This window comes from Perna viridis, chromosome 11 (assembly GCF_037379345.1).
Source record: "Perna viridis isolate PV_CMFRI_1.1 ecotype Kerala chromosome 11, ASM3737934v1, whole genome shotgun sequence".
In the NCBI taxonomy this organism is placed as follows: domain Eukaryota; kingdom Metazoa; phylum Mollusca; class Bivalvia; order Mytilida; family Mytilidae; genus Perna; species Perna viridis.
Window position 1 is genome coordinate 25870648 of NC_142455.1, and position 231715 is coordinate 26102362.

Below are 231715 nucleotides of genomic sequence, written 5' to 3' on the forward strand. Positions count from 1 at the left end.
TCTAATCAAATTTTTGCTCAAATTTACACAAAACTTGATTTCAAGTGCTGATTACCACCATATTTAAGTAAATATAGCCCTCAAAGTTAAATATTTGATATTTTTACTAAGTTTTCTACACTTTTCACAAGATAGGACATAAAATTCAGCCAAAAAGACCAATTTCCCATAATTTGGACCTATAACTTAAAAAATTGCATATTTTGAAGGATTTTTGTAATGTATTCCTCTCATAGCAAAGTTTACAAGATCTTCAAGTAGTTTAAAGCTATTCCAAGAAACTTATCATTTTTCCATGGCCTCAGCTTAAGGCTAAAAACCACTAATTCCACTTCCCATAGGCTTCTATGCTAATTTCACAATATTCAATGGCTTCTCTGGACTTTACCTTAACTTTAACCTGCAGAGGACTATATATCAGCATGATTCTACATATGTCAGCTCACAATCCTCAGAATGGCATGTGGGGTTAGCAGACTTGCAGTGCAGTACTGGTCACCGGAAGTGAAGTGTCTATAAATAGCATGGGAAATCCCAGTGTTTTCACAAGATAGGGGTATATTTAGAAATCATTATGGAGATTAGGCTTCACATCACAAGAAGCAAAATGCACCTATGAAATGTACAGAAATGTTTTTCCTTTCAGAAACTGTTGAAATTTTTTAAATGAGATGAGAACTTTTTTCACAGCACTATGAGGAACAGGGGTAATTTCTGCGTAGGACTATTTTTGCGTACGTTCCAAATGCTCATTGTTTGAATTGGTGGTCTGTAACCTTTAGGTTGGGCAAGGAGTCCCTGTGTGTTGGGATATTACCTTATCAATTTCCGGGAAATAAAATTCTGTAAGTTCAGACTTAAATTACAGGTCTATGTTGAAATGTATCACTTTTTAGGATGTGCAAGAAAATGGATCATTCTAAATGGCAATGTCTATTTTTTAATAAATGTGCCCTGAATAACAGTGAAATAATGAATAAATGAATGTACCTATGCTTGAGAAAGAAATAAAAAAAAAATCCATTTTCAAGAACTATACTCCAGTTGATTAGCAGTTAATCATAGCATTTTGCCTGTCAAGTTTATAATTATTTAACCTTTTGAATTTACTACCAATTAAAAGATTAAAGCAACCTTTTTAAAATGATATAATTTTTATTGCATAATTAGAATTTTGAAATACTTAAGTGACAGTTAAGTTAACCAATTTCATTAATTTTTCCCTGAGGCAATAATTATTGATTTTTATACTGGTAAAGTTTGACATTTTTATTATTTTTTTTTTGTGTGTTTTGAGAATACACCCTTCCTCAGTAGAAGTGACCAGTCCCTGTAATTTAAAGTTAATGGATTATTCACATTTGGGTTTAGACAAGTTCTTTGTATATTTATGATTTGGTTAAGACTAGTTCTCTGATAGTTCAAGGTTGGGTTTAGTCAGGGTTTTGGATTATTCATGTGTATTTTTCACAGTTGGGTTTAGACAGGTTCTTGGATTATTTACAGTTGGGTTAAGACAGATTCTTGGATTATTCTCAGGGATAATCAGAGTTGGGATTATACAGGTTTTCAGATTATTGCTGGGGATTATTTAGGTTTGGTATAGACAAGTTGTCAGATTATTCAAGGTTAGGATTTTACAGGTTCTCACATTATTCATGGTTGCAGGGTTTAGACAGGTTCTCGGATTATCCAAGGTTTAGTTTAGTCAAGTTCTAGGATTATTTATGGTTTGAATTACACAAGTTCTCACATTATTCTAGGTTGAGTTTAGACAGATTCTCAGATTAATCAAGGTCGGTTTCAACCAGTTCTCAGATTATTCAAGGTCAAGCAGGTTCTCAGATTATTTAAGGTCTGTTTCAATAGGTTTTTAGATTATTCATAGTTGCAGGGTTTCGGCGGGTTCTCACATTAAGATTTTGTTAGACAGGTTTTACTGTATTATTTAAACATGCTCATGATTGCAAAAAAGATAATGTTCTATTAATTTTTTTTCTTTACTTTTACTTAGAACCCTGATTTTTTAGCAGGAGGGATGTTGATAGAAAAAAAAAATGGTTGCAGAGAAAGGTGTAAAATTTGTATTGTATGACTTGTTGTAATAAGTAATAAATTTATGTAAAAAGACACTCTTGAATGCATGATTTATACTTTTCACTATTGATCACTATTAGTAGCAGAAGGAATGACTTTTTTTGGCCAAATTACATTTTACAGAGTAATGAGTAAATTTTGATTATATAAATTTACCTTTCTTTAAAACAAGTTGTTTTTATTATATCTCCAGTTGCATGTGAACACCCGCAGACCATAGACTACAGCAGTCCATATGTTGAAGTGGCAGTTTCTGATGCTGCTAATACTAGCATCCCTGAAAATTCCTTGTCTGGGTCAGGATCATCATGGATACCAGGATCAGGGGAGAGCACCATTACTTTTACTGTCAAGAGTGTGAATGACACTGCTGAGTTCTATGACTTAACATTTAAAGTAAGGAATGTTGATCAAGTCTCCATGGATCTGTTTGATGCTGTAGGAAACAACTTTTTTTCCAGAACAGTGAGTTTTCATCTAATTAAATCACTTCAGTTTTATGGTGCAGATTTTTTAGCAGTTAACAATATATTACAATAGCTTGTGGTGCAATTATGGTATGGTGGAAAGAGGAGGGGTGGTGGGGGTAAAGGGGACAGGAATTGGTGGTTGAAAGGGTGGGGAGGGGATGGGGAACTATTGTTGAAGGGACAGGGAATAGAGAGTGAAAAATTATGGGAAGCGGGGATTATGGTTTGGTCAACAATAACCTGGGTAAAATTGAAGAGGTTGGGAAACGGTGATCAGAAGGGTAGGAGGCGGTGATCTAGGGGGAGGGAAGCAGGGGTTAAGTACCCCCCCCGTCCACCCTCTCGGTTATGGTATTGTAAATATTGTCCTGAGTAATATTATACCCCCACCCATTATTAGGCTATAAATATCTTGTCAGTCTGTCCATTACTCTTCTCTGTAGCAGATTTCTCAGCTTCTATTGGAAGGAAGGCTTTGATATTTGGTATTTGGCTTTTGCATGATGACTTGTACCATGTCTCTCCTTTTTCAGTTTACAGCTTATCTGTTACTTGCTTACATGATACATACATTTAACAGGAATGGTTGAGTGGGTATTATCATCACCATGTAGTGTGCAGCATTTTCTTTCATGTTACATTACACATGCTAGTGCAGTATGTACATGACTTTGTGTATGATAAGAGATAATGTTAACCAAATATTCAAGCAAAAACAACTTTGTCATATTATTTAAGCACAAGTTAAATTACTGTATAAAAAGCCTTTACATAGTTGATGAGGTTATATGAATGAGTTGCCATATTTGCTTCCATACTATTTACTTCCTGTGGTAAATATTATTGACCAGTCTTTTTTTTACAGTTCATGTCTTTCTATAGTAACAAACAAGACTATACACTTATTCATGTACTAAATAAGACATACATGTTTAGTGTATCATGATTAGGAAGAATAATCAAGGGAACCAAGGTTATAGCGGTAATCAAAGAGTAACCAAGGGAACCAAGGTTATAGCGGTTATCAAAGAGTAACCAAGGGAACCAAGGTTATAGCGGTAATCAAAAGTAGAATAAGTCACATCTTCATTGGACATAAAAACTACCAAATAAGACATATATGTATAGTGTATAATGATCAGGAAAGTAGGAAAAGTCACAGGAAGAAAAGTCACAATATATTTTATCCTAGTAGATATGGTTCTATTCACATGTCAACTGTAGCCATGGTGTCCCATTCTTGTTTTCATTGCAGTTCTATTGTGTAATGATAATTTATTAGTTCTAAAACAAACAAATTTCACTATGCAAAACAGGCCCTGGGCATTGTCACTTATGCGCCCCCCTGTTAAGATACATGTAATAAGTAAATTTAGAAACTACATGTAAATGGCTTCCTTCCCAATTGAAAAAAAACACTTTATTTTAAAACAATTTTGTTTTCATGTTTCTTTTTCAATTATTATTTTTTTATTATTAGTATTAAAAATTATTTTTTTAATGTGACTGAAACTTTCAACTTTTCAGTCATCATTATACAAATATAATACATGATGTATACAATTATTTAACTTCCGTATTAATACAGGTGATAAAAAGTGAATGATTATAGTTGTCTTCCATAAAAACTCCACATATGTATAAACTTAGAATTTATTTCCTGATACTCAATGCAATGGTTAGTATGGCAAGTATTAAGTACTTCCTTGTCTAAGAATCAGGCAAAATGTGTTTAAGGTGTGGCACATAAAGAAAAGAAACATGCACAAAGATTTTATTGCATTATCCATGTACTTCTACCTCACAACTGTCAGAATTAACAATAAAAGTGTTTGTAAAGTTTGTCTTCTTAATTATAAGATATTGCGTCATCCAGTTTAGTTGAAATGAACTATGAAAAATGGCTGGACAATTTTCCAGCACTTTTTCCCAATATAAGCAGTCAAAAAATATCTAAGCCACAGATGATTCTGGATAAATTTAAATAGCTTTGTGGTTTTCTAGATGTACTGAAAATGTTTTAGGCAAAAATAACTTAATTGGAGAAAATTATGTGACACATTTTGTCTGATTCTTACACAGAATGGTACTTAATTGCTTATTGTCACCTAACTGACAGGTCACCTTTGGTTCCAATAAACAATAAGAAATGACTAATTACCAGTACAGGTATAATTTCAATAGGTGACTTCCTTCTGTATTGTAGGGGTCAAATATGTGTAATGGAGAAAACAAAAGAAAAGTTTTATCAGGGTTTAATCAATTTTATCTACATACATATGTACTTGTGAATATCTTATAGTTCACATACATGTATAGGACTTCTATTCTTTTGAAATTTTGGAGGAAACATTTTGAATAAACTGTTTTCAGTGTAAACATACAGAACTGAAAGTAATATACATTGTATTTCTAATTTTATCACCTTAGATATTCAAGATGATTATATAAGGAAATAAGATTTTGTTATTTATTTTTACACATTGATATTTTATATGTTATATTTATTGCCTCAAAATCAAGACTGAAAAAATCAAATCTGCACCATAGAATAAATATGTGGAAGAAACAAATCTGAAATGCTTTTGACATTGTTAATATACTATTATGCTAACATTGTACAAAAAAATGTAGAAATATAGTTTTTTTAATAAGGTTATTTTTTATAAAGTTATATAACAGATTTATTTTTATATAAAAGCTACTGCTTAAGACAATTTGAATAAAAAAAAATATTATACTCTTATACAATGTATATATATATGATACCACAGTTAAATCATGTATCTGCTATGAAAGTAGAATAACAGTATTATATTTTTCAAAATTGAAGTTTGAATAAGATTATCAAATCAAATTTAATAGTACTGTTTGTTAACTTTGATATTCAGATATACATGTAGTAAACAAATGTTACGAATGGAAAAGAATTTTAAATTGGGTAGGTCAAAAGGTCACCGGACAAAAAGTCACATTTTCTTTTAAAGAAGAAGTGAAGATTTGCAGAATGTTCTTTGGCTTTTTTCTGTAAGTTTACATTAGTAGGGTCTTAAAGCTATTGGTTTTTAGAAGAACATATTCAAAAATTTTCTTTTTCAAATGTCAGATATTTCTTTTTTTTTTTTTTTAATGAAATTGCATGTGAAAAACACATTTTGACCTCTGAATTCTACTTACAGATTACATTCAAATATTTTGACTTCAGGCTTTTTTTTTTTGTTCAATTTAAAGCAAAACATAAAACAACGACTTACATCATGTTCCTATCATGTTTATGTTTTCAATTGTTAAAACTAATTGTAAATGTGCACTGTAATGGCTTCTCTGGGTGTGTAATATGATATTTCCAGCTACAGCCTTCTCTAAAGAAACTTTGAGCTGGTTTAGAACAACTGGTAAATATATAACTGCTGGGAGGTAATGAATTTTTTTTGTTGGGATATCGATACTAGTGCAAAAAATAGACAAATGATAGCTTTGTTTCCCCTTTTTTCTGGAAGCCCACCTCTTTTTCATATTTTCTGGATCTGCCCCTGACTCCGACACAGAAACAGCAGTTATTTACTTGTATTTGTATATTGTTTACTCCATCATGTTTTTACAAAAGGAGTATCTGTTGTTGAGGACTTTAGTATATGCTTATTAATTACAATATTTCAAAAAGAACCAGCTGTCAACCTAAGGATCGTGCTTAATTATAATTTAGTAACTCGTTAGAAAAAAAGGATAAATATTTCTACTTTTGATGTAAGGTAATTGAGAAAATTTATTTATTGATTGTGGTCATTGATTTTTATATATATTTTAGTTTCAAGAGATGTTTGAGGTGTAAATTGTTAAAGATTGTGTTGGCAAAATCAGAGTTTTTTCCCTTGGAAATAAAATGGTAGTACATTTAATTGAATTTTCTCCCATCAGATAATAAGAAAGATAATGTGAAACCATTCTTGATAATGATAGCTAAAATTTCTGATTTTTTGACTTAAAAATCACTCACTGCATCATTGCTTCTTAACACAATAAATGGAAGTGGAATCCTCATAGGCATTATCTATACCATTTATATAACCTATTGGACTATGGATTGACAAAGTTTTGTATTTCATTTCTTTACAGAAAACATTTTCTAGTCCTGAGATAGAAAATCAAGTGACAGTAAAATTTAATGGTCAGGCAGGGGAAACAATTCTTCTCAGACTGACCAAAGCCAATACTACAGATGATCCTGAACTTTATGATGTATCAGTTGAAACATGTCTTAAACCAGGTAATGATTTTTTTTATCTTTATCAGTGTTGTTCACCAAGCAGGTTTTTTTCCTGCATTGTACTGTACACCATTCTTGTTAGCACATCTGAGCAGCAGGCTTTTATCATCAGTTTCTTGAAAAAAATCTCTAAAACTACTTGGCAATTTTTAATCAAATTTAAGCAAACACATCATGAATTTGCCAAAAGGCCATGTGAGCTATTGCCATCACTTGACATCTGTTGTTGTTGAACATTGTTAACTACTTTTTCAAAACTTTTCTACTACTGGACCAGTTAGAACCAAATTTGGTAAGAGTGTTCCTTAAGGTACTCAACATAGAATGGATTAGGGGATTTTTTATCTGTTGAAAAACATGGCTGCAGTTACTGAAAATGGAACATTCGGATCAGACAGAAGTTTTTCGCATACATCTCCAAAACCATTAAGTTTAACTGATTTCTGCCTATTTTCAGTGTTTTTCACTATTTTTGCCTATTTTCAGTGTTTTTCACTATTTTTAGTGATATTACTTTTACTGTGTTGACTTATCATATAATTATGTTTATTTTACCCACCTAAACACATATTTGCAAGCTGGAAAATATTACCTATTTCAGTGGCACATCCTATCATCTTATATACACGAACTGGCCCAAACTTGGCTATCTTTTAGGGTTACCTTTTGTATTAACCAAAACAAATTAGAGCAAAATTGGGAAAAAATGTGACTTTTTTTAAGCATCATGAGTTTCACTCAAGACTAACTAGGGTCAAATCTTTGGATAGTTATTAGTCTTTGAAAAGTGTGAAAAATTTATTAAGTTCTTTGATGATTTTAACCTTTTTTCTTAAGGCACATAGGTCATGCACATTCAAGTAGTGAGATACTCTCTATGATCAAGTGCTTTACAATTATTACCCGTTCAAAGTTGGGGGGTACATAAGAATCAGTTTGTCTGTCTGTATGTTCAGCTGTCCACATATCTTGAAGTGTAACTCCTTAACTGCTCAAGGGATTTTGATGAAACTTTGTAGATCAGTTGGTCATCATATGAAGATAAAGTTACTGTCATGGGACTGCACAGGGATATAATCAGACGAAGTTTTTACATGTTGAAACCTTGAAGGGCAACTCTTCCTTAACCATTCAAGAGGTTTTGATGAAACTTAATAGGAAGGTTGAGCAATACATGAAGATGTACCACACATGAGAATTATATGGTTTGCATCATATGATTATCATATAAATCGAGCACCATATGATAATCATATGTTTCGGTTTACATATGATAATCATATGTTTTTAACAATCATGTGATTGTCATATGTTTTCAAGCCAAAATTAATGTATGAGAATCTTATCCGATAATCATATGACTATCATATGTTAAATATCATATGTTTGTCATATGATTACCATATAATTATCATATGAATCCAGCACCATATGATTATCATACGTGGCTCATTTGGCTGTGTAGTTACTGTCCAGGGACTCCAAAGGCAGATAATCCAACTTACAAAACCTTGTAAGCAAAACCATATGAGGGATTTTGATGAATATTTATTGGAACATTGAGTATTTTATGTAGATGTGCATTTATTGTTACTGTCGGGGGACACCAAAGAGAGAAAGTTGAAAGTACTGGTTATACATTCAATTGCATTTGAAGTTGGGGCATTCTCATTTTTGAGCTTGCTCACAGTATTTCTAGTTATTAGTGTTTTTTTGAAGTTTTACTTTTACTTTGGCAAAGAACAGTTCATATCATTTTCATTAACCTTCATAGGTCTGTAATAATTATTTTGTCTTTTATGCAGCATTCATTCCTACAACAGTGTCAACTGCTGGACCTTCTGGTGTCACAACAGTAACTACTACAGAAACCACACCAATAGGTCCTTCAACAACAAAAGGAGGAGCTGGTGGAACACCTCCACCAAAAATAACATTTACCTCTGGTGTTACATCAGCACCAACTACTGCAACAACAATACTGACTGGGCCAACCGGACCAACTGTAGAAACTGGTCCAACTACAACAGGAACTGGACCAACAACAGCAGGAACTGGTCCTACAACAGCTGGTACTGGACCAACAACTGCACCCACTGGTCCAACCACTGCAACAACTGGTCCAACAACTCCAGCCTCTGGACCTACAACCACAGGCACTGGTCCAACTGGAACTGGACCTACAACAACAGCTGTAACTGGCAGCACTACAACTGGCACAGGACCTACAACAGCAGGTACTGGACCAAGTCCAACAGGAACTGGACTTACAACAGCAGGCACTGGACCAACAACTGCAGGCACTGGTCGAACTACAACAGCAGCTACTGGACCAACAACTGCAGGCACTGGTCCGACTACAACAGCAGGTACTGGTCCAACACCAACTGGAACTGGAGCAACTACAGCAGTAACTGGTACCACTCCAACTGGCACTAGACCAACAACTGCAGCCACTGGTCCAACAACTGCAAGCACTGGACCTACAACTGCAGCCACTGGTCCAACTGGAACTGGACCTACAACAACAGCTGTAACTGGCACAGGACCTACAACAGCAGGTACTGGACCAACACCAACTGTAACTGGAGCTACAGCAACAGGAACTGGAGCAACTACAGCGGTCAGTGGTACCACTCCAACTGGCACTGGACCGACAACTGCAGGCACTGGTCCAACTACAACAGCAGGTACTGGTCCAACACCAACTGGAACTGGAGCTACAACAACAGGAACTGGAGCAACTACAGCAGTAACTGGTACCACGCCAACTGGCACTGGATCAACAACAGCAGCCACTGGTCCAACAACTGCACTAACTGGTGCAACAACTTCAGCCTTTGGACCTACAACTGTAGGCACTGGTCCAACTTCTACAGGAACTGGACCTACAACAGCAGGTACTGGACCAACAACTGCAGGCACTGGTCCGACTACAACAGCAGGTACTGGTCCAACTACAACAGCAGGTACTGGTCCAACACCAACTAGAACTGGAACAACTACAGCAGTAACTGGTACCACTACAAGTGGCACTGAACAAACAACACCAGGAACAGGTCCTACAACTGTAGGCACTGGTCCAACTACATCAGCAGGTACTGGTCCAACACCAACTGAAACTGGACCTGCAACAACAGGAACTGGAGCAACTACAGCAGTAACTGGTACCACTCCAACTGGCACTGGACCAACAACAGCTGGTACTGGACCAACAACTGCACCCACTAGTCCAACCACTGCAGCAACTGGCCCAACAACTTCAGCCTCTGGACTTGCAACCACAGGCACTGGTGCAACTCCAACTGGAACTGGACCTACAACATTTGTAACTGGCACCACTACAACTGGCACAGGACTTACAACAGCAGGCACTGGACCAACAACTGCAGGCACTGGTCCAACTACAACAGCAGGTACTGGTCCAACACCAACAGGAACTGGAGCATCTACAGCAGTAACAGGTACCACTCCAACTGGCACTGGACCAACAACAGCAGGAACTGGTCCTACAACAGCTGGTACTGGACCTACAACCGCAGGCACTGGTCCAACTCCAACTGGAACTGGACCTACAACAACAGCTGTAACTGGCACAGGACCTACAACAGCAGGTACTGGACCATCTACTGCAGGCACTGGTCCAACTAAAACAGCAGCCACTGTACCTACAACAACAGGTACTGGTCCTACACCAACTGGAACTGGACCTGCAACAACAGGAACTGGAGCAACTACAGCGGTTACTGGTACCACTCCAACTGGCACTGGACCAACAACTGCAGCCACTGGTCCAACCACTGCAGGCACTGGTCCAACAACTTCAGCCTCTGGACCTACAACAACAGGCACTGGTCCAACTGGAACTGGACCTACAAAAACAGCTGTAACTGGCACGACTACAACTGGCACAGGACTTGCAACAACAGGAACTGGAGCAACTACAGCGGTAACTGGCACAGCATTTACAACAACAGGTACTGGTCCAACACCAACTGGAACTGGAGCTACAGCAACAGGAACTGGAGCAACTACAACTGGCACTGGACCAACAACTGCAGCCACTGGTCCAACAACTTCAGCCTCTGGACCTACAACCACAGGCACTGGTCCAACTCCAACTGGAACTGGACCTACAACAACAGCTGTAACTGGCACAGGACCTACAACAGCAGGTACTGGACCAACTACTGCAGGCACCGGTCCAACTACAACAGCAGCCACTATTCCTACAACAACAGGTACTGGACCAACACCAACTGGAACTGGAGCTATAACAGGAACTGGAGCAACTACAGCGGTTTCTGGTACCACTCCAACTGGCACTGGACCAACAACAGCTGGTACTGGACCAACAACTGCACCCACTAGTCCAACCACTGCAGCAACTGGCCGAACGACTTCAGCCTCTGGACTTGCAACCACAGGCACTGGTGCAACTCCAACTGGAACTGGACCTACAACATTTGTAACTGGCACCACTACAACTGGCACAGGACTTACAACAGCAGGCACTGGACCAACAACTGCAGGCACTGGTCCAACTACAACAGCAGGTACTGGTCCAACACCAACAGGAACTGGAGCAACTACAGCAGTAACAGGTACCACTCCAACTGGCACTGGACCAACAACAGCAGGAACTGGTCCTACAACAGCTGGTACTGGACCTACAATCGCAGGCACTGGTCCAACTGGAACTGGACCTACAACAACAGCTGTAACTGGTACCACTACAACTGGCACAGGACTTGCAACAACAGAAACTGGAGCAACTACAGCGGTAACTGGCACAGCATTTACAACAGCAGGTACTGGACCAAAACCAACTGGAACTGGAGCTACAGCAACAGGAACTGGAGCAACTACAACTGGCACTGGACCAACAACTGCAGCCACTGGTCCAACAACTTCAGCCTCTGGACCTACAACCACAGGCACTGGTCCAACTCCAACTGGAACTGGACCTACAACAGCTGTAACTGGCACAGGACCTACAACAGCAGGAACTGGACCAACTACTGCAGGCACCGGTCCAACTACAACAGCAGCCACTATTCTTACAACAACAGGTACTGGACCAACACCAACTGGAACTGGAGCTACAACAACAGGAACTGGAGCAACTACAGCGGTTACTGGTACCACTCCAACTGGCACTGGTCCAACAACTTCAGCCTCTGGACCTACAACCTCAGGCACTGGTCCAACTCCAACTGGAACTGGACCTACAACAACAGCTGTAACAGGCACAGGACCTACAACAGCAGGTACTGGACCATCTACTGCAGGCACTGGTCCAACTACAACAGCAGCCACCGTACCTACTACAACAGGCACTGGTCCTACACCAACTGGAACTGGACCTGCAACAACAGGAACTGGAGCAACTACAACTGGCACTGGACCAACAACTGCAGCCACTGGTCCAACAACTTCAGCCTCTGGACCTACAACCACAGGCACTGGTCCAACTCCAACTGGAACTGGTCCTACAACAACAGCTGTAACTGGCACAGGACCTACAACCACAGGCACTGGTCCAACTCCAATTGGAACTGGACCTACAACAGCTGTAACTGGCACAGGACCTACAACAGCAGGTACTGGACCAACTACTGCAGGCACCGGTCCAACTACAACAGCAGCCACTATTCCTACAACAACAGGTACTGGACCAACACCAACTGGAACTGCAGCTACAACAACAGGAACTGGAGCAACTACAGCGCTTACTGGTACCACTCCAACTGGCACTGGTCCAACAACTTCAGCCTCTGGACCTACAACCTCAGGCACTGGTCCAACTCCAACTGGAACTGGACCTACAACAACAGCTGTAACAGGCACAGGACCTACAACAGCAGGTACTGGACCATCTACTGCAGGCACTGGTCCAACTACAACAGCAGCCACCGTACCTACAACAACAGGTACTGGTCCTACACCAACTGGAACTGGACCTGCAACAACAGGAACTGGAGCAACTACAACTGGCACTGGACCAACAACTGCAGCCACTGGTCCAACAACTTCAGCCTCTGGACCTACAACCACAGGCACTGGTCCAACTCCAACTGGAACTGGTCCTACAACAACAGCTGTAACTGGCACAGGACCTACAACAGCAGGTACTGGACCATCTACTGCAGGCACTGGTCCAACTACAACAGCAACCACCGTACCTACAACAACAGGTACTGGTCCTACACCAACTGGAACTGGACCTGCAACAACAGGAACTGGAGCAACTACAGCGGTTACTGGTACCACTCCAACTGGCACTGGACCAACAACTGCAGCCACTGGTTCAACCACTGCAGGCACTGGTCCAACAACTTCAGCCTCTGGACCTACAACCGCAGGCACTGGTCCAACTGGAACTGGACCTACAACAACAGCTGCAACTGGCACCATTACAACTGGCACAGGACCTACAACAGCGGGTACTGGACCAACTACTACAGGCACCGGTCCAACTACAACAGCAGCCACTATTCGTACAACAACAGGTACTGGACCAACACCAATTGGAACTGGAGCAACTACAGCGGTTACTGGTACCACTCCAACTGTCACTGGTCCAAAAACTTCAGCCTCTGGACCTACAACAACAGCTGTAACAGGCACAGGACCTACAACAGCAGGTACTGGACCATCTACTGCAGGCACTGGTCCAACAACTTCAGCCTCTGGACCTACAACCGCAGGCACTGGTCCAACTGGAACTGGACCTACAACAACAGCTATAACAGGCACCACTTCAACTGGCACAGGACCTACATCAGCAGGTACTGGACAAACTACTGCAGGCACTGGTCCAACTACAACAGCAGGTACTGGTCCAACACCAAGTGGAACTGGACCTACAACAACAGCTGTAACTGGTACCACTGCAACTGGCACAGGACCTGCAACAACAGGAACTGGAGCAACTACAGCGGTAACTGGTACAGCATCTACAACAGCAGGTACTGGACCAACACCAACTGGAACTGGAGCTACAGCAACAGGAACTGGAGCAACTACAACTGGCACTGGACCAACAACTGCAGCCACTGGTCCAACAACTTCAGCCTCTGGACCTACAACCACAGGCACTGGTCCAACTCCAACTGGAACTGGACCTACAACAGCTGTAACTGGCACAGGACCTACAACAGCAGGTACTGGACCAACTACTGCAGGCACCGGTCCAACTACAACAGCAGCCACTATTCCTACAACAACAGGTACTGGACCAACACCAACTGGAACTGGAGCTACAACAACAGGAACTGGAGCAACTACGGCTGTTACTGGTACCACTCCAACTGGCACTGGTTCAACAACTTCAGCCTCTGGACCTACAACCTCAGGCACTGGTCCAACTCCAACTGGAACTGGACCTACAACAACAGCTGTAACAGGCACAGGACCTACAACAGCAGGTACTGGACCATCTACTGCAGGCACTGGTCCAACTACAACAGCAGCCACCGTACCTACTACAACAGGCACTGGTCCTACACCAACTGGAACTGGACCTGCAACAACAGGAACTGGAGCAACTACAACTGGCACTGGACCAACAACTGCAGCCACTGGTCCAACAACTTCAGCCTCTGGACCTACAACCACAGGCACTGGTCCAACTCCAACTGGAACTGGTCCTACAACAAAAGCTGTAACTGGCACAGGACCTACAACCACAGGCACTGGTCCAACTCCAATTGGAACTGGACCTACAACAGCTGTAACTGGCACAGGACCTACAACAGCAGGTACTGGACCAACTATTGCAGGCACCGGTCCAACTACAACAGCAGCCACTATTCCTACAACAACAGGTACTGGACCAACACCAACTGGAACTGGAGCTACAACAACAGGAACTGGAGCAACTACAGCGGTTACTGGTACCACTCCAACTGGCACTGGTCCAACAACTTCAGCCTCTGGACCTACAACCTCAGGCACTGGTCCAACTCCAACTGGAACTGGACCTACAACAACAGCTGTAACAGGCACAGGACCTACAACAGCAGGTACTGGACCATCTACTGCAGGCACTGGTCCAACTACAACAGCAGCCACCGTACCTACAACAACAGGTACTGGTCCTACACCAACTGGAACTGGACCTGCAACAACAGGAACTGGAGCAACTACAACTGGCACTAGACCAACAACTGCAGCCACTGGTCCAACAACTTCAGCCTCTGTACCTACAACCACAGGCACTGGTCCAACTCCAACTAGAACTGGTCCTACAACAACAGCTGTAACTGGCACAGGACCTACAACAGCAGGTACTGGACCATCTACTGCAGGCACTGGTCCAACTACAACAGCAGCCACTGTACCTACACCAACTGGAACTGGGCCTGCAACAACAGGAACTGGAGCAACAACAGCTGGTACTGGACCAACAACTGCAGGCACTGGTCCAACTACCACAGCAGCCACTGTACCTACACCAACTGGAACTGGACCTGCAACAACAGGAACTGGAGCAACTACAGCAGTAACTGGTACCACGCCAACTGGCACTGGACCAACAACAGCAAGAACTGGTCCTACAACAGCTGGTACTGGACCAACAACTGCACCCACTGGTCCAACCACTGCAGCAACTGGCCCAACAACTTCAGCCTCTGGACCTACATCCACAGGCACTGGTGCAACTCTAACTGGAACTGGACCTACAACATTTGTAACTGGCACCACTACAACTGGCACAGGACCTACAACAGCAGGTACTGGACCAAGTCCAACAGGAACTGGACTTACAACAGCAGGCACTGGACCAACAACTGCAGGCATTGGTCCAACTACAACAGCAGCTACTGGACCAACAACTGCAGGCACTGGTCCGACTACAACAGCAGGTACTGGTCCAACACCAACAGGAACTGGAGCAACTACAGCAGTAACTGGTACCACTCCAACTGGCACTGGACCAACAACAGCAGGAACTGGTCCTACAACAGCTGGTACTGGACCTACAACCGCAGGCACTGGTCCAACTGGAACTGGAGCTACAACAACAGGAACTGGAGCAACTACAGCGGTAACTGGTACAATTCCAACTGGCACTGGACCAACAACTGCAGCCACTGGTCCAACAACTTCAGCATCTGGACCTACAACTACAGGCACTGGTGCAACTCCAACTGGAACTGGACCTACAACATTTGTAACTGGCACCACTACAACTGGCACAGGACCTACAACCGCAGGTACTGGACCAAGTCCAACAGGAACTGGAATTACAACAGCAGGCACTGGACCAACAACTGCAGGCACTGGTCCGAATACATCAGCAGCCACTGGTCCAACACCGACAGGAACTGGAGCAACTACAGCATTAACTGGTACCACTCCAACTGGCACTGGACCAACAACCGCAGGCACTGGTCCTACAACAGCTGGTACTGGACCTATAACCGCAGGCACTGGTCCAACTGGAACTGGAGCTACAACAACAGGAACTGGAGCAACTACAGCGGTAACTGGTACCACTCCAACTGGCACTGGACCAACAACTGCAGCCACTGGTTCAACTACTGCAGTCACTGGTCCAACAACTTCAGCCTCTGGACCTACAACCACAGCCACTGGTCCAACTGGAACTGGACCTACAACAACAGCTGTAACAGGCACAGGACCTACAACAGCAGGTACTGGACCATCTACTGCAGCCATTGGTCCAACAACTTCAGCCTCTGGACCTACAACCGCAGGCACTGGTCCAACTGGAACTGGACCTACAGCAACAATTATACCTGGCACCACTACAACTGGCACAGGACCTACAACAGCAGCAGGTACTGGACAAACTACTGCCGGCACTGCTCCAACTACAACTGCAGCCACTGGTCCAACTGGAACTGGACCTACAACAACAGCTGTAACTGGCACAGGACCTACAACAGCAGGTTCTGGACCATCTACTGCAGGCACTGCATCATCTACTGCAGGCACTGGTCCAACTACCACAGCAGCCACTGTACCTACAACAACAGGTACTGGTCCTACACCAACTGGAACTGGACCTGCAACAACAGGAACTGGAGCAACTACAGCGGTTACTGGTACCACTCCAACTGGCACTGGACCAACAACTGCAGCCACTGGTCCAACCACTGCAGGCACTGGTCCCACAACTTCAGCCTCTGGACCTACAACCGCAGGTACTGGTCCAACTGGAACTGGACCTACAACAACAGCTGTAACTGGCTCCACTTCAACTGGCACAGGACCTACAACAGCAGGTACTGGACCAACACCAATTGGAACTGGAGCTTCAACAACAGGAACTGGAGCAACTACAACGGTAACTGGTACCACTCCAACTGGCACTGGACCAACAACAACTGGAACTGGTCGTACAACAGTAGGTACTGGACCAACAACTGCAGGCACTGGTCCAACTACAACAGCAGGTACTGGACCAACACCAACTGGAACTGGAACTACAACAACATCAACTGGAGCAACTACAGCTGTAACTGGTACCACTCCAACTGGCACTGGACCAACAACAGCAGGAACTGGTCCAACATCTTCAGCCTCTGGACCTACAACTGCAGCCACTGGTCCAACTGGAACTGGACCTACAACAACAGCTGTAACTGGCACAGGACCTACAACAGCAGGTACTGGACCAACAACTGCAGGCACTGGTCCAACTACCACAGCAGCCACTGTACCTACAACAACTGGAACTGGACCTGCAACAACAGGAACTGGAGCAACTACAGCGGTTACTGGTACCACTCCAACTGGCACTGGACCAACAACTGCAGCCACTGGTCCAACCACTGTAGGCACTGGTCCAACAACTTCAGCCTCTGGACCTACAACTGCTGGAACTGGACCTACAACAACAGCTGTAACTGGCACCACTACAACTGGCACAGGACCTACAACAGCAGGAACTGGACCAACTACTGCAGGCACCGGTCCAACTACAACAGCAACCACTTTTCCTACAACAACAGGTACTGGACCAACACCAACTGGAACTGGAGCTTCAACCACAGGAACTGGAGCAACTACAGCAGTTACTGGTACCACTCCAACTGGCCATGGACCAACAACTGTAGCCACTGGTTCAACCATTGCAGCCACTGGTCCAACTGGAACTGGACCTACAATAACAGCTGTAACAGGCACAGGACCTACAACAGCAGGTACTGGACCAACACCAACAGGAACTGGAGCTACAACAACAGGAACTGGAGCAACTACAGAGGTCACTGGTACCACTTCAACTGGCACTGGTCCGGCAACTGCAGGCACAGGTCCAACTACAACAGCAGGTACTGGTACAACACCGACTGGAACTGGAGCTACAACAACAGGAACTGGAGCAACTACAGCAGTAACTGGTACCACGCCAACTGGCACTGGACCAACAACAGCAAGAACTGGTCCTACAACAGCTGGTACTGGACCAACAACTGCACCCACTGGTCCAACCACTGCAGCAACTGGCCCAACAACTTCAGCCTCTGGACCTACAACCACAGGTACTGGTGCAACTCCAACTGGAACTGGACCTACAACATTTGTAACTGGCACCACTACAACTGGCACAGGACCTACAACAGCAGGTACTGGACCAAGCCCAACAGGAACTGGACTTACAACAGCAGGCACTGGACCAACAACTGCAGGCACTGGACCAACTACAACAGCAGCTACTGGACCAACAACTGCAGGCACTGGTCCGACTACAACAGCAGGTACTGGTCCAACACCAACAGGAACTGGAGCAACTACAGCAGTAACTGGTACCACTCCAACTGGCACTGGACCAACAACAGCAGGAACTGGTCCTACAACAGCTGGTACTGGACCTACAACCGCAGGCACTGGTCCAACTGGAACTGGAGCTACAACAACAGGAACTGGAGTAACTACAGCGGTAACTGGTACCACTCCAACTGGCACTGGACCAACAACTGCAGCCACTGCTTCAACCACTGCAGCCACTGGTCCAACAACTTCAGCCTCTGGACCTACAACCACAGCCACTGGTCCAACTGGAACTGGACCTACAACAACAGCTGTAACAGGCACAGGACCTACAACAGCAGGTACTGGACCATCTACTGCAGGCACTGGTCCAACAACTTCAGCCTCTGGACCTACAACCGTAGGCACTGGTCCAACTGGAACTGGACCTACAACATTTGTAACTGGCACCACTACAACTGGCACAGGACCTACAACAGCAGGTACTGGACCAAGTCCAACAGGAACTGGACTTACAACAGCAGGCACTGGACCAACAACTGCAGGCACTGGTCCGACTACAACAGCAGGTACTGGTCCAACACCAACAGGAACTGGAGCAACTACAGCAGTAACTGGTACCACTCCAACTGGCACTGGACCAACAACAGCAGGAACTGGTCCTACAACAGCTGGTACTGGACCTACAACCGCAGGCACTGGTCCAACTGGAACTGGAGCTACAACAACAGGAACTGGAGCAACTACAGCGGTAACTGGTACCACTCCAACTGGCACTGGACCAACAACTGCAGCCACTGGTTCAACTACTGCAGCCACTGGTCCAACAACTTCAGCCTCTGGACCTACAACCACAGCCACTGGTCCAACTGGAACTGGACCTACAACAACAGCTGTAACAGGCACAGGACCTACAACAGCAGGTACTGGACCATCTACTGCAGGCACTGGTCCAACAACTTCAGCCTCTGGACCTACAACCGCAGGCACTGGTCCAACTGGAACTGGACCTACAACAACAGCTATACCTGGCACCACTACAACTGGCACAGGACCTACATCAGCAGCAGGTACTGGACAAACTACTGCAGGCACTGCTCCAACTACAATAGCAGGTACTGGTCCAACACCAAGTGGAACTGGACCTATAACAACAGTTATAACTGGTACCACTACAACTGGCGCAGGACCTGCAACAACAGGAACTGGAGCAACTACAGTGGTAACTGGTACAGCATCTACAACAGCAGGTACTGGACCAACACCAACTGGAGCTGGAGCTACAGCAACAGGAACTGGAGCAACTACAGCGGTCACTGGTACCACTCCAACTGGCACTGGACCAACAACTGCAGGCACTGGACCTACAACTGCAGCCACTGGTCCAACTGGAACTGGACCTACAACAACAACTGTAACTGGCACAGGACCTACAACAGCAGGTACTGGACCATCTACTGCAGGCACTGGTCCGACTACCACAGCAGCCACTGTACCTACAACAACAGGTACTGGTCCTACACCAACTGGAACTGGACCTGCAACAACAGGAACTGGAGCAACTACAGCGGTTACTGGTACCACTCCAACTGGCACTGGACCAACAACTGCAACCACTGGTCCAACCACTGCAGGCACTGGTCCAACAACTTCAGCCTCTGGACCTACAACCGCAGGCACTGGTCCAACTGGAACTGGACCTACAACATTTGTAACTGGCACCACTACAACTGGCACAGGACCTACAACAGCAGGTACTGGACCAAGTCCAACAGGAACTGGACTTACAACAGCAGGCACTGGACCAACAACTGCAGGCACTGGTCCGACTACAACAGCAGGTACTGGTCCAACACCAACAGGAACTGGAGCAACTACAGCAGTAACTGGTACCACTCCAACTGGCACTGGACCAACAACAGCAGGAACTGGTCCTACAACAGCTGGTACTGGACCTACAACCGCAGGCACTGGTCCAACTGGAACTGGAGCTACAACAACAGGAACTGGAGCAACTACAGCGGTAACTGGTACCACTCCAACTGGCACTGGACCAACAACTGCAGCCACTGGTTCAACTACTGCAGCCACTGGTCCAACAACTTCAGCCTCTGGACCTACAACCACAGCCACTGGTCCAACTGGAACTGGACCTACAACAACAGCTGTAACAGGCACAGGACCTACAACAGCAGGTACTGGACCATCTACTGCAGGCACTGGTCCAACAACTTCAGCCTCTGGACCTACAACCGCAGGCACTGGTCCAACTGGAACTGGACCTACAACAACAGCTATACCTGGCACCACTACAACTGGCACAGGACCTACATCAGCAGCAGGTACTGGACAAACTACTGCAGGCACTGCTCCAACTACAATAGCAGGTACTGGTCCAACACCAAGTGGAACTGGACCTATAACAACAGTTATAACTGGTACCACTACAACTGGCGCAGGACCTGCAACAACAGGAACTGGAGCAACTACAGTGGTAACTGGTACAGCATCTACAACAGCAGGTACTGGACCAACACCAACTGGAGCTGGAGCTACAGCAACAGGAACTGGAGCAACTACAGCGGTCACTGGTACCACTCCAACTGGCACTGGACCAACAACTGCAGGCACTGGACCTACAACTGCAGCCACTGGTCCAACTGGAACTGGACCTACAACAACAACTGTAACTGGCACAGGACCTACAACAGCAGGTACTGGACCATCTACTGCAGGCACTGGTCCGACTACCACAGCAGCCACTGTACCTACAACAACAGGTACTGGTCCTACACCAACTGGAACTGGACCTGCAACAACAGGAACTGGAGCAACTACAGCGGTTACTGGTACCACTCCAACTGGCACTGGACCAACAACTGCAGCCACTGGTCCAACCACTGCAGGCACTGGTCCAACAACTTCAGCCTCTGGACCTACAACCGCAGGTACTGGTCCAACTGGAACTGGACCTACAACAACAGCTGTAACTGGCTCCACTACAACTGGCACAGGACCTACAACAGCAGGTACTGGACCAACACCAATTGGAACTGGAGCTACAACAACAGGAACTGGAGCAACTACAACGGTAACTGGTACCACTCCAACTGGCACTGGACCAACAACAACTGGAACTGGTCGTACAACAGTAGGTACTGGACCAACAACTGCAGGCACTGGTCCAACTACAACAGCAGGTACTGGACCAACACCAACTGGAACTGGAGCTACCACAACAGTAACTGGAGCAACTACAGCAGTTACTGGTACCACTCCAACTGGCACTGGACCAACAACTGCAGCCACTGGTCCAACCACTGTAGGCACTGGTCCAACAACTTCAGCCTCTGGACCTACAACTGCAGGTACTGGTCCAACTGGAACTGGACCTACAACAACAGCTGTAACTGGCTCCACTACAACTGGCACAGGACCTACAACAGCAGGTACTGGACCAACACCAATTGGAACTGGAGCTACAACTACAGGAACTGGAGCAACTACAACGGTAACTGGTACCACTCCAACTGGCACTGGACCAACAACAACTGGAACTGGTCATACAACAGTAGGTACTGGACCAACAACTGCAGGCACTGGTCCAACTACAACAGCAGGTACTGGACCAACACCAACTGGAACTGGAGCTACAACAACAGTAACTGGAGCAACTACAGCTGGTACTGGACCAACAACTGCAGGCACTGGTCCAACTACAACAGCAGGTACTGGACCAACACCAACTGGAACTGGAGCTACAACAACAGGAACTGGAGCAACAACAGCTGGTACTGGACCAACAACTGCAGGCACTGGTCCAACTACCACAGCAGCCACTGTACCTACACCAACTGGAACTGGACCTGCAACAACAGGAACTGGAGCAACTACAGCGGTTACTGGTACCACTCCAACTGGCACTGGACCAACAACTGCAGCCACTGGTCCAACCACTGTAGGCACTGGTCCAACAACTTCAGCCTCTGGACCTACAACCGCAGGTACTGGTCCAACTGGAACTGGACCTACAACAACAGCTGTAACTGGCTCCACTACAACTGGCACAGGACCTACAACAGCAGGTACTGGACCAACACCAACTGGAACTGGAGCTACAACAACAGGAACTGGAGCAAGTACAACAGTAACTGGTACCACTCCAACTGGCACTGGACCAACAACAGCAGGAACTGGTCGTACAACAGCAGGTACTGGTCCAACACCAACTGGAACTGGACCTGCAACAACAGGAACTGGAGTAACTACAGTGGTAACTGGTACCACTACAACTGGCACAGGACCTACAACAGCAGGTACTGGACCAAGTACTGCAGGCACTGGTCCAACTACAACAGCCGGTACTGGACTAACACCAACTGGAACTGGAGCAACTACAGCGGTAACTGGTACCACTCCAACTGGCACTGGACCAACAATAACAGGAACTGGTCGTACAACAGTAAGTACTGGACCAACAACTGCAGGCACTGGTCCAACTACCACAGCAGCCACTGTACCTACACCAACTGGAACTGGACCTGCAACAACAGGAACTGGAGCAACTACAGCGGTTACTGGTACCACTCTAACTGGCACTGGACCAACAACTGCAGCCACTGGTCCAACCACTGTAGGCACTGGTCCAACAACTTCAGCCTCTGGACCTACAACCGCAGGTACTGGTCCAACTGGAACTGGACCTACAACAACAGCTGTAACTGGCTCCACTACAACTGGCACAGGACCTACAGCAGCAGGTACTGGACCAACACCAACTGGAACTGGAGCTACAACAACAGGAACTGGAGCAAGTACAACAGTAACTGGTACCACTCCAACTGGCACTGGACCAACAACAGCAGGAACTGGTCGTACAACAGCAGGTACTGGTCCAACACCAACTGGAACTGGACCTGCAACAACAGGAACTGGAGTAACTACAGTGGTAACTGGTACCACTACAACTGGCACAGGACCTACAACAGCAGGTACTGGACCAAGTACTGCAGGCACTGGTCCAACTACAACAGCCGGTACTGGACTAACACCAACTGGAACTGGAGCAACTACAGCGGTAACTGGTACCACTCCAACTGGCACTGGACCAACAATAACAGGAACTGGTCGTACAACAGTAAGTACTGGACCAACAACTGCAGGCACTGGTCCTACATCTGGAACTGGATCTACTATTGGACCTTCTGCTTTTACCTCTGGACCTACAGTTACCACTGCTCAAACTGGCTTTACAACTACCCAAACTGGTCCTTCAACAACAAAAGGAGGAGCTGGTGGAACAGCACCACCAAAAATAACATTTCCCACATTTAACACAGGTGTGACAACAGTGCCATCTACCACAGGACCTACTATTCTAACTACAGGATCAACTGGATCAACAACAAGTGCTACAACTCCATTTATATCATTCACTCCTTCAACATCTGGTAAGTTTTGATAATAATTGATCGATAGAATGCAAGTCTTTCTGTTTGTTTGTCTATATGTCTGTCCATCCTTTCATCCCTCTGTCTGTCCATCCTTTCGTCGATCTGTCTGTCCATCATTTCATCCATCTGTCTGTCCTCAAACTTTGATGAATAGTTAGTACCAATTGTGTTTTGGATAGAATTGATTTTTGAAGTATTCAAGGGGGGCCACCTCTATTTTTTGATGGATTTCATTTTAACTTTTTAGAATAACTAGTAGCAATAAAAACTAGAATGGGAGTGGTTTCACAGAAATTAGTTAGTTATAGGGAATGAAGTTTTTCAAAAGTGTGCAAATGTATTTGTATGGGGTATTGTGAGTTTGCTCACTAAGTTTCTTTAATCAATTTTGAAAACAGTCCAAAAAAAAGCAGAAAATTTTGAAGTCAGTATTCTTACCAGTAGGGGTATTCTATATTCAAAATGTAAACTTGATATTGTAGAAATTTAGGATAGTATGTAGAGTACCCCCTGTAAAATGATTCTTACCCTCCCCATAAAATGATTCTAAGCCTTCCACATAATGTGATCCAAACTCTTCCACAATAAATGATCCTAATCCTTCCTATAAAATAACACTTTCACTTTTCATCAGATGATCCTAGAACTTATAATAATCCTAACCTCTCCACATAGAATAAATAACCCTTTCTCATACCTCAAAAAAGTTGATCCTAGCCCACCCCATTCATTGGTCCAAATCCCTCCCCTTGAATACATACCAGTATTTAACTTGGATTTTTTTTTAATTTTCATTTTGATTTAATATAAATGATTGCTCCATTAACCCATGCCAATCTAGGGTCAAATCTTTAAATTTTTAATTGAAGTATGTATGATGTATGTTTGGTACTGTGAAAAAACTTTTTGTTTGTCAGTGATTATGTCAAACCATAAATTCTGATTCCAATAAATGGTAACAAATTTATATAAAACTTTTATACTATAATGAAATAAATGGATTCAATGAAACAAAGCATAAAAGATGTTATCCACAAGTTAAAAGCACCGTCACAGCTAGAATAAAATTAATTCATCACTTTCATTGAATTGTTGTTTCAGTGACCCAGGTTACAGTGACTTTGTCTACAACTACACCAGGTTTGTAAATTATTATTTGTTATTGTTGAAGATTTGTTAATTAATAAAAAATAAAAATAAAAATTATCCTAGGAAAATGTTATTGTTTCTTTCTAAGGGTACCTCTTTTGATTTTGAGGTGAGGGCTTCGAAAATTTCTACAGATCATTTATTTATTTTAATATTTTAATTTACAGTTTCAATATTTATTTTTCACATGTATTGAATCAAATCATTTATTTTCATATAATATACCAATATGTCAAAGCATAATGTTTGGATCAGAGTGATTTGTAAGTTTGGATCAAAGTATTTTTTTTTTCAAAGAAGTCTTTATCAAAATATTTATTTTCATAAAAGTCCTCAAAATTCTAAGCAGTTAGCTCCCCCTAAAAATCAAATGGTTATCCCTGTATTATCCATTTTTAGTAGAATTCTGAATCAGACATGCCAAGTCTCACACAACTGACACAATTAAGATCTAGACTGATCACTGTTAGCCAACTATTAAAATTCAACAAATCTGATCTTTTGATAAGTTTCCATTGACCTTTCAGATTTTTTGCAAACCTCCTGCATGTGGCTTCTCAAAACTGAACAGTCCAACTAATGGGGGTGAGGGATTATTTTGTAAAAAATTAGATTATTCAATTTGAGCAAAAAATATTTTACTTAGCCATGGACAGAAGAAAAATATGACTTAATATTTTCCCCATCACTTAAAAATGTTGGTTTTCAAATACATTTTTTTAACTCTGGCTGCTGCTGAAAAAAAAATTTCTAACTCAACAGAAAATCCCAGGCCCCTCTTGAGAAGAAAATGGCTTGTGCCTTAGTCATGTGCTAAATTTTATTTGGATTTTCTTACAGCAAATTTATTTCATCAATATTAATTTACTATAAAAAAAAATTTCTGTGTAACAGAAGCTAAAGAGTTGATGCAGTAGTAATGTTTCAAGTGCTTATCTTTTTGAATACTGGTGACAGAACAAAAATAATATCAATTAACTTGAAAAAAAACAAAGTTAAAAATTATTCAATACTACATAGTTGGATCTTAGATAAATAGCATTTCAAAAAGTTCAAGATCTGCCACTTATTTGAATCTGAAGCTTAAGATCAAATTACACAGTATATCTCATTGTTTGAATGCTGATGAAGGATAGACACATAGGTTATCTAAAATACTTATTGTGATTTTTACTTTCATGTAGTGATGCTGAACAAAATTTGATGTTTATTAATTTTTTATTTTCTGCATGTTTTCTCCATCACCTTATAATGTTGATTGTGGACTATTACTTTAAACATACTTGTTTTCATGGTGTACTAATTTTTGCTATTTTTGCAAAGGAAAGAAAACCGTGTAAAATAGTAACCGTTAAATTTAATTTTTACACTATATAACTCCAAACCTTTTTGTAATTGCAAAAATTGATTGCTGGAATTATGTTCGCTTGACAGAATCTGCAAAAATTTGCAACCTCAAAAATTGATACCTGTATAGTATTGAGATGAAGTATGTACATGTATATACATGTATACATATTTATCTTTTCAGAACATTTCTGTATATTCAGTCAGGAGGCTTTTGAGAAATTCTTTGGCCATGAACAGATTAGTACCGTTGGTTACATAGAGAAAGATGGTAATCCTGGATTAACAAGAGAGGACGAGAGAGTTGTTATTGATGACAGAATCGAGGCTAATGTTACTGTCCACGTAGCTTGCAGTAATTGGTTAGTGTTGGCATGTTACTTGAAATGAAGTGCTAGTTGCTAAAGTTAATTGTTAATTTCAACCCCATTAGACAAGTACAGAACAGTGGGGCATGAGAAAGGTTAACCGAGAGCTATTATTGGTTAATTTATACCCCAAAAAATGCATGAAATTTTGCAAAATTTTCCAGAAAGAAGGGAGGGGAATTCCAACTTCGTGGGACTCTGTATCCACTGCACAGTTGCCCTGGTTTGATATATAACTGATTTAAACTGCAAGCAAAATCTTTGGTTGTGGTATTGTTTAGATATAGGAAGAAACCATTTTATTTTTTTTTTGTTTTTTGTGGGGGTAGGATTACATTAATTAATCTATGCTTTTTAAACCCAACCACTTGAGTGATAACCTCTGAAAAGCTATATGTCTGTCTATCTGTCCAAAAGATTACATGTACTCAGTCTGGTAATTTTTTCACCACGTCTTGTCCTACATTTTAATTTCATGCTTGATTTTATTCCAACATCAGAAACCAAACAAGGACACTCCCTTACAATGATTAATGGATACAAAGAATTGTGACGTATCAAATTTGTGCATCAAATATCAAAAGAGGAAGATGTGGTATGATTGGCAATGACAAGGTGATCCACCAAAAGTCAAACAATGAACAATTAAACTTCTACAGATCACCACATGGTCTTTGGTGATGGGCTAAACCCATACCACTTTTGGCAGTAATAATGAGATGTTCATGTATAGCATACAATCTCCATAGTTAATCCTCTGCAAGTCTACTTTTAATGGAACACAAAAAGTGCATCAAAAATCTAAAAGTATCATATTTTCTACAGGTTGAAAAATATTTGTTCCATCATGGTGATTGTTCCATCATGGTGATTTGTTCCATCATGGTGATTGTTTTCTTCAATTGATTGTTCAACATGTTCAAAACTCTTTCTGAATCTTTGAATATTTCATTCATATTTACTGATTAGATGATCTTGTGCATAAAATGCACACAATACAGAAGTATTTGTAAAAATAAGATTCTTATACCCCCCAAAAATTATGAATTTAGGAAATTGAGAAGCAGGATTTTACAGGCAGTTCCTTATTGTATTTAAACAGTATGGAAAGTTAAATTAAAAAAAATATCTCACTAGGTGCTAAAAATGTTAAATTGAATATAAGATTTACAGAGATAAACAAACAATAGGTAAATAATTGCTTGCAAAGACAGATTAATTAATTTTTTTTTCTAACAGTACCTGCAGTCTTGATGGTAATATGGACTGTGAAGTTGGCACTTGTGAAGGTAATTTATCCATGATTGTAACAGTATTTTATAACACCAGTAAACTGAGTTTATGAGGGTATATAGAAATCCTGTCTGTCAGTCCATCCATCTGTGAATCATTCTTTCTTTCAAGCTTAGGATCGAGACAATCACTTCCTGTATGTAGACTTATTTATTTATGTACTAGCAAAAGTTGGGGTGTGGTAAATCACTAATGGGCATTAGCCCTCAGATTTCTTGTATAGAAGTTGAAATTCTAGATTGAAATACTTCACATTAAATTCTTGTTACTTAGTTATGATTACATATGCGTTGTCAGTGTACAAATTTCATTGTTATATACGTCAAAATTTATGCAAAACTTAGAATTTCCCACATACAAATGTAATATTTGTGAGAGAATTATTGTTAAATTTCTACATTTTCTGTAAAAAATACTAAAAATAGAACTTTTGCATATAAAATTGGCTCTTATATAAAAAATTTCCACATGAGACTGTGTCAATGAGAGAGAAGGTAAGGAGATATGCATTATTTTTCATTTTCTTCATGCTCATACTATCAATAAAGGACTTTTTTGTGTATTTTATATGAATTTAAATAATTTTTGTTACATATCAGTAAAAAATCAATTCAAAGAATGGTTCTTGTCAGAAATATACCCAATCCTATGCTAATGATTGATTTTATGTCTTAAATGTTTGATTTTATTTTTACACAGAATGTGTTTATTCCAACTGGAGTAATTGGACAACCTGTAACAAGCCATGTGGTAATGGACAGCAGGAGAGAAGGCGATTACTAATTACACAGGCTAACCCCAATATTTGTCAAGAACCTGTCAGAGAAACTAAAGACTGCAATACACAGGCTTGTCCTACTTCAAGTAAGTCAGACAAGCTAGAGACAGGTTTATCCTACTACAAGTGCTGTAAAAGTATTAATTCACGTTTTGACAAATATAGAATAGTTCCTGTAAAATTGATTTTTAACACGATAGAGCACTTATCATTTTATTAAACTGCTAATGTTGATACCCATGAATATGTTCACTTGACAGAATCCATGAAAATTAGCAACCGTGAAAATTAATATGTTTATAGTAAGTCAGACATTTAGCTAGAGACAATCTTGTCATACAAGTAAGTCAGACATGTAAGTCAGACATGTAAGTCAGACAAGCATGAGACAGGCTTGCTTCATTACAAGTAAGTCAGACAAGCATGAGACAGGCTTGTTTCGTTACAAGTAAGTCAGACAAACCAAGGCAGGCTATTACTATTACAAACATAAGGCCAAAAAGCTAGAGACAGGCTTTTCCTGCTACATGTAAGTTAGGCAAGAGACGGGCTTGTCCAACTAAAATTTAGTCGAAAAATCTGGAAACAGTGATATTTTCTACTACAACACAGACAGAAAGATTTTGTGTTGTCCTTTTTCAGAAGTGGGGAATAAATATGCTACTACTCAGTTATACATTGTATCTTTTAATGTGCTCCTTGGAAAATTTGCCACATACATGTACATGTTTTAAATCATATTGAAGCATACTAGTAATTTATGTTTAGGACTGGTGTAGAAAAATGTGATTTTGTGGGAAAATACACATTCTTTCCTTTATTAATCCATACAGTAAACAAATATTGCCTTATGACTTTTAAGCCACTCTTTTTATGAAAATCTTCAGCCCAAATCATGCATTTTTTTCATATCTTTTCATATGTTTCACATGTTGGTCCTTATCATCTGAAAATGTACATGTGTGTTCAGTAGGAAAAATACATTTTTAAGAAACTAACATATTTCAAAATTAAGTCAAAAGATGAAGACATATAGTCAAGAAACTGTAAAAGGAGAAGCAACATACATAAACGTAGAACACATAGAATTGAAATGAAACATCCAGAAAACTAAAGTTTAATATCTGACAGCAACTTGGACTATGCCACTGCTTTTCTAGAAACACTTGCTAAATTTTGCATTTCCAAAACATAGGAAGAACACTATATATGGTCTTGTACTATTCTTGGTTTTACAGCCACAACCCCAGTTTGTACCAACTGGGTAGAATGGTCTGCTTGCTCAGCTCAAACTAACTGTTTGGAGGGGTCAAGAACTAGAACAAGAACATGTGCAACAGAGACTGACCTAGAATCTGAACCTTGTATTGCTGACTGTACTTCAAGTAAGTGTAGTATTTACTTATTGTTATCCTCCGGGGCAGTCTGTTTACAGTGCTATAATTCAATTATAAAAAAACATAATGAAAGTTGTTTATCTCAAAGTTAATTCCCATTTCAAACTTCCTTCACAGCTCCAGTGTGTGCCCCACCATACATTTATATGGAATGTTCTAACTGTCCCTCAACCTGCCGAGACTATCGACTGCCAGAAACTTGTTCCAGTCCAGATCAGTGTGAGCCAGGCTGTGGATGCCCAGCTGGTTTCATACAGCACAATGGTGACTGTATCCCTGCTATAGAATGTCCTTGCTACAATGACAATGGTGAAGAGGTACCAGAAGGATTCACTTTTGCCAAGTCAAAATGTGAAGAATGGTAGGTCTTAAAAACTGACTGCTTGTCTGATATTTAAAAGAAAAATGGTATGATAAAGGTTTGTCTTTGATGTTAATAAATTATAATATTATTGCATTGAATTTTAATGTTGAGATCCCAATAATTTGGTTTCAATTCACATAATGTATAAAACTTCATTTTTCTTGCAAATGGCATAATTAAAATCACAATTTTGTAAAAATTGACAAAATCACAATAATTAAGAAATTTGACAGTAGTTGATTAGACAGAATTAATGAAACTGTTTCAAGTTATTTTCAGGGCAAATAAATATTTTAATTACTGAAGCATTTCCATTTAAAGTTTAATTCCTGGATACATGCACATGGTTAGAAAAAAGTACTGAGTCTCCTTCAGACTTCGGTCAAGTCAAAGTGAAACAGAGCATGTCTGCTATGCTAACTAATTTTGTTGATGTTTTTTTGGTTTAACATATTATTAGAATAATTGCTAATCCAGTTTTGGCAAAACTCACATGCTTGACCAGTTTGACAAATTTCTTATTTCTGTCCGTGCGTTAATATATTTTTTAACCATAATAACCATTTATTAATACTGAAAATAATATGCCGAAAGTTTTTTAAATTTTCTATTTGTCAAACAATGTCAAAGTCATAAAGCATCTCTTCCTATAGTGTTTCATGTGTAAAACTCATTTTCAATCATTTTGTTTGTAGCAAATGTAATAGCAATGGAACCACAACCTGTTACATGCGTGCTGACTGTAAGTTGACTTTTAGAACTAGAATCTCATGATAAAAGAATATTGAAGCATCAAAAGCATTGGGATTGTTCAGAGACATCAGAATCCAAAGACATGAACAGCACATGAAAACAGGAAACCGAAACAATCCACATACACTATATAGACAACAGAAAAAAGAAACTTATTACATATAAAAAACTGAAGATGAAAAAAAAAAAGAAAACAGCACCCAAACCACTGTAAGCATTAGCAATGTGAACAAAAAAAAGGTGTGGTATCAGGTGCTCCGGAAAGGTAAGTATGTTCTTCACCAACAGCAGCACCTGTCACTAATGCTGAAAAAGACATCAGTAGTGGCAAAATCATCAAATGAAATCACAGTATTTATATGAGGGTTGTAAAAGTTTTTTTTTCATTTCATGTAATTTTCAAATTTCTTGATTATGAATTATTTTCAGGTTGTGACTGGGCTGATTGGGGTACATGGGGAGAGTGTAGTGAATCCTGTAAAGATGGAGTTCACAGTAGATACAGGTAAAATTTTGTAATTCTACAGGTACATGTAAAATTGTGTAATTCTACAGGTACAGGTAAAGTTGTGTAATTCTACAGATACAGGTAAAGTTATGTAATTTACAGGAACAGGTAAAGTTGTGTAATTCTGATGAAGGTTTAGATGAGGAGAAAACAAGAATGTAATGCAATGGGGGAATTCTGTGTGTTGTTTTTTAAATTAACACCTAGAACCCCTTTTCAAAATCCCTGGATCTGTATCTTTTATTATACCATTATTGATTAGGAATACTTAATAATTTGGTTTTCTTGGTTTGATTAAACCATGAAGTTATTTAAACTTCTGTATTTTATTACCATGCATAAAAAAGTATTGTATGTAATGTAAAATTTCATTGAATTTTGAACCAAATGACCTAGGAAATTGTGTCCATGGAATTTCCTTGTATGCATTTTCCATATTGTTTCCTCTTAATTCTTTTCACAATATCTTCATAGACAATGGGATACAGAATAATAATCTATATCCTTTTGTTTTCAGGGAGTTGACAAATGGTAATCCAAGTACATGTGGCAGTAATGTAGATACAGAAACTTGTTCACCAACCACTATACCTGATACATGTATACAGTGTATCCATGATGACAAGTTTTATTCTGTTGGAGAAATCATCAGCGTACAGGATGAAGGATGTACTCTATGGTAGGTATAACTTGTAGACTTGGAATTTTTTTATTGATTTTGTAGAATGCCTAAAAAGTTTGTCATTTGTTTTTTCATATGTTTGTCATATGTTTGTTATATGTTTATCATATGCTTTTTATATGTTTAAGACCAACATGAAGAAAATTGTGAAAATCATAGATTAAATGAAACAGATGTAACTAATCAGTTTTATTGTAAAATGATGTTTATTTTTCGTTAAAGTTAACAAAATAATTAAATATATGAGCACAGTTCTGGCTATTTCTTTTCTGTTCTGAGTGATTATGTTTGCCATTTTACACAATGATATCATGTTAAGGGTTAGCAAAATTCTGTATTACAAAAAAGGTACATAAATGATACAGAAGCATAATTTAAAAATTTACTTGCTAGCCCAAAGTGTTGAAAAGAGTAAATTCAAACATGAACTATTCAAATTTTGCTGAAAGTTTTTTACAGTGTAGTAATTATACCCCAGCTAAACGTGTGTGCTATATTGGAATCACCATGTCTTTCTTGTCAAGTAAATCTTGGCTGCCAGTGGATGTATTGATTTCATATGTGGCTTTATACACTAGATGGGGCAAAAACTGTCAGCAAATTTGATTGCTGTCCAGTATCGACTTCCTGTAAAAGTGGGGTATACCTAGTATGCAACTTGATGTTTCACATACAACTTTATAACCTGTTTATTAAAAATTGTTTATAAGACTAGACTGTGTTTTTTTTTCAGTTATTGTGATTCTACCCACAATGTGTACTGCACAAAGGATAACTTGGCTGTGGGTAGGTTCTCTGGTTTTCTGTGGACAGACATACTATTTTACTGCAACCTAAGTCTAAAAAACTTTTTTTTCATACGTTTAGACCTTCAAAATTGCACTGTGCACAATACATAAATGTGATCTATACACACCAAAATACGGTAATTGTACCTGAGCAGTCATTGCTGAGTTGTGAATTTCATTTTAAAGGGAAGGTTAGGATTGAATTTAACCAGTACCAGATTAACAAGTAATGAATTATGGCTTAGTTAAAAGGCAATATGTTACCAAGGAAAATTATCTAGATTGGTTTCAGCAAATATTTTATAGAGTGGAATTAAAAATGGAAATTATATCAGGAAAAAGAAAAACATAAAAATTAGGGATATAAGATTTAAATTCAGCCTAAAAAAACAACAAATAATTGGTAATTTTACTTCTAAATGTTCTAAATGTAAATCTAATGTTAGGATGTCATGAAACACAAATGTCTACCTTTTTTTTTAAGTTGATGGACAATGGGGTGATTGGACAGAGTGGACGACCTGTAGTACATCATGTGATGGAGGCAGTAGACGTAGGACACGTATGTGTAATGATCCCTTACCTGCCTGTGATGGTCTGCCATGTAATGGAACTAATACAGAGACAGAGGATTGTAATGTTGACCTGTCATGTAAGTTAAGACAAATGTTATTATATGTTGTTATCTACTACATGTACTACCAACCTGTGATAATGGATGTTTGATGGAGAGTTATAGGTACAAAACAGCTTGTGATGCAAAAGTAAAGATTTTTAATAAGACCATGACTGACCATGCAAAAGAAAACACCTTTTTCAAATTTAAGGGGGCAAACATCAGATCCGCCACCTATGACTCCATCCTTGACCATTACTTTTGAATGAAAAAAAAAACATTTATTTGTCATGTAGGATAAAACTTTACAAATTAAACTATATCTGCTGACTAAAATTAGTCTTGTCTACTATGCCATACTCAAGAAATTAAAAGCCTAGCAAAGGATGACCTAGACTTTTAAAAATTAAAAAATTGAAAATTATTTAAGATTTGTGTTTTGTGTTATGTTTTTGATTTTGTTTTAACTTTTTCATTTTTTTCCTACATCTGGAGAATTCATGTTATAAGTTATTTCCTAAAAAAATGAATTAATCTAACAATAATTATGTTAGATATTTCAAAGTTCCTTCTTCATTATTATAAATATAATTTCGAAACATAAAAAATTAAAGTAACCTTTTTACATTAAAATAAAAATTAGGGAATATACAAACCAAAAGTTCTAGTGATTGACTACAATGTTTGTCTATGACCATGATTTATCATGTGTTCCATGTTTGTAAAATCTGGGGTTGGAGTGTCTTCTATAATAAATAATCTCTATTCTCTATAGGTTGTACAACCACTGATTGGAGCAGTTGGACAGAATGTTCTACAACATGTGGAAATGGCGAACAGGCCAGATTACGAACATTTGTAGAATCATCAGACCAAAATGCATGTCCTCACATTAATACAACAGAAACAAAACCATGTAATCTACAGGACTGTAAGTGGTCTAATGTTGAAATGGTCTCTTACTTTTTATACCCCTGCAAACAAAGGAATTACCTAGTCTGTCTTTTCCATTCTTGTAAGCCAAATCTTCTTAAACCACTCTTGAAATCCTTCATATGGCCCATAGACAATATTCATGACAATGCTGGGTTTGATATAGATTTAACAACTTAAATCGGATTAGTTTTGAAAATGAAAGTACATTGCAGAAAAGTTAAGATTTATGGACAAAATTGTAGAGTGTGGTATACAAGATTACCCTGTGGGTTTAATGTCATTTAATAAAAAATCGTAATTAAAATTTATGTGATATTTCATTATCTGCTATCAGGTACCTGCGACTATGGAGAATGGACACAATGGTCAGAATGTACCGTTAGTTGTGGTTTTGGGGTCACACGAAGGTCACAGGAACTCCTTATACCTAATAATGCATGTGAATCAGTCAATGAGGAATCCAAAGACTGCTACTTGGAGGATTGTCGTAAGTTGAAATTAATTTGAGGTGCAAATAAGTTGAGTATAATGTACATATATTAAATATGAAAGTTGGAAGACTATAATAAAGTCAAAAGGCGGACATGGCAGATAACACTAAATAACTGAAAGCAAGCACTTTGAAAACTGAACCAAATGAACAATTTATAACTGGACTCCACAAAACAGATTAAAGAGAAAACCATCACTTTGTTTTGTGTATTTATTACTATGTTTCTTTTCATTTTTACCATAGTGAATTATTCTAATTGTAATATTGAAAGTAAATTTATTGTGTAAACTGATAGATAATTTACTAAAATACTATCTCAAAAAATGAAGATGTGGAAAATGTTAGGCATCAACTCTGACACAAAAAGTTTGTATTAAAGGGCTACATTTTGCTCCAAAATTAATATGCATGTACAAAAAACTATTATTTATTTGTGAACTCCGAATGGTTGCCATGGATGGAGTATGAATGAAATCAAAGGTAAAGCGAAGTACTTTGGTTTCAGCATGTCTGAAGAACTTTACAACATACAGCAACCATACCCAATGTGAGACAACTTGTGCCAATCGATTCAACCCAGTTGCACCAGAAGATTGTCAGACCATCTCAGAAGGATGTATTTGTGAAGATGGATACTTCCTGAACCAGATTGGGGAATGTGTCAAAGAAGAGAACTGTTCTATCTGCTACACCCCAGAACCTAAAGATGTAAGCTAGTTTAATGCACTTTACCATCAATGTTCTTGATTTTGACTGTTTAGATCAGTAAAAATATAATTTTAGGTTTTGCTTATTAGGGACAGATACTTGTTTTCAAATAATATGAAGCTATGTTCTTATATATCATCAACCAATGGATATATGCAAGACTACCTATAGCATATACTGTGCATCCACCTTAAAAGTTTAAACAACCACTTCTTAAATCTATACGTCATTTCCTAAATAAGTTATTTCCTACAGAACAATTTTGAGCCATTCTTGTTATAGACCATCTACATAAACAGGATGTTGCTGATACTGAGCATAATCTGTTCCTATTATGAATATAAGGAAACAAAATTGTACTTGATAGACCTGGGGACTTTCAAAATTAAAAAAAAATTCTTTGGTTGAGATCTTTTGTTTTTATGGTGAATAAAAATCAGTATATGATGCTTTAGATCTAACACAGGAACCAGACATTAATAATACAGTATTATTAATACTACATTCCATTTTTTTCATAGCATTCAGTGTACATTTGAAACTCCAACATTTTGGATTTATAATGTTACAAACAGTAACAAATTTTCTCCAAATCCAGTAAATGTTTGTGGTACCAGAGCATGTTGATGTGTTTCATTAGACAGTTATGGAAGACTTAAAGGATGTAAAAATGTATATTTCAAAATGAGTTTTGCCTTCACAAAGTTATGAAGGTACTTGTCATTGTGAAACTGCAGCTGAAGCGTTCCCTACAGATGGTTTTTGAAGGGCATGGGCATCGTATTGTGCACCTCTTATCCAAATCAATTTGGACTTATATGTGCATGTAGTGACATGGTGGGGGGGGGGCTATCTCTTAATTATTACTCCTTCTATACCACTGAATGAAATTAACAGAATCTTTATTACATGTTCCCATTGTGGTCCATCTATTTTAGATATATATCTATATATCTATATTGATTCGAATCTATTTGTGGGTTTCACTTAGAAAAACATGTACTTTCATTTGTGAATTTTGGGACATGGGGGACCTATCTCTTATCAATTACTTCTCCCTTACCATTGAATGAAACTTTCACAGAACCTTTATAACATGTTCTCATTTGTGCACATCCTATTTCAGATTTGAATCTAAATCAATGTGAAGGTCAAAAGATGCATGTTGTCAAATGGGGGGTATCAAGTTAGTGAGCATTGTTCGCAGGTTTCTGAAGTATTTTTGTGTTTATGTACTGAAATTGATGTTAATTTGTGCATGAAATGCTTCAAATGTGCTTCTAATGTACTAAAGAGCTGGATTATTTTTGCCTTTTAAAAAGCTATAGGAAACATTACTGTAGCAAATAGTTATTTGAAGTCTAAATCCACACATATTGTAGTTTAATACTGTGTAGAAAAAAACATATTTTGGTAGCCACTTATTTTCAGCAACTACTTACTTTGAAAGACTATTATTTAAATTTACCATTTACAATGTATTTGTGAATGCTATATTTCAGAATGGAGATATATGGATCAACCCTAACAACACATGTGAGATGTGTGAGTGTATTGATGGCGATGTCAAGTGTACTAGGAAATGCCAAGTACCTACTTGTGCTGCTGTAAGTATTAAGATCGAATGTTGATCAAGTATTCTGAAAGCATAGTCACTTTTCAAGGGGAGATATTTTGGTGGGGAATTCTCTAAAGAAAAGTAATTATAAATATATATACCAGTATATTGAATTAATGACTGAAAACTTTCTGTTAAGAATATGAAATATTTTCAATCATGTTAAAGGTCATGTTAAAAGATCAATGTTTTCTAAATTAAAGTTTTAAAGAATGTAGTTAGTAATCTGTAAATAAATTAATATTAAAAATATATAACAAGGCATATTTAGATCTAGACATTGCCCATTTTCAGGGTGAAGAGCTGGTCTATGATGCTAATGATATTTGTTGTCCTGTCTGTAAACCGGTACAAAGTAAGTCAATTTTATTCTTGGTTCAGCCTGCTTCAAGTTAGGATGCATAAATGAACAGTATTGAGTGTATTGCAACTTGAATGTTATTTTTAGATTCTATCATGATTTCACTGAGGAGTTTAAGCAATTTGTCAAACATGGAGTGTCATAGGAATGAAATAAAATTTTGTGGACACATATTTGTATACTAGCTTTTGTTTTTATCTTTACTGAAAAAAACATGTAATTATCATAAAAATGACACAAAAGCTAGATACACATAAAAAAACACCATTTCCTGTATATTTTTATTGATGAAGTTCACTGCCATTATATATTTTTAAAATATCCTTTTATAGAGAAAATTTCAAATCTTGTTTTATCCATAAATTCACTATTATGATGATCCTTGTAAAAGCAAAGTTTTATTTTCATTTTACCAGCAACCTGTACCCTGCACACTGACTTCAGAGTTCTTCAGAGTGGTGACTGTGTAACTCCTCAGCCAGTTTTTGTCAGCTACTGTTCTGGTTCTTGTGGTAACAGTAGCTCTATCCCTATGCTTGTAACGGGTGATCAAAAGGGAATCAACTTAGGTATCCAGCAGGATTGTAAATGTTGTACTGGTGAGGTAGATAAGATGGTTACAGTACCAGTTGTTTGTGGACCTAGTAAAACAGCAGCCTCGGCTACAATAGCATTGATGAAAAGTTGTGGCTGTGATACTTGTACAGAACTCAGTTCTAATGGTATGGCCATTAACCCTGTAAAATTGTGTAATATGTGAAACTCCCCTTAAAAAGGCTGCACATTTTTATTTTGGGTGACAAGTTGCATGGTAGGTCTATATGATAAAATGAATAATTATTCATTCCAATCTGTCTGTTCTTGGAAAATAATTCGTTGAAAATTCAATAGTCTTTTATGTATTTCAGTATCATTTACAGAGTTGTCTCCTTTAATTTTGAATTTTACATTGTATGTAATGTTTACCACTTAAGAACAAAGGTTATATAAAAAGCCACATGTTACTTTCTGTTTTCTACAATATTTTAAACAAAATATCAAAAATAAAAATATGTTGGCTTCCCAACCATGAATCACATTTTGCATGAATCTTATCTGGAATACTATTTCAATAATTAAAAAAAGATAATTCAAGACTTCATGGAAAAATAAAACTACAAAAAAAACATGTATGATAAGAATTAAAAAATAATCAATATGATTTGTGATTTTTATTGTTGTTGATAGTAACATGTTGAACTATATTGGGTTTTTTCTTTACAGGTTCATCCAGCAAAAAAAGATAGTGGAAGAAACTTGGATTTATAGTGACAGTGTGACAAACATTTAGAACTTTATTATAGATACAATTTAGAAGTAAAATTATTTGCATTGATATCAATGTTGTTTTTAATGTGAATATTCACTGTCAGGTTAATACATATGGTAACATTCCTAGGTGCTATTAGGTGACTTGTCCTAAGAGGAAATGTTTTTAAGGAGCAGTCTTCAATAAATCAGACAGAAGGTGGTTCATTTATGTCAAAACCCCACCGAATTCACTTTTATTTTTTGTTCAGAAACAGTTACTGATCACATAACCAATCTTAGTTTTTCATTTAGTTGTTGTGATTACATATATTGTACATGAAATTAGCACTTTGCAAGAGTTATCGTTCTTGATTTGGTTTGATTTGGTTGATTTTAGATAGACATATATGTATGCAGAAAGGATAATTGCTACATAAAATATAGCATATGTTGACCAAAAAGCATAGTTTGTTTGGTGGGTTTTTCTACATCACTTCTACCATTGGCAATGTCTGAATTTTATATGGATTGGTAATTAATATATAACTGTCACTTAGTTTCCTGCCTTGAAACTTTATGGAACGATGTTCTTATATAACAAAATATTAGTGACCGTTTATTTTCAGGATTCTAACCATCTCTAAATAAAGGAAAAATATTAATACTTCATAAAAATTACCCACTGTTTTGTAAACAAAGTATTGAATTAGTCAGAAACATGTCTAAACAGATTACTTTTAAACCAAAAACCTTATGTCAAACAAAAACCTGTATATCAAGTTCAATAAAACTAGGAGCAAGTTAGAAAGAACAGCCCAGGACAGAGTTGGATAGAGGTAGTTTTTTGGCAACCTATACCCCAGGAGGGATAAAAGGCCTAAGTAATAAAATTAGAAATCTGTATGAACCAAACCTGAAATAAATTGGAAATATATATTAACCCGACTTTAAACAAAGCAGAAATCTGTAAAAAAAGACAAACTTTAAATAATGCAGAAACCTGTTGAAACCAAACCATATTTAAACAAGCCAGAAACCGATTTAAGCCAAACTTTCAACCATTGGGTGTGACGCAGAACCCGTCTAAATCCGTCGTTTGAGGGAGTCATTTCGTATACTTGGTCACGGTATTGTCGGGAAAATGTTCCATGGAACTGTTACTGGGAAGCTTCAGGTAAAATATGCTTCGTCTTGAGACTTGGATTCGGTAATAGATATCCTAAGCAGCTGTTTAATAGTGCGGTACACAAAGTTCCTTTATCCGACCCCACGGTCAAATTGTACATGCAGGCTACGATGATCGTAAAGAGTACGAGTACTTGACACAAGTACACCACTTCGGACCGAGGTGTTTTCTTTCCAAAAGTTTCCAGTTGTCTGTTTCTCTCGCTGTCCTCTGTATAACTGAGCCGTTCATGGTTTCGTGTCTCGTTTTATAAGATCCAACTGTTGAAAGTGTGTGGGTAACCCAACTATTTGTCCAAGTACTGTACTCGCCGCCCCTTCTTCCTCTTATACAATGCCGTTTCTATCTCGTACACGTCGTCGTTCTTGATATCTTTCTGTAATTACTTGGCGTAGAAAGTCCCTTTTAACGTTTCGCGCTATCGTCTTTTACGACGTACACGGGTGGTTTCGTATCGATACACTTGACCACAGTGAACAATTCTCGGGTCCAGCTTGGGAGGTATCCCTTCTAAAATGTTCGCATATATTTTACGAGTCTGAATCTATCTCTAAGCCGTTATTTTTATTTATACTGGGTCCATTTTGGAAGTCTAGGTGTCGTCATGGGGGTCGACCTCGGGGTTTTCATGGGTGTTTCGAATCTTACGGTAGACTCGCTGTTTGCCCGTCATTTTGGGGTCCTCTTTTTCGTCATGTATTCCCATTGTTCCTCATGTCCAATTAAATCCTGTGCAACGTTAGCGTCCAGGAAAGCTTCGACAAAAGTGGGCCATCCTTCCGTATTAAGTCTTTCTTTTTCTGAGTACGTCATTGACCAAGTCGAGCACGTTCGTTCCTTCTACCATTTTTCCTCTATATCTAAATTCTCCCCTGTCCGTCCATCCGATGTCGGGGTTGTTTTTCATTTCCTAATCAAGAGATCGACTCCGTTTTTCATCATTTTTGGTACGCTTCATGTTTTGATCGAGAGTATCTATGGCTTTCACTCTTTGGTCGACGGGTGGTCTCGATCTGGGTTGGGGTCGGAGATAGGGGTTGGACAATACCAACCAACTTTTACAGGATGGGAACTACTACCGAGACCAAAGGTGCCAGTAGAGAACCCAAAAATCCTCCTTCTTGTAAGACGGCTTTCTTCTGTTTCAGAGGGATCGTTTTCTTTTTCAGCAGCCTAAGTCCACTCTTCTTTTCTTCAGTCTGGCTTTTTGTTGGAGTGCTAGCTTGACGTTTCCTCTGAGTATGTTGTCCGCTATTTCGCCAAAACACTCTACCAAATTCCTGTCCGCTTATTGTATCAATGCCATTTTGATGCAGGGTTTCGCTTTCTGTAAATAGGCGATATCTGTCGCGTATTTTCGCAGGCAGGGGAACACCATGTTACCCCATCCGTATCCGGTCAGAGAAAGAAGTCCAGTCGCGGTAAAGTCGCCTTGTATAATCGTGAACACGTCCTGATTCTCAGCCGGGAATATGTTGCTTCTTAATCTTAATTTTTATGGTCAGAATATTTCGTGAAGAGATGCATGATAGATATATCTACTTTATCCATTTTGTCGTCTATCACAAGCAAGTGTCTCTGGAATTAAAGGTGTCAAGGTCGGGGAGTCCTTGTACAAAGTCGACATCCTCCATGGTTCCATAAATCGTCCGGTACACGTCGTAGCACCACGTTATCCGATCTGGGCATCATCATATATTTTACGTATAGTACGCATCGGCGTACAAACATCGTTTTTCCATTTCCGGTGGGTCCTGCTATGACGCTGGAAAAGGGGTGGGACCACGACCTGAAATGGTCGTCCAAGTATCCTTTGGGTACGTCAAAAGCAAGGGGATCGTTTGTTGGATGTATGAAATGTGTTTCTATCTGCTGTTGCTCGAATATGGGAGTATTCCAGCTGCTGCTGGACGTATTTTGATCATTTTTCTTGCTGCTTCTATCTGCTGCTGCTCAAACGCTGAGTGTTGATCGCTCGGTTCGTTATGTCGTGTTTAGTTTTCACGTGTCGTTTTAAATCAGAGGGCCAGACGGTACAAGTATGTTTTATGTTGTTTCGGCGATCGTTTTAAGACTGATAATGTGTGGAGTGATGAAGGCGTATTTATACCAACCATGAGGTCAATTCTACATTTTGTTTATAAATCGGTTCTATACAGAGGAACTAATTGTCTAATTTCTGGTATTTTCTGTTCTATGACGGGCATTGCCGTCTTCAGCTCTTTCCATTCGTCACGGTCTAAAGTTAATTCTCGTTCCGATGACCAAAACTTGCACAGTCGAGCAAATTAATGTTGCGCCTGGACTCTGACGAAAATATGTTCGCCAAGGTGGTAATTAAAGTCTTTAAAGTCGTTGCTCTGGGATTGAATGAGCTCGTCGTCCAATACTCTAGTCAGGTTACAAAGAGCTTTCCTCTGCTCTAAGTTGGTTTGGTGTTTTGTATCCAATGTCTTATGTCTATTCTTTTGGGTCCTTTCCATTCTGTCAATCCATGTTTCGACATCGCAGTTTTTCTTCCACCGTCTTAGTGGGTGCCTCCATTTCCATTTATGTACGCTGAGTCTTCTTTTTGAAGTTGACGTTTTGACGTGTTACATTCGTCTATGGTATTGAAGCGTCGCACGTAGTTTATATAGTAGCCCTCTGTCACCCGATTGGCCAAGTCTTTTCTTGGTTTCTGATAGTTGTAATCTTTATCAGACGTCCCATCTGATTGGTCGATCACTCTTTCCTCCGATTGGTTCATGTCGAGGCTTCGACGACGGCGACATCATTGCGAGAAACGAGTCTTTTCAAGTGATTCCACTGTGTCGTATCTAAACAAGTATCCCTGGATCGTAGGTCGATCTCGTATGAACCTTCTCACATCGATTCTCAGTTTGCTTAAATAGGTGCAGACCGTTTATAAGTAGTCTTTCGGCAAAGGGAACCATTTAGCATAAGGACAGAAATTGTCATTCAGTGCGGGTTTTGAAGTTTCAAGTTCCATACAGTCCCTGGTATAGTCACTCGCGTAGATATGACTCACGATGGCTAATGTTGCAGTCAAGAGTGACAACAGAACGACGACTCCAGTCATTTTCATGCTATCAAAATGAAAATCATAGTTTCTGTATAACGAGCTTACACTCGATCTAAGACTGCGGTTCATTTGGCTTGTAGTATACTGTAAGATGCGACTTCAATTGTATTTCTTTTTATAGTCACTTTTTGGTGTTTTGATTGGTCAGTGTTTGGCCTTGCGCTTCGACGAGTCCTCTGTTTACAGGAATCGAACCCCTTGTCTTGAAGAATGGTTTGATACAAGTTCAATACTCTATCCGCGTGTTCGGGGCAATGTTCACTGACTATTTTTGCGAAGCAGAAAAACACTATCGCTCGTTCCCGGCTGATGATTCCATCGTTAAAAAAGTAGACATGATCATTTCGTACGTGTTGACGTCCATGTTTAAGTGTTTTCCTTGTGTACCCATTTTTATTCCTTGTTCATCACGTGATGTTTTGATTGATTTTCTGTTATTCTACTTTTATCGTGTACATTTATATTTTCATTATCTCATTAGTCTATCCTCTTTTGCCATAACTCAAATGCCATTGTTTTAAGTGTTTGTGTAGCGTGTTTTTTTATTTCTTATAAGTGTTTCTCTTTGTTTTTATTTGGTCTATCTCCATTGTTTTTATTGCCATTTTTACGCCTGTATCAATGTTTGAGTGCGTCTCTTTGGTCTATTTCCATTAGAATATCCATTTTTTACTCCTTTATAACTGGCTCGCTTATTTGGTATTTACATTCCTTGTTTTTAAGTGTTCTCCCTTGTTTAAGAGGGCCAACTCTTGATTTGTATTTTCCTCCATTTTTTTAAGTGTTTGTGTAGTGGGTCAAACTTTATTGTTTATGTGTCTCTTTGTTTTCATTAGGTCCATTTATATCCAAAAGAACATCCTCCTTTATTCGCTTGCTTGGTATTTACCTCCATTTCTAGGTGTTTGTTTAGTGGGTCCAACTCTATTTTTACAAGTGTGTCTAACTCTTTGTTTCCATTGTTTTCATTCCATCTCCATCCTTTTATTAAAAAAAGAACAAAGTCAAATACAATTATATATATATATATATATATATTTATATACAAAACAAATCATATGCAAACGATTACCAAGTACATGTATTTCATGGTGGTACATGTATAAAAAATATATATACATACTCAACAAAATCATTATCAGATATTTGGACCATTGATCCATTCAACTACCATTTAGTATTAACAAATCACATTCAAAAATATAGAGATTGTAAGAAGAAACTCATTGAAAAACTATCAAACACAGAGTTACTGATCAAAAACCACCGAGGACAATTTAGTACTATCAAGCCACCGAAACATTTAAATCATTAAATGTATGAAGAAAATATTTTGACCTACGTCAACCGTAAAACCCACAGTCGTGCCCGTGCCATATACATCCCTTGAATTCATATATTGTGTTTGTTTCCTTGCAATAACCGTCGGCGGGAAGACGATCCATTCTGATTAATTTCTCGGTGTCGTTGAGATTCGTGCTTCCCATTCCAACCAATTGAACGTGTCCTGCATAATTGACCATAAATATAAAGCATTTGGCCTGCGTCGTATCCTATGACTGATTTACACGGTTTGGGGAGGTCGTATTAGCGGGCCGAATGCTGGTGACATCTTTCTCGTGGTATCGGTGAAATACTAAGTCCACCTACTATGTTGTCTTCTAAAAATCGATAATCTTGGTTAAATTTGTCCGCCAGTTTAAAACAGTTCGGGAGGTCTTGAAACATATGTTTTAATGTAAGTCCAGAAACGCTGATACCGTCTTTAAACATGTCGATTCAACGATTTTCATAAAATTGAAACATTTGTCGATAGCTTCCAGCAATGGTTCAATGACTTTTTTGTTGTACCAAATTAAGAAGTTCTCCATGGTGGTCAGACGTTTCTCGGCCCAAATTAAATGACAATGGTGATAGTCCACGGTGGAAATGTTTTCATTTTTTAACGAGCTATAAAAGACTTCGTGAGGAGGTAGTTCGGTGGCATCTAATTTTTCGACTGAGTCGACCAATTCGTAGGGGAAATGTCCTTCTTCTTCACTACATCTGTACGCTTTTAAAAACTGTGCGTAACAAAATCCCGGAGCCAAATAATTGATAATGTCTAAAAACATTTTTCGGTCTTGACGACTTACTGTATATTTTTCTAGGTTGCGATCCGCCAAACATGAAAAAAAGTCGACCTTCATGGCATTGATGTCATATCTCTCGTCTCTCGGAATTAAATCCAATGACGGGGAGTTATTTTTAAATGACGCTCCATCTTCTGGTATAATTTAAATAAATAATGTCCCTTCTCTTTCTGTTCCACTTCTTCTCCGGGTACGTCTTGGAGATCATTATCTATTCGTTTATTCATTTCTTGGAAAGCAGTCAGGTATTTTGTTTGCAAGTGGCCATATGCAGCGGAGCTAATATCGTTTAGATACGGAAGAGAATTTTCCACGATATCATGACTGTTGCTCTTGGTGACGAAACATTTAGGATTGGTTATATTCGGGGACGTTGCTGCACACCGAAATCCTCAATAATTCGTGTTCACTGGTCCATTCCAATTTGTTTGAATTTAGGCGAATTGTTGGTTTCAACAGTGCTTCAATATCATAGATGGCTCTGAACGGGTAGAAACGGTCTTCGGTGTGAATGACGATTCCTTCATCCTCTAATTATTCAAACACGGACTTGGTTGTATGATACACTCCCCCCGGATAATTATATCGGACGTTAGTTTTGCAGTTTTGTTCGTGGCGTTGGATTATCCAACAGGTTTTCCATAATTTATCGCATTTACTGCATGTAAAATTATGGCTGTGTTTATTAAAGTCGTTGATATAACTGAAATGGCCGAGATGTAAGTTGGGATAAAAATAGTTTCTCCATATCGAAAGTGGGAACGGCGGACCAAGTTGCTTCGTTTTCTTTCAATTTGTATACGACAATGTTGAGTTTAAAAAGTTTTTCCAGTGGGCAGATTATGTAAATATAAACGCCCTTGAAACCACGAGCTGACTGTTCTGTGTGGTCAAGATATTTGTGATAATACGACTTTGTTTGGGTTTGTAGATCTGTTATAGTTGCGCCTTTATATGAGGCAAAGCAGCGAAAAAAAGGCATTTTTGTCACTTCATTGTGCATTCGGCACAAAAAAGAAAATTACAGTGATCTCCCTTTTTGTTTACAAACACAAGTGTACTTGGTACACGTTATCATCGATCGATAATACTAAAAGTGTCTAACAACAATTAACTGTCCGAGATTTAAATCTAGTCGCAACAATAGAAGTTGAATAGAAGGTGTCAGTGTATAAATCGATGGATGGTTGAATAAAAAGTGAATTTTAATGAAGTCGTTAATACTGGCTTACCGTATAATTTAAAGGCCCTGGACTGGTCTGCTAAATGACTGAGTGTGGCTGTAATAAAAAAGAAACCATTATAAAATATACCGAAATTAATAAGTCATACATATCAGTGTTCCTTCATATTATAAACGGTTGTGTGTAACAAATAGTTTACGACTTGTTCAGAATGTTATCGATTGGGTTGAAAATTTTTGACAAAAGTATTTTAGCGACAATTTGGTTACAAAAAAAAACTTTCCTTCTGTATATATGATTAATATCTTTTGATGCTTGGTCTGAAAAAAGAAGTAAGAAAGGCAGAGAAAAACCGATAAACTGGAATAAGATGGAATCAAAGAGGCAGGTGTTTTCCACGTAATATCTCAGTCAAAAATCAATAGTAAAACGTTTGAAACTCTGTGTAGAACAAAGAAAATTATGTCAATACGGATAGCTTATATAGGGAATATATTAACGGAAAACAATTGTTATTTGTATTACTTGTGTAACGACTCATTCGAAATTCAATAATCGTTAAACAGATATTTATGAACTTTGTGAGATACTTTTTTTGAATAAAATAAATAGAGCTTACCTTATTTGGAATAATATCCGATTCAACTTTGTGATAATATGAATAGCTGAAAAAAAGAAAATGAAGCGATATAGAATGACGGACGGAAAAACAATTTTTTTTTTGGATAAATTAACGTTGAAAAAATTGGACAAACGTTATCGATTAAAAAACAACCGATTTCTGATACAATGACCAGCTAAAACAAAAAAAGCTGTTCAGAATAACAGATGGAAAACAAAATACAACTTACCTTCAAACAAATTAACGTTGAAAAAATTGGACAAACGTAAACAATTAAAAAAACCAACCGATGCAACTTTCTGATACCATGGATAGCTTAACAATGAAGCGGTCTAAAATGACAGACGGAAAACAAAACATAACTTACTTTCTGAAAAATTAACGTAGAAAAAATTGGGCAGACGTTAACGTTAAAAAAAAAACAAAGCTCATATCATTATTATATTTTTGACTTACCTTTGAAAGGTTGGTTCCCCCTATGGAAGTCCGCAAGAGAGTGACGATTTCAAAATATCCGGAGTGTTTATCCTCCCCGCGACCGCACGCGTTAGGTCGCTCACATTTGAATTTCACTGGTCGCAATTAACACATTTAAGTCTACAGGACGACGCTTATGAAAGAGTGGTTTTGTAATTAACAATGCGAATCCATAGGACGACGCTAATGAGGAGAACTAATACAATATAGCGTGGGGATGGTAAGGGTCAGGTCAGTGGTCAGAAGGGTCATTTGGCCAGATTGGTCATTATCCGAATTGGTCAATAGTCACTTCCGGTCCATGACCACCGAATGTGGCGTCATGCGCATGCGCATTTGGGGTGCTCCCCTGAAAATATGACCCGAACCCAACAAGTATACTACTCCCGTAGTGGTATTAAGTAAAAGTGTTTGTAAGTATCAGGCAAAATGAAAAAAAAAATCAGAAACATACATGTCGAAATCCAACCAATTTGACAGTGTAATATCACTCAATGATACTTTCTCTATTTGAAAAGACCATTTTTTGATTTCTGCCTCACTGCCTTTGCTCAGAAGTTTTTTCAATAGAATGTTAGAAAATTTAGGTTTTCGACAGAGTTATCTTCCCTTGAAATGTTCATTTTCAGTGCATTTCAATGAAATTATAACTCAATGCATCAACATGATATGGATGAGTAATCAAGGGAACCACGGTTATAGCAGTAATCAAAAGAATATAATCCAGGGACAAAGACCAGGCATGGAAGAGTAATCAAGGGAACCGATGTTATAGCAGTAATCAAAAGAATGTAATTATGGGACAAAGACAAGACATGGAAGAGAAATCAAGTGATCTAAGGTTATAGTGGTAATCAAAGGAATATAATCCAATAAAGGAATGTAATCCAGGGACAAAGACCAGACATGGAAAATCGACATACACAACAAAGAACGTTAGAGTAACTAAAAAAATGCATACAAAGTAACAAATGCAAATGAGCAACTCGGACTCCACTAAAACTTGGGAGCATGAAAGTCTTGTCATTATTATTTTTTTTATTTTCGCACTTTTATTATTAAAATAACGTCTTAAAGTGTTATTCAAAATTCAAACGCATCAAAAGCAATAGATTATAAAATCTCAAATTAAGAACAAAATGAGAATTATTTATCAGGTATCGAAACAACTGGTTTATTTGGAAGACGATTTGGAATTGTTTTTTGTTTTACAAAGTATGTGGAATCTCTACCAAGAACTACATATTTGCATCTAGGTGTATCGTCTTTTTGGTACAACAACGATGTACAAAGTTTTGAGTCAAGATTTTTTCTGATATTGGGAAAATAAGTATCAAGAATTGAAAAATCCTAGGTTTTGATGCTATTGTATTCTGATAATAATTTTGAATTTAGAGTTTCCAGAGGATTTTTCGAATTATTTCAGGATCCACACTGAATTTAGTCTCTGTAAAAATCAAGCAGTAGGTGAAACATGGTATGAAAAAAACCCATCATTTTGGAAGTGTAATTTGGCTATTTGCACCGTCAGAATCAAAGAAAACAGACAATATTTTAGTCAGCCTCATATCTTGACCTACAATTAGAAATCGATAATAAATGAAAATTATTTACCAAACTTTACGACAAACGCGATGACTTTTCATTCAGAATTGTCAACTTTCCTTTCATCTGTGGTGTATCCATCTGCACCATGAAAACTGATTTGTTCAACGTGTCACAGTTTTCCTTTCCTCTTTTGTCTTTCCCGGACTTGACTTTTAATGAGCAACTCGGCGTGTGTTTCTAGAAAAGCAGAAGACGCTTACTCTACCGGTCCACCTGGTCCATGCTCCCAGTTTTTAGTGGAGTCCAAGTCGCTCATTTGCTTTCGTTGCTTTGTGTGAATGGTTTTAGTTACTTAATGTTCTTCGTTGTGTAATTCTTTTGATTACTGCGATAACCTTGGTTCCCTTGATTACTCTTCCATGTCTGGTCTTTGTCCCAAAATTACATTCTTTTGATTTCTGCTATATCCTTGGTTCCCTTGATTACTCTTCCATTGATTATAGAAACTCTTTTTGTATTTTACACAGTTTTTGCCACAATCATATATATGCACTTTACGAATTGCTTTAACATCTTTGTCTAGAATAAAACAAGTACTATAAAATAAGATAGCCGACACGTTTTCTTGCTCTGTCAGAAACAGTATACACAACAAAGAACATGAAATAACCAAAATGACAAGTACAAAGAGACAAATGCAACAGGACAACTCGGATTAAACTGAATCTATTTGCAATTATAAACAAAAATCTGAGGCTCTATACTAGTGGGAACAAATGAATAATACCACAGTAGAATTGTTAGGCGGGAGCCGAGGTCTGCTTTATGAGGGAAAGGAAAATAAGCCGATCTCATTAGAATCATGATATAACTATTTAGTTGGTAAGAATGATAGATTTGTCATAATAGAAAAGCAAGTGGTACAAATAAGCTCCATAAAACAAACTTTAAAACGCCTGGTAGAAGACATCAGGGAATGCTTATTTTTTACCCTTAGTTCAGATCAAGTCACAACCCCCCAAATTAATTCTAGCCTTCCTTCAGTGGTATGGCACCTTGTACGTGTAGTTCAATCTCAAAGAAATCAATTTAATTGTACCTACTAGTACTTAACTTTTCAGAAATCAGGAAAATGCTTGTTCCTGGCCCTTTTTGTCCCATCATTCCTTAAGGGATTAATACCAGTCTAACCTTAGTGGAGATGAATTATATGTCTTTTGACTAAATCAACAAAAACACAAACAATGACATACAAGTACTTAACAGTATATCTTCGAGTCACCTGTAATTGTGCCTCTCCTAGGAAACCAAATGGTATAGTATGGCTATAAACTGGTAATCAGTAGAATTTTCGCTGCATGAAAAAGGACTTACATGCACATGGTGTACATTTTTTATAACAAAATGAACTGAGAAATGTAGATTGATACAACTGTATTTTAAAATCCTAAACAGTTGGGACAAGTATAGAGTATGGATTAATGACAGTGTATCTAAATTCAATTATGACACGTCTTTCAGTTTGGATCAAAATTGCATGTACATGTATAAGTTTTAGACAGAATAAATATATGGAAAGTTACTAAAAATTAGAAAATTTAAATTTATATGTCTCCCATTTTAAATCAGTATAATTGAAAATGCATGTCACATTGTGACTTTTTAACAACCAGGCAGTGATTAAATACTGCACGAGATTTTCCAACATCTAATATTTTGAGTTTTTCACAGATTTCATGGGCGAAAGACCCCTTCTACCTACTCTTGCTTTTAACTTCTTGCCATCAGTCTATTTATGCTTGCTATAGCTGGTATGTTGAAAATCTAAATTTTATCATCTCAAGTAGAGAAATAACTTAAACCCTGCACTACATTATTACGTTTAGATTAAACACTTAATGGAATGCATAAAACATACCCGACTTAAAATAGTAAGAACAGATTTTTCTACGTCAAAAAATAAACAGACACTCAGCTTCAGGTATATTGTACATTGTTGTGTATATGTCTGTATATTCATTTTCTAGGGGAGCCATGTCTGGAAATAAATATCAAAACATTGAAACGGGCAAAGGTGTCAATGAGTAACGGATTTACGGATAGTACTATCTTTTTCAACTTTATTGTTATAGTGTTATTTAAATAGTATATCGATTCGGATTCCAATACTAAGCCTTGAAAATGATTAATAGATACAACATGTCCAGACTAATAGACCCTTTTGTGCTTATTTTCGTGCATGCGCACAACCACTTCCGCGAGGACCAAAACAACAATGGCTACTCGAGAAAAATTGTAGAAATTAACAAAAGTTAATTTAAAAAAGCTTTGTAGTGAAATATGTTTGTCAGAATCCGGAAAAAAGAACTTATTTCAGGCATTTTAACTGAACAGGTTAACCCCTTTAACCCCTGTCATCCAATGTAGGTATTTTCGAGCAGGGATTAGTTTTTGGGGTTGTTATTTGAACTTTTTAGAAACTAAGGGATGGAAACAAGCATTGTCATAATGTCTAGACAATAACTTTATTCTATGAAATTGTACCATGAAATTCAATACATCCAAATGAAGGCTAGGATTCATTTTATTGGTTGTGATTGGAACCATTTATGAATACATAGCGGCAATTTTTAATAACCCCTCAAATAAAATTGGGGGCGTATATAGGTTTCACCCTATCAGTGTGTCTATCCGTCTGAACTATTTACTTAGCAACTTGCAGCATTGTTATGAAACTTAGTGGGATATAATATAATAACAAGGATATGTGCACATTGTCAGGAATTTATAATTTGGCAAAAATTATCAGTCTTTTTCAGCAAAACTTGGTCTCATATATTATTTGCATTTCCTTTACAACTTCCAGGATTGTTATGAAACTTTATGGAGTGTTAAATTACCATATTGGATTGTGCATATTATCAGGAATTTATGCTTTAAGTAATTGACAGTTTTATTCTGTTATTGTGTTGTCAACAACAAAAAGAAAGTACTGATTGTGGATTGGAGTTGGTTATTATAGAAATGGCTGCAAAATTATTTGTCAAAAGTGCTTATCCCCCATAAAAAATGTGTCCAATATAAATCGTGTGTCCACATTGGTCCTCAAATAGGTTCAACAGAATGCAGGGGTATTAATCCCATTAAGTGTCTAGATTATTTTATACTGTGTCAAATATTTAATTGGAATCTAAACTTGGAACTGTATCAAGATTAGATGTTGTGTCCATACTTTGCCCAACTGTTCATGCTGGGTTTGACCTGGATCTAAGCTGTGTCAAACGTGGCATCTTATTACACAATAGTATACCATGTATAGTATATATTATAACCTACTTATTACAGCACTTTTCAATTTCTATAACAACTTTTTTAGGTACTGAAACATTCCAGCTCCCGTGAAATGGGGATTGGAGAGGAAAGATGAGGCACGGGAGGACTATTTATCGTTGATGAACAAATTTGGTAAGGTTACTGTGGAACCAGCAGAGCTAACTTTACTTTCATCACACTCATTCCTTGGTTATGCAAGTGATGGGATTGTTCGTGACTGCAGTCTTAATGAGTCAGTCCAGAAAGATGATTTGGAGATTAAGTGCCCATTTTCTTTGGACAAATCAAAGACATGACAATAGATGAAATATTGAAACTAGGAAGTGAGACATTTTGTTTAACTCATTCAGATTTAGGACCTTCCTCGAGGAAAGAACACAATTACTTTGCCCAAGTTCAAGGAGAGATAGCAATAAAAGGACTTTCATGGTGTAATTTTGTTGTTTGGACGGCATCAAAAGAGAACAACATATTCATAGAAAGAATTCATTTTGATAAAGAATATGTTTTAATGGTGATGCCAAAATTAGTTGAATTTTACACATCTTTCGTCGTTCCAAATTGGTTCCAAATATGCACCATCATAAAATAAATTTAAAATAACTGATATATTTCCACAAGAGAAATTATAACAAACAATGACAAATGAATGCTCAAACTTTGCAGTGAATCAAAATTAAAATGAAGTAGAATTACATCCAATGAAACATTGTAACAACACCATAGCACTATTTTTCATAACATGTAATTCTCCTATATTTACAGTGCACAATGTTTCAAATTTTTAACAGGTTACATAAAACAACAGGCTTGGGCCAGCTTCTTAGTTTATAAATAAAATCTACAATACAAAAACATTTTAAAAAAAAACTTCTCCATTGCACCAAACGAACATCAAAGTTTGTAAGCCAACAAATAACCTGAAAAATCTTAGTAGATAATGACGCAATTGGCAAAGGAAATATACCATCTAGTATGTGATAATTCTTAACTCTACCTATACTTCTTTCTACATGTATTCTTAATTCTGCTATTTCTTGAGTTTCAAAGACCTCTGTAGTGGAAAATTGTGCAGAAGCACCTCGAAAATAAGGAGTATTCAACGTACACTTTTGTTTTTCTAACAAATCTTTGATAGTAAATCCCTTATCAGCCATAACACTATCACCTTCCTGCAACAATTCTAAAACACCTGATTCCATAGTGATCTACCAATCAGATACCTTACCTCCCATCCTTCTGATACAAAAGAAATAACCCCTGGTGGAGTAATTCCAACCAAAAATTTAAAAGTATTATGGTGCTTGTATGCAGAAAAAGTATTATACTGATTAATAATGCTGTTTGCTCTCTGCACAAAAATTTCTGTACAGTCTAATATAATTCTAGTAGAAGGATATTTGTTCCTAAAACTGTTAGGCATGTTTCTATCAATAATTTCTCTAGTAGGAAATGGATTTAAAATTTTCAGTTCATAATGCAGGAGACAAATCCAGGTTGAAAAATATCTAGAAAAAGTGCCTGCTGAAATATTAAACCTGTCAGCTATATCTTGAACAAAAAGACCTAATTGAAGTCATCACTACAAAAGTTTTATGGTCGTCATCATAAACTCGTGGATCGTTATGGTGTATCCATCTGCACCATGAAAACTGATTTATTCAACGGGTCATGGTTTTCCTTTCCTCGTTTGTCTACCCGGACTTGACTTTTTATGAGCAACTCGGCGGGTGTTTCTAGAAAAGCAGAGGACGCTTACCCTACCAGTGCACCTGGTCCATGCTCCCAGTTTTTAGTGGAGTCCGAGTTGCTCATTTACTTTTGTTACTTTGTATTTATGATTTTAGTTACTTTATGTTCTTTGTTGTGTATGTCTGTTTTCCATGTCTGGTCTTTGTCCCTGGATTACATTCTTTTGATTACCGCTATAACCTTGGTTCCCTTGATTACTCTTTAAACGATTAAACGAATCAAAACAGCAAACAACTGGTTCATAAGATCTAAGGAACCTTCACTTCGTCTTAACCTGTCCTATTGAGGAGTTCTTGCACCTGTCCAGTAGGTCATTATAGTAGTCTTTGGTAATAGATATCTGAAATAATATGTAAATAAACACTACTAAGATTGAATAATATTAGTTCAAACTTTTTTGAGATACAAATTACACAAAGTAGGTATACCTTTATTGTGATGTACAGACAGATGGCGTTGAGCAACTACTAGACTTATTTTAAACTTTTGTGATTTTGGTAAAAAAACAAATTTAAAAATAGGACGTTAATGAACATTAAATGATACTATGCCATGTAATGGTTATAAAAGGGGATGGCAAAGTGTTCAAAATGGCCTTACTGAAAGTTCATTAATCAGTTTTCAAGTTATCACCTGGAAACCCTTAAGCACTGACAGACAAAACTTTTCGCAGGGTTTCGATAGGGTATTAAAATTATGGTACATGTATTGTAAATGCTTTAGGCAACTTTACAACATTTCAAAATAACCACATTTTTTGTCCATACAATAACTTATTATAATAAAACGATCACAAGGTGCCCATGTTTGAATGTTTATTTTTGTCCTTGGTTCAGAGTTTGACCAAGCTGCAAAGCCTTGGCATGTAGTGGAAAACAGTTGAAAAAAACAATCTTTCTTTTCGAATTATTTAGAACAAAAAGCTTCAGTTCAATTACAAATTAGAAAAGTAAATGTCCTCTTTGTTAAATTTTTGCTAAAAATACTATTTTTACTCAACCTTGAAGCACACAAATAATAAATATTTTAATCTGTAATTTTAACAAGCTATGTAGGCTATGAAATATATTCATTAACAAGTTACTTAGAGCTATGAAAAATATATATTATTTTGCCTATATTATCATTACAGCCTTTTATGTTATACATTGTATACAGCTGTAGTAATCAAGATTGTAATGCTTTTTAGACAGCTCCTGTTGTAATTAAATAAATCTTACTTTCCCTGACTCATGCTTTTATCAACAAGATCCAGTTTGACTGTTACATCAAATCAGTCAAGAATCAACAGCAACTCTGACTTCCATTATTTAAGTAGCAGTCTTTATAAAAATCAGACAGGAGGTGATTCACGTACATGTATGTCAAAATGTCATCGAATGCACTTTTTGTTTTTAATATTCAGACCACATAAGCTACAGTCTTAAAATTCCCAACGATGTAAGAACTGTCAAATTTGCGAAGCAAAATTTTGGTTGTCCCTCCTTCTGAGACGTTTGTATATATATAACAAGAATAGGTATGATGTATAGGTCAAAGAGACAACCTGGTGCGGTTTTATTTATATATGTATGAAATTGGCCCTTTGTCAAAGTTATCATTCTTAATTTCGATTGATTTAGTTAAATCTAATGGAAGATGAATGTATGGTTTCCGAAAAGTACAGATCTAATTTACAAAAGCAACTACCATTAAGTAAAAATATAGGATATATGTAGACTGAAAAACTAATGTTAGTGCAGTGGTTTACAACGAAAATATCTTCCACCATAAGCAGAGTCTTAATTTTCTACTGAAAGGCCCTTAAATAAAACAAAAACACTTAACATTATACATACTGATAGAGCCACAGGAAAACAGCAAAAGATGGTAGTCCAGTATAAGACTTGGTGTTAACATCACTATCTTTAATTTTGTCAGCACTCCATGTGGCCTGTTTTATGTCCTCCTTTACCCGTTTAAATTCTGCTCTTAGCTCTTCATTTTTCTTAAGAAGCGCATCTTCATCAGTCTGCATACCTGTAAGAAATTTGTCAACATCAATCCCTTCAAAACATATTTCTAAACAGTCATGATGCAATGTTTGAATCAAAATTTTAAAGCAATTGAGTTCCGCCGACCATCACAACATCACAAATCAATAACTTTGTCATAAGTGAAAGTAGGTCATGGAAAAATTTATTTCACATCAGAAAAACATGTTAAATAACGGAAATTGTTGTTTAATTTTGAATATTTATGCTGTTTATGACTCGTTTAAAAGTAAAAGTTACCATTTACAATATTTCGTCAAATAATGTCCATCTCTCAGAACTACTATGCGGGTTTTCAATGTTAACTATTTGCTTGATAAACACAATATAAGTGTATTGCAGAAAAATATAGAAAGTTTTTGTATTCGGCTCGGAAGGGGAGTAACTGCTCGGCAATTAATACACTAATATTATATATATATATATATATATATATATACATGTTTTTTTTTAAATAAATATACAATACCCTGATATTGAATTGCAATAAATGATTTCTGTAATAAATAAGTACAAATTTGTTTAATTATAATTTAACCCTATTGTGCCACTCAAAACAAGCTCATGTTTAAAATGGTGTTTGAAGACGACTATCACAGCTGAGAAAGACTCATGATTTAATGAAAGAGAAAGTCCTGTGAAAATCATTGAGTCTTGCAAAAATAAGTACAAACCATACCAGACACTTTTGACTGCTAGAATGACATCAATTCTAGGTAACATGTCCTTTTTACAACATGATTTTCAAAATTACCTTGAAAGTTTCAAAAGAGACATTTTACAAAAGTAGAGTTAAATTGATTCAATCACCCAAGTTAAATTTTCTCCATCTTCCTATTTTAAAAAGTGGAAAGTTTCCAATCCATCTAAATCAGTTAACTCTAAGGTGGAATAACTCTTTAAAAATATTTTTAATAATATACTTTGGTCCTTAAGAACTTAGAGTTCAGTGTCATTGTTTTTGGCAATGACAGTGATGTCATCGTTCTCCAATCCCAAAACTGTTGAATCAATGCCATCAATGTGCATGTAATTATGGGCTGTTCTAGAACATATGACAATGAATTTCTTTTGTTCTTTTCTTCTCAATTTTATCCTTAAATGAAAATACTAAAAATATTCAAAATTGTACAATGACTTTTAGTGGAAGCAATGTTTTTAATCTTCATCTAGCTAATTTTACCTTCTATAACTGGAAAGTCATAAATAAAATAGAAAGCAAAAACATCCTGGGATATAAGACAATGTTCAGAATTAGTTAGATGTGTTGTCCTCATATTTCTGAAATCATTTATTTATTATTAAATTGACTAAAACTAGTTATGAATTGACACTTAGGTAAATATTTTTAAGCAAATCTTTTGAGTTCTTTATGACAAAATTACCAAATAAGATACATGTACCTCCTCCTCTGAAGAGATGAAATTTTCTAGAATATTACCTTTTCAAACTTTTGTAAGATTATTGTGAGTAAAAAAAATCATATGAGTACCACAAATGGGGTTTACTTCCAATGTCAGGACTTTTCCCAACCTGTTAGAAATTGAACTTAATACCAGGAAATACATTAAAAAGATAAATATAAAATTGTGTCACTTACTGTCACATATTTCAAACATAAGACCTTTTATGAACTTTCATTCCACAGTTATGTAAACAAACCACTACATGTAAAGTACAGAAGATTAAAGAAATTGTAAATCTTGATATTATGGTCACTTACCTTCTAATTCTACTTACCAAGCATTAATTCACACTAAAATGGTACCTTGATTGGCATCATGAACATAACAGGAGGTGATGAAAATGAAAATGCCGTAAATGATCAACATAAAGTTTGCTTGAATCAAACCCAAGTCAAACATGAACATTTTTCAGTTACAACAAATCAAAGTAACAGAACACCAGTGATCAATTTCCACAAAACTAAATAGTTTGTGTAGGTTCATTAAATATTTCAGATCCTAAAGTACAATATATAGATGTGCATTAACCAAAAACCTGGTGTAACAATAGATTTTCATTAAATGAAATGTAACTTTGAGGCATAACGATGAACAACTGAAGTTCGCTGTTTTTTTTCTCATTCTTACCTTGAACAGTGCCCTCTTACACATTCTAGTTTCTCTTGCAAAATCAGACGCTGTGGCCTGTTTCTCCTTGTAGGCAACGACGGTAGGCGTGTAGTTAGGATCTCCAGGTTCATCTCCATGCCAGTTGTCAATGAAATGGGCTGAGAAGATGTAACTGGCCTCTGTTGGTGTCCAGTCTGCTCTGTTCAGCGCCTTAATCCACGCTCTTCTTTTCCTCTGGTCTTTAGAGAAACGGAAAAAAGGATATTCCTTTCTCTTTAGATTCAGAAGTCTGCGTATTAGGGCATTTATACACGCTGCAGGTTCTCACCATGGTTGTCGATGTGACTTGCTTGTCCTCACGGAAATGGTTATGCGCATGCACCTAAAATATTCAAAGTTAGCACAAAGCGGTCCATTGTATACTTTAATTTACTTTAAATAAGATTTTATCTTAAGACTTTCAACTATATGCTTTAGTAACGGACTACTAAACAATTAACAACGATCGACTATTATAAACTATCGTGAATAGCTCTCGCCATTAGTGGCTGGATCGCTTGTGATTTAGGTCAATGTCAATGCCAAATCCGAATAAATCATATTTAAATGATTCGTCCGGAAATCCTAATGTATAAAGTGCGCACATCAATATAGTTAACCATTTTCAACTTTGGTTTCTCTTTCAAGGAGATTAGACATGGCAGAATTAAAATTTGATGATATAAAAAAACAGAATTTAATAGCAGTTTTGTTTGCTCTGGAATGTATTACCGATGTTGTTTATAAATTCTCAGAAGACGAATTCAAAAAACTTCAAGAAAAGATCTTACATTATTTCCAAATCAACAACAACACACCGTGCAGTGTTTCATGTAGCTTGAAATACCCGAAGTCCACGAAAAACTGGTGCACAACTTGTAAGGATTGGAAAAATTTAATATTGGACTACCATATATGTGGACCAGCCATTGGTGATAAAAGGATTGACTGGACAAAAATAGACTCTTCGAAATGGCCAACTGATCAGACGGAGATTGCGAAATGTTTTAGTCCACCTTTAGGCAGGGGTGTTGGCCAAAACCATATCGAAGATGACCTATCGGTAATCATCGGAAGAATTATTAACTGTAGAGAGTTACGAAATCTCTTTCATAACAATCCCCCTTTGACATCCTCAGTTGATCCCGATGAAATACGGATAATAAGGAACAATATACACCATGGTCCAAATGAGTTATCGACCGACGTTAAAAACGACCATTTTAAAAAGCTAATGGCTTTTATTCAAATGCCATGTCTATGGGTCTATCAGGAAGCAAGAGATGCTTTTAATAAAATTCAAATTTTTAAAATGAAAAACTATCAAGATATCATTAAAGAAAAAGTTATTGACGAACACGAAATGAGGAAAATGGAAAATAGAATAACACAAAACTGGACAAAATGCTACAATATATCGATTGTATCTATTGCTCTGGTGATTATTTTGGTATTACTTCCTCTAGTTATAATGCTGATTCAGCAAGTGTTCGATTTACTGTACTATGCCACTGAAAGGTTTAAATACGGTCATGAACGAGGCGCAGTTGCGAACAAATTGGTCGACAGCAGGGAAAACAATAGCAACATTTCTACAGTGTCACTACTGGTCTTGGTTATTCTGTTGTTAGTACCACTTGTAATTCTAAGCCTTAGGGAGCTCAAGAAAACTCGATATTATGTATATGTCGAGATCTTCTTTGAAAGACTGTTCATGAAGTCTGCGTGGCGCGGTAAGTAGTAAAAAAATAAACATTAATACATGCATTTGTGTATTTTTAGCATACCCACAATGTTTGGGGGTATAAAGGAATGACCCTGACTGTCTATTCGTCTGTCCACATTTCTTGAGTGTGCAACGACACCTAAACTCAAGGAATTTTGATGAAAATATAGAGGAAGAGGAAGGTTGCACATGAATATCTTTTAGATGTGAATGAAGAATTCAAAGTGAGATAAGCGTAATTAAATTCGATATTCTCTTCGTGAGCCTTGTCGCCGTATTTATAGTTATAATATATTTTTCAAAAGTTTTTTTTTTCATCAATATTTCACTAATTCTTTTCTGTAACTAAATAAATATAATCGATATGGTTCCGTTATATATGTAGATGGCATTTAAAAGAAATTAAAATTTCCGGAAAATGTTTATTTTCAAGTACCATATGATCCTCCTCTCGTTGTTTAGAATAAGTATAAAATTGAGATGAAGACATAAAAGGTTTATTTTTCAGATAAGTTGCATTTTATTGAATTCTTGTATGCTTGCATAAGGTGTTGTAGTAAAAAAATAAACAGATATGTCTATATGAATGGAATGCCTACCTGCTTATTTTTTACATATTTTCAGGAAAACAAATTAAAGGTGTTATGTTTGTCAAAAGAGAAGAGTGGGGGGCGGAGAAACCAAAACCACCAGAGCAAATGCCAAGTCCAGTTGGAAACGTCTTTGTACACCACACAGGTGGACCATTCTATGAGGACGAGGAAGGATGTAGTCAGAGGGTCAAGTATATTCAATACACGCACATGGAAGGCAATAGTAAGTTTTCTCAACACTAGATAGAGATGTTGTAATGGTAATGGACGGCTTGCAAATAGCATTGTTTTCAGAAACAAGGAAAGGGGATGCCGACTTTCCTTAAAGGGGCTCCAGTGATTTCCAGTGACTTTCTATATAATTAATCGACCAAAATTTTCCGGGAGGGAAATGGGTTTTAAATCATCTTCCTCCTTCAACGACCAAACCGTGTTATCAATTTCTTCACAATCACTTCTCTCGTTTGAGAGAAACTTAATTTATGGATTAGAATAGTCTAGTATGTGTCGGTGAAACACAAGAACGATTAAACAAAAGAATGTGCGGTCATCGTTCGGGAATTAATACCAAATTCTATCTTAGGGAAAGAGAGGAGTACTGGATACGCAGACTAGGTACTGCAATACCTTACGGATGCAATGAGAACATCAAAAGTATAGGAAACTTTCAAGCCAATATAACAATAGCATAAATGTGATGAATTTATTTGACAAAAATCCAAGACGGGAAAGGAGTCATGGCCATCGCCACTATACGTCATCTAAGTTGCATAATGTCTCCATAGATGGTCTCCTTCCTTTCTTATAAAAAACCTCTTGGACTTCATCACATTAGAATCAAACTCTATTCTATACCTCTTACTCTACTACACTCCCTTTACAAAACAGGTCTTGATACTCCTGTTTCTGAACCTATCTCATCATTATACAGACTTGTTGCCTTCATTTTGGATATTGGTTTCCACAGACTCTTTAAACTAGTTTGTGTGAAAAGTCAAGATGAAGAAAAACGATCATTTCTTTCACTACCGTTTCTCAAAAAACGTATAGATGCAATTAATTTGGCTAACATCCTCCATCACAAAAACGTTACCAACAAAATTCCACCATATTTCAAAGACAAATCCATACCAATTATTTCATATTCCTATACTTTACCTATTGGATCCAAAATTTTCAATTGTAAAAGGTTATTGCAGAACCTCGAGATTGAGGACTTCAAGGCTAAACCACCTGGCTATTCTTGCAAAAACTCTCCATTCAAATATGGTCCTTCCGGTCACGTCGTTACGGGAGATTTAACCATCATCGAAAACGAATCTCTGCGTAATATCTTTTCTAAAGGTCCCAAGTACCTTAAACCACGTTCCATAAATTGAAATTATAACTTCTTATGGATGCCGTGGAGGACTACGCAAGAAAATGGACAAAACGAGAACATGAAGACACCGATTCTCTATCAGAGTGGTTAAAGGCCGTGAAGTCTTTAATTTTGAAACGAATGAAAGTTTTAAGTAGGTCAATGAGTGCCAATGCTACATCAGTTTTCCAAGACCCCGATGTAGCAAAACCATTGTCTACTATACATGACAAATACATTGTCGTACCAGCAGAAAAAGCCCAAAACTACACTGTTATGTCTGCAAAACGTTTTACATCCAATGTCTATCAGAGGTAGACGTAGAATATAATAGCAGTGATAAGACCTATACTGCTATAACACTCTCCAAAGAAGAGATTGTGGAAAACCATAAAACTGTGCTACCCTCCTTTCTTTTGGTCTCTCTACCAAGGATGATGATTGTGATTTACCGTCTATGTACTGGATTCCTATACTCCACAAAAATCCATACAAATAACGTCACATAGTTGAATCTGCAAAATGTACCACCAAACCTCTTTCCAAACTTTTAACTTCTATACTCACAGCTGTCAAAGAGGGTCTGCAGTCCTACTATAACACTTGTTACTCCCGTCGTGATATTAATTCTTCTTCTTGTTGAGTACAAAACCATCACCTGGTGTATCCTCGTAATGGTTGGCGACTATATACAAAAGTGATCGGTGCTGGAAGGACCCAAGGTACAAGTTAAAATCCATATTTACTGTGCAGCTAAAAACGAGGATGTGTTGTTTATCTCAGACTGGTGGATTGCAACTTACTCTTGAACGATTCCAAGGAGTTACAGGCTATCACTTGTTGAGGAAGTTGGTTACAGATTCTGATTGAGTCGGGAAAGAATGACGGTTTGTAACAGGAGGATCGGGCATATGGCACCAAGAATCTCTGGTAGTGGCCTCTAACATTCACTGCAGCTGGTGTGAGATATGTAGCTGGGATGTCTACCAAGTTGTTGACAATCTTGAACATCATAACGGCCTTGGCTTGGGCTCTACGTTCCTGGAGTGTTGTCCAACTCAGGTTGTTAAGCATGGTGGTAACACTGCTTGTCGTTTTGTAGTCGCCATATACAAATCTAGCGGACCTGCGTTGTTCTTGGCGGTATGAAGGTCCCATATTACATTCCCATATTCCATGATTTGTCGCACCAATGTAGTGTAGCACAGCTCCTTGGTCTTCTTATGGCAGGCATACGGGTCTCTTTGAAGAAAGGCACGGGTGTAGTTTGTCTCTTTGGCGACTTGATCTATATGTCCATTCCAATTCATCTGATGATGGATATTCAAACCTAAATACTTTGCTGTTTCTACCACTTCTAGCTGATGGCCATGGATGGAGTATGGTTCTTTCAGTGGTTTTCTCTTTGTTGTTACATGTGAAAGGGTAATCAAGGGAACCAAGGTTATAGCGGTAATCAAAAGAATGTAATCCAGGGACAAAGACCAGACATGGAAAACAGACATACACAACAAAGAACATAAAGTAACTAAAATCATACATACAAAGTAACAAAAGCAAATGAGCAACTCGGACTACACTAAAACTGGGAGCATGGACCAGGTGCACCGGTAGGGTAAGCGTCCTCTGCTTTTCTAGAAACACCCGCCGAGTTCCTCATAAAAAATCAAGTCCGGGGTAGACAAACGAGGAAAGCAGACTATGACCCGTTGAATAAATCAGTTTTCATGGTGCAGATGGATACACCATAACGATCCACGAGTTCATGATGACGACCATAAAACTTCTGTAGTGATAACTTCAATCTTGTAGCAATATAACCCTGTTCAAGAAGCATATTTTTTAGAGTTCAAGCGCGATACAAAACGTCTGTGTAGTTTCGGCAAGCTCTAGCATAACGTATGAGTTGTGATATGAACACTGCATATGCAGGTGCCGAGGGGATGTTGCAACAGATGAAAGAACATTTTACAATTCTGAATGAAAAGTTATCACGTTTGTCGTAAAGTTTGGTCAGTTGTTTTCCTTTACAATCGATTTCTAAGTGTAGGTCAAGATATGAGGCTGACTTGACAGTGTCTGTAGTATCCTTTATCTCAAGTTCTTTTGGGTAGATGCGATGTACCAAATCCCGAAATTTGGATTGTTTAAAGATAATGCGTCATCTATATGTTATGTTAAAGTTTTAGTATTTGAAGTGCAACTTCTACTCTTTTTTTTAGAATGGGACGATATTGCATATAACTTTGTTATCGGAGAAGATGGTCGAGTATATGAGGGCAGAGGCTGGAACACCGTTGGAGCACACACCTTAGGGTGGAACAAAAATTCAATATGTTTTGCATTCATTGGTGACTACAATGAGAGATCCCCAAACCACAGAGCAATACAAGCTTTAGAAAACGCTCTAGAATGGGGTGTTAAAAACGGAAAGTTAACAGCCAACTATATCCTATACGGACATTGTGACAAGCGTAGCACGGACAGCCCGGGGAGATACTTGTATGCTATTATTAGATATTTTAAACACTACCACAAGAAACAGATTTAATTTTTGTAATGAAGCAAGATTCTGTGATATAAAAACTTTGTTGCTTACTCACTTTTTAATACAAACATAAATTCTACTTCTTGTCCACTTTATACATATACATACTGTTCTTACAGCTTAAGTACAATGTACCCATTTATAGGGTGTAGATTTAAGAAGATTCCTTAAAGTATAGTGCTTTATTTGTAAGTTGGAAGATATTTGTCCCTCCCTGGTTGTGTCTCTAAATTGTATATTATTGTAACTGTTGTTTTATTTGATGGTATATCACTGAGGTCTTTCAAAGTTATATTTCCATTGTATTACCTCACCGTAGTATATTTATGTAGGTAATAAGAAGGCGGGTACTATAAAAAGTGGTTATATTAACTTGAACTCATTGAAAGAAAGTACGTAATCAAACCAGTATTTTAAACTAAAATAATGTGATAAACTCGATCGAGAGGTATCTCTAGAAAGCAAGACACATACATTTTCGGTACATGTGCTCCCAGATTTGGTTTTTGAGGGGATGCTAATTTTACCTTCCGTTTTATGTTCATTCGTTTATTTCTATATGTTGCTTGGTGCCTTTGTTTATTTCGTCCCTTGAAATTCGAACTTCTTGTTACACTTTTTTAAAATTCAGACAGACAGTTTTTCTGTTAGAAAATCATTGGTTCTATTCCATGACAAATTCCCAAAATGAAGCATAAAAAAATAGAGAATCAGATTCAGTAGTTTTAGTCAATTAAATATGACTATATTATTAGTCAAAAAAGAATACAAACACAAAAAAGAATAAAAATTCACATTCATATGTAGACCAAAAATATGTTGGCGCATCACAGGTTTTCAGTTCAACTCACATTATAATGATCTACCGTGTGATAATATATCTATATATTCAGCTAGTTTCAAATGTGTGCAGGTGAGAGACAAAGACATACATGTTATTTTTTGTGTTTGTGACCTTGATTTTTTCAAATAATCACACTATTGTACAATACACGTTTATTGTTGACCGTATATAACCACACACACACACACACACAATACAATAGCATGTACTCTGTTTAAATATAATGATAGATAGAATTTAACATAGGACAGTTATGCCCTTTAGCTCCTATCCGAAAATATTTATAACGGTACAGATGTTTAAGCTGAGCAACTTTCTGACAGAATAACAACTAGAGATAATCATATGAATGAACCTTGCCAACGATTATTTGCATTTAGTGAACCCCACCTAAGTGACCAATCTACGAATGATAAGAAATGGCATAAACACACACACGCGCGCGTGCAAAAATGTACCCGTAACAACCGTACTGAGTTGTCAGATGAAGAGAAATCTGTGGAAAAATTAAGCTAAGTCCACCATGAAGCAACAAAGAACAAGCTATAATTAAATAAACGTGAACTAAAGATAAGAAGCATAAAACAAATATGAAACTTGGGTGAACTCATGTACTCGGGAAAGTTTGTCAGTTCCTGCTTCTTGCATGTTCAGTTCATGGCATGTCTGGAAAAATGGTTAAAATCGGTTCCTCCGAAAGAAAAAAAAAAGAAAAAAGAAAAAAAAACGTTTGTTTTTTTCTTTCACAGCATCATGTTATGGTTTAGATCGATAAGTAACCGACCGTACACACAGATAATAATCATGCAGTCATTTTAACATGTCTCATGTGATTGGGTAAAAGAACAACAAGTGAAAGTGCACAATTGGTACCCATTCGGATACATGTTGTCAGCAAAAAAGCAAAAACACCAAATTCGACAAATCCATTTCTACTGGCGTAACTTTCAAAGAATATTGGATATATCCGTTTAATTTCGACATGAAGGGTTATTGGCACGTGCAGAGGAAGAGGGATTAGTTGACAAAGATTCTGCCAAAATAAAAACTATATGTACGTTACATTAGTTATCACGATGTCATGATGTCACGATGTCATGCATAATTAATGAGGCATTTGTCAAAAATTCCATTTATTATGTGGTTAGTCAATAGATGTTTGTTCCTGTTGTTATTTACCTTAAACAATGGACAATACAGGGAAATGAGTCAAATAACAATCTAATTAGGATCCAGGCTTTGCAGTGGTCCAAGGTTCGGAACCCCCTTTGTTGGATAATTTTGTTTATTGGGTGTAATGTTTCGGGAAAAAAATGAGCAAACCTTTATCACTAATTTTTGGATTGGATGCCTCCATTTTATAAACTTTTAATCTGAACCGCCCTTCTAATCAGTTATGCTATATTTTTGTACCACGTGAAATAAACCTTTTGTTTTAGTTCCTACTATATACGGAAAGTACAAATAGAAAATAATACATTTTCATTGTATGACGTTGTGAACCAGTATAAATATTTGCATATAACTGTAACTGGAAATGGAAAACTAAAATATATCCTTCAGAAATCCTTGCTCTCAAAAGACTAGGAAAGCCCCCGTTTTGTCTTAAAACTATATCATCGTCAGATAACATATCATGCAGTACATATAATGAAATTGTTTGAGCTATAAGATCTGTATGGTCTCTTCCTTTCTAACCTATATATATGGTTCTGAAATTTGATAGCTGATCATAAAATTAACTTAGAAAACCTACATAGCCGATGAGCAAATTAAAAAAAATCACACACAAAATATGATAATAAAACATGTACTTAGTGTACATGTAGATGATGAGACCTCTAACCTTGCCTTTCACTCAAAATCATGACTTGAAATCACCAAGGCATTTAACGTGTGTTATTAATAATACCATGTAATCGCCTTGTAAAGACTGAAACATCCAAGGAATATTTATCTACCAGTAAAGCAAAAAACACCCTTCCGGTCGAGATTGTGTTTTTCACCAATAAACCTGTAAAATAAAGTTTATACTACCTGATAGAAAATAAAACTGTCTTTTAGAATATGTAGAGTGTTTTTGACCGGGGATTTTTTAATTAATGAAAATTGAGATCAAAGTAAGCATTGTTGTCGACGTCATCCTCTGACTAGGTACGTTTCCAGTCAAGATAGTGTTTTTCACCAATATTTTTGTAGGATAAAGCACGTCATCTGAAAGAAAATTAAACTGTATTTCAGAATATATAAATAACAGTTAACCGGGGCTCATGAATATACGAATTTAAGATCAAAGATGAAATTTTGTTCGTCGTTCGAGCGAATTAAAAACCTTCCGGTCAACTTTTTGTCCCATAATTACATTTTTTCGAATAATGTTGACATGAGATGATAGAATTAATCATTAACTTTAAGAATCGGTTCAAATTTTAGTTCTAGTACTTTCCAAGATATGACCATTGACAACATAAAAAAACCATTCCGTGTATTCAACCCTTCCGCGCTTTAGACCCTCCCGTCAAGTTAGAATCACAAAATTTCCCTTCATTATCGTTTGAACATGTAAAAAACTTCAATTAAGGGACCGGTCAATATTTATTGGAGGGTAAGACCGTTGCATTTCATATTATCGTTTAAAAATGTCCATCTGAATCGATTCCTTTCCGGGATTTGCAGCCTTGTTTTAGTGTAACCGAAAAAAAATGACAAACAGAAAGTTGAAAGTCTGGGAAAAGAGGAAATGAAATGATTTTTTTCTTTTCAGCCAAGAAATATTCAATGATATGATTCCCGTTAACTAATTATAACTTCTGCTTTGCTTCATGGTGACAAAAAAGTAAGTCCCAATTAGCACAGACCCCTTATTTACGTACAATCTCACATACATTTTGTAATTCGTGCATTATTCCGGATTTCCAAATTTGGAATATTATATATGTCTGTACAGAAAATATAAAGGCACTGGATAGAGCCTTTCAAGTAACAACAATTTTTTTTCTTATTGTTACTTTTCCAGGCAAATCCGAGTAACCGTAGCCAGTTCAAAATTAGTCCGAATTTCCTCTGACCCTGCAACCCTCCTTTTTTTTTAATTTCATATTTGGATATTGATATGTAACCCCAAAAAAAGGAGGGTTGCAGGGTAAGAGGAAATTCGGACTAGTTCAAAATATGAAACTTTTGCATTCAATATTCATATTCATAATTTTCATATAATTAACAGTACCAAGTTGATTTGTCTTCACTCACTTCAGTACATTCCTGTTCGCTTTGGGTCATTTCTCCAACTAAGGTGAGTTGTTCCACCTTGATATGAAATATGTGGTAAACACTGTAGATTTAAGTATATGGGAGGTAATAATCATTTTTTATTAAAAAGTATGATAAAGAAAAAAAGCAACAACTGGATTGATTAAGGTCTGCATTAAAGTATATAAATTTCAGTATCAAATGTTTTACTTATCCATTCGTATGCACAAAAAATGGTTATTTGACAAGAATTGAAAATAAAGAAATGAAAGGATTTCAGAAAAATCAAAATGCCAAATAACAGAGTTCCTGCTTGCAGTTAGTCAGTTTTGTGTCTGTTATAATGCAATGTGCTTTTATAATGTTCTGATGAAAATTATATTTTATGTATATTAGAAACATAGTTTACTTTATGAATTAAACTGAGGTGAGGGTTCAATTTGTTATGGAGGAATCTTGATAAATCAAGAATTTTTGTAAGTAAAATTATATGACTTTGTTGACTTTTAGTTTGTATTATTCAAATCAATCTTTAACTTGAATAAACTATTTAATATCAATATTATTTGTTAACATTTACTTGGTAATAGCATAAACTAATGTTTGTTACACTTAAAACAAGTAATTAATGTCAATCATAACTTAATGCAAGGGTATTCTAGCAAAAATGCAAGTTTGCATTTCAACCAGGAGATAACAGGAAGAGACAAAATATTGCAATCAACTGTATATTTTAATTCAGAACATTTCAAGTTTCATCTCCTGTGGAGGACTTTTTGGCAAAAAAATCCTTAGTGTTTTTTATCTCTTGCAATCAAAACTTCCTATTTTTAGTCATCCTACATTTTTAAGGGGACAATGAATTTTTAAATTTTAGCTGAAATCTCACATTTAAAAATTGTTTAACAAGCTGTGTATTCATATAGTTAGACAATGTATGCATCCCTTGCCTTAAAATAGGAAAAAAAAATTTAGCATGGTATCTTTATTTTCAGCAAAAAATAAAATAAAAATTGGGGGCTTGCTTTGTTCAGCCCTTCCTATCCTGAAATCCTGGATTCACTTCTGTGGGGTGCATACACACTGCTTTTCTTTTAGTTTGATAACAAAGCACTATTTATTTGTCAAAAAAGCCATAATAATTCCTAAAGACGTCCTTATTTTTTAAGAAATTTGCCTTAAAATATGCACTTATTTTTCACAAAATGTTACATTTTATACCCCATGCAACATAGTTGTGGACTTTTTTTTCTAAATGCTAGCAGATATTAACATGATTTTTGGTATATAAATTCACCATGATAAGTTACAGGTCAGTTTTATGTTTCATTCTGCTCCAATGATTTTTACCTAAATTACGGGCTTTGAACTCTGCAAAATTCACAGAAATAACAATTTTCTGGTCTTTTTTTCTTAACATTTGCAATATTGACATGATTTTTAGTATAGAAATTAGCCATGATAAGTTAAAGGACAAGTTTGTAGTTGGTTCCGCTCCGATGATTTTACCGCAGTTATGGGCCTTGAACTTAGCAAAATTCACAGAAATAACAGTTTTCCTGACTTTTTTCTCAACTCTTGCAGATATTGACATGATTTTTGTGGTATATAAATTCACAATGATAAATTACAGGTCAGTTTAATGTTTCGTTCCACTCTGATGATTTTTACTGTAACTACAGGCATTGAACTTAGCAAAATTCACAGAAATAACAGTTTTTGGACTTTTTTCTAAACATTTGCGGATATTGACATGAATTTTAGTAAAGAAATCAACCATGATAAGTTGCAGGACTAGTTTGTAGTTGGTTCTGCTCTGATGATTTACCGAAGTTACAGGCCTTGAACTCCACAAAATTCACAGAAATAACAGTTTTCCAGACTTTATTTCTAAATGCTTGCAGATATTGACATGATTTTTGGTTTATAAATTCACGACGATAAGTTACAGGACATGTTTGTTGTTGGTTATGCTCCGATGATTTTACAGAAATTACGGGCCTTGAAGTTAGCTAAATTCACAGAAATAACCGTTTTTCAGACTTTTTTAACTAAACGCTTGTAGATTATGACAGGATTTTTGGTATATAAGTTCACCATGATAAGTTACAGGTCAAGTGTACGTTTTGTTCTGTATGATGATATTTACTTTGGATTAACTAAAACTCAAAGAAATCACCGTCTGGAGTTTGAAACTACCATTCTGAGTAATAGAATTTAGTTAGAAGAAAAAGGTCTAAAGCCTAAAAAACACTCTTATTCCTCTTTTTATTGGGGTCCTTCTACATGTATTTCTCTTACAAACAAATTTACTTGAGTATCCAACATGGGGACACATGGGATATGTGAGCGAACTCACTAAGATTCTTTAATAAGAATTAATAGAAATAGGTTTGATTTTGCCTACGAAAACCAATGCCTCCACATTTCCAAGTTCAAAGGGGTATAACAGCAACAAAATTTAGTGGTTCATAAATTCCTTGTAACATGCACAACTACATAACATATTCTGGCCTTCCTACAAAGTTTAATGAACTTTAATGCAGTAGGTTCCAAGGAGTAGCACTTACAAAAGTATGGTGGACAGACAGGGTAAAAATGAACTTAAATGCAGTAGGTTCCGAGGAGTAGCACTTACAAAAGTATGGTGGACAGACAGACAGACGGACAGACTGGGTAAAAATGATATGTGAAATAGGAAGAATTTGAAATAGAATTGCGTGAGTTATACCCAATGATCTGACAATATGTAATTTCACTCAAAATGTCTTCTCTATTTGAAGTAACCATTATTTGATCTCTGCATCACAGGATGTGTTTAGAAAATTTTCAATAGTAACAGAAAATTATTTTTTTTTTTAAATTCTTACCTGCTCTTGAAGTGTTCATTTGCACTGTGGTATTAATTACAGCCTCACAAGTGTCTGACAGTTCAGTATTCCTGGCAGAAAATCTTTTTAAGATCTTATTCAAGGACCTTCCTGATATTATATGTACATGTACATGTATGGTTATAATTAACTTCATGATTGTCATCAAAATCAAAATCTCTGAAGCATTCATTTCACTACAAATCAAAGAAGTTAATTTCACTATGGGGAAGTTAGAATTATTCCTGAGTTTGCTAATCAAAGGTTCAGAATTACTTTTGAATGTGGAAAGTCTTTGACTTTTCCAAGTTTCTAATCAATGATCCATTGAGGAGAATCATAAGTCCACAAGAAAGTGTCATTGAAATGAATTGAAGATACAGGTCGTAGGTAAATGAAAGTTTAAAAGGTTCCAGGTCAGATATTAAGGGTCCTAGTGTCAATTTTATAAAAACTTGAGTATAATTGGTCATACATTTTAAAGTCACAGTAGAAAAAAGCTTTGTTACGTCATAACTAACGATAAATTTTACACTTACCACTTTTTTTTAACAGGTCTGCCGGACCCTAGATCCACACTGAAACATTTGCTTATGTTTTTCTATTTTCAGATGGCTTTAGATCCATCCAAAGCTCTGACAAAGAACAGAGTAGACATTATAAAAAATGTTGCCAACCCAAATGAAGTAGCAGATTACCTTTATTCATATGGTATTTTCACTGAAGATATGAAGGCCAGTGTTGAAGTATGTAAATACAGTGTCTCACTAAAACTTTTCATACAGTAAAACCTGTTTAAACTGAACTGAATAATTCCAAAACCTGTCTTAATGAAATACTTCTTAAAGTCTCATTATACCTTGATAAACAGGACACTTGTCTAAACCAATGACATTTTAAAGTCATAACAATAGCTCTCCGAGGGGCATAGGTCATTTCTATATAGCAAGGACATTGAGTATCAGTAAAGTAAAGATGTAGGAAAGAGTAATCAAGGGAACCAATGTTGTAGCGGTAATCAAAAGAATGTAATCCAGGGAAAAAGACCAGACATGGAAAACAGACATACAATACAAAGAACACAAAGTAACTAAAATCATACATACAAAGTAACAAAAGCAAATGAGCAACTCAGACTCCACTTAAAACTGGGAGTATGGACCAGGTGCACCGGTAGGTTAAGCGTCCTCTGCTTTTCTAGAAACACCCGCCGAGTTGCTCATAAAAAGTCAAGTCTGGGGTAGACAAACGAGGAAAGGCAAACTATGACCCGTTGAATAAATCAGTTTACATGTTACAGATGGATACACCGTAACAATCCACTATAGTTCATACAATATTTTTTCAGCAAGAACCAGAGAAAGAGAAAAAGACTCGCTGCATCCTTGATACCTTGAAATACAGGGGAAAAAAAGCTCCACGAGCTCTTTTTGATGCCCTTATAGATAGTGATAACAAAGAAGTAGCTGAAAAACTTGCACCTTACCTCAAAGCTTCAGCAGATGAGGACAACAAATACAGTCCTTCAAGTAAATAGAAACTGTTTACATAATCAGAAATATTCTCTCCACACAACAAACGGTGGTATATATTGGAATAACTTTGTCTGTCCATCATCAGTAAAGGGTGAATTGATTTCAAATTGTGTAGTTTTATATAGATGAAAGATACATTGTAAGCCATTATTTTAGTTGCTTCCTGATATCAACTTCCTGTACAAGTGGGGGTATACCTAGCACAACAAACCATGCAACCTCATGATTTTGTTATATACCCTGAAAGATTTTAGGAATAACCCTGTCTGTCTCACTGTTGGTCTGTCTGATGGATTTGAATATTTTTTTATATAGGAAGGCATCATATATAAAGGGAGAAGAAAAGTATTATATGCCTTGCAAAGGGAATTAATCCAACTTAATTCTTTTAAATGGTCAACTCTTGTAAGGGCCTTTGATACTGCTCTATGGATTTTAATGAAAATTTGTATGAAGTTTAGGCATCTTATGTAGGTGTGCATGCACAAATTTAACTTATATAATTGCTTTAGTGCTATAAAAACCAAATTTAAGTCAGAGTATTCTTTTCATGAGCTTGCTTATAGTATTGTTAGTTGGCTCTGTTGTATCAATTTGGAAGTATTAAATTTCCTGGATTCAGAAAAAAATTGTAACATAAAAAGAAATTATTATTTGCTTATTCTGTCTTTGTGTTTCTTTTCCATTACAACAATAGAGAAAGTCAGCACAAGCACACTGTGAAATAAACTACCTTCCATATTTATTGATTAAGTGGTATTGTTAATCTCTGGTCCTGAAACTTGATTACCTGATTACCTGATACTAGATAAATTTTGAAGCAGATTTGATAGAGAACTGTATTTACCAGTAACAAAATAGTGTTAATCTGACCTGATTACTGTAAACTGGGAAATATTTGCAGCAGTTAAATTCTGTTTAATTGTCCTCAGGTGCAACACAGCAGGAGTTATGGAAATTTAATGAATTTGTGCATTTACGCAATTGGACACTTTGTGGATGCAAATCCTCAGAAACTGTTTTGAGGAAATTGTTAGTCACATTATGTAGTTGATCATATTGTATTGTCATTTTGATTTAAAAAATTTTACAGGAGGTATGGGACTTGGTTAAATTTGTACATGTCATATTATTTGAGCTTTTTATGAATACAACTCCTTGGAAACTTCTCAATGGACTTTATTCAAATTTTGCAGGAGGTATGGGACTTGGTTAAATTTGTACATGTCATATTATTTGAGCTTTTTATGAATACAACTCCTTGGAAACTTCTCAATGGACTTTATTCAAATTTTGCAGGAGGTATGGGACTTGGTTAAATTTGTACATGTCATATTATTTGAGCTTTTTATGAATACAACTCCTTGGAAACTTCTCAATGGACTTTATTCAAATTTTGCAGGAGGTATGGGACTTGGTTAAATTTGTACATGTCATATTATTTGAGCTTTTTATGAATACAACTCCTTGGAAACTTCTCAATGGACTTTATTCAATTTTTGCAGGAGGTATGGGACTTGGTTAAATTTGTACATGTCATATTATTTGAGCTTTTTATGAATACAACTCCTTGGAAACTTCTCAATGGACTTTATTCAATTTTTGCAGGAGGTATGGGACTTGGTTAAATTTGTACATGTCATATTATTTGAGCTTTTTATGAATACAACTCCTTGGAAACTTCTCAATGGACTTTATTCAATTTTTGCAGGAGGTATGGGACTTGGTTAAATTTGTACATGTCATATTATTTGAGCTTTTTATGAATACAACTCCTTGGAAACTTCTCAATGGACTTTATTCAATTTTTGCAGGAGGTATGGGACTTGGTTAAATTTGTACATGTCATATTATTTGAGCTTTTTATGAATACAACTCCTTGGAAACTTCTCAATGGACTTTATTCAATTTTTGCAGGAGGTATGGGACTTGGTTAAATTTGTACATGTCATATTATTTGAGCTTTTTATGAATACAACTCCTTGGAAACTTCTCAATGGACTTTATTCAATTTTTGCAGGAGGTATGGGACTTGGTTAAATTTGTACATGTCATATTATTTGAGCTTTTTATGAATACAACTCCTTGGAAACTTCTCAATGGACTTTATTCAAATTTTGCAGGAGGTATGGGACTTGGTTGAATTTGTACATGTCATATTATTTGAGCTTTTTATGAATACAACTCCTTGGAAACTTCTCAATGGACTTTATTCAATTTTTGCAGGAGGTATGGGACTTGGTTGAATTTGTACATGTCATATTATTTGAGCTTTTTATGAATACAACTCCTTGGAAACCTCTCAATGGACTTTATTCAAATTTTGCAGGAGGTATGGGACTTGGTTGAATTTGTACATGTCATGTTATTTGAGCTTTTTATGAATACAACTCCTTGGAAACCTCTCAATGGACTTTATTCAAATTTTGCAGGAGGTATGGGACTTGGTTGAATTTGTACATGTCATATTATTTGAGCTTTTTATGAATACAACTCCTTGGAAACCTCTCAATGGACTTTATTCAAATTTTGCAGGATTTTTAGAAGCACCATAATTTGATTTTGCAGGAATTATTGGACTTTCGTGTTTTAACTTTTTTTGCAGTAAATTTTTTCATTAAAGACTATTAGGTCGCATGAAGATGATCAAAGACTGGAAATAAAAGATGTACAAATTATTTGATGAAAAAAAGCTTGCAATAACTATGGTGCAAAAATAATCTGCCTAAACTGAGGTGTACAAGTACAAATATATGTACAATGTAAGTCTATATACTTATTTTATTGTTGAGCTTTGTGTTGCTTTAATGAAATAAGTACTGTTTGAAATGTCTGTATTATGTATTTCATTCAGAGTGGCCTCCAGAAGATGGTGAACAAAGCAGAATGGAAAAGGATGAAGTCATTAGAATCAACGACCTTAAACATCCAGATTTTTATTTCGAATATTTAAACTCAGGTTCAAAGGTATTTAAACATTTAACTTCTAGACATAGATAGCTGGCACCATTTCCATTATCAAACAACCATCACCAACATTTAAATCAGTTTTATTAGCTTCTGTCAATCCATCTGTCTGTCGGTTATAACTTCCTGTTTGTCATCTTTTGTAGTAGGTACTTACTTTTTGTTGATATAAGGTAAATCAGAGTTCTTACTTAGACTCCCAGGTGGGAAATAATTCTGAATAATTAACATCAAGATATGATATTAAAAATTAACATTACCATCTTCACAAGTACATATAAGCTTTTTGACAAAAACAAAAAAGTTAATTATGGTCCTTTTTTGGTACAGACACTCAACATAACATTGGTATTTCCAGATTGGTACCCCATTCTTTTTGTAGAAAGATTTGTGGTAAAAAAGATGTGGTGTGTTGTTTTATTTCCATTTGTTCCTGACACATACTCTGATAAAGTCAATAAATAAAGTTTATAATGATATTTTGTACATGAAATAGGTATTATAGGCATGGATAGTTGGCATATCCCCTTTTTTCAACAGGTAATAATTCCACCTCTGTTCACCTTAAGTGAGTGAGTTTAATCAAATTCATTCATTTGTGTAAAAGGGGTAACAGATAAGAGATAGGTACCCCATGTCCCCATATCATGCATATTCATAAATAACAAAGTCCATCTACATGACTAAATGGAATTTGACGAAACTTTAACAGAATCGTCATTACATACAGGTACTCATTTTGTGTGATCCAAATCAATTTGGAGGTCAAAAGGTGCACATTATCTAATGGAGGAGTAGGGGTATCAGGTTATTAAGCATTACTAACAGTTTTTCTAGTTGTATCCAGTGAGTCAAAAAGTTACTTACTGAGACCTCTTCTTTCCTTGTGGAACATAGGACTGCTGCAGTTGTGCTTCATCTCACTCTGTTTAGGGCCATTATTTTTGCCTTACTCCAGGTCTTGTCAATATTTTCCAGCTCCTCCATTAGTGTTCTTCTCCAGCTGTGTAAAGGCCACCCTTGTTTTCTATGTCCTTGTTGATTCCAATCAAATGCCTTTCTGGTGATACTATTTTGGCGTTTTCTCCATGTGTGACTTATCCATTTCCATGCTTGTCTTTTTCTGAAGTGCTGTTCTTTCCTGGCTAGTACGCTCTAGTCCCTGCTAGTTTGTTATTTGTATTGGCCATCAAGCTTTACATATGTTCCTTAGGCATTTGTTGGTACAGTCCCTGAACAGATCTGTGCAACTATTTGATGGATCAATGACCAGTAACCAATCTGATTGCAGTTTTGTTATGTAAAATGACAGATGATTGGTTAATGTAAATTTGAGTCTGTTGGACTTTTCTCTGATGTCCTGTATTTGATGGGATAGTAGGGCAAGGTCATCAGCATAATCTAGGTCTTCTAGCCATTGTCTTCCTGTTGGCCTGTCAAATGTCTTGGCTTGTCAAATGTCTTGGCCTGTCAGATGTCTTGGCCTGTCAGATGTCTTGGCCTGTCAGATGTTTTGGCCTGTCAGATGTCTTGGCCTGTCAGATGTCTTGGCCTGTCAGATGTTTTGGCCTGTCAGATATCTTGGCCTGTCAAATGTCTTGGCCTGTCAGATGTCTTGGCCTGTCAAATGTCTTGGCCTGTCAGATGTCTTGGCCTGTCAGATGTCTTGGCTTGTCAAATGCCTGTTTGGTAATCCAATTGTTCACTATTTAGAATAGTGTGGGTGAGATTAAGCAGCCTTGTTTCACTTCAGTCTTTACCTGAAAGGGATCAGTGAGAGTTGTTTCTTGTATCACTGGAAATAAGAAATCTTGGTACAGAGTCTTGATAATACTTACATTTGTTCTGTCTTAGATGGTATTTCACAGTCTTAGCAGATGCCACATTTCATCTCTGTTGACACTATCAAAGGCTTTTTCAAAGCCCATTTATTTGCAGTGATGATTGCCATTCAACTTTACTTGGATCTGAAGCCTGCCTGTTTATCAAGTGTACAACATCTTTTATCCTGTTAAGCATCTCTCTACACATGATCTTAGTAGCTACTGGCAGAAAAATTATGCTTCTCCAATTTTCACAACTGCTCAGGTCTATTTTTTAGGCAGTTTGACAAGTAGCCTTTTAATCCATTTTGTAGATATTTTTTCAGAATCCTAGAATTTATTTAGTAATTGGACAGATATTCACAGAACTCTTCTTCTCCATGTTTAAAAGCGGCTTTAAGCTTCAGGTGGTACTTCATCCACCTCTGCTGCTTTAAAAATTTAAATAGTCAAAAGTTTTGAATAAATATTATTTAAACTTTACACAGCAGCATTTGTATATACATGTTGAAGATGTTTATCTCTTATTATAAATAAATTTGACAAATACTTAACAAGATATTTTACCTGTTGAAACTTTTCCATTATATATGCTGTCAGACAAAAGGACATAATTTAGGTAATTTGTTACTCACACTATTGATTTTTTAGTTTTTTTTAATATATTGAAATATTTATGTACTGACAATTGTCTGATGGTGACACAGGTTCAGAAATGTTATATCGGTCTATTTCTTAATAATTTAACAGTTCCAATGGTTTTGCCTCCAAAAGCAAGCTCTTTTTCTAAAATGATATATATTTTACAGATCTTCTGTGAAAAAATTAGTTCTAGAGAAAAAAAACAACATGATTTTCACACATTTCGATTACTTAATGTGTTAACAAACTTGTAGAATACAAATTCAGAATATTGTATTTAAAGGGAAAACAACTCATGTAGTGAACTAGATTTTGGACAAATTAACAAAGATTTTTTTTGGTGCTATCATGTCTCCATCTTCAATTCTTTTATTTCAGATTTACAAAATGAAGAATAAAGTTCGAGGGAAGACCTTAATAATTAATAATGTGAAGTTCAAGAAATTTTCAGAGCGTGCAGGCTCAGATGTTGATGCCAAAAATATTTCCCTGTTATTTAAGGAATTACATTTTGAAGTAACACAAAGAGACAATCTCAAAAAACAGGTAAAACAGTAGCCAATTTTCAAATTCTGGGTTGGAGTATCCCTAATTGAAAGATTTAGACTGAACTCAAATCATGCATGAATTGGTGTGTAAAATTATTGACTGGTTGCATATTTTATACATGAAGTGCTCTTCATTGAACACTTTTACAAACTAATGATACATCATATTCTTTAATTCCTTAAGTTTTGTCCATTCAAAGAGAGATAACCTTACAATTTGATTAAACTAGGAATTAGAATTTCCAAATGGTATTGAAAAGTAGGTTGTAATAATTATACTATGAATCTACTTTTCTACTGATAGATTTGCAACATTTAAGTGTAAGGCTTTGTAAGAATCAGGCAAAATGGGAATAATCAGAAACATGCATGTAAAAAACTCACTGATCTGACAATGTAATTTCAGTAAAGGATGATTTCTCTATTTGAAAAGACCACTATTTGATCTTGGTATAACTAGATTTGTTGAGAAATTTTTCTATAGAATGTTAGATAAAATGAGGATTTTGAGGATTTTGACAGAGTTACCTGTCTTTGACATGTTCATTTTCAATATATTAATTTAATTACAAAATGATACAGAAAATTTCATCTTTTCCTTGATTCTAATGTGCAAATAGTCAAATTACACTTTCAAAATGGCATTTTTTTATACCATCCTCCCACTGCCAGATTCTTACAGAGACCAACACTTAATTACAAATTAAGCTGGAATGTTATGTACATACTTGCATCAACTGTCAACATCTCCTGTTGTATCAAGCTGCACCCTATCAAACATTTATTTGTTGTAGGAAATGGTACAATTTCTGATGGAGGAGCGAGACAAAATAAAGGATAATGATGGAATAGAATGTCTAGTCCTCATAATCATGAGTCACGGCCACACAGTTGGTGTATATGGTGTTGATGAGGAAGAATTAGAATTAAAAACAATGACAGATTTGTTTACATCAGAACAATGCCCTAGCCTGAATGAAAAGCCAAGACTAATATTTGTTCAGGCATGTCGAGGAGGTAATACATTTACTTGTACTAAATCTACAATTTCATTTACAATAAAGAACCATTTATTCTTATGCTGTATCTAAATAATGCCTCATCTGAATTACTCAAACTTTAAACAGCAATTTTTTTAGTGACCTTCAGGTCTTTATACCTTTTGGTGAAAATTTGTTTTTCCTTTATTTAACTTCAACATTCTAAGAAGAGTATTTTCATAAGCCTTACTTACAAAATGGGGGTAATATTTGTTACATAGTCATTTAATAACACAGTAAATTCTCTACCTGGTCATGAAATGACTCTGTAATGAATGTACCCCATGGAGTCCGAGTTGCTCATTTGCTTTTGTTACTTTGTATGTATGATTTTAGTTACTTTATGTTCTTTGTTGTGTATAATGTCTGTTTTCCATGTCTGGTCTTTGTCCCTGGATTACATTCTTTTGATTACCGCTATGAACTTGGTTCCCTTGATTATTCTTTCTCAACATACGTACTGGAATTAATTTACTCTTTGACACATTCTAAGTCCATATCAGAACTTCTCAGCCATTTTTAGGTGTAGAAGAAATGGCTGAAAAGTTCTGATTGGCAGTGAAAATTGTTGCAGTTACCTCAGCTTTTGATAGATGGATTGTTTTCAAATTTGATGTATTGGTTTATATAGAAGGCATATGTTGTAAGTGATTTATGTGATATACAATATTAACTTCCTGTTTTGTGGGACTTCACCTTTTTCACAAGATTGAGTGATAGTGGAAATTTTCATCTATGAATATCTAAACTCCCAGTGGATGGATTGATTTCAAATTAGGTTTAAAGGTTTATACAGGTAGGTCATACATTGTTAGTGAATTTCATCTCTCTGATATCATGTTCATGTACAAGTAGGGGTACACCTAGCCTGGCAACAAATGCACTTTTATGTTTTTTAAATGGGAACAGTTTATTTCAGCAGTGCTGAAGATCAGTATCAGTTCATTTAGTGTATAAAGATGAGCTGAAAGGGGCCAGACATATTTGTGCTTAGGAAGCAGCTCTTTTACCATGTTGTGAAACTAATCTATCAAAGTCTTTGTTCTTTACCATCTTTTGATATCTGTATTGCTCTTTCAAGGTGGTGTTATTTTACCATACTTAGTTAACCGCATAAGTCTAGTTAATAGAGATTTGCGCTTATTTATTTCAGAGAATGCAGAGGTTGAAAGTAGAGGTGTCCAGGTCTCTGTTGATGGTGTTGATGGTGTAGGTCTAGCAAAGAAAGTGGAAAATATGCATGTTGGACAGGGCAAGGATGAAATAGATGCTGTGAGGAGTGCTGAATCTGATTTTTCTAAAACTGTTCACTCAGCAGCTGATTTCCTCATTGCTTATGCTACTCCTGAAGGTATTGATATCATTACTAGGCATTATGCACATAGGAAGTAAAAATGCATATTAAATGATAGAAGTGGTACAAAAACCCATTGGAGATATGATGCTATTATGTATACTTATGCTATATTTTTACACAACTCTAGTCCTGTCTGTACACAGATATGTATTTTTAAGAAAACCATGCATTCATCTTCTTATAAATTCTATCAAATCAAGAGGCATAACTCTTGCAAAGCACCAATTTCATTTACAATATGTATGATGTTATCTCAATAGTGTAACAAACAAATGACAAAATAAGGCTAATTATATGGTCTGTTACTACCAGGGCCTGGTTTCAGAAAAGTCTCAAATTGAGATTTCCTTAATTCTTTCCGCAACTCAAATATCAACAAATCAAATAACTTAAAATTACAGACTGGAGGACAAACTCATAAGTGACCTGCCAAAGGAGAGCAATGGTCACTTAAGACATGTGGTCTTTGTATACAGGTAACTGACAGATACTGTGAAAGTACTGAAGAAACACAAGTTCATGGATTCTTGAATTTGTGGTTTTGAGGTATTCAGTATACACATCAATGAAAATTTCCTTCTTTTTGGGAAGCAAATTTTGTGGTTTGGCTCACCCACGTAAAACCACAAAAATTAGTATTAATACAATAGAAAGGTTTTGTAAGTTGACAATGAGATATAACTTTGACAGAATAATAAAAGTGCTTCTGGGAGTTTATTGTCTTTTATACCCCAAACAAAGAAGTTGCTATGGATATAATGTTTTTGACCAGTCTGTCGGTCCATCATTAGCCTTCAAGACTTTTATTCTAATTGCTTGCAGATATTAAGCTGGTTTTTGGTATGTAAGTCTATCATTGTTAGTACAGATTAAGTGTACGTTTTGTTCCACTTAGCTGATTTTTACGGAAATTACAGGCATTGGAGCTAGCAAATTTAATGAAAATAACAGTTAGACTTTTTTTCTTTGCACTTGGTGATATTGAGCTGAAATTTGGTATGTGAGACAACCATGATGAGTAAAAGATCAAGAATAAGTTTCTTTCTGCTCTGCTGATTTTTAATAAAGTTAAGGGGCCTTGGACTTTGCAAATGTTACAAAAATAACAGCTTTCTAGATTATTATTTTTTTCAAAACGCTTGCAGTTAATGAGCAGATTTTTTGTAAATAAGTCTACCATGATGAGTTACATATCAGATTAATGTTTTGTTCTGCTCTGCTGATTTTTATTGAAATGAGTGGCCTTGAATGAAACAAAGTTTATCAAAATTACTGTTTTCCTGACATTTCTTCTAAGTGATTGCAATTATTGAGCTGATTTTTGGTATGCAAGTCTATAATTTACCATGATGAGTTGCAGATCAAGTTTAGATGAAATTTTAAAAATTTTCTATGATTAAGGCCATTGGAATTTTCTTTTTTTTCCCTCAAAACTTCTTATTTGAGATCACAAAATGTGGATGTGTGGGGTATGTGAGCTCAGTCATTAAGGTTCTTTAATGTTGAAGATAAAAAAAGAGGTGAAGTTTCACCCTTTACTATATTAGCACTTTTCATGGTGTAATAAAGTAGCAGTCTTTCTAAAAATCTGACAGAAGGTGATTCATGCATATCAAAAACCCACCGAATTCAGTTTATTTCTTGTTCAAACACAGTAACTGATCATGTAGCTAGTCTTAGCTTTTCATTTGGTTGTTGCGCTTTGGAGATAAAAATTATATAGATTGTACATGAAATTTGCACTTCGCAGGAGTTATCATTCTTGATTTGGCTTGATTTGATTGCTTTTAGTGGGAGATTAATGTATGATTTTCTAAAAAGTGCAAATCTGAATGCAGAAAGGTTGTTGCTTTGTGAAAGTATAGCATATGTAGACTAAAAAAGCATCGTTTGTTTGGTGTGTTTTTCTTGACCATGAATCACTTTACCATTGGTAGTCACAGTCTTAATTTTATGCGGACTGGTACTTAACATTTTTATTTATCTCCAGGTACTCCTGCTTACAGAAACATTCATAGTGGTTCATGGTTCCTGAATGCTATAGTGTGGACGTTTAAATACCATGCTCATAGAATGGAGTTACACCACATGCTACTCAAGGTATCGTAAAAGGAAATTCTTTATATTCCCCACTAATATCTGTGGAAGTTAAATTACTTTGTCCCCATGCCTTGTATGTCCAACTTTTTTTACTGTTGAATTGATTTTATGCTTAATATAAATGTTTATGACTTTAAATAATTACTGTGCATGAAATAAGACAAGTCTTGTAAAATTACTTCGAAAGGGAGATAATCCAACTTAAAAGTGAAAGAGTATTCTTGTTATGCCCTCCCTCACTTCCATTATTACTTTAGCCGATTTTTTTTCATTAGATAGTGGTATTGTGCATTCTTCTGTGATATTTTCAATGAATGGGCTGAGAAACTGGCAAAAAATATGTTTTTGGATTAATTTAACAAATCTGATGGAAACAATCAGAAAAAAGAGGGTTGTCTGAACCATCTGTGCCCCAAATGCCTGTGCTACAACAGGAAAAAAATGTAGGTTCTATAATGGAATCATACTGTCATCTTTATCATTTCTTTTCCAACAATAAGTTTAGTATTAGTATGTAGATCGATAAAATATTGCACCACAATGTGCCATACCACAAAAGGAATGCAGGGATGATTTTGGGTGTTGTATGACTTGAATCATTTAGGAATTAGGGCCAATAAGGGGCCAGGAACATACTTTTCCATTTTAATTACTTGGAATGAAAATGATTTTTGGAAGAAAGTTTAGTATTCATTGTAGATTATAAGAGAAGAACACAAGAAGATATTTATTGTATTCCTGCTATCAATGCTAAACATATACAGTGACCTCATATTTTTTTTCCAAACTATTTTGTACCTCACTTTTTAAAAAATGTAAATCAGTCTAGTTTAGGCGAATCACTGAGTTGGGCTCAATCAATTAATAGAAGTTTGTTCCAGTTCATTCAGTATTCATTAGAGTACCATTAATGAGAGTTAATGTTGGAATATGGGATGGGATCATTGTGGTCAGGGAGTGTATATTGTAAAATATAAAAAATATATCTCAGTTGCAGGAGGATTGGAACCCCATTTTTGAAATATTTTTTTAAACATTTTGGGAAAAAAACTGGACCTCCCCTTTTTCAAGACTAAAACTTGATCCACCTGTGTGTGTGTGTGTGTGTGCATCTTCCTGTATTTATGTGCATTTTTGTACATACAAAGTACATTTGCAGAATGGTTGCAAAAGAATTAAATTACAAATAATAGTTTTTTCTTGTTCAAACTTGCATGCATAACTTCTCCTAAAACATTCATTGGATTTGTATGAACTTTATGTGTAATTTGGGAATCATAGTTAGAAATACTTTTGGCAAATGCCGCAAAGGAGGTAATACAAATAAAAGGTTGTTTGTGGTCACAGTCCAAGTAAAAGCTTACAGTACTTACAGTTGTATTTTTGTTGTAATCAAAAGTGTAAACGTATCAGACCCCCTAGAACATCTTTTGAAATTTATTTTGATGTTTAAATATTGTTATTTTGTAGGTCAATGATCTTGTTTCAAAAGGAAGGACACTGAAAGGTCATTTGACTGTTGCTGAGTATAAGAATGCTTTGAGAAAAAAGTTTTATTTCTTTCCTGGTGTACATGGTGATACAGCTACTACCTTATAAAGACCTTCATTAGTAGCCTTAAATGTTTTCTTTTCACCTCAGCTGATGTATTTACATGTAAATAAGTGAATATTACTTACATGTACTTTTAAATATGATGGATGTATGAAAGGCAATGGGATTTTATATTTTAATCATTATGTATAATATTAAGGAAGTGAAATGTCCCTTCTTTGTGCTTAAATTTGGGGATTTTTGGCAGAGCAAGTACTGGTCAATTACAAAACTCTGTCTGTATAAGTACACAATGAAGTCTGCTAAAGCTTGAAATTCTATCATATGCCACAATTTAGTATGCAGCTTCTTTATCATTTTACAATTGTATTTGTTATAAATTAGTGTCCTGGTTTACATTTCCATGTTTTTTTTACTTTTATTAAAACAAATCTAGAAGAACTTAAAATACATTCTAAAGAGATAGAAACTAAAGATAAATTGATGTATTTTTATGAATTAACCTTTCACTGTTTTTGCAAAAATATTATAACTAATTACAAAAATGTACCTAAATCTAACTACAGGTCCAACCATAGAGTCAGATTCTTTACCAATTTTTTAGGTTAGAAGGACAATGCAGTAGGATGGATATTCAGATATTTAAGGTCCTCAAATCCTTCCAAAACCTGAAATCTATATTGAGAAGTAAATCTGATATTATATATAAGCTGCCTTTAGCATATCTTTAGATTCTTATACATGTAATTGGATATTTACTTGTAATTCATTTTGACATTATCATGAATAAAACAATTGTCAAAGTATTAACATTTACTTTATATATGCACATTACTCATGATTCCTATGCTGTACATGTAACATTATTATCATAACAAAGTGAGTGGTTGATATTTCTGAGGAATAATTCTCAGAAAACGTAATTTTGAATGTGATATTGAAGTTTTGCCAAGTTTGATCTTAGTGATTAAATTTTTGCTACTATACTCTTTTTAGCTGTCATTTTTTTCAATTGAAACTTCTTCCATATCATACAGAAGAGGATTCATTTGACACAGTTGACAATTGTATAAGACAAAGGTATTAGCCTGTAACTCCTTTTGCACTACTTGAACAATGGACCCTAGGAAATATGCTACTAGCACAGCTAATGGAGCCCAGTGTTTAAACCTTGTACCTTGAATCACCACTACACATATACATGTGCAAGAGTGTTATTGATGTATCATTGTGACGTAAAAGTCAAAATATATTATAGTCACCAACTAATAACCATTTTCCTTGCATCTTTGATGGATATTCTGTACATGAAGCAACAGATAAGACAAAACACAATAATTACTTTAGCAGTATAAAATGCTCAGACCAGTATACTAGCTAAAACTGACAGATCGGCTGAATGTTGCCGAATGCATTTATGCTCCAGAATCCTGGTATAAGTGAAAGCTTTGTAATCTAGAGCAGGTGTTAGAAAGCCTCGCATATAGCTGAGAGTAAACCAAAACAGTGGTCAAGTACCCTTTCCATTGTTTTTGACCCTTGACCTTTCAATTATTGCTCTCATCATCAACATGTGTCTACTTTGTCACTCAGGTTTCCATCATGAAAGAGTCAATAGAATCAGACCAGACCTATTACAAGTTTGGACCACTCTCCCACTTCTTGAGAAAATTAGATGCACTGATAAAAGAACTATTTGTATAGAGTATGGTTTACCATGTTATATTGTCATTTTTCTTTCCTGTATTTTCTGTTGCATATGTTTATGTTTTTTTTATTGTTATATACAATTAACTTGTCATGTCCCAAATAATACTCAATGTCACATATGGGATATTATATTCTAAATGAGATATATAATATTCATGGGCAAAAGCTTACAATCAATATAATTTTAAAACTAGTGTGGATGAGCTAATTTTAGGTGACTTTTTGTCTGTTCTTTATATCAATTTTCCTCAATAAAAAATTATTTTCATTTGAATTGATATCCTTTTTGAAGTGAAAATGTGAAAAGTTTCTAATACAAATGTAATTGCATATAAAACCTTAAGAACTAAAAAAAAGGTGTTTCTTGCACTTAAAAATATGTCCTCAAAATTGGATCTTATACCTTATATGTGAGAGTGACCAAAACCAGTATTACAGACAGGAAGCTGTATTTTATAACCCATTGTTTTGCTAAATGTAGGGACAATGCTTTTAAGTTAGATGGAATCATCAGACTTTGATTCAAAATGGTATATTTTTGCTGATTTTATTCTACACACCAAAAGTATATCAAGAAATTTTAATAACAGATAAAAGAAAATAATACAAACAACCTCATGTTAACAAAACATTAAAAGTAACAGAAAGAATTTTAGATTATGTCCTCAGATTGTTAACTAATGCTATCGTTTTCCTTCCATTAAATCTGATCCTGTCTGTTGTACCTCTTCTTGAACTGAAAAAGAAAAAAAATTCTTGTTCATAAATAGTATAACGAGTAATCAAGAGAATCAAGGTTCTAGCGGTAATCAAAAGAATATAATTCTGGGACAAAACCCAGACATGGAAAATAGACATACACAACAAAGAACATAAAGTAACTAAAATCATGCATAAAAGAAACAAAAGCAAACAAGCAACTCGGACTCCACTAAAAACTGGGAGCATGGACCAGGTGCACCAGTAGGGTAAGCGTACTCTGCTTTTCTAGAAACACCCGCCGAGTTGTTCATAAAAAGTCAAGCCCGGGGTAGACGAAGGAGGAAAGGAAAACTATGAAACGTTGAACAAATAAATTTTCATTGCACGGATGGATACACCGTAAATGCAATGGCACTCTTTGTGAATTGGCCAGGGAAAGCTGATTGATATTTATTGTCTGGGCTGTTGTCTCAAGGATTTTTCTCTAAATATCATTAGTCAAGGTACAAACAAATTTATCAATCAAGCCCTTTTTGGAAAAGTAAAAAAAGAAAACATCAAAAACTGAACTATATACACATGGTAGATGAAACTCTACAGTAAACTAAAGATCTGTTTATAGGAGGGTGGAAAGAAATTATGAACAATCATTCTCCTTCCAGTAATTTTGATGTAGTACTTAATGACAAGAATAGGTTTACACATTTTATAAAGAAACAGTCACAAAACTGACTGAAATGTACATAATAATTGAAAAAAAAACAAAGGAAATTTAGTGAGGAAACGGTTTTATAGTTTTAATACAGTGTGCTCCCTGGGCCATTTAAGGTAATGTTAAGTTATTATAACTAATTATTTTATAGATAGTGTTTCAAATGTGATGCTATAATCCAAAGGGAAAGATGCTATCCAAATTTTCTATTTTACCAGGATGCTGTTTGAATTTTCTAAGGAGAACACTATTGAAAATTTTTTTTTAATTTAGGACAAGTTTTCAGTTTTAAAGGTACCTACCTCATTTCAAATGATTTCCAATACTCTGTCATAAAATTTTGGCTTAATCCATCCCCCAATAAAAAAAAAACCAACAAGAGTGTGAGGTCTATGTAGTATAATATCACTTCATACCTGTATTAGCACAGCTGTTACATTCACATTTGTTAAATCTTGGAATCATGGCTGTTAAAACACTGTCAATTCCTTCACATTTGACATTGACAGTATCAAATGCAGCAATTGTTCCTGTGCAGCATTTACAGTTTTTATTGGAGGATTCATCATAATTGCTTCCAGATGGCATTAGCATTGGCATGTTCATACTATCACCACATCCTCCTGCACAATATGTGTATGTGACATTACCAACAGTTTCACAACCATCTCTTGTCAGTTTTCCTGTGGCTGTGTACATCTTGCATGTGTCTGAAAAAGAGGCCCATCATTGTTATATATAATCAAAGATCACCTTTGTTACAGTGAAAAGCCAAGAAATAATGAAGACATATACATCAAACATCATGCAGAAAACATCAGGAAAACACTTCAAGTGGGCACAGATTCAGGCAAGAGCACACCCACCCCAATATTGGGAGAAAAAAAATTATTTGCATGAAATATTGATTTTCTTCACAAATTCTACTTAAAAAATTTGCTTTCCTCCCGTCACCAGGCATTTTATTCTATTAGCGCCACCTCTAACCTGAAATTCTGGATCTGCCCTTGTGAAGCATGGCCCTGATGTACAGGAACATTTTTATACTGGGGAGGGGAGCCTGGGATTATTTTGAAAAAAAAAATTAAAATCTTTCCAAATTTTTTTTAAAGCCATAGAGAGAAAAAAAAAGATTTAATATTTCTCCCATTACGTAACAATATAGATTTTCCAAAAAATATTACAACTTTGGCTGCTGCTAAAAAAATTACCTGTAATTACTGTCACACTTGAGTCAAAGAAAAATTTCTAACTCAACACCCCCACCCCCCCAAGAAGAAAATAGTATGCGCCTTAACTTTTCTTCTGTTCTCGAATACCAGCAAATCCTCATGTATATTTAAGTAACAGTCTTTTATATAAATCAGACTGAACATGATTCATGCATGTCAAAAACACACCAATTTTACTTCTATTTCCTATTCAGAATATCAGCTACAGACCACATAAACAGTCTTGGTCTTTTATTTGGGTGTTGCACTTTTGAAGTAAAATGTATATAGATTGTACATGAAATTAGGACTTTTCAAGAGTTATCTTTCTTGATTGAGTTTGATTTGGTTGATTTTAGTGGGAGATGAATGTATCATTTTCTCAAAAGTGCAGATCTGAATACAAAAAAAACTAATTTTACCTAAACATATAGCATCTGAAGAAAGAAATAACATTGTTCTGGTTTTTTTTACACTATGAATCACCTGTTCCATAGGCAGAGTTCGAAATACATATGGATTGGTAATTAATATTAAGGCCTAATCTTCAAGATAGCATTTTTACAGTTTAAAATATAAAAAAAAAAAAAACCACATATATCAGTTGCACATCCAAAAATTAATTGTATTTATGTAAATGAAAAGTTGAAACCAAAGATTCTTAGAGCTAATGATCATTGAAAGACCTGCCATTTAAAATAACTTGCAATTGACAATTTTACCTGCATCTTCCATAAAGTTCAATGAACAAATCAGTGCTTACCTGTTATAGGTTGACATCTATGACAGCATTCACCATCTTTAACTAACTCTTCTCCCTATAAAATAGTCAAATAACTGCTGTTAAACAAACAGGTTGCAATAGTATGACCAACGGTCTCTTTATTAGAAATTGAATCTGGTCAACATATATTGCCACATAATGACATTCCAAATTTTGAAAACAGCAAGTTGTTTCTTTCAGTCCAGAAAAAGGGCATTTTCTTTTTGAACAGAAAATGAAACCATGATCAAACTTGATTAATACTGTATGGTAAAGTTAGAAAATATATAATTCAGTAGTACTTAAAATATCTAGAAACCAAAAGAGTGTTTGATAGATGGATCACTATACATCATTGACTCTTGTCAAGCAGGGGTACATAATAGAGATGCAGTGTCAGCCACTTCCTCTTAAAGTAGAACTCTGAAATATGAATGTCTTCAAATTGTTTTGTCGCAATGGACATATGTAATGTTTAAACTGTAAATGCAGGTCCAGATCTAGAGCAGAAAATCTCACATATCAAAGACATTATCAAGTAAGTCATTATCTGTGCTCTATTCATCCTACAAAGTCTACAATCATATCATCCAAACTCATTTACAACGAGTAGAAAGTTACTCACAAATGGACATTCTGTAATTTCTGTAGCACATTTGCTGTAACACTTGATGGTGTAATCCACACATTCACATATTTCACATTTGTTTTCTGGATTAGGCCATGTTTGCCCATTCTGTGAAAAAAGAGAATTTTCAATACATTTATAACACAGAAATACTGTTAAAAAATTCCAAATGAAAGGGGCATAACTCTTTGATTCAAACATAGCTGGATTTCTTATTCAGATATAATTATACACCCTATGAATTATAGCTACTTAGAAAGTCAAAACTGTTGAAAAAATACTGAAAGGTGCTGGGCATATTCAATGGTGGAAAAAGGGAGGAAGGGGGTCCTGGGATTCAAACCCCCACTTTAGTGAGAAAATTTTAATTTCCCGCTAAATGTGAGCAATAATAGCTTGGAACCCCACTTTTCACAACATATGTGCCCACCCCAGATATTTGGCTTCACTTTACCTCAAATACTCCAATAGATGTGTTGCAGACACATTGTTCCTCTTTGACACATGTGTTGTTGTGATTGAGAACATATCCATCCTCACAGATACAGCCTTGCTCTTCCTTGGTACACAGATCAGTCATTGGTAAGTGACGGTTAGCACATGTCTTTTGACAATAGGAGTAGTTGGTCCATTTCTCGTGGTCTTTGTCACAAACTGTAAAGTAATGTAATTTATAAAATCCATTTCGATACTGTAAATTCCAAAATGCAGTACCTTCATATAAAAAAAAATGTGACCAATTTAAAATACTAAGGAATTTTTATAAGGAACTACTATGGGATTTTCACAAAATTGCAGAAATATATTAAAATCACATTTTTACAAGAAAGAAAAAATCACAACAATTATTGCAGGTCTGAATTTGGTAAAAGAAGTCAAGGTACAAAGACAAAGGTAGATCCGGTTTTATGAAAAGAGAGAAAATTGAAAGTCCATAAAAATATTATAATTACAGTTGATGAGAAAAATTCAACTTATTGTATATACCTATTGTTGACACATTATGCATGAGCTATATCACTTTTTCTTAAAGATTCTGTAAAAAAGTTATACTTTTTAACAATTTTATCAGATTTAATTGAAAATAGTGGATGTTAGGTTAACTACTTACTACAGTCCTGTATGTAACATCCAGAGACCTCTCTAATAGTGTTATTACATTTCTCATTGGGCTCTGACAGATCCTTAGTTCTCTCCTTAATTCCTAATCCACATGTAGCTGTACAATCAGACCAGTCTGTCCAGTTATCATACAAACATTCACCTACAAACAAAATACAGAAAATATCCACATCATAAGGTCATTATACACACTGCTTCATATCAAAACTCCTTCCGATACGCGAAGATAATAATTACAAGCAGGCATTTGAAAATTAGATTTTATGGAATTCCTTGTCATAAACGCAAACAAACACTAGGCCACTCGACAATATTTTTACATACTTTTTCTTCAGAATGGAAAATTTAAATCAAAATATTAGTTCTTTTTATTTTGTCTTTAATTTTCTAATCTAGTACAAAGAATATGAATCAAACAAAAAAAAAGGAGGCCATTCAAAGTTAATTAAGAGGTTCTCATGATTTTAGCTTTTTAGTTTTGTGTCTGACAAGAAGAATGGGTATCAACAAAAACCTATCAATAAGGCCATTCAATTATAATTAATTGGTTCTTGTTATTCACTTTATTATATAGATAATCAATGAAATTAAGAGGGATGGTATTCTATTAATTCACCTCCCTAAAACTGATGTGGCTGCATTAACATTATTCATACCCGAAAAATATTGATGGTGGTGCTTTTAGTTATTATTTTATTGACATAGCATAAGCAATGGCTAAAAATGAGGTGCCTTTAAAAGGGTTTAAGTAAAAGTGTTTGTAAGAATCTGGCAAAATGGGAAAAATCAGAAACATGCATGTCAAAAACCCACCGATCTGACAATAAAATATCACTCAAGGATGCTTCCTTTATTTGAAAAGACCATTATTTGATATCTGCATCACTGGCTTTGCTAAGAAATTTTTCAACAGAATGTTAGAAAAATGAGGTTTTTGACAGAGTTATCTTCCCTTGAAATGTTCATTTTCAGTGCATTTCAATGAAATTGACCCAGCATGATATGGAAAATCTTGTCTGTTTTCCTTGATTCTGATGGTGAAAATAGTCAAATCAAACTATCAAAATTGTGGGATATTTCATACCATGTTTCACCCACTGCCTGATTCTTACAGATACTGACACTTAAGAACTACAAAGTTGGTCTTCTACAAATATACTTACATTCCCCTTCATTACAGGTCTTGGTTTCAACTTTATCTAATTCAGGACAGGCAAGGGCGTCAGTAGATTTAGTATATTCTCTCAAACGGACTTGAGTTCCAGTTCCACATGTCTGTGTACAATCTCCCCAATTTGACCATGGTGATACTTCACAACCTGTAGTTATTAGTTTTAAAATACTCAGTTTCAACTGATATGCCCAAGCAATTGTTTTGTTCATCCCTCCCCTTATTTGAATTTTACTTTTGTATTTGAATGCTGTTTAGTATGAGTCATTCTCTGTATGCAGGGCTTATTTTAGATTGCTGTTTAGGGTAAATTAAATCTATTTGTAGGCTAGATTTAGTATTTTTTTTCATTAGGGTATAAGTACTGTCAGTGTATTTAAAATTTCATGGATGTTTCCCCCAATAACTAATAAAAGAGTATTTAGTACATACAAGAGACATCAACATTGCAGCTATCGACTTCAGTGTTGTTACCAGGACACATGGATCCTCCACACTGAGGAACTGGATTATTGCACTGTCTTGTTCTGACTGTCTCTCCACCCTCACATGACTTAGAACATGAAGTCCATTTTGTCCACTCTTCCCAGGAACCATCAACTACAAAATAAAACATTATTGTTTAAAGTACATATACCATGATATGACCTTTCACTCCAAGACCTAACTACTACAAAATAGAACTAGAATTACAATTCACCCGATAGGCATAGGAAGCAAAAACTTACTGGTACTGTTTTTGATATAAGGACATGAGGCTTTACCATGAAACTGTGAAAATCATCGGTACGGCATACCGTGCCTGTCAAAATAAATGGTATGGTCGCAGCAGTACCAATTATACCGGTTCCTACACAAATGCACCCAATTCTTGATTTAAACTATTTCTTCACTCGATCTCCATGATCAAATTAAGATGTCAGCATGCTTACTAAAACTTGCATGTTAAAAATCTTGATTGTACCATTTGGAGTGGGGAAATAATTTTAATCGCTCCTTAAAATTAAAAGAAAACCTGTATGTAAATAATCATAAAAAATAAAAACCTGTTTAGTGCATGAAAAATGCTTACCAACTTTGCTTGGATCTTTGCTGCAGAAAATGCTTCCAAGTGTCAAACATGTGCTGAAAAATAGAAACGACAGAGAAGCATTAAATGTTAGTAAAATATAGTAACGATAAAACAAAAATCATCACACTGAAATTGTTCAATTAATCATATCTTGCAAGATAATTCATTGTAAAGAGAGAACAACCAACCTATGATCACAAGTAAGAAAGAACCACAGGCATTTGGGGCATGGATAGATCATCACACACAAACACACCTTTTTTTACTAGAAAACCATTATTTCTGTTTGATTCATTAGCTTGATTAAAAATCTATTTTTATGGTAAAATTACAGTATTTTTTCTTCAAATCAACATATCAGATGGAAATAAAAGTTCTCTAGAAAAAAAGGAGAGGTCAGAACAATCTGTAAACCATGTACCTGTAGGGACAATGTAACAAGTGTGCAGAATTAATTATGCACAAGATAACTCTATAAGCACTCTAACATGAGTAATCATTTTGGTTATTCACAATATATATATATATATACATTTTATATAGCTTTTTTCACCAGTTAATAGTTAATTTTTTAAATGAATTTTAAATTTTGTGATTAAGGGAAGGATGTTACAAATCATCAGTAACAACAAATAAAGTTAATTTAATATTAAAAGCAAACAGTATTATGACATTTTGTTGGGAGGAAATACAGAGTTAATTAAGCATGTGGATTATCAAAACTCATAATACAGGAAACATTTGATAATTCACTGCTAACTGTATAAGAAGACTTTATATAAAATGTCCCATGAAAAAATTCAACATAAAGTTTAATCTGACCCTTTTTTAAACTGACTTAATTGTGTTTTTCTGATCATCATACAAACTTCTGTTGATTTAGCATTTACTCGCCAAGTACTACATTTCACCTATAGCAAAATATTACTCACCAAGTACTACATTCATCACCACCTGGCACAGTTTCACCTATAGCATAGTATTTGCCCTCATGTTCACACTGAATACATTCTGTAGGTACTGGTTCGTTTGTACAGATCTTAGTTTCCATATTCTGACCACAAGACCCATCAGTTTGTCCTTTGAGAAGTGTCCTGTATGAATTCATTGAAATCAATATTTTGTGGTCCTTTATTACGACGAAATACAAATAATTATGAAGTAAAATAATAGCTTATCATCAAAACAGTTATTTATTGGAAACAACTACACATCAATAATTTTCATAATTGGACTTAACAATCATTATCATAAAATATTATACATAACTTGCTGATAATTGAATAAAGGGTAAGAGTAATAAAGGGAACCAAGATTCTAGCGGAAATCAAAAGAATGCAATCCAGGGACAAAGACCAGACATGGAAAACTGACACACACAAGAACACAAAATAACTAAAATAATACATACAAAGCAACAAAAGTACATGAGCAAATTTGACTCCTCTAAAAACTGGGAGCATGGACCAGGTGCACCAGTAGGGTAATCATCCTCTACTTTTCTAGAAACACCCATCAAGTTGCTCATAACAAGAGGCTCCCAGGAGCCTGAATCGCTCACCTGGTTGAATTTTGCCTTACAAGGGCAATAGATTTAACAAGAAGTTACCCAACAATTTTGACTCAAGAAGACCTCAGTAGGACTTATCATAAAGATTATTTCACTAATTGAAAGTTTTTTTCAATCTATCATGGTTTTCAAGATATTGGCTGAAAGCTTTATAAAAAAGAATATCATTTTTACCCCTTTCAAGGGCAATAACTCTTACAAGGGGTCTTCTGACAACTTTTATAGGCCTTATAAAAAAGATAATTTCAGCAATTATAAGAATTTTGCTAAACCTCACAGTTTTGGATATGTATGTGAAAAACCACTGTCTGCCCCCATGTCCTATTTTTAGTTATCGCGGCCATGTTTTTCGACGAATAAAAAATCTCCACATCAGTTCTATGCAAGATACCCTAAGGAACATTCAGTTCCAGTTGATGAAGTAGTGTCAGAGGAGAAGATTTTTGAAAGAAATAACATTAAAAATAGCAAAATAAAAAAAGGGCAATAATTCCAACAAGGTTCAATGGATTACAACCAATATTTGACCACAGATAGATCTCATCATGCTGAACACTTTTACCCGATGTCAGAATTTGACTAACCTAATGGTTTTGGAAATATATGCGATAAATTACTGTCTGACCCCTATGTTATATTTTAAGTAACGGTGGCCATGTTTTTTGTTGGATCAAATATCCCCACAATAATTCTATGCAAGATATCCCAAGGAACATTCATACTAAGTTTGGCTCCAATTGGTCAAGTAGTGTCATAGGAGAAAATTTTTGAAAGAAATAACATTGAAAATAGCAAAAAAATAAAAGGGAGTAACTCCAATAAGGCTGTACATAGTAAATTTTAAAGTTTTTTTTTCAAAAAAAGATTTTCCTATCCCCTTCAAACTTGCATATATGCCTTTCAGACTTACTGCCCAATCTATCTGAAACTTTTAATAACCACAGGTTTGGGGAAGTTTTCCACACTTGCAATACCCAAGAATGGTAAACCAGGTGCCAACAGTGACTGGTATGCCCTCCAAACTCACTGCCCTACATTTCAAATTCAGGACCAGATTTTTTTTTAAATCGATGCTTCCTAACACCAGACAATCTAAAAGTCCATGCCCAAACTGTTCAAACTGGTGAACAAAATGGTACTTGCCCCTTGTTTAAGTCTACTTTGCAAAAATTAGGAACTAAGTCAACCAAAACAAAGTTACCTGTGTCTGTGTGATGTACCCTGTCCACAAGACTTGCTACAAGATCCCCAATTAGTCCATTCTTCCCACTCACAACCTATTAATAAAAAAAGGTGATGTGATTAGTGATGGTGTCATACATATATAAATTTAAACAGTTTAACCATTGTTGATACTTGTAAGAGTAGACTAGTCAACAAATATAGTCTCTCTTACTAATAAAGTACCAGTCTTTATAAAAATCAGACAGGAGGTGACTCATGCATTCAAAAACCCACTGAAATCATTTTATTTCTTGTTCAGAAACAGTTACTGATTATATAACCAATCATTTCATTTGGACGTTTGAGCTAAAAATTATACAGATTGTACATGAAATTAACACCTTGCAAGAGTTATTGTTCTTGATTTTGTTTGATGTATAGGATTTTAGTGAGAGATAAATGTATGGTTTTCTCATAAGTACATATCAGAATATGGAAAAGACAATTGTTACGTGAAAATATAGCAAACGTAGATTGAAAAAAAGCATCATTTGTTTGGTGTTTTTTTTCTTCACCATGAATCACTTTAATATTGGCACTGTCTGGACTTTATATGGACTGGTAGTTAAGCACTTAAACTAATATTACTTCTTATGCAAAGAATCTGAGTCACAAAATAATCTAGGACTAAAAACAGAGGTATACAGTGCAAAGATGTAAAGCAGTGTGTACAATTTATACATTTCTAAATTTTTTGATGTAAGAAAACTAGTGCATTATAAAACTAGTATGTAATCAATGAAGTTGTGTTACTGAATGAGGAACAGTGCTGTGCATTCAAGGCAGGGGAGCAAGAATGTAAAGTAGACTTGAAAAAATCCTTAAGGTAAGAAGCACTTTAGTTAGTTTCTTTTTTTTTTATAATACAATAAGTTCCGAGTTTTAAAGTTTTTTTTTCAAACTAATGTAGTTTTTATACTTTGAATTGTGAAAAACTGTTGAAAATTGTTCTCTGAATTTTCAGAAGGCATCAGAAGAACAAATAAAAGACACAAGACAACATAAATGAATTTCAAAATATTTGTACTTACAGTCTGTTTTAATATAACAGCTTATCTCTCCTTTATAACATTTGCTGTAAAAAAGATATCAGGTCAATAAGGATCAAGACTTCCACTAAACATAAATGTTTCAATTACTTGTAATTCATTAAGATTAATTAAGTAAAGAAAAAGCATAAACGTATATGAAAAATATGAAAGTGAAATCTGATAAGAATGTTTTCCTAAGCTGAGAATGTATTTGATTGGCCATTAAAAATATCCGCATGGTTATTGTATGTGAAGGGGTAAGATTGCAACCATGTAACAATTTTTTTTGTCATGGAAGGTCTGCCAGAGTAGCAACAAAAAATGATAGAAGAAATTACTTCTAGTAAATTTTATACTTAATATCAGTGATGGCTGAATGCTAAAAGCACATATGAAAACTTCATATTGGGTATTCAAGTAAATACTTGGCAGGTGTTTTTTTTTTTTTTTAAACCTTGCCTTCTGATGCTTTTGGTTTATGCTTCTTGTATTTTTCTGGCTAATAATTTTCTGTTATGATTTTGAAATTTGATTAACAAAATATTATGAACATTATCACCTACCATTCTTCACATGGTTTATCACTTGGAACTGTGAAATTTTCATGAATGACAACTCCGTTCTCAGAATAACAAGGACAATCAGCTTCTACTACACATTCATCATTGTCATCTCTGACCATACCATCTGGACAGCCACAACCAACTGTACATTCTTCTTGTTCAACACAGTTATTCATTCTCAGTCCCTTACATGTACCAGGGCATTTCTGTATACAGCTAGTTTGAACCTTTGGTGGTACACAAGCTGGAGTGGCTGTAATAATACAATGTAATAATTGCAGTTAATTGAGCAATAAAAGGGCAATCAATTTAGGGGACTTAATGACATCAATTATCCTATATATATTTCTATATTGTTATTTTAGCCCTGGATTTTTAGTCCACTATAAGTCTTTTGACACTGGTCAGAATGTTCAACTTGGACTTTTCACCATGTATTTGCAACTTCTGTTTTTTTTTTGTTTATAAATCTGATCCTACCCTCCCCTAAAATATGATGGTTGTTCCATAATTATATGAAGCAGTCACCATAAAGAAAATACTAAGTGAGTAGCAAGCAGGCAAGTAAAGTAGACTTACTTGTAACACATCCATCTCCAACACACATTTCTGTTTCTGTTTGAAGATCTGGGCATTTCCTTGTTCTTGTCCTTTCTCCTTGTAAACAATCTGTACTGCTGCAATCAGACCAATTACCCCAGGCTTCACATAATGGTGTTGTAGCTGGAAAATAAATGAAAAGTTTTATAATAAAATAATGAGAGTAATAAGAAGTTGATTAATATACATTGTTTCCTGATTAACAATTCTTTTAAAAAGTCAACGAAAAAAACATATATATAGTAAAATGGACTTTAAGATGAAATGAAAAAAAAAAACTTAATAATATACATGTATTAGATTAACAAATAAGAGTCAAACCAAGCAAAATGCAATATTGGTATTATACAATGACCATTACCTGATTAACTCTCATAGATATTTAAAATTTGAAACGAAGACTTGCAGTGGTTTTCCACCTTAATAGTTTTTGCCCTGATATTGCCATTAGCATTTGCTATGGCTACTTCCTTTCAGACTACTACAGTCCTTGAACCGATCCGCACAACTATTTGATGGATCAATGACTGATGACTGGTGACCAATCTGATAGCAGTTTTGTTATGTAAAATGACGTAAGATCTGTTTTAAATAAAATAAATGTAAAATAAAAGTATGGATTGATTTTTAAATCTATCACATTATGCAAATATGTGTAAAATTGACAAAGAAAACAACAAAAACTGTAAAATAAATTGACCGTTCTGCAGTCACGTGATGCGGTCACCAGTGAAATGGATCAGTTTGACGGATTGATGACTAACAAGAAACTGATCGGTGATCGATGACCAGTCAGAATTTTTGTTGCACGGATCGGTTCAGGTACTGTACCTAGAATTTATCATTTCAGTAATTTTATTACCTTTCTTTCAGTAAGATCAGATATATTTTGTTGTAAATGAAATTCACCAATTAGACAGCTATGTTAAACAGGGTAACTGATGGATATTTGACAACTGATTGCTAAATTGACCAGTTCAGGTACCACATAGCCTAACATTGTGGACTGATTGTAATTATTATTGACATAAACTTACTTGAGTATTCACAAAGCTGTGTGTTACAATCCTGGATTTCTGTTGTTCTTGTACATTCTGGACTAATAGTTACAGCAGTTCTTGTTCTTGTTTTAGCACCATTATCACATGACTTGGTACAGTCAGTCCAATCTGACCATTCACTGTATTCACCTGGAAAATTCACACTTCATTTAAAATCATCACAATTCATAACATGCTTAAACACTTTAGATGTGGTCTTAAAGTGTCAATTTAGTCAATATTGATAAAAAAAAATAATGATTCAGCTCATCTATTCTGAACTTCATCAAAAACTAGTCATGTATGCTACAATTAATTACAAGGAAATTTGCTGTACTTGTTATGACAAAAAAGACTTGGTTTGAGGCCAAATAATTAAAATCCAATGGCAGGAATTAACTAAAATCCTACACTTACATTTGTTATATACAATCAAAAGTGAAGTAATGGATATGGGTAGTTTTCATGAAAACAAAGTTTATTGCACACTCCTGTTAGAAACATCAAATCTCAAGTCTTCTTTATCTACTAACCTAAATCTACCTCGCTCTATTATTGCTGCAATTATACCTATCTCATTTCTACAAACTTACATTCACAAGTTCCATAAATACAACTCAAGTCGCCACTATCCATACAAGTACTAAAAATAGATAAAATAAAAATGAATTAGGCAGTTTATCTATGCTAGTATGCATACAAAAACATTTCTTATTTTACATGTCTGATAATACTGGTAGATTCAATTTGCCACTTTAAGAACGTATAACATAATTGCTTTATACATATATGTGTGTAGATTAAGCACTAGTTACCAATACCTTTTTTAATTTAAAAATGAATACAGTATTAAGCCACTTCATCTTATCAATTGTTAAAAGACTGTACCAACAGGGCATTAAATGTAGTTACAATTTAAGGTCTATAACAATTAAATACCAGATCAGTAATGTTGAACAGTGATATCCCTGATTGATCCACAGTATCGTCATCTTACCTGAACTCACACTTCCGGTAAAATCATAATTTCGGTTATAAGAATAGCCTGGTTATTTGCATAATTTTTACTGGCAAATAGGCTATGCAAATAAGCGGAATCCACTGTATATCTGATCACTATAATGAAAATAATATCCCTAAAATTACAATGCTGTATCATCAGAGCCTTTTAATTAAAAAAAAAACATTGCTTACCAGTTTCCACAGTTAGGTGTAATAACAACTGTTCCTATTTCCAATGTATCACCAACTCTGACTAACTCAGACTGTGATGTAGCACCAGGATTGTTGTCCTTCTCAATGTAACCTATGGTTTCAGATGTCTGTATTCCTAACTCTCTTTCTATAACTTCAGAAGTCAGTACACAGTATCCTGGAAGAAGAGGAAATGTGATAAAATTAGGCTGATGTAGTAACTTTTTTCTTTTAGTTTATGGTATATTTTATGCACTGTGAAGATAGTTATATTACTTAACATAAGTTATCATGATTTGTCACCATTTCCTACTCATTTATATAATCTATTTATTGGAGCATCACAGTATGTTATGAAAATTTTCTTTTTCCAATTACTAGTAACATAAATAACAATTTCATACAATTTAAAAAAAAAACAATGAAAATTAAGTAAGGGTTTTTCCTGACATAGTTGGTATAGATTTGCTTTTTACCCGTTGACCTTAAAGGTACTCTCCTATGGAAACACAAGTAATCATAATTTTGTTTCCCAATTAGTCAAATACCCTATAAGTGGTTAATTTCGTAGTGATTTAATTTTCACTATATTCGCAGTCAAGTTGAAATGCAAAAAATGAATCATGCGAAATATTTATGAAGATAAAAGAGTTATTCATCCTTGTCCAATTCATTGAACTGTTTGTCTGCCACAAAAATGACATTACCCCCCCCCTAAACTGCCACAAAAATGACATTACCTCCCCCCCCCTAAAAAAAACAAAACAAAAACAAAAAAACAAAAACAAAAACAAAAAAAAACTCACCGAGTGTTTGAAGAGAAACATGAAATTTTCAATGAAAAAAAATAAAAACCCACACTTATATGGATAGCTTATTGGGGTTCAAAATATTGTAAAGAAATTAAAATCATGTTAACTGTGTTATAATTTTCATTCAAAGATAATACTTGTTTAAATCATATTACATTGTTAAACATCAGATCCATGTATTAACTTACCAATTTCAGTTGTAGGTGTAGTGCTCAATGTCACTGTGACGGTGGTAACTAAAAAATTAAAGAATATACTGATGAGCAAATTAACAGATTGTAGTTAAAAGTTTGTATGTAGACTGGATTCCCATTTATTAAGCCTGAGACTTCACTTCTAAAATGGGCTATCTTTAAAAGACCATCAATGCAAGTATGAAGTATGATAAAAAAAATGTATTAGTGTAAAATTAAAAGAAATGGATGTGCTTGTTTTAAAAGGAAAAAAGTTTGACTGTAAGTAAGATCATTAAGCATAGACCATATGATTTTCTGATAAGAAATAACTTGACCAGCCAGTATCTGGAAGAAAAACCTATTCTAGCCAACATTTTGCCTGTTTTTCAAAAAAGTTTTCTTTTAATAACACACAGATAACTTGATCTGCAAAGAGAACATAGAGAAAATAAAAACCAAACAAACTTCCTGGCAAACATGAAAATCCAAGAGCCAGTTTCTCTTTGTATAAATGTCATTAGCATTTAAATTCTTGGATCATTTTCTTTATTTATATTTCCACCTCTTTTTGCTTTACTATTAAATTTCAGAAAAAAGATATTCCCAGGGTTTGATACTGACAGTAGACCTGTTCCATCCTAATTTTGGAGAAGACTACTTGAAAAAAAATCAGGGTAGTCCTATGGGCTATCTAAATTTTGCCTTATATTTCATAAGATCTAAGAACAGAACCATAAAACGTCTACGGAATACCTGTTATACCTCTCAAGTAGTCCTGTTGATTACTAAACAAATGAAGTTAGTGTCAAACCCTGATTCCTGTTTTTAGGCATGTCAGGTTTCCTTATCTCATCCACTGAATACATAGTGTTTGTGACATCACAAAAACGCTTCATAACGTTATGTAAATAAGAAGGAATAGTGGTGAGTTAGGTATTCTGAATTCGTGTATGTATAACAAAATAGATATTAGTTCTGAAAGAAAAACACTGCCAGAAAAGTTGAAATCTTATCCATGGATGTCTGAAATTTCTGTCAGATTTTTATTATCCTAACCTGATCCTGTTGGTGTTGTTGTAAAGGCTGTAGGAGTGGACTGAGTAAGGAGTGTTGTGGTTTTAGTTGTACCTAAAGTTGATGTAATTCCACTGGTTGTCGTCACTGATGTAACTGAAAAGTAAATGGAATTAACATATTATTACAAATAAGGTTATTTAAAATTTTAAAAGCTTTCTCCTGGTAAATTCACCTGAGTGGATTATATAAGAAATCAATTCTTACTTTTTAATGGATAAAATTTAACAGTTTTATTTGAGCATTAATTTTTTTTTTGTAAAAGAAAAGTAATGTTCTCATTTTTGCATAGATAAACATTTTAATTAGCGGATCAGTTATGAGTTCTATCAACTGTTGTCCATGTACTGCATAGATGGCAATATATATATAATTTTAGTAATTTAATAGTTTCATGCAATGCAATTTTTTTGCACTACTAATGCAGCTATTTTCAAGACTAATTCTAAAAAAAGAGTTGTTTCCTTACTCTCTGAAGAGAAACCCTTACCTAAACAAGCAAATGAAAATATCTTACTCCACCAAAACTGAAAGCATGACCCAGTTATCTTATCAAAGTTCTACTTATTGCATTTTATCAATACCAAAGATTCAAACTTTAATCAAGCAGATGTGAATGCTTGAGAATCTCAGACTTCCCTGTAGCCTTCAGTGCAAAGGAAATGGGAATAAAGACACAATGTTGTCAACAGTTAGTAAGAAAATCGGATGGGACAGGATTCAGAGTCCGCATTTTTTAGTTATCAATGGTGTCTTAATGTAAAATGTAAGAGCTTCAAATTGTGGATAAAGGTGCAAATCCATAAAATCAATTTTGTTTTTTTTCAATTGAATAACAATTTGTCTTAATCAATCTTAATTACCCTTAATCAAAAATTGCTCATCAACATGTTTGATTCAACAGAGTAATCAAGCACAAATACCTTGTTCAAAGCAAGCTCTAACTTCAAGATCAAGAGAGTAGTCCTTCGTGTTGTCAACCTTACTGAGAACGGAGATTATCATAGCAACTGCCCTGGTATTAACATCAAATACAACTTCTTCATTGCCATTGTATACCTATAGTTAGCATTGAAAGCAAATACATAAATGATATAGACAGGCATTTAATTGAAAGGAATACTTCTGAAATTATCTGAAGCTGAATATTCAGTTCTTGGTTATAAAAAGACTTTTTTTTTTAAATGAGAACAAACACTGAGATCAAACAAAATTGTCATATTTTGCACATATCTTTGAAAGTAAAAATACTTGTGGGAATTAAATAGTTGCGGTTTGATTATGCTATAAACTGGCCAATATGATACTATTTCATAGCATATCACAAATGGTGATTGATGGCTGAATCACAAAACTCCAGTGTCTATAAACAATAATCCTTACTATAGTTGAAATGAAAATCAAGCAAAAAGGAACACACAAACAGTACAAGATACACACCTCTCCATTTTTGTATGGAACTGGTGGTTTTCCTTCTTCAACTACAAGCAAGATTTGAAAAGTGCCAACATTATTGTCTGATGGATTCAAAAACTTAGTAGAACCAAGCTCAGTTTCTATTCCAAATCCAACTTCTATGGTGACAGTTTTGTCTTTAACAATCAATGGTTGTCCATTAATATCTGGACGTAAAGCTTCACTATTCTTGTTACCATTGACTATTACTACAGGTGTCAGAGCTGGATTCTTCATACCTTCTTCACTGGTACATGGGTTCGACACAGGAGTAGTACTGGTTGTTTGTACTTCAAAATAAAATAAAAGTAACAATTATAGCAAAAATTTAAATGCATACAAATACATACAAAACATTCATGACTATTCCAATAGTTACACATTCAGTCTTCATGAAATAATAACAAAGAACCTGGAAGCAGTTTTTATCAGAAATTCTTAAAGAGATGCACTTGCAGTTAAGTAATAATTGCTAAAGTAATATGAAATTGTGTTTTTTTTTAAATTTATCTCCACAGAAATTGTGTATGAGCCAGAAAATAAGTTTTTGCATATAGTATAGGTATAACTGATACAGAGAACAAGGTATAAAATGGAAATTTGTCATTATTTCGGGCTTTAAAATGTAAGGCACAGGACATATCTAAAACAAAGTTCTGATCAAATGTACCATAATCAAATGAAACATAAACATGTACAAAACACAAAATTCTAACAGCTTCTTTCAGGACATTGTATCATAATGTCTTTGCATAATTAATACTATTTTTTGTTGAAGGTAGACATGAGACAGGCGTCTACTTAAAATCATGTATAGATACATTATATAAGCCTTAGCAAAAGACTGGTACCATGTTCATTTTACAGTCGAATTTAGCAAGATAATGCAAGATAATTTTCTTTAAACAATTGTCCATATCAAGCTCTTTATCAATAATGTCATATAATTATGGGAATAAATTCAGGTCTTGTCCATGTTTTTCCTTCTTTTCAGGGCTTACTGCATAAAAAAACACTCTAATTCCTTCGCGTATTACCAATAGATGAACAATTTCCAAAACCATTAAAATACAAATTTTTGACTGCAGTAATAAAGTTTGGCAGTGCAAATTAGTGATCAAAATCAAGATTATAGTTCAAAAGATTTCTACAAAAAATATAAAACAGTTGCCATCAGAGAAGTTGTCTGACTAACTGTTGTACCAGATGTAGTACCTTGAGTAGTTGTTGGTGGAGTAGTGGTACCTGAAGTGGTCTGGCTAACTGTTGTTCCAGATGTAGTACCTTGCGTAGTTGTTGGTGGAGCAGTGGTACCAGATGTTGTCTGGCTTACTGTTGTACCAGATGTAGTACCTTGTGTTGTTGGAGCAGGGGTACCTGATGTGGTCTGGCTGACTGTTGTTCCAGTTGTAGTTCCTTGTGTTGTTGGTGGAGCAGTGGTACCTGAAGTGGTCTGACTTGTGGTTCCAGAAGTAGTACCTTGAGTGGTTGTTGGTGGAGCAGTGGTACCAGATGTTGTTTGGCTAGCTGTAGTTGCTGATGTAGTTCCTTGTGTGGTTGGTTGTGCTGTAGTGACTGATGTAGTCTGACTGGTTGTAGTTCCAGATGTGGATTGAGTTGTTGATCCAGTGGGTGGTGCTGATGGTGTTGTCTGTCCTGTTGTTGTTACTTAATAAAACATGTTTATTTTGTTTTAAAAACTTCACTTAGATATATGTTCAAAGAGTAATAAAGAGAACCAAGATTCTACTGGAATCAGGAGAGTGTAATCCAATGACAAAGACCAGACAGGGAACACAAAGAACATAAAATAACCAAGATAATACATAAACACCAACAAAAGTAAATGAGCCAATAAGGGTTAAAATATCAGTTGTAAACCATAATTTATATACATTAGTAGCTATCAGTTGTAAACCATAATTTATATACATTAGTAGCTATAGCAGAGCAAATCTGATTAGATAGAAAGGGATACAATGGTTGTTTCCTTCATTTATTAATTCGAGAAAATACATTTTACCATGTATTTAATAATAAAATGACCTTAAAACCAATGAACTGATGCATATGGTCAATAGAAAATCACCTGTTGTCTGTGTTCCTACTGTGGTAGTTCCTGTTGGTGTTTGACCTGTTACTGGAGTTGTAGCAGAAGTGGTGCCTGATGTGGTACCTTGTGATGTAGTAGGAGCAGGAGTACCTGATGTGGTCTGGCTAACTGTTGTGCCAGATGTAGTTCCTTGTGTTGTTGGTGGAGCAGGAGTACCTGATGTGGTCTGGCTGACTGTTGAGCCAGATGTAGTTCCTTGTGTTGTTGGTGGAGCAGTGGTACCTGAAGTGGTCTGACTTGTGGTTCCAGAAGTAGTACCTTGAGTGGTTGTTGGTGGAGCAGTGGTACCAGATGTTGTTTGGCTAGCTGTAGTTGCTGATGTAGTTCCTTGTGTGGTTGGTTGTGCTGTAGTGACTGATGTAGTCTGACTGGTTGTAGTTCCAGATGTGGATTGAGTTGTTGATCCAGTGGGTGGTGCTGATGGTGTTGTCTGTCCTGTTGTTGTACCTTAATGAAACAATGTTTATTTTGTTTTAAAAACTTCACTTAGATATATGTTCAAAGAGTAATAAAGGAAACCAAGATTCTACTAGAAATCAGGAGAATGTAATCCAATGACAAAGACCAGACAGGGAAAATAAATTATATAAAATAACCAAGATAATACATAAACACCAACAAAAGTAAATGAGCCAATAAGGGTTAAAAATATCAGTTGTATACCATAATTTATATACATTTGTAGCTATAGCAGAGCAAATCTGATTAGATAGAAAGTGATACATTGGTTGTTTCCTTCTTTTATTAATTAGAGAAAATACATTTTACCATGTATTTAATAATCAAAATGACCTTAAAACCAATGAACTGATGCATATGGTCAATAGTAAATCACCTGTTGTCTGTGTTCCTACTGTGGTAGTTCCTGTTGGTGTTTGACCTGTTACTGGAGTTGTAGCAGAAGTGGTGCCTGATGTGGTACCTTGTGATGTTGTAGGAGCAGGAGTACCTGATGTGGTCTGGCTAACTGTTGTACCAGATGTAGTTCCTTGTGTTGTTGATGGAGCAGGAGTACCTGATGTGGTCTGGCTGACTGTTGTGCCAGATGTAGTTCCTTGTGTTGTTGGTGGAGCAGTGGTACCTGAAGTGGTCTGACTTGTGGTTCCAGAAGTAGTACCTTGAGTGGTTGGTGGTGGAGCAGTGGTACCAGATGTTGTTTGGCTAGCTGTAGTTGCTGATGTAGTTCCTTGTGTGGTTGGTTGTGCTGTAGTGACTGATGTAGTCTGACTGGTTGTAGTTCCAGATGTGGATTGAGTTGTTGATCCAGTGGGTGGTGCTGATGGTGTTGTCTGTCCTGTTGTTGTACCTTAATGAAACAATGTTTATTTTGTTTTAAAAACTTCACTTAGATATATGTTCAAAGAGTAATAAAGAGAACCAAGATTCTACTGGAAATCAGGAGAATGTAATCCAATGACAAAGACCAGACAGGGAACACAAAGAACATAAAATAACCAAGATAATACATAAACACCAACAAAAGTAAATGAGCCAATAAGGGTTAAAAATATCAGTTGTTAACCATAATTTATGTACATTTGTAGCTATAGCAGAGCAAATCTGATTAGAGAGAAAGTGATACATTGGTTGTTTCCTTCTTTTATTAATTAGAGAAAATACATTTTACCATGTATTTAATAATCAAAATGACCTTAAAACCAATGAACTGATGCATATGGTCAATAGAAAATCACCTGTTGTCTGTGTTCCTACTGTGGTAGTTCCTGTTGGTGTTTGACCTGTTATTGGAGTTGTAGCAGAAGTGGTGCCTGATGTGGTACCTTGTGATGTTGTAGGAGCAGGAGTACCTGATGTGGTCTGGCTAACTGTTGTACCAGATGTAGTTCCTTGTGTTGTTGGTGGAGCAGGAGTACCTGATGTGGTCTGGCTGACTGTTGTGCCAGATGTAGTTCCTTGTGTTGTTGGTGGAGCAGTGGTACCTGAAGTGGTCTGACTTGTGGTTCCAGAAGTAGTACCTTGAGTGGTTGTTGGTGGAGCAGTGGTACCAGATGTTGTTTGGCTAGCTGTAGTTGCTGATGTAGTTCCTTGTGTGGTTGGTTGTGCTGTAGTGACTGATGTAGTCTGACTGGTTGTAGTTCCAGATGTGGATTGAGTTGTTGATCCAGTGGGTGGTGCTGATGGTGTTGTCTGTCCTGTTGTTGTAACTTAATGAAACAATGTTTATTTTGTTTTAAAAACTTTACTTAGATATATGTTCAAAGAGTAATAAAGAGAACCAAGATTCTACTAGAAATGAGGAGAATGTAATCCAATGACAAAGACCAGACAGGGAACACAAAGAACATAAAATAACCAAGATAATACATAAACACCAACAAAAGTAAATGAGCCAATAAGGGTTAAAAATATCAGTTGTAAACCATAATTTATGTACATTTGTAGCTATAGCAGAGCAAATCTGATTAGAGAGAAAGTGATACATTGGTTGTTTCCTTCTTTTATTAATCAGAGAAAATATATTTTACCATGTATTTAATAATCAAAATGACCTTAAAACCAATGAACTGATGTATATGGTCAATAGAAAATCACCTGTTGTCTGTGTTCCTACTGTGGTAGTTCCTGTTGATGTTTGACCTGTTACTGGAGTTGTAGCAGAAGTGGTGCCTGATGTGGTACCTTGTGAGGTTGTAGGAGCAGGAGTACCTGATGTGGTCTGGCTAACTGTTGTACCAGATGTAGTTCCTTGTGTTGTTGGTGGAGCAGGAGTACCTGATGTGGTCTGGCTGACTGTTGTGCCAGATGTAGTTCCTTGTGTTGTTGGTGGAGCAGTGGTACCTGAAGTGGTCTGACTTGTGGTTCCAGAAGTAGTAACTTGAGTGGTTGTTGGTGGAGCAGTGGTACCAGATGTTGTTTGGCTAGCTGTAGTTGCTGATGTAGTTCCTTGTGTGGTTGGTTGTGCTGTAGTGACTGATGTAGTCTGACTGGTTGTAGTTCCAGATGTGGATTGAGTTGTTGATCCAGTGGGTGGTGCTGATGGTGTTGTCTGTCCTGTTGTTGTTACTTAATAAAACATGTTTATTTTGTTTTAAAAACTTCACTTAGATATATGTTCAAAGAGTAATAAAGAGAACCAAGATTCTACTGGACTCAGGAGAGTGTAATCCAATGACAAAGACCAGACAGGGAACACAAAGAACATAAAATAACCAAGATAATACATAAACACCAACAAAAGTAAATGAGCCAATAAGGGTTAAAATATCAGTTGTAAACCATAATTTATGTACATTTGTAGCTATAGCAGAGCAAATCTGATTAGAGAGAAAGTGATACATTGGTTGTTTCCTTCTTGTATTAATCAGAGAAAATATATTTTACCATGTATTTAATAATCAAAATGACCTTAAAACCAATGAACTGATGCATATGGTCAATAGAAAATCACCTGTTGTCTGTGTTCCTACTGTGGTAGTTCCTGTTGGTGTTTGACCTGTTACTGGAGTTGTAGCAGAAGTGGTGCCTGATGTGGTACCTTGTGATGTTGTAGGAGCAGGAGTACCTGATGTGGTCTGGCTAACTGTTGTACCAGATGTAGTTCCTTGTGTTGTTGGTGGAGCAGGAGTACCTGATGTGGTCTGGCTGACTGTTGTGCCAGATGTAGTTCCTTGTGTTGTTGGTGGAGCAGTGGTACCTGAAGTGGTCTGACTTGTGGTTCCAGAAGTAGTACCTTGAGTGGTTGGTGGTGGAGCAGTGGTACCAGATGTTGTTTGGCTAGCTGTAGTTGCTGATGTAGTTCCTTGTGTGGTTGGTTGTGCTGTAGTGACTGATGTAGTCTGACTGGTTGTAGTTCCAGATGTGGATTGAGTTGTTGATCCAGTGGGTGGTGCTGATGGTGTTGTCTGTCCTGTTGTTGTAACTTAATGAAACAATGTTTATTTTGTTTTAAAAACTTTACTTAGATATATGTTCAAAGAGTAATAAAGGAAACCAAGATTCTACTGGAAATCAGGAGAATGTAATCCAATGACAAAGACCAGAAAGGGAACACAAAGAACATAAAATAACCAAGATAATACATAAACACCAACAAAAGTAAATGAGCCAATAAGGGTTAAAATATCAGTTGTAAACCATAATTTATGTACATTTGTAGCTATAGCAGAGCAAATCTGATTAGAGAGAAAGTGATACATTAGTTGTTTCCTTCTTTTATTAATCAGAGAAAATATATTTTACCATGTATTTAATAATCAAAATGACCTTAAAACCAATGAACTGATGCATATGGTCAACAGAAAATCACCTGTTGTCTGTGTTCCTACTGTGGTAGTTCCTGTTGGTGTTTGACCTGTTACTGGAGTTGTAGCAGAAGTGGTGCCTGATGTGGTACCTTGTGATGTTGTAGGAGCAGGAGTACCTGATGTGGTCTGGCTAACTGTTGTACCAGATGTAGTTCCTTGTGTTGTTGGTGGAGCAGGAGTACCTGATGTGGTCTGGCTGACTGTTGTGCCAGATGTAGTTCCTTGTGTTGTTGGTGGAGCAGTGGTACCTGAAGTGGTCTGACTTGTGGTTCCAGAAGTAGTACCTTGAGTGGTTGTTGGTGGAGCAGTGGTACCAGATGTTGTTTGGCTAGCTGTAGTTGCTGATGTAGTTCCTTGTGTGGTTGGTTGTGCTGTAGTGACTGATGTAGTCTGACTGGTTGTAGTTCCAGATGTGGATTGAGTTGTTGATCCAGTGGGTGGTGCTGATGGTGTTGTCTGTCCTGTTGTTGTAACTTAATGAAACAATGTTTATTTTGTTTTAAAATCTTTACTTAGATATATGTTCAAAGAGTAATAAAGAGAACCAAGATTCTACTGGAAATCAGGAGAATGTAATCCAATGACAAAGACCAGACAGGGAACACAAAGAACATAAAATAACCAAGATGATACATAAACACCAACAAAAGTAAATGAGCCAATAAGGGTTAAAAATATCAGTTGTAAACCATAATTTATGTACATTTGTAGCTATGGCAGAGCAAATCTGATTAGAGAGAAAGTGATACATTGGTTGTTTCCTTCTTTTATTAATTAGAGAAAATACATTTTACCATGTATTTAATAATCAAAATGACCTTAAAACCAATGAACTGATGCATATGGTCAATAGTAAATCACCTGTTGTCTGTGTTCCTACTGTGGTAGTTCCTGTTGGTGTTTGACCTGTTACTGGGGTTGTAGCAGAAGTGGTGCCTGATGTGGTACCTTGTGATGTTGTAGGAGCAGGAGTACCTGATGTGGTCTGGCTAACTGTTGTACCAGATGTAGTTCCCTGTGTTGTTGATAGAGCAGGAGTACCTGATGTGGTCTGGCTGACTGTTGAGCCAGATGTAGTTCCTTGTGTTGTTGGTGGAGCAGTGGTACCTGAAGTGGTCTGACTTGTGGTTCCAGAAGTAGTACCTTGAGTGGTTGTTGGTGGAGCAGTGGTACCAGATGTTGTTTGGCTAGCTGTAGTTGCTGATGTAGTTCCTTGTGTGGTTGGTTGTGCTGTAGTGACTGATGTAGTCTGACTGGTTGTAGTTCCAGATGTGGATTGAGTTGTTGATCCAGTGGGTGGTGCTGATGGTGTTGTCTGTCCTGTTGTTGTAACTTAATGAAACAATGTTTATTTTGTTTTAAAAACTTTACTTAGATATATGTTCAAAGAGTAATAAAGGAAACCAAAGTTCTACTGGAAATCAGGAGAATGTAATCCAATGACAAAGACCAGACAGGGAACACAAAGAACATAAAATAACCAAGATAATACATAAACACCAACAAAAGTAAATGAGCCAATAAGAGTTAAAAATATCAGTTGTAAACCATAATTTATGTACATTTGTAGCTATAGCAGAGCAAATCTGATTAGAGAGAAAGTGATACATTGGTTGTTTCCTTCTTTTAATAATTAGAGAAAATACATTTTACCATGTATTTAATAATCAAAATGACCTTAAAACCAATGAACTGATGCATATGGTCAATAATAAATCACCTGTTGTCTGTGTTCCTACTGTGGTAGTTCCTGTTGGTGTTTGACCTGTTACTGGGGTTTTAGCAGAAGTGGTGCCTGATGTGGTACCTTGTGATGTTGTAGGAGCAGGAGTACCTGATGTGGTCTGGCTAACTGTTGTACCAGATGTAGTTCCTTGTGTTGTTGGTGGAGCAGGAGTACCTGATGTGGTCTGGCTGACTGTTGTGCCAGATGTAGTTCCTTGTGTTGTTGGTGGAGCAGTGGTACCTGAAGTGGTCTGACTTGTGGTTCCAGAAGTAGTACCTTGAGTGGTTGTTGGTGGAGCAGTGGTACCAGATGTTGTTTGGCTAGCTGTAGTTGCTGATGTAGTTCCTTGTGTGGTTGGTTGTGCTGTAGTGACTGATGTAGTCTGACTGGTTGTAGTTCCAGATGTGGATTGAGTTGTTGATCCAGTGGGTGGTGCTGATGGTGTTGTCTGTCCTGTTGTTGTAACTTAATGAAACAATGTTTATTTTTTTTTAAAACTTTACTTAGATATATGTTCAAAGAGTAATAAAGGAAACCAAAGTTCTACTGGAAATCAGGAGAATGTAATCCAATGACAAAGACCAGACAGGGAACACAATGTATATAAAATAACCAAGATAATACATAAACACCAACAAAAGTAAATGAGCCGATAAGGGTTAAAAATACCAGTTGTATACCATAATTTATATACATTTGTAGCTATAGCAGAGCAAATCTGATAAGAAAAAAGTGATACATTGGTTGTTTCCTTCTGTTATAAATTAGAGAAAATATATTTTACCATGTATTTAATAATCAAAATGACCTTAAAACCAATGAACTGATGCATATGGTAAATAGAAAATCACCTGTTGTCTGTGTTCCTACTGTGGTAGTTCCTGTTGGTGTTTGACCTGTTACTGGGGTTGTAGCAGATGTGGTGCCAGATGTGGTACCTTGTGATGTTGTAGGAGCAGGAGTACCTGATGTGGTCTGGCTAACTGTTGTACCAGATGTAGTTCCTTGTATTGTTGATGGAGCAGGAGTCCCTGATGTGGTCTGGCTAACTGTTGTACCTGATGTAGTTCCTTGTGTTGTTGGTGGAGAAGTTGTACCAGATGTGGTCAAACTAGCTGTTGTACCAGTAGTAGTACCTTGTGTAGTTGGTGGAGCAGTGGTACCAGATGTTGTCTGGCTAGTAGTTGTACCAGACGTTGATACACTTGTTCCTGTTGGTGGAGCTGGAGGTGGAGGAGTGGTAACTGATGTACCTAAATTAGAAACCAGTTTGAAGATAAACTACATTTAAAAGCAGTGGGTTGTACATGAAATATTTCGAACTGTTGAAATAATACATTTTTCCCTTATGGACATTTTCCTGTTAAGATATCCAATGTATGAAGGGGTCATGTTACCTTATATTTCTTTTTTATAATTCAATAAAAACAATTAAGTTCATATTGTGTATAAGGCAAATTGTTATCTTACAATACGATATTACAATGATAACTGTTAGATATTGTGGAGGTATTCTCCCTCACTACAAGTATACTGCTTGTATAAAATGCAGCATTTAATGAAAGTAATAGGTTCCTATACTAGGGAATATAGATGCAATATTGATGCACAAAAGCAAAAGTTGATTAAAAAATGAAAATTGGTAAATACGAAAAAGACAGAAACCATGAGAAGGAAAGATATATTTTCAAAATATATTATAATTTCACAGAAATAAATGAACCAAATATCTTTGCTTTTAAGTTTCTTACCTGACGTAGTTCCTGTTGTTGTTGATTGTGTTGTAGAAACACTTGTGGTTGCTAAAATGAAAATAGATAGTTAATGAAATTTTTATGAGATTATTTTTTATTCTTCTATTTAGTACAAATTTCAGGTTTTTTTGTAGATTGTAAAGAACATGACAGTCTGAGATATTTAATAATTTTTTTTAACTTAGTATCCTTTATCAATACTGGAATAAGTAAACTAATGCTTGTAAAGCCAAGTCTTAATTGATGCTTGAATGCATGCACATTCAATTAACAGTTCCAGCACTACTAATACAACAACTTTTACTGTTCTTTTTTTAAATGTAATTGGAAGTATGAAGCCAATATGTATCACGTGTCAATGGAATTATATATGTCTCACCAGGTGTGTAACACACTCTGAAAGTGACATCACTTAAACTGCCTGGTGTAGATATATCTGTCATAGGTTTGAAGAAAATAACCAGTGAATCAGCACTCTTCATTTGGAAATTCAAACCAATGGTATTTATGGCATCTTTTGTGCTGAACGATTGCTGTAAATAAGTGAATATAATAGCATTTAACAAACTTTCTACAGTTCATATAGTTTATCCTGGATAAGCTATCTGACTTGACTTCATCAACCATTTCACCCTTTCTAATAAATGACAAGAAGCTTAACTGATTAATTTTTGTACTTTTTAACTTTATAGATTGAACTTTGAAGAAATGAAATGGATAAATGAGCTTTCAAGTTATATTGTAAATTAAAATGTACTATGCATTCATTCTTAAATGATATATACTGAAACAAAACAAAGTAACACCATGAGAAAAGGACCTGATTTCAATCTACAAAGAATTAATCATGCATTATTTTGTACCAAATAACATTTTGAAAACTGATGAAGGTACTGTTTGGCTGCAGTCAGGCAATTCTAATTTTTATGTAAAGAATTTGTGGGTTTTACTTCACCATAAAAAACACTACTTCACTGAATCTTGAAAAATAAAATGTATTTGTACCGCAAAAATAATATTAGTTTCCTTATGTAGTGAACAAATCACATATGTAATATGCACACATGATAAATCGTTTCCTTGTATATAAAATTTCAAGTTTGTAAAACCAAAAAGTACAAACTTTTAAGTACTATTAATGAACTGCAAATTGAACCTTTGGATATCTGAATGAAATATTTGAGTGAGTGCAAAATAGGAAAATCTCGGAAATCGCCGGTCAGATTGAATTTTTATTCAACTTGTCTTTAAAATGTGGGACATTTTAAAAACAAATAAAGGAAACAATCACAGTTATCCTGGTTCAGGATTTTGAACAGTTCAGACATCCTTTAGTAAGATATGACTATTACATTATTCTTAAACTCATTGTGCACATTATTACAGGAAAGAGCAAACAGCTAAAATATAAATTTTCATGTTTATTTACTGAGAAATTAAAAGACTATGCAGATACTTTTTAAACATGTCTGTTATTTTGGCTTTCTCCTGACTTCAAAACCTTAAAGTGCTAAACACCCACCGTTTGTGTCATAACTGTTTCATCATTAAGTGTCAATGATATTGTAACCTCTGCAATGTTTACTGTACTGAATGAACCATCTACGAATACAACATCATTTCCTTTGACATTATATGTGACAGAGGTTCCATTCTCACTGGCTTCATAGGATGCCGTAGAACTCTTCAGAGAATCAAGTACACTTTGCCCAGGTTTTTCATTTGAAGATGTGATGACAAGATCACTATCATCATTGTTATTGTAATCAAATATCTTAGGATGCTCACAGACACCTAAAGAGAAATATATAATATAAAATTAAATGTTGCAGTATTTAATGTATACTAAAGTTTATATTATAAAGTTATAACCAAGTGATAATGAAATGATCTACAACTAATAGTAGCAAAAAAAAAATGAAATCAAAATGATGAAGATCACTTAATTTCTAAGTTTGACATTCGATTGTTCTCAAAAGCTTAAATTCAGAATTGCACATGCATAATATGATATTATAAAACTTGAAATATATATTAAAAAATACAAAATTGAGGTGACACCTAAATTATTTAACTAAATAAAAATAATAAGGTAATTTTTTGGGAAGTATAAAAGTGTTTCTTTAAAAAGTCTAGTAAAACTTACCTGATGGTGTTGAACTTGTTGACACAGCAGTTGTACCTATGGAAAATTAAAAATAAATGTAATGAAGCCTATGGAAAAAAGGTGATATTTGCTAGTTTTACACAAAGATCCACTTTCAGTAATGAGTATGTTATTTTTTTTCTCTACTCAAGATAGTAAAGTTTCGATTTCCAATATGCAAGCTTTAGCTTTTACTTAGGGGGTGCAGTCAATCAAATCATGAATACACTGAAGGAGAATCGGTTTCCCCCTTGAAATCCACAGAAAAATGGAAAATATAAAATGGCAAGGAACCTCTCACCGAAATTTAATCACAGCCTGTGATTAAAAAGTCACATTCATTTTATACCACCGGCTTAGGAAGGGAGAAAAATACTTATTTTGCACTTAACCAAATATTAATAACTTTTTTACCTCATTTGGGGAACCATTGGATTGATAGTGGTCAAGGAAAGTATTCTTTTCATTATTTTATTTTTGTTATTACATTTTACTTGATTTTATTAAAATGATGTTAACAATTAGCCCATCCTTGTTCATTATGATTTCTTGTCATTTTTTAAATTTTAATTTGTTTTGTCCCAAATTCTTAATATAACACATCATTCAACACACAGTAAATTTGTGTACACATCTCTGAAACTGTAAGATTCATTTAAATTAAGCAAGACTTTTTGTTATCAAGTGTAGATAATGTAATGCATTACCAGTTGTTCCAGTTGTCAGCGTTGTTGTAGCTGTTCCTAAAATTACAAAGAAAAAAACAACATGAATTAATAACAAAAAAAAACAACAAAAAACAAAAACGAAAAGGAAATAGTTCAATTTTAGGCACACACTGTAATCTTTATATTGAATAATATACTCGAAGATATAAATATTGATACATCTTTTTTATAATTATCAATTTAGTTTATAGTAACTCTTGTTTTTTCTAATTTTCATGCAGATATAGTAGGTACTTGTCATTTAGAAGGAGTTGAATTTGATATGACCTAGAAATCAACAATGGTTTTATTTATTTTTTTTCTTCAGTAAACTGATATCTATTTATTTTGTAATTTGTTGGTCTGTTGTATGTGATACTTTCTAAGAAAGTTCCCCCCTTTGACAATGTTGATGGTGTAACATTATAAAGGAAGAAAATACACCAGTACATGTTCTTTATTAACAGAAAAGAAAAGTCTGAACAAAACCGTTAACAAATAGGTTTAACAATTTATGTAAATTGCAAGAAAAGAACTTACAGTATTTCAAATTAATGAATTTTATGAAAAAAAAATTCAGTAATTAAATAGTTGTATCTTAGTAAATAGTGACTTAAAACGATTCAAGTCCATATAATCATGATCAATTCACGTTTACACACAATTGATTGCCAATAAATGATATTTATATTAACATGTACTTAACCTAAAGCTGAATTTGACTTCCATAAATAAATAATCAGTATACCACCATATTTAAACTTATTTAAATGAATAAAACTAAAAAAATTAAAGTACAAAAGTTTTGACATGTTATAAAGTTTTCATGCAGGAAAATAATATAATAATTTTTCCATTGTGATACATGTATTATAGTCTTAAAAACTGTATTAACAACTGTTATCATTTGTCAATTTGTATTTACTAAATGTGTATATATTTATTCTTGGGTTTTATTATCAGTATTTTTTTTAAATAGATTCACTGGATTTACTTACCTGGTGTGTAACAAACTCTAAACTCAACAATTAATCCAGGTGGTGTTGAAATATTAATCTTTGGTTTCACTGTTACTCTCAAGACATCTGCTTCTTGCATGCGGAAATCCATGGTAAAGACATTCGACAAATCCTTCGTTTGGTAAATTTTCTACAATCCAAAAATATGTAACCGTGTAAATAGGAACAAGCCTACTGCAAGACAACAACATTTGAAAAAAAGAAACATAATATTGAAAATATAAGAAAATACATTTATCATGCCTTTTTTGTTCATACTGATAATATCCTGCAAAGAATTAGCCTTACTTAATAATATATATTGTATGTAACAATTTCAATCCATCTGGTACATACGTGAATTATAAAAATCTAAATGAGTTCCAGGTAAATATGAACATAAGAACCACTAGAATTTCAAAGAATTAGATTTTTGTTCAGTAAAATTTATTATATTCTAAGTTTTTTTTCTAAATCAAATACTGAATGTGTGCATCATAAAACATGACGGAAATAAATAAGTTATGCTTTTATTTCTTAACTTTTCAAACTTCATACCTTTTCTGATGTAACTTCAGTTCCTTCCACAGTTACCAAAGACACTGTTATTTCTTCAATGTTGATAGTTTCAAATGTACCATCAACAAATGACACTGGATTTCCTTTGCCATTGATGATATAATTAACTTCACTTCCATCATCATTTGGCACAAAGTTTATGCCAGATCCCTTCAATGAATTGACACCTTCTTCACCGGGTTTGCCATTAGATATTTCAATTTGTAGATCCTTGTCATCTTTAGCACTATAATTGATTGTTTTGGGATTTTCACACAACGCTAAATGTAAAAGAAAAAATCAATTATCTAATGTAAATTGCAATAAAATAGAAATAGTGTGAGCAAGCTAACAAAGACAATACTCCTCACTTTACATGCGGTTGAATATAAATTATAACCTGTGAGTTCATCAAAATCCATTCAGTTTAGGAGGAAAATTGCACTTACTAAGTTTTAGCATGTAAAACCCTTGTGTTGTATTATCTCCATTTGGAGTCCCCTGACAGTAAATATATTACTGTGCATTCCCATTTATATTCAGTAGTAACAAAACTTCAAATGAGCATCAAAACCTAAAAATTGCACACATATGCTTGATTTTTTTTTTTACAGAAGGCCAAGGTAATGGAGTAGATCATTTTTTGGAAAATTGAATTCCACTTTCTAAGATTAAAATACAGTTTCGATACCTAAAAACTGAAAAAAAGTCTACTTCATGTAAAACTCATTTTGAAAATTGCACACCTTGATGATCGAATATTTTTGTTGGAAATAATCACCGATATTTTAAAAATGTATGCCATTTTTCAAGATCAGATTTGTAAATTCATTTTTCACATCTGTTTTTGTTAAGATTTTTTTTTTCAATTTACCGTCATTAAAACTTCAATTTGGGTATCTAGGAAATGAAATTGTGAATTAGGCATAAATGTGTTAAACTATTCAATGAAAATGTTTGTGTCATAAAATGGTTAAACTCGAAAGGTGTACATAGTTCCTTTTTTTCATTAGTATATATTTTTTCATGTACATTTATATATGATGCCCAACATTACTATAAAGTTTTATCAAAATCCCTTGAGAGGTTAAGAAGGGTGTGCGCATACAACAAATGTTAACAGACAGGCTGACAGACAGATGGGGAGATTCCTATATATCAACGAACTTGTTTTGTAGGGAGGGGGATAAAATTACTTTTTCTGAACATTATTTAAAATTTACTGTCGACATTACACCTTAAAGGCTAATAATGCTTATTCTGCTCATGATAAAATTACGGGAAAATTGGCTACAGCCTTAACAGCAAATTGCCAATAAAATCCGAAATGGATTCAACAATCTAATACCAAATAACCGGTTACCCTGGCAGATTTAAAATTTGATATATTTTGAAGCAAGATTAAGTGTAGAATTTTGATGATTCTAAGCAGGGCACTCGTTATACAGTATATAAATTCAAATATACTTATTTTATTGAGCATACTTTTACAGAAGTTAGATACTATAGTTTATGTTTACCTAATGTTGTACCAATTGTGGTTATAGATGTAGTGCTAGAAGATGGTGCTGGTGGTGTTGTAGTTCCTGTAGTTGATTCTGAAATGAGAAACAAAAACACAATTATATAAACCACGCCAACCACCCTTGCCTTTGCAATTATTGAAAACCAATTGATTAACCATTTTTTTACCAACTAAAAGAGATAAGCACAAGAAGATGAAAAAAATTTGATAATTAAAAAAAGGCAAAATTGTAAAGAAGACAGCTGAAATAATAATAAAACTTTAAGTAGTTCATGTTAAAACAACATTTTAATTATAGAAAAAAAATCATTAAATGGTTTCCTTGCAATAGCAACCATAAAACCATAGGTAGAGCCTCAAACACACTGCACGCCAGTGTATGCTATTACATCATAACAGTGCTTTCACCATGAGCTTAAACACACATTAGAAGCTACAACTAAAATGCATAAAATTATTTACAGAATAGTAGTAGCTTTCGTAGCACAATAAGCAGTAACTGATGGAACTGATATGGTTTCTCTACCAATACACCTGATGTAGTTCCTCAAGATTTCTGGGAATCAGTACATAGTGGTGTCAGTAATGGTTTAAATCTATATTAGGCTAGCTGCTTTTTTTTCCATTGGTGGTACCTGAATTTGTTTGGAAAGTTCTTCCAGCAGTGGTACCGTATATGGTCAGACACGATGTTTTTTTTTCAGCTGTGGTTCCTGATATTATAAGAATGGTTGCGTACCTGATGTAGCTTGGGTAGCAGTTAATATGGCAGTGAAACTGAATGGTTTAACGTAGTTTGCTAGGAGTGGTATTTGGTACAATTTGGCTAGAAGTAAACCCAGCAGAAATTAAGATTTGTACTAAACAGTTTTGTCAGCAGTATTACCAGATTACGCATTAAGTGGTTCAGTGAAACATAATATTTTCTCGCAAGATGTACCAGATTTAATACTTCTATTGTTGGTTTTTGAAACTGCTCCATCAGCAATAGCAACTACAATTTACTACTCACTCAAACTACGAACACCTATCAAAAAACCACGTCATAATATGGATCTTGGCACAAAGTAAACAGTACCCAAAATTAAAGTGACAAATATATTTCTAATTTCAATAACTAGGATAAATGTATTGGATAACGTCTATTGATAATTTGGGAATGTTACAATTCAAGTAATTTAAACAGTAAGTAGTATTTACTTTATTTTATAATTATAGAAAATAAGCATTCCCCTACAAAGATTAACCCTTTGATCAAAAGCTTAAAAAATCCCAAGAGTAAATAAATTTCAATAATTAAATAATAAAGGTGTAACATATGACTGTCCATTCTTTCCTTGAGACAGCCCTCATTAAATACCTTAAAACCTGCTAATTACGCCATTTCTGTTTCTGCACAAAATACTGTATACGTTCTTTTGTAGGATAGACGTTTACAACATCATATGAAAATCTTCGAAGAAAGTTTGTGGATTTAAGTTTATAATGTTATTTATAACAACACATAATTAAAATACGTCTTGCGTAACAAAATAATTGATCATACAAAGTTCTAAATGCAATTTCAATGTATATACTTTTGTTGAACCACCCTGTAGAAAGGGTTTTTCTATGCCTTTAGATTTTCTGGTTTTTTAAACAGTATAGTGATTTTTGAATATCTTCATTACTCATGAAATGTTTACATCCAAATCCCTGTTGATTGTGTTCCTACAGTGGTTGTTATAGAGAGAACCTGACCACTACAATTAGTACAAGAAAAAAAAAGTTGTGGTTTGACTAGCTGTTGTAACAGATGTAGTTACTGAATTGTTTTATCCATTTTATTTATCAGAAAAAAACATCTTATTCACAATGCTTAACTTCTACATATTCATTTGCTTTTACATTCCATCTGTAAATTTTACATGTATACTAATTCTTAAAAAGCAAATAATCAACAAACCAAATAGAAAAAAAAAGAATTAGTGAGAAAAGTAACAGTACTTCCAAAAAGACAGTAAGCATTTAGATACACAACACAACAAATAACAATGGAACAATTCTCAATAATAATACAACACTTCATTGATGCATAACACTTATGAGGAGCAGTCTTAACTTAAATGCAAATAGAGCTTCAGCAACATATTTTTGAAAAGTTCTCAGATGAACAATCAATAACTCATTACCTGAGTTACTAAATATGTTGTTCATGTAGGAACTTGGCCAGTTGGTTGAGAAGTAACCGGATGTTGTGAGAAAAACTACCTGATGTGGTCGAACTAACTGTTGTTAGTGGAGCAGTTCTACCAGATGTAGTACTCTGGCTGACTGTTCAAACAGATGTAATTGCTTGTGTGGTTGTTGGAGCAGTAGTATCTGACATAGCCTGAATAGTAGTAGTACCTTGAGTGGTTGGTGGTGCAGGAGTTCCTGATGTAGTCTATCTGTTGTGTCTAATGTAATACCTTGTGAAAATGGTGGCGCAGTAGTTTTTGATGTAGTCTTAGTTACTGATGTACATATATTGTACCTTGTGTGGTAGATAGAGAAAGAATAACTGGTGTGTTCTGACTAGCTGTGTTTATTTGTGTGGTAGATGGAAAAGGAGTACCTGATGTGTCAGATTTACGATTGTACCAGCTGTGGTACTTGTGTGGTTGGTGCACCAGTCGTGCCTGAAGCCGTCTAGATTGTACTAATGTAGTTACTTGAGTGCTTGGTGGAGCAGGAGTACCTGAAGTAGTCTGACTTGCTCTTGTACCAGAAGTAGTAACTTGTGTGCTTGGTGGGGCAGTACTTGATGTGGTCTGACTAGCAATTGTACCAGATGTAATTTCTAGTATCGCTGATGGAGCAGGAGAACCTGCACTTGTTTGGCAGGGTTTTGTACCAGAAGTACTACCTTGTGTAGTTGGAGGAGCAGTAGTTCCTGAAGTTTTCTGATAAGCTATTGTTCCACAAGTAGAACCGTATGTATTTGGTGGAGCAACAGTTTTTTTGGCTAGTTGTAGTGCAAGATGTAGTTACTAATGTTTGATTTAATGTACGGTCAGTGGTTGGGACCGATGTTTGGCTTGTTGCAGATGTAGTTGTACTAGCTGTTGTTCCAGTTGGCGGTGGGGGTGGAGTAGTTTGATCTGTTGTTGATTCTGGGAGAAGTTATCGAATGTATTCTTTAACATAAACCACTTTTCATCTCACCTTACTCTGATTTCCCATGCCAGACGAATGGCATATCAAAAGGAAACAAACAGAACAAAACAACAACAGAACAAATTACAAAGGTTCATATCTCCATAATATGACCAAAATTCATTGAGAAAACGAGGAGCGGTATTTCGCTTCTCATTGACTTAAATACTAATATAGTTTGAGCTAAGAATATTTTAAATGTCTCAATGTGCTGATGAACAACAATCAATTACCTGTTGATTGAGTAACCAAAGATGTTGTTCCTGTAGGAGTTTGACCAGTTGATGGTGAGGTAGCCGATGTTGTCAGACTGACAGTTGTTGTAGGTGGAGCAGTAGTACCTGATGTAGTCTGACCAGTAGTAGTACCTTGGGTGGTTGGGGGAGCAGGTGTTCCTGATGTTGTCTGGCTAACTGTAGTGCCAGATGTAGTTCCTTGTGTGGTTGTGGGAGTAGTCGTTCCTGATGTGGTCTGGCTTACTGTTGTAGATTTAGTTACTTGAGTGCTTGATGATGTAGTGGTTCCTGAGGTGCCCTGACTTGCTGTTGTACCAGAAGTGGTAACTTGTGTAGTTGGAGCCGGTGTACCGGATGTAGTCGGACTTTCTGTTGTACCTGATGTAGTACCTTGTGTGCTTGGTGGTGCAGGAGTTCCTGATGTGGTCTGAATAGTGGCTGTACTAGATGTAGTACCTTGTGAAGTTGGTGGAGCAGTAGTACCTGGTGTAGTTTGACTAGTTGTTGTACTAGATGTAGTACCTTGTGTGGTTGTTGGTGCAGGAGTACCTGATGTGGTCTGACTAGCTGTTGTTCCAGATGTAGTTACTTGTGTGGTAGATGGAGCTGGAGTACCTGAAGTTGTCTGACTTCCTGTTGTACCTGAAGTAGTAACTTGTGTGGTTGGTGGAGCAGTACTTGATGTGGTCTGACTAGCTGTTGTACCAGATGTAGTACCGTGTGTGGTTGTAGGGGCAGGAGTACCTGAAGTTGTCTGGCTGGCTGTTGCACCAGATGTTGTACCTTGTGAGGTTGGTAGAGTAGTAGAGCCTGAAGTTGTCTGACTAGCTGTTGTTCCAGAAGTAGAACCAGGTGTAGTTGGAGAAGTAGTACTTGAGGTGGTTTGGCTTGTTGTAGTGACAGATGTAGTTACTGATGTTTGAGTTAAAGTAGTGCCAGTGGTGGTTTCTGATGTTTGGCTGGTTGTCTCAGATGTGGTGGTACTAGCTGTTGTTCCAGTTGGAGGTGGAGGTGGAGTAGTTTGTCCTGTTGTTGATTCTGGAAGAAGTTATCAAACGTTTCTTAAACATAAACCATTTTTCCATATTACTTTAGTCCTTTCTCTTATTTCCCATAGCAGTCGTCGGATAACAACAAAACAAATTAAAAAGTTTCAAACCTCCATAAAATGACAAAAAACTGATTGAGGAATAACATTTAAGAGGAGCTGTACTTGGCTTCTCTTTGACTTGTATGCTTGTATAGTTTGGGCAAAATATTTTTGAAATGTTCTCAATCTGCTGATGAAAACAAATAACTTACCCGTTGATTGTGTTATTAAAGATGTTGTTCCTGTAGGTGTTTGACCAGTTGGTGGGGTAGTAACTGATGTTGTAGCAGAAACAGTACCAGATGTGGCCAGACTAACAGTTGTTGTAGGTGGAGCAGTAGTACTTGATGTAGTCTGACTAATTGTTGTACCAGATGTAGTACCTTGTGTAGTTAGTGATGCAGGAGTTCCTGATGTGGTCTGACTAGCTGTTGTTCCAGAAGTAGTTCCTTGTGTGGTTGGTGGAGCAGTGGTACCTGATGTAGTCTGACTAGCTGTTGAGCCAGATGTAGAACCTTGTGTGGTAGTAGGAGGAGGTGTGGTTGGTGGAGCAGTGGTACCTGATGTGGTCAGACTAGCTGTTGTTCCAGATGTGGAACTTTGTGTGGTAGTAGGAGGAGGAGTGGTTGGTGGAGCAGTGGTACCTGATGTGGTCTGACTAGCTGTTGTGCCAGATGTAGAACTTTGTGTGGTAGTAGGAGGAGGTGTGGTTGGTGGAGCAGTGGTACCTGATGTGGTCTGACTAGCTGTTGTGCCAGATGTAGAACTTTGTGTGGTAGTAGGAGGAGGTGTGGTTGGTGAAGCAGTGGTACCTGATGTAGTCTGACTAGCTGTTGTGCCAGATGTAGAACTTTGTGTGGTAGTAGGAGGAGGAGTTGTTGGTGGAGCAGTGGTACCTGATGTGGTCTGACTAGCTGTTGTGCCAGAAGTAGTTCCTTGTGTAGTTGGTGAAGCAGTGGTACCTGATGTGGTCAGACTAGCTGTTGTACCTGATGTAGTACCTGGTGTGGTTGGTGGGGCAGTGGTACCTGATGTGGACTGACTAGCTGTTGTACCTGATGTAGTACCTTGTGTGCTTGTTGTTGCAGCAGTTCCTGATGTGGTCTGACTAGTGGCTGTACTAGAGATAGTACTTTGTGAAGTTGGTGGAGCAGTAGTACCTGGTGTAGTTTGACTAGTTGTTGTAATAGATGTAGTACCTTGCGTGGTAGTTGGTGCAGTGGTACCTAATGTGGTCTGACTAGCTGTTGTTCCTGATGTAGTTACTTGTGTTGTAGATGGAGCTGGAGTACCTGAAGTTGTCTGACTTGCAGTTGTACCAGATGTAGTTACTTGTGTGGTTCGTGGAGCAGTAGTTGATGTGGTCTGACTAGCTGCTGTACTAGATGTAGTACTTTGTGTGGTTGGTGGAGCAGGAGTACCTGAAGTTGTCTGGCTGGCTGTTGTACCAGATGTTGAACCTTGTGTGGTTGGTTGAGTAGTAGAGCCTGAAGTTGTCTGACTAGCTGTTGTTCCAGAAGTAGAACCTGGTGTAGTTGGTGGAGAAGTAGTACCTGAGGTGATTTGGCTTGTTGTAGTGACAGATGTAGTTACTGATGTTTGAGTTAAAGTAGTGCCAGTGGTGGTTTCTGATGTTTGGCTGGTTGTCTCAGATGTGGTGGTACTAGCTGTTGTTCCAGTTGGAGGTGGAGGTGGAGTAGTTTGTCCTGTTGTTGATTCTGGAAGAAGTTATCAAACGTTTCTTAAACATAAACCATTTTTCCATATTACTTTAGTCCTTTCTCTTAATTCCCATAGCAGTCGTCGGATAAATTGTTTAATTCATGTTATTTAATCACAAAAACAGATCATCTAGAATGCTAGATTGGCAACAATTTCAATTGCTTTTAAATGGATATGTAGATTTTATGTTAATTGAAAAAAAAAAAACTACAAATAAACAACAAAACCACATAAAAACACATACAAAATGAGAAAGAATTGGTGAGACGAGTAGCAGTAAGTTCAAAAGTACAACAAACACATAAACAACATACAAATTAAAAAGTTTCAAATCTCCATAAAAATGACAAACAACTGATTGAGGAATAACATTTATGAGGAGCTGTACTTGGCTTCTCTTTGACTTGTATGCTTGCATAGTTTGGGTTAATTATTTTTGAAATGTTTTCAATCTGCTGATGAAAACAAATCACTTACCCGTTGATTGTGTTATTAAAGATGTTGTTCCTGTAGGTGTTTGACCAGTTGGTGGGGTAGTAGCTGCTGTTGTAGCAGAAACAGTACCAGATGTAGTCAGACTAACAGTTGTTGTAGGTGGAGCAGTAGTACCTGATGTAGTCTGGCTGGCTGTTGAACCAGTTGTAGGACCTTGTGTGGTTGGTGGTGCAGTGGTACCTGATGTAGTCTGACTAATTGTTGTACCAGATGTAGTACCTTGTGTGGTTGTTGATGCAGGAGTTCCTGATGTGGTCTGACTAGCTGTTGTTCCAGAAGTAGTTCCTTGTGTAGTTGGTGAAGCAGTGGTACCTGATGTGGTCTGACTAGCTGTTTTTCCAGATGTAGAACTTTGTGTGGTAGTAGGAGGAGGAGTGGTTGGTGGAGCAGTGGTACCTGATGTGGTCTGACTAGCTGTTGTGCCAGATGTAGAACTTTGTGTGGTAGTAGGAGGAGTGGTTGGTGGAGCAGTGGTACCTGATGTGGTCTGACTAACTGTTGTTCCAGAAGTAGTTCCTTGTGTAGTTGGTGAAGCAGTGGTACCTGATGTGGTCTGACTAGCTGTTGTACCTGATGTAGTACCTGGTGTGGTTGGTGGGGCAGTGGTACCTGATGTGGACTGACTAGCTGTTGTACCTGATGTAGTACCTTGTGTGCTTGTTGTTGCAGCAGTTCCTGATGTGGTCTGACTAGTGGCTGTACTAGAGGTAGTACTTTGTGAAGTTGGTGGAGCAGTAGTACCTGGTGTAGTTTGACTAGTTGTTGTAATATATGTAGAACTTTGCGTGGTAGTTGGTGCAGGAGTACCTGATGTGGTCTGACTAGCTGTTGTTCCTGATGTAGTTACTTGTGTGGTAGATGGAGCTGGAGTACCTGAAGTTGTCCGACTTCCTGTCGTACCAGATGTAGTTACTTGTGTGGTTCGTGGAGCAGTAGTTGATGTGGTCTGACTAGCTGTTGTACTAGATGTAGTACTTTGTGTGGTTGGTGGAGCAGGAGTACCTGAAGTTGTCTGGCTGGCTGTTGTACCAGATGTTGTACCTTGTGTGGTTGGTTGAGTAGTAGAGCCTGAAGCTGTCTGACTAGCTGTTGTTCCAGAAGTAGAACCTGGTGTAGTTGGTGGAGAAGTAGTACCTGAGGTGATTTGGCTTGTTGTAGTGACAGATGTAGTTACTGATGTTTGAGTTAAAGTAGTGCCAGTGGTGGTTTCTGATGTTTGGCTGGTTGTCTCAGATGTGGTGGTACTAGCTGTTGTTCCAGTTGGAGGTGGAGGTGGAGTAGTTTGTCCTGTTGTTGATTCTGGAAGAAGTTATCAAACGTTTCTTAAACATAAACCATTTTTCCATCTTACTTTAGTCCTTTCTCTTAATTCCCATAGCAGTCGTCGGATAAATTCTTTAATTCATGTTATTTAATCACAAAAAACAGCTCATCTAGAATGCTAGATTGGCAACAATTTCAATTGCTTTTAAATGGATATGTAGATTTTATGTTAATTGAAAAAAAACTACAAATAAACAACATAAACACATACAAAATGAGAAAGAATTGGTGAGACGAGTAGCAGTAAGTTCAAAAGTACAACAAACACATAAACAACAAAACAAATTAAAAAGTTTCAAATCTCCATAAAAATGACAAAAAAACTCATTGAGGAATAACATTTATTAGGAGCTTTACTTGGCTTCTCTTTGACATGTATGCTTGTATAGTTTGGGCAAAATATTTTTGAAATGTTTTCAATCTGCTGATGAAAACAAATCACTTACCCGTTGATTGTGTTATTAAAGATGTTGTTCCTGTAGGTGTTTGACCAGTTGGTGGGGTAGTAGCTGATGTTGTAGCAGAAACAGTACCAGATGTGGTCAGACTAACAGTTGTTGTAGGTGGAGCAGTAGTACCTGATGTAGTCTGGCTGGCTGTTGAACCAGTTGCAGTACCTTGTGTGGTTGGCGGTGCAGTAGTACCTGATGTGGTCTGACTAATTGTTGTACCAGAAGTAGTTCCTTGTGTAGTTGGTGAAGCAGTGGTACCTGATGTGGTCTGACTAGCTGTTGTGCCAGATGTAGAACTTTGTGTGGTAGTAGTAGGAGGAGGAGTGGTTGGTGGCGCAGTGGTACCTGATGTAGTCTGACTAGCTGTTGTTCCAGAAGTAGTTCCTTGTGTAGTTGGTGAAGCAGTGGTACCTGATGTGGTCAGACTAGCTGTTGTACCTGATGTAGTACCTGGTGTGGTTGGTGGGGCAGGAGTACCTGATGTGGACTGACTAGCTGTTGTACCTGATGTAGTACCTTGTGTGCTTGTTGTTGCAGCAGTTCCTGATGTGGTCTGACTAGTGGCTGTACTAGAGGTAGTACCTTGTGAAGTTGGTGGAGCAGTAGTACCTGGTGTAGTTTGACTAGTTGTTGTAATAGATGTAGTACCTTGCGTGGTAGTTGGTGCAGGAGTACCTGATGTGGTCTGACTAACTGTTGTTCCTGATGTAGTTACTTGTGTGGTAGATGGAGCTGAAGTACCTGAAGTTGTCTGACTTGCAGTTGTACCAGATGTAGTTACTTGTGTGGTTGGTGGAGCAGTAGTTGATGTGGTCTGACTAGCTGTTGTACCAGATGTAGTACTTTGTGTGGTTGGTGGAGCAGGAGTTCCTGCTGTGGTCTGACTAGCTGTTGTTCCAGAAGTAGTTCCTTGTGTAGTTGGTGAAGCAGTGGTACCTGATGTGGTCTGACTAGCTGTTGTGCCAGATGTAGAACTTTGTGTGGTAGTAGTAGGAGGAGGAGTGGTTGGTGGAGCAGTGGTACCTGATGTAGTCTGACTAGCTGTTGTTCCAGAAGTAGTTCCTTGTGTAGTTGGTGAAGCAGTGGTACCTGATGTGGTCAGACTAGCTGTTGTACCTGATGTAGTACCTGGTGTGGTTGGTGGGGCAGTGGTACCTGATGTGGACTGACTAGCTGTTGTACCTGATGTAGTACCTGGTGTGGTTGGTGGGGCAGTGGTACCTGATGTGGACTGACTAGCTGTTGTACCTGATGTAGTACCTTGTGTGCTTGTTGTTGCAGCAGTTCCTGATGTGGTCTGACTAGTGGCTGTACTAGAGGTAGTACCTTGTGAAGTTGGTGGAGCAGTAGTACCTGGTGTAGTTTGACTAGTTGTTGTAATAGATGTAGTACCTTGCGTGGTAGTTGGTGCAGGAGTACCTGATGTGGTCTGACTAACTGTTGTTCCTGATGTAGTTACTTGTGTGGTAGATGGAGCTGGAGTACCTGAAGTTGTCTGACTTGCAGTTGTACCAGATGTAGTTACTTGTGTGGTTGGTGGAGCAGTAGTTGATGTGGTCTGACTAGCTGTTGTTCCTGATGTAGTTACTTGTGTGGTAGATGGAGCTGGAGTACCTGAAGTTGTCCGACTTCCTGTCGTACCAGATGTAGTTACTTGTGTGGTTGGTGGAGCAGTGGTTGATGTGGTCTGACTAGCTGTTGTACCAGATGTAGTACTTTGTGTGGTTCGTGGAGCAGTAGTTGATGTGGTCTGACTAGCTGTTGTACTAGATGTAGTACTTTGTGTGGTTGGTGGAGCAGGAGTACCTGAAGTTGTCTGGCTGGCTGTTGTACCAGATGTTGAACCTTGTGTGGTTGGTTGAGTAGTAGAGCCTGAAGCTGTCTGACTAGCTGTTGTTCCAGAAGTAGAACCTGGTGTAGTTGGTGGAGAAGTAGTACCTGAGGTGATTTGGCTTGTTGTAGTGACAGATGTAGTTACTGATGTTTGAGTTAAAGTAGTGCCAGTGGTGGTTTCTGATGTTTGACTGGTTGTCTCAGATGTGGTGGTACTAGCTGTTGTTCCAGTTGGAGGTGGAGGTGGAGTAGTTTGTCCTGTTGTTGATTCTGGAAGAAGTTATCAAACGTTTCTTAAACATAAACCATTTTTCCATCTTACTTAAGTCCTTTCTCTTAATTCCCATAGCAGTTGCCGGATAAATTCTTTAATTCATGTTATTTAATCACAAAAACAGCTCATCTAGAATGTTAGATTAGCAACAATTTCAACTGCTTTTAAATGGATATGTAGATTTTATGTTAATTGAAAAAAAAAACTACAAATAAACAACAAAAACACATACAACATGAGAAAGAATTGGTGAGACGAGTAGCAGTAAGTTCAAAAAGACAACAATCACATAAACAACAAAACAAATTAAAAAGTTTCAAATCTCCATAAAAATGACAAAAAAACTCATTGAGGAATAACATTTATGAGGAGCTGTACTTGGCTTCTCTTTGACATGTATGCCTGTTTAGTTTGGGCAAAATATTTTTGAAATGTTCTCAATCTGCTGATGAAAAAAATCACTTACCCGTTGATTGTGTTATTAAAGATGTTGTTCCTGTAGGTGTTTGACCAGTTGGTGGGGTAGTAGCTGATGTTGTAGCAGAAACAGTAGCAGTTGTGGTCAGACTAACAGTTGTTGTAGGTGGAGCAGTAGTACCTGATGTAGTCTGGCTGGCTGTTGAACCAGTTGTAGTACCTTGTGTGGTTGGTGGTGCAGTGGTACCTGATGTAGTCTGACTAACTGTTGTACCAGATGTAGTACCTTGTGTGGTTGGTGATGCAGGAGTTCCTGATGTGGTCTGACTAGCTGTTGTTCCAGAAGTAGTTCCTTGTGTAGTTGGTGAAGCAGTGGTACCCGATGTGGTCTGACTAGCTGTTGTTCCAGATGTAGAACTTTGTGTGGTAGTAGGAGGAGGTGTGGTTGGTGGAGCAGTGGTACCTGATGTAGTCTGACTAGCTGTTGTGCCAGATGTAGAACTTTGTGTGGTAGTAGGAGGAGTGGTTCGTGGAGCAGTGGTACCTGATGTGGTTTGACTAGCTGTTGTGCCAGAAGTAGTTCCTTGTGTAGTTAGTGAAGCAGTGGTACCCGATGTGGTCTGACTAGCTGTTGTGCCAGATGTAGAACTTTGTGTGGTAGTAGGAGGAGGAGTGGTTGGTGGAGCAGTGGTACCTGATGTGGTTTGACTAGCTGTTGTGCCAGAAGTAGTTCCTTGTGTAGTTGGTGAAGCAGTGGTACCCGATGTGGTCTGACTAGCTGTTGTGCCAGATGTAGAACTTTGTGTGGTAGTAGGAGGAGGAGTGGTTCGTGGAGCAGTGGTACCTGATGTGGTTTGACTAGCTGTTGTGCCAGAAGTAGTTCCTTGTGTAGTTGGTGAAGCAGTGGTACCCGATGTGGTCTGACTGGCTGTTGTGCCAGTTGTAGAACTTTGTGTGGTAGAACTTGGAGGAGTGGTTGGTGGAGCAGTGGTACCTGATGTAGTCAGACTAGCTGTTGTTCCAGAAGTAGTTCCTTGTGTAGTTTGTGGAGCAGTAGTTCCTGATGTGGTCTGACTAGCTGTTGTACCTGATGTAGAACCTGTAGTTGTTGTAACAGAGGTTGTACCTTGTGTGGTCGGAGGAGCAGTGGTACCAGATGTTGTCTCGCTAACTGTTGCAGTTGTGGTTCCTACAGTTGTTGTTGAAGGTGTACCTTAAAAATGATGGTAAATTAAAGTAACTGACTTGGAGAGTAAAAAGAATAAATAAACTATTGTCATTTATAACAATAATTTCATCAGGTGAATTTGAAAAGAAAAAAATACATAGTTCAACACCAATATTTATAATTAATACGACAGTAGAACTGCCAAATTGTCAAAAAATTAAAAATGGGCTTCTTTCTTTTTTAACTACAAGGTTGTATTAACAATCCTTATGTTTGGTTAATACTATGAACTACTTGACCTAATAACCAACAAGAAAATTGGTATTTAACCAGTAGTAAATACAGTAATGTCTTTGTTTCTTCATAAAGCCAAACAATCAAGCAAGGTTTCAACAAAATCCCATTTAGGGAGGATAATGATTTTTGATGTGCCAAATTATGAAAAAAAATATCTACTTTTTTTAAACATTGAACAATTGCAAAAGAACCTATACTGATTTTATCAAATAATGCTTTTACTGCAAGAAATAAAGTAAAAACATTTAAACAAATTATCCTCAATGCAGTCTCAGTTTTTCTTAATGCAACTTACTGAAATGGATTTGTGCATCTTACATTAAACCTTAATAAAATTTGTACAAATGACAAATAAAAAAAAAACGTAAGCTGTATTTTCAGCTGTTACAACATTTACAAATCAATACTACATTATACTGTATCGCTTCTATTCACTTTCCATTAATTTCATCACGAAATTAAAAACTTTGCAGCTGTTTATTTTTATTTTGACATATGGGCCACGTGCTAAAAAAAAAAAAAAAATTTGTCAAAAAACGTCTTGATATAATAGGCTTTTATGATTGGAATATTCGGATAGAATCTCCTGCTAAAAGAAATGCAATAAAATCAAGTGTGTTTGTCTAATTTGGCAGACTTTACACACTTTGCTCCATTTTGCATCCATGTTTCCATGTTATGCGTTGATGTTCTGCCAAAAACGTTTAGTTGGCAAATCAACATACATTTTAAAACAAAAAATATTAGAGACTATACATACTGATTCGAATAGTTTATTTGAAGGGTCGAATTTGATATAACAGCAGATACCCATTTGTATTTGCATTAAAAAGGAGTTATTACCTGTTGTAAAGCATGCTCTAACTTCAACATCTAATGAGTAATCCTTTGTTGCATCTTTCTTGCTCAGCACTTCAATAACTATTCCAACAGCACGTGTGTTAAAATCAAATATGACTTCTTCATCCCCATTGAATACCTATTTATTAAGATGACATGTAAGTAAATATAAACGTAGACAACTTCCTTATAAATAATAATATACACTTTAGTGTACAAAACACTATAATATACACTTTAGTGTACAAAACAATATAATATACACTTTAGTGTACAAAACACTATAATACACACTTTAGTGTACAAAACACTACAATATTGCACATTTATTTAAATCTTTATCACAATGGAAAACTGTATTGGTCGAGCAGACATGCTGCAATTTTTTAATATGGGTACAATAAGGATAAGTACATGTAATGTACACTATACTGTATTATAACCTATTTATTATACAGCTATCATTGAAAATATAAAGAGAGTAATTGCCTTGACATCTGTTTTAAACAGTTATTAACGTCAACAAGCCAGTTTGTATGATCAATTTTGTTTGGACGGAAAAAACTCAAATCCAAAATGAAACTTCCAGCTATACCAAAACAGAAAGGTACAGAATGGTCATGTGACCTTAATAAAAGTTTTCCATAGTTTAAAGACATTTTTATTGACTTTGTAACAACTTACATTAAAATCATTACTGAAAAGTATTATTTTCCGTTTATTCCACTACTAATTTATTGTGTAAGCTTTGAAAAATGTCATCACATTTCGTCAATGTGATAGACTTTGTAAGTATGACAACCCCATATATATTTGAAAAAAAATTGCTCTCTTCGTTCAAAATGTTTGAACAACAAAATGTTCATCACATTAACATGGACATTTGAGAGAGATGTCAGAATGATTAAGTGTTTTTTTTTTGGTTAACTTTTAATTTAAAACAGCACATTCTGTCTTAAGTTAATAAAATCGTTCATTTTAATACTTGCCTGACCATTTTTGTATTCAACTGGAGGTTTGCCTTCTTCGATAACCAACGAAATTGTAAAAGTTCCAACATTATTATCTTCTGGGTGCAAAAATTTAGTAGAACCAAGTTCTGTTTCTGTTTCAAATCCTATTTCTATTTTGACAGTATTAGTTGTTACAATCAGAGGTTCAGATTCAATTCCTGAGTCTGGACGCAATGCTTCACTATTTTTATTTCCATTGACTATCACAACTGGTGTAAAAACTGGATTCTGCATACCCTCATCATTGGTACAAACATTGGACACAGGTGTGGTTGTTTGCACTTTAATGTAAAAGAAACAAAATAAGATTATCATACCGGTTAACCTAAGGAACGTGTTATATTGTGGGATATTGTCCAAAATTGACCCTGTCTTGTGTGAGATATTAATTTACCAAATTTTGTATGTAAGATTTCAATTATTTAGAACATTTTTCACAGATAATATAGTAATTTTAAGAAAAAAATATTCTACAAATCTTATATTTATATGTAAAAGATTCTGAAGTTTTCATTGATTTTGTCCACCTAAAGATGGAGGGTTAACAGACAGGGAATAGGTTCGATAATTGGTTGTAGTAACATGACCATTATAGAGTCTATCAAACACGCATGCACACACAAGCACTAGATTTTTTTGCCATCATTTGCCAGCTCATGAAAAAAAAATAATCAGACAAAAAACAAACAAAAATAACCAAAAAACAAAAAAACAAAACAAAACAAAAAAAAAAACCCAAACAATTTTCAATGCATTTTTTATTTTCCACGTAAGATTAAACATTTTAGAAAAATAGTTCTCGTCTTTATTTCTGATGATAATTTATGCTCTTTGGGCAGTTCTGAATTTAAATTTTATTTCAACATAAAAATAATGCATTTCTTGAAAAAGAGTGGATATAAAAGCTGAAAGAAAACAATCTTCATACGTATTATCACAAGTAGTTGGTCTTTGATAGCAGAATAAGATTTGCAAAACTAGAGAAAAATAAGCCTCTATTTACTATGTGAGATATAATTAACATGCAATAAACATTATTAAAGAAGATTCAAACTATTGATCAAACATTGACTAAAAATAGTAAAAAAATCTCGAAACGGTAATGCCATATTAAATTTCCCAAATGTATTTTTTAAATCGATTGGGCAAATTAAAATCTCATATACTGATTAAAGATTAGAATCATGATACCAACTCATATATGAAAAAAATCCTTGAATAGATATAAATGTAACTCGTACGAAATAGTTTTTTACATGAAAATATGATATATATATATATATATATCTAAAGTAAGAATGACCTCGACTTCTTTAAAATCTTTTGCATACAAAAATAACAAGCAAATAAATATTGTAAAACATGGTATGCTGTACATCACTTTCAAGGAGTAACCTCTTATCAGTAGCTTAAAAACCAAAATATAAGAGTTCAAGACCAAAAAATAACTTAAAACCATATCGAGTAAATATGAAAATAGGAACATAAATTCAGCATCGAGAATTAATTCAACTGTAAGTAAAACGAAGAAACCTCGATATTTTATGGTTATTGTATCATGTGCTATTGCAAATAATGTATAAAGATATAATTCAAGTCAGACAAGTCTGACTAATGACCTAAATTATACAGGGGTTATTTATTCTGTTCACCAATAATACTCCATAATGCAAAGTTGTTCTGTTGACATGCAATACACAACTCTCTAGTAAGGAAATTAACAGACAAAATAAAATTTCAAATCCGTGTGTTTTTTTTCTCTAAACACGGAAATACATTCAATCAAACTTTCATCTTCAGAATATGTTGACCTGAAGTTAAAACTTGAGGTCGTACCTTGAGTAGTTGATGGAACAGTTGTACCTGTTGCAGTTTGACTGATAGTTGTTCCAGAAGTAGTGCCCTGTGTGGTTGGTGGAGCCGGAGTACCTGATGTAGTTAGGCTAACTGTGGTTCCAGATGTAGTACCTTGTGTGGTTGGAGGAGCAGAAGTACCTGAAACTGTCTGGCTAACTGTACTTCCTGATGTTGTACCCTGAGTGGTTGGTGAAGCAGGAGTACTTAAAGTGGTCTGACTTGCTGTTGTACCAGCAGTGGTACCTGATGTAGTCTGGCTTGCTGTTGTACCAGATGTAGTACCTTGTGTGGTTGATGGAGCAGGAGTACCTGATGTAGTCTGGCTGGCTGTTGAAACAGATGAGGTACCTTGAGTGGTTGGTGGAGCAGTGGTACCTGAAGTCGTCTGACCAGCAGTTGTTCCAGCAGTTATACCTGATGTGGTTTGGCTGGCTGTTGTACCAGATGTAGTACCTTGTGTTGTTGGTGGAGCAGTTGTACCTGGTGTTGTCTGACTGGCAGTTGATCCAGAGGTAGTCTGACTAGTGGTTGATCCTGTTGGAGGTGCAGTTGGAGTTGTTTGTCCTGTTGTTGACTCTAAAGAAATTAATATTCAGTTATGCATGAACATTTTCAGGCCATTTCAAGATGCAATTTGTGCACGACATCTCAGAAACAACTTTGATTTCAAACTATATTATCCGGCACAATGAACACAATATTCATAATAACTTTGTGACAATTTACCTGTTGACTGTGTTGGTACAGTGACTGTGACTGTCGGCGTTTGACCAGTTACTGGAGTCGTAGCAGAGGTAGTGCCTGGTGTGGACTGACTTGCTGTTGTACCAGATGTAGTACCTTGTGTGGTTGGTGGAGCAGGAGTACCAGAAGTCGTCTGACTAGCTGTTGTTCCAGCAGTGGTACCTAATGTGGTTTGACTTGCTGTTGTACCAGATGTAGTACTTTGTGTGGCTGATGGAGAAGTGGTACCTGATGTGGTCTGACTAGCAGTTGTGCCTGAAGTTGTCAGACTAGTCGTTGTTCCAGATGTAGTACTTTGTGTGGTTGGTGAAGCAGGAGTACCTGATGTGGTCTGCCTAGCTGTTGTTCCAGATGTAGTACCTTGTGTGGTTGGTGGAGAAGTGGTACCTGATGTGGTCTGACCAGCTGTTGTTCCAGCAGTGGTACCTAATGTAGTTTGGCTCGCTGTTGTACCAGATGTAGTACTTTGTGTGGTTGGTGGAGAAGTGGTACCTGATGTGGTCTGACTAGCAGTTGTGCCTGAAGTGGTTCTTGAAGTTGTCAGACTAGTCGTTATTCCAGATGTAGTACTCTGTGTGGTTGGTGGAGCAGTGGTACTTGATGTGGTCTGACTAGCAGGTGTTCCAGCAGTGGTACCTAATGTGGTTTGGCTGGCTGTTGTAGCAGATGTAGTACTTTGTGTTGTTGGTGGAGCAGTTGTACCTGATGTGGTCTGGCTGATGGTTGATCCAGGAGTGGTTTGGCTAATGGTTGATCCTGTTGGAAATGAAGGTGGAGTTGTTTGTCCTGTTGTTAATTCTAATGAAATTAATATGCAGATTTGGCACTGTTTATTAATGTTTGAACAATCAAATGGCCTAGATTCAATTGCCTAATGTAAGAGTAAAAAAAATCAGAAACTGTAAAAGAATCAAAAACGTAAATCACATGACTTTTAAAAAAATAAAAAAAACAGAAGAAAGAACAACTTTTGTTATATTGATTGTGCTCTAACACAAGAAATGGTCTTCAGGTGTATCGAAGGAAAAACATTGTATTTTTACAGCCTTCCCAGCTTCTAAACAAACAAAACACAAGTCAAAAAACACACACCAACACTTGGAGAAAAAACTGCTTCCGACTAATACTGACTTAAATTTAAGATGGTGATATTAAGTTAAACGGGCACGATAGACATTGTTAAATGCGACAAAATCTATATTTTAACACTTTCCATTAATAAACCTGAGTGCTAAAGCAAAATACTAAGAATGCTGAAAAGTAGCTCCTGAATATCAAAATATGGGGAAAATTGTTTATTTTACAACTGATTGAAAAGTTATAATTTTGCAATAACTTAACTAAGTCATGAATGAATATTTTTTCTGCCAATTTTATTTCCCTTTTGGTGGATTTAAATATCATATAGACACATACGATATTATCATATGAACACATAATGTCTAAAAAGATTTCAAGGAGTAATTAATGCTTTTAACACAGATCTACAACTTTGATTTTATTCAACATAATTTACAAAATGTTCACAATAAATTTATGACAACTTACCTGTTGATTGTGTTTCTGATGTTGTCTGAATAGCCGTTGTTCCAGATGTAGTACCTTGTGTGGTTGATGGAGCAGGAGTACTTGATGTAGTTTGGCTGACCGTTGTACCAGGTGTAGTACCTTGCGTGGTTGGTGGAGCAGTGGTACCGGAGGTTGTCTGACTAGAAGTTGTACCTGAAGTGGTTCCTGATGTGGTTTGGCTGGCTGTAGTACCAGATGTTGTGCCTTGCGTGGTTGGTGGAGCAGTGGTTCCTGATGTTGTCTGACTGGCTGTTGTACCAGTAGTGGTTCCTGATGTGGTTTGGCTGGCTGTCGTACCAGATGTAATGCCTTGCGTGGTTGGTGGAGCAGTGGTACCGGAGGTTGTCTGACTAGAAGTTGTACCTGTAGTGGTTCCCGATGTGCTTTGGCTCACTGTTGTACCAGATGTAGTGCCTTGGGTGGTTGGTGGAGCAGTGGTACCAGACGTTGTCTGACTGGTAGTTGTTTCGGTTGGAGGTGCAGGAGTTGTTTGTCCTGTTGTTGATTCTAAAGAAAAAAATATTCATATTTTGAACTATAAATAAGTGTTTGAACAATCATTTCGCCCAGATTCAAATGCCTTGTGTGAGAACGAAAATAAAACAAAAAGAAAATCAAATGGCTTTTTAAAAACAAAAAAAACAAAACAAAAAAAACCCGATTTTTGTAGGTTTTGATTGTGGTCTAAGTTTAGTTTAAGTTGGAGATGTTAGGTTACACAATTAAGAAATAGAGTACGTGACGAATTCTATATTTTAACATATTTTCTATCCATTACCAAACCTGGGTGCTAAAGCAAAATACTGAATATACTATTAAGTCACTCTTGAATATCAACCAAAATATGAGAAAAATATTTGTTTACCAGATGGTTGAATCATTTATATTTCTGCAACAACTTAATTATGTCATGTATGAACATATTTCCGCCAGTTTTATTTCACAGTTTAAGACAATTAACCTGCTGATCGTGTTGGTACAATAACTGTTACTGTAAGCATTTGACCAGTTACTGGAGTTGTAACAGAGGTGGTGCCGGAAATTTAATAAAAACTAAGTTTCAATTTAACATTTAAATTAAATTGAAAACAAAGCAGTAAGCTAAAGTACCTGTAGATTGTGTTCCAATTGTAGTAGTTCCTGTGGGTGTTTGGCCAGTTGGTGGAGCAGTGGTGCCAGATGTTGTCTGACTTACTGTTGTAACAGATGTAGTTACTTGAGTAGTTGATGGTGGAGCAGGGCTACCAGAAGTTGTCTGGCTAACTGTTGTACCAGTAGTGGTTCCTGATGTGGTTTGGCTGGCTGTCGTACCAGATGTAGTGCCTTGCGTGGTTGATGGAACAGTGGTACCGGAAGTTGTCTGACTAGAAGTTGTACCAGTAGTGGTTTCCAATGTGCTTTGGCTCACTGTCGTACCAGATGTAGTGCCTTGCGTGGTTGGTGGAGCAGGGGTACCAGACGTTGTCTGACTAGCAGTTGTACCAGTAGTGGTTCCTGATGTGGTTTGGCTGGCTGTTGTACCAGATGTAGTGCCTTGCGTGGTTGGTGGAGCAGTGGTACCGGTGGTTGTCTGACTAGAAGTTGTACCTGTAGTGGTTCCCGATGTGCTTTGGCTGGCTGTCGTACCAGATGTAGTGCCTTGGGTGGTTGGTGGAGCAGTGGTACCAGACGTTGTCTGACTAGCAGTTGTACCAGTAGTGGTTCCTGATGTGGTTTGGCTGGCTGTCGTACCAGATGTTGTGCCTTGCGTGGTTGGTGGAGCAGTGGTACCGGTGGTTGTCTGACTAGAAGTTGTACCTGTAGTGGTTTGGCTCACTGTCGTAACAGATGTTGTGCCTTGGGTGGTTGGTGGAGTAGTGGTACCGGAGGTTGTCTGACTAGTTGTACCAGTAGTGGTTCCTGATGTGGTTTGGCTGGCTGTTGTACCAGATGTAGTGCCTTGCGTGGTTGGTGGAGCAGTGGTACCAGACGTTGTCTGACTAGCAGTTGTACCAGTAGTGGTTCCTGATGTGGTTTGGCTGGCTGTCGTACCAGATGTGGTGCCTTGCGTGGTTGGTGGAGCAGTGGTACCGGAGGTTGTCTGACTAGAAGTTGTACCTGTAGTGGTTCCCGATGTGCTTTGGCTCACTGTTGTACCAGATGTAGTGCCTTGGGTGGTTGGTGGAGCAGTGGTACCAGACGTTGTCTGACTGGTAGTTGTTTCGGTTGGAGGTGCAGGAGTTGTTTGTCCTGTTGTTGATTCTAAAGAAAAAAATATTCAGATTTTAAACTATAAATAAATGTTTGAACAATTATTTCGCCCAAATTCAAATGCCTTGTGTGAGAACGAAAATAAAACAAAAAGAAAATCAAATGTTTTTTTAAAAACAAACAAAAAACAAAAAAAAACAAAACAAAAAAAACCCCCGATTTTTGTAGGTTTTGATTGTGGTCTAAGTTTAGTTTAAGTTGGAGATGTTAGGTTCAACAATTAAGAAATAGAGTACGTGACGAATTCTATATTTTAACATATTTTCTATCCATTATCAAACCTGGGTGCTAAAGCAAAATATTGAATATACTATTAAGTCGCTCTTGAATATCAACCAAAGTATGAGAAAAATATTTGTTTACCAGATGGTTGAATCATTTATATTTCTGCAACAACTTAATTATGTCATGTATGAACATTTTTCCGCCAATTTTATTTCACAGTTTAAGACAATTAACCTGCTGATCGTGTTGGTACAATAACTGTTACTGTAAGCATTTGACCAGTTACTGGAGTTGTAACAGAGGTGGAACCGGAAATTTAATAAAAACTAAGTTTCAATTTAACATTTAAATTAAATTGAAAACAAAGCAGTAAGCTAAAGTACCTGTAGATTGTGTTCCAATTGTAGTAGTTCCTGTGGGTGTTTGGCCAGTTGGTGGAGCAGTGGTGCCAGATGTTGTCTGACTTACTGTTGTAACAGATGTAGTTACTTGAGTAGTTGATGGTGGAGCAGGGCTACCAGAAGTTGTCTGGCTAACTGTTGTACCAGTAGTGGTTCCTGATGTGGTTTGGCTGGCTGTTGTACCAGATGTAGTGCCTTGCGTGGTTGGTGGAGCAGTGGTACCAGACGTTGTCTGACTAGCAGTTGTACCAGTAGTGGTTCCTGATGTGGTTTGGCTGGCTGTTGTACCAGATGTAGTGCCTTGCGTGGTTGGTGGAGCAGTGGTACCAGACGTTGTCTGACTAGCAGTTGTACCAGTAGTGGTTCCTGATGTGGTTTGGCTGGCTGTCGTACCAGATGTGGTGCCTTGCGTGGTTGGTGGAGCAGTGGTACCGGACGTTGTCTGACTAGAAGTTGTACCTGTAGTGGTTCCCGATGTGCTTTGGCTCACTGTTGTACCAGATGTAGTGCCTTGGGTGGTTGGTGGAGCAGTGGTACCAGACGTTGTCTGACTGGTAGTTGTTTCGGTTGGAGGTGCAGGAGTTGTTTGTCCTGTTGTTGATTCTAAAGAAAAAAATATTCAGATTTTAAACTATAAATAAATGTTTGAACAATTATTTCGCCCAAATTCAAATGCCTTGTGTGAGAACGAAAATAAAACAAAAAGAAAATCAAATGTTTTTTTAAAAACAAACAAAAAACAAAAAAAAACAAAACAAAAAAAAACCCCGATTTTTGTAGGTTTTGATTGTGGTCTAAGTTTAGTTTAAGTTGGAGATGTTAGGTTACACAATTAAGAAATAGAGTACGTGACGAATTCTATATTTTAACATATTTTCTATCCATTATCAAACCTGGGTGCTAAAGCAAAATATTGAATATACTATTAAGTCGCTCTTGAATATCAACCAAAGTATGAGAAAAATATTTGTTTACCAGATGGTTGAATCATTTATATTTCTGCAACAACTTAATTATGTCATGTATGAACATTTTTCCGCCAATTTTATTTCACAGTTTAAGACAATTAACCTGCTGATCGTGTTGGTACAATAACTGTTACTGTAAGCATTTGACCAGTTACTGGAGTTGTAACAGAGGTGGAACCGGAAATTTAATAAAAACTAAGTTTCAATTTAACATTTAAATTAAATTGAAAACAAAGCAGTAAGCTAAAGTACCTGTAGATTGTGTTCCAATTGTAGTAGTTCCTGTGGGTGTTTGGCCAGTTGGTGGAGCAGTGGTGCCAGATGTTGTCTGACTTACTGTTGTAACAGATGTAGTTACTTGAGTAGTTGATGGTGGAGCAGGGCTACCAGAAGTTGTCTGGCTAACTGTTGTACCAGTAGTGGTTCCTGATGTGGTTTGGCTGGCTGTCGTACCAGATGTAGTGCCTTGGGTGGTTGGTGGAGCAGTGGTACCGGACGTTGTCTGACTAGAAGTTGTACCTGTAGTGGTTCCCGATGTGCTTTGGCTCACTGTCGTACCAGATGTAGTGCCTTGGGTGGTTGGTGGAGCAGTGGTACCAGACGTTGTCTGACTAGCAGTTGTACCAGTAGTGGTTCCTGATGTGGTTTGGCTTGCTGTCGTACCAGATGTAGTGCCTTGGGTGGTTGGTGGCATAGTGGTACCGGAAGTTGTCTGACTAGAAGTTGTACCTGTAGTGGTTCCCGATGTGCTTTGGCTTACTGTCGTACCAGATGTAGTGCCTTGAGTGGTTGGTGGAGCAGTGGTACCAGACGTTGTCTGACTAGCAGTTGTACCGGTAGTTGTTCCTGATGTGGTTTGACTTACAGTTGTACCAGAAGTAGTAACTGGTGTGGTTGGTGGAGCAGTGGTACCTGATGTTGTACCTTGTGTGGTAGGTGGAGTAGTAGTACCTAATGTTGTTTGGCTTGCTGTTGTCTGTGTGGTTTCTGAGGGAGTACTGACCGAGGATGGTGGGGCTGGTGGAGGTGGTGTTGTACTTAGCGTTGTTCCTTGAAATATTGTTTATGATTAACTTTAAAGTTTAGCTCACCCTGCATCTTATAAATTTTTACATATCATTATTATTTGGCTTATTATTTTGTCAAAATATATTTTTGTTTTCAGAAGATGATTGATTGTGATTCCCTTTCTTCTTAAAAAGATTTAAAAGAAGGAATGCATTCATGGGATTTGTTTTGACTTAACTTTAAAATCCAGAATACATAAAAGTTTTCAATGAAAAGTCAAATAATGTACATTTTACCAGTTTCTTGTACTATAAACAAAGTAAATATGCTAATCAAACAGACTATTTTAGAAGATCAAAATTTTGCAATCAGTAGTCTAAAAACAATGACATCATATTTAATTGGCAGGGTATTCACCAACCCAGCACTCGGACTTGTATGATCTGAATTATATATCATATACTATATACCAAAAATTCCTATCTCATAAACCAATACCTGCTTCATTCTTTGTTTATTGTATTACACACGGGGCTACACTATTGTAGCTCCTTTGACCTAAATTGATTTCTTGGATTTGCTTGATTTTTATTTGTACTGCTTCCTACTTCGACAGTTTCGTATCTGGGTACCGTTCATATAAAATTTATTTTTAAATCATGACCTTCCTTATTATTAAATTCTAATGTTGCTGATGAAATATTACTCCCGTAAAACATGTGTAGAGCATACCAAAATTTGCAATATTTATACAACTGTTTTTTTTTTTTTTTGCATTTATTTCAATTTGTACTGTACAAATATCTATTTATTCTAGTTTCTATCTTCATATCTGTTTCAATTATGACGCATGTAATACCCTGAAAGAGCGCCCTTGGTTCGAGTAATACAACATAAAATCAACATCAATCATTTCCTCACAATGGGGAAATAATGGGAATGTTTTCCTTTAATTAAGATCTTTCTTTTATGCATTCAGTGTGTCTTACCTAATGTGGTTGTTCCAGCAGTAGTTGAAGCTGTTGATACTGGGGTAGGTGCTTGAATTAAACAAAAAAGTTTCAATTAAAAACTGCTAAACTATTAACATGGAAAGTTAAAGAAAATAGGAAAACAATACCATTAATTTGCAATAAAAAATATTTCATACAGAACTGAAGATATATATATTGTTAATTATCGTTGAATTAACCCAAAAAAAATGTTCATTATCTTTAGTAGTTTTAACTTACACATAAAGAAAACTAAGGCTTACCTGTTCCAGGTGTGTAACAAACTCTGAAGAAAAGACTGCTAATACTTGGTGGAGATGATGTATTAATCTTGGGTTTAACAGTTAAACGCAATGTAGTGGCTTCTTTCATATAGAGATTCTGAGTGAAGGTTTCTGATGTTGTTTTGCCTTCAAATGTTTTCTACAATGAAACATACACTTGTTAAAAGAAGTAGTTCTCTCTTTTTTAAAATCCAGTGAAAACAAAAATATTAATTCTATAAATTATTACAAAAGAATAGCACATCATTGCAATCCTATAATCAAGTAAACACATCTAAAATTACATTGTTTATACACCTGTATAAATCAAAGGGACAGCCCGATAAGACAACTTACTGAGCAAAGAGACATTAATGCCAACTTTAAAAGCATCCTAACATATAATAGACAAGATTCATTGCTAAATGTTAAGAATAAACAAGATTCCACCAGAAAATTGTAATTCCATCTCAATCAATCACTCCAAAAAAAAATAAATTAAAAGTATATCAAAACATATCTAATTACAAAACATTTCAACTCAAAGAAGTCAACAGCAATATTTCTGTCAAAAACTATTAAAACAAATCATATTAAAGAAAAATAACCAATCTTTATTTAACTTCAACCAATTAAATTCTCAAAGCAGTTTAAAAAAAAAATATCAAGAAGACTAAATGACGTGGACTAATGGGCAAGCACACTTTAGTATATACAGCTTATATTCTAAAGGCTTCAATCAATAGCAGATTAATATATCAATACTAGACTTACTGTATTTTCTGATACAATTTGGTCATTTTCATCAATTAGAGTATAAGTAATCTTTTCGATGTTTACAACATTCAATGAAAGATCAACAAACGCCACTGGATTGTTATTGCCATTGACAGTGTATTCTATAACACTTCCACCCTCATTTGGTTCCCAAGACTGACTTGAACCTTCAAAAGCGTTCAAAACTTCTTCTCCGGGTTTGTTGTTCGTCACAGATACTTCAAGATCCTTGTCATCTTTCTTGCTGAAGTCAAAGGTTACTGGGTTCTCACACACAGCTGAATCATTAGATAGAAGTAACGCTTTTGAGACTGATATTACATATAGCACTGTATACATAAATTGTATATTCAAGCATGTTCATAATACATACAGTTTATTATGATGCTCCATAAAGAATATTTTTAAGTTCTGAAACAGATATATTGTGATGTATCCATTTCTGTTGCTTCTATGGACCATTCAAATAAACAAAAAATTGAAATATAAATTTTCAACTTAAAATTTGAATATCAAATGAAAACCATGAATGTGTATTGAAAACTTAAAAATACAATTTTGGCACACCAAAAATATGTGTGAAATCTCAATATAAAGTTATTTAAGAAATAGCCAGAAATTTACTGAAGCAATTTTACTATATTTTCATTCATGATGTCAACAGTAGACCAAACGAAACTCATTATCATATTTAAATACTGTTATGAGCAGTTTTGCCCATGTGATAATAGCTATTTTATTCAGATTTGACTATACTATTGAAAGATGTAATATTGATTCTAGTTAACAAATATTGACTAATAATAACCCTATTGCAAGGTTGTAAAGATTGGTATGGCAGTCATGGTTTGAAATGTAAGAAAAAATTCAATGATTCTTTGTCGTCACATTTTAGAGTTATTCTACTTCTGTATGACTGAAATGGTTTGAATACAAGATTAAGAGTAATAAATTCAGATTCTTATATTTCAATGAATTCCACACTACCTGGTGTTGTTGCTGTAGTTGTTTCTGTAGTAGTTGGAACAGTCGTAGCCACAGAAGTTGTAACCAAAGGAGTAGTGGTGCCTAGAAAAAAGTGTTATCATTATAAAAATGATTGATAATTAATATCAAATAATAACATTTTGCATAACGAAAGTCTTGTTTCATGTCTGAGATATAAATTTTAAAATCGTATCCTTATATTTTTCAGCAATTTCTGTACGTTAGTTGATTCTATCAAGCTTTCTAATTAACAAGAAAGGTTGGGGTCTTCAATCTAATTTTTTTTCAATTGGAACTTTTAACTTAATACTTGCTAAAAGTTCTTGTCAGTCATGTTTGTTTTATCTAAAATTCCAAGCACATAAAATCTAAAAAGGATTTATTCCATTTCATTTTTGAAACGTACATTCAATGAAATTGATATTTCAAATGGCCACTCCAACCAACTGACAAGGTTGTTAATTTCAATATTTGAAGTAAAATATTTCAACTGTTGTTATGGTTAAACAATACTGAAAATGGGAGGACAAAGAATAAAGCAAAAATAGCATTTTGTTGTAAAAAGTGTGACAATGCAAGAAATAGTATATAAATATATCATGATGCATGAAAAGGACAAATACTAATAAAATTATATTATTAAACTATAATAAAAATCATATTATGTTGCTATCCTGGAAACCTTTTCCCTCAGGTATTCAAACTGCACAATGAGAATCAATTTGTTCAACGTGTCATATACTTTCTGTCCTTTTTTCGTCTACTCATATGTAACATTTTATAAACAACCTTGTAGGTGTTTCTAGAAAAGCAGAGGACAATCACTTTAGTGGAGTCTGGGTTTCCCATTTACTTTTGTTTCTTTGTGTTTTTCCGACGCAGTTGGTATAGATTAGCTTTTTACCCTTTGACCTTAAGGACGCTTTTCCTTGGAAACACAAGTTACCTGATAGCAAATCTCTTTCCCGATTAGCAAAATACTTATAACTTAGTGGCGTTAAAAAAAATGGTATAGAAAATTTGAAATTGCATTCGAAAAAACTATATCGAAAATTTGAAATTGCGTGTCATGTTATTTTCTTGAAAAAAATGTAGAAATTTAGAAGTAAAATTTTACTGCGTCGGCTATCTTTTAGTACTTTTTTTTATTTCATGATCATTGTTGTGTGTGCCTGTTTCCCCTTGCTTATCTTTAACCTTGAAATATATTATTTTGATTTTTCTTGGATCCTTTAATTACTGCATTCTTCTGTGAAAATCATGCAGTTATGTTTTTATAACCATGTTTGAAAATATTAAAAAATTCATATTGTTTTCCCCATGGAAAATTACTTATACCTGTAGTGAAACAAGCTCTGACTTCAAGATCTAGTTGATAATCTTTAACAATGTCTACTTTGTTGAGAACTTCAATAACAAGTCCCACTGCTATTGTTCCAGCTTCAAATATTACTTGTTCATCTCCACTGAAAATCTGAAATTTAATATAAATACAGTTACTTATACTAGGTTAAACATATTTCTTCCTTAATCTTGCCTAGCTCTCTATGATGGTCTACCTAAGAAGTATATTTTTATGCTTTTAAAACTTCAGCTTTTTAACATGTTATCAATAACTTTTAGGCCTTTCATAATTTCAAAATATTTTAGTATAATGGGCAAGATATTCATCCATCTGACAGCGCCACCTCTCACATCTACCAATTATGCAGCAAGTTTTCATTAATTTTTACGTAAGGAAAGGAAGAAAAAGATTTTAATATATGGAAACCTGCAAAACAAAACTCTGAATAAGCTAAAAAAAACTTGTCTTTCCCGGAGATATTCTGAAGATTTGAAATTGTGAAAACAGAAGAATATTATTTATATTACTAGTACATTCATTTTTCCCACATTCAAATAAGGCCAAATAAAATTGATAAATTACTTTTCAATGTCTAAATGTTACTGTTTTATTTTTACTTTTAAAATAATATCATTACAATCAAAATAAAAAAACAATACCAATCAGGTATACATTGTAAATTTTGGTATATGCTGTACGCATGTTTTAGGAGTAGCCTCTCATCAGAAGGTTACTCATATTATTATATTTTTCAGTCAAAGCATAATATAAATAACCCATAAAAATAATACTGCTTAGCATTTTTGTTTGCATTGAAACATATGTGTCTTTAAAATGAACAGCATGAACTGTGTTTTCATTAATATGAGATAATCTGGTTCAAAAAGATTGTATATGGTATGGTGTTTATTCTTTTTGTTTGTGTTTTGCTGACCATGTTTCAGTAGTTGTTTCAGCTTCAAAAGTTTGAGTCACAAATATCAGATTCTGTTTAAACTAATGAAATTTGATTTTTTAATTAACGATATTTGGGAATTCATTCTTTAAGATGATTGACAATAATCTAATTGAAAATTAACCTTTAATGTGGCTCATATTCATGAATCTGTTTTTTTTTATATAGTTTTAATATTCTAGAAAATATTTTGAGTTTAATATGAATATATTTTGAGTTTACTCAGACCTTTCCTAAAAACAAAAAAAAAATATATTCATTTTGTCTTATGACATGACTTTAAGTAGGATAATAATAAATGTTTATATACATTCCCAATAAACATTTCCTATGTAGATATTTGTATGTTCTACACTACTTGGTAATAGCCAAATGATTAAAAAGAAAAATGTCAACAATACTCTTTAAATATATATTCCTACTCCCCCATTCAATAAAATGCACATTTTATTTCCAAATTGATTTGGATCAAAATCTTAAATATAAGGTGCACAATGAGAATATGAAATAACGATTCTGAAAAAAAGTTTCATTAAATTCAATTGAGTGGTGTAAGTAGAGTAATGGATAGATATGGATAACCCTATGTTTCATTAAATTCAATTCAGTGGTGTAGGAGGAGTAATACGAGATGGGTACTCCTCTGTGCAGTGGAATGAAGGATAGACGGACACCTATATCACTTTGCAAATGGGAGTATAAACATCTAATTTTCTATTATTTGCAAACCCAGGAAATAATTACAATTTTAAAACACAGGTTGAACTTTTCCATCATAGACCTGTTGACATACTCCTAGTCATTTTAACAAGTAGACAATCTAATTAGGAAGTATCATGAACGATTTCAGTTCACTCGACTGAAAGAACTTGAAAAGAATGGGCAAAAATGAAACTTTTGGTTTAACATACCTCTCCATTTTTGTATTCAACTACTGGTTTGCCTTCTTCAGGTATAAGTGATATTTTAAAGTTGCCAACATTATTAACACTATTTGGGTTCAAAAACTTAGTAGCACCAAGCTCGGTTTTGGCTCCAAATCCAATTGTGATTGTAGCGGTATTATCAGAAACAGTAAATGGTTCGTCTCCTGGACGCAAGTTCTCTTCATTACCAGGCTTATCAACAGAAATATCGGGAATCAAAGCAGGATTCTGCATTCCTTCTTCACTGGTACATAAATTTATAACCGTAGTAGTTGGAGGAGCAGTACTTGTGCTTTGAACTAGAAAATAAAATAAAATTGATTACAACTGCTAGATTTATTGTTTTCATTAGTTTTGCTTCGTCTTGTTCTGTTTCAATCTTTTTTCAAGCTATTTTGTTTTTTTTGTATTATTATATACTAATACAATACATCTGAAATAAACCACATAGTCACAAAATAACCTATTATGTATGGAATTAACATAACCTTAAAACTTGTTCAATAAAGCGATCTTATAATCACACAAACAAGAATCTTCAGTTGATATATAAGGAAATAGATCAAACATAATCTTTTGGTCAACAAGACTTTCTGCAAAAGATGGGGGAAAAATGAAGGTGCTGAAAATAGTCCCGTAGTGAACATGGTCTGATTAGTAGATCCATATGCAGTACCCTGTGTGGTAATTTAATCTGTTGTACCAGATGTAGTACCTTGTGTAGTTGTTGGTGGAACAGTGGTACCTGATGTTGTCTGGCTAGCTGTTGTACCAGATGTAGTACCTTGAGTTGTTGTTGGAGCAGGGGTACCAGATGTTGTCTGGCTAGCTGTTGTACCAGATGTAGTTCCTTGTGTAGTTGTTGGTGGAGCAGGGGTACCAGATGTTGTCTGGCTAGCTGTTGTACCAGATGTAGTACCTTGTGTGGTTGGTGGAGCAGTAGTTCCTGATGTTGATAGACTTATTGTTGTTTCTGATGTGGATTGACTTGTTGATCCTGTTGGTGGTGGTGGAGGTGTTGTCTGCCCAGTTGAAGAACCTACAGAAGTATAAAGTAATTCTCTTGATTTTGTATGACAATTCTAACTGCAGGTATTATTTCATATGCATTGCATTGCAGAATGGATGTGTGTCATGGTGTCTTCACGTGGGATCACTCAGAAATATTAGGAAGACAGCTTTGGAAGATGAATTTTTATACATCACTGAATGAGAAAAACACCCATTTTATGTTATTGGCACAGCACACTCTAGGAAGACATAGTTTACTAATCAATTACGTACAGTTTCATTCAACTTTTTTTTTATTTTGGTATGCAACATTGGGTGTAGCATTTGCAGATCCTTGCTACACATTTGCATTGTTACTTGAAAGTCTATGCCAACACAAAAATGGCATAAAAACAAACAAAGTAAGTATTATTACATTTAAGACGATTTTTTTAAAAATAGAACAAAAATGAATCACACAATCATACAGAATACTGAAAAAAAAACATAAGTTTTTATTCTTAGAAAATCAAGAAATTTTACATTAGGATTAAAAAGATACTTCTTATAAAGTTTATAGTCGATCATCCAAATTGATTATCCACAACAGAAAATGTGACCTCAACATCTATCGCATAATTTGATACACTTCCATTTTATTAGATTCTGTTTTTTTGAATATTTTAACACTTCAAATTAAAGAAGCTGAAACTGTTTTGTGAGAAAACATAATGCTATGTAAACATGCATACCTCTGAAAATATGTAACAATATTCATTAAGGCAACCATGTAAAGACAACCATTTTTATCATTATTACTCACATAAATTGAAACAAGTGCATACTAAAAGTTACCGGTAATATCATAACAACTCCTTTCTAAAATTTCAATAAAACAGTAGCAAATTCGAAACTTTAGATCAAGTTAAGCAACCTAAAATTTAATAAAAACAAAGTTTCAATTGAACATTCGAATTGAAACAAAGCAGTAGGCTAAAGTACCAGTAGATTGTGTTCCAATTGTAGTAGTTCCTGTAGGTGTTTGGCCAGTAGGTGGAACTGTGGTGCCAGACGTTGTCGTACTAACTGTTGAACCAGATGTAGTTCCTTGTGTAGTTGTTGGTGGAACAGTGGTACCTGATGTTGTCTGGCTAGCTGTAGTCCCAGATGTAGTTCCTTGTGTAGTTGTTGGTGGTACAGTGGTACCTGATGTGGTCTGGCTAGCTGTAGTACCAGATGTAGTACCTTGTGTAGTTGATGGAGAAGCAGGGGTACCAGACGTAGTCTGGCTTACTGTTGAACCAGATGTAGTAATTGGTGTAGTTGATGGTGAAGCAGGGATACCAGATGTTGTCTGGCTAGCTGTAGTCCCAGATGTAGTTCCTTGTGTAGTTGTTGGTGGAACAGTGGTACCTGATGTTGTCTGGCTAGCTGTAGTCCCAGATGTAGTTACTTGTGTAGTTGTTGGTGGAACAGTGGTACCTGATGTTGTCTGGCTAGCTGTTGTACCAGATGTAGTACCTTGAGTTGTTGTTGGAGCAGGAGTACCTGATGTTGTCTGGCTACCTGTTGTACCAGCTGTAGTTACTTGTGTAGTTGTTGGTGGAACAGTGGTACCTGATGTTGTCTGGCTAGCTGTAGTCCCAGAGGTAGTAATTTGTGTAGTTGTTGGTGGAACAGTGGTACCTGATGTGGTCTGGCTAGCTGTGGAACCAGATGTAGTACCTTGTGTAGTTGACGGAGAAGCAGGGGTACCAGATGTTGTCTGGCTAGCTGTAGTCCCAGATGTAGTTACTTGTGTAGTTGTTGGTGGAACAGTGGTACCTGATGTTGTCTGGCTAGCTGTAGTACCTTGAGTTGTTGGTGGAACAGTGGTACCAGATGTTGTCTGGCTAGCTGTTGTACCAGATGTAGTACCTTGAGTTGTTGTTGGAGCAGGAGTACCTGATGTGGTCTGGCTAGCTGTTGTACCAGATGTAGTACCTTGAGTTGTTGTTGGAGCAGGAGTACCTGATGTTGTCTGGCTACCTGTTGTACCAGCTGTAGTTACTTGTGTAGTTGTTGGTGGAACAGTGGTACCTGATGTTGTCTGGCTAGCTGTTGTACCAGATGTAGTACCTTGTGTGGTTGGTGGAGCAGTAGTTCCTGATGTTGATAGACTTACTGTTGTTTCTGATGTGGATTGACTTGTTGATCCTGTTGGTGGTGGTGGAGGTGTTGTCTGCCCAGTTGAAGAACCTACAGAAGTGTAAAGTAATTCTCTTGATTTTGTATGACAATTCTAACTGCGTGTATGATTTCATATGCATTGCATTGCAGAATGAATGTGTGTCATGGTGTCTTCACTTGGGATCGCTCACAAATATTAGGAGGACAACTTTGGAAGATGAATTTTTATACATCACTGAATGAGAAAAACACCCATTTTATGTTATTGGCACAGCACACTCCAGGAAGACATAGTTTACTAATCAATTACGTACAGTTTCATTCAACTTTTTTTTTATTTTGGTATGCAACATTGGGTGTAGCATTTGCAGATCCTTGCTACACATTTGCATTGTTACTTGAAAGTCTATGCCAACACAAAAATGGCATAAAAACAAAGAAAGTAAGTATTATTACATTTAAGACGATTTTTTTTTTTTAAAATAGAACAAAAATGAATCACACAATCATACAGAATACTGAAAAAAAAAACATAAGTTTTTATTCTTAGAAAATCAAGAAATCTTACATTAGGATTAAAAAAAGATACTTATTGTAAAGTTTATAGTCGATCATCCAAATTGCTTATCCACAACAGAAAATATGACCTCAACATCTATCGCATAATTTGATACATTTCCATATTATTAGATTCTGGTTTTTTGAATATTTTTGCACTTCAAATTAAGGAAGCTTAAACTGTTTTGAGAGAAAACTTGATGCTATGTAAATATGCATACCTCTGAACATATGTAACAATATTCATTAAGGCAACCATGTAAAGACAACCATTTTTATCATTATTACACGCATAAATTAAAACAAGTGCATACTAAAAGTTACCGGTAATATCATAACAACTCGTTTCTAAAATTTCAATAAAACAGTAGCAAATTCAAAACTTTAGATCAAGTTAAGCAACCTAAAATTTAATAAAAACAAAGTTTCAATTGAACATTCAAATTGAAACAAAGCAGTAGGCTAAAGTACCAGTAGATTGTGTTCCAATTGTAGTAGTTCCTGTAGGTGTTTGGCCAGTAGGTGGAACTGTGGTGCCAGACGTTGTCGTACTAACTGTTGAACCAGATGTAGTTCCTTGTGTAGTTGTTGGTGGAACAGTGGTACCTAATGTGGTCTGGCTAATTGTGGAACCAGATGTAGTACCTTGTGTAGTTGACGGAGAACCAGAGGTACCAGATGTTGTCTGGCTTACTGTTGAACCAGATGTAGTAATTGGTGTAGTTGATGGAGTAGCAGGGGTACCAGACGTTGTCTGGCTAGCTGTAGTCCCAGATGTAGTAACTTGTGTAGTTGTTGGTGGAACAGTGGTACCTAATGTGGTCTGGCTAATTGTGGAACCAGATGTAGTACCTTGTGTAGTTGACGGAGAACCAGAGGTACCAGATGTTGTCTGGCTAGCTGTAGTCCCAGATGTAGTTACTTGTGTAGTTGTTGGTGGAACAGTGGTACCTGATGTTGTCTGGCTAGCTGTTGTACCAGATGTAGTACCTTGAGTTGTTGTTGGAGCAGGGGTACCAGATGTTGTCTGGCTAGCTGTTGTACCAGATGTAGTTCCTTGTGTAGTTGTTGGTGGAGCAGGGGTACCTGATGTGGTCTGGCTAGCTGTTGTACCAGATGTAGTTCCTTGTGTAGTTGTTGGTGGAGCAGGGGTACCAGATGTTGTCTGGCTGGCTGTTGTACCAGATGTAGTACCTTGTGTGGTTGGTGGAGCAGTAGTTCCTGATGTTGATAGACTTATTGTTGTTTCTGATGTGGATTGACTTGTTGATCCTGTTGGTGGTGGTGGAGGTGTTGTCTGCCCAGTTGAAGAACCTACAGAAGTGTAAAGTAATTCTCTTGATTTTCTATGACAATTCTAACTGCATGTATTACTTCATATGCATTGCATTGCAGAATGGATGTGTGTCATGGTGACTTCACTTGGGATCACTCAGAAATATTAGGAAGACAGCTTTGGAAGATGAATTTTTATACATCACTGAATGAGAAAAACACCCATTTTATGTTATTGGCACAGCACACTCTAGGAAAACATAGTTTACTAATCACTTACATATAGTTTCATTCAACTTTATTTTTATTTTTGGTATGTATAAAAAAGTTGTAGAAATGTTACTCACAAAAAATATAACTGTAGCATTTACAGATCCTTGTTATACATTTGCATTGTTACTTGAAAGTCTATGCCAACACCAAAATGGCATTAAACAAATTAAAATATTATTATAGTTGAGATTTTTTTTAGGTACGTCTTTATTCTTAGCAAATCAAATACTCTTACATTTGGATTAAAAAGATACTTCTTATAAAGATTATAGTCTATTATAAATTGATTATCCACAACAGAAAATGTGACAACATCTATCGCATAATTTGCTACACTTCCATGTTATTCACATTATTCTGTTTTTTTTAATATTTTTGCACTTAAAATTAAGGAAGCTTCAACTCTGTTGTGAGAAAACTTAATGCTATGTAAACATGCATACCTCTGAACATATGTAACAATATTCATTAAGACAACCATGTAAAGACAACCATTTTTATCATTATTACACACATAAATTAAAATATATGCATACTAAAAGTTACCGTAATATCATAACAAGTCATTCCTAAAATTTCTATGAGACAGTAGCAAATTCGAAACTTTAGATCAAGTTAAGCAACCTAAAATTTAATAAAAACAAAGTTTCAATTGAACATTCAAATTGAAAAAAGCAGTAGGCTAAAGTACCAGTAGATTGTGTTCCAATTGTAGTAGTTCCTGTAGGTGTTTGGCCAGTAGGTGGAACTGTGGTGCCAGACGTTGTCATACTAACTGTTGAACCAGATGTAGTTCCTTGTGTAGTTGTTGGTGGAACAGTGGTACCTGATGTGGTCTGGCTAGCTGTAGTACCAGATGTAGTACCTTGTGTAGTTGATGGAGAAGCAGGGGTACCAGACGTTGTCTGGCTTACTGTTGAACCAGATGTAGTAATTGGTGTAGTTGATGGTGAAGCAGGGGTACCAGATGTTGTCTGGCTAGCTGTTGTACCAGATGTAGTTACTTGTGTAGTTGTTGGTGGAACAGTGGTACCTGATGTTGTCTGGGTAGCTGTAGTCCCAGATGTAGTTCCTTGTGTAGTTGTTGGTGGAACAGTGGTACCTGATGTTGTCTGGCTAGCTGTTGTACCAGATGTAGTTCCTTGTGTAGTTGTTGGTGGAGCAGGGGTACCAGATGTTGTCTGGCTGGCTGTTGTACCAGATGTAGTACCTTGTGTGGTTAATGGAGCAGTTGTTACTGATGTTGTTTGACTTATTGTTGTTTCTGATGTGGATTGACTTGTTGATCCTGTTGGTGGTGGTGGAGGTGTTGTCTGCCCAGTTGTAGAACCTACAGAAGTATAAAGTAATTCTCTTGATTTTTTAGGATAATTCAAACTGCATGTGTAATTTCATATGCATTGCATTGCAGAATGGATGTGTGTCATGGTGACTTCACTTGGGATCGCTCAGAAATATTAAGGAAGACAGCTTTGGAAGATGAATTTTTATACATCACTGAATGAGAAAAACACCCATTTTATGTTATTGGCACAGCACACTCTAGGAAAACATAGTTTACTAATCACTTACATATAGTTTCATTCAACTTTATTTTTATTTTTGGTATGCATAAAAGAGTTGTAGAAATGTTATTCACAAAAAATATAACTGTAGCATTTACAGATCCTCGTTATACATTTGCATTGTTACTTGAAAGTCTATGCCAACACCAAAACGGCATTAAACAAATTAAAATATTATTATAGTTGAGATTTTTTTTAGGTACGTCTTTATTCTTAGCAAATCAAATACTCTTACATTTGGATTAAAAAGATACTTCTTATAAAGATTATAGTCTATTATAAATTGATTATCCACAACAGAAAATGTGACAACATCTATCGCATAATTTGATACACTTCCATGTTATTCACATTATTCTGTTTTTTTGAATATTTTTGCACTTAAAATTAAGGAAGCTTCAACTCTGTTGTGAGAAAACTTAATGCTATGTAAACATGCATACCTCTGAACATATGTAACAATATTCATTAAGACAACCATGTAAAGACAACCATTTTTATCATTATTACACACATAAATTAAAATATATGCATACTAAAAGTTACCGTAATATCATAACAAGTCATTCCTAAAATTTCTATGAGACAGTAACAAATTCGAAACTTTAGATCAAGTTAAGCAACCTAAAATTTAATAAAAACAAAGTTTCAATTGAACATTCAAATTGAAAAAAGCAGTAGGCTAAAGTACCAGTAGATTGTGTTCCAATTGTAGTAGTTCCTGTAGGTGTTTGGCCAGTAGGTGGAACTGTGGTGCCAGACGTTGTCGTACTAACTGTTGAACCAGATGTAGTTCCTTGTGTAGTTGTTGGTGGTACAGTGGTACCTGATGTGGTCTGGCTAGCTGTAGTACCTGATGTAGTACCTTGTGTAGTTGATGGAGAAGCAGGGGTACCAGACGTTGTCTGGCTTACTGTTGAACCAGATGTAGTAATTGGTGTAGTTGATGGTGAAGCAGGGGTACCAGATGTTGTCTGGCTAGCTGTTGTACCAGATGTAGTTACTTGTGTAGTTGTTGGTGGAACAGTAGTACCTGATGTTGTCTGGGTAGCTGTAGTCCCAGATGTAGTTCCTTGTGTAGTTGTTGGTGGAATAGTGGTACCTGATGTGGTCTGGCTAGCTGTTGTACCAGATGTAGTTCCTTGTGTAGTTGTTGGTGGAGCAGGGGTACCAGATGTTGTCTGGCTGGCTGTTGTACCAGATGTAGTACCTTGTGTGGTTAATGGAGCAGTTGTTACTGATGTTGTTTGACTTATTGTTGTTTCTGATGTGGATTGACTTGTTGATCCTGTTGGTGGTGGTGGAGGTGTTGTCTGCCCAGTTGTAGAACCTACAGAAGTATAAAGTAATTCTCTTGATTTTTTAGGATAATTCAAACTGCATGTGTAATTTCATATGCATTGCATTGCAGAATGGATGTGTGTCATGGTGTCTTCACTTGGGATCGCTCAGAAATATTAAGGAAGACAGCTTTGGAAGATGAATTTTTATACATCACTGAATGAGAAAAACACCCATTTTATGTTATTGGCACAGCACACTCTAGGAAAACATGGTTTACTAATCACTTACATATAGTTTCATTCAACTTTATTTTTATTTTTGGTATGCATAAAAGAGTTGTAGAAATGTTATTCACAAAAAATATAACTGTAGCATTTACAGATCCTTGTTATACATTTGCATTGTTACTTGAAAGTCTATGCCAACACCAAAATGGCATTAAACAAATTAAAATATTATTGTAGTTGAGATTTTTTTTAGGAACGTCTTTATTCTTAGCAAATCAAATACTCTTACATTTGGATTAAAAAGACACTTCTTATAAAGATTATAGTCTATTATAAATTGATTATCCACAACAGAAAATGTGACAACATCTATCGCATAATTTGCTACACTTCCATGTTATTCACATTATTCTGTGTTTTTGAATATTTTTGCACTTAAAATTAAGGAAGCATCAACTCTGTTGTGAGAAACTTAATGCTATGTAAACATGCATACCTCTGAACATATGTAACAATATTCATTAAGACAACCATGTAAAGACAACCATTTTTATCATTATTACACACATAAATTAAAATATATGCATACTAAAAGTTACCGTAATATCATAACAAGTCATTCCTAAAATTTCTATGAGACAGTAGCAAATTCGAAACTTTAGATCAAGTTAAGCAACCTAAAATTTAATAAAAACAAAGTTTCAATTGAACATTCAAATTGAAAAAAGCAGTAGGCTAAAGTACCAGTAGATTGTGTTCCAATTGTAGTAGTTCCTGTAGGTGTTTGGCCAGTAGGTGGAACTGTGGTGCCAGACGTTGTCGTACTAACTGTTGAACCAGATGTAGTTCCTTGTGTAGTTGTTGGTGGTACAGTGGTACCTGATGTGGTCTGGCTAGCTGTAGTACCAGATGTAGTACCTTGTGTAGTTGATGGAGAAGCAGAGGTACCAGACGTTGTCTGGCTTACTGTTGAACCAGATGTAGTAATTGGTGTAGTTGATGGTGAAGCAGGGGTACCAGATGTTGTCTGGCTAGCTGTTGTACCAGATGTAGTTACTTGTGTAGTTGTTGGTGGAACAGTGGTACCTGATGTTGTCTGGGTAGCTGTAGTCCCAGATGTAGTTCCTTGTGTAGTTGTTGGTGGAACAGTGGTACCTGATGTTGTCTGGCTAGCTGTTGTACCAGATGTAGTTCCTTGTGTAGTTGTTGGTGGAGCAGGGGTACCAGATGTTGTCTGGCTGGCTGTTGTACCAGATGTAGTACCTTGTGTGGTTAATGGAGCAGTTGTTACTGATGTTGTTTGACTTATTGTTGTTTCTGATGTGGATTGACTTGTTGATCCTGTTGGTGGTGGTGGAGGTGTTGTCTGCCCAGTTGTAGAACCTACAGAAGTATAAAGTAATTCTCTTGATTTTTTAGGATAATTCAAACTGCATGTGTAATTTCATATGCATTGCATTGCAGAATGGATGTGTGTCATGGTGACTTCACTTGGGATCGCTCAGAAATATTAAGGAAGACAGCTTTGGAAGATGAATTTTTATACATCACTGAATGAGAAAAACACCCATTTTATGTTATTGGCACAGCACACTCTAGGAAAACATAGTTTACTAATCACTTACATATAGTTTCATTCAACTTTATTTTTATTTTTGGTATGCATAAAAGAGTTGTAGAAATGTTATTCACAAAAAATATAACTGTAGCATTTACAGATCCTCGTTATACATTTGCATTGTTACTTGAAAGTCTATGCCAACACCAAAACGGCATTAAACAAATTAAAATATTATTATAGTTGAGATTTTTTTTAGGTACGTCTTTATTCTTAGCAAATCAAATACTCTTACATTTGGATTAAAAAGATACTTCTTATAAAGATTATAGTCTATTATAAATTGATTATCCACAACAGAAAATGTGACAACATCTATCGCATAATTTGATACACTTCCATGTTATTCACATTATTCTGTTTTTTTGAATATTTTTGCACTTAAAATTAAGGAAGCTTCAACTCTGTTGTGAGAAAACTTAATGCTATGTAAACATGCATACCTCTGAACATATGTAACAATATTCATTAAGACAACCATGTAAAGACAACCATTTTTATCATTATTACACACATAAATTAAAATATATGCATACTAAAAGTTACCGTAATATCATAACAAGTCATTCCTAAAATTTCTATGAGACAGTAACAAATTCGAAACTTTAGATCAAGTTAAGCAACCTAAAATTTAATAAAAACAAAGTTTCAATTGAACATTCAAATTGAAAAAAGCAGTAGGCTAAAGTACCAGTAGATTGTGTTCCAATTGTAGTAGTTCCTGTAGGTGTTTGGCCAGTAGGTGGAACTGTGGTGCCAGACGTTGTCGTACTAACTGTTGAACCAGATGTAGTTCCTTGTGTAGTTGTTGGTGGTACAGTGGTACCTGATGTGGTCTGGCTAGCTGTAGTACCTGATGTAGTACCTTGTGTAGTTGATGGAGAAGCAGGGGTACCAGACGTTGTCTGGCTTACTGTTGAACCAGATGTAGTAATTGGTGTAGTTGATGGTGAAGCAGGGGTACCAGATGTTGTCTGGCTAGCTGTTGTACCAGATGTAGTTACTTGTGTAGTTGTTGGTGGAACAGTAGTACCTGATGTTGTCTGGGTAGCTGTAGTCCCAGATGTAGTTCCTTGTGTAGTTGTTGGTGGAATAGTGGTACCTGATGTGGTCTGGCTAGCTGTTGTACCAGATGTAGTTCCTTGTGTAGTTGTTGGTGGAGCAGGGGTACCAGATGTTGTCTGGCTGGCTGTTGTACCAGATGTAGTACCTTGTGTGGTTAATGGAGCAGTTGTTACTGATGTTGTTTGACTTATTGTTGTTTCTGATGTGGATTGACTTGTTGATCCTGTTGGTGGTGGTGGAGGTGTTGTCTGCCCAGTTGTAGAACCTACAGAAGTATAAAGTAATTCTCTTGATTTTTTAGGATAATTCAAACTGCATGTGTAATTTCATATGCATTGCATTGCAGAATGGATGTGTGTCATGGTGTCTTCACTTGGGATCGCTCAGAAATATTAAGGAAGACAGCTTTGGAAGATGAATTTTTATACATCACTGAATGAGAAAAACACCCATTTTATGTTATTGGCACAGCACACTCTAGGAAAACATGGTTTACTAATCACTTACATATAGTTTCATTCAACTTTATTTTTATTTTTGGTATGCATAAAAGAGTTGTAGAAATGTTATTCACAAAAAATATAACTGTAGCATTTACAGATCCTTGTTATACATTTGCATTGTTACTTGAAAGTCTATGCCAACACCAAAATGGCATTAAACAAATTAAAATATTATTGTAGTTGAGATTTTTTTTAGGAACGTCTTTATTCTTAGCAAATCAAATACTCTTACATTTGGATTAAAAAGACACTTCTTATAAAGATTATAGTCTATTATAAATTGATTATCCACAACAGAAAATGTGACAACATCTATCGCATAATTTGCTACACTTCCATGTTATTCACATTATTCTGTGTTTTTGAATATTTTTGCACTTAAAATTAAGGAAGCATCAACTCTGTTGTGAGAAACTTAATGCTATGTAAACATGCATACCTCTGAACATATGTAACAATATTCATTAAGACAACCATGTAAAGACAACCATTTTTATCATTATTACACACATAAATTAAAATATATGCATACTAAAAGTTACCGTAATATCATAACAAGTCATTCCTAAAATTTCTATGAGACAGTAGCAAATTCGAAACTTTAGATCAAGTTAAGCAACCTAAAATTTAATAAAAACAAAGTTTCAATTGAACATTCAAATTGAAAAAAGCAGTAGGCTAAAGTACCAGTAGATTGTGTTCCAATTGTAGTAGTTCCTGTAGGTGTTTGGCCAGTAGGTGGAACTGTGGTGCCAGACGTTGTCGTACTAACTGTTGAACCAGATGTAGTTCCTTGTGTAGTTGTTGGTGGTACAGTGGTACCTGATGTGGTCTGGCTAGCTGTAGTACCAGATGTAGTACCTTGTGTAGTTGATGGAGAAGCAGAGGTACCAGACGTTGTCTGGCTTACTGTTGAACCAGATGTAGTAATTGGTGTAGTTGATGGTGAAGCAGGGGTACCAGATGTTGTCTGGCTAGCTGTTGTACCAGATGTAGTTACTTGTGTAGTTGTTGGTGGAACAGTGGTACCTGATGTTGTCTGGGTAGCTGTAGTCCCAGATGTAGTTCCTTGTGTAGTTGTTGGTGGAACAGTGGTACCTGATGTGGTCTGGCTAGCTGTTGTACCAGATGTAGTTCCTTGTGTAGTTGTTGGTGGAGCAGGGGTACCAGATGTTGTCTGGCTGGCTGTTGTACCAGATGTAGTACCTTGTGTGGTTAATGGAGCAGTTGTTACTGATGTTGTTTGACTTATTGTTGTTTCTGATGTGGATTGACTTGTTGATCCTGTTGGTGGTGGTGGAGGTGTTGTCTGCCCAGTTGTAGAACCTACAGAAGCATAAAGTAATTCTCTTGATTTTTTAGGATAATTCAAACTGCATGTGTAATTTCATATGCATTGCATTGCAGAATGGATGTGTGTCATGGTGACTTCACTTGGGATCGCTCAGAAATATTAAGGAAGACAGCTTTGGAAGATGAATTTTTATACATCACTGAATGAGAAAAACACCCATTTTATGTTATTGGCACAGCACACTCTAGGAAAACATGGTTTACTAATCACTTACATATAGTTTCATTCAACTTTATTTTTATTTTTGGTATGCATAAAAGAGTTGTAGAAATGTTATTCACAAAAAATATAACTGTAGCATTTACAGATCCTTGTTATACATTTGCATTGTTACTTGAAAGTCTATGCCAACACCAAAATGGCATTAAACAAATTAAAATATTATTGTAGTTGAGATTTTTTTTAGGAACGTCTTTATTCTTAGCAAATCAAATACTCTTACATTTGGATTAAAAAGATACTTCTTATAAAGATTATAGTCTATTATAAATTGATTATCCACAACAGAAAATGTGACAACATCTATCGCATAATTTGATACACTTCCATGTTATTCACATTATTCTGTTTTTTTGAATATTTTTGCACTTAAAATTAAGGAAGCTTCAACTCTGTTGTGAGAAAACTTAATGCTATGTAAACATGCATACCTCTGAACATATGTAACAATATTCATTAAGACAACCATGTAAAGACAACCATTTTTATCATTATTACACACATAAATTAAAATATATGCATACTAAAAGTTACCGTAATATCATAACAAGTCATTCCTAAAATTTCTATGAGACAGTAGCAAATTCGAAACTTTAGATCAAGTTAAGCAACCTAAAATTTAATAAAAACAAAGTTTCAATTGAACATTCAAATTGAAAAAAGCAGTAGGCTAAAGTACCAGTAGATTGTGTTCCAATTGTAGTAGTTCCTGTAGGTGTTTGGCCAGTAGGTGGAACTGTGGTGCCAGACGTTGTCGTACTAACTGTTGAACCAGATGTAGTTCCTTGTGTAGTTGTTGGTGGTACAGTGGTACCTGATGTGGTCTGGCTAGCTGTAGTACCTGATGTAGTACCTTGTGTAGTTGATGGAGAAGCAGGGGTACCAGACGTTGTCTGGCTTACTGTTGAACCAGATGTAGTAATTGGTGTAGTTGATGGTGAAGCAGGGGTACCAGATGTTGTCTGGCTAGCTGTTGTACCAGATGTAGTTACTTGTGTAGTTGTTGGTGGAACAGTGGTACCTGATGTTGTCTGGGTAGCTGTAGTCCCAGATGTAGTTCCTTGTGTAGTTGTTGGTGGAACAGTGGTACCTGATGTGGTCTGGCTAGCTGTTGTACCAGATGTAGTTCCTTGTGTAGTTGTTGGTGGAGCAGGGGTACCAGATGTTGTCTGGCTGGCTGTTGTACCAGATGTAGTACCTTGTGTGGTTAATGGAGCAGTTGTTACTGATGTTGTTTGACTTATTGTTGTTTCTGATGTGGATTGACTTGTTGATCCTGTTGGTGGTGGTGGAGGTGTTGTCTGCCCAGTTGTAGAACCTACAGAAGTATAAAGTAATTCTCTTGATTTTTTAGGATAATTCAAACTGCATGTGTAATTTCATATGCATTGCATTGCAGAATGGATGTGTATCATGGTGACTTCACTTGGGATCACTCAAAAATATTAGGAAGACAGCTTCGGAATATGAATTTTTATACATCACTGAATGAGAAAAACACCCAATATATGTTATTGCCACATTACAATCTAGGAAAACATAGTTTACTAATCACTTACATACAGTTTCATTCAACTTTATTTTTATTTTTGGTATGCATAAAAGAGTTGTAGAAATGTTATTCACAAAAAATATAACTGTAGCATTTACAGATCCTTCTTATACATTTGCATTGTTACTTGAAAGTCTATGCCAACACCAAAATGGCATTAAACAAATTAAAATATTATTATAGTTGAGATTTTTTTTAGGTACGTCTTTATTCTTAGCAAATCAAATACTCTTACATTTGGATTAAAAAGATACTTCTTATAAAGATTATAGTCCATTATAAATTGACTATCCACAACAGAAAATGTGACAACATCTATCGCATAATTTGATACACTTCCATGTTATTCACATTATTCTGTTTTTTTTTAATATTTTTGCACTTAAAATTAAGGAAGCTTCAACTCTGTTGTGAGAAAACTTAATGCTATGTAAACATGCATACCTCTGAACATATGTGACAATATTCATTAAGACAACCATGTAAAGACAACCATTTTTATCATTATTACACACATAAATTAAAATATATGCATACTAAAAGTTACCGTAATATCATAACAAGTCATTCCTAAAATTTCTATGAGACAGTAGCAAATTCGAAACTTTAGATCAAGTTAAGCAACCTAAAATTTAATAAAAACAAAGTTTCAATTGAACATTCAAATTGAAAAAGCAGTAGGCTAAAGTACCAGTAGATTGTGTTCCAATTGTAGTAGTTCCTGTAGGTGTTTGGCCAGTAGGTGGAACTGTGGTGCCAGACATTGTCGTACTAACTGTTGAACCAGATGTAGTTCCTTGTGTAGTTGTTGGTGGAACAGTGGTACCTGATGTTGTCTGGCTAGCTGTAGTCCCAGATGTAGTTCCTTGTGTAGTTGTTGGTGGTACAGTGGTACCTGATGTGGTCTGGCTAGCTGTTGTACCAGATGTAGTACCTTGTGTAGTTGATGGAGAAGCAGGGGTACCAGACGTTGTCTGGCTTACTGTTGAACCAGATGTAGTTACTTGTGTAGTTGTTGGTGGTACAGTGGTACCTGATGTGGTCTGGCTAGCTGTAGTACCAGATGTAGTACCTTGTGTAGTTGATGGAGAAGCAGGGGTACCAGACGTTGTCTGGCTTACTGTTGAACCAGATGTAGTAATTGGTGTAGTTGATGGTGAAGCAGGGGTACCAGATGTTGTCTGGCTAGCTGTTGTACCAGATGTAGTTACTTGTGTAGTTGTTGGTGGAACAGTGGTACCTGATGTTGTCTGGGTAGCTGTAGTCCCAGATGTAGTAACTTGTGTAGTTGTTGGTGGAACAGTGGTACCTGATGTTGTCTGGCTAGCTGTTGTACCAGATGTAGTTCCTTGTGTAGTTGTTGGTGGAATAGGGGTACCAGATGTTGTCTGGCTGGCTGTTGTACCAGATGTAGTACCTTGTGTGGTTAATGGAGCAGTTGTTACTGATGTTGTTTGACTTGTTGATCCTGTTGGTGGTGGTGGAGGTGTTGTCTGCCCAGTTGTAGAACCTACAGAAGTATAAAGTAATTCTCTTGATTTTTTAGGATAATTCAAACTGCATGTGTAATTTCATATGCATTGCATTGCAGAATGGATGTGTGTCATGGTGACTTCACTTGGGATCACTCAGAAATATTATGAAGACAGCTTTGGAATATGAATTTTTATACATCACTGAATGAGAAAAACACCCAATATATGTTATTGCCAAATTACACTCTAGGAAAACATAGTTTACTAATCACTTACATATAGTTTCAACTTTATTTTTATTTTTGGTATGCATAAAAGAGTTGTAGAAATGTTATTCACAAAAAATATAACTGTAGCATTTACAGATCCTTGTTATACATTTGCATTGTTACTTAAAAGTCTATGCCAACACCAAAATGGCATTAAACAAATTAAAATATTATTATAGTTGAGATTTTTTAGGTACGTCTTTATTCTTAGCAAATCAAATACTCTTACATTTGGATTAAAAAGATACTTCTTATAAAGATTATATTCTATTATAAATTGACTATCCACAACAGAAAATGTGATATCGCATAATTTGATACACTTCCATGTTGTTCTGTTTTTTTAATATTTTTGCACTTAAAATTAAGGAAGCTTCCACTCTATTGTGAGAAAACTTGATGCTATTTATACATGCATAACTCTGAACATATGTAACAATATTCATTAAGACAACCATGTAAAGACAACCATTTTTATCATTATTACACACATAAATTAAAATAAGTGCATACTAAAAGTTACTGGTAATATAACAACTCATTCCTAAAATTTCTATGAGACAGTAGCAAATTCAAAACTTTAGATCAAGTTAAGCAACCTAAAATTTAATAAAAACAAAGTTTCAATTGAACATTCAAATTGAAACAAAGCAGTAGGCTAAAGTACCAGTAGATTGTGTTCCAATTGTAGTAGTTCCTGTAGGTGTTTGGCCAGTAGGTGGAACTGTGGTGCCAGACGTTGTCGTACTAACTGTTGAACCAGATGTAGTACCTTGTGTAGTTACTGGTGGAACAGTGGTACCTGATGTGGTCTGGCTAGCTGTAGTACCAGATGTAGTACCTTGGGTAATTGACGGAGAAGCAGGGGTACCAGACGTTGTCTGGCTTACTGTTGAACCAGATGTAGTAATTGGTGTAGTTGATGGTGAAGCAGGGGTACCAGATGTTGTCTGGCTAGCTGTAGTCCCAGATGTAGTTACTTGTGTAGTTGCTGGTGGAACAGTGGTACCTGATGTTGTCTGGCTAGCTGTAGTCCCAGATGTAGTTCCTTGTGTAGTTGTTGGTGGAACAGTGGTACCTGATGTTGTCTGGCTAGCTGTAGTCCCAGATGTAGTTCCTTGTGTAGTTGTTGGTGGAACAGTGGTACCTGATGTGGTCTGGCCAGCTGTAGTACCAGATGTAGTACCTTGTGTAGTTGATGGAGAAGCAGGGGTACCAGATGTTGTCTGGCTTACTGTTGAACCAGATGTAGTAATTAGTGTAGTTGATGGTGAAGCAGGGGTACCAGATGTTGTCTGGCTAGCTGTTGTACCAGATGTAGTTACTTGTGTAGTTGTTGGTGGAACAGTGGTACCTGATGTTGTCTGGCTAGCTGTAGTACCAGATGTTGTACCTTCTGTAGTTGATGGAGAAGCAGGGGTACCTGATGTGGTCTGGCTAGCTGTAGTCCCAGATGTGGTTCCTTGTGTAGTTGTTGGTGGAACAGTAGTACCTGATGTCTGGCTGGCTGTTGTACCAGATGTAGTACCTTGCGTGGTCAATGGAGCAGTTGTTTCTGATGTTTGACTTATTGTTGTTTCTGATGTGGTTTGACTTGTTGATCCTGTTGGTGGTGGTGGAGGTGTTGTTTGCCTGGTTGTAGAACCTACATAGGTATAAAGGCATACTTTTCATTTCATTAAATTATTTAAACTGCAAAAGTTATTTAAAAAAAAATCAGCAAATAAATGTGCTTGATGGTGACTTTGATACGTCTTTCTCAGAATGATCAAATAGATCGACACCACTAGAACTCTGACGTATGTAAGAATGTCACGCCTGTTACACCAAATAAGAAGCAAAACAAAAGACTACGTTCATGTGTTATCAAATAACCAATCGCTTCATTTACTATTGTCTACTACTACAACGGAATTGACAGTTGCTCATGTGTAAATTATAATTAGCTGTTTTCAATTTTCCAGTTATGTTTTAGCTCCAATTCCACTTTATTTCAAATACATATTGGGTTTATATGATATTATATCAATTCCATGCTCACATAAGAAAAACATGGAAATTTGATCACAGCATAAGGATTTGACTGTCAATTAATTACTTGATAAAGAAATTTGTACAGGGTACACACTTCCTTCTTAGACCTGTTATTAACTAAATTATGTATTGGTGGTCAATCTGTTCATGGAAATACTACTTTATGCTATACTTTTAACATAATATGTATCAAAAAGACTATAATGAAAGTCATGAGGCAGATAAATTAATTAAAATGTACTTAATAATTACACCAACACACGTTAAACAACTTATAGTGAACATGCAATAATTACATATTCAGGTATCTCTTTGACTTGATTGGTAGGTAATTCATGGTCATCTGATTTACATGTACAAGTATTCAATATCCTTATGTAAAGCTGAAATGTGTTTTCATACCATACCGAATGACACAAACACTTAACCCATGTTATTGCCAGAGCACATACTAGGAATATAAAATTTAATAAACTGTATATATATAGTTTCATTAAAAAATTCCTTTTTTTTCTTTACATATGCAACATTGGATGCAAAAATACCATTTTTTCACTTTAACTTTAACTTTTACTATATCATTTAAAGATCACATTGCTAACATAACAAGTATTGTTATATTGGGATTATTGTCAGTTCACATTGAAACGATATTAAAAGTGTCATATTTTCCAATGAATTAAAGTTGCCCAAAATAACTTTAAAGCTGAAATCATGTTTACCATGAAAGTACACATATATCAACAACTTTGGTATACAATATTACATACTTAACATTTGTGTTACAACAATTCACAGTTCCAATCTTTTACTTGAGTTCAAAATCTTCTTATCTTATTTGACACACAAATTTTGTTTTATAATTCCAATTGAAAGCATTTTGGAAGTACATGCAAACTGTATTACAATTATAGTAGTTCCTGTGGGTGTTTGGCCAGTTAGTGGAACTGTGGTGCCAGACGTTGTCGTACTAACCAGATGCAGTACCTTGTGTAGTTGTTGGTGGAACAGTAGTACCTGATGTGATCTGGCCAGCTGTAGTACCAGATGTAGTACCTTGTGTAGTTGATGGAGAAGCAGGGGTGCCAGATGTTGTCTGGCTTACTGTTGAACCAGATGTAGTAATTGGTGTAGTTGACGGAGAAGCAGGGGTACCAGATGTTGTCTGGCTAGCTGTAGTCCCAGATGTAGTTACTTGTGTAGTTGTTGGTGGAACAGTGGTACCTGATGTGGTCTGGCTAGCTGTAGTACCAGATGTAGTACCTTGTGTAGTTGATGGAGAAGCAGGGGTACCAGACGTAGTCTGGCTAGCTGTTGTACCAGATGTAGTACCTTGTGTAGTTGCAGTGGTACTAGATGTCATCTGACTTACTGTTGTATCTGATGGAGTGCCTTGTGTTGTTAGTGGAGCAGAGGTACCTGTTGTGGTCTGGCTCAACGTATACTAAAAGTAGTACTTCGTGTAGTTAAAGAAGCCGACATGTGGTCTGTTGTATGACTTATTGTTGTAACAGATAAAGCACCTTGTGCAATTGTTGGGAGAAGCAGGATTTTATGTTGTTGTTCCCTGAGTGGTAGATAGCACCGACAGCACCTGGAGTAGTCTGACTCACCGTTATACTAGAAGTAATACCTTGTGTAGTTAAAAAAGGAGAAGTACCGGATGTTTATGGATAGACACTGTACTGGAAGTCACACATTGTGAGGTTGGTGGAGTAATGGTTTCTGACGTGGTCTGACCTAATGTTGTTAGATCTGTAATACTTTGTGTAGTTTATGGAGCAGAGGAACCTGACATTTCACTTTATGCAGTAGGTGGAGCAGTGGTGCCAGATGTTGTCTGACTTATTATTGTATCAGTTCTTGTACCTTCTGTGATTGTGGGAACAGAAGTACAAGACGTTGTACCTTGTGTAGTAGGTGGAGCAGTAGCTGGTGTGATCAGATCAGCAGTTGTTATAGATGTGGTACCTGCTGTTGTCTGGCTAGTTTGGTTGGTGTGGTTGGTGGTACAGTAGTACCTGATATTGCGTGACTTATTCCAGAACCGTAGTTGTAGAAGATGTTAACTGGCTAGTTGCAACAGATGTAGTCTGACCTGTTGATCAAGTTGGTGGTGAAGGTAGTGCTGTTTATCCTGTTTTAGTACCTAGAAAGCTTATGATTTATTTCCTTTTAGATTAAGATACAATGCCGTTTACAAGTATCTTTATTCAATTATAACATAGCAAGAATTTGTAAAAAAAAATACTAAATTATATTAAATCCTTCCATACATAGTAATTTTTTCTTGTTTATTAAAAAATTTAGCTTACCTGTAGAATGTGTTCCAATTGTGGTAGTTCCTGTAGGGGTTTGGCCAGTTCCAGGAGAAGTAGAAGTTGTTCCAGAAGTCACACCTTCAGTGGTTGACCAGTTCTCCATTGTAGTGGTTTCGACAGTGGTTGTTCCTTGTGTGGTTTGACTTACAGTTGTACCAGAAGTAGTAACTGGTGTGGTTGGTAAAGTGGTACCTGATGTTGTACCTTGTGTGGTAGGTGTAGTAGTACCTAATGTTGTTTGGCTTGCTGTTGTCTGTGTGGTTTCTGAGGGAGTACTGACTGAGGATGGTGGGGCTGGTGGAGGAGGTGTTGTACTTAATGTTGTTCCTTCATTAAAGTTAATATAACTATTAAGTTGTTTGCAGGTAACATATTAGCGTGGAGAAAAGTGAAATAGTTTTAGGTAGATGTAAGGAGACAACTTGAATCAATATGATCATATATGATCAACATTTGAATTATGTTGACAATCAAGCACAAATCTAAATAATGAAAACAATAAAACAGAAAAAGAAGACAATATTTATAACAAGACAATCTTTACCTACCTGTAGAACTGCTGTAAGTTGTAGATGACACAGTTGATCCTGAAAAACAAAAATAAAATTAAATCATGCTTCTAACAAAATGGTTATATTGAATGTTGTAGATGATCCTAAAAAAAGCCAAAAACATCTAATTATAAAGTTTGCAAAAAAGGATAAAAACCAGAATACTTCTGTATTGGAATTCAATACTATACATTAATAACTTCTATTGTTTCTCCATTTTAACAGTAAAACTGAAAAATATAATCAAATAAAAAAAATCTTCATTCGGTAGAAAAAAATGTGCATAGTTTAAAAACATTACACAATAAGGTTTTAGGTAGCACTTATACTGGAATATGGTTGTATCATTCTTACCAGGTGCATAACAGACTCTGAACTGAACATTTCCAACACTAGGTGGTGTCGACTGATTGATTTTTGGTTTTGCTGAAATCTTAAGTACATCTGCATCTTTCATGTTGAAATTGATTGTAACAGTTGGTGAAGTCTCTTTACCAGTAAATGTTTTCTGAAAAGTATATTTGTTTGAAACATAAAATATCACCCACAAAATTTGCATTTTCTTATAAAGCTCTTTCTACTACAAAATGCATTTGTAAACTCCCTTACTCATTTCTTTTAATTTTCTTTGTTTTTATCACTATGTGAAGATTATGATTTTAAAAATTAAACAGTAGACATGTTTAAAATATTTTCTTTTGAATACTGTTTAAACTGCATATTTGATAAGTAGATATGTAATCAATTTTTTAAACAGACAAAAATCTGATTGTTAAATATCTAAAAATATATACATTAATATTTAAATAGTCAAAACTGCTAATAAAACAAATACTTCTTTGGCTGAGAGTTTGTATGGTTTATACGTGTGTTCTTTTATAAAGTTCTCATAGAAATTGTTATGAAGGGACTTTTGAAGATGTACAGTTTAGAAAGATAAGAAATATTTCAGTGATGTAAGCCAACAAGATACATACTATTTCTTCTGTAACAACGTTACCAGTATCGTCAACAAGTGTAATTGTAAGCTCATCTATGCTGACTACATCTAACGTAATGTCTACAAATGTCACAGGATTGCCTTTACCATTGACTATATATTCAACAGAGCTACCATCTTCATTGGGTGTCCAAGTATTACCAGATCCCTTCAGGGTGTTTATAACATCCTCTCCTTCTTTGTTGTTGATACCTTCTACTTGAAGTTGAGTGTCATCTTTCTTTCCATAGTCAAATGTTACAGGATTCTCACAGATTTTAGCTGTAAAAAAACTGATTTTCAGTTTGTAGTTTTTATACACCTATATTCCAATGTTCAAATTATAAAGTTTTAGGAAGATACATACTTTCGTGATTTTAACAATATAATCATCCAGTTTAACTGATCAATTCCACTGTGCATGTACTCACTCTGTGGGTTTTCTCTTGAATTCTCTTTTTGGAGGTTATTTCTGTTTATATTTTCTTTTTTCTTTTTTTTATTTTTAATTACTTTCCAATTACTTATATTGTTCGAACAATGCATTGATTTCTCCTGAAATTATTTCTTAATTAATGAGAATTATTTGGAATCCATTGCCGCAGCCTTACTTTCACAAAGTAATGATATGCACAACTTTTACTAAAAGTTATCTAAAAGTTATATTCAAATTGAGCTGGTGACCATGGTTATCCCATTATTCTAATTTTTCAGTGGTGAAAAGCTATAACACATGAGCATCAAAATTTAAAAAAAAATAATAACACTGTAATCAAGTATTTGTTAATTTTTGTTTAAATCATCTGAAAACCAGAAGTGTGACAAACAAACAAATCAAAGGACATATGGACCACACATACCCAACAAACATTAATAAAAGTTAAAAGTAAAATAAGATGAATTAATTGAAGAATTTACCTGTAGTAGTTGTTAATGGTTGTGTAGTTACAGATGTTATCATACTTGTTGTAGCTAGAATAAAAGATTATTATATTTATTTAATCAGCAAAAAGCACATCAAACTTTTGTAGAAGGATCTAAAAAATACTTTCATGTACACACTTCAAAATTTCTATAAATTCACTTTTTATCTTTTGAACGACCTCTTAAGTGATATTGTTAAATTAAACTATCAATAACATATGCCCATTTGAAGTTAAATCAAATATACCTGTTGTAACTGTCACAGTTGGTGTAGTTGTAGCAGCAGTAGACGTGGACAATACTGAAATAAGATTTCAACAACTCAATATGTTACAACTTTTCTTTTATTGCCAATAACAGGCAATATTGACATAATATCATATTGAAAAGTGAAGTAGTACATAGAGAAAAAAGCATGGTATTCTGTTTATCCCATGTTTTTAATAGTAACTGTTCTACACGATACTTGGTAGGCCTTGTTGATGTTATCTATATAATAAAATGGATAGTTGTGACAAATATAAACATATCATAAAAACTTGAAACAGCCCTTATTTTGGATTGTCAATAAATTTTTGACAAGATTCAGACCTGAATGAAAGGGTTAAAATTTGCAGTTTGATGTAAGGAAAAAGCAATTTCCACAAATTTAAAGCAGATGAGCTAAAAACTGCATGGCTAAGAAAAGTAAGAATAAACAAATCTGTTCTACAACAAACTTACTTTCAGCACATCCAACTATTTCGAATCTGAGTTCAATAGGAACCATTTGTGAAATAGGGAAGATGGTGATACTTCTCAGCCTGATGTTCTTAAAAGCTTCAGGCATATCAACCATTACTTTACCGGTGTTATCAGTATTGCCTTCAAATACCTGGAAAATTTAAGGTGTCTTATTTATCACTACATATTCAACTCTAGAATAAGTGGCCCTAATTACAACACTGATGATGCGAATAACATACTAGATAGGTAAATCAATCATACAAAAAAAGATAAAATTACTGTATGCATAGCTAATGAAAAATACCTGCTATGCACCACTATGTCATGTATGTATGCAAATACATCATAAATTTTATAGGATTCTTAAGTTTTGATATAACTAAATACTTATGTCCTAATCAAGATGCACAAATACATTACTAATTACAGAATAGATACCTAATTGTAGGTGCACTTAGGCACCAATAAGACTATAATAAAAAAAGTCACTAGATGAGCATATATAAAAGAATTTGTACACAACAGATGAATCATTCAAATATTTAAATGTATAAATTAGAATAACCTGTTTTTGGAAAAAATACACATCAAGAGTAATCAAGGGAACCAAGGTTATAGCGGTAATCAAAAGAATGTAATCCAGGGACAAAGACCAAACACGGAAAACAGACACACACACAACAAAGAACACAAAGCAACTAAAATCATACATGCAAAGCAACAAAAGTAAATGAGCAACTCGGACTCCACTAAAAACTGGGAGCATGGACCAGGTGCACCGGTAGGGTAAGCGTCCTCTGCTTTTCTAGAAACACCCGCCGAGTTGCTCATCTACCATCAAGTCCATGGTAGACAAACGAGGAAAAGTAAACTATGACCCGTTGAATAAATCAGTTTTCATGGTGCTGATGGATACATCATAATGATTCACGAGTTCATGATGACGACCATAAAGCTTCTGTAGTGATGACTTCAATCTTGTAGCAACATAACTCTGTTCCAGAAGCCTATTTGTTAGAGTTCTAGCGCGATACAAAAAGTCTGCGTAGTTTCGGCAAGCTCAGGCATAACGTATGAGTTGTGATATGAACACTCCATACGCAGGAGCCAAAGGGATGTTGCCACAGATGAAAGGAAAGTTGATAATTCTGAATGAAAAGTCATCACGTTTGTCGTAAAATTTGGTCAATAGTTTTCCTTTACCATCGATTTCTAAGTGTAGGTCAAGATATGAGGCTGACTTCACAATGTCTGTAGTATCTTTTATCTCAAGTACTTTTGGGTAGATGTGATATATCAAATCCCCAAAATTAGGATTGTTTAAAGATAATACGTCATCTATATAGCGGAAACTGAGATTGAAGGATCTAGCCAAACAATATTCTTTCTTTCTGATCAAATCAGCTATAAAGTCAGCCTCATAAGAGTGAAGAAATAGGTCAGCAAGTACATGAGCACAATTTGTTCCCATTGGAATGCCAACCGTTTGTTAAAAAGCACGTCCACCACACTGGACAAATATGTTGTCGATTAAAAACTCCAGCATTTTGTAAACATCTTCCTCTGTATATTTGGAAGATGATTTGGAATTATTTCTTACAAAGTATGAGGAATCTCTACCAAGAACTATATATTTGTATCTAGGTGTACCATCTTTTTTTGTATAATGTTTTTAAGTAGGGATTTTAACTGAGTATGGGGAATAGAAGTATACAGTGTTGAAAAATCATAGGTTTTAATGATATTATATTCAGATAATAGTCTTGAACTGATTGTCTCCAAAAGATCTTTCGAATTTTTCAGGATCCACATTGATTTAATACCACTACGGGAGTAACAAGTGTTGTGGTAGGACTGCAGACCCTCTTTGACAGTTGTTAGTATAGAAGTTAAAAGTTTTGAAAGAGGTTTGGTGATACATTTTGCAGATCCAGCTATGAAACGTTGTTTGTATGGATTCTATGATATATGATTCTTGCAAATATGCTTTTTGGAAAGATACACATCAATGTTATATGATTCCTGCAACCCACAAATAGTTCTGTGGCATTTTCAATTTGACTTAATCGAATTCAGAAAATTGCTTCTAAGTAAAAAGTCATGCTCAAATTGGAAGGTACATATATACTGATACTTAACAAAAAGGAATATTCTCACACTCAAAATTTAAAACTCAATATGTCTCCAAATAAAAACAAAAAGAGCCTCACCACAATGTTATGGTCGTCATCTCTGATATATTGGAACTCTTCGGGGGTCTCTTTGTAACCAACTTGGAATTTCTGAACAAATCCAGTGCTACCACCTTGGAGTATGATGGCTGTTACTTGAGCAGTTGTTGGAAATGATATGACAACAGATGGTTTTTGATCATTCATAGAAGGAGACCATGCTTGACCATCAATTTGACCAATTCCAGATTCTTGATTGCTGCTGTATTTTATCAAACTGTCATCAATAATTCCAATCTTTCTCATTTCATCAGCACATTCACCTAGTTAAAACAATTATTCAAGTAAGGCAAGAAATTTTGTATCGACTAAAATTTCAAAAACTTCAGGTCAATTTTATTATATATGTATTCAGACCAAACTTTAGTGAATGAAATAAAAAGTTTAAGTGATGAAAGACAAAATTGTATATTGATTGTCTCCCTTTAAATTACACAATTTAAAGAAAGTGCTAAAACAAAAACATCTTACTCTTTAGGAATCATTTTGTGGAAACAATCATGACTCACCTCTTGTTGTGGTAGAAGCTGTAGTTGTAGGTGTCGGTGTAGATGTTACCGTTGGTGATGTACTCGTAATTGTAGCTAAAAATATTAACAAAATTATAAGATTTTGTATTGCATTTCTTTCTATATCTGCTATTAAATGATGAAGGAATTGATGGAATCAGTAAATATAAATATTGCATTAAGCTTTCTATACACAACAACCCATGACCTATAAAATCCATATAAAAGTAATGAAAATGTATAATGTTCAGAAGCAATACGTTCCTCAATATTGTTATATTTATTCATTACAAAATACTTGTGAGGCTCATACAGTATTGAATGAACGTGTTGCCTCAGAACCATCAGGCAGGAAAATTCATACATTGGTACTAAAACAAAAAGACTTGAAAAATCTACAAGGAATATGTCAATATGACAAAATGCATTTGCAATATAAAGGTTGAATATCAATCTGCATTAAAATACACATGGATAGTTTGTAGGATTATCTGACTGGAACACTCATGCAAAGGAATTAGGATCTGCCTTGTCCAAAGGTTCCGTGGGGTCAGTATATTTGGGCAAAAGCGTATCTGAAAAAAGAACAGATCAGATTTAACAGAAGATATTTCATGCTTAACTTATATTGAAATACTACTGAACTTTCCAAAATTGTGAATCGTAGAACAACATCTCGGAAAAAATAGTTCACCAAAAGATATTTTATAATTTTCAGCCAGACCCGATATCATCAATTAAAAAGTAATTTGAGTTGGAAAAAGAAATAAGTTCCAATATAGATTCAAGTTCATAACACAATTATTTACTATTTCAAAAGAATGAATCCTTTATTTGACCCTGCATCCAATCTTTCATAGTAACTTAATAGATCAATGTACAAACACCTACCTGTCCCTGTTGATGTTATAGCTGAAAAGACAAAAAATAACATGTTCATCTTTATGGCATATGATTCTATTTTTAATTGTCACAGATAACATGTAAACATATTTCAAATTAACCTAGTAGGTCAGTTAAATACAAACAATTTTTAAACAGGAGCATTTTAAACATAAATTATTTCATCTTTTACTGTGCATTTTAGTATCAACATGTACATGCACAAAAAGAAACTAAATCAATTAAACTTGATTCAAACACTAAATCTAAAAATTGAAAACCAATTCAAAAAAATCATCTTCTTATTCAAAGAAAAAACTCATTGATATTCAAAAACTTACGGAACATGCATCCAAAGAGTTCAAAGCTGAACAATGGCCTATTTTGCCAAGACAGTGGGAATATTCTAACGCCATTTCCTTTTGCCATTGGATAAATACGTTTGTTTGATACTTGATTAATACCATTGTTTCCTTTGAATATCTAAAATGAAAGGCAAATATATGTCTACAAAAATTTAATGAGAAATGAGAAAAAAAATACATGCTGTCAGCGAATTTGATTAAACATTGAAATATATGAAGTTTTCAAGTCCAGTGTTAAAAAAGAAACACGCATTTAATGATACTTTATCTTCCACTGTTACTTTTCTCATATCTGCAAATGATAATAACAGCTTGTCTCCCTTAACAAGCATCCAGCAATTTTTTCTTATCATACACATGCTTAAGGGGATCATTTTTCATTGATTCTTTAAAACTATAATCATATTTTAATTGAAAAAAAATCTGCTGTGATTTCAAAATTCTGGTTCCACCAAACCACAAACATCCCTAAATTTTTTTGTACAACACAAAAACATTCTACGGTATTAAAACTCAACATCATTATAACAACTTACACCTTTCACTGGTTCCCAGTTTCCATTTTCTGTGTGAACTTCTATCCTGAAAGATTTGACAAAACCAGAACCAACACCTGAAATACTACCACCATGGAAATGTATTTTAGAGAAGGCCCCTGTTTGTCCATTGAACAACACCTCTATAAATGACCCATTCTCTAAGCCTTTCACAGGAACCCATGGTTTTTCATTTATTACACCATTGCCACTATCACTGTCCTTTGTAGAAAATTTGATAGTTTGGCCTTTTATTTCAGTCAGTACATAATCACAAGAACCTGTAAATAAAAAAAAAACATTAAAATAATTACAAATATAATCACCTCCACTACAGCAAGGCTAAAAAAAGACATATCTCTGCAAAAATGCAAATAAATTATACACAACGATGATAAGTATCTCCCAAAATACAAATACAAAATGCTTCCACTTCAAACAGTCCTTAATTGTATGCCAAGTAAAAACACTTTAATTCATCAGAAGAACCAAAATACCCATTTACAAGAAGTCCACTTCTCATTATTTCAAGACATTCTGAGTAAAAAAGACATGCTACTATTGTATGTAACTAAACCCATGTTCCTTCATATTTGATTCATTTTTTATATAGTCCTCTTTTCCCCTATATTTCATAAGTATTATTAAATTCTACATTTACACATAATAGTTAATATTCAGACATACCAGCAGTGGTAGTGCTCGGTGATGTTCCAGTAGATACCACTGAAGTTAATTCTATAATAAACACAAAAATAAAATCTATAATTAAGCAGAAAAAATTGTAAATACATAGGAATGAAAACTTAGAAACAGACATAAAAAAATCATGTCTTTAAATAATAAGTCACTGAAGTCAAAAATAAACTAAATAAATAGTATGAAAACTATGATCTTACCAATTTCAAAACAAGCATGGATCTGTACTTGGAGCTTGACTGGTTTGTAGGCATCAATCTTATCTTGAGGAGTTATGATGATTTCAACTTTCTTCACATCTGGTTCAGTTCCTACATTTGTTGCTACTTCATTCACAGGAACCTGAAATAAGGCAATATGATTTCAATCCACAAAAAATGGCAAATCATGCTCACTACCACCACATTCAATTGCACAAAAATACACAGACAAACATCTTTCAATTTATTTGGTATGAACACTCATGAAAAAATACAGATACAAACACGACAAAAGTTCAATATCCTACCTGTTTTGTTGTCACAGTGCCATCAGGAGCAGTGAATTTCACAGTGAATGATTTAATGTTATCAGTTGAAACCAATTTCACTTCTTTTATAGGTCTCTCCTCTGAAGGTGTGTATTCCACAGAAAGTGTTGGTTGGGAACTTTCAAATGGGGTCATGGATGTTGGTCTCAAGTCTTCAACATTTCCTGTACTATCACTAACAGACAATTCACTACTTGGAATAAATGTTGGTGACTCCATACCATCTGTTATTTCGCAAACAGGAGTTGTACTGGCAGTTCCTGTAAAGCAACAAAAACTCCAATCAATATCAGCTGCTGTAAGTTCTGTTTGCCAGAAATATTTCTCAACAAAACATGTTCTGTTGACTCAAAAAGTGATGGTCCACATTTTTATACAGATGTAAGGGATATAACAAAACGTACCTGTAGTAGTAATGCCTGGTGGTGTGGCTGTACTTGAAACTTTCTCTGAGGTTGAACTTACAGCAGTGGTTACTGTAGTTGTTGATTCTATGAAAGAAAACCAATAGACACTGTAACTACATAGATCAAATTAATAGACTGATACCTACATTACAAATCAGATTTATAACAGAATTAAACACTGACTGCATGTTCAGGAAAAGATTGTGTATTCAAAACAAAGCAAAAAAAGAACAGATGACTGGAAAATAATCAAATGACTTATTATCTAATCTCGGCAATTAGTATTCTTCAAGAAAACAATTTTTAACAACTGATTTGATACTGCCAACATTATTCACTGAAACACCAATCAAACTGATCACTGATGTTTTGGTATATTCATTCAACCACAATAAGGCATTCACATACGTACCAACTTCAAAGCAAGCATGTATCTGTATTTGGAGTTTGACTGGTTTGTAAGCGTCAATTTTGTCCTCAGGTGTTACAATAATTTCAACTTTCTTTACAAATGGTCTTGTTCCAACACTTGTTGCAACCTCATCCACAGGTACCTGTACAAAAATCAAAAACATGTATATACAACCTTTCTACATGTAGCAATCAAAGCATAACCATAATCACAATATTAGTTATGGAAAATGTCTAGGATTTATGAGTCATTCACTGTACGGTTTATTTGAATTGCAAAGAAAAACTCTAACATGATAACTGCGAAGAAAGCATACCTGTTTTGTTGTCACTGAACCATCGGGATTAGTGAATTTCACTGTAAATGATTTAATGTTGTCCGTTGACACCAGCTTAACTTCTTTTACAGGTCTTTCTTCTGACGGTGTGTATACTATGGAAAGTGTTGGTTCAGAACTTTCAAATGGAGTATCAGAGGTTGGTCTCAGGTTCTCAATATTTCCTGTTTTGTCACTCACAGATAATTCACTACTTGGAATAAATGTAGGTGACTCCATACCATCTGTTATTTCACAAAGAGGAGTTGTACTGGCTGTTCCTGTAAAACAATCAGGTCACTCTCGTCATTACATGCAAAGAAAACATAATTTGTTATTTCTCGAACCATTTTAAGTTGACAAAATCAATTGAATTTTTAGACAAGTGTATCATCTCTTCCAACAGAACTTTTGTACTTGACAGTTGCATAAACAGTATCAAATATTTCTGAACTAACCTGTACTTGATGTACTTGGTGGTGCAGTTGTACTGGTTACTTTCTTTGAGACAGAAGAAACAGGTGTGGTAGCAGTTGTTGTTGATTCTGCAAAATAATTAAGAATATCAATTGTTTGTGACAAAGATAAAAGATTATTGCACAACAAATGTTATGAAAACCAAAATCTTTAAAAGTATTAAAAGTATTGTCACATAACTACAATGCACAAACTGATGTCTACCAAAAATGATGCTAAGGTATTGTTTTGTTGATTTCCACTGTTCTTAACAAATAAAATAATTAATATTCCATCATATAAAAGTCACATACCAAGTTCAAAGCAAGCATGGATCTGTACTTGGAGCTTGACTGGTTGGTAGGCATCAATCTTATCTTGAGGAGTTATGATGATTTCAACTTTCTTCACATCTGGTTCAGTTCCTACATTTGTTGCTACTTCATTCACAGGAACCTGAAATAAGGCAATATGATTTTAATCAACTACCAAATGGCAGATCATGCTCACTACCACCACATTCAATTGCACAAAAATACACAGACAAACATCTTTCAATTTATTTGGTATGAACACTCATGAAAAAATACAGATACAAACACGACAAAAGTTCAATATCCTACCTGTTTTGTTGTCACAGTGCCATCAGGAGCAGTGAATTTCACAGTGAATGATTTAATGTTATCAGTTGAAACCAATTTCACTTCTTTTATAGGTCTCTCCTCTGAAGGTGTGTATTCCACAGAAAGTGTTGGTTGGGAACTTTCAAATGGGGTCTTAGATGTTGGTCTCAAGTCTTCAACATTTCCTGTACTATCACTAACAGACAATTCACTACTTGGAATAAATGTTGGTGACTCCATACCATCTGTTATTTCGCAAACAGGAGTTGTACTGGCAGTTCCTGTAAAGCAACAAAAACTCCAATCAATATCAGCTGCTGTAAGTTCTGTTTGCCAGAAATATTTCTCAACAAAACATGTTCTGTTGACTCAAAAAGTGATGGTCCACATTTTTATACAGATGTAAGGGATATAACAAAACGTACCTGTAGTAGTAATGCCTGGTGGTGTGGCTGTACTTGAAACTTTCTCTGAGGTTGAACTTACAGCAGTGGTTACTGTAGTTGTTGATTCTATGAAAGAAAACCAATAGACACTGTAACTACATAGATCAAATTAATAGACTGATACCTACATTACAAATCAGATTTATAACAGAATTTAACACTGACTGCATGTTCAGGAAAAGATTGTGTATTCAAAACAAAGCAAAAAAAAGAACAGATGACTGGAAAATAATCAAATGACTTATTATCTAATTTCGGCAATTAGTATTCTTCAAGAAAACAATTTTTAACAACTGATTTGATACTGCCAACATTATTCACTGAAACACCAATCAAACTGATCACTGATGTTTTGGTATATTCATTCAACCACAATAAGGCATTCACATACGTACCAACTTCAAAGCAAGCATGTATCTGTATTTGGAGTTTGACTGGTTTGTAAGCGTCAATTTTGTCCTCAGGTGTTACAATAATTTCAACTTTCTCTACAAATGGTCTTGTTCCAACACTTGTTGCAACCTCATCCACAGGTACCTGTACAAAAATCAAAACCATGTATATACAACCTTTCTACATGTAGCAATCAAAGCATAACCATAATCACAATATTAGTTATGCAAAATGTCTAGGATTTACGAGTCATTCACTGTACGGTTTATTTGAATTGCAAAGAAAAAATCTAATATGATAACTGCGAAGAAAGCATACCTGTTTTGTTGTCACTGAACCATCGGGATTAGTGAATTTCACTGTAAATGATTTAATGTTGTCCGTTGACACCAGCTTAACTTCTTTTACAGGTCTTTCTTCTGACGGTGTGTATACTATGGAAAGTGTTGGTTCAGAACTTTCAAATGGAGTATCAGAGGTTGGTCTCAGGTTCTCAATATTTCCTGTTTTGTCACTCACAGATAATTCACTACTTGGAATAAATGTAGATGACTCCATACCATCTGTTATTTCACAAAGAGGAGTTGTACTGGCTGTTCCTGTAAAACAATCAGGTCACTCTCGTCATTACATGCAAAGAAAACATAATTTGTTATTTCTCGAACCATTTTAAGTTGACAAAATCAATTGAATTTTCAGACAAGTGTATCATCTCTTCCAACAGAACTTTTGTACTTGACAGTTGCATAAACAGTATCAAATATTTCTGAACTAACCTGTACTTGATGTACTTGGTGGTGCAGTTGTACTGGTTACTTTCTTTGAGACAGAAGAAACAGGTGTGGTAGCAGTTGTTGTTGATTCTGCAAAATAATTAAGAATATCAATTGTTTGTGACAAAGATAAAAGATTATTGCACAACAAATGTTATGAAAACCAAAATCTTTAAAAGTATTAAAAGTATTGTCACATAACTACAATGCACAAACTGATGTCTACCAAAAATGATGCTAAGGTATTGTTTTGTTGATTTCCACTGTTCTTAACAAATAAAATAATTAATATTCCATCATATAAAAGTCACATACTAAGTTCAAAGCAAGCATGGATCTGTACTTGGAGCTTGACTGGTTTGTAGGCATCAATCTTATCTTGAGGAGTTATGATGATTTCAACTTTCTTCACATCTGGTTCAGTTCCTACATTTGTTGCTACTTCATTCACAGGAACCTGAAATAAGGCAATATGATTTTAATCAACTACCAAATGGCAAATCATGCTCACTACCACCACATTCAATTGCACAAAAATACACAGACAAACATTTTTCAATTTATTTGGTATGAACACTCATGAAAAAATACAGATACAAACACGACAAAAGTTCAATATCCTACCTGTTTTGTTGTCACAGTGCCATCAGGAGCAGTGAATTTCACAGTGAATGATTTAATGTTATCAGTTGAAACCAATTTCACTTCTTTTATAGGTCTCTCCTCTGAAGGTGTGTATTCCACAGAAAGTGTTGGTTGGGAACTTTCAAATGGGGTCTTAGATGTTGGTCTCAAGTCTTCAACATTTCCTGTACTATCACTAACAGACAATTCACTACTTGGAATATATGTTGGTGACTCCATACCATCTGTTATTTCGCAAACAGGAGTTGTACTGGCAGTTCCTGTAAAGCAACAAAAACTCCAATCAATATCAGCTGCTGTAAGTTCTGTTTGCCAGAAATATTTCTCAACAAAACATGTTCTGTTGACTCAAAAAGTGATGGTTCACATTTTTATACAGATGTAAGGGATATAACAAAACGTACCTGTAGTAGTAATGCCTGGTGGTGTGGCTGTACTTGAAACTTTCTCTGAGGTTGAACTTACAGCAGTGGTTACTGTAGTTGTTGATTCTATGAAAGAAAACCAATAGACACTGTAACTACATAGATCAAATTAATAGACTGATACCTACATTACAAATCAGATTTATAAAAGAATTTAACACTGACTGCATGTTCAGGAAAAGATTGTGTATTCAAAACAAAGCAAAAAAAGAACAGATGACTGGAAAATAATCAAATGACTTATTATCTAATCTCGGCAATTAGTATTCTTCAAGAAAACAATTTTAAACAACTGATTTGATACTGCCAACATTATTCACTGAAACACCAATCAAACTGATCACTGATGTTTTGGTATATTCATTCAACCACAATAAGGCATTCACATACGTACCAACTTCAAAGCAAGCATGTATCTGTATTTGGAGTTTGACTGGTTTGTAAGCGTCAATTTTGTCCTCAGGTGTTACAATAATTTCAACTTTCTTTACAAATGGTCTTGTTCCAACACTTGTTGCAACCTCATCCACAGGTACCTGTACAAAAATCAAAACCATGTATATACAACCTTTCTACATGTAGCAATCAAAGCATAACCATAATCACAATATTAGTTATGCAAAATGTCTAGGATTTACGAGTCATCCACTGTACGGTTTATTTGAATTGCAAAGAAAAAATCTAATATGATAACTGCGAAGAAAGCATACCTGTTTTGTTGTCACTGAACCATCGGGATTAGTGAATTTCACTGTAAATGATTTAATGTTGTCCGTTGACACCAGCTTAACTTCTTTTACAGGTCTTTCTTCTGACGGTGTGTATACTATGGAAAGTGTTGGTTCAGAACTTTCAAATGGAGTATCAGAGGTTGGTCTCAGGTTCTCAATATTTCCTGTTTTGTCACTCACAGATAATTCACTACTTGGAATAAATGTAGGTGACTCCATACCATCTGTTATTTCACAAAGAGGAGTTGTACTGGCTGTTCCTGTAAAACAATCAGGTCACTCTCGTCATTACATGCAAAGAAAACATAATTTGTTATTTCTCGAACCATTTTAAGTTGACAAAATCAATTGAATTTTTAGACAAGTGTATCATCTCTTCCAACAGAACTTTTGTACTTGACAGTTGCATAAACAGTATCAAATATTTCTGAACTAACCTGTACTTGATGTACTTGGTGGTGCAGTTGTACTGGTTACTTTCTTTGAGACAGAAGAAACAGGTGTGGTAGCAGTTGTTGTTGATTCTGCAAAATAATTAAGAATATCAATTGTTTGTGACAAAGATAAAAGATTATTGCACAACAAATGTTATGAAAACCAAAATCTTTAAAAGTATTAAAAGTATTGTCACATAACTACAATGCACAAACTGATGTCTACCAAAAATGATGCTAAGGTATTGTTTTGTTGATTTCCACTGTTCTTAACAAATAAAATAATTAATATTCCATCATATAAAAGTCACATACCAAGTTCAAAGCAAGCATGGATCTGTACTTGGAGCTTGACTGGTTTGTAGGCATCAATCTTATCTTGAGGAGTTATGATGATTTCAACTTTCTTCACATCTGGTTCAGTTCCTACATTTGTTGCTACTTCATTCACAGGAACCTGAAATAAGGCAATATGATTTTAATCAACTACCAAATGGCAAATCATGCTCACTACCACCACATTCAATTGCACAAAAATACACAGACAAACATTTTTCAATTTATTTGGTATGAACACTCATGAAAAAATACAGATACAAACACGACAAAAGTTCAATATCCTACCTGTTTTGTTGTCACAGTGCCATCAGGAGCAGTGAATTTCACAGTGAATGATTTAATGTTATCAGTTGAAACCAATTTCACTTCTTTTATAGGTCTCTCCTCTGAAGGTGTGTATTCCACAGAAAGTGTTGGTTGGGAACTTTCAAATGGGGTCTTAGATGTTGGTCTCAAGTCTTCAACATTTCCTGTACTATCACTAACAGACAATTCACTACTTGGAATATATGTTGGTGACTCCATACCATCTGTTATTTCGCAAACAGGAGTTGTACTGGCAGTTCCTGTAAAGCAACAAAAACTCCAATCAATATCAGCTGCTGTAAGTTCTGTTTGCCAGAAATATTTCTCAACAAAACATGTTCTGTTGACTCAAAAAGTGATGGTTCACATTTTTATACAGATGTAAGGGATATAACAAAACGTACCTGTAGTAGTAATGCCTGGTGGTGTGGCTGTACTTGAAACTTTCTCTGAGGTTGAACTTACAGCAGTGGTTACTGTAGTTGTTGATTCTATGAAAGAAAACCAATAGACACTGTAACTACATAGATCAAATTAATAGACTGATACCTACATTACAAATCAGATTTATAACAGAATTTAACACTGACTGCATGTTCAGGAAAAGATTGTGTATTAAAAACAAAGCAAAAAAAGAACAGATGACTGGAAAATAATCAAATGACTTATTATCTAATCTCGGCAATTAGTATTCTTCAAGAAAACAATTTTAAACAACTGATTTGATACTGCCAACATTATTCACTGAAACACCAATCAAACTGATCACTGATGTTTTGGTATATTCATTCAACCACAATAAGGCATTCACATACGTACCAACTTCAAAGCAAGCATGTATCTGTATTTGGAGTTTGACTGGTTTGTAAGCGTCAATTTTGTCCTCAGGTGTTACAATAATTTCAACTTTCTTTACAAATGGTCTTGTTCCAACACTTGTTGCAACCTCATCCACAGGTACCTGTACAAAAATCAAAACCATGTATATACAACCTTTCTACATGTAGCAATCAAAGCATAACCATAATCACAATATTAGTTATGCAAAATGTCTAGGATTTACGAGTCATTCACTGTACGGTTTATTTGAATTGCAAAGAAAAAATCTAATATGATAACTGCGAAGAAAGCATACCTGTTTTGTTGTCACTGAACCATCGGGATTAGTGAATTTCACTGTAAATGATTTAATGTTGTCCGTTGACACCAGCTTAACTTCTTTTACAGGTCTTTCTTCTGACGGTGTGTATACTATGGAAAGTGTTGGTTCAGAACTTTCAAATGGAGTATCAGAGGTTGGTCTCAGGTTCTCAATATTTCCTGTTTTGTCACTCACAGATAATTCACTACTTGGAATAAATGTAGGTGACTCCATACCATCTGTTATTTCACAAAGAGGAGTTGTACTGGCTGTTCCTGTAAAACAATCAGGTCACTCTCGTCATTACATGCAAAGAAAACATAATTTGTTATTTCTCGAACCATTTTAAGTTGACAAAATCAATTGAATTTTTAGACAAGTGTATCATCTCTTCCAACAGAACTTTTGTACTTGACAGTTGCATAAACAGTATCAAATATTTCTGAACTAACCTGTACTTGATGTACTTGGTGGTGCAGTTGTACTGGTTACTTTCTTTGAGACAGAAGAAACAGGTGTGGTAGCAGTTGTTGTTGATTCTGCAAAATAATTAAGAATATCAATTGTTTGTGACAAAGATAAAAGATTATTGCACAACAAATGTTATGAAAACCAAAATCTTTAAAAGTATTAAAAGTATTGTCACATAACTACAATGCACAAACTGATGTCTACCAAAAATGATGCTAAGGTATTGTTTTGTTGATTTCCACTGTTCTTAACAAATAAAATAATTAATATTCCATCATATAAAAGTCACATACCAAGTTCAAAGCAAGCATGGATCTGTACTTGGAGCTTGACTGGTTTGTAGGCATCAATCTTATCTTGAGGAGTTATGATGATTTCAACTTTCTTCACATCTGGTTCAGTTCCTACATTTGTTGCTACTTCATTCACAGGAACCTGAAATAAGGCAATATGATTTTAATCAACTACCAAATGGCAAATCATGCTCACTACCACCACATTCAATTGCACAAAAATACACAGACAAACATCTTTCAATTTATTTGGTATGAACACTCATGAAAAAATACAGATACAAACACGACAAAAGTTCAATATCCTACCTGTTTTGTTGTCACAGTGCCATCAGGAGCAGTGAATTTCACAGTGAATGATTTAATGTTATCAGTTGAAACCAATTTCACTTCTTTTATAGGTCTCTCCTCTGAAGGTGTGTATTCCACAGAAAGTGTTGGTTGGGAACTTTCAAATGGGGTCTTAGATGTTGGTCTCAAGTCTTCAACATTTCCTGTACTATCACTAACAGACAATTCACTACTTGGAATAAATGTTGGTGACTCCATACCATCTGTTATTTCGCAAACAGGAGTTGTACTGGCAGTTCCTGTAAAGCAACAAAAACTCCAATCAATATCAGCTGCTGTAAGTTCTGTTTGCCAGAAATATTTCTCAACAAAACATGTTCTGTTGACTCAAAAAGTGATGGTCCACATTTTTATACAGATGTAAGGGATATAACAAAACGTACCTGTAGTAGTAATGCCTGGTGGTGTGGCTGTACTTGAAACTTTCTCTGAGGTTGAACTTACAGCAGTGGTTACTGTAGTTGTTGATTCTATGAAAGAAAACCAATAGACACTGTAACTACATAGATCAAATTAATAGACTGATACCTACATTACAAATCAGATTTATAACAGAATTTAACACTGACTGCATGTTCAGGAAAAGATTGTGTATTCAAAACAAAGCAAAAAAAAGGACAGATGACTGGAAAATAATCAAATGACTTATTATCTAATCTCGGCAATTAGTATTCTTCAAGAAAACAATTTTTAACAACTGATTTGATACTGCCAACATTATTCACTGAAACACCAATCAAACTGATCACTGATGTTTTGGTATATTCATTCAACCACAATAAGGCATTCACATACGTACCAACTTCAAAGCAAGCATGTATCTGTATTTGGAGTTTGACTGGTTTGTAAGCGTCAATTTTGTCCTCAGGTGTTACAATAATTTCAACTTTCTTTACAAATGGTCTTGTTCCAACACTTGTTGCAACCTCATCCACAGGTACCTGTACAAAAATCAAAACCATGTATATACAACCTTTCTACATGTAGCAATCAAAGCATAACCATAATCACAATATTAGTTATGCAAAATGTCTAGGATTTACGAGTCATTCACTGTACGGTTTATTTGAATTGCAAAGAAAAACTCTAATATGATAACTGCGAAGAAAGCATACCTGTTTTGTTGTCACTGAACCATCGGGATTAGTGAATTTCACTGTAAATGATTTAATGTTGTCCGTTGACACCAGCTTAACTTCTTTTACAGGTCTTTCTTCTGACGGTGTGTATACTATGGAAAGTGTTGGTTCAGAACTTTCAAATGGAGTATCAGAGGTTGGTCTCAGGTTCTCAATATTTCCTGTTTTGTCACTCACAGATAATTCACTACTTGGAATAAATGTAGGTGACTCCATACCATCTGTTATTTCACAAAGAGGAGTTGTACTGGCTGTTCCTGTAAAACAATCAGGTCACTCTCGTCATTACATGCAAAGAAAACATAATTTGTTATTTCTCGAACCATTTTAAGTTGACAAAATCAATTGAATTTTTAGACAAGTGTATCATCTCTTCCAACAGAACTTTTGTACTTGACAGTTGCATAAACAGTATCAAATATTTCTGAACTAACCTGTACTTGATGTACTTGGTGGTGCAGTTGTACTGGTTACTTTCTTTGAGACAGAAGAAACAGGTGTGGTAGCAGTTGTTGTTGATTCTGCAAAATAATTAAGAATATCAATTGTTTGTGACAAAGATAAAAGATTATTGCACAACAAATGTTATGAAAACCAAAATCTTTAAAAGTATTAAAAGTATTGTCACATAACTACAATGCACAAACTGATGTCTACCAAAAATGATGCTAAGGTATTGTTTTGTTGATTTCCACTGTTCTTAACAAATAAAATAATTAATATTCCATCATATAAAAGTCACATACCAAGTTCAAAGCAAGCATGGATCTGTACTTGGAGCTTGACTGGTTTGTAGGCATCAATCTTATCTTGAGGAGTTATGATGATTTCAACTTTCTTCACATCTGGTTCAGTTCCTACATTTGTTGCTACTTCATTCACAGGAACCTGAAATAAGGCAATATGATTTTAATCAACTACCAAATGGCAAATCATGCTCACTACCACCACATTCAATTGCACAAAAATACACAGACAAACATCTTTCAATTTATTTGGTATGAACACTCATGAAAAAATACAGATACAAACACGACAAAAGTTCAATATCCTACCTGTTTTGTTGTCACAGTGCCATCAGGAGCAGTGAATTTCACAGTGAATGATTTAATGTTATCAGTTGAAACCAATTTCACTTCTTTTATAGGTCTCTCCTCTGAAGGTGTGTATTCCACAGAAAGTGTTGGTTGGGAACTTTCAAATGGGGTCTTAGATGTTGGTCTCAAGTCTTCAACATTTCCTGTACTATCACTAACAGACAATTCACTACTTGGAATAAATGTTGGTGACTCCATACCATCTGTTATTTCGCAAACAGGAGTTGTACTGGCAGTTCCTGTAAAGCAACAAAAACTCCAATCAATATCAGCTGCTGTAAGTTCTGTTTGCCAGAAATATTTCTCAACAAAACATGTTCTGTTGACTCAAAAAGTGATGGTCCACATTTTTATACAGATGTAAGGGATATAACAAAACGTACCTGTAGTAGTAATGCCTGGTGGTGTGGCTGTACTTGAAACTTTCTCTGAGGTTGAACTTACAGCAGTGGTTACTGTAGTTGTTGATTCTATGAAAGAAAACCAATAGACACTGTAACTACATAGATCAAATTAATAGACTGATACCTACATTACAAATCAGATTTATAACAGAATTTAACACTGACTGCATGTTCAGGAAAAGATTGTGTATTCAAAACAAAGCAAAAAAAAGAACAGATGACTGGAAAATAATCAAATGACTTATTATCTAATTTCGGCAATTAGTATTCTTCAAGAAAACAATTTTAAACAACTGATTTGATACTGCCAACATTATTCACTGAAACACCAATCAAACTGATCACTGATGTTTTGGTATATTCATTCAACCACAATAAGGCATTCACATACGTACCAACTTCAAAGCAAGCATGTATCTGTATTTGGAGTTTGACTGGTTTGTAAGCGTCAATTTTGTCCTCAGGTGTTACAATAATTTCAACTTTCTTTACAAATGGTCTTGTTCCAACACTTGTTGCAACCTCATCCACAGGTACCTGTACAAAAATCAAAACCATGTATATACAACCTTTCTACATGTAGCAATCAAAGCATAACCATAATCACAATATTAGTTATGCAAAATGTCTAGGATTTACGAGTCATCCACTGTACGGTTTATTTGAATTGCAAAGAAAAAATCTAATATGATAACTGCGAAGAAAGCATACCTGTTTTGTTGTCACTGAACCATCGGGATTAGTGAATTTCACTGTAAATGATTTAATGTTGTCCGTTGACACCAGCTTAACTTCTTTTACAGGTCTTTCTTCTGACGGTGTGTATACTATGGAAAGTGTTGGTTCAGAACTTTCAAATGGAGTATCAGAGGTTGGTCTCAGGTTCTCAATATTTCCTGTTTTGTCACTCACAGATAATTCACTACTTGGAATAAATGTAGGTGACTCCATACCATCTGTTATTTCACAAAGAGGAGTTGTACTGGCTGTTCCTGTAAAACAATCAGGTCACTCTCGTCATTACATGCAAAGAAAACATAATTTGTTATTTCTCGAACCATTTTAAGTTGACAAAATCAATTGAATTTTTAGACAAGTGTATCATCTCTTCCAACAGAACTTTTGTACTTGACAGTTGCATAAACAGTATCAAATATTTCTGAACTAACCTGTACTTGATGTACTTGGTGGTGCAGTTGTACTGGTTACTTTCTTTGAGACAGAAGAAACAGGTGTGGTAGCAGTTGTTGTTGATTCTGCAAAATAATTAAGAATATCAATTGTTTGTGACAAAGATAAAAGATTATTGCACAACAAATGTTATGAAAACCAAAATCTTTAAAAGTATTAAAAGTATTGTCACATAACTACAATGCACAAACTGATGTCTACCAAAAATGATGCTAAGGTATTGTTTTGTTGATTTCCACTGTTCTTAACAAATAAAATAATTAATATTCCATCATATAAAAGTCACATACCAAGTTCAAAGCAAGCATGGATCTGTACTTGGAGCTTGACTGGTTTGTAGGCATCAATCTTATCTTGAGGAGTTATGATGATTTCAACTTTCTTCACATCTGGTTCAGTTCCTACATTTGTTGCTACTTCATTCACAGGAACCTGAAATAAGGCAATATGATTTTAATCAACTACCAAATGGCAAATCATGCTCACTACCACCACATTCAATTGCACAAAAATACACAGACAAACATTTTTCAATTTATTTGGTATGAACACTCATGAAAAAATACAGATACAAACACGACAAAAGTTCAATATCCTACCTGTTTTGTTGTCACAGTGCCATCAGGAGCAGTGAATTTCACAGTGAATGATTTAATGTTATCAGTTGAAACCAATTTCACTTCTTTTATAGGTCTCTCCTCTGAAGGTGTGTATTCCACAGAAAGTGTTGGTTGGGAACTTTCAAATGGGGTCTTAGATGTTGGTCTCAAGTCTTCAACATTTCCTGTACTATCACTAACAGACAATTCACTACTTGGAATATATGTTGGTGACTCCATACCATCTGTTATTTCGCAAACAGGAGTTGTACTGGCAGTTCCTGTAAAGCAACAAAAACTCCAATCAATATCAGCTGCTGTAAGTTCTGTTTGCCAGAAATATTTCTCAACAAAACATGTTCTGTTGACTCAAAAAGTGATGGTTCACATTTTTATACAGATGTAAGGGATATAACAAAACGTACCTGTAGTAGTAATGCCTGGTGGTGTGGCTGTACTTGAAACTTTCTCTGAGGTTGAACTTACAGCAGTGGTTACTGTAGTTGTTGATTCTATGAAAGAAAACCAATAGACACTGTAACTACATAGATCAAATTAATAGACTGATACCTACATTACAAATCAGATTTATAACAGAATTTAACACTGACTGCATGTTCAGGAAAAGATTGTGTATTCAAAACAAAGCAAAAAAAAGAACAGATGACTGGAAAATAATCAAATGACTTATTATCTAATTTCGGCAATTAGTATTCTTCAAGAAAACAATTTTAAACAACTGATTTGATACTGCCAACATTATTCACTGAAACACCAATCAAACTGATCACTGATGTTTTGGTATATTCATTCAACCACAATAAGGCATTCACATACGTACCAACTTCAAAGCAAGCATGTATCTGTATTTGGAGTTTGACTGGTTTGTAAGCGTCAATTTTGTCCTCAGGTGTTACAATAATTTCAACTTTCTTTACAAATGGTCTTGTTCCAACACTTGTTGCAACCTCATCCACAGGTACCTGTACAAAAATCAAAACCATGTATATACAACCTTTCTACATGTAGCAATCAAAGCATAACCATAATCACAATATTAGTTATGCAAAATGTCTAGGATTTACGAGTCATCCACTGTACGGTTTATTTGAATTGCAAAGAAAAAATCTAATATGATAACTGCGAAGAAAGCATACCTGTTTTGTTGTCACTGAACCATCGGGATTAGTGAATTTCACTGTAAATGATTTAATGTTGTCCGTTGACACCAGCTTAACTTCTTTTACAGGTCTTTCTTCTGACGGTGTGTATACTATGGAAAGTGTTGGTTCAGAACTTTCAAATGGAGTATCAGAGGTTGGTCTCAGGTTCTCAATATTTCCTGTTTTGTCACTCACAGATAATTCACTACTTGGAATAAATGTAGGTGACTCCATACCATCTGTTATTTCACAAAGAGGAGTTGTACTGGCTGTTCCTGTAAAACAATCAGGTCACTCTCGTCATTACATGCAAAGAAAACATAATTTGTTATTTCTCGAACCATTTTAAGTTGACAAAATCAATTGAATTTTTAGACAAGTGTATCATCTCTTCCAACAGAACTTTTGTACTTGACAGTTGCATAAACAGTATCAAATATTTCTGAACTAACCTGTACTTGATGTACTTGGTGGTGCAGTTGTACTGGTTACTTTCTTTGAGACAGAAGAAACAGGTGTGGTAGCAGTTGTTGTTGATTCTGCAAAATAATTAAGAATATCAATTGTTTGTGACAAAGATAAAAGATTATTGCACAACAAATGTTATGAAAACCAAAATCTTTAAAAGTATTAAAAGTATTGTCACATAACTACAATGCACAAACTGATGTCTACCAAAAATGATGCTAAGGTATTGTTTTGTTGATTTCCACTGTTCTTAACAAATAAAATAATTAATATTCCATCATATAAAAGTCACATACCAAGTTCAAAGCAAGCATGGATCTGTACTTGGAGCTTGACTGGTTTGTAGGCATCAATCTTATCTTGAGGAGTTATGATGATTTCAACTTTCTTCACATCTGGTTCAGTTCCTACATTTGTTGCTACTTCATTCACAGGAACCTGAAATAAGGCAATATGATTTTAATCAACTACCAAATGGCAAATCATGCTCACTACCACCACATTCAATTGCACAAAAATACACAGACAAACATTTTTCAATTTATTTGGTATGAACACTCATGAAAAAATACAGATACAAACACGACAAAAGTTCAATATCCTACCTGTTTTGTTGTCACAGTGCCATCAGGAGCAGTGAATTTCACAGTGAATGATTTAATGTTATCAGTTGAAACCAATTTCACTTCTTTTATAGGTCTCTCCTCTGAAGGTGTGTATTCCACAGAAAGTGTTGGTTGGGAACTTTCAAATGGGGTCTTAGATGTTGGTCTCAAGTCTTCAACATTTCCTGTACTATCACTAACAGACAATTCACTACTTGGAATATATGTTGGTGACTCCATACCATCTGTTATTTCGCAAACAGGAGTTGTACTGGCAGTTCCTGTAAAGCAACAAAAACTCCAATCAATATCAGCTGCTGTAAGTTCTGTTTGCCAGAAATATTTCTCAACAAAACATGTTCTGTTGACTCAAAAAGTGATGGTTCACATTTTTATACAGATGTAAGGGATATAACAAAACGTACCTGTAGTAGTAATGCCTGGTGGTGTGGCTGTACTTGAAACTTTCTCTGAGGTTGAACTTACAGCAGTGGTTACTGTAGTTGTTGATTCTATGAAAGAAAACCAATAGACACTGTAACTACATAGATCAAATTAATAGACTGATACCTACATTACAAATCAGATTTATAACAGAATTTAACACTGACTGCATGTTCAGGAAAAGATTGTGTATTCAAAACAAAGCAAAAAAAAGAACAGATGACTGGAAAATAATCAAATGACTTATTATCTAATTTCGGCAATTAGTATTCTTCAAGAAAACAATTTTAAACAACTGATTTGATACTGCCAACATTATTCACTGAAACACCAATCAAACTGATCACTGATGTTTTGGTATATTCATTCAACCACAATAAGGCATTCACATACGTACCAACTTCAAAGCAAGCATGTATCTGTATTTGGAGTTTGACTGGTTTGTAAGCGTCAATTTTGTCCTCAGGTGTTACAATAATTTCAACTTTCTTTACAAATGGTCTTGTTCCAACACTTGTTGCAACCTCATCCACAGGTACCTGTACAAAAATCAAAACCATGTATATACAACCTTTCTACATGTAGCAATCAAAGCATAACCATAATCACAATATTAGTTATGCAAAATGTCTAGGATTTACGAGTCATCCACTGTACGGTTTATTTGAATTGCAAAGAAAAAATCTAATATGATAACTGCGAAGAAAGCATACCTGTTTTGTTGTCACTGAACCATCGGGATTAGTGAATTTCACTGTAAATGATTTAATGTTGTCCGTTGACACCAGCTTAACTTCTTTTACAGGTCTTTCTTCTGACGGTGTGTATACTATGGAAAGTGTTGGTTCAGAACTTTCAAATGGAGTATCAGAGGTTGGTCTCAGGTTCTCAATATTTCCTGTTTTGTCACTCACAGATAATTCACTACTTGGAATAAATGTAGGTGACTCCATACCATCTGTTATTTCACAAAGAGGAGTTGTACTGGCTGTTCCTGTAAAACAATCAGGTCACTCTCGTCATTACATGCAAAGAAAACATAATTTGTTATTTCTCGAACCATTTTAAGTTGACAAAATCAATTGAATTTTTAGACAAGTGTATCATCTCTTCCAACAGAACTTTTGTACTTGACAGTTGCATAAACAGTATCAAATATTTCTGAACTAACCTGTACTTGATGTACTTGGTGGTGCAGTTGTACTGGTTACTTTCTTTGAGACAGAAGAAACAGGTGTGGTAGCAGTTGTTGTTGATTCTGCAAAATAATTAAGAATATCAATTGTTTGTGACAAAGATAAAAGATTATTGCACAACAAATGTTATGAAAACCAAAATCTTTAAAAGTATTAAAAGTATTGTCACATAACTACAATGCACAAACTGATGTCTACCAAAAATGATGCTAAGGTATTGTTTTGTTGATTTCCACTGTTCTTAACAAATAAAATAATTAATATTCCATCATATAAAAGTCACATACCAAGTTCAAAGCAAGCATGGATCTGTACTTGGAGCTTGACTGGTTTGTAGGCATCAATCTTATCTTGAGGAGTTATGATGATTTCAACTTTCTTCACATCTGGTTCAGTTCCTACATTTGTTGCTACTTCATTCACAGGAACCTGAAATAAGGCAATATGATTTTAATCAACTACCAAATGGCAAATCATGCTCACTACCACCACATTCAATTGCACAAAAATACACAGACAAACATTTTTCAATTTATTTGGTATGAACACTCATGAAAAAATACAGATACAAACACGACAAAAGTTCAATATCCTACCTGTTTTGTTGTCACAGTGCCATCAGGAGCAGTGAATTTCACAGTGAATGATTTAATGTTATCAGTTGAAACCAATTTCACTTCTTTTATAGGTCTCTCCTCTGAAGGTGTGTATTCCACAGAAAGTGTTGGTTGGGAACTTTCAAATGGGGTCTTAGATGTTGGTCTCAAGTCTTCAACATTTCCTGTACTATCACTAACAGACAATTCACTACTTGGAATATATGTTGGTGACTCCATACCATCTGTTATTTCGCAAACAGGAGTTGTACTGGCAGTTCCTGTAAAGCAACAAAAACTCCAATCAATATCAGCTGCTGTAAGTTCTGTTTGCCAGAAATATTTCTCAACAAAACATGTTCTGTTGACTCAAAAAGTGATGGTTCACATTTTTATACAGATGTAAGGGATATAACAAAACGTACCTGTAGTAGTAATGCCTGGTGGTGTGGCTGTACTTGAAACTTTCTCTGAGGTTGAACTTACAGCAGTGGTTACTGTAGTTGTTGATTCTATGAAAGAAAACCAATAGACACTGTAACTACATAGATCAAATTAATAGACTGATACCTACATTACAAATCAGATTTATAACAGAATTTAACACTGACTGCATGTTCAGGAAAAGATTGTGTATTCAAAACAAAGCAAAAAAAAGAACAGATGACTGGAAAATAATCAAATGACTTATTATCTAATTTCGGCAATTAGTATTCTTCAAGAAAACAATTTTAAACAACTGATTTGATACTGCCAACATTATTCACTGAAACACCAATCAAACTGATCACTGATGTTTTGGTATATTCATTCAACCACAATAAGGCATTCACATACGTACCAACTTCAAAGCAAGCATGTATCTGTATTTGGAGTTTGACTGGTTTGTAAGCGTCAATTTTGTCCTCAGGTGTTACAATAATTTCAACTTTCTTTACAAATGGTCTTGTTCCAACACTTGTTGCAACCTCATCCACAGGTACCTGTACAAAAATCAAAACCATGTATATACAACCTTTCTACATGTAGCAATCAAAGCATAACCATAATCACAATATTAGTTATGCAAAATGTCTAGGATTTACGAGTCATCCACTGTACGGTTTATTTGAATTGCAAAGAAAAAATCTAATATGATAACTGCGAAGAAAGCATACCTGTTTTGTTGTCACTGAACCATCGGGATTAGTGAATTTCACTGTAAATGATTTAATGTTGTCCGTTGACACCAGCTTAACTTCTTTTACAGGTCTTTCTTCTGACGGTGTGTATACTATGGAAAGTGTTGGTTCAGAACTTTCAAATGGAGTATCAGAGGTTGGTCTCAGGTTCTCAATATTTCCTGTTTTGTCACTCACAGATAATTCACTACTTGGAATAAATGTAGGTGACTCCATACCATCTGTTATTTCACAAAGAGGAGTTGTACTGGCTGTTCCTGTAAAACAATCAGGTCACTCTCGTCATTACATGCAAAGAAAACATAATTTGTTATTTCTCGAACCATTTTAAGTTGACAAAATCAATTGAATTTTTAGACAAGTGTATCATCTCTTCCAACAGAACTTTTGTACTTGACAGTTGCATAAACAGTATCAAATATTTCTGAACTAACCTGTACTTGATGTACTTGGTGGTGCAGTTGTACTGGTTACTTTCTTTGAGACAGAAGAAACAGGTGTGGTAGCAGTTGTTGTTGATTCTGCAAAATAATTAAGAATATCAATTGTTTGTGACAAAGATAAAAGATTATTGCACAACAAATGTTATGAAAACCAAAATCTTTAAAAGTATTAAAAGTATTGTCACATAACTACAATGCACAAACTGATGTCTACCAAAAATGATGCTAAGGTATTGTTTTGTTGATTTCCACTGTTCTTAACAAATAAAATAATTAATATTCCATCATATAAAAGTCACATACCAAGTTCAAAGCAAGCATGGATCTGTACTTGGAGCTTGACTGGTTTGTAGGCATCAATCTTATCTTGAGGAGTTATGATGATTTCAACTTTCTTCACATCTGGTTCAGTTCCTACATTTGTTGCTACTTCATTCACAGGAACCTGAAATAAGGCAATATGATTTTAATCAACTACCAAATGGCAAATCATGCTCACTACCACCACATTCAATTGCACAAAAATACACAGACAAACATTTTTCAATTTATTTGGTATGAACACTCATGAAAAAATACAGATACAAACACGACAAAAGTTCAATATCCTACCTGTTTTGTTGTCACAGTGCCATCAGGAGCAGTGAATTTCACAGTGAATGATTTAATGTTATCAGTTGAAACCAATTTCACTTCTTTTATAGGTCTCTCCTCTGAAGGTGTGTATTCCACAGAAAGTGTTGGTTGGGAACTTTCAAATGGGGTCTTAGATGTTGGTCTCAAGTCTTCAACATTTCCTGTACTATCACTAACAGACAATTCACTACTTGGAATATATGTTGGTGACTCCATACCATCTGTTATTTCGCAAACAGGAGTTGTACTGGCAGTTCCTGTAAAGCAACAAAAACTCCAATCAATATCAGCTGCTGTAAGTTCTGTTTGCCAGAAATATTTCTCAACAAAACATGTTCTGTTGACTCAAAAAGTGATGGTTCACATTTTTATACAGATGTAAGGGATATAACAAAACGTACCTGTAGTAGTAATGCCTGGTGGTGTGGCTGTACTTGAAACTTTCTCTGAGGTTGAACTTACAGCAGTGGTTACTGTAGTTGTTGATTCTATGAAAGAAAACCAATAGACACTGTAACTACATAGATCAAATTAATAGACTGATACCTACATTACAAATCAGATTTATAACAGAATTTAACACTGACTGCATGTTCAGGAAAAGATTGTGTATTCAAAACAAAGCAAAAAAAAGAACAGATGACTGGAAAATAATCAAATGACTTATTATCTAATTTCGGCAATTAGTATTCTTCAAGAAAACAATTTTAAACAACTGATTTGATACTGCCAACATTATTCACTGAAACACCAATCAAACTGATCACTGATGTTTTGGTATATTCATTCAACCACAATAAGGCATTCACATACGTACCAACTTCAAAGCAAGCATGTATCTGTATTTGGAGTTTGACTGGTTTGTAAGCGTCAATTTTGTCCTCAGGTGTTACAATAATTTCAACTTTCTTTACAAATGGTCTTGTTCCAACACTTGTTGCAACCTCATCCACAGGTACCTGTACAAAAATCAAAACCATGTATATACAACCTTTCTACATGTAGCAATCAAAGCATAACCATAATCACAATATTAGTTATGCAAAATGTCTAGGATTTACGAGTCATCCACTGTACGGTTTATTTGAATTGCAAAGAAAAAATCTAATATGATAACTGCGAAGAAAGCATACCTGTTTTGTTGTCACTGAACCATCGGGATTAGTGAATTTCACTGTAAATGATTTAATGTTGTCCGTTGACACCAGCTTAACTTCTTTTACAGGTCTTTCTTCTGACGGTGTGTATACTATGGAAAGTGTTGGTTCAGAACTTTCAAATGGAGTATCAGAGGTTGGTCTCAGGTTCTCAATATTTCCTGTTTTGTCACTCACAGATAATTCACTACTTGGAATAAATGTAGGTGACTCCATACCATCTGTTATTTCACAAAGAGGAGTTGTACTGGCTGTTCCTGTAAAACAATCAGGTCACTCTCGTCATTACATGCAAAGAAAACATAATTTGTTATTTCTCGAACCATTTTAAGTTGACAAAATCAATTGAATTTTTAGACAAGTGTATCATCTCTTCCAACAGAACTTTTGTACTTGACAGTTGCATAAACAGTATCAAATATTTCTGAACTAACCTGTACTTGATGTACTTGGTGGTGCAGTTGTACTGGTTACTTTCTTTGAGACAGAAGAAACAGGTGTGGTAGCAGTTGTTGTTGATTCTGCAAAATAATTAAGAATATCAATTGTTTGTGACAAAGATAAAAGATTATTGCACAACAAATGTTATGAAAACCAAAATCTTTAAAAGTATTAAAAGTATTGTCAAATAACTACAATGCACAAACTGATGTCTACCAAAAATGATGCTAAGGTATTGTTTTGTTGATTTCCACTGTTCTTAACAAATAAAATAATTAATATTCCATCATATAAAAGTCACATACCAAGTTCAAAGCAAGCATGGATCTGTACTTGGAGCTTGACTGGTTTGTAGGCATCAATCTTATCTTGAGGAGTTATGATGATTTCAACTTTCTTCACATCTGGTTCAGTTCCTACATTTGTTGCTACTTCATTCACAGGAACCTGAAATAAGGCAATATGATTTTAATCAACTACCAAATGGCAAATCATGCTCACTACCACCACATTCAATTGCACAAAAATACACAGACAAACATCTTTCAATTTATTTGGTATGAACACTCATGAAAAAATACAGATACAAACACGACAAAAGTTCAATATCCTACCTGTTTTGTTGTCACAGTGCCATCAGGAGCAGTGAATTTCACAGTGAATGATTTAATGTTATCAGTTGAAACCAATTTCACTTCTTTTATAGGTCTCTCCTCTGAAGGTGTGTATTCCACAGAAAGTGTTGGTTGGGAACTTTCAAATGGGGTCTTAGATGTTGGTCTCAAGTCTTCAACATTTCCTGTACTATCACTAACAGACAATTCACTACTTGGAATAAATGTTGGTGACTCCATACCATCTGTTATTTCGCAAACAGGAGTTGTACTGGCAGTTCCTGTAAAGCAACAAAAACTCCAATCAATATCAGCTGCTGTAAGTTCTGTTTGCCAGAAATATTTCTCAACAAAACATGTTCTGTTGACTCAAAAAGTGATGGTTCACATTTTTATACAGATGTAAGGGATATAACAAAACGTACCTGTAGTAGTAATGCCTGGTGGTGTGGCTGTACTTGAAACTTTCTCTGAGGTTGAACTTACAGCAGTGGTTACTGTAGTTGTTGATTCTATGAAAGAAAACCAATAGACACTGTAACTACATAGATCAAATTAATAGACTGATACCTACATTACAAATCAGATTTATAACAGAATTTAACACTGACTGCATGTTCAGGAAAAGATTGTGTATTCAAAACAAAGCAAAAAAAAGAACAGATGACTGGAAAATAATCAAATGACTTATTATCTAATTTCGGCAATTAGTATTCTTCAAGAAAACAATTTTAAACAACTGATTTGATACTGCCAACATTATTCACTGAAACACCAATCAAACTGATCACTGATGTTTTGGTATATTCATTCAACCACAATAAGGCATTCACATACGTACCAACTTCAAAGCAAGCATGTATCTGTATTTGGAGTTTGACTGGTTTGTAAGCGTCAATTTTGTCCTCAGGTGTTACAATAATTTCAACTTTCTTTACAAATGGTCTTGTTCCAACACTTGTTGCAACCTCATCCACAGGTACCTGTACAAAAATCAAAACCATGTATATACAACCTTTCTACATGTAGCAATCAAAGCATAACCATAATCACAATATTAGTTATGCAAAATGTCTAGGATTTACGAGTCATCCACTGTACGGTTTATTTGAATTGCAAAGAAAAAATCTAATATGATAACTGCGAAGAAAGCATACCTGTTTTGTTGTCACTGAACCATCGGGATTAGTGAATTTCACTGTAAATGATTTAATGTTGTCCGTTGACACCAGCTTAACTTCTTTTACAGGTCTTTCTTCTGACGGTGTGTATACTATGGAAAGTGTTGGTTCAGAACTTTCAAATGGAGTATCAGAGGTTGGTCTCAGGTTCTCAATATTTCCTGTTTTGTCACTCACAGATAATTCACTACTTGGAATAAATGTAGGTGACTCCATACCATCTGTTATTTCACAAAGAGGAGTTGTACTGGCTGTTCCTGTAAAACAATCAGGTCACTCTCGTCATTACATGCAAAGAAAACATAATTTGTTATTTCTCGAACCATTTTAAGTTGACAAAATCAATTGAATTTTTAGACAAGTGTATCATCTCTTCCAACAGAACTTTTGTACTTGACAGTTGCATAAACAGTATCAAATATTTCTGAACTAACCTGTACTTGATGTACTTGGTGGTGCAGTTGTACTGGTTACTTTCTTTGAGACAGAAGAAACAGGTGTGGTAGCAGTTGTTGTTGATTCTGCAAAATAATTAAGAATATCAATTGTTTGTGACAAAGATAAAAGATTATTGCACAACAAATGTTATGAAAACCAAAATCTTTAAAAGTATTAAAAGTATTGTCACATAACTACAATGCACAAACTGATGTCTACCAAAAATGATGCTAAGGTATTGTTTTGTTGATTTCCACTGTTCTTAACAAATAAAATAATTAATATTCCATCATATAAAAGTCACATACCAAGTTCAAAGCAAGCATGGATCTGTACTTGGAGCTTGACTGGTTTGTAGGCATCAATCTTATCTTGAGGAGTTATGATGATTTCAACTTTCTTCACATCTGGTTCAGTTCCTACATTTGTTGCTACTTCATTCACAGGAACCTGAAATAAGGCAATATGATTTTAATCAACTACCAAATGGCAAATCATGCTCACTACCACCACATTCAATTGCACAAAAATACACAGACAAACATTTTTCAATTTATTTGGTATGAACACTCATGAAAAAATACAGATACAAACACGACAAAAGTTCAATATCCTACCTGTTTTGTTGTCACAGTGCCATCAGGAGCAGTGAATTTCACAGTGAATGATTTAATGTTATCAGTTGAAACCAATTTCACTTCTTTTATAGGTCTCTCCTCTGAAGGTGTGTATTCCACAGAAAGTGTTGGTTGGGAACTTTCAAATGGGGTCTTAGATGTTGGTCTCAAGTCTTCAACATTTCCTGTACTATCACTAACAGACAATTCACTACTTGGAATATATGTTGGTGACTCCATACCATCTGTTATTTCGCAAACAGGAGTTGTACTGGCAGTTCCTGTAAAGCAACAAAAACTCCAATCAATATCAGCTGCTGTAAGTTCTGTTTGCCAGAAATATTTCTCAACAAAACATGTTCTGTTGACTCAAAAAGTGATGGTTCACATTTTTATACAGATGTAAGGGATATAACAAAACGTACCTGTAGTAGTAATGCCTGGTGGTGTGGCTGTACTTGAAACTTTCTCTGAGGTTGAACTTACAGCAGTGGTTACTGTAGTTGTTGATTCTATGAAAGAAAACCAATAGACACTGTAACTACATAGATCAAATTAATAGACTGATACCTACATTACAAATCAGATTTATAACAGAATTTAACACTGACTGCATGTTCAGGAAAAGATTGTGTATTCAAAACAAAGCAAAAAAAAGAACAGATGACTGGAAAATAATCAAATGACTTATTATCTAATTTCGGCAATTAGTATTCTTCAAGAAAACAATTTTAAACAACTGATTTGATACTGCCAACATTATTCACTGAAACACCAATCAAACTGATCACTGATGTTTTGGTATATTCATTCAACCACAATAAGGCATTCACATACGTACCAACTTCAAAGCAAGCATGTATCTGTATTTGGAGTTTGACTGGTTTGTAAGCGTCAATTTTGTCCTCAGGTGTTACAATAATTTCAACTTTCTTTACAAATGGTCTTGTTCCAACACTTGTTGCAACCTCATCCACAGGTACCTGTACAAAAATCAAAACCATGTATATACAACCTTTCTACATGTAGCAATCAAAGCATAACCATAATCACAATATTAGTTATGCAAAATGTCTAGGATTTACGAGTCATCCACTGTACGGTTTATTTGAATTGCAAAGAAAAAATCTAATATGATAACTGCGAAGAAAGCATACCTGTTTTGTTGTCACTGAACCATCGGGATTAGTGAATTTCACTGTAAATGATTTAATGTTGTCCGTTGACACCAGCTTAACTTCTTTTACAGGTCTTTCTTCTGACGGTGTGTATACTATGGAAAGTGTTGGTTCAGAACTTTCAAATGGAGTATCAGAGGTTGGTCTCAGGTTCTCAATATTTCCTGTTTTGTCACTCACAGATAATTCACTACTTGGAATAAATGTAGGTGACTCCATACCATCTGTTATTTCACAAAGAGGAGTTGTACTGGCTGTTCCTGTAAAACAATCAGGTCACTCTCGTCATTACATGCAAAGAAAACATAATTTGTTATTTCTCGAACCATTTTAAGTTGACAAAATCAATTGAATTTTTAGACAAGTGTATCATCTCTTCCAACAGAACTTTTGTACTTGACAGTTGCATAAACAGTATCAAATATTTCTGAACTAACCTGTACTTGATGTACTTGGTGGTGCAGTTGTACTGGTTACTTTCTTTGAGACAGAAGAAACAGGTGTGGTAGCAGTTGTTGTTGATTCTGCAAAATAATTAAGAATATCAATTGTTTGTGACAAAGATAAAAGATTATTGCACAACAAATGTTATGAAAACCAAAATCTTTAAAAGTATTAAAAGTATTGTCACATAACTACAATGCACAAACTGATGTCTACCAAAAATGATGCTAAGGTATTGTTTTGTTGATTTCCACTGTTCTTAACAAATAAAATAATTAATATTCCATCATATAAAAGTCACATACCAAGTTCAAAGCAAGCATGGATCTGTACTTGGAGCTTGACTGGTTTGTAGGCATCAATCTTATCTTGAGGAGTTATGATGATTTCAACTTTCTTCACATCTGGTTCAGTTCCTACATTTGTTGCTACTTCATTCACAGGAACCTGAAATAAGGCAATATGATTTTAATCAACTACCAAATGGCAAATCATGCTCACTACCACCACATTCAATTGCACAAAAATACACAGACAAACATTTTTCAATTTATTTGGTATGAACACTCATGAAAAAATACAGATACAAACACGACAAAAGTTCAATATCCTACCTGTTTTGTTGTCACAGTGCCATCAGGAGCAGTGAATTTCACAGTGAATGATTTAATGTTATCAGTTGAAACCAATTTCACTTCTTTTATAGGTCTCTCCTCTGAAGGTGTGTATTCCACAGAAAGTGTTGGTTGGGAACTTTCAAATGGGGTCTTAGATGTTGGTCTCAAGTCTTCAACATTTCCTGTACTATCACTAACAGACAATTCACTACTTGGAATATATGTTGGTGACTCCATACCATCTGTTATTTCGCAAACAGGAGTTGTACTGGCAGTTCCTGTAAAGCAACAAAAACTCCAATCAATATCAGCTGCTGTAAGTTCTGTTTGCCAGAAATATTTCTCAACAAAACATGTTCTGTTGACTCAAAAAGTGATGGTTCACATTTTTATACAGATGTAAGGGATATAACAAAACGTACCTGTAGTAGTAATGCCTGGTGGTGTGGCTGTACTTGAAACTTTCTCTGAGGTTGAACTTACAGCAGTGGTTACTGTAGTTGTTGATTCTATGAAAGAAAACCAATAGACACTGTAACTACATAGATCAAATTAATAGACTGATACCTACATTACAAATCAGATTTATAACAGAATTTAACACTGACTGCATGTTCAGGAAAAGATTGTGTATTCAAAACAAAGCAAAAAAAAGAACAGATGACTGGAAAATAATCAAATGACTTATTATCTAATTTCGGCAATTAGTATTCTTCAAGAAAACAATTTTAAACAACTGATTTGATACTGCCAACATTATTCACTGAAACACCAATCAAACTGATCACTGATGTTTTGGTATATTCATTCAACCACAATAAGGCATTCACATACGTACCAACTTCAAAGCAAGCATGTATCTGTATTTGGAGTTTGACTGGTTTGTAAGCGTCAATTTTGTCCTCAGGTGTTACAATAATTTCAACTTTCTTTACAAATGGTCTTGTTCCAACACTTGTTGCAACCTCATCCACAGGTACCTGTACAAAAATCAAAACCATGTATATACAACCTTTCTACATGTAGCAATCAAAGCATAACCATAATCACAATATTAGTTATGCAAAATGTCTAGGATTTACGAGTCATCCACTGTACGGTTTATTTGAATTGCAAAGAAAAAATCTAATATGATAACTGCGAAGAAAGCATACCTGTTTTGTTGTCACTGAACCATCGGGATTAGTGAATTTCACTGTAAATGATTTAATGTTGTCCGTTGACACCAGCTTAACTTCTTTTACAGGTCTTTCTTCTGACGGTGTGTATACTATGGAAAGTGTTGGTTCAGAACTTTCAAATGGAGTATCAGAGGTTGGTCTCAGGTTCTCAATATTTCCTGTTTTGTCACTCACAGATAATTCACTACTTGGAATAAATGTAGGTGACTCCATACCATCTGTTATTTCACAAAGAGGAGTTGTACTGGCTGTTCCTGTAAAACAATCAGGTCACTCTCGTCATTACATGCAAAGAAAACATAATTTGTTATTTCTCGAACCATTTTAAGTTGACAAAATCAATTGAATTTTTAGACAAGTGTATCATCTCTTCCAACAGAACTTTTGTACTTGACAGTTGCATAAACAGTATCAAATATTTCTGAACTAACCTGTACTTGATGTACTTGGTGGTGCAGTTGTACTGGTTACTTTCTTTGAGACAGAAGAAACAGGTGTGGTAGCAGTTGTTGTTGATTCTGCAAAATAATTAAGAATATCAATTGTTTGTGACAAAGATAAAAGATTATTGCACAACAAATGTTATGAAAACCAAAATCTTTAAAAGTATTAAAAGTATTGTCAAATAACTACAATGCACAAACTGATGTCTACCAAAAATGATGCTAAGGTATTGTTTTGTTGATTTCCACTGTTCTTAACAAATAAAATAATTAATATTCCATCATATAAAAGTCACATACCAAGTTCAAAGCAAGCATGGATCTGTACTTGGAGCTTGACTGGTTTGTAGGCATCAATCTTATCTTGAGGAGTTATGATGATTTCAACTTTCTTCACATCTGGTTCAGTTCCTACATTTGTTGCTACTTCATTCACAGGAACCTGAAATAAGGCAATATGATTTTAATCAACTACCAAATGGCAAATCATGCTCACTACCACCACATTCAATTGCACAAAAATACACAGACAAACATCTTTCAATTTATTTGGTATGAACACTCATGAAAAAATACAGATACAAACACGACAAAAGTTCAATATCCTACCTGTTTTGTTGTCACAGTGCCATCAGGAGCAGTGAATTTCACAGTGAATGATTTAATGTTATCAGTTGAAACCAATTTCACTTCTTTTATAGGTCTCTCCTCTGAAGGTGTGTATTCCACAGAAAGTGTTGGTTGGGAACTTTCAAATGGGGTCTTAGATGTTGGTCTCAAGTCTTCAACATTTCCTGTACTATCACTAACAGACAATTCACTACTTGGAATAAATGTTGGTGACTCCATACCATCTGTTATTTCGCAAACAGGAGTTGTACTGGCAGTTCCTGTAAAGCAACAAAAACTCCAATCAATATCAGCTGCTGTAAGTTCTGTTTGCCAGAAATATTTCTCAACAAAACATGTTCTGTTGACTCAAAAAGTGATGGTCCACATTTTTATACAGATGTAAGGGATATAACAAAACGTACCTGTAGTAGTAATGCCTGGTGGTGTGGCTGTACTTGAAACTTTCTCTGAGGTTGAACTTACAGCAGTGGTTACTGTAGTTGTTGATTCTATGAAAGAAAACCAATAGACACTGTAACTACATAGATCAAATTAATAGACTGATACCTACATTACAAATCAGATTTATAACAGAATTTAACACTGACTGCATGTTCAGGAAAAGATTGTGTATTCAAAACAAAGCAAAAAAACAACAGATGACTGGAAAATAATCAAATGACTTATTATCTAATCTCGGCAATTAGTATTCTTCAAGAAAACAATTTTTAACAACTGATTTGATACTGCCAACATTATTCACTGAAACACCAATCAAACTGATCACTGATGTTTTGGTATATTCATTCAACCACAATAAGGCATTCACATACGTACCAACTTCAAAGCAAGCATGTATCTGTATTTGGAGTTTGACTGGTTTGTAAGCGTCAATTTTGTCCTCAGGTGTTACAATAATTTCAACTTTCTTTACAAATGGTCTTGTTCCAACACTTGTTGCAACCTCATCCACAGGTACCTGTACAAAAATCAAAACCATGTATATACAACCTTTCTACATGTAGCAATCAAAGCATAACCATAATCACAATATTAGTTATGCAAAATGTCTAGGATTTACGAGTCATTCACTGTACGGTTTATTTGAATTGCAAAGAAAAAATCTAATATGATAACTGCGAAGAAAGCATACCTGTTTTGTTGTCACTGAACCATCGGGATTAGTGAATTTCACTGTAAATGATTTAATGTTGTCCGTTGACACCAGCTTAACTTCTTTTACAGGTCTTTCTTCTGACGGTGTGTATACTATGGAAAGTGTTGGTTCAGAACTTTCAAATGGAGTATCAGAGGTTGGTCTCAGGTTCTCAATATTTCCTGTTTTGTCACTCACAGATAATTCACTACTTGGAATAAATGTAGGTGACTCCATACCATCTGTTATTTCACAAAGAGGAGTTGTACTGGCTGTTCCTGTAAAACAATCAGGTCACTCTCGTCATTACATGCAAAGAAAACATAATTTGTTATTTCTCGAACCATTTTAAGTTGACAAAATCAATTGAATTTTTAGACAAGTGTATCATCTCTTCCAACAGAACTTTTGTACTTGACAGTTGCATAAACAGTATCAAATATTTCTGAACTAACCTGTACTTGATGTACTTGGTGGTGCAGTTGTACTGGTTACTTTCTTTGAGACAGAAGAAACAGGTGTGGTAGCAGTTGTTGTTGATTCTGCAAAATAATTAAGAATATCAATTGTTTGTGACAAAGATAAAAGATTATTGCACAACAAATGTTATGAAAACCAAAATCTTTAAAAGTATTAAAAGTATTGTCACATAACTACAATGCACAAACTGATGTCTACCAAAAATGATGCTAAGGTATTGTTTTGTTGATTTCCACTGTTCTTAACAAATAAAATAATTAATATTCCATCATATAAAAGTCACATACCAAGTTCAAAGCAAGCATGGATCTGTACTTGGAGCTTGACTGGTTTGTAGGCATCAATCTTATCTTGAGGAGTTATGATGATTTCAACTTTCTTCACATCTGGTTCAGTTCCTACATTTGTTGCTACTTCATTCACAGGAACCTGAAATAAGGCAATATGATTTTAATCAACTACCAAATGGCAAATCATGCTCACTACCACCACATTCAATTGCACAAAAATACACAGACAAACATCTTTCAATTTATTTGGTATGAACACTCATGAAAAAATACAGATACAAACACGACAAAAGTTCAATATCCTACCTGTTTTGTTGTCACAGTGCCATCAGGAGCAGTGAATTTCACAGTGAATGATTTAATGTTATCAGTTGAAACCAATTTCACTTCTTTTATAGGTCTCTCCTCTGAAGGTGTGTATTCCACAGAAAGTGTTGGTTGGGAACTTTCAAATGGGGTCTTAGATGTTGGTCTCAAGTCTTCAACATTTCCTGTACTATCACTAACAGACAATTCACTACTTGGAATAAATGTTGGTGACTCCATACCATCTGTTATTTCGCAAACAGGAGTTGTACTGGCAGTTCCTGTAAAGCAACAAAAACTCCAATCAATATCAGCTGCTGTAAGTTCTGTTTGCCAGAAATATTTCTCAACAAAACATGTTCTGTTGACTCAAAAAGTGATGGTCCACATTTTTATACAGATGTAAGGGATATAACAAAACGTACCTGTAGTAGTAATGCCTGGTGGTGTGGCTGTACTTGAAACTTTCTCTGAGGTTGAACTTACAGCAGTGGTTACTGTAGTTGTTGATTCTATGAAAGAAAACCAATAGACACTGTAACTACATAGATCAAATTAATAGACTGATACCTACATTACAAATCAGATTTATAACAGAATTTAACACTGACTGCATGTTCAGGAAAAGATTGTGTATTCAAAACAAAGCAAAAAAACAACAGATGACTGGAAAATAATCAAATGACTTATTATCTAATCTCGGCAATTAGTATTCTTCAAGAAAACAATTTTTAACAACTGATTTGATACTGCCAACATTATTCACTGAAACACCAATCAAACTGATCACTGATGTTTTGGTATATTCATTCAACCACAATAAGGCATTCACATACGTACCAACTTCAAAGCAAGCATGTATCTGTATTTGGAGTTTGACTGGTTTGTAAGCGTCAATTTTGTCCTCAGGTGTTACAATAATTTCAACTTTCTTTACAAATGGTCTTGTTCCAACACTTGTTGCAACCTCATCCACAGGTACCTGTACAAAAATTAAAACCATGTATATACAACCTTTCTACATGTAGCAATCAAAGCATAACCATAATCACAATATTAGTTATGCAAAATGTCTAGGATTTACGAGTCATTCACTGTACGGTTTATTTGAATTGCAAAGAAAAACTCTAATATGATAACTGCGAAGAAAGCATACCTGTTTTGTTGTCACTGAACCATCGGGATTAGTGAATTTCACTGTAAATGATTTAATGTTGTCCGTTGACACCAGCTTAACTTCTTTTACAGGTCTTTCTTCTGACGGTGTGTATACTATGGAAAGTGTTGGTTCAGAACTTTCAAATGGAGTATCAGAGGTTGGTCTCAGGTTCTCAATATTTCCTGTTTTGTCACTCACAGATAATTCACTACTTGGAATAAATGTAGGTGACTCCATACCATCTGTTATTTCACAAAGAGGAGTTGTACTGGCTGTTCCTGTAAAACAATCAGGTCACTCTCGTCATTACATGCAAAGAAAACATAATTTGTTATTTCTCGAACCATTTTAAGTTGACAAAATCAATTGAATTTTTAGACAAGTGTATCATCTCTTCCAACAGAACTTTTGTACTTGACAGTTGCATAAACAGTATCAAATATTTCTGAACTAACCTGTACTTGATGTACTTGGTGGTGCAGTTGTACTGGTTACTTTCTTTGAGACAGAAGAAACAGGTGTGGTAGCAGTTGTTGTTGATTCTGCAAAATAATTAAGAATATCAATTGTTTGTGACAAAGATAAAAGATTATTGCACAACAAATGTTATGAAAACCAAAATCTTTAAAAGTATTAAAAGTATTGTCACATAACTACAATGCACAAACTGATGTCTACCAAAAATGATGCTAAGGTATTGTTTCGTTGATTTCCACTGTTCTTAACAAATAAAATAATTAATATTCCATCATATAAAAGTCACATACCAAGTTCAAAGCAAGCATGGATCTGTACTTGGAGCTTGACTGGTTTGTAGGCATCAATCTTATCTTGAGGAGTTATGATGATTTCAACTTTCTTCACATCTGGTTCAGTTCCTACATTTGTTGCTACTTCATTCACAGGAACCTGAAATAAGGCAATATGATTTTAATCAACTACCAAATGGCAAATCATGCTCACTACCACCACATTCAATTGCACAAAAATACACAGACAAACATCTTTCAATTTATTTGGTATGAACACTCATGAAAAAATACAGATACAAACACGACAAAAGTTCAATATCCTACCTGTTTTGTTGTCACAGTGCCATCAGGAGCAGTGAATTTCACAGTGAATGATTTAATGTTATCAGTTGAAACCAATTTCACTTCTTTTATAGGTCTCTCCTCTGAAGGTGTGTATTCCACAGAAAGTGTTGGTTGGGAACTTTCAAATGGGGTCTTAGATGTTGGTCTCAAGTCTTCAACATTTCCTGTACTATCACTAACAGACAATTCACTACTTGGAATAAATGTTGGTGACTCCATACCATCTGTTATTTCGCAAACAGGAGTTGTACTGGCAGTTCCTGTAAAGCAACAAAAACTCCAATCAATATCAGCTGCTGTAAGTTCTGTTTGCCAGAAATATTTCTCAACAAAACATGTTCTGTTGACTCAAAAAGTGATGGTCCACATTTTTATACAGATGTAAGGGATATAACAAAACGTACCTGTAGTAGTAATGCCTGGTGGTGTGGCTGTACTTGAAACTTTCTCCGAGGTTGAACTTACAGCAGTGGTTACTGTAGTTGTTGATTCTATGAAAGAAAACCAATAGACACTGTAACTACATAGATCAAATTAATAGACTGATACCTACATTACAAATCAGATTTATAACAGAATTTAACACTGACTGCATGTTCAGGAAAAGATTGTGTATTCAAAACAAAGCAAAAAAAAGAACAGATGACTGGAAAATAATCAAATGACTTATTATCTAATTTCAGCAATTAGTATTCTTCAAGAAAACAATTTTAAACAACTGATTTGATACTGCCAACATTATTCACTGAAACACCAATCAAACTGATCACTGATGTTTTGGTATATTCATTCAACCACAATAAGGCATTCACATACGTACCAACTTCAAAGCAAGCATGTATCTGTATTTGGAGTTTGACTGGTTTGTAAGCGTCAATTTTGTCCTCAGGTGTTACAATAATTTCAACTTTCTTTACAAATGGTCTTGTTCCAACACTTGTTGCAACCTCATCCACAGGTACCTGTACAAAAATCAAAACCATGTATATACAACCTTTCTACATGTAGCAATCAAAGCATAACCATAATCACAATATTAGTTATGCAAAATGTCTAGGATTTATGAGTCATTCACTGTACGGTTTATTTGAATTGCAAAGAAAAACTCCAACATGATAACTGCGAAGAAAGCATACCTGTTTTGTTGTCACTGAACCATCGGGATTAGTGAATTTCACTGTAAATGATTTAATGTTGTCCGTTGACACCAGCTTAACTTCTTTTACAGGTCTTTCTTCTGACGGTGTGTATACTATGGAAAGTGTTGGTTCAGAACTTTCAAATGGAGTATCAGAGGTTGGTCTCAGGTTCTCAATATTTCCTGTTTTGTCACTCACAGATAATTCACTACTTGGAATAAATGTAGGTGACTCCATACCATCTGTTATTTCACAAAGAGGAGTTGTACTGGCTGTTCCTGTAAAACAATCAGGTCACTCTCGTCATTACATGCAAAGAAAACATAATTTGTTATTTCTCGAACCATTTTAAGTTGACAAAATCAATTGAATTTTTAGACAAGTGTATCATCTCTTCCAACAGAACTTTTGTACTTGACAGTTGCATAAACAGTATCAAATATTTCTGAACTAACCTGTACTTGATGTACTTGGTGGTGCAGTTGTACTGGTTACTTTCTTTGAGACAGAAGAAACAGGTGTGGTAGCAGTTGTTGTTGATTCTGCAAAATAATTAAGAATATCAATTGTTTGTGACAAAGATAAAAGATTATTGCACAACAAATGTTATGAAAACCAAAATCTTTAAAAGTATTAAAAGTATTGTCACATAACTACAATGCACAAACTGATGTCTACCAAAAATGATGCTAAGGTATTGTTTTGTTGATTTCCACGGTTTTTAACAAATAAAATAATTAATATTCCATCATATAAAAGTCACATACCAAGTTCAAAGCAAGCATGGATCTGTACTTGGAGCTTGACTGGTTTGTAGGCATCAATCTTATCTTGAGGAGTTATGATGATTTCAACTTTCTTCACATCTGGTTCAGTTCCTACATTTGTTGCTACTTCATTCACAGGAACCTGAAATAAGGCAATATGATTTTAATCAACTACCAAATGGCAAATCATGCTCACTACCACCACATTCAATTGCACAAAAATACACAGACAAACATCTTTCAATTTATTTGGTATGAACACTCATGAAAAAATACAGATACAAACACGACAAAAGTTCAATATCCTACCTGTTTTGTTGTCACAGTGCCATCAGGAGCAGTGAATTTCACAGTGAATGATTTAATGTTATCAGTTGAAACCAATTTCACTTCTTTTATAGGTCTCTCCTCTGAAGGTGTGTATTCCACAGAAAGTGTTGGTTGGGAACTTTCAAATGGGGTCTTAGATGTTGGTCTCAAGTCTTCAACATTTCCTGTACTATCACTAACAGACAATTCACTACTTGGAATAAATGTTGGTGACTCCATACCATCTGTTATTTCGCAAACAGGAGTTGTACTGGCAGTTCCTGTAAAGCAACAAAAACTCCAATCAATATCAGCTGCTGTAAGTTCTGTTTGCCAGAAATATTTCTCAACAAAACATGTTCTGTTGACTCAAAAAGTGATGGTCCACATTTTTATACAGATGTAAGGGATATAACAAAACGTACCTGTAGTAGTAATGCCTGGTGGTGTGGCTGTACTTGAAACTTTCTCCGAGGTTGAACTTACAGCAGTGGTTACTGTAGTTGTTGATTCTATGAAAGAAAACCAATAGACACTGTAACTACATAGATCAAATTAATAGACTGATACCTACATTACAAATCAGATTTATAACAGAATTTAACACTGACTGCATGTTCAGGAAAAGATTGTGTATTCAAAACAAAGCAAAAAAAAAAAGAACAGATGACTGGAAAATAATCAAATGACTTATTATCTAATTTCAGCAATTAGTATTCTTCAAGAAAACAATTTTAAACAACTGATTTGATACTGCCAACATTATTCACTGAAACACCAATCAAACTGATCACTGATGTTTTGGTATATTCATTCAACCACAATAAGGCATTCACATACGTACCAACTTCAAAGCAAGCATGTATCTGTATTTGGAGTTTGACTGGTTTGTAAGCGTCAATTTTGTCCTCAGGTGTTACAATAATTTCAACTTTCTTTACAAATGGTCTTGTTCCAACACTTGTTGCAACCTCATCCACAGGTACCTGTACAAAAATCAAAACCATGTATATACAACCTTTCTACATGTAGCAATCAAAGCATAACCATAATCACAATATTAGTTATGCAAAATGTCTAGGATTTACGAGTCATCCACTGTACGGTTTATTTGAATTGCAAAGAAAAAATCTAATATGATAACTGCGAAGAAAGCATACCTGTTTTGTTGTCACTGAACCATCGGGATTAGTGAATTTCACTGTAAATGATTTAATGTTGTCCGTTGACACCAGCTTAACTTCTTTTACAGGTCTTTCTTCTGACGGTGTGTATACTATGGAAAGTGTTGGTTCAGAACTTTCAAATGGAGTATCAGAGGTTGGTCTCAGGTTCTCAATATTTCCTGTTTTGTCACTCACAGATAATTCACTACTTGGAATAAATGTAGGTGACTCCATACCATCTGTTATTTCACAAAGAGGAGTTGTACTGGCTGTTCCTGTAAAACAATCAGGTCACTCTCGTCATTACATGCAAAGAAAACATAATTTGTTATTTCTCGAACCATTTTAAGTTGACAAAATCAATTGAATTTTTAGACAAGTGCATCATCTCTTCCAACAGAACTTTTGTACTTGACAGTTGCATAAACAGTATCAAATATTTCTGAACTAACCTGTACTTGATGTACTTGGTGGTGCAGTTGTACTGGTTACTTTCTTTGAGACAGAAGAAACAGGTGTGGTAGCAGTTGTTGTTGATTCTGCAAAATAATTAAGAATATCAATTGTTTGTGACAAAGATAAAAGATTATTGCACAACAAATGTTATGAAAACCAAAATCTTTAAAAGTATTGTCACATAACTACAATGCACAAACTGATGTCTACCAAAAATGATGCTAAGGTATTGTTTTGTTGATTTCCACTGTTCTTAACAAATAAAATAATTAATATTCCATCATATAAAAGTCACATACCAAGTTCAAAGCAAGCATGGATCTGTACTTGGAGCTTGACTGGTTTGTAGGCATCAATCTTATCTTGAGGAGTTATGATGATTTCAACTTTCTTCACATCTGGTTCAGTTCCTACATTTGTTGCTACTTCATTCACAGGAACCTGAAATAAGGCAATATGATTTTAATCAACTACCAAATGGCAAATCATGCTCACTACCACCACATTCAATTGCACAAAAATACACAGACAAACATCTTTCAATTTATTTGGTATGAACACTCATGAAAAAATACAGATACAAACACGACAAAAGTTCAATATCCTACCTGTTTTGTTGTCACAGTGCCATCAGGAGCAGTGAATTTCACAGTGAATGATTTAATGTTATCAGTTGAAACCAATTTCACTTCTTTTATAGGTCTCTCCTCTGAAGGTGTGTATTCCACAGAAAGTGTTGGTTGGGAACTTTCAAATGGGGTCTTAGATGTTGGTCTCAAGTCTTCAACATTTCCTGTACTATCACTAACAGACAATTCACTACTTGGAATAAATGTTGGTGACTCCATACCATCTGTTATTTCGCAAACAGGAGTTGTACTGGCAGTTCCTGTAAAGCAACAAAAACTCCAATCAATATCAGCTGCTGTAAGTTCTGTTTGCCAGAAATATTTCTCAACAAAACATGTTCTGTTGACTCAAAAAGTGATGGTCCACATTTTTATACAGATGTAAGGGATATAACAAAACGTACCTGTAGTAGTAATGCCTGGTGGTGTGGCTGTACTTGAAACTTTCTCTGAGGTTGAACTTACAGCAGTGGTTACTGTAGTTGTTGATTCTATGAAAGAAAACCAATAGACACTGTAACTACATAGATCAAATTAATAGACTGATACCTACATTACAAATCAGATTTATAACAGAATTTAACACTGACTGCATGTTCAGGAAAAGATTGTGTATTCAAAACAAAGCAAAAAAAAGAACAGATGACTGGAAAATAATCAAATGACTTATTATCTAATTTCGGCAATTAGTATTCTTCAAGAAAACAATTTTAAACAACTGATTTGATACTGCCAACATTATTCACTGAAACACCAATCAAACTGATCACTGATGTTTTGGTATATTCATTCAACCACAATAAGGCATTCACATACGTACCAACTTCAAAGCAAGCATGTATCTGTATTTGGAGTTTGACTGGTTTGTAAGCGTCAATTTTGTCCTCAGGTGTTACAATAATTTCAACTTTCTTTACAAATGGTCTTGTTCCAACACTTGTTGCAACCTCATCCACAGGTACCTGTACAAAAATTAAAAACATGTATATACAACCTTTCTACATGTAGCAATCAAAGCATAACCATAATCACAATATTAGTTATGGAAAATGTCTAGGATTTATGAGTCATTCACTGTACGGTTTATTTGAATTGCAAAGAAAAAATCTAACATGATAACTGCGAAGAAAGCATACCTGTTTTGTTGTCACTGAACCATCGGGATTAGTGAATTTCACTGTAAATGATTTAATGTTGTCCGTTGACACCAGCTTAACTTCTTTTACAGGTCTTTCTTCTGACGGTGTGTATACTATGGAAAGTGTTGGTTCAGAACTTTCAAATGGAGTATCAGAGGTTGGTCTCAGGTTCTCAATATTTCCTGTTTTGTCACTCACAGATAATTCACTACTTGGAATAAATGTAGGTGACTCCATACCATCTGTTATTTCACAAAGAGGAGTTGTACTGGCTGTTCCTGTAAAACAATCAGGTCACTCTCGTCATTACATGCAAAGAAAACATAATTTGTTATTTCTCGAACCATTTTAAGTTGACAAAATCAATTGAATTTTTAGACAAGTGTATCATCTCTTCCAACAGAACTTTTGTACTTGACAGTTGCATAAACAGTATCAAATATTTCTGAACTAACCTGTACTTGATGTACTTGGTGGTGCAGTTGTACTGGTTACTTTCTTTGAGACAGAAGAAACAGGTGTGGTAGCAGTTGTTGTTGATTCTGCAAAATAATTAAGAATATCAATTGTTTGTGACAAAGATAAAAGATTATTGCACAACAAATGCTATGAAAACCAAAATCTTTAAAAGTATTGTCACATAACTACAATGCACAAACTGATGTCTACCAAAAATGATGCTAAGGTATTGTTTCGTTGATTTCCACTGTTCTTAACAAATAAAATAATTAATATTCCATCATATAAAAGTCACATACCAAGTTCAAAGCAAGCATGGATCTGTACTTGGAGCTTGACTGGTTTGTAGGCATCAATCTTATCTTGAGGAGTTATGATGATTTCAACTTTCTTCACATCTGGTTCAGTTCCTACATTTGTTGCTACTTCATTCACAGGAACCTGAAATAAGGCAATATGATTTTAATCAACTACCAAATGGCAAATCATGCTCACTACCACCACATTCAATTGCACAAAAATACACAGACAAACATCTTTCAATTTATTTGGTATGAACACTCATGAAAAAATACAGATACAAACACGACAAAAGTTCAATATCCTACCTGTTTTGTTGTCACAGTGCCATCAGGAGCAGTGAATTTCACAGTGAATGATTTAATGTTATCAGTTGAAACCAATTTCACTTCTTTTATAGGTCTCTCCTCTGAAGGTGTGTATTCCACAGAAAGTGTTGGTTGGGAACTTTCAAATGGGGTCTTAGATGTTGGTCTCAAGTCTTCAACATTTCCTGTACTATCACTAACAGACAATTCACTACTTGGAATAAATGTTGGTGACTCCATACCATCTGTTATTTCGCAAACAGGAGTTGTACTGGCAGTTCCTGTAAAGCAACAAAAACTCCAATCAATATCAGCTGCTGTAAGTTCTGTTTGCCAGAAATATTTCTCAACAAAACATGTTCTGTTGACTCAAAAAGTGATGGTCCACATTTTTATACAGATGTAAGGGATATAACAAAACGTACCTGTAGTAGTAATGCCTGGTGGTGTGGCTGTACTTGAAACTTTCTCTGAGGTTGAACTTACAGCAGTGGTTACTGTAGTTGTTGATTCTATGAAAGAAAACCAATAGACACTGTAACTACATAGATCAAATTAATAGACTGATACCTACATTACAAATCAGATTTATAACAGAATTTAACACTGACTGCATGTTCAGGAAAAGATTGTGTATTCAAAACAAAGCAAAAAAAAGAACAGATGACTGGAAAATAATCAAATGACTTATTATCTAATTTCGGCAATTAGTATTCTTCAAGAAAACAATTTTAAACAACTGATTTGATACTGCCAACATTATTCACTGAAACACCAATCAAACTGATCACTGATGTTTTGGTATATTCATTCAACCACAATAAGGCATTCACATACGTACCAACTTCAAAGCAAGCATGTATCTGTATTTGGAGTTTGACTGGTTTGTAAGCGTCAATTTTGTCCTCAGGTGTTACAATAATTTCAACTTTCTTTACAAATGGTCTTGTTCCAACACTTGTTGCAACCTCATCCACAGGTACCTGTACAAAAATTAAAAACATGTATATACAACCTTTCTACATGTAGCAATCAAAGCATAACCATAATCACAATATTAGTTATGGAAAATGTCTAGGATTTATGAGTCATTCACTGTACGGTTTATTTGAATTGCAAAGAAAAAATCTAACATGATAACTGCGAAGAAAGCATACCTGTTTTGTTGTCACTGAACCATCGGGATTAGTGAATTTCACTGTAAATGATTTAATGTTGTCCGTTGACACCAGCTTAACTTCTTTTACAGGTCTTTCTTCTGACGGTGTGTATACTATGGAAAGTGTTGGTTCAGAACTTTCAAATGGAGTATCAGAGGTTGGTCTCAGGTTCTCAATATTTCCTGTTTTGTCACTCACAGATAATTCACTACTTGGAATAAATGTAGGTGACTCCATACCATCTGTTATTTCACAAAGAGGAGTTGTACTGGCTGTTCCTGTAAAACAATCAGGTCACTCTCGTCATTACATGCAAAGAAAACATAATTTGTTATTTCTCGAACCATTTTAAGTTGACAAAATCAATTGAATTTTTAGACAAGTGTATCATCTCTTCCAACAGAACTTTTGTACTTGACAGTTGCATAAACAGTATCAAATATTTCTGAACTAACCTGTACTTGATGTACTTGGTGGTGCAGTTGTACTGGTTACTTTCTTTGAGACAGAAGAAACAGGTGTGGTAGCAGTTGTTGTTGATTCTGCAAAATAATTAAGAATATCAATTGTTTGTGACAAAGATAAAAGATTATTGCACAACAAATGTTATGAAAACCAAAATCTTTAAAAGTATTAAAAGTATTGTCACATAACTACAATGCACAAACTGATGTCTACCAAAAATGATGCTAAGGTATTGTTTTGTTGATTTCCACTGTTCTTAACAAATAAAATAATTAATATTCCATCATATAAAAGTCACATACCAAGTTCAAAGCAAGCATGGATCTGTACTTGGAGCTTGACTGGTTTGTAGGCATCAATCTTATCTTGAGGAGTTATGATGATTTCAACTTTCTTCACATCTGGTTCAGTTCCTACATTTGTTGCTACTTCATTCACAGGAACCTGAAATAAGGCAATATGATTTTAATCAACTACCAAATGGCAAATCATGCTCACTACCACCACATTCAATTGCACAAAAATACACAGACAAACATCTTTCAATTTATTTGGTATGAACACTCATGAAAAAATACAGATACAAACACGACAAAAGTTCAATATCCTACCTGTTTAGTTGTCACAGTGCCATCAGGAGCAGTGAATTTCACAGTGAATGATTTAATGTTATCAGTTGAAACCAATTTCACTTCTTTTATAGGTCTCTCCTCTGAAGGTGTGTATTCCACAGAAAGTGTTGGTTGGGAACTTTCAAATGGGGTCTTAGATGTTGGTCTCAAGTCTTCAACATTTCCTGTACTATCACTAACAGACAATTCACTACTTGGAATAAATGTTGGTGACTCCATACCATCTGTTATTTCGCAAACAGGAGTTGTACTGGCAGTTCCTGTAAAGCAACAAAAACTCCAATCAATATCAGCTGCTGTAAGTTATGTTTGCCAGAAATATTACTCAACAAAACATGTTCTGTTGACTCAAAAAGTGATGGTCCACATTTTTATACAGATGTAAGGGATATAACAAAACGTACCTGTAGTAGTAATGCCTGGTGGTGTGGCTGTACTTGAAACTTTCTCTGAGGTTGAACTTACAGCAGTGGTTACTGTAGTTGTTGATTCTATGAAAGAAAACCAATAGACACTGTAACTACATAGATCAAATTAATAGACTGATACCTACATTACAAATCAGATTTATAACAGAATTTAACACTGACTGCATGTTCAGGAAAAGATTGTGTATTCAAAACAAAGCAAAAAAAAGAACAGATGACTGGAAAATAATCAAATGACTTATTATCTAATTTCGGCAATTAGTATTCTTCAAGAAAACAATTTTAAACAACTGATTTGATACTGCCAACATTATTCACTGAAACACCAATCAAACTGATCACTGATGTTTTGGTATATTCATTCAACCACAATAAGGCATTCACATACGTACCAACTTCAAAGCAAGCATGTATCTGTATTTGGAGTTTGACTGGTTTGTAAGCGTCAATTTTGTCCTCAGGTGTTACAATAATTTCAACTTTCTTTACAAATGGTCTTGTTCCAACACTTGTTGCAACTTCATCCACAGGTACCTGTACAAAAATCAAAAACATGTATATACAACCTTTCTACATGTAGCAATCAAAGCATAACCATAATCACAATATTAGTTATGGAAAATGTCTAGGATTTATGAGTCATTCACTGTACGGTTTATTTGAATTGCAAAGAAAAACTCTAACATGATAACCGCGAAGGAAGCATACCTGTTTTGTTGTCACTGAACCATCGGGATTAGTGAATTTCACTGTAAATGATTTAATGTTGTCCGTTGACACCAGCTTAACTTCTTTTACAGGTCTTTCTTCTGACGGTGTGTATACTATGGAAAGTGTTGGTTCAGTACTTTCAAATGGAGTATCAGAGGTTGGTCTCAGGTTCTCAATATTTCCTGTTTTGTCACTCACAGATAATTCACTACTTGGAATAAATGTAGGTGACTCCATACCATCTGTTATTTCACAAAGAGGAGTTGTACTGGCTGTTCCTGTAAAACAATCAGGTCACTCTCGTCATTACATGCAAAGAAAACATAATTTGTTATTTCTCGAACCATTTTAAGTTGACAAAATCAATTGAATTTTTAGACAAGTGTATCATCTCTTCCAACAGAACTTTTGTACTTGACAGTTGCATAAACAGTATCAAATATTTCTGAACTAACCTGTACTTGATGTACTTGGTGGTGCAGTTGTACTGGTTACTTTCTTTGAGACAGAAGAAACAGGTGTGGTAGCAGTTGTTGTTGATTCTGCAAAATAATTAAGAATATCAATTGTTTGTGACAAAGATAAAAGATTATTGCACAACAAATGTTATGAAAACCAAAATCTTTAAAAGTATTAAAAGTATTGTCACATAACTACAATGCACAAACTGATGTCTACCAAAAATGATGCTAAGGTATTGTTTCGTTGATTTCCACTGTTCTTAACAAATAAAATAATTAATATTCCATCATATAAAAGTCACATACCAAGTTCAAAGCAAGCATGGATCTGTACTTGGAGCTTGACTGGTTTGTAGGCATCAATCTTATCTTGAGGAGTTATGATGATTTCAACTTTCTTCACATCTGGTTCAGTTCCTACATTTGTTGCTACTTCATTCACAGGAACCTGAAATAAGGCAATATGATTTTAATCAACTACCAAATGGCAAATCATGCTCACTACCACCACATTCAATTGCACAAAAATACACAGACAAACATCTTTCAATTTATTTGGTATGAACACTCATGAAAAAATACAGATACAAACACGACAAAAGTTCAATATCCTACCTGTTTTGTTGTCACAGTGCCATCAGGAGCAGTGAATTTCACAGTGAATGATTTAATGTTATCAGTTGAAACCAATTTCACTTCTTTTATAGGTCTCTCCTCTGAAGGTGTGTATTCCACAGAAAGTGTTGGTTGGGAACTTTCAAATGGGGTCTTAGATGTTGGTCTCAAGTCTTCAACATTTCCTGTACTATCACTAACAGACAATTCACTACTTGGAATAAATGTTGGTGACTCCATACCATCTGTTATTTCGCAAACAGGAGTTGTACTGGCAGTTCCTGTAAAGCAACAAAAACTCCAATCAATATCAGCTGCTGTAAGTTATGTTTGCCAGAAATATTACTCAACAAAACATGTTCTGTTGACTCAAAAAGTGATGGTCCACATTTTTATACAGATGTAAGGGATATAACAAAACGTACCTGTAGTAGTAATGCCAGGTGGTGTGGCTGTACTTGAAACTTTCTCTGAGGTTGAACTTACAGCAGTGGTTACTGTAGTTGTTGATTCTATGAAAGAAAACCAATAGACACTGTAACTACATAGATCAAATTAATAGACTGATACCTACATTACAAATCAGATTTATAACAGAATTTAACACTGACTGCATGTTCAGGAAAAGATTGTGTATTCAAAACAAAGCAAAAAAAAGAACAGATGACTGGAAAATAATCAAATGACTTATTATCTAATTTCGGCAATTAGTATTCTTCAAGAAAACAATTTTAAACAACTGATTTGATACTGCCAACATTATTCACTGAAACAGCAATCAAACTGATCACTGATGTTTTGGTATATTCATTCAACCACAATAAGGCATTCACATACGTACCAACTTCAAAGCAAGCATGTATCTGTATTTGGAGTTTGACTGGTTTGTAAGCGTCAATTTTGTCCTCAGGTGTTACAATAATTTCAACTTTCTTTACAAATGGTCTTGTTCCAACACTTGTTGCAACTTCATCCACAGGTACCTGTACAAAAATCAAAAACATGTATATACAACCTTTCTACATGTAGCAATCAAAGCATAACCATAATCACAATATTAGTTATGGAAAATGTCTAGGATTTATGAGTCATTCACTGTACGGTTTATTTGAATTGCAAAGAAAAACTCTAACATGATAACCGCGAAGGAAGCATACCTGTTTTGTTGTCACTGAACCATCGGGATTAGTGAATTTCACTGTAAATGATTTAATGTTGTCCGTTGACACCAGCTTAACTTCTTTTACAGGTCTTTCTTCTGACGGTGTGTATACTATGGAAAGTGTTGGTTCAGTACTTTCAAATGGAGTATCAGAGGTTGGTCTCAGGTTCTCAATATTTCCTGTTTTGTCACTCACAGATAATTCACTACTTGGAATAAATGTAGGTGACTCCATACCATCTGTTATTTCACAAAGAGGAGTTGTACTGGCTGTTCCTGTAAAACAATCAGGTCACTCTCGTCATTACATGCAAAGAAAACATAATTTGTTATTTCTCAAACCATTTTAAGTTGACAAAATCAATTGAATTTTTAGACAAGTGTATCATCTCTTCCAACAGAACTTTTGTACTTGACAGTTGCATAAACAGTATCAAATATTTCTGAACTAACCTGTACTTGATGTACTTGGTGGTGCAGTTGTACTGGTTACTTTCTTTGAGACAGAAGAAACAGGTGTGGTAGCAGTTGTTGTTGATTCTGCAAAATAATTAAGAATATCAATTGTTTGTGACAAAGATAAAAGATTATTGCACAACAAATGCTATGAAAACCAAAATCTTTAAAAGTATTGTCACATAACTACAATGCACAAACTGATGTCTACCAAAAATGATGCTAAGGTATTGTTTCGTTGATTTCCACTGTTCTTAACAAATAAAATAATTAATATTCCATCATATAAAAGTCACATACCAAGTTCAAAGCAAGCATGGATCTGTACTTGGAGCTTGACTGGTTTGTAGGCATCAATCTTATCTTGAGGAGTTATGATGATTTCAACTTTCTTCACATCTGGTTCAGTTCCTACATTTGTTGCTACTTCATTCACAGGAACCTGAAATAAGGCAATATGATTTTAATCAACTACCAAATGGCAAATCATGCTCACTACCACCACATTCAATTGCACAAAAATACACAGACAAACATCTTTCAATTTATTTGGTATGAACACTCATGAAAAAATACAGATACAAACACGACAAAAGTTCAATATCCTACCTGTTTTGTTGTCACAGTGCCATCAGGAGCAGTGAATTTCACAGTGAATGATTTAATGTTATCAGTTGAAACCAATTTCACTTCTTTTATAGGTCTCTCCTCTGAAGGTGTGTATTCCACAGAAAGTGTTGGTTGGGAACTTTCAAATGGGGTCTTAGATGTTGGTCTCAAGTCTTCAACATTTCCTGTACTATCACTAACAGACAATTCACTACTTGGAATAAATGTTGGTGACTCCATACCATCTGTTATTTCGCAAACAGGAGTTGTACTGGCAGTTCCTGTAAAGCAACAAAAACTCCAATCAATATCAGCTGCTGTAAGTTATGTTTGCCAGAAATATTTCTCAACAAAACATGTTCTGTTGACTCAAAAAGTGATGGTCCACATTTTTATACAGATGTAAGGGATATAACAAAACGTACCTGTAGTAGTAATGCCTGGTGGTGTGGCTGTACTTGAAACTTTCTCTGAGGTTGAACTTACAGCAGTGGTTACTGTAGTTGTTGATTCTATGAAAGAAAACCAATAGACACTGTAACTACATAGATCAAATTAATAGACTGATACCTACATTACATATCAGATTTATAACAGAATTTAACACTGACTGCATGTTCAGGAAAAGATTGTGTATTCAAAACAAAGCAAAAAAAAAGAACAGATGACTGGAAAATAATCAAATGACTTATTATCTAATTTCGGCAATTAGTATTCTTCAAGAAAACAATTTTAAACAACTGATTTGATACTGCCAACATTATTCACTGAAACACCAATCAAACTGATCACTGATGTTTTGGTATATTCATTCAACCACAATAAGGCATTCACATACGTACCAACTTCAAAGCAAGCATGTATCTGTATTTGGAGTTTGACTGGTTTGTAAGCGTCAATTTTGTCCTCAGGTGTTACAATAATTTCAACTTTCTTTACAAATGGTCTTGTTCCAACACTTGTTGCAACTTCATCCACAGGTACCTGTACAAAAATCAAAAACATGTATATACAACCTTTCTACATGTAGCAATCAAAGCATAACCATAATCACAATATTAGTTATGGAAAATGTCTAGGATTTATGAGTCATTCACTGTACGGTTTATTTGAATTGCAAAGAAAAACTCTAACATGATAACTGCGAAGGAAGCATACCTGTTTTGTTGTCACTGAACCATCGGGATTAGTGAATTTCACTGTAAATGATTTAATGTTGTCCGTTGACACCAGCTTAACTTCTTTTACAGGTCTTTCTTCTGACGGTGTGTATACTATGGAAAGTGTTGGTTCAGTACTTTCAAATGGAGTATCAGAGGTTGGTCTCAGGTTCTCAATATTTCCTGTTTTGTCACTCACAGATAATTCACTACTTGGAATAAATGTAGGTGACTCCATACCATCTGTTATTTCACAAAGAGGAGTTGTACTGGCTGTTCCTGTAAAACAATCAGGTCACTCTCGTCATTACATGCAAAGAAAACATAATTTGTTATTTCTCGAACCATTTTAAGTTGACAAAATCAATTGAATTTTTAGACAAGTGTATCATCTCTTCCAACAGAACTTTTGTACTTGACAGTTGCATAAACAGTATCAAATATTTCTGAACTAACCTGTACTTGATGTACTTGGTGGTGCAGTTGTACTGGTTACTTTCTTTGAGACAGAAGAAACAGGTGTGGTAGCAGTTGTTGTTGATTCTGCAAAATAATTAAGAATATCAATTGTTTGTGACAAAGATAAAAGATTATTGCACAACAAATGTTATGAAAACCAAAATCTTTAAAAGTATTAAAAGTATTGTCACATAACTACAATGCACAAACTGATGTCTACCAAAAATGATGCTAAGGTATTGTTTCGTTGATTTCCACTGTTCTTAACAAATAAAATAATTAATATTCCATCATATAAAAGTCACATACCAAGTTCAAAGCAAGCATGGATCTGTACTTGGAGCTTGACTGGTTTGTAGGCATCAATCTTATCTTGAGGAGTTATGATGATTTCAACTTTCTTCACATCTGGTTCAGTTCCTACATTTGTTGCTACTTCATTCACAGGAACCTGAAATAAGGCAATATGATTTTAATCAACTACCAAATGGCAAATCATGCTCACTACCACCACATTCAATTGCACAAAAATACACAGACAAACATCTTTCAATTTATTTGGTATGAACACTCATGAAAAAATACAGATACAAACACGACAAAAGTTCAATATCCTACCTGTTTTGTTGTCACAGTGCCATCAGGAGCAGTGAATTTCACAGTGAATGATTTAATGTTATCAGTTGAAACCAATTTCACTTCTTTTATAGGTCTCTCCTCTGAAGGTGTGTATTCCACAGAAAGTGTTGGTTGGGAACTTTCAAATGGGGTCTTAGATGTTGGTCTCAAGTCTTCAACATTTCCTGTACTATCACTAACAGACAATTCACTACTTGGAATAAATGTTGGTGACTCCATACCATCTGTTATTTCGCAAACAGGAGTTGTACTGGCAGTTCCTGTAAAGCAACAAAAACTCCAATCAATATCAGCTGCTGTAAGTTATGTTTGCCAGAAATATTTCTCAACAAAACATGTTCTGTTGACTCAAAAAGTGATGGTCCACATTTTTATACAGATGTAAGGGATATAACAAAACGTACCTGTAGTAGTAATGCCTGGTGGTGTGGCTGTACTTGAAACTTTCTCTGAGGTTGAACTTACAGCAGTGGTTACTGTAGTTGTTGATTCTATGAAAGAAAACCAATAGACACTGTAACTACATAGATCAAATTAATAGACTGATACCTACATTACAAATCAGATTTATAACAGAATTTAACACTGACTGCATGTTCAGGAAAAGATTGTGTATTCAAAACAAAGCAAAAAAAAGAACAGATGACTGGAAAATAATCAAATGACTTATTATCTAATTTCGGCAATTAGTATTCTTCAAGAAAACAATTTTAAACAACTGATTTGATACTGCCAACATTATTCACTGAAACACCAATCAAACTGATCACTGATGTTTTGGTATATTCATTCAACCACAATAAGGCATTCACATACGTACCAACTTCAAAGCAAGCATGTATCTGTATTTGGAGTTTGACTGGTTTGTAAGCGTCAATTTTGTCCTCAGGTGTTACAATAATTTCAACTTTCTTTACAAATGGTCTTGTTCCAACACTTGTTGCAACTTCATCCACAGGTACCTGTACAAAAATCAAAAACATGTATATACAACCTTTCTACATGTAGCAATCAAAGCATAACCATAATCACAATATTAGTTATGGAAAATGTCTAGGATTTATGAGTCATTCACTGTACGGTTTATTTGAATTGCAAAGAAAAACTCTAACATGATAACTGCGAAGGAAGCATACCTGTTTTGTTGTCACTGAACCATCGGGATTAGTGAATTTCACTGTAAATGATTTAATGTTGTCCGTTGACACCAGCTTAACTTCTTTTACAGGTCTTTCTTCTGACGGTGTGTATACTATGGAAAGTGTTGGTTCAGAACTTTCAAATGGAGTATCAGAGGTTGGTCTCAGGTTCTCAATATTTCCTGTTTTGTCACTCACAGATAATTCACTACTTGGAATAAATGTAGGTGACTCCATACCATCTGTTATTTCACAAAGAGGAGTTGTACTGGCTGTTCCTGTAAAACAATCAGGTCACTCTCGTCATTACATGCAAAGAAAACATAATTTGTTATTTCTCGAACCATTTTAAGTTGACAAAATCAAATGAATTTTTAGACAAGTGTATCATCTCTTCCAACAGAACTTTTGTACTTGACAGTTGCATAAACAGTATCAAATATTTCTGAACTAACCTGTACTTGATGGTGCAGTTGTACTGGTTACTTTCTTTGAGACAGAAGAAACAGGTGTGGTAGCAGTTGTTGTTGATTCTGCAAAATAATTAAGAATATCAATTGTTTGTGACAAAGATAAAAGATTATTGCACAACAAATGTTATGAAAATCAAAATCTTTAAAAGTATTGTCACATAACTACAATGCACAAACTGATGTCTACCAAAAATGATGCTAAGGTATTGTTTTGTTGATTTCCACTGTTCTTAACAAATAAAATAATTAATATTCCATCATATAAAAGTCACATACCAAGTTCAAAGCAAGCATGGATCTGTACTTGGAGCTTGACTGGTTTGTAGGC

The 231715-nt window shown here is 35.5% G+C and overlaps 4 protein-coding genes, 1 long non-coding RNA gene and 1 pseudogene across 8 annotated transcripts; 3 read left to right on the forward strand and 3 right to left on the reverse strand.

The window, feature by feature from the left end:
- The first annotated feature begins 2137 nt into the window (after positions 1-2137).
- LOC148603515 (uncharacterized) lies at positions 2138-39568 on the forward strand. The gene is made up of 21 exons (XM_088551443.1): positions 2138-2562; positions 6684-6834; positions 8640-24029; positions 25134-25172; positions 26713-26890; positions 28136-28185; positions 28889-29053; positions 30206-30352; positions 30482-30725; positions 31424-31470; positions 31911-31986; positions 32507-32668; positions 33405-33457; positions 33944-34111; positions 34851-35006; positions 35346-35498; positions 36010-36212; positions 37715-37819; positions 38125-38185; positions 38608-38913; positions 39455-39568. Exons 1-21 carry the CDS (start codon positions 2518-2520, stop codon positions 39475-39477), a joined length of 17922 nt encoding a protein of 5973 aa, XP_088407569.1. The 5' UTR covers positions 2138-2517; the 3' UTR covers positions 39478-39568.
- A 13969-nt stretch (positions 39569-53537) lies between these two features.
- Positions 53538-54624, reverse strand: LOC148603517 (uncharacterized; annotated as a pseudogene).
- Positions 53538-59304, reverse strand: LOC148603516 (uncharacterized). Of its 4 annotated transcripts, XR_015916885.1 has the most exons (4): positions 58927-59304; positions 58574-58601; positions 56639-56819; positions 53538-55140 (listed from the first exon to the last, which is right to left on the reverse strand). It is a non-coding gene; the product is annotated as an uncharacterized LOC148603516 (long non-coding RNA). The 4 variants fall into 4 exon arrangements; XR_015916886.1 differs by lacking the exon at positions 58574-58601; XR_015916884.1 differs by having other exon boundaries at positions 58574-59304.
- Positions 59305-59383: 79 nt separating this feature from the next.
- LOC148603518 (uncharacterized) lies at positions 59384-65253 on the forward strand. Its single transcript, XM_088553724.1, has 3 exons — positions 59384-60680; positions 61298-61489; positions 64849-65253. The coding sequence occupies exons 1-3, from the start codon at positions 59606-59608 to the stop codon at positions 65175-65177; spliced, it is 1596 nt and encodes a 531-aa protein (XP_088409850.1). The 5' UTR covers positions 59384-59605; the 3' UTR covers positions 65178-65253.
- Positions 65254-68693: 3440 nt separating this feature from the next.
- Positions 68694-87687, forward strand: LOC148603519 (caspase-3-like). The gene is made up of 9 exons (XM_088553725.1): positions 68694-68854; positions 72749-72883; positions 73486-73666; positions 76527-76639; positions 79483-79650; positions 80447-80669; positions 81846-82043; positions 84040-84149; positions 85620-87687. Exons 2-9 carry the CDS (start codon positions 72749-72751, stop codon positions 85746-85748), a joined length of 1257 nt encoding a protein of 418 aa, XP_088409851.1. The 5' UTR covers positions 68694-68854; the 3' UTR covers positions 85749-87687.
- A 292-nt stretch (positions 87688-87979) lies between these two features.
- On the reverse strand, positions 87980-181986 carry LOC148603520 (uncharacterized). Its single transcript, XM_088551444.1, has 90 exons — positions 181747-181986; positions 181431-181572; positions 181016-181102; positions 180591-180871; positions 180283-180424; positions 180071-180121; positions 179384-179664; positions 178824-178965; positions 178492-178512; positions 177601-177675; positions 177071-177354; positions 174858-175008; positions 174382-174435; positions 174129-174182; positions 173209-173492; positions 172586-172739; positions 172229-172267; positions 171675-172007; positions 167993-168970; positions 166477-167091; positions 166273-166407; positions 164709-165347; positions 163144-163782; positions 161580-162218; positions 160015-160653; positions 158451-159089; positions 156886-157524; positions 155733-155960; positions 155118-155597; positions 153999-154157; positions 152922-153929; positions 151645-151968; positions 150915-151228; positions 149042-149177; positions 147704-147784; positions 146714-146994; positions 145940-146099; positions 145674-145724; positions 143929-144726; positions 142691-143311; positions 140943-142073; positions 139812-140339; positions 138246-139061; positions 137499-138095; positions 135639-135943; positions 134653-134788; positions 132394-133557; positions 129815-131923; positions 128028-129344; positions 126041-127546; positions 124736-125776; positions 121321-121398; positions 119801-120081; positions 119243-119393; positions 118245-118280; positions 117538-117573; positions 116914-117185; positions 115771-115924; positions 115389-115439; positions 114489-114890; positions 113632-114102; positions 112773-113243; positions 111914-112384; positions 111056-111526; positions 110200-110670; positions 109341-109811; positions 108482-108952; positions 107623-108093; positions 106749-107201; positions 105519-105823; positions 105002-105137; positions 104061-104174; positions 103017-103064; positions 102017-102194; positions 101416-101465; positions 100820-100972; positions 99762-99905; positions 99183-99435; positions 98620-98663; positions 97566-97641; positions 95727-95888; positions 94795-94847; positions 94155-94322; positions 93715-93870; positions 92541-92693; positions 91884-92083; positions 91427-91537; positions 90802-90856; positions 89244-89537; positions 87980-88149 (listed from the first exon to the last, which is right to left on the reverse strand). The coding sequence occupies exons 1-90, from the start codon at positions 181984-181986 to the stop codon at positions 88097-88099; spliced, it is 32256 nt and encodes a 10751-aa protein (XP_088407570.1). The 3' UTR covers positions 87980-88096.
- Positions 181987-231715: the final 49729 nt, after the last annotated feature.

Bases quoted from the DNA above. Each gene is read 5' to 3' on its own strand.
- LOC148603519 (XM_088553725.1), top strand. From the start codon at position 72,749: ATGGCTTTAGATCCATCCAAAGCTCTGACAAAGAACAGAGTAGACATT. The intron at 82,044-84,039 runs GTATTGATATCA...ATTTATCTCCAG, and splicing joins TGCTTATGCTACTCCTGAAG to GTACTCCTGCTTACAGAAAC. The intron at 84,150-85,619 runs GTATCGTAAAAG...GTTATTTTGTAG, and splicing joins TACACCACATGCTACTCAAG to GTCAATGATCTTGTTTCAAA.
- LOC148603518 (XM_088553724.1), top strand. From the start codon at position 59,606: ATGGCAGAATTAAAATTTGATGATATAAAAAAACAGAATTTAATAGCA. The intron at 60,681-61,297 runs GTAAGTAGTAAA...ACATATTTTCAG, and splicing joins CATGAAGTCTGCGTGGCGCG to GAAAACAAATTAAAGGTGTT. The intron at 61,490-64,848 runs GTAAGTTTTCTC...TCTTTTTTTTAG, and splicing joins CACGCACATGGAAGGCAATA to AATGGGACGATATTGCATAT.
- LOC148603515 (XM_088551443.1), top strand. From the start codon at position 2,518: ATGGATCTGTTTGATGCTGTAGGAAACAACTTTTTTTCCAGAACA. The intron at 29,054-30,205 runs GTAAGTCAGACA...TTGGTTTTACAG, and splicing joins ACAGGCTTGTCCTACTTCAA to CCACAACCCCAGTTTGTACC. The intron at 32,669-33,404 runs GTAGGTATAACT...TTTTTTTTTCAG, and splicing joins GATGAAGGATGTACTCTATG to TTATTGTGATTCTACCCACA.
- LOC148603520 (XM_088551444.1), bottom strand. From the start codon at position 181,986: ATGGAGTCACCTACATTTATTCCAAGTAGTGAATTATCTGTGAGTGAC. The intron at 154,158-155,117 runs GTACTTTAGCCT...ACACTTCTGTAG, and splicing joins AATTGGAACACAATCTACTG to GTTCTTCAACTGGGCAGACA. The intron at 90,857-91,426 runs GTGAGTAACTTT...ACTATTTTATAG, and splicing joins AAATTACAGAATGTCCATTT to GGAGAAGAGTTAGTTAAAGA.